We start from the raw sequence: 277,515 nt of genomic DNA, 5'->3' as shown, positions 1-277,515 counted from the left end.
TTTTCTATACTTGGAATACGTACCTGTACATTGTTAGGCGTATAGTCGAAGCGTCTCCAAACCAATATGTATTTTTCGATGATACTCGAAAAACATTTCAAAAAGGCCATGTCCAATTTCAGGCGTTTAGATCTGGTATCTCCAAACCACGAGACGAATCATGTTCTGAGTTCCAACTTAACGATTCGCAGTCAAAGAAAAGAAAGCGCATTTTGAAGCACAATAAAAAAAGGAAGCACAATCGGAAGCACAACCATGAAAGGGAAGCACAATCGGAATCCCAATTAACAAAAAAAAACATTTGGAAGCACAATCAACGAAAAGGAAGCACAGTAAAATGGAAGCACAATAGAGCATATTCATCGAGAAGGAAGCACAATTGGAAGCAAAATCAACGAAAAGGAAACATACCGTATTTAGAAGCACGATAAAAAAAATGGAGCCGTATTACGATATTTTAATCTTAGTTATGAATCTGATAACAAGAAATAAAACAATTAATATTTAAAAAAATAATTGATTTATTTGTCAATATCATACACATGCAAGTTAAACAAGTGATTATTGTATGTACCCAATTCCCTCAGTTCTTTCCGTTTGGAGACTACTACGTCGATGTGTGAGTAGTTTCCTCCATGAACCGATGCCACCAACAGTCTCAGTCGATCAAACAATTTGTTAGGGCCTTCCCATGACATATAATCAATCTCTTCTGCTAACATCATCTTCCTGGAATGTTTGTTATTAATATTTTAAAGATCACTACCGTCCCAGTGTTCATCGTAAACTTGATCAAAATAATTTATTTTATCGCGTCGTTTCCATTGTTTCGTTCTCAGGGCTTCATCACAGCTTTCGATCATGCCAGTTTTAGGTGCTTCATCACAGTCCTTGCTTTTGTCACCAACTTCAGAGACACTGTCGCCATCATCATAGAAGTCAGCGTATTCAGCCAGATTACTGTAAGAATTCAAAATCATTGACGTCGAAGCTTCTTCATCGTCTTCACGCTTCCTTTGTATGAGACCATCGTTTTTACAAAGCATGTAGGATTTACCAAAATTAAGTTTGAACGTATTCTCGCTTTTCATGTTAATGATACTTCCATTGTCTTCAGTCTACCATGAATAATCAACGCCCATCAATTTAAGTTCTTTGTCGAGATCATGAGAGCAATGAACATTATCTCGCTCAAGACAAGGAAAGTTTTTGACATAATGCAGAACACTCTTCTTTATAAAAGTAGCTCCATCGTTGTCCTCTAGCTTGTAAGCAGATTTGGCGTTACAAATTCTGACGTGTCTTTTTAAGTTCTCTCTTTGCTTAAACGACTTGCTACAAAGAACATAACTTAAAATTTTGCGTAGTGGGTTTTAACACAGTCATTATTCCCGTGTTGTCTACCATTCTTCCTCAAGATAAATTCCTTGCTGCATAACTTACACCTGTGTCCTTTAGATACAGCTGCAGATATCGAACAGGAATCCTTATTAGTTACTGAGACTAATAGCAGATGTTTACTGAGAGTTTTAAATTGGATACATTACTTATATAGAATTCTCATATTTGTCAGTGAGATATAGTTTATCTCATGCAAGACACTTGCTGCAATTAGTTCCTATTTTTTTAGAACAGATGGCGTCGGGTGTTATGTTGAAGTAAATATTATGATTTTTTTTATGTGGAATGCGGGGATACTCACTCACTGTCCCAAGAAAAGGAAGTCTTCGCTAGACATCAAGGTGAAGGAAGTTCGTCTTCCATGATAGTGCTTCTCAGCTGCCTCAAGGCATTTTATTTGACTGGGTAATGGATGGTTTTTGTTTGAATTCCACCTTGATAAAAACATTGTATGTGTTGATTTAGTAACTGACATTCGCTAGCTAAACGATACTTCAAATAAAATTGCTTGTCTCGGCACAAAGAATTATATGTAGCGATTGTTTTCTCAGGAATAACCAGAAACACTCGGAGAATATCGACGAAAAATACCTTTTGGCTACTGACTGGATGTTTCTGAGCACCTACTACTGCATGCATCTGGCTATTAACTGGATGTGGCTGGTCAATCGACTTGCACGTGGAAATGTACTGGAAACACATGTCAAGACATGCAGAGGCTTGCTTCGCCTTCTAAAAAGACTGTAGAAATCGAGAACGTTAGAGCTTTTTTTTTGTAGTTTTAGAATTTCTTTAATAAATATTTATTTGTAATTTTGTTGGTTTTTTCTTGAACCTGTCACTCTAATGGAAATTTTTTATTAAATAATATTTTATTGCATCAAACAAGGACATAACTGATACGATCGAATCAGTAATTATTTTAAAAACCTTCTTTTTTTTCGAATTTCTAGTTTAAATATTACTGAATTAACAGATGGTGACCAAGACGGCTGAGAATATGGTGGATGCTAAGGTAATAAATTATTCCTGCATTCTAGCGGGAAAAAAAATTAATTTAATATAGCGACAGCGCCCTCTAGCAGACGAAAATGTGATGGTGACCTCCACCAGACGACAACAAGATGGCGGACCCAAGATGGCTTCCATGGCGTCATACTGGCTGGCGTAATATCTGTCTTAGCATTAGTGGTGGGAGGTCAGCCTGCCGGTGGCTTCCGTGGAGGTAAATTCATTGCCATATTTTATCAAATGACCTCGTCGGATTCTAACCAAGGACTCCATGGCGCAAGTACTATTTATTAAAATTTATTATTAATTTTTTATAAAATTAAAACTGTTTCCCACAATAATTATGGATTTTCAAGGTGGCGGCCATAACGAAAATTAAAACGTTCTAGAATCCAATATAACTGCCATAACGAAATGTGTAACGATGAAGTCATACACATCCAACATGGAGAGCGTAACTAAAAGTGCAAAGTTTTTATAATATAAGATGGGGACCGTAATAAAAAGTGCAACGGTGACGTCTTAATTAAATGGGGAAGGATTTTTATATTAAAATTTCATTAATTAAATTTTTATGAATCTTAAAACTTTTCCTGATTTTCTAGCATATAAATTTTGGAATTTCAAAATGGTGGGCATAACGAAAAAGGCAACATTTCTATAATAAAAAATGGCGGGTGTGATTTAAACAATTTTTATTAATATTTTATGTAAATTTTAATTAAGAATTTTTAATTTTTTGTACATAAATTACATTTTTACTCTCGCCGGGAATTGAACCGAGGACCGAGATGAATTAAATAACTAAACATTTGAAGTAATCAATTATTTTTTATATTTTTAGAATTTAAGATTTTGTGTTTACAGTCAAATTCAAGGTCGTGATCTCGTCGTCTTAAGGCGGCTGGCTTTTATGAGTCTTAGGCCGCTTTTAGGAAATTTGGTTCTGTCAAAGGAAAAAATAATTTGAGGAATTCTGAATTTTGAATTTTTGAATTTTTCAGGAATAAAGCGGGAAATTTGCCCTAAAACCCTGAGATTTACCCTCGAAATAGGGATTTTTTTTTTAGGAATTTTGTCATTTTTGAGGAATTTTGAAGGTCAAGGTAATCCAAGATGGCCGCCGTGACGTCATTCGAGATGTAGGTTCCAAGGCAAAAGCCACCACCTCACACCATAGCCTTGAAGCCTGTCGCTGAAGCCCCTTTACTGAACTACTTTAGTGGCATCGGTTCGTGGAGGGAACTACTCGCACATCGACGAAGTATACTCCGTGGAAAAAGGAACCGTCGTCATTTATTTGTTACTATTTTTGTTTTCGAACCGAGGTTGCCCATCACGTGTATTTTATAATTACAGTTTGTTTTTAAATTATATTCAATACATTTTTTATCAATTTAAAAATTTCTGAAAATTTTCTGATAATAAATACTGATTTTCAATATGGCGAACATGATATAATCCAAAATGGCAGGTGTGGCGTTAAAAGTTTTTTATTAAAATTATTATTATATTTATTTATGTTTTTTTTTAGATTATATTAATAAATTACATGATTAATCTCGCTGGGAATGGAACAGAGGAATGAGATGGATTCGATGATTAAACATTTTAGGTAAGCAATTTTTATATATATATATATATATATATTCGGAATATTTGGACAAAAACTTTAAAAAAAAAAAATAGTTTATTTCCAGGGGACCCCAGACTGGAATAAAGTTCCCGGCCGACCTGATCTGGGGTTCCCTCGGTTTTCCGAAATCCACCCTAGGATCGTTCGTCGCTCTTAATTTATTTGAGATAAGTCGTATGAAAATATATGTATTGGAAATTGTCCTTACTACGGCCATGTCTGAATCCTTCCCGCTGTTTCCCTGTGTCGAGACCAAGCTGTCGTTGGTCCTTTGTGGTATTTTAGGGTGGGGGAGGGGAGCATCTACACAGCAGCCCATGCAAATGACCTGTGAACAACTCCAGTCTTACTTTTCATTTCAGGCAATGAATTATTTGCGATGTCCCCAACATTTGACCAGCAGATTGTGAACACAGTTTTTAAAAATATAAATTAATATGTGTTAAGTAAATTTTTTGTTAGTAATTCTAACTACGAAACTTTGTTTAGTTTTTTTTAAACATTTAACGTTATTGACTTGTTTAGTTTAGTATTATACATATATATATATATATATATTGTTTTTAATTGTAAAGCAGGATTTACTTGTGTATATTGTTACGAACGTGAGCAAGGCCACGACATGTGCAGGTGTAGAGCTAGCTGGCGACCGCCGCAACATGAGACGCGCCACACGCACCTGGAAGATTACAAGGATTGTCGCTTTCCCCTCCCCCTCCCTCCTTCCCACGCTTCCCCCCGCGGTGCTGATAGCTAAGACACCTGACACCTTACAGCTGCGGAGTTACGCGAGCCGCCGACACGTGTTACGAGAGATTTCTGCCGTCGGGTCGGCGCGGAATGACGCGACTGGCCCCAGCCACGCTGGTGAATTCGAGAAGCGGCGCCTGTGATACATAAGTCCGGGACGCCGGCCTCCGAGGGCAGTAGAGAGTTGAGGAGGGTCAGAGTTCAGTCGAGAGCTTTCCCGCGGCGGAGTTTCCGGGGCGATAGAGCGGCGAAGTCCCTGGACGAAGGTTCCAGGGCAGAGAGTTCAGTTCCGGGCGATATTGTTGCGGGTGCGGCGGAGTCCCGAGCGATGTTCCGAGCGAGGCGTCGAGTGGAACCGCGGCGAAGGCAAGTGCGTCGGCGGCGGTGGAGTGCGTCGACGGAATCCCGCGGCGGAGATCCACGAGTGGTGCTGCGGCGAGATTTGCGCCAGAGGTGCGGCCCAGCAACATTTTTTTTTTTTAAGTACAATAGATTATTTGCCATTTTATAAAATTAATTGTAAGTGAAATAAGTAGAGGACATCGATAAAACTGTGTAGTGTAATAAAATATTTAATTGGGCTATCCTTTACGAACCCTGTAAATCGTAACAATATGTATACAATACGATTAATGAATTTAAACAGTTTTCATCTGTCGCAATGGTGGCACCATACTCTTCTCTCACTGGCTGTTTCCCCATGATTCCGTAACCGGTCTAGCTTATATACGTGCACGACCGTCGTATGCGCAGTTGTGAATCAGTAGGTTCGAAAACATGGCGGTCCACTCTTGTGCACACGACCTACTGTCGCTGTTTCCGTTACATTTCACGTGTGAATCCAGCCTGACGCCGTAGCGCCAACAGAATACTACACACTCGCACGACACTAATCCCTCCGCCATCCCCCCCAAAAAAAAAAAAATATTCCACTTTCTCTCAATCCGTGCAATCTTCGCTTCATTGCTAACGTCATTGGCAAACTTGACTCCTTAACAATATGTTATTCCGTGACGAAATGTTTGTGTGAATATAAAATTAATATGTTTGAACAAACCATGTTATACCTTCAAGGGTAACTGGCAATACCAATTTTACATATCATGACGTAGGAGATACTGCTGGTAATAAGGTAGGCAGGCTACTTAGAGAGGAACAAGTTCCCAGGTTACGAAGTACTAATTGGCCTACTTATTAGGTTGCTTATGACCAGTTTCAAAGTATTCGTTCAAAAGTTGTGATATCTTACCAATGATAGATGTATATACGTACACCGTGTTCCATAAATAAACGTGAAGCCGATAACAGTTGATAACGCTAAATAATTACGGTTATGAACAAAGAAACAACAATATTGTTATTTAAGAGTAATATACATTTCTTTTTTATGTTGTACGTCTTCGGCGCGTTGTGGATGAAATTTTAGTTTGCAACGGAAATACGTCTATCTGTGCGCGCACCAAGGACGGAAGTTAAACATGATTATGTCTATAGTGCGCATGCGCCGACGACCCGAAGTCATCCAAATAGCCGACCCGCATGTATTCGCTTTCGTGAACATTGGGAGACAATCAAGCGTATTGGTGTGCCAAATATAAGAGGAAATAATCGCACCTATCAATATAGGCCTGCAATCTGGCATTATATCCTTGTCCCTGTGATTTTTAATGGTCTAACGATGCGTTGGTATATGCAACTAAGTCATGCCAATAGTACTGCGAGTGTGATCGTTTGGAACACAACGAGATATTAGAACGAAGGTTTTATTGAAGTTATACTGCTTTAGGCGCGTTATGAAAAAATTATAAGAGTGATTTTTTACGGTGCGCTCGCACCAAGCAACGAAATTTGAACAGGATAAAATAAAGACTACATACAAAAAAAAACTGAATACAAATAAAAAAAAATTTCTTTTAAAATGTATAATTTATTAATTGATATTAAGTGTTAGTCCATATAAAAATATTTATAATGAATATTAGTGATACAATTTGTGTTTATAACATTTATCAAGTGTCTTGTTCAGGATCCCAATTGAATGATCGGTTTTTCTTTCGAAGAGCATTTAACGGGGCTTGCATGTTCTGCGAAATTAGGGATAAATTTGGCGTATAAATTATCCATTCCAATAAATACTGTAATTCCTTTTGGATCATTCGGTGGTTGGAAATCAGTGATGGCCTCTGTACTTCTTGGGTCAATTGTTACTCCTCTACTGGAAATTTTGTCCCAGAAAAGAAATTTCGGAAACAGCAAACTTAACTTTCTTTGATTGACTGTTAGTCCTGCTTTGCGCAGACGGGTGAGAATTTCAGATAAATGAACTATATGTTCTTAGTAGTATATGAATGGGGCTCCTGCGGCAGGATTCAGGTTGTGGATTGTGTGGATTGTGATTGTCGGCCCGCCATCTTGGATTGTTACGTCACGGCGGCCATCTTGGATGAGTGTAACGGGACATAGCGTAACGGGACATAACGTAACGGGACAAGAAGATCACGGCGGCCATTTTGGATCCGCCATCTTGGATCCGCCATCTTGGATGACGTATTTTCCCCCCCTCAAACTTTCCGCCATTTTGTTTTCCGCCATTTTGAATTACGACGTCACCGTTGCAATTTCCGTTACGTCCGCCATCTTTAACTTTTTTATTTATTATCCGATTTAAATAATTTTTTTTTAAATTTATAAAAAAATTCAATTATTAAAATTTTAATATATATATTTTTTTAAAAACGTACTTTTTAGACACGGAGTTTGGAGTCCTCGGTTCGAACCCGACGAGGTCAAAAGAAATTAAAAATGGCGACAGGCTCCTTCCTCAATGGTGGTTGCAGGCAGACTGACTTACCCCCACCCCTTTTTTTCATAGCACATATATCATCAGGTAGTATAACGTCATGTCCGCCATCTTGAAAATCCGTAATTATTATGTTAGAAACTCGGGAAAAAATTAAATAATCGAATTAAATAATAAAAAATCTTTAAAACCACCGTTGCTCTTTTCGTTACGGCAGCCATCTTGGAAATCCGTAATTTTTATGTTACAAAATCGGGAAAAAATTTAAAAATCATCAAAAAATTAACTCATTAAGGAAATTAATGATTCCTGACCTTGGTTCGATCCCTGGCCGATACAAAACAACTTTAATTTAAAATCTACTAAAAAAGTGTTAGGTTTGAGAAAATAAAAAACACCACAAGTTCTTTTAAAAAAAATTTATTACATAAATTCTAATCTATTACAAGTACAAAAAATAATACACAGACAAAGAACTAAAGTTTTGTGGATTTCTCGCGCCTGCATCTGCCACCCACGAATAAAAGCGAGGTGGAAAGCCCCACCACTTGACGTAGGACAGTCCGTTTCTTCGTTTTATAATCTTCTCCACCAAGTACATATCAGGATACAACGTAGGCTGAATCTCTTCGGCATAGAAGCCGCCACGGATAGGTTTGTGGTCCAAATCTTCGAGGTAGTAGGTCCTAGACTCTGATTCACGAACATGTGTCACACGGAAAAGTTCGGGACTCCAGTTCGCAGTGAAACCTTTCTCGAAGATACCTTTCTGCTTGGAGATTCGCACAATGTCACCGACGTTAGCTTTACGCTTTCGTGGATCTTTCTTATTCGTGTTGGAAAACACTGTTCGAAGCAGGCGATTGTCCCTTAAGTCCTTTGGCTTCATTTTCGTGGTAGAATGCACCGCAGAATTATACTCGTTTATTAGTTTCGGCAAGATGTCAAGCCACTTGTAATTTCCGTTAGCCGTGAACTGCCGCCACATCTTGGAACGCAAAGTTCTGTTAAACCTTTCGACAACGGAAGCTTTGACGTTACTAAATGTAGAGTAGTGCTTGATGCCATACTTCTTCATCAAAGCCTTGAAGGTTGCATTGTAGAATTCTTTCCCGAGGTCCGTTTGCAGGTGCGAAGGTACACGTCCATCACGCAAAATACTGTCCATGACCTTGACTACTTCAGTTGCAGTCTTTGATTTGACAGGTCTAGCCCAAGCGAACTTGCTATAAACATCGATGACTGTCAACATGTACTTGAAACCTTTATTCAATCGGGAATACGGTATCATCTCAACAAGGTCCGCCTGGAATAAATCATCAATTCCACGAACTATGACTTTGCGACGAAGGTATTTCCGTCTAGCAGGAGCATGAAGATCGTGAGCGATTCCGGTTCGACTCATTGTATGTAGCCGGCTTCCCTCAGTTCTTCAAGTATGGAGACTATTTCGTTGATGTGCGAATAGTTTCCTACACTAAGCGAAGCATGTAGAATTCTAAGACGATCAACTAATTCATTGGGGTCGTCCCAATATACATAGTCAAATACCTGATCACTTTCTAGCTTTTTTAAACCTTCGCCAGGTATTGTTAGTTCACTGAAGAGATTAGCAAGAATGTCGATTTTTTCATGATCTACGTCTTTATATACACCACTATCTGGATCGTTATCGCGAAAATGTGCATTGGTTAGCTCTAGCAGTTTTTTGTACTCTTGTAAGTCTTTGTGAGAATATCCTTTAGGCTCCCTGCGAAACAGCAATTCGTACAGACCCGGAGTCCCGCGTGTTTTGAACTCTGCTACGCGCACGATATTTCCTGGTAGAAAGTCTATTTATTTAGCACCGAGGAACCACTTATTATGTTTTCTGTACACTCCGTAGGTCGTGTCATTATTCCGACTCGTAAACGATATCAGGTATGGTTGGACCATTGCATTCACTTGATGTCCCTTTTTCGGTATTTTTTTCTTGTGCATGAACTCTGTACTTGTTAAGTACTCTTCTTCTCGATCTGGTTCATACTTTCTCTTCTTTACAGTTGGCATTTCATCTTCAGCTTCTGTCTTCACAATGATAGCTGGTTCTTCCTTGTTTTTAAGTTCGTCGAGGCGACTAGTGATTGGTTTAAATATCTCCTCATTTTCCATCTCACGTGCAAGTCTGTTTCGTCTAGCAAGTAGATATTTTTCACGAACAGACTGTATGGCTCGTTGAAGGTCACTGGCCAGGTCAGACATTGTACTGGCTGAAAACTTATTGCAAGTCCTCCTTTTATACTTTTTTATTCGTTCGCAGAAACTTCTTTCTTGTGTTTGGCTGAATCTGAATTTGTTGACAAGTGAGATAGTGATGCTTTCAGACTACTTTGAAAAGTCCTCAGATCGTCCCGTCTTTGTGCATTCGATACTTCAATCATGTCGCGAATGCGAGAATCCGAGGCTTCCACACGCTGGTCGATGGCAACGAGATACTCTATTATTTCGTTTTGAACTAGTAAATCTCCAATAGTGTTTTACACTTGGTGGTACGGAATATTTCCTTCGTCCCACTCCAGGCCATGGTAGTATTTACATAGCCATTCGTTCGACCGTTTACTTTTTTCGTCTAGTAGTTTCCACGGATACGGAGGTCGGAAGCTTCGAGTTCGAGTCTTGTCTCCGGAGGTGACGCTAATTTCCTTGAGCACGAATCCATTTTGACTCTGGAAACCTTGCAGGTTGCAGTACATCTTGTCGCTAGCAATGCTCGGTCGTAACTAAATTATTATCGAAAACGAAACAGTATTTATGTCAGAATTTTTACAAGTTTGTCTCGACAATTGTACGAAGCAAGCCGATCGTGAAGTATCAGACAAAAAGCATAGGTGTTTGGTGGAATATTTCCGCTAGTCGTTATCTCGATCCTACAGTCGATGATGTTTGAATTTCTACGATCATCCTGTTTGGAAACGTCAAACACCATTAACGGTGCCTTGTTCTTGAAACTGTCGGGACTCAGTATCGGTGACTGTATCCGCCCGTAGTAAGCTTGCTGAAACTTGGCATACATTTGATATGCTAGAAGAAATCTTCCAGTTTCAAAATCCATGTTCATGTCAACGTACGGATAACTTTCGCTGTTTAAAAATATTTTTACATTGCGTATTTGACAGTTATCGAATACGGAGCGACTTACTCCTGCATTGAGCTGTCTTCCGGTCTGAAGCCCGACGATGATGTTTCTTGGTTTTTCCGTAGCGAAGCTGGACTTTACTATCCAATTGATACGCTGACTATGAGGCAAGCCAGGATAAGTTTCCAGGCTCCAGGATCGGAATGGCACATCGAAGTTCTTGCCATTTTCTATGTTCTTCAACATCTTTACTCGTTCAACGGTGCTCACTTGGATGTGGGGCAGCATCCACTCAATATACTGTAGTGTTAGCGAGACATCTTGAGGGTTTTCTGCAGCGGTGACAATTGCATTAATGTGCGTGTTGGCTAGAAGCAGTACGAGCTCTTGTTTCGAATTAATGATTATATGCTTGTAGTCCTCAGCGAATCCGAGAAGCATGGACAGAGGAACACAAACTTCGAACTTCCCTTCGGCATAAACTGGAAGCTTATATTCATCCTCGAGAGCCCAACCGGCCATCTTTGCAGCAGACAGTTCATTTGGCGTGAGCGAAAGGTAATTTTTCATAGCAGATGTTATGCCTACATCTCTCGTCTGGTCTACCTCGACGCCATTGAGTACATAAGTAATGCGCTCGATTAGGTGTAGAATACCATTGCAGGATATTGACGTCGTTGTCGGATGCGTACCATCCGCTTTTGTAAGCGTGCCTCTTATACGTAGAAATGACTGCGAAGGTAAAGTACAAATATCTTGGTGCTGTACTGCAATACGTACTTCCGATGGTAGTGCGTACGGTCCGAGCAGGAAAGGCTGGTACTCGTGCAATTCCATTTTCGTAATGCTGTCATCAAAAATGACCGGATCTTCCACGTTGAGGATTTCGTCTTCCATATTTATTCGGCACTTGTCCAATACTGAGAAGATACTTTATGTTGTCAGGTGTTAATGCACCGATGTCTGGTAGAGAACAGTTCTTATTCACGGCAATACGATTTCTTTTATAATTGTTCGGTGTTACGAACTTTATGCCCATCGCTTCAAGTGCAGACGTAATGTAATTTATTCGTCTTGAAAATTTACCAATCGTCCTCGCTGGTCAACGATTCGGACGACGACTTCGTGTGCGCACTTCACGACGACTGGAACGTAAATGATACTTTGCGGTACTTCTACCAGTTTATATCCTGGCGGGACCATCGGTGAAAACTCGTGCAGCATGTTGCTTAGTCTTCCGTTGAGATACGTTCCACTTGCCAAATTACAGTTTATTCTTATGACATTCACAGGCAAAATTTTTACTGCGCGCGTAGATTCGTATGTTCTTCCTGTATCATACACCTTTGATTCGAATCCGAGCATCGTACCTATGGTCCCAGGTTTCGTAAAGTCGACATTTTCACTGCATGTTAGAATACTTTTTTGAGTGTTTGGATTTCCACGCAGTTGAAAGTCTACATCCTGTGGTAACATATCCCTGATGTACTTTGCAATGTCATCAGTTTCGTAAGAGCCAACAGGTAACTGTATTTCATGAGCGGACCCATCGCTTTTCAGGAAGCAGATCTTGCAATTTTCTTCGTCAATGTTCGGTATGGCATTATACGTTTGAAAATCTACTAGTCCGATACACCATTCTCCGTCTAAATCCAGAGGCGGGAAATGAACCGCCCGCAGCTCAGATGCGTGACCTGTCAATGTAAGTGTTATCGACATGACTAATAAATTATCGTCACTGCACAACCTTTAAGTAGCAATTTTTATTTGTCAGCTATTTTTGTTTGTTAAAAAGCGAAGACACAAGTGTCCGCAGTTTGTTTGATTAGGCCTCTGTTCCGTTTCGTAATTGTAAAACAACGTAGTGGTCCGGCCCAGGTACTGTCGCAGTTCTGGCGGAGGCCGTAAATTACCGAAACTATCGTAGTAAGTAGCTTTTTTTCCAGACTTTATGTACACCACCCAGTGCGTGCCACGACCTGCCGACGTGTCTAAATTAATTATGGCGCGTTCGTTGGTTTTTGGTTTGCTGGGTAAAGTGTCTCGCATAAACACGCCGCAGAAATTTGGTATTTTCAATTTGCGAGCGTACTTTATTAAATCTACGTTGGTGAGCGGTCGTTTCGGCAGAGAACTTAGGATTTTCGTTTCTTTTTCATGCCTCGGCCTGATTTGTGAGGACGTAAGTACAGTCCTGCGCCGTTTTTTTTACCCATGGCAATGGCTTCCATGCTTGCATTATGTCGCTGTGCTTCTTTTAACTGCTTTCGCTCATTCTTCGAAGTGTTGACTGCCCGCACTATACCGCTCGTTGCACCGATGAGGCCACCGAGAGCACCCAATGCAGGCAAAAGCAAAGGAAGAAAGCCTCCTATAATCTTCTTGTCGAGAGTCTGTAATTTTTGCTTGGCTTTTTGTATGCCTGCTCCAGTCTTGCGTTTGGTCTTGCGTGAGTTAGTCTTTGCCTTGATGGAGCTGGATCGACGAGCACCCAGTCCTAATTTGGTCTTTGCCTTCATGATTTTAGATACTCCCCAGGCCGTGAATTTTTCTCCTAGACCCGCGTGCGACGATTTACTTATTTATTCAGCTTCCTGTGCCAATGTCTCGTCGGCCCGGTGCCTGGATTCCAGATCCTTGCTGAGCGAGTAGGCAATATCGTGCTGCTTGCACTGATCGTCGAGAGAATTAATGCCCACGTCACCGCGAGCTAACCTTTTCGCTAGTTTGGTGCCGGGGCCGCAAAATCTGTATCCGGGAATGTGTAGCTCGAATGGCAGATTGTTTATCAGCGAGTTCACGAGTCCTGCACCGCTGTGTTTTTTGTTCTTACCTGTTCGAGTCATTACGCTCAACTGACCAGAAATTATAAATGTGTTTGATTTTATACAATTTATTTAGTACAATGTAGGTCGTCAAGCAAGATGTTTGTTTGCCCGTGCGCATTACGCAAGACGATGAAACTAGCGGTCGTGAATCACGACATGGCTTACTGTTGCCTTCTGCTGTACGATGCATAATGGCGGGACCGTCAAACTGTGGCAAGACGTGTGTTTTACTGAGTTTACTGGAGGAGCCAAACGGTCTTCGGTTCGAGAACGTTTACTTGTATTCTATGTCGTTGCAACAGCCAAGTACCGGCGCCTAGCAACTGTTCTACGCTCGGTGGAAGGACTGGAGTATTTTCCGTTTAGCGATAATACCGATGTGGTGTCTACCGACGAAGCAAAGCCTAATTCCGTGTTTGTGTTCGACGATGTAATGTGCGAGAAGCAGGGCATTATACAAGAGTACTTTTCCATGGGCAGGCACGCCAAGGTAGACTGCGTATACCTGTGTCAGACGTACAGTAGAATACCCAAACATCTCCTACGAGATAATGCGAATGTTATACTGTTTTTTCGCATGGACGAACTTAATTTACATCACACCTTCGACGACCACGTAAAGACTGACATGTCGTTTAAGGAATTTAAAGACATGTGCTCCTTGTGTTGGAAAGACGAACACGGATTCATAGTCATCGTAAAGGACTGGCCTCTATATAAGGGCAGCTGCAGACGAGGTTTCGATCAGTTTATCGTCAAACATGAGTCATAGCATTTCTAAATTTGGTCGTAGCAGCAGACATAATGTATGCCCCGACTCTGATATCCGCAAATACATTATACTACTGGCTCAATAAGTAGAAAGTGTGAAAAACGAAATAATAGAATATCTCGTTGCCATCGACCAGCGTGTGGAAGCCTCGGATTCTCGCATTCGCGACATGATTGAAGTATCGAATGCACAAAGACGGGACGATCTGAGGACTTTTCAAAGTAGTCTGAAAGCATCACTATCTCACTTGTCAACAAATTCAGATTCAGCCAAACACAAGAAAGAAGTTTCTGCGAACGAATAAAAAAGTATAAAAGGAGGACTTGCAATAAGTTTTCAGCCAGTACAATGTCTGACCTGGCCAGTGACCTTCAACGAGCCATACAGTCTGTTCGTGAAAAATATCTACTTGCTAGACGAAACAGACTTGCACGTGAGATGGAAAATGAGGAGATATTTAAACCAATCACTAGTCGCCTCGACGAACTTAAAAACAAGGAAGAACCAGCTATCATTGTGAAGACAGAAGCTGAAGATGAAATGCCAACTGTAAAGAAGAGAAAGTATGAACCAGATCGAGAAGAAGAGTACTTAACAAGTACAGAGTTCATGCACAAGAAAAAAATACCGAAAAAGGGACATCAAGTGAATGCAATGGTCCAACCATACCTGATATCGTTTACGAGTCGGAATAATGACACGACCTACGGAGTGTACAGAAAACATAATAAGTGGTTCCTCGGTGCTAAATAAATAGACTTTCTACCAGGAAATATCGTGCGCGTAGCAGAGTTCAAAACACGCGGGACTCCGGGTCTGTACGAATTGCTGTTTCGCAGGGAGCCTAAAGGATATTCTCACAAAGACTTACAAGAGTACAAAAAACTGCTAGAGCTAACCAATGCACATTTTCGCGATAACGATCCAGATAGTGGTGTATATAAAGACGTAGATCATGAAAAAATCGACATTCTTGCTAATCTCTTCAGTGAACTAACAATACATGGCGAAGGTTTAAAAAAGCTAGAAAGTGATCAGGTATTTGACTACCGTAAAACGGGGCTACTTTGGCCCATTTTTTAAGATTTTTAACTTTACATTGCTGCCGAAACTTAATGAAAATCAATAAGAACTTTTGTTAGCAACCATTATATTCTCTAGGCTTTTGGGATTGCGTGCATATGACATTAGTTATTACTGTGATCCTTTTTAAAAGTTCAGTTTGGTTTTTGTTTTGGGTCAAAGTTGACCCTTTGTTAGGGTAACTTTAGCCCATCCTCACAATTTCCTTAACAGAACCAAGAAAAACCTGTTTTGGGACAAAGTAGCACATGGATTTGAAAGAGAATGTTAAATAGAAATGGTACATTTAAAACTATAATGTTCTGCCTTGATTTTTGTTGTTTAAGGCAAACTTCATACATGTAAAATGTAAATTGAGTAAGCAATACACTGTTATAAGAGTAACATAACAGTAATCCTGCCTATACTCATAATTATTAATTGCAATGACTTAGGCAACAATATCTCAAACTATATTATATGTTAACAGAGAAATATCCCCTTTTAATCATCTTCGGGGGTTCGATGCATTGCAGAATATCACACCAATTGTAAAATAGGCTGTCTTTATTTTTCGGCCACTTCCAGGCTTTTTTGGTCGGCTCCATACAGTCAACTGTAGCACCATAATCGGTTACACTCACAACTAATCCAGGATATGTGTGTCCATCCCACTGCACAAGAACAAAACTTCCTACCTTCACAGAGTCATTTACAGAAACCTGTTGCGTCACATCCTGCACAGATGTACTGGCATCGTCACATGCATCAGATTGGCGAGTTCTTTTGTTCCGTGATGATGTTAATGGTACAAAGGTTCCATATTCTGATGAACATTCACTGCTACAGAAGCTGAAATCACTATGCCCTGTTGATGCAATACTGAAATTGTCAGAATCTTCTTCTGATGATGATTCGTCGCGTTTCTTTTGTTTTCTTTGTTTCTTATGTGTTCTTTTATTAGGCTCATTTCTTTTCGGCATCTTACTGCCACCAGAAGATTGTTCCAGTGGAGTGATGTTCTGCTCAGTAATACTCTGTCCAGATGGCACATTCAGTTTTCTTCTTTTGGTGTTTCTGGGCTTAACAATGTCATTTCTTGTTTGCTGTAGCTTCAACATGAATGTTTCTCCCACCAAATCCAGGTTTACTGCTGTTGATTGTTGGGGAAGACGTTTCAATATCTCTTCTTTGTTAACTGGATACACTCCTGCTTTCTTGAATCCCGAAATTTTGTTCGCAGATACAGTGTTTTGAAGTTCATCAAGCACTTGTTTTAGCAGCTTGGGGAACATATCTTTGGGTAAGATGCTCACAGTTTTCCCACACTCAGATTCTTTCCAAACAGCAAATGTTTTCCGCCATTTAACTTTATGTGGTCGGAAATAGGCAACGTCCAACGGTTGGCTTACATGAGTAGAGTTTGGTGGCAAGCACACAAAATGAATTTTGTTCTCCTGACACAATTTTAAAACGTTTAGGCTCAAATGGGAGGAAATATTGTCACCAATCACAACTTTAGATCCCTCTTGCCTTTTCAATATAGGAAGAAAATGAGAGCAAAACCATTCTTCAAACGTTGCTAGGTCCATCCATCCGTGTTTCGTCCTGTTGTACCCGCTTCCTGTGGGTCCTCCCTCAGTCCACGTGGACCACAAGTGTTCTTCTTTGTATATAATATAGGGTGGAACATTTTGTCCAGATGCATTCGCACAAAACATGACTGTTGTACTTGATTTTGACGAGTTCATTATTCTTTCAGGGTATTTACAGCCCCTTCTGCATATGATCTTCTTGCGCCCAGGATCGTCGGTCAGGTTCGTCTCGTCAAAATTATAAATGTTATCAGGAGGAATATCTTTGACCAGTTCCTCTAAGTTGCTAATATATTGAGTTATGGTCTCTTCATTCACTGCAGCACGAATTCGTTTTATGTTCGAAGCAAATCTGACTGTAAGCTGACTATGTCTTCGCAAAAATGACTTCACCCAGTCGATCCCTGGCAAGTTGTTTTGAAATATTGGCAAACTTTCCCTTGTCTTGTTAAATAAGCCTTGACAATGTATCTTAAATCTTGTTCGTCAACTGGAAACCCATATTCACAAAGCTTGTCTAAATGACTTGCAAATGCGAGCTCCTCTTCTGCAGTGAAAGACTTCGGGTGGCCTGGTTGTCCTGGAAACTTGTTCTTTAGCTTATTCTTTATTGTACTTCGGCAGATGTTGAAATGTTTTGCAGCCTGTCTTTGAGTCATTGCACCTGATTGAATAGCTTCCAAGCACTTCTTCATATTTTCTTGGCTGTAATCTGCATATCGCCTACTTCCAGGTTGCCTCTGATATCCTCTCGCCATATTCATCAATCTGTAAATGAAAAAACCTATCTTAATTTTTAGTTATTTTTATATCTACGAAAGCTATCATTTTAATGTAACTTTGCTCTTAGAAATATTGTACACAGTTAAAAATATTCCTCAAATATACTACGGAAAGGTGCTGATAAAAAATTCCCCAGAAAACTCATTCAATGATCCATAAATTAATGGAAGTTGTTAACAGTGTAGCTCTACCGCATCTATGTTCTACTAATTAAATCACACGTTCGTAAAACGAAACGGAAATAAAGGTTTTAAGTCAGCTTATCACCTCAGGAGTTGACACTGAATTACAGTTTCTGAAACACAAATGTCCGGGAAAATGTTCACCAATAGCTATAAATTCAGGTACTATTTTGAATTTGAAATGTAGTAAATTTTTGTGTGTCGAGAGCAAACTTATACTATATGTCGCGAGTTGTTTAAAATTAATTACAAGTACGTACACCGAACAAAATAAAAGTGTTGGGGCTACTTTGGCCCACGAAGAAAGTGGGCCAAAGTAACCCCTTTTAACACGAAAAAAGCAACAATTGTTTTCATCACCCGAAACAAAAAATTGTCTCACTTAAAGATATAAACAATACATAGGGTACAAACATGTATATGACACTTTCGAATTAACTACTTACCAAAGCCAAAGTGGGTATTGTTACACTTCCACATTCAGAAGTTTCAGCAACACGAAACACGCAGTCAACTAAGTGTTACGCAACTGACAGTGCTGCGAGCTAGCGGAGAGAGTGATAACCATTTCGAGGGTATATTTCCTTGATCGATGATCCTACCTAGTGGACAGACATAGAACTAACACAATCTGCGGCGTTTCATCCAAATAGAATGTGTTACAATCTCTTTTTCGTTTTGGGCCAAAGTAGACCCCCAGGGCCAAAGTAGCCCCAGTTTACGGTATGTATATTGGGACGACCCCAATGAATTAGTTGATCGTCTTAGAATTCTACATGCTTCGCTTAGTGTAGGAAACTATTCGCACATCAACGAAATAGTCTCCATACTTGAAGAACTGAGGGAAGCCGGCTACATACAATGAGTCGAACCGGAATCGCTCACGAACTTCATGCTCCTGCTAGATGGAAATACCTTCGTCGCAAAGTCATAGTTCGTGGAATTGATGATTTATTCCAGGCGGACCTTGTTGAGATGATACCGTATTCCCGATTGAATAAAGGTTTCAAGTACATGTTGACAGTCATCGATGTTTATAGCAAGTTCGCTTGGGCTAGACCTGTCAAATCAAAGACTGCAACTGAAGTAGTCAAGGTCATGGACAGTATTTTGCGTGATGGACGTGTACCTTCGCACCTGCAAACGGACCTCGGGAAAGAATTCTACAATGCAACCTTCAAGGCTTTGATGAAGAAGTATGGCATCAAGCACTACTCTACATTTAGTAACGTCAAAGCTTCCGTTGTCGAAAGGTTTAACAGAACTTTGCGTTCCAAGATGTGGCGGCAGTTCACGGCTAACGGAAATTACAAGTGGCTTGACATCTTGCCGAAACTAATAAACGAGTATAATTCTGCGGTGCATTCTACCACGAAAATGAAGCCAAAGGACTTAAGGGACAATCGCCTGCTTCGAACAGTGTTTTCCAACACGAATAAGAAAGATCCACGAAAGCGTAAAGCTAACGTCGGTGACATTGTGCGAATCTCCAAGCAGAAAGGTATCTTCGAGAAAGGTTTCACTGCGAACTGGAGTCCCGAACTTTTCCGTGTGACACATGTTCGTGAATCAGAGTCTAGGACCTACTACCTCGAAGATTTGGACCACAAACCTATCCGTGGCGGCTTCTATGCCGAAGAGATTCAGCCTACGTTGTATCCTGATATGTACTTGGTGGAGAAGATTATAAAACGAAGAAACGGACTGTCCTACGTCAAGTGGTGGGGCTTTCCACCTCGCTTTTATTCGTGGGTGGCAGATGCAGGCGCGAGAAATCCACAAAACTTTAGTTCTTTGTCTGTGTATTATTTTTTGTACTTGTAATAGATTAGAATTTATGTAATAAATTTTTTTTAAAAGAACTTGTGGTGTTTTTTATTTTCTCAAACCTAACACTTTTTTAGTAGATTTTAAATTAAAGTTGTTTTGTATCGGCCAGGGATCGAACCAAGGTCAGGAATCATTAATTTCCTTAATGAGTTAATTTTTTGATGATTTTTAAATTTTTTCCTGATTTTGTAACATAAAAATTACGGATTTCCAAGATGGCTGCCGTAACGAAAAGAGCAACGGTGGTTTTAAAGATTTTTTATTATTTAATTCGATTATTTAATTTTTTTCCCGAGTTTCTAACATAATAATTACGGATTTTCAAGATGGCGGACATGACGTTATACTACCTGATGATATATGTGCTATGAAAAAAAGGGGTGGGGGTAAGTCAGTCTGCCTGCAACCACCATTGAGGAAGGAGCCTGTCGCCATTTTTAATTTCTTTTGACCTCGTCGGGTTCGAACCGAGGACTCCGAACTCCGTGTCTAAAAAGTACGTTTTTAAAAAATATATATATTAAAATTTTAATAATTGAATTTTTTTATAAATTTTAAAAAATATTTCATTAAAATCGGATAATAAATAAAAAATTTAAAGATGGCGTACGTAACGGAAATTGCAACGGTGACGTCGTAATTCAAAATGGCGGAAAACAAAATGCTGGAATGTTCGAGAAAACAAAATGATGTCATCCAAGATGGCGGATCCAAAATGGCCACCGGGGTCAAGGTCAAGGTCAAAGGTCAAGGTCAACCAAGATGGCCGCCGTGACGTCACAATCCAAGATGGCGGGCCGACAATCACAATCCACACAATCCACAACCTGAATCCTGCTGCAGGAGCCTCATTCATATACTACTGTTCTTCAAAATATTCAGAATACACTATCACATCGTCCAGATAATTAAATACAAATTTTAATTTTAAATCGCCAAAAACTTGGTTAAGAAGGCAAGGTAATACCTGGGCGCCTGTGGCTAGGCCAAAAGAAACTAGGCTACTTTGTATTGATACAAATTCCAGGGCACGCAAAAGCCAGTGATTGGTTTTGACTTTGGAGTTAGTGGTATTTGATGATAAGCAGAATTAAGATCAAAAATGCTAAAATACTTAGCTTTGCTAAACCAATGGCAAGCTGAATTCAAATCAGGTAATGGTGCCATTTATAAGTCTATTTGCCGGTTAATTTTCCTATGTTCCACCACTAAGCGGTGACCTTGGCCTTTAGATGCCAAAAATGCTGGAAAGGAAAAACTGGAAGTCGACGGTTAAATTACATCCTTGTCCAGCAGGTTGTGTTGGGCTCTTCTCCAGACCTCTTTTATGTTGCGAGGGTTATCTAGGAGAAGCTCATGTAGTGACCAGAGATTAGAAAGAGGGTAGTTAGGTTGATATGTGAACATGAGTTCAAATGGTGTGGTTTTGTGTCCCTCATGTCGGGCATAATTAAAAGCGATTTGCAGCCAGACCAAATAGGTATCCCATTCATCCTGCGAGTTCGTATAATACGCTATTAAAGCAGATCGAAGGTTACTATTAAAGCGTTCTGCATGTGAAGACTGTGGATAATGGGAGAAGTGGTTACATGCTGAATGTCATGTGAAAAACACATATTCTTGAAAAGTCGGGATGGTTAAGCTGGAAAAATTTTGGGATACGAGTCTGACAAAGGTTGGATGGGAGTGTACAGGAGGAGGAACAAGTTCATCCAGCAGAGGAATGATTGAAGACATTATTTAAGTTTAAAAAAATTCAAATTTAAGAATTGTGCCGAAAATACTAGTTGGCGACACATACTCCCCCACTGAAAGGTGGAGCCAGGGTAAGAAACCAACACTGAGGAGGAAACATCGGTGACTTGACAGACTTACCCTGTACCAGAATCGACGAATATAAACTACTTACAATAAATGAGCTCGCTGGCTCTCATTAATGCCGTGCTTGGCGGTAATACTTTATAAAGAATCTTTCTCAATAAGTGGGTCCATTAGAAACTCTGTTTAGTTATCAAAAAAATCTCGAATTTAAAGAAAATGCTTAATTATAAATATTTATGCAATGCCATATTAATGAAATGAAATTTATCACTTTGATCTCAGATATTGGACATGATGTAGGATCGCAAAGTGGGCGCAGTGAGGGAGGCAGAAATGCACTGAGGAAACTGTGTCCTGGGAAACACAGTGACGAAGGGGGATTGCAACCCCTGTAAATGGGTATGGTAGCCCTGTATATGGGTATGGTAGCTCTGTATATGAGCGTGTTAGCTCTGGATAGGAGCGCGATAGCTCGGTAACTTACAAACTAAATTGGGAATATAACCCCTGTACATGGTTCTCTGTCTGTCCACAAGAAGTCTAAAGCATTGAGTCATGGCTCTGCACAATCTGACGATGGCTCAGACGAAAGAGATGAATTTAGTACCTCGTTCCCAGATACCTACACGTATTAACTTGGATTCTAAAAACACAAAAGATCAACGAATTACGATTAAAAATAGATTTAAAAAATTTTAACTTTAGAAAAAAAATTAAGTTCTCATTGCACTCCAATTTAATTAGTACATATATATACACACATAAAATTGTAACACCTGATATTATTTTCCTAAAAGATATATAACTAACCGTCGGATCTTCCATGGTGGGCATAAAAGTTCACACTGCCTGCGAGGGGGTTTGAACATAGGTCGTCTAAAGGGTGAGTGCTGGGGATCTAACGCAGTGACACTCGGTGGTCATAGGATTTTTCACCTAGAGGACCGGGTCGTGGCGCGTTTGGCTCAGAGTACCCTTACTTCCGTACTTCTCGCTGGCTAGCTTGACCTTGCTCGGCTTTTAGAAAATACACACAAAATGAAACCTTGTTGCCACCTTGGAAGTCACAATTGCAAAACAATGCAAACAAAGCAATCATCATAATGATGCAAATTAAACTACAAACTTTAGGAGGAGTGCAATAAAAAAATTAACTTTGAAATTTTGCACACGTAGATGTACGAGCTGCAGTGCTCAGTTTTCTGTACGTAGCTGTACATCGCCTGATAACAAAAAAACTTAATGTTAAAAAATTTTTTAGTAATAATGGTTCACACAAAAAAATCGTAATTACAAAAATTATTACTCACTTACTTTAATAGCTTAAACTTTATCTCTTAGCTGTTTACCTTTACGTCGACGTAAAAAGAAAGTACTCTATCTTAACAAAATAATTCATCATCGCCGTGCTAGCATTTAAAAAAACGCGTGGGGAAAATTCGACCGACACACTGACAATATAATTAAGAAACCTTTCGTTGAAGGCAAAAAGAAAGTGACTGCACCGCTCGTTAGGTTATCACGAAAATTCATTTAAACAAAAGCTAGGCACATGGATGTGTATCGTAACACAAGGAAATGATATGACGAAGTATATTCACGTTACTTGTGAACGATGCAATTCAATTAGAGTACTTGTGTATTTTGCTTAAGAGTATATGCTTAATTTATTTTACGTAATAAATGGACCCTTTTATAATGTATTATTATAAAAATTAATCGTTTAGTTTAAGATACTTGAAAAAAAATGTTAACAATGACAGTATTTTAACTTGAGCTAAAACAAAATATTTTATATTATAATATTATTTGTATTATTTATACTATTATAAGTTATATATTACATTATATTTTAATTTCTCCTAAATTAAGAAAATACTTTGCTGCTAAATTTAATGCAGTATAAATTAATCCTAGTGCAAGTTTCGGTGACTTAAAAAAATATTATTATTAGGACATACAAAGCATAGGTGGCTTGTTTACAAAATACGTGGCACGTGGGATGAGCACACTGGGAGAGGAGAGGGGGTTCCGCGCGGTTGGCGGCCCTGTCATGAGGCGAAGAGATAACATGGCAGCGCGCGTAGGCGCCGGGAGATATACAACAAACGAACGTCCGAAAGAATGTCTACTATACATATATTATCTTTGGAGGAAAAATTGGACCATAGACTGGTCAGGCAAGTGAGGCATGCACTGTTCACTGTTTATCAGAAAGACATTCGGGAGACGTATAACTTCGTAGGTCTGTGTGACGAGAGTTACGAGGGTCTTTCCATGATTCAAAAGAGAACTTCCAGAGGCCATCAACCTTCGGCCTTCGTAACTTCTGGGTGGGGAGAAGGGAGGGTGTCGTCGGTGTCGTCGCATATTATCAGGCGCGTGGACGGCCGGCGGTCCACGGCCTAGAGGAAGGAGTGAGGGGGGAATGAAGTTCGGACGTGACGCTGCGAAGTCGCGCAAGAAAACTAAACTGAATTCCGCATTGATGTTACACTGAAAACGTTACGAATATTCTCGTAACTACCTACGAATAATGCCAGCTTAAAATTTGTCTCAAAATTATATATATTGACAGTTAAAATATTTTTAGTTTTGTAATATTACTGGGATTGCTTATAGACGAAATTACACACTATTTATAACTGGAACCATGCTCCACTACCATTTCTGTCCCGCCTTGTCACTCTTACCTGATGACTGAGGGGAACGAGTGGATCTTTGGATCCAGAAGGTAAAACAATGATTTCGTCCAGATGTTAGTTTCTCTGTTTTTATTTTACTTTTGATTATTTGTCATAATATAGAGCTACATCATGTGAGTTCATTAACAGAAAGCATATACAACATGGAATTGAGATTACATTAATAAAAGCATGGGCCAGCCCTTATTAGACAATTAAGTATATTTTATAATTTTTAATTATAGTACATAACAAGTAAACACATTAAATTATTGTACCGAGGTTCTTGATTTCAGATCGAAGAAACGTCTTGGTTACATGCTAGTCCGTGAAAGGTTTTTAAAAAATGCAAGGCTGGCATTTCGGAGATTGTTGGATTAAGTGAGACAGCTGACGAGATGTCAGAGGCCCTGGGCGATCCGCCCCATGTAGACGGATCTGGTCCTTGGCAAAGCACCCGGGTCCGGTGTTCGGTGCCTGGCACGAGTACTATGGCACGAGTACTATGGCACTTGAACCCTGTCTGTGAACAGAGCCAAACTCATATGTTTAGGACTGACTCACAGACAGTGGGTGGAACAGGCAGAAAAATGCCTTCTAGTTACGATGCCAGGTTGAAGCTAAAAACTCACCAAACAGGGTGATGTCTTCCAGGGTCTTCCCGATGGTTGACCAGGCGAGCGCGACGCGATGATCCATGATTCTCAAAAATAAATAATCTACGATGACTTATACATGACTACTTCAACTAGATTTACATGGACTGACTAACGCCTAAACACTACTATGTTGGGACAAATCCCTTGTCTAATCTGATCACATCTTAAGAGAACAACATGGCGAGGCGTCCCGATGAGTCTGGTTCTATGCAGTAAGTCCTGAATCGCGGCTCGCAGTGAGCTTGTAGCGGCCGAGACTCGTAATTAAAAGCGTTGTTAACGAAGTAAAGGTGTGATGCTGCGGATGACAGTGGGAAAGGCGGTCTACAGGACCCGGAGGCGTGACTATACTTTGACGAAGATGATTCGCGATCATGCCAAGGAGTGCTCGCGTCAGGCGAGGTCTAGGAACTGGCCGGTCCTAAGGCTTGCAGGGCCTAGCAGTTCTCGTCACGAATCGGGGACGAATTACTGGAGATGTCTGTGCGCCAAGGCGGGAAAAATGATCGCCCTTCTGGGTCATTGAAATGGTAAAGCTGGGAAAATTTGGGGAGACAAGTTTGACAAAGGTTGGATGGGAGTGTGCAGGTGGAGGAACAAGTTTAGGTTCATGCAGCAGAGGAATGATTGGAGACATTATTTAAGTTTAAAAAAATTTAAATTTAAAAACTGTGCCGAAAATACTAAATGGGAGCACAGACTCTAGTAGACGAAAACAATATGGTTGTCTCCAGCAGACGAAAACAATATGGCGGACATGACATCATACCAGCTGTTGGTATATACTGGTATATAGGTTTTTGGTGGTGGGAGGTCAGTCTGCTGGTGGCTTCTATGTAGGAAGGACATGGCATCATGTTTTTATTTTTACTCTCGCTGGGGTTGCACCGAGCTCCATCGTGTAAGTGCATGGTTTAAATAATATTTAATTAAATTTTGATTAGTTATTTTTTTATAAATTTTACTTGTCTTTTCATTGAAATTGGATAATAAATACATATTTTCAAAATGGTGGTCCTAACGGAAATTGTAACGGTGTCGTTAAGTCCAAGTTTGCGGTCATGTCATCCAAATTCCAAGAAACGGCTTACTGTAGGCTGTAGACATGGATGTTTAAGCCATTTTTAGGAATTTGTGTTCTCTCTAAGGCAAAAGTCTTTTGAGGTTTTTCTAAATTCTAATTTTTGAATTATAAAGTTTTTTGAGATTTTTGGGGTAGTTTTTTTCCCCAAAAAACTGGAAATTTTGGCAAATTTTTGGCAAATTTTGAAGGTCAAGGTCATCCAAGATGGCCGCCGTGACATCACAATCAAAGATAGCGGACTCCATCCTCATCCACACCCAGAAGCCAGTTCCGAGATCGGCTATCCTATACTACTGGCGACTATAGCAAAACAGCATTCGTAGATATTGAATTAGTATACATTAAGCTCGCTACTGGAACTGCTGCTGACTTAACTGTATCTGTTGAATTTCCCTGTACTTATAAAATTGTAGATCATTTTGGAGCTGCTACATCCTCTGTTGGTGAAAGATTTGACATTACTGTTGAAGGCGATAGGTCAGACTATACCAAAGAACCGCCAACTGCTGAAAATTCCACCGACATTTCAGCTTTCGAGACCAAGTAAGGATTAACGCTGTTGAATAACAATCAACGTCTGTCCTCATTCTTCCACAAGCATAGGTGAACTGAGCGTCACAACCAAAGCAAGCCACTTACATATTCATATGCAACAGTCATGTGACACTGTGGAGCCAATCGAAATTAAGTTTGTATCTTCATAGTATTTGGAATGATCTCCCAAAGAGTCGCGACGTCGGTATAAGACACCACACTGTTCAAATTGTCATGAACTTGTGCCGTTGGCAGTGTTGGTGGAAGAAAATAATTATACTGCGTGCCTCGTTTCGCCGCGATCGGCCGGCCACGTGATGCCTCCCCTCACCGATTGTCAACTTCCTCTACCTCCCACTTCTTTACCTTTTCGAGCCTGCGCATTGATATTTCAGCGAGTTGTGTTTTCGTAATTACGAGTTTAATTCCTTCTTCCGAGAGGCAACATGGCTTAAGCTAGAGGTCAGTGCACGATGGCGGCGTGCGATGTCATTAGTTGGGTAGGGACGTAAACTCATATCGGGTAAATTTGATTTCGGCGCCGCTCTTGAAAATTCTTTATGGGAAATAATGAATTTACGAATTTCTTTCCTTTCGCTCCGCAACGGGGGTTGGTTCGGTCTTTTCGTTTATTAGCCCTGCCGACTTTTTTCTCTTTAAATGATTTGTATGTCGCACATTCTCATTTTTTTTTCTTATTTAGATTGTGTATGGGATCACGCAAAAGTATAGCGCATAGGGCTGGAGCCTATGCGGAAATGTGTATAATAGTAGTATATATTGGATGGTACTGGCCCATGCTTCGCCACGAGAAGCCTCCGCCATCTTGGATTGTGACGTCACGATGACCTTGCCCTTGAATTTTGAACTTGACCTTCACCTTCACCTTCAAAATTTGCCAAAATTGACTCAATATTTGCCAGAACCTCTCAAAATGCACTACAATTTCTAGTTTTTTGTAAAAAAAATTGTGCCAAAAAATTTTAAAACATTTCTCTATTTTAAGGAGAAATTATCGTTTTGAGGGAAAATTTTCCGTTTTAGTTCTCAAAAATGCCAACGGCTTGAAAATTATTCAGATGGCTTAATATTCTCCGGCGACAAGACGCTCTAAGTTATTGAAGTCATCACCTAGAACATTAAGATTTCACAGCTGCCATTTAGATTATGACATAACCGTTAAAATTCTTGTTATGGTCGCCATCTTCACGTTCCTTACTTTTTATGCTATAAAATCGGGAAAAATTTTAAATTTATTAAAAAAAATTTAAATTTATATAAAAATTTAAAAAACATTTTGCCACCTTGGATTAAAACGGTGCAGCCACCATATTGAAAATTTATAATTAATATCGGAAAATTTAGGAAACATTTTTAAATAAATAAAATAATTAATTAATCAAATTTTAATAAAATTTTAAGTAATATACGCACTTACGTAATGGAAACTTCGGTTAGAACCCAGTGAGAACAAAACAAACTGTGACAGATCCTCCATGGAAGCCACCGGCAGACATACTTCCCACCACTAATGCCAAGGTATATATCGCCAGCTAGTGTGATATAATGTCTGTCATCTTGTTTTCGTCTGCTGGAGATTCTTTTCCTACATACTTTTTTTCTTCTCGACAGAGTTTCTCGATACTTTGTTTAACAGGCTGGTTCACATCGTTGGAATTTTAGATGGAAGTATTTAGGGTGGTATTCATATTTATGTCTTGAGCAATTCCTTCGTCAAGAAATTCTTATATGCATTCTTATTTAAATATTTAGCTGCCATAGACATTGTTTGAGATTGTCTCAAGAGATCGCAAACAAGACAGTCTTGATGAAGATCAAGCGCAAGGAAGATCCAGCCAGCATGGGTAGGCTGGGTAACGATGGGACTGCACTTCTGCGGGTGCCTGTCCGCCTGAATGGGCGACCCATCCACACCCTGGTGGACATGGTGGCGACTCACTCACCTGGTGGTGGAGGGGAGCTGTCAGCCAGAGCAGGAGGAAGTCCTGCTAGCAACAGAGGGAGCCAGCACGCCCATGTCTGGGTGCACACAGGTAACTGTCGAAATACATGACCAGTCTAGTCGGATCACCTGTCTAGTGATGCGGGACTTACGGGAGGACCTGATCTTAGGCCTCTCGTGGCTGATCCAGGAGGAGGCTAGTATTGACATCAGTGAGGGTGGGGAAGCAGGGCCGAAGGACGGTGTACTGTGTCGGCCGCCCAAACCCCCAAGTCCCACCTATCAGACTCGCGGAAATCCGCAATGAGGTTCCACAGGAGTACCAGGAGCTGTTCGAGGACGTGCTGGCCCAGCAGCCGGGTGTTTCGCAACCACGGACATGCTGAGGCGGACCACGGTGGCTGAGCATAGTATACCAACCAAACCACACACCCCGATTTTTGTCAAACCCTACGACTTTGGACCCAGGGAATTACAAGTCATACAGGAACAGATTGATGAAATGTTCCGGAACAGAGTTATTGAGCCCAGCGAGGGGCCCTTTAACATCAGGGTAGTCATGGGCCGGAAAAAGGATGGGACATTGAGGTTTTGTATCAATTTTAAACTCATAAATTCTTTTACCATCCTGGTGCCACCCCCGTTAATAAATATCATAGATGCTCTGGTGGGTCTGGGTGATGCCACCATCTTTTCATCCCTCGATTTAAAGTCGGGATATTGGCAAGTGCCTCTCCGCCCAGCAGACCGCCCAAAGACAGCCTTCACCGCCCCCGACGGCCGCAGGTTACAGTTCTGCGTCATGCTGTTCGGGCTGATGAATGCCCCCGCGATGTTCCAGGCCATGATGTTCCGCGTCCTGGACGGGTTCGACGGCAAGTTTGTCACGGCCTACCTGGACGACGTGATCATCTAGTCACGGACATGGGACGACCATGCACGTCACATAGCCATGGTCCTTGAGCGGCTGGCGAGGCACGGGCTGACCTGCGCGCCGCGCAAGTGCCACCTGGGGGTGGCAGAGCTCCAGTTCTTGGGACACCTGGAGAACGCGGAGGGGTGCAGACCTATCCCAGAGCATCTTGACCTGATCACCGCAAAACAGGCCCCCCGAACAAGGAAGCAGCTGCAGCGGCTGCTAGGCCTGCTTAACTGGTTAAGGACTTTCATTTCAGACTTTGCCTCAGTCACAGCCCCTATGAGAGACTTGTTATCAACCAAGACTAAGTTCTGCTGGACAGCGGAGGCTGACCACGCTCTGAACACGGTCAAGCGCATTTTCAGGGAATGCCATACGCTGGCCCGAATGCGACCAGACAGACCCCTGTACTTGCAGACAGACGCAAGTCAGGTCGGTATGGGGGCCGTCCAGTATCAGCTAGGGCCCGACGGCGAGCGACAGGTCATTGAATACGCGAGTGCAAAATTCGGCCCAGCTGCGCGCAAGTATGATGTAAATTAACAGGAGTGCTTGGCCGTGGTGTGGGTGGTAGGCCGCTACTGGCACTTAAAGCGGATCGACACAATGCAGGGGAGAAAGTCAAAGTTCACCAGGTGGGCCATGTTGTTGCAAAACTATGACTTTCACGTAGAACATGTGCCGGGGAAAGCCAACCAATTAGCTGACGAACTGTCCCGGCACCCTGACCCACACACAGAGTACGAAGATGAGGGGAGCTGTGAGGATCTGGTGCCTCCACAGGGCCACCTGCTGGCAGACGAGGAGGTCCCCGAGCCAGCTACCCTCTTGACAGTGACACAGCCAGACCCCACACCCGAACCGAGCCTCGCTGGCACGCTGGACGCCCTCTTTCAGACAGTGCATCAGGCTCAGCTGGGTGATGCAGATACACAGGCAGCAGTGGTGGAATGCGCTGTCTGGAAGGGGTGCTACAGGCCCAGGTGCTGGGAAACATGGAAAGGTGGTGTACCCAGGCACTTGCAGGGGTGTGAGCTGAGGTTTTACATTTTTTCCACGACCACACACTCGCAGTATATCCCGGGGTCAAGCATACTCTGGAGGCCTTGAGACAGACGTTCTATTGGCCCAGAGTGACAGGCGATGTCAGAAACTACGTCAGGCAGTGCCACATCTGCCAACAGCGGAAGGTGAGGTGGACAGAGGGGGAGGAGCCCCAGCGCCCCCGCTGGCCCCAAAAGGCCTTCCAAACTATCGCCATGGATATAATGGGTCCTAACCCCAGGACATCCAGAGGGAAACGTTTTTTGGTGGTGGTGACAGACTTGTTTACCAGGTGGGTGAAGGCCTACCCCACCTCAAACATTAGGTCTGGCACCTTGGTGTCATTGCTGGAAGGGGAAGTGTTCCCTCATTTTGGGTATCCGGAGGTACTCCTCAGTGACAACGGTTGTCAGTTTCGAGGCCACAGGTGGAAGGTGGCATGTGGAAAGTGGGGTGTGAAGCACCACACTGCCCCCACATACCACCCCAGGGTGAACCCGACCGAGAGGCGAAATCAAGATATCAAAGCACAGCTTCACCTCCGGTTGGGTGACGACAACAGCAAATGGGACATACACATTCCGAACTTACTCTACTGTCTACGACGACGAACCAGTGCTGTCACAGGGTACTCTCCCGCGGAGCTGGTGCAGGGGCAGAATCTGGCCCTCCCGGGAGAGTGCCGGGTGGCATCGGCAGCTATAGAAGGAGAGTGGGGAGAGGAGCTTTGGGAGAAGCTGAAAGCTGTCAGGGAGCAGGCCAGGACCAACCAGAATAGGTATCTGCAGCAACACATGCTGCAGTCTAGCAGGCCCCCAGGTGACCTGGTGTACATCTGCCAACAACCACTGCCCTCACAAGCGAAGAAATTTCATGCCGGACTGGCCCCCAAATGGCAAAGTCCCAAAGTGGCCGACAGGCAAAAATACACCGGGACGACCTGTGTATGGTCGCCCAGGAGACACCACTGCCCCGTTCACCAAACACAGGGGCGGGACAGGCCACTTCTCACCCTACCACAACAATCAGGCACCACCAGACTGCTGGCACCTGGTGCAGCGCAACCACGCTGCACCCCATCGCACCAAAATGTGCGCGACCAGACTGGAACCATGTGACACGGAGAGACACGCGCCTAGACCAGAACGGGGGACACGGACGAAGCCCTGACATGGGGGAGCAAGTCCCTACGTACATGGAGGAGAGAGTGTCACTCCGAAACCTCGCCCCACAGGCCACGAGCAGGACAGACGCGACAAGGGGACAGACGGCGCCCGTAGCGTGCACGGTATTTGACATGAGAGGGCAGGATGAAACTGATGCTGGCACGATGTGCGAAAGCACAGACAATGCGGGGATGGACTCGAAGGTCCCTGGGTTCGTCACCACACCAGTCTCTGATGGGGATGGCACAGAGAGGGAGACACGGGCCCCACTCTGGCCATTGGACATGAGCCTAACAGATGCTAAATTCTCTGCGACAGTTACAGAACCGGACTCTGAGGAAGAAGAGACGAGAGAGGAGACATGGTTCCCATGCTGGCCATTGGACATGAGTCTGACAGACGCAACATTCTCTATGACAATTACGGAACCTGACTCTGAGGGGGAGGAGACGGAAGAAAGACGCTACCCACAGCGAAGGCGACGGGGAACGAGGGGGAACACTGGGAGGAGATACAGGAATTAGAGACGGATAGGCCGGCAACCCCGGTGCTGCGGGAAGTCCCCGCCTCCCAGAGCCAGGAGACTGGCATAATTATCACCTCCACCAACCAGGCTACCCCTTCCCCATCGGACGGAGCAGAGCCGATGATGGGTTCTCGCCCAGCACGGACACAGAGAGCCCCCTCATACTTGGGGGATTACAAGTGCCACCACATGTCAGTGTCAAGTCAAGGGGGCACGGCACCCCGGTTTAGCATACAGCACGGGCTGCCCTACTTGTGTGGAACCAACATACTACAACTAACATACTACACCCCTACCTAATGAGGGGGCACATTTGTTTCCCTAACCCCCCAGTGCAGTGGCGTGCGAATAAATGAGAGACGTTGGCGAGCATAACGGTCTCGTGGGAGGGGGGCATTTGACGTCGACTCGAGTGTCTAACCAGCTCTCACAGCCTGTTATGCCACGTCAAAGCCTTCTCCTTCCCTGTGTCGTGTGTTCATCGAATAGTGCAGTGCAGCTAGTGCAGGTGAGAGAGATTCGGGTGCCAGGAGAATCAACAGTAAAAGACGAACTTCCTTGAAAAATGGACGCTGTATTTACAGCAGGACAAATCTTGTAAATATTTTATTAACATTATTTTATTGTAATTATTTAATTTTATCGTTTGAAGTGTTTATGATTTGTTTTTATCATTGCTCAACGGGCGACTATGTCACACCCAAGTGCGACACGTCAGGGTCGGCGCGGGACGTGGGGAGGGGGAGAGGATGTGCCGCCGCGCGCCGCGCCGGAGCGCGGAGTGGAGTTAGTCGTTGCCATGAAGGCACGAGAAGCGGTCGCATCATGAGAGAAGTCGTGCCTTGAGACGGTCGCTGAGCTTTGAACCAACCAGAAGTAAGTGGACGTCGGTGTCACGACGCAGGCATAGCGGCAGCCTGGAGTCAGTATCCGAATCTCAACTTGTTCATATTTATGTGGCGAGGATAAGGAGCATTTACATTGTACCTACATAATATATTGCGGGGCATTTAGGTCTGTATATAATAGCTTGTAGCATAGTGTTTCAGTGTCGCGCCACATTTCCGGGTGTCTCCGAACTATCGGACATAGTATGGTGCAGATTAGCCTGAACGTAATGCCGAGTATCCAGTCAGGAGAAGAACCCTTATGTCGCCGCGCGCGAAACTAGACTGTCGCAGGCGGGGCTGGGACAGCCCCATGTACAGGGTCCTGTATTAATAAATCGGGTGTTCATCACAGACTGGTGGTGAATAATTATACATCTTAGCTTGACCCTCCTTGGCCACACTGGCTGAACCCCACTCTACCTAGTACAACTGAGCAACCGGGCGTTGAACTACGAGGGAGGGCGAGCGATACGACGACAATGGAATACTCTATAAAATAACAAAATTATTTACAACAGAAACAAACAAAAATCAACAGAATACAATTAAATACACTATAAAACAACAGATTTCCTTACAACAAATATCTTCGAAATCCATCAGAATACAATGAAAAACACCAATAAACAACAGACCCCCAAAAGAGTGCCTTACCACAGAATACAGCCAAAAAAAATAATAATAATAATTTCAAACTAATGTAATGTCATACAACAGAAACTACCAAAACCAACAGAAAACAATATAAAACAAAAGATCCTAACAGAGTGTCTTACAACAGATTACAATGGAAAACACTATAATACCACAGAAACAAAGAGAATGCTTTACACCAGAAACCAACAGAACACAACAAACCCACTAAAAAAATAGAAACCAATAGAGTGCCTTAGAACAGAAACCAACAGAAATTGGCCAATTCCCGCATTGAATACTACAACAGAAAAAAATCATGTTTTTCCTATATGTAGTATTTCTGTTGTTTTCTGTTGTGATATTCTATTTTTTTCTGTTGTAAATTTTTGGTAGGAAAGAAATTAAAAGAACTTCTTGACATCTAACTTTCTTTGCAGTCTTCTCAATTGTGTCAATTTTCTTGTTTTCAATAATACTATTGTATTTAAAATCATGATCTCTGTTAAGTTGTCGTGTCCTGCATTTGGCCTCGGCCACCTTGTGCGAGTGCTACATGCTCATCCCTGAAACAAACATGCCTGCCAGACACCGCAGGATATTTTTTACCTAAATCTCTATGACTACGCTCGTATCCTGTAAGATGGTGATGCACCCGGCGTCGATAGATGGCGCATGCGGCAGAATTCAAATAAGTGGGATTTATTGTGTTATTACTCAAGGAAGGAGCAGGCTTCCGCTCGTGTTTGGAGCATCCCAAAAGTCATAAATTAACATATGATCAGGACAGTCAGTGACATTTTATGTAACAAGCTACAAAGGCTAAGTCTGTAAATATTGACTGTAATGATATTGTACCCGATTTGTATATAAGCTTGGCTTGTACTATAAACAAATACAGCAAATAGGAATACCGGACACTCGGTAGCCATATTGGAAACAACTGCGATCAGCGCTCCTATCGGGCAGTGTTGTGTGTAACGTTATTAGCCCATTTCTTTACGTGTTTTGATGGTGATTATTTTGTGGTAAATTAATTATAATGCGCAATTCAGATGAATCCGCCGACATATGGTACGTGCAGCAAAGTAGTAAATGAAAGTCACATAATTAAAGCAAAGAAGAAGCAAAACATGAAAGCCAAGAAAATAATGCACAAGTAATATTCAGGTCACACACTTTCCTGTAAGGAATACCACAGTATATTAGTTATGTTTTATTGTGTTATGTTAGGTCTCTGTAACATAGGAAATAGGCCATTTTAAACTAAAATCATCATCAGTCATCCTATACTGTTTCCAGCCTGTCTACGGGTCAGCTAAGTACAATGCCTCCATCATCCTCTGTCTTTCCACAATTCCTCGTCCTTCAATTTATTCCAGTCTTCTCCTCTATCCTGCACTGCATTTAAAATATCTTTAAAGCAAAAGAGACACATCAGTTAGGCTAAGTAAAAAAATTATTATAAAAATTATAAGCTGGTTTATTTAAAGATCATCAACAAAGCCAAATTACTGAGGAATAACAAAATTATTAGTAATGCTTAAAATAAAAGTAAAGGTATATGGAATGTTGTAAATAGTACTATTGGTAAACTTGATGAAGGATTTGAAAATATAAACATAAATATAAACATAAAGATTTTTCCTGACTTATTCAGATGATGCCCATGAGCACTTTAAAGCTCCTTACCAAATTTACTAGTGTCAACAACAGTGACATTATAGTAATTTTTTACAGAGCATGCTTATTTTACTTTTTGTTGCTTCTACTTCTTTGTTGACACATGACCTTTACTACCAGCTGTTATTACAGCATTCTTTGAGCTAAAAATTATAGTTAGGTTAAGGTAGGTTGAATCACCTTCAGTAAAGTATTTTTACACTTTTATACTACTGATTTAACTGTTTTTACCCCAAAATTTTAATGATCTCATCAGCCCTCCCCACTATGACGAGTTCTGCTCTTGGAGTGCATAATTACAATACTGTTTGAGACAAACACTGTGTTTCTATTCGCTCATAAAGTACTCTCTTGCCCACTCTTGATGTCGCAGAAAGTCCTTTCTCCAGTCCCAACTAAGAGAGAGTGCAATCCTGGTTTTTAACGAGAGTTTACACACTCTTGAAAGCTGCGACACGGCCAGGCCAAAGAACAGTCTATATAGGCCTACATACACATAAGTAAACAAAAATTTGGAAACAGAATAAACTTACTGCAAGCATATTTAATGTTAAGTAGCTTACAAAATACCTTTACGAAAATGTATTAAAAAAATATTTTAATGCATGTTTAGTCTGTTTTTATAACATCATGTTCACCCTAACCTAATTGGTACACAAATATGTCTTCATCACTTGGTTCTCTTTTAATTCGTTCCGAGGTCATGTTCGTTTCCATTTCTGTCCTCCAGCACTAGCAAGAGAGTACATAATAATTTCCAATATTTTCGCCTGTTCAGATCATGTCACAACAAAGATTATTTCTGCTTTTCCAATGACAACAAACATTTAGGACAGTATGTTCAATATTTGCCACAATGTCATCGCGTCAAATTTGTTTATTATGCACAACCAATATTACGCATTTCAATCTGACAGTTATTTTAACCAAACCACTGAAAAAATGACTGTAACGTTTGTAACAAACTCGTGTATGTCATTAGAAATACATTCATTTTTGAATTCCCGCCACTAGCATACAACACCTCACGCAAGAAAGCGCTAGCGTCGGTGGTTGCCAGGCTTTCCCATGTTAAACGACAGGAGTGTCCGGTATTCCTATTTACTGTATTTGCTATAAAATAATAACATCTTACTTAGCCAATCGGACATTACGAGTCACAACAGAAGGCTCCAAATCAGACATAAAACCTATAAATGCAGGCGTGCCACAAGGCAGCACTTTAGGCCCTGTTTTATTTAATATATACGTGAGCGACATGTCAAAACCTGCACACTAGAGGTGGGTTGTGACAGCAATTTTCGGTATCTGTCCCAACCTGATACTGATACAGTATTGTACCATGTTTAGTGATGATCTAAATGGTTATTTTTCTGTAACAGTTATTTCCATAACAGTTCTTGGTGAATAACAGGATATTTAAACTGTTAATGAATAACTGTTATTTGAGAATTCTGGTAAAACTCATATTAACCGTCAATTCTGTTATAACAAGACCACTATATTGTAATATAAGCCCAAAAAATATGCTAGGTTGAATATTTATAGTATAATTAATTTATTTTGGTTACAAATTTAAATAATGAAAGGTTTTTAAAATCATATCGTATGAAAGCAACAAAACTTTAAAACTAGGTATCTACTAAGCATTTTTTTAAACAATATCCAATATGCAGTTTTTATCAGAGAACAAATATGAAATTTATTTCATCAACCAGCCTGCATTTTAATTCAAAAAAGTTACATTTTCAGCTATATATTGATTGCAAGAACTGTCCAGAACTGGGTATAATAAACAGTTCCCAAGAACTCCACTCATAAACTGTTATTGAATAACGAGAACTGTGTAAATAACGGTATCGCCAGATTCGTTTCTTCAGAATTTGAGAATCGATAGTATGTAACGATCACAAGAACTGCGAAAAACGTATCCCAAAATAGACTTTCAAGAATTCGTTAGAGAGAACAAGTATGGATTACTAGACGTGGGATAGTAAGTTAATAATTTAAAAACTCTGTTTCCAAGGTCATTAGATACCAGGTCATCTCATCCCGCTATTTTACTGTTATTGGTCAATCGCGTCTGACGTACATGCTAGACCATATTGCCGCGGGAATTCAAATTAATCACGTGTCTAAATGGCACTTTCTTAAATTTTCCGATTCACATAGACTGATGTAATTTATGTACAGGTTAAATGTATCACGTGTTTCCGCTAGTAATATATTTAATCTTTGTTATGTTGTCAGTTATTTAATCGTAAATTAGGCTCAAATGTGTATTTTAAAATCTAAACTGGTGTTGTTGGTAAACATTGTGATGTGTGCTGTTCTTGCAATATTCACAACATTGTGTTATTTAATGCTAGTTTGTTTATGCTTGTTACCATTGATAAGTAATTATATTCAATATTACATTTTGCTTCCTTGCTAGATGTTTAAGTTTCAACATGTTATGTTCATTTGCAGTAGTAAACAAACTTTGTAAGTGTATTAAATATCATACAATATGACAAGTTTTATGGTAATGACTATCCTCCAAAAAATATTCTAAGAATATTTAATGGCCCTTTAACTACCAAATTTTATATTTGTGTGCAGTAATATGATTTTGTCTAATCCATTGCATTCTAACCTGTGGATCTTCCACATGTGATCCCTCTGCCCTTTACCTATCTCTGTGCTTTCCAAAATCCCCTCCCTTTAATTACCTTAACCTATTTCACCATTCTTTCTTTCTCCTCCTTTACAGTGTGTCCCACACAAGCTCCATCATCATCACTGATGGTCTATGCATCTTCCTTCTTCCGTCATCGTTTCTCCTCCGATATTTGTCACTTATCTCACTACATTGCATTGTACCTTTATAACTCTTAAATGTCCATCGCTAGGTACGAGTCCCAAATTCCTGTGGCGTATTCCATATCTGGTTATCACCAGCATGGAAGATGCCTTTTCATTGACTTTTATTTCTCTCCTTTAGTGTCATAGCAGTTAACCCCAGACCCCTACTCCCTTCTTGACCGTCCGCTATTTTTTTTTTTAATCTACTCATCATGCTTTCCCAGACATCTTTCATTATGAACAGCAAGGGCCCCATGGCACTCCCCTGTGGTACGTACTCCATGTCACCACTCCCTCTTCCTACCATTAATTTCATATTAAGTGAGCTAGTAATTTTGCATAGAAAATTTTATTACAGACCTGTCATTTATAATTATTAATTTAAGTAAAAAAAATTAAACTGCACTCTAAAGCTGTCTGGCCTACTATTAACCATGTCCCTTTCCATCAGCTGTAATTCTTAAGAATGGTAACTCCTGAGTAACATGGTAAATGATCACTATGTGAAAGGTTTGCTAGGTTAACTAGGATCTGTAATTCTGAAAATGGTAGCTCTAAGTGAAAGATTTATTAGTGTACAATAATAACACAATTATTTTTTTAAAGTAATTAATTCTTTAAAAGATATGTATTTCCCTGCTTAAATTCTTTCATTTTAATCCTTACTCAACTTATTTACCAAAAACTAATAGTCTCCAAAATTACCACATATACTATTAAATTTTGATATAAAATCTCAAATTAAAATTGCAACACAAACTCCCAGATCATTTACCATGATAAAAATATTTTGGTATTTTGGCATTCTTGGCAGGTACATGTTTCCAAGCTGGTATTCCTAAATATGCTCCTTTCCCACTACGGCCACTACTTATGCACCATAGTGCAGGCAGTAAGGCATACTCAGTTTCTGATTTACCTGAACACTTCTTCTGGAAGAAAACATGCCTAAAACACTGAAACACTTTATTCCTACCTTGTGATACTTTCCAACAAGTGGTCCGCAAATATGTGGCTTAAAACACAAATATCACAGACCATTTTTCAAAGTCTTTATTACATGATACATCGCTGGGTAATTTTATTTCATCTCTTAACATTGGAACGTAAAATTGTACTAATCCGTTAATGAGAAACAGTATCACATAAACATCATTTTCAGTTTAGACAAACATAATTTTTTTTGAACGAGAGTAACTAGAATAAAAAAATATATTTTTTTTAATTTGTCAGAAAATTAAACTACTGGTAGAAGATGGAGCATGAGAATAGTTTTTTTTTATTTTGTGATCAGATGTTCACAGTAGTAATCATATTTTGAACTGTTAGTTACAAAAAATTTCACCACAAAATGCCAAACTTCTGCTGTAAGAGGTAGAAAAAGAGGCAGGTTTTTTAAATGTGTAGACAGTGACATTCCTCTAGTTTCAAAGGTTAAAAGTGCAAAACTTTATTTGTGTAGAATAAAATTGTACATTTGTATATTAAAAAAAACAGCATGCAAACAAACATATACACTTAATTTGTATCAATATAAATGTTTATTTACATGTTCGTAATTAATCTCCTTGATTGTGTTTGTAAGATTAATTTTTTGTTACAAGTAAAAAATATATAAATGTTGTAAGACCACCTAGTGAAAAATGACCAAGCTAATAGTAATTACAACAATTATGTGAACAAATGACCATCAATAATATAATCCACTATAACTCTAGTGTGTTAAAATGTAGTAAAAATTTATGTACCTACTTAAAATAATTCTTAAGTGACAGGATTTAAACCTGGAAACTTGTAATCCATAACTACGTACAAACCACTGAGCCAAATAAACATAATAATTTACTGTGAAAAATATTTCATTGTCGGCAAGTGTTTGTATCCTAGGAGTGTAACATCTTTTAAAACTTGCAATATTTATTTTTGTGACTATTAAATTTATTACTAAATGTACTCGTGATTATATTGATGATTTGCATTTCGAAGTCACCATTAATTTAACAGATTTTCATTATTTTTCATGCACATAACACATTTCTCCATATCTTAAATTGTTTTCATTTTATTAGATGCAGTCTGTATACTCTCATCATAATTCTTTACTGCTAGAAACAGTAACAAGGTAATTTTTCTCAAATAATTCATCAGAAATATTTCAACACTCCAAATCTGATCCCAGAACATAATTCATTACATAAAAATTCAGTATTTAACAAAATATATTGGTAATCCATAATAATCTACATTTACTTATGCCTATTATAAATTGTGGTGAGTAAGAAGCTATAAAAGAAATACAATTAGTCACTATGTTCTGTCATACAAACTACATCAATTGACATGATATTTCTTTCTAAATATTTCATCAACATAAATAGGCACTTCAAGTATGTTTTATAATGAACACATATTTGAAAGATAAATAAAAAGCTGACAAAAATACACAAAACTTTATTTTTTACTACAGGCATTATCTCATTACTATTTTGCTTTAATTGCTTTTTTCAATGCAAATGTGTAGGAATTGTTTTCCCAACTTGTAGCTGATCATTTATTACATTAATTTACATAAAAAGTAATTTAATATTTTTTCTGTAATTTTACATATTTGCGAAGTTTCAAATGGTTTAGCGTTAAGTCTCCTTAATGAAATATGTACATAAATAAATTTTGTTACCAAGATATTTATGTAAATGATATAACATTATTTACATGTTGGTTAATACCACCTCTATTAAATGTTAAATTTATTTATTATACTGTTGCCATTAGTTTTTTTTTATAAAAGTCATTTCGCACAAAATCCTGGATAAAAAGAATTAGTGTGGCAGCTAGCCATGAAAATTAATACCATATTTTCTTTATCTCTGAAATTTATATGGCATATGTATGTATGTGTGTGTGTGTATATATATATACATACACACACACATACATTAAGTACTATATAATTGTACGAATAAAATATAAACTGCAAGGCTTTCAATATCATCACACTTTAATGTGATTGTTAAATGGACAAAGTCACAAGACCCACTTGGCTGACCCAGCCACAGGCTGGAAACAGTGGATGATGATGCTTAGTATAAATTTTGGTGTGTGGTAGACAAATACAGGTTATAAATTGAGGTAAAACTAAGCATGACTCCCTAAATACTTCTGGAGCTAACAAGACATATTTTACATCACTAGATTATTACTTGTTACCATGGGCACCCATACCTGGGGCATAGAACCCGTCCCCCCCCCCCCCTTTTGATAGAGAAAGACAAAAATGTAGTTACGTATAAGTCATCCAACACTGAAATATTTTCACGTAGAAGATTTTAAATATATGTACCTACTTACAAATCACCATTTGTCTTCCAAAATATTTAAAACACCATATACCTCCAGATCTCACTTCCCCCCCCCCCCCCTCAAAATATCACATGGGTGCACTTGCTTGTTACATAAGTATACAAACACATTTGTAACTTTTCCATGCATCTGAATTACTTAGTTTGATATGCTACATATTTTCTATTCATGTTGAAAACAACTGTGGTTAGGTTCAGGTTTTTTTTTGTTAAACTGCATTAAATCACTGTGGCCCAATTATGACCACAAAACATATTAAAAATTATAAAATGCACAAATATGTAAATATAATAAGAACATAGACAATTACTTGTGAATGTAACACGGGACAACTCTTTGCAATATGACCAGAGTTATTTATTTAGTTTCAATTTAGTGAAAAACCAGAGAAAGAAAACAATACAATGAAAGAATGAGTGATCTGACAAGCTATGGAATGTTTGCTATTTGAAGATAAACAAAGCAATGACAAATTAATTAAACCAGAAAATGAAGTTCATTAGGTGTTGTTCACATCAAACATGCTTTTATTCAATGAACGCTGAGCAATATCAGGAGCCTTATTGTTTTCCTACAAACATAATACATCCAATAACATTTAGTCCTGTCAAACAGTTTTAGAAGTTCTATCTTGCGAAGTCATAAGTTTTTGTTAAACAATTCTGTAGCAAACACACATTCTGAAATTATCCATGACTGCAATTTACATGTAAATTATTTCATATGAAATACAAAAGATTACTATCACTCCAAACACACCCCACATTTTTTTTTGCTAAATCTAAATTAAATGACACTTCCTTCAAAAAATCTATAAGCCTACTATTTATGTTACAATTATTTTCATTTTCTTGCACACTTTGTTGCTGCTTCTTCCAACACGTTTTTTACTTAGCTGTCGATTGAAATGATTCAATCTTAAAAAAGTCCTTATTCTTACAAATGAAGCAACCAATTTCTTCTCAACAGCAGGCATTTTTACATTACTAAACCATAGCACGAAAACAAAATCAAAACATGCACGCAATTTCACAGTTTTGTTTACTTTGAAGGTCTAGCGGATACGTCATTTCACGGAAACACCCGAACGACCAAACTCGTTTTTCTTCTGTTGAGACGACCTGGTATCTAATGACCTTGCTCTGTTTCATTTGTTAAATTTTCCAATCACTACTTTAAATAAGATAAACAAAAGTCTTCCCAGGTCTTTAGTTAATGAAATGTACATATGGCGACACCTAGCACCCGTACAGGAATTGAAGTTATAGTATTTTATTTTCTCGCTAGATCGGGCGTGTGCGCTACTGTAGCAGTCTAGAACCTGTTATGGTTTCATAACCGTTTATAACGCTCATCTTAACTACGTACATAAATTTTATTTAAAATTTGAAGTTTATCATAAAAAAAAAGAATATTTACAAAAAAAGTACAATATACATTTTCTTACTTATAAATAATATATATAATATAGGCCCCAATAAACAGTTAGCAATTTGTTCGAAGTAGTTTATACCAAGTATTTTACAGTCACCTTAACAAATAAAACACAAAATTGATATACATAATTAATAATTAATTGGTTCGTACATTATTAGGCTGGTAATTCATTAACTCAAATCGGGACACAAATATCAACAAAGTGCTAAACTGTTATTCAAGAACTGGGAACAGTATACAGAACGGGAATGACGTTAGAACAAGGATCTGAGTTCTATTCAGTGCCGATAGGTTGTGTGCTCGGCTGCTTGATGTTCTCCATCAGCTTTTAGTGATCGTTCTTGGTAACTGTTATGATAATCGATGAGAACAATAACGTAACTGTTATTATTTGATAACAGTTAAAATATAACAGCTACGTTAAATAACGCTCATCCCTAACCATGTTACAAGTCTCTGATACTTCTGTATCAGACGGTCCCAGGAGGCAACAAAGTGACTTGTCCCAGGCAGAGAGGAGGAGCGGGAGCGGTCCCCGAACAGGGGTCGCTGCCCAGGAGCAGGGAGTGGTAGGAGCGGTCCCCCAGAGAGGTCGCTGCCTACCAGAGGAGGAGGGAAGGAGGAGGAGCGGTCCTGCAGAGAGGTCGCTGCCTACCAGAGAAGGAAGGAAGGAGGAGGAGCGGTCCTGCAGAGAGGTCGCTGCCTACCATAGGAAGGAAGGGGGAGGAGCGGTCCTCCAGAGAGGTCGCTGCCTAAAACAATACTGCTCAAGTATTCAGTCACTTTTATTGGCCCAGAAATACTGGGAAGAGCTTTCTGCCTGGCTTAGCTCAGCCAGGGTAAATATACAAAATATGTACATATTCAGTAGGGAGGGCACATCTGTACCCTTCCTGTGCATACATATTCGACTTACAAAACTCTTTACATTCACTTGTATCATTAACAGTTTCTTGTCACAACACCATATATTTACATATTTGCCCTGAGTTAGACGGGGCAGGTAGACAAAGTCACCTTACTTTACATTCCCCTTTGTCTGCCATCTAGGGGCGGGTGGCGAACTAAATGTCCTGCCCATAGAGTGTGTAGGAGGGGTGGCGCACTTGGGGCTTGTGCTATTATACCAGCCGAGGCCAAAATGGTGGACATGACAATTCGCCCCCCTCCCTCTGTGGCCTTGACTGGGATCGTTGCACATGCCAGGAGTCAGCACGCTGGGCTTCAGTCCCAGGGCTGGCTCCTCTACACTGGCCACTACACTATGTGGAGGATAGACGGTAGCGGGCTGGTCTGCCCAGCCGTTCCCATGGTCGTAGGGTACTGGAGGTAGTTCTCCTGGTGCAGAGGGGCTAGTAGGTTCCTGGGGTTCGGGGTTTTTGGACAGATCTGTTTTCCGTCTCCATGGCTGCAGGTGAATCCTGTTCTGGGGAAACCATATTCCTCGGTCTGGAAAAGGCTCTTTCTTCCAGTGGCATCTTGCCTTTGAGAGGGCGTCGCTCAGCGGCTGTCTCCATGACTGCATGGTCGATTTCCCCTTTGGGGTTCCTCCTTTCTGGCACCACTGAAAACCACTGCCCGAGTGATTTAGGCTTAGCTTGGTTGTGGCAGAGCGAAGGGAAGGAGTTTCTTGAGGTCTCTGGTCCCCTTGCGTCAACACAACCATAAGTTGGTCTCTGTGTTGTTCAGTGCATATTCCAGGATTAGGGTTACCACCACTTTGATTAGGGGCATTCAGGTCACCCATTCCTTTGGTTCCCCAGTCAAGAGTCCGGCGGGACGTTCGTCCGAAGTGTACAGTTTGATCTTCAAAGTCCAATATCGCCTGCTGCTGCGTGAGCCAATCTCGGCCCAGCACAAGTTCTTCTCGAAGGTCCTTTGCGACTAAACATGGGATCTCCATCTCCATATCGGCTATGCAGCATTGTACCACAGCATTGCCCAGTAAGGTCATGGTGGATCCCTGGGTGGCAAGCTGTGCCATTTGGGGTTGGGAATTAATAGGGGTCCCTATTATCTGCACCACACTCTCGCGCACATAATTAGTGGTGGCGGCTGAGTCGATAAGAGCCTGAATGGGCTGTGAGTCTAGTTGCACCTTGACTCTTGGCAGTTCTTGTTGTGGGTGGTGCTGTATGCACATAAGGCTCGGGGTCGGTCTACCTTCGAGCCGAGCTTGGGAGTTGAGGTCTTCTACCTTCGGTGTAGGGGTAGGGCTTGTTGGCACCACTCTTTCCCTCCAGGGGTCTACTGTGTTGAGGCTGTTCCTTTCAGACTGTTGGCAGCGGAGCAGTGGGCAGTCTTTGTGAAAGTGTTGTTCAGGGCAGTGCCAACACTTCGGCAACCTTTTGTTGGGGGTAGAATATTCTTGTACCAGGGTTGGTGGTGAACAAGGTTTACTTGTTACAGTGCCCCTAGTTTCGAGACAGTCTCGCTGCACGGCAGTGGCTCGAACCATAAGTTCGGATAAATTCTCGGGAGGCGGATGCCGTAGAAATGGCCGTAGGTTGGGCCGCACCAGCTCCAACAAGGTAGGAAGAAATTCATTTGGGTCTCTCCCTGGGTGTAGCCTCTTATAAAGTTTCCTTTTCTGTAGTAAGAAACTTTCGACATCCTCTCCTTCCTTTTGTTTGGTACCATATAATTGGGCAGTAAGCTTTGCCAGTCTTGATTGGCTTCCAAAATGGTTCAGGAAGCCCCCTGTGAACTCTTCCCAGGTGTCATACAGCCCTTCATGGTTATTCCACCATCTAGAGGCTTCCCCAAGTAGTAATGGACCTATCTGGTCCACCCATTCGGTGGGGTGGATTGCATGTGCCCGTAGGGCTTGCTCCCATTGGTGGACAGATTGCACAGGGTCCTCATGATCCTGCCCTCTAAAGGGCCGAGGTAAACTTGCAGATCCTGTACTTGAAGGTAACGTGGGATTCACTCTACACTGGGCGCAGGTAAACGACATCCCAGCAAGGTCCAGTGGTGTATCTTCCCAGCCTAGACAGGCGAGATGGTAGTCGCGATGGCAGGCCTGGCAGGTGACGATGACTAGGGCTGTCTTTGGGCAGTTCGGCGCGAAGCAGCGCCGGGGAGCTGGAACTGTTGGCTTCTTTTCTACCAGAAGTTGTCTGCAGGGCTGGCATATGTGGATATATGTCTGTTCACTGACTTGTTCCACGATACCAAGGCATTGTAGGTGAAACTGGGCATTGCAGCATACACAGGGAATGCTGGGTCCATCCGGTGCACTGCAGCGAGGTGCGGCACAGGATCCAGAAGTCATCCTTCAGTTGGGTTGGGCGCCACCAGGTGTTTTCTGCACTCCTGGAAGTGGATGTGGCTCCGGCTGTGCTGATAGCTCTCGTAGAGGCAGGGCGTGGTCCTCAGGTTATCCAAGCTGACTGGCCCCACGTTGGGCGCCAAATTGACTTGTCCCAGGCAGAGAGGAGGAGCGGGAGCGGTCCCCGAACAGGGGTCGCTGCCCAGGAGCAGGGAGTGGTAGGAGCGGTCCCCCAGAGAGGTCGCTGCCTACCAGAGGAGGAGGGAAGGAGGAGGAGCGGTCCTGCAGAGAGGTCGCTGCCTACCAGAGAAGGAAGGAAGGAGGAGGAGCGGTCCTGCAGAGAGGTCGCTGCCTACCAGAGGAAGGAAGGGGGAGGAGCGGTCCTCCAGAGAGGTCGCTGCCTAAAACAATACTGCTCAAGTATTCAGTCACTTTTATTGGCCCAGAAATACTGGGAAGAGCTTTCTGCCTGGCTTAGCTCAGCCAGGGTAAATATACAAAATATGTACATATTCAGTAGGGAGGGCACATCTGTACCCTTCCTGTGCATACATATTCGACTTACAAAACTCTTTACATTCACTTGTATCATTAACAGTTTCTTGTCACAACACCATATATTTACATATTTGCCCTGAGTTAGACGGGGCAGGTAGACAAAGTCACCTTACTTTACATTCCCCTTTGTCTGCCATCTAGGGGCGGGTGGCGAACTAAATGTCCTGCCCATAGAGTGTGTAGGAGGGGTGGCGCACTTGGGGCTTGTGCTATTATACCAGCCGAGGCCAAAATGGTGGACATGACAAAAGCTCCGCGTACGCAGACCGTACGACCGGAAGGAGAATCTGATACATTATTTATCACGCCTGGTAATTCTCTACCTCTGATACTCTCATGCCCGCCTGATACAACCAGTATCAATCAGTTCAACATTCACTGCAGTTCGTCCTGGCCGTCTATCACCATGTTGCGGGCTGTCATGCTTTGTTGTTAGTATCTTTATAGTGAAATAAGGAATGGATAAGTGCACGAAAAAGACTTCATTTGTGTGGAATTTTTTCACGGAAAATAATGAGTTTGCTAATTGTAATTTGTGTAAACAAAAACTGAGTTATAAATCATCGACTAATCTGAAGAAACATTTGAAAAAACATTGATATAGTATGCTCACTAATGTACCTATCTGTTTTTTTATTTTTTATTTTTGATAAAATCGTGAATTTTTAATGTATAAAAACACTAGTTACTAATTTTTTTCGAAAAAAGAAAGTCCATATGTTGATTACATCTGTTATTAGTGTCAACTGAGAATTTATTTGCATTTTCATAGCTGTTAGGTGCACAAATATAAATATTATATCTTGTATTAATGTACTTTTTAATATTAAAATTTCATTAGTTTTATTATTGAACGAGACGGTGCACGCACTGCGCACTGAGCATACTTTGAAGTAGGACAATAAACAAAACGAATTGTAACCAGGGCTGCCACTCTGATATTCATGAAAAACCTAGATAACCTACAAAAAAACCCAGACATATGTGTAAAAAACCCAGATGCGTCTAAAATGCTATCGTTGAAAATGTTTGCGTACTAATTCAAAAATATAAACATAACTGGTTTTAATATAAAACAATTAATTACCTTACAAGACTGAAAACGGTTAAATACAACCAATACAAGAAAATTACACTGCAGCAAAATGGCTGAATAAGTAATTCTTGGACCAGCACATATCATAAAAAAACATACAAATATATACATGACAAAACAAACACCATCACTGCATTCTTTAAACCGGTAATTGTTTTTATAAAACTGCATCATGTACGTTAGTCTTTATTCAGAGTCTGATTCTACAAGATTGGTTTGAAGGTTAATTGTTGCATTGGTTTTGTGTTCTGCAAGCCTCTTTGAAGAATGTGTCTAATTTAATATTCATCTTAGCTTCTTGAAAACTAGTTTTGTGTTTATATGTATTTTTGTGTGTGAAACACATAGACTTGTTTGCATTTACAAACAGATATTGCAACAGATACAGTAGCTACTACCTTTATTATTGTTTTAGGTATAAAAATAATTAAAATTATAAAAAACCTAGAATTGTTGGAATTCCTCAACCCAGAAACCCAAACACCATTGGAAACACCCAGATCTGGGTGGAAAAACCCATGAGTGGCAGCCCTGCTTGTAACAATATCGCTTTGCGCCACTCCTTCAAGGCTTCAACGCCTTCCCCTGCGCTTCCTCCCCTACATTCTTTCCCTTCTTTATCCCTTATTCGTCGTTCCTGCTCCCTCCCCTTTCACAAGCTCCGCCCAAGTGACCGTCATCTGCGATCGGGTACTGCGCTCATTGGCCGTGGTGTTGTTCCAGGTGAATTCTGAACTGATACTAAAGTCTCTGATACTTTTCAAGTGTACTCGTTTGCCGTTCCTGATACAGGCGCGTATCAGTGACAAAGTATCAGGTTGATACTTTTCGACCCACCTCTACGTAGAGGTGGGTTGTTACAGCAATTTTTGGTATCTGTTCCAACCTGATACTGATACAGCAATGTACCTAGTTACAAGTCTCTGATACTTCTGTATCAGATGGTCCCAGGAAGCAACAAAGCTCCGCGTACGCAGACCATGCGACCGGAAGGAGAATCTGATACATTATTTAACACGCCCGGTAATCCTCTACCTCTGTTACTCTCATGCCCGCCTGATACAGCCAGTATCAATCAGTTCAACATTCACTGCAGTTCGTCCTGGCCGTGTATTACCATGTACATTGTTGCGGGCTGTCATGCTTTGTAGTTGTATCTTTATAGTGAAATAAGGAATGGATAAGTGCACGAAAAATACTTCATTTGTGTGGAATTTTTTTACGGAAAATAATGAGTTTGCTAATTGTAATTTGTGTAAACAAAAACTGAGTTATAAATCATCATCGACTAATCTGAAGAAACATTTGAAATGTAAACATTGATATAGTATGCTCACGTACGTATCTGTTTTTTTTTTAATTTTTAATTTTTTATAAAATCATAATCTTTTAATGTATGAAAACACTAGTTACTAATTGTTTTCGGAAAAAAAGTCCTAATGTTGATTACATCTGTTATTAGTGTCAACTGAGAATTTATTTGCATTTTCATAGCTGTTAGGTGCACAAATATAAATATTATATCTTGTATTAATGTACTTTTTAATATTAAAATTTCATTAGTTTTATTATTGAACGAGTCTGTGCACGCACTACGCTCTGAGCCAGTGGCGAGGCGTGAGGTTTACATGAGGGGAAGCAATTACTCCGTTCACACCAAAACATGATGAGGGTGGGTGGGGGGGTCTGGGGGCCCTCCGCCGGGAAAATATGGATTTCAAGGTACAAAATGGTGCTATTTAAGTAGTTTTCTTAACTGAACATTGACTATTCCACAGGTAGAAAAATTGACATTTTTTTTAAATACATTATTTTTGAAAAGTAATGATTGACTTACATTATTCTGATAGAAAAATACCTACTCTACATTACTTATATACTAAGTGGGAGTGTAGTATCATCATACGCCCACAAATCCCCCACGCACTGCCAGCCAACAGCCCGCGGGAGAGATGCGCGCGCCCCGAGAGACGACCGCCGACTGAAACGCGACATCGCCACCTGCCGTGCCGAACTGTACCGGACATAGCCGAAGCAGTCGGCGGCAAAATTCCACCGTCTGCTTCGGCCATGTTCGCTCCAGTTCGGCAAGAAAGCGTTACCTTCGTAGCTTCTACCGCGTATTTTTCCAGCCAATCCCCTCCCTGAACCTTTGTACCATGCCACCCCCCTTCCGAAAGGAAACTACTGCGGCAGCCTTCCTGCTGAAAGCGATCCTACCAGCGCTTCTAAACCTAGCAACGCTTCTAAAACAGCATGTTTTTGTGTCAACGAGTTCTTTTTTTATAGCGCACAGCGCACAGTATTGGGTCACAAGAAGATAGTGTAAAAAATACATACACCTAACTGCACGAGCCAAAGTAAAATACTATTCTGAATAAAATATTTATTTAAAAAATACAATGTCTGGAAACTGCCTGGGCAAGCACTGCTTGCCTTGCTTGCCCTGACGAGACGCCACTGCTCTGAGCGTACTTTGATGTGGGACAATAACCAAACGACTCGTAACAATTTCGCTTTGCGCCTCTCCTTCAACGCCTTCCCCTGCGCTTCCTCCCCATCATTATTTCCCTTCTTTATCCCTTATTCGTCGTTCCTGCTCCCTCCCCTTTCACAAGCTCCGCCCAAGTGACCGTCATCTGCGATCGGGTTCTGCGCACATTGGCCGTGGTGTTGTTCCAGGCGAATTCTGAACTGATACTAAAGTACCTGATACTTTTCAAGTGTACTCGTTTGCCGTTCCTGATACAGGCGCGTATCAGTGCCAAAGTATCAGGTTTATACTTTTCGACCCACCTCTAGGTGACTGTGACTGACCAATAGCAGCCCGCGGATCAATGGCCGGCCTGTGGAGCTGCTATCACGGCTATCGGGGTGAAAGGTAGCCCGAATGTAGCTCGGCACGTGGCAGGAAGCAGCTTCGTCGGCAAAGGCACCGCAGGGGAGCCCGATGTTCCACAGTAGCGAAGTGTAGACGAACTGCGGGCTGGAACTTGCGGAGCTGTGGATTGTCGCGCGCGCAACGAAATTGAACAGCATCGGAACTCTGAAGGAAGACATCAGGGACCTTCAGCTGGGGCCACTGTAGGTCTGGCAGTAGTAGCCTCGAGTGGCGCGACCTTCAACCGTCTCGGGGATTTTTTGTGGCGAGGTTGGTTCCCTCCCCCCACCCTGGCTTGAAAGGTACACTGTTGTTAACCTGAAGAAGGAAGATGAAGATGGTGCAACGTCAGGCTGCCTTTCGCACCGTGCGCTCGCAGTTCGAGCCGGTTTACTGGCTCGTCTCCCACTTCTGTTTTAACTGTGGCTGCCTGAGCAGCTGGGCTGGGCTGACGAGTGAAGTCGACCGCCCCTGGGGGCGCATGCGCCCCTGGTTAATAATAACCCAAGAGTTCCCAAACATTTAAATGCGGGCCGCAAGACCCAAGCACCCAACTCCAGCATGGTTGATTTTTCAGCCCCTCCAACTCTTCTTACCTGGACCCTTCTTCCCTCTTGTCCAGTAGTTACCTGCTTGCTTAATGCATGATATTTGATCCCCACATGACCCGGCCCAGGGTTTTCCCTGTGTCTATGCAGGTTTTACCTGGGTCACATTAGCTAGCTTTTAAGCTAGGCGACCAATGGGGCATCAGTCATGGCGCCAATTGCAGCCATGGTTGGCCAGTAAACCCCAATAAGCACAAGATGCACGCGCCCTTGTCCTGCATGGTTAAAAACCCACATGGTAGAGTGTATAGGCTTCGGCCTGAGACACACTTAAGTCCTCCGCTTACCTGGACACTCCCCTACACACTTAGAATTAACTTAGGCTAGGAAAAAAAATTTACCATACAGAGATCCTTACCCCAGAGAAATCTGGGGAAATACAGCAGAAATCTATAATTGGGTGTATTATTTTGTGCTCTCCTTTTCTCTCCCCTCATTCCTTCTCACTCCTTCCTCCGGAGCGGCCTTCGGGATTACGCTCTAGCATCCCTCTACTCCCCTCTCATCCTTCTCTCTCTCTTCTTCCTCCGGAGCGGCCTTCGGGATTACGCTCTGAAATCCTTCGCTGGAGCGGCCTTCGGGATTTCGCTCTAGCATCCCTCTTCCTCTGGAGTGGCCTTTCGAGGATATCGCTCTAGGACCTTTCCCGCCCTCCTCTTCCTTGATCCCTGTCCAGCAAGAGGACCAGCCCCTCTCTGCACGGCGGATTGCCGACTACAGGAGCTGTTCAAGTGAAGACTGAGGAAGTCACACCCCACCTCAAGCCACCCCAGCGCTGGACGCTGTTGCCGGGACACGTCAAAGTTATAGTTGATTAGTTTAAGACAAAGCAAACTGAAAAATATTTCTACACACAAAAATGGTAGAGGTGGAGAAAATAGTTTTCTGTTACAAAAAAAATTATTATTTTCTTTCATATTGTTAATTTAATAATTCATTCATGTAGACCATGCCTTGGGAAGCTATCTGGTATTTTTAATTATGTGGTGAGTGTTTATACATATATGAAGTATATTTCCTTAGGGATTAATTGATGTGCAAATATAAAATACGACTCAGCGATAGGCCTACCTACGTTATAACAACATGTGATTTTTAATGAAACGAATATAAAGAAGCATTTTGTTGGCAATATTATATAAAGTTCATCGAATCCTATATTAAACTCCATTGGCATTTCCCAAATAGTTATCCTCACTAGTGCTGTCAACAACTAACCTCGCCTGATACCTTTCCATTTTCTTTTCTGGTGCTTGTTAACTCCAGGTTAACCAGTTAGCGACCAGTTCATTGACAGTATGTATGTAAACCTTAACCAAATATATATCTCAGAGTCAGGGCCTGTTTTATGATCTTCAGTTAAACCTAAGGCTACGATTTATTTTTCAGATAGCTCTTATTTTTGTTTTACATCCCTCGGATTACACCTGACTCTTAGATATTCTTCGGTCAAAGTTTACCATGGATGAACTGCTGCTAACGAGCATCAGAAAATAAAATGGTGAGATGTCAGGCCAGGTTACTTTTTGACTGTGATAGTGAGGATATCTATTTGGAAATTTCTAAAACAGTTTAATGCCACATTTGGTTAACTAGTATTATAATGACGACACCCATCTGTTCACCCAAGTCATTATGCCATCCTGCTGCCTCACAGAGGATGTGCGTGATTCCACATTGTCAACACCTATCAGTTTCATTAACGGAAGGTTCCAGCATTCCAATGATAATAGATATCCATTTCCCGAACTACATCCGGATCATATTTCACATCGATTCACCTCCTCCCTCACCATCCCTTCCCCTCTATTACCATTGGTGGTTGCCGCAGCGCATCGGCTGTGTTCGGGCGGGTTCATGGAAAACCTGCACAGGCAGGTTGCGCAAACATTGTGTCCACTTGGGCTCTATTACTTGTAAATATGTTGTCACAAAGATTAATACATACAACACAATGTGTCATCTCCTGAAGGACATGGATCTTATAACAGGAGCCTGATTTGCCGAACCAGAAGCCGCCATCACCAAACATAATATTCTGGGACACACTTCCAAAGTCTTTAGTTCCCCAAGTCCCACCTGCTGTGCGTTTTGCCGCACGGGCAAGGCACATAGTGCTGCCAGAGTTCAGCGAGCTCGTGCATGAGGATATGCATGATTTTTTGTAGTGGTGTGAGGGATTCATGGCACAGTGCGGTGTGCTGGTAGAGAAGTGGATACAACATATGAGCGAACAGTTGATTGGGCGAACTTGTAAGTGGTGGTGATTACAACATGGAGTGGCAGGAGTTTGTCAGGCATCTCGCGTGGTGCTTTGATGACAGTAAGGTGGTCCTGAGCTGCAAGGCCTGCTTCTACGGTGAGGCCAAGAGGGATATGGATTTGGTGGAGTAATTCGTTGTAAGTTGCAGCTTTTTCGTCGCATAGCCTCTGGATAAATCCCGGAATGAGTGTTGCCAGACATGACTGAATTGGTGCGGGAAGAATTACATTCCTTCCCCAGTCTATATTGTACCAGGAATGTTGAAGAGTATTAGCGACAGGTTGTAGCCAAAGAGGGTAAACTGCAGCGCCCTCTAGGATGGCAGACACTCACAACCAATCCCAGAAGAGATACCAGACATTATTTCAGGCCAATCGCACTCCAAGATGAAGACGGGTAACACTAACATCCAAGGGAGATAACAACACAGGATATCGAAGGTCCACCAGGTGTGATACACCAGAATATCGCCCCAGAGTGGCGGAACACAAGCAATCGGCATGACGGAGGTCGACCACCACATTGTTTCCTTAGATGCACAATAGGCATGCACAAGCAGTATCAGGACTGCACAAGAAAACAATAGCAACAACCACAACAACCACTGGCGGTAAATGAGAAGCCAGGGTGTAGGACCTACAATTTTGCCCCCATACTATCTTAACCCCTTCTCCGAGACAGGAACGAAACATGCCTGGCACTGAGTCAGCTCACCTTGCCAGACGACTGGCAGGTGTGGATACCCATCACCCTGAATGGGAGACATATGGCCACTCTGGTAGACACAAGGACGAGGCACAAGTTTGTGGCCCACTTGGTGTCACCAGCAGACATCACACCGAGGTGCTGTGAGCTGCGCCTGACAATGAACACTGGAGGCTGGACTGCCAGCAGCAGTTGTAAAGGACACTGAAGGACCTGGTACACAGTGATATTTCCAGTTTTATGGCTAGTGAATGATGGCAAACACAAGCGCCTGGCAGTGTATGCACTAGGTAGTGCACGACACCCCCAAGAAAGCCCATGAGGCTAGAGTACTTAAACAATGATCTACCCCCAGAATATCAGGAGGCATTCACACAGCTATTGAGAGAAAGTCAAAGTGTATTTGCCACTACTACCCACTCAGGCATGTGACCATTACAGAACACAGAAACCCTATCTTGCATATATGCAAAGGATGACACTAAATGGCCTCGGGACATTAAAGGTCCCTTTCCACGAAAAGACATGCATAACTGCGAAGTAGGCGAGGTCGTACTTTGAGCTAGATAGCATCATATTATAAACCCTTAATAATAACACACTAAACATAATTTTAAAAATGGTCTATTTACCACATACACAATTAAAAGAAAATATTTACAACAAATGGAACATATTCAATTGTCGCACAGGAAACAATCGATCCTTCAGTGGCATCAACCATTTGCCTCGCGGCACCATGATGCACTCGCACGACACTCAGTGTGTTCGTAGCACTCACATACCCCAGCGAGGCAATGACAAGCCATAACAGCCTGTGCGAGCAGAAGGAGCACCAATACGGGTTGTCAACTTACCATAAGAATAAAACATTAATAAACCTAGCTTATGAGTGTTAGAAACTTGTTTGCTTTATGTATGCAAAAAAAGTAATATAAAATCAGACACTCGCCTTTGCAAATTGAGTAAGATACCCGAATGGTTCGTCGGCCCCAGTGTGATCCACTAGGCCTTCAGGCTGCTGGTTGGTGTTGGGTGAAAAGATCTATAAACCTTATGCACAGTCCCTACACAGCTTAAGTTACTTATCCCTCACTGGTTAGATAGCAAACTATGAAATAAAAGCAAGCTGTTGGAGAATATAGTCTTAATTTATATGTGGCATTAGCGAGAATTTATATAGTTGGCATCGAAAAATTACACTTATACTAATACACTCATCATGTTACACCAATTATGACATAAAACCGCTCGGACTGATGGCAGTCCTGCTGGAATGGTGCTTTGCAATTGGAAACGACCAAATGCATAAGTTTATTGGTTAAACTGCAACTCGAATGTGGCTACACTCATAAGTCGTGAAACCACATTAGAATCAAATAGAATGTTTGTGAGTCCAGCAGATGTATGCTTGGTTTTCTTAATTCAAACAATTCCCTGGAATCTTCCAGGACTGTACAAATGAACCTGCGGCATTGTCACGTGGCAGGGTGAATTTTAAGGTGAGTGGGCGAGTTTCGGTACCACAAAATGAACCGGGGATGTGTGGGGACCTACTAGAGGAAAAGTTTCGGTTGTAGAATTATATTTACCCAAAATTACGAATCAGTTCTGCAAAGTTGAAGGAGGCCACAACAGAACGGTGCATCCGCCCCATGCCACGAATTGATCAAGACTGCTGGAAGGGGGTGGCACAAAGGAGAGAGGCAGTCACCTCGCACTATACCCCAAAAATAATGGTCAATAAAATAGGCAAAAATTTACTTAATATTACATTACACAATTGCCTCAGTAAAATATGGCTAATTTATTGTTACAATTTGAGTCTTTATATTTACTTCAGTTTTTAATTCTATTTCACACAAGGGTTCAATTTGGCGACTGTGGGAAGGGTTGTTTATCTGAGCCATGGCCGCCAACAAGGAGTGCATTCTGGAAGCCAAGGCAACTACTGGTAGTGGTTTGGAAACCTAGCTTCAGGCCTTGTGAGAGGTACGGTTTCAGTCTGCATGAGAAGCGCACTACTCAAGTAGGTATCCCAACAATTGGTACTGCAAATTAAAAAAGCTACCTGGCATCACAATTCCATCCAGAAGGTAATTGTTGATACACAAACATGGTCTTTAAATTAAAAATGTATTTTCCAGAGTCGGTTGATACCACAAATAAAATTACAAAACTAATTTTTGGAAAGATGACAAAAATATATTTTTGGGACACAAAGCACCAGAGTGTTTGACATAATTAAGTTACACTTCAAAGTTTTCATTGATACCATTAGATAACATCACAGACATTATCAAAAATTTTATGAATAGATTAAGTTGATAAGAGAGACCGATATAGCACGATACAATAATATGTGTTTAGATGTTGAATATGCTACACCTGTAACCTAAAAATATTCCAAGTGCACAATAGGACACGGCCAGTCCTTTATTTTTAGGCAATGGATTTTGGTTGTCCTATGCTTTGCCATTTTGTTGCCCAAATTATGTGCATGTACAGAGATCACTTTTTCGGTGATTTTGTCTAGATGGCTGAACCAAATCTGTTGCCACTAACATAGTAAATAGGTTTTTATTTTAATCATCGAGGGATGTATCAAGCGCATTGGTGTTCCAAATAAAACTTAATGGTAGCGAAACTATCCTGGAATAGATGTTATACACTTTAATAGCCATAAAAATAAATAAAAATAAATAGTTTAATAAATAAATAAATTGAAAGTACTTGGCCAAATTAAAATTACACCATTTAATTCGCGCGATGGTTCTATCTGAAGGATATTTGGCATAGAAAATGTATTGAAGGTTGCCAAATGTCAACTAGAATGCATTGAAAGAAGTTTCTAGGCTGGTGCAAGGCACAGTTTATTAAAGCGTTTTTTTTTTTTGTTTCCTATCAGAAATTGGGTTTCGACGTTCTGGAATATGGTCTGCGAGTAAAATTCTTTGTCTCAACAAAGTAGTGATTTTTCACTACCTTTACCATGTGGTTTGGAATACCGCCCTTAAAGATGTACAATCATTTAGTACATTTGATGTGTTTCCTACAGAATTATATAAATTACATTAATGCTTAATTTAATAATAACATGTTAATTATTACATTTATAGAAATGGTTTTAAAATCTTGACGACAATAGCGCTAGTGATGGAACCAGATTTGTATCACATGCTGGCGTCTTGACATTATTTAATCTGTGAACATACAAGTAGTACAATTGTCATTTTGTAGATAGCGTGGTATGATCGTTTGTATTTCGTATGTGGAGGGGATTAAAAAAAAAAAAAAAAAGTCATATGATGCGTATCTTATGCAGCTGACGGGACAGAGATTGGACTGGTCTGACAGCTGAGCAGGTTGTTGTTGTGTGAGGAGGGTTGTGTGATTTGGCAGTGTGGTGTGCAGGTTTGAGGGGGTCGTTCGTGTAGCGGGAACTTCATGCGTATGGGTGAATACAACATCAATAAAACACTTCATCTGAAGTAGTGACTAAGACAATTGAAGTGATTACGAGAGTTTTAACATTCTTACTTCGAAAGACGTCTTCTGGCGCAGCACAACATTTGTTAATAGAAGCGCTGATCTGGGCTTACCTCACTGCGGGAGTTAGCCCAGGTAATTTAGTACTTTTGTAACGAAAACTTTTGACATCGAGCGATGGCGCAGCAACCTACGAGTAGTGCTCTGCGTGCCCTCGCGTTGGAATACAAAAGTTTGTTGGACGAGCCAGTTGAAGGATTTCGCGTAAAACTTGTTCACGATGACAATTTGTTCGAGTGGGAGGTAGCAATATTTGGACCTCCAGACACACTGTATCAAGGAGGATATTTTAAGGTAAGTACGAACGAACTCATCGTTTTGTTCTTTGTCTATATTATTAGTAAACGTCGTAACATAACTTGTACACATAGAAATTAAAATAATCACAAACTTTCAAGCTTGATATATAGCGTAAATGCGTGAAAGCTTTAGCCGTCGAAGTCTTAAAACGAGACGAAATTCGAGTCCTTCATTTTGTGACTTAAACAAAATGTCCCCTTGATTGGCTTCGGACCAAAGGCTAAATTTTTATTCCTTTACTTTTAAAATGAATTTTCTTTACATGTGTGGTTTAAATTATTTAAGATCAACTTTATAATTGTAAAGCCCCTACTTCGTTAAATGAATATTAGGTTATGGCAAATAATCTACTTAGTGCTTTGTTGCCCTGGCTGTGGTGTTTCTATGCTACACGATACATAACCATGACGTCATTGATGTGGTGACGCGTATTGACTTGTCTATTACATACAATTTTATGCACTAGACATCAAATTGGTTGAAATCATGCCATTAAAATAAAACATTAAAACAATATGAATGACTAAAATGGCAGCTCCTCATTGTGTTGTCAGTTTCAAATATAAAGTTAAAGTAAAGAAAGGAATTGGTTGTGTTTGTAATGCAAAGCTGTAGAATTATCAAAATATATTTGGTTTTGAAATTATGAGGAACATTGTATTGTGCAACATATTAAATTGTATTTTAATGTAAAATTTTAAACTAAAGTAAGCCTTTGAGTGTGTTTGTGTTGTGAAACTGTACAACCAAAATAAATTTTATTTTGAAAATTATAATTTGAAAACATACAAACTGGCAACATAATAAGGAACATTGAATTATACTGGATGACTCAGTAAAGGGGCAGGGGTATATTGCACAAAGTTTTTTTTACCTCAGAAAATGTTATTTTAAAGTATTTTGTTCATATTAGTTTACCATTAGCACCATGTTGAACACTATGGTAAAACCTAAATTGGCAGCTTGTCCCTGGAAAAAAAATTCTGAAAAAAGTATATTTGAGCATTTCAGACAATCCTTTATTTTCTCAAAAAAAACATGTTTATGTATCAATTTCCATCGGATTTTGGAAAACTAGTTAATGGGAGGACCCATGAAGTGGTAAACTAGAAAAATATTGATTGGAAAATTATTAAAAATAATAAACAAAGATATTGAAGGGTTTGTAACCATTTTACATTAATATTTACGTATTTTCAGTTAGCAGAAACACAGTTTCCCCAGACTTCAAGGTCCTTTTCCACTTCCCTAAAACATTGGGCAATTATGTTCAAGTGCACAGGATTTTTTACATAGGTACTAAATTAAAACGGCAAGCTTCCTTAACATTATTATTAATGTATGCAGGATCATGCCATCAGGATTTAATGCACATGATCTGGGTATTACACATAACTAAATAGTGCAACAAACAGTGAACACTCCTGTATGTCGGAGGTGGGTACATCTTATTTGCTTTGAGTAAGAAATGAGATGATTGTGATCGTCTCTAACATTTGACATAACGTGAATTATGTGAGGTAGGCCTACTCAAATTAATGAGAAATTCACAGAGCATTCACACTCATTGTTACACTGGCCTTGCTTACAGTAAAAAATACACTGGTAATAAACTGACAAATCCTCTGCAAATAACTATAAATTTATGCTGGCAGCTTATCAATGCTTAGGACTTAGCAATCACCACATAAAATTATACACATACCACAAATTCAATTTGAAGATTCTTACCTCCATTCCAAACTATTTGCCACTAAGAAAATACTTTTTAAAATACAAATACTGTAACACAAATCTAAAATAAAACAACATTTAACCATTTTGAACTAATTCAAAAGCCAAAAACCTAACATCACCTGTATTAATAGTTGCAATCGAATACATATCCGTAAAATAACCCACACCCAGTTAGCACGGCACTCATACAGTAGGCTATTTACATGAAGACACCAATTTGCCCTAAACCTTTTGCAGGTAATTAAAATCTCATCAGGGTTAATTAATTTCTCCACAGACAGGAAAAATCTGGGAAATAAGGAAAACTAAGGGATTTAAAAATGTATCTCCGAAAGCTGGAAAACACGGGTATTTGACTAAATTTAGGCTACCAAACTTGGTTAGTCATTTTTAATGCCAGTGTGGTTAATTATGTTTTCCAACCAGTCTGTATTTTAACCACCAATTCATTCCTAGTTGAGAACCTAAGTATTTGTTTTCATCATTATTATTCATTAAGTATAACAGATACAATCAACAAATCAAATGTGTATTGATTTTATGGTTTGAAATTTGATTGTATGTTGATAGTACTTCACCTGGTTACAATCAATATTCTTGTTTCGATTTTCAGACTGGCAATAGTTGCATAGCATTGATATCTAAAGAACATTGCAAACTGTGTACTGTTTGGGAAAACATTTTGTTGTCATGTGTGGTTGATTGGATAAGTATTTGTATGTAGTTATCTTGCAAAATTGTTTAATGAGACGGGGGAATAAAAAGTTGGCCATGGAAATCAGGTAAAACTCAGGGGATTGTCTACAGTGAGTGCGGGACTGCTACTCATAGGGCATGTCTGTCTCGATCCTCCTTCCACGATGGACAGTAGAACTGAAATATGTTACGTATTTTGAAGTTTTTTGACGTGACAACGTCTAATAAATCTATGAACGCCGGCTGCACGCACGGAAAAGTGTCCCGTTACATTGTGTATTGTTAAGCTCATTGTACGCTTGCGATGCATCTCTCTCTCTCTTCCACTCGATTGGAACAACCATCAATTTGACTTTTTCAAGGCACATTAAACTTGAAACACTCCCATTCGTTTCCTACTTTTCCTATCACCGTCGTATCCTTAACAGAATAACACAGTTTGGAAGAAGTTAAATAGCAAACATGTATAAAAGTTATAGTTAAAATAATCTCTTCGTTAAAGTAATAAACATATTTAAATTAATGAGTGCAAATAAAAGTAAATTTATGAATTAAATTGTAGATTTCATTTCACTCCTTCTTTGTATCTAAACAAAATAGTGATAATTCAATAAAAATGCTCCAATTTTATTCATAAAAGTATGCAATCATTTCATCAATGTTTTGTTATGACATTGTCACGTTAAACTATCGTCCGTAAAACGACTTTACAGACAACCAATTTTTTGTATGCATAAAACACAAATGTATTTAATTTCCACTACTGTGTATAATTTCCACTACTGTAATTGAAGTTTACATCATTAGGGAGATCATCTTAACTGAAGTCAGTGGTTGGTTAACCACGTGGATGTAAATCTTGGCCCGGGCTTGGTGTAATTATTAAAAAGCCCCACACTTTGGGGGGCCACTTGCACTTGCAAAATCGTAACTGTGGAACGAGATCGATAAACATAATACCACAGGCCCACTTGGAATCTTACAGATTTTTGCAACTGTCAGTTTTATAAATAATGCGTAAATTTGTTCTTAAGAAATCATTTACATATTACAATAATTCATTCTCTTCAAGCAGGGTAGGGTTTTTGCAGGTGTAACTTAAATAGTTCGTAATATTAAAGTGCATATAATGCAAAATATTATTGCATTAAATTTCTCTCACCAATAAGTTTTATTTTGTGTGGGATGTTAAATTTTTATACGTAAATGTGATGGTAGGTAACTGAAATGAAAGGTTGGTTAGGTTAGATTAAAGACATTTAAAATAATGTAAAACTGTGAAAATGTATCAGTTCTCAGAAAATTTTGATTTTCATTCGTACTGGAGTCTGGAAAACTCTTTAGCTTTTTTGTGAATTTGAACATGTATGTTTTTAGTAGTCAAAATTTAAAATGTAAATATTAAAAAATTATTATAATTGCTGCTGTTTATATCTCAAATCATTTTTAATAATTTTCACTACAATACTTTCTTATTGTAGACTAAATGGTTTTTATTTACCACACTGTTTCCCTGAACTTCCATTGTCCTCCCCATGGGCACTCAGTATTTCAGATTCAAGTGGAAATTCAAAATGCCTCTTTGCTGGGCAATCAAGCAACATAATTGATATATAAAATAAAGTAAACTATTTTACTTTTGTATTTTTTCACGGAAAAGAACTCTTCAAAATACGTGATGGTTTTTAAAATATTTATGAAGCAAACTAACCTTAAATAGTGATGTCAAGGAGGAAGTTTTAGGAAAATTGTTTCGTAAGTCAACAATTTTATTTCTTCATCTGTTGAATTTTGTTTCATGTATCCTATATGGAGTCAACATGTTCGGGTAAAGAACTTGTCAAGTCATGCAGTGTAAAATATATGCAATGCATAGCTATTTACGTATATAAGTTGAAAAATAAAAATATACAAACATGTTTACTTAGTTACCACTTTGAAATAAAATATTTAGTACATGTCTAGAAATTATTTAAAGTATAGGTATCTTCTTAACTTCTAATTAATTTGGTGAGTTTGATACCAGATGTTGGAAAAGAGACTAAATATTTAATTTGAAGCATATGTAATTATTATTGACATATTGTATTTTACTTTATAAGTACCTAATTACTTGTCCAATATCCTTGTGCGAATCTGAACCCACAACATGATCCAAGTTAATGGATTCAATAAACTAAACTTAAACTAAGCCTGCAATATATAATTGAAGAAGTTAGCTGGTCCATAATATCTGTGGCCATAAAATAAGTACTTAATTTAAAAGTAATATAATTTTGATATTTAGTGACTGACACACTTATTCAAGTAGAAATCATGACTCAAGTTATAAGTACTAACTTAATGTGGGCTTTGCTTTATTATTTGAGTACAGCTAGGCCTATGTCCATATCATATCTACAAACCTAAGTTGTGTTTTTTTTTATTTCAGCTACGTTTTATTTCCTACCTGGTCATTAGATTCAAACATTGTTTTGTATTGAATATAAAAGTTTTATTGTCTTAGATGCTATAACAATTTATCAATATACAATACTTTGTTATATGCTAGTTGGGACTATTCTGGTAGGCATACATTATTAATGTCACCAAGATGGCGTCACATACGTAACTACCCCCTACTTTCTTTCCGGACAAGCGCAGGAATATGGGAGTTTTGGGCAGGGAACAATAAACACAGTATTTTTCATGTAGGTATTTCATTTTTTCACAATTATGCTTTTTTGGTATCATAACCTTTTGTGATACTGCAGTGTATGTATATATGCAGTGAGTGTAAAAAGTATTTGTAAACTGAGCTTTTTTTACAAAAGTATTCGAATACACTGAGCTTTTTTTACAAAATGTAGAGTAATTCTATTGAACAATAAGTGATACAAAAATAAAGGTTATCAATTCTTCTTTTCTTGATAACATTGAACGATAAAACCAATGAATAAGAATATTTTACTTTTCAAAACAAAAAAATAACAAAATAAAGCGAATTTGGGGAGTACAGAAAGTATTTGTACACAGTCATTTGTTTTTAATAAAAATTAAATTAATGTTTTGTTGGGCATCCTTTCGCATTGATTACGGCCTGCAGTCTTCTTGGCATCAAATCGACACATTTTTTTTTGTGATGGTAGGAGGAATTTCTTCCCATTATTTTTTTATAACCTCGATGAACTCCGCACGATTCAAATCTTGTCGTTGCCTGATTAAATTTTCTAAAACACTCCACAAATGCTCAATAGGATTTAGCTCCGGTGATTGGGGATGAGTTTGCAATTGGCCAAGTCCATTATATAATATCCAATTTTTGGTATTATAAGTCGCATGCTTCGGATCGTTGGCCTGTTGAAATGTAAAATCACTTTCAAGTCCAAGTTTTTTGGCACTCACTGCTAAATTATTTTTTTAAAATGTCAATGTACATCTTATGGTTCATTGTTCCTTCAATAAAATGTAACTTTCCTACTACTGCAGCAATCATACACCCCCACAGCATTACCGAACCACCCCTGTGTTTGACAGTCGGTATCAAATGACTTGGGTGCAATTCGGAGTTTTTTTTTTCCCCCACCACACTGTACGCCTCCCACCCGAACCGAAAATATTAAATTTACTTTCATCGGAGAAGATGACTTTGTTCCAGAAATCACTATTTTTATTGCTGTATTTTTTTGATGAATTCAAGTTTTTATTCACAATTAGTTTTGTTGACAAAAAACGTTTTCCTCATGACTCGACCATGATATCCATTGATTGAAACTTTTGTATTTCGTTCTTGCATGGTAGCAGCAATTGTCGGAGCAGATTTTGAAAGTTTTTTTTTGATAAGACGCACAATAAATCTTTTATTGGTACGTGAAAGAGCATGTGGTCAACCACTTCTGTGTACATTTTTTACCGTTTTCCGCGTGCCAAATCAATCGAGTATAGACTGAATTGTTGAGCGGGCTCGACCGACGATTGTCAAAATTTGCACGAGACTTTTGCATTGTTTATGGAGCCTAATAATAATTTTTCTTTCTTCCTTGGTAGTTTCTATTCCTTTACGACCCATTTTCGACAAGTAAAAAGTAACAACTGAATGAAATATGGAATTCTTGTCAATAGACATGGAGGGAAGGACAAACCGAAAGATGTAAACAAATGTACGAACAGTGTTCCCGACATAAAATCGAATGTTGTCCTTGGTCTCATAATGTACAAATACTTTTTGTACTTCCCGAAATCTCTGTATTTTGTTATTTCTTTGTTCCAAAACTTAAAAAATTCTTATTCATTTTTTTTTATTTGTGTATCAAATTTGTTTATTAAATTCTTCAATAGAGATACACTATTTTTTGTGAAAAAAAATAAAAAAGCTCAGTGTACAAATAATTTTTACTGTATTCTACTTCACGATACCGAGAAAAAATTATTTCAAAATGTCTCACTTTTAGAAAATGAAATATTGGTATCGTAAAATAGAATATATTTGGTGGAATAGTTTTCTTCTTCACAATACCAATTAAAATATTATCTAGAATTTTCATCATTTTAATTATTTAACTCCCATTATCCCAAAATGGACTATACCAGGTGGGCTTATTTTCTGTTTCATACCATCACAAATTTTTAATCATGAAAGTTCTTAGTTTATACAAATGTAATAGGTACCACTTTCGCAAAACAAATATTCCTTATAGAATTTGTCTCTTTTACGATATCCATTTACTAACCGACCTACGCTCACCAAACCTTTCGCTTTGTCTTTATCACGCCAATGATTGCACTACTAACCTACAGGTAAAATAGCCAATTTTACAATACCTAATAACTGTTATGGTTCACCTAACCAAAGCAAATGAAACACAACACAACACACCTCTCACCTTACACATCAAATGAAATTCACATAAAATTTCACATCACAAATATTTAAAAGCCATAAAAATACCACTTTTCTCTGCATTATGGCAATAATCATTTTGTTACTATATCTCTTGTAAATTATAAATTCTCACCAAATTGCCATTCCTCCTTTAAATTTTTAAGTTATTGCAAAACATGAACAGTCACTTTCCTGGTCACTACTACAACAGAACCACACATTTCTCTCTGTACACTGTACCGTTATATTATTTCAATATAAATAAACAAGACGTTCCTCTTTTCTCATGACTTCACTCACTACCCCATGTATCCAGTAAATTTCTTATTACCTACTTAATTCTTATTTTATACTTATGTATTTATTCAGTTTATAATGATATTCATTTTTCCTTATAAATTCACTCCAAAACTCGCACTATCATTCGTCTCTTTTTTTTTTTCCACGGTGCTATTTTGTATTTTGCTGGTGCCAATACTATGTACTATATTATTTTTTTTATTCTACCATTCAATTTATAATAATTGGCTAACTTCGATGAAACTTTAACCAATTTATTAAACTGAAGAAATTTTAGTCTCTTTGAGCTAAGCTAAGATAAGCTCAGCTGAAAAACATAGCATGATAAGTTAGTTTTGGTAGAAGTTTTTTTTTATCACAAACGTGTGTGTGAGACTGGCAATGTTATACCATTTATTTTAAACTGTTTAAATGTAAAATTGAAAATTTTATTGTAAGATTAATATTTATTTACTTTATTTTAAATAATTATAAAACAACATAATTTATAGTGAAAGTCTTGAACTAATAGTTTAAGTGCCCTTGTAACCAATAAATTGAACATTGTTCTTATTTTAATTTTCATATTTAAATTATTTAAATCTGTATGAATTTGTCCGTATTTTTTTTTGTTTTGTTTTTATGGCATTCTTTAATTGCAATATAAAATTTGTTTAATGAATTTGTAGTTAGTATTATTTAGCAATCTTATAACTTAGGCTTTGTTTGTGGGCTGTACATTTTGACAGTTTTGCTCCCAAACCGAAACTAAGCAGAAACTTTGTGTTCCGGTTACCAAAAGTAGTAATCTTAGGTTACAGCAACCAAATTGTTCCATTGACGAAGTATGAATCCCCCAATCCAGACCCCCGCTCATCCGGACGTATAGTTAATCCAGACGGAATTTTAAAAATATATAGCAGGATTTACTAATTTTCTTAGGTTCATTACTTGGGAAAAGTGGTATTTAAAGATGGAAAAAAAAAAATACATTTTTATAGAAAAGATTTTTATAGTTTTATCCATCTAAAACGTGTATTACGTACATTTTAAGGCAAATTCCATTTGATCCAGACTTCCGTTGATCAGGATTAGTGGGACTCTTACAATGGGTACAACTACAACGTTTGCATCTGGATGCTTCATCTCGTACACCAGCTCAGGAGGTTGTCTCAAAGCTGCAGTAGATGCGGGTGGGCTGGAATTACAAATTTAAATTCTGCGTTTCTTAGTGCACCATTCCATAATAAAATAATGTAATTTGAGAATATTTAAGTTAGGTATAGTATAAACATAAGGGAAAATTACATGTACAATTAAATTAAATGGACTATTAATTGAAATAAAACATCATTCTTTTAAAAAAATAGTCTAATGTAGCTTCATTTTTTTTTAAATAAATTTTTATTCTATTCTATGTCTTATAATTATCAATTATGTGTTACATTAAATTATATGTATAGCTTATGAGTTAACAGTTTTCTTACATATTTTAACAAACTTAGTTCCTTTTATTAGCCCTCATATGTGAGTGGTAATAAATACAGCTTCTGTACTTTTACACCCAATACTGTTTTCTCTCTCCACCCACTACATATTGTGAAGCAGTTGCATAAGGTAGGGCCCATGCGGACTAAGCCTTGATAAACAATTATTTACGTAGTTTTTTTGTTAAGGGATCAAGGGACATTTTAACTCTTCAGTTACGCACATTTACAGGGACTATTTCGTACTTATAGTTCTAAACTTTATAATGGTATTGGCAACCCACCCTAGCGTTGCATGAATGTGATCTATAAATCTGGCATCATTTAGATTTATTAAGTAAGAACTTATAACTATTGAGTTCTTGTAAGTGTCCGGTGTTTTCAAAAATTGATATAGACACATACTAACAGGTAAATATCAATCAATCCATACGATGCAGTTAAACTCAAAAAAATAATTAGGTACCTATTAAATAATATTGCGCTAAAAAGCATGGTTGAATGGATTACAAATGATATAGTGTAAAGTTCAATTTTGATCTAAATTAAATGTCTTAAGTTAAATAACTTATTTTATTGGATAAGGATATGTCTTGTCAAAATAGCTTCGCAAATATCATAATATTTTTTAACCAATTGAAATATAAATATTATTACTGTGGGTCTTTAGAAGATAGACATATGCTATCATTGACTTTTCTGTAGGCCTTTTTCAAACCTACAATTCTGCAGTAAATTAATTTGATGTATCAGTCATATATAAGTCAGCGTATTATTTTACGACTTAATTACAAAACATGCTCTAGTATCATTAAATTTAATATTAATGTTTTATACACAATAACCTTCTGGAATAAATTCTCTTTGTGATGGTGAAAAACGCATCAATATCCATTTTTTTGTAGTGAAGAAGTAAGCCAACAGACAGATGCTGAGAAATAGAGATTGAGAAACAGGACTTTCAATAATCATAGTAATTATTACAACTATTTTTATATGTACATATATTTACTTAATGTAGCCCAGTGGTTAGCCAAGGGGGGGGGGGGGGGGGGGTTAGTGGTTCTAAACCCACCCTTAGCCCGAACTTTTTTTTCTTATCTGAAAGCACAGGTTAGCTAAAAGCCTGGGTGCCTTACTGCTATCACCGGCCACTGCACTGGAGAGGAAGAGTAAGCAAGCCCTTCCGATTCTCCTTCCCTTCCCCTACCCCTGTGGCGAGCAGAAGCTGTAAGGTTGTGATGCCATGACGGGTCCCAAGCTTTCAAATATCTTACACCTATTGCATTTAACCAGCGCAGTAATTATAAGCAGGTGGTCACTGGGCTTCCAAAAGTGTAAGGATCGCTGTGTGTATATAGAATTAAGACGATGACATGGTTTCATGTAACTCTTCAAGCTAAAGCTAATTGTTTCCAGGAATAGGCCAGTTCTGCGGAAACCCAACCATTTTTATTCTTTTTTTTTTGTATTGTCGATCTTCGAGCATGATTTATGATTTTGAGTGGACGTGGACAAGACACTTGGATTGATTATAATATCTGTAATTATTTTCTTACTTCATATCTCAAACATTTTTTTATTAAAAAATTAATAATATTTTTACCATTACAATATTTAAAGTTAAGTAGGTACCGAAAACTGCTCAAATAGCACTATTTTACACCTTATATACAAATTTTTCAGGGGGAGGACTCTCGGACCTCCTACTTTAATAGGGGGGGGGGGGGAGAGAGACCATGCTTCTTAACCCCCCCCCCCTCCCATACACAAATCCTGGCTACGCGACTGATGTAGCATAATGTCAACCAAGACCCAATTCATATGATTATGTACACACAGTTTAGAGATGTTTATATATTTTTTAATATATTTGCTTTGTATTTTAAGTTGTTAGACATGTTTTACCTACAATTTTGTTTATGTAAATATTGATGCATTTGTGTATATGCACATTGTGTGATTATTTACGTGTTTAATATCCCAGAATGTTTGACTCCGTGTGGGATCCAGGGAACGGAATAAACAAACATTAGTAACCCTATTCAGAATGAGTCAGAATTTGAACAAAAACTTTGGTTGCACATTCATCAGACAAAATAAGTTGAAAACATATATACAACTTAAACTTGAGTGCTTCCCATGACTAGTATACACGTTTAAATTAGGGCTAAACATTTTTATTGCAAATAATAGAGACAGTATTTAAGATGGAACACTGGGCATCTAGATTACGTTTTAATTGAAATTCTTCAACCCCTATGAATTTTGTGGCTGTGGCAAAATTATTTCATTGTAATAATTTGGAGTAATGCCTTTTTATGATGTGTTAATACCTCCAATTATTTCAATGAAATAAATTTGTTAATGCGACAAAGTTCGCGGTGGTTGTAGAACTTTGTTCAATCAAGCATAATTTGTATTTCACTGCTCCTAATTGAGATACTTTCTCTATTATTTACAATAAAAAAACTTGTTCAGCCACAACTTAACAAATGTAAACATGACCATAAGTTGTATAGAGGTTTTCAATTAATTTTTTCGTAATGACCCTGCAGAGGAAGATTTTGGTTTGAATTCAGACTCAATAATGTTTATTCATTATATTTATTAGTTTGATTTTATTTTTGGTAGATTTGGCAGGGCCCTAATATTTTGCTGCATGGCTTGGGGGGGGGGGGGGGGGCTGTTGAACAGCTCTCAGAGAGAAAGAATTTTGGTGGTCCCTCCCCTTGAAATATTTTAAAAATAATCTTTCAAAACATTGATTTTAGGCCAACTTGGAACTCCAATTTCAGTTTTAATTGTGCCAATTTAAATAAATGTTGATATTCTTTTCATTTTACTCGTGTTAGATTTGTGTATGCTAACGATAATTCCAGTGAGATGTGTAATAAAACATTAGAAATTTTTTGTTATTTGAATTCATGAAAACTCAATTGAAAAGCCATACATATTGACCAGCACTTTAAATTACATGCTTGTAAGTACGTATTTAAATATTTTTTCCTTCTATACATGTATATAAACCAGACCTTCAAAGAAAATACAAATGGTCTTTGCGTGACCCTGGAGCTGACCTCTGGTTCTTTCTCATGGTTGTGAGAAGAGTTTTCTTAAAATGTAAAAAAAAAAAAAAAGTTCAGAAATCCAGTAAATCAGCAATACAGTAGTCCTACCTTTGTATGTACATGATTGATCAAAAGATGATATATTCGGAGCTGGAAGGTTAGTCTATTCCAGAGCACCCGGGTTCGATCCCAGTCGGGCCATCCTGATTCCAGTTGTCCATGTGGCCCATGTTGCCCCAGAATCACGCCTGGCAAGTGAAGTGTGTCGTGGCAGATTCCTTCTCCCATTCCCTGTAGCGATCATTGTGTCTTTCTCTCTCTAAAGCTTGGTTTGCACATTGTAAAACATATAAGGTGATTGTATAGCAGGCCATAATGATAGAAATCTTACTCTTAGTTTCAGCCAATCAATTTTTGTGATGTATCCAACATCTGTTGGCGGTACTGTTAAAATTATACTATTAACTGCCAAATGATTACCCCATGACATCTAACCAGCAATTTGTAAACACAGTTTTCCAACATATAAAATATTTTGGGTTATGTAAAATTTTTAGTTAAACCATTCTAACTACAAAATATTTTTATTTGTTGTTTGCGTTAATTTTTAGTAACCTTTTTTTTTTAAGTAATAGCTAGCATTTATTAATTTTTAAATTAGAAACTACACCTGAGCATTGTAATATCTCAACAATTTCTTGCCATGATATGATTGATAGATGTAAACAGTTCAGTAGTCAATGCTAAAATGGCATCCTACTCTACTCTCATTGGCAATTGCACCATGCATCTGTAACAGAAATAAATATGTATATTCTATTTCCTCTTATGCACAACCTCTCCCCCATACACATGACCATCCCATGCGCTATTGTGAATAAGTAGATTCGTAAAACGATGAAATTTAATTTGTGCACTGAGCCACAATACAAATAAGTTTTTATACATGCAATGCTGCAATGCAGGAAAAGTAAATTGTGGACAATGGGCGAAATTTATCGTAGTGCCATATTGCCTCTTAAAAATAATATTTTACAAGAGGCGAAATTAACTGAGTAGGCACTTGCCGTTATTTACATAATAACACTCTATATTGCTTTTAAGCTAGTCTGCATCATGTCATGGTAACATGTGATTGAACATTTTAAAATTAGCTACTTTCATGGTGGATCCCACATTGAGTCTATCTCTCCAGTATTAGAACAAGAAAAAGTCAATCAGGTAATATATTTGCACACACTTGTATTACAATTTACGTATTTAAATAAACAATACCAGTTTTGGAAAAACATATCTACCTTCTAAAAATATTACATGAAGTACATCTCTAACACTTAAAGGTATGCAGTAATTTAATTTGTAGGGTTTTTACATACAATTTGTAATAATAAAAATTTGATAAAAACATTTCAGTGCAATAAAAGTAATAATGTAATATAGTTAAGTCATTAATAACAAAAAAAAAATATTTCAAACCAAAATATAAATCAGAAATATTAGAAAAGTCTTAGTTGTGTAAAGGTAATGAACTAAATAAACATATACATAGAATTTTTAGGGACTTAACTTTCTTGTTAGTGGCACTATAAAAGTGGATTTTTTTTATTATATAATTGTAATGCCTTTTTAAAATGTGTATTTATTACTAGGTGTATATAAGAATTCTCACATGAATAATTTGATTTTAGTTTATCTAGAACATTCGGTGAGTGTGAACCCCGCTGGTAGCGTGACGTCCAGACGCCAGTGTGAGGCGTGTGAGTGGCAGCCGGCAGACTGTCATTTGCCCGGGTGCGGGGACCGGGGTGTCGCGAAGGGTTGGTGTTGCGCTGCTATTGATTTCCCAGCGCCGACCGTGGCCGCGTTACGAGACTCGGCCTGTGTGCAACTCTCTCCTCTTCCTCCCCCCCCCCCCCCCTTCAACCTTTACCACCGACCATCTACTGGTATGGTAGGCCTTGGGCGCACACATCTCATCCTTAGATCGTAGCGCGAAATCAAAGGGAAGCCTTCAGTTCACAGACGAGAGAGCCACACCCGAAGTTCATGCTCGCTTTTTTTCTTCCGTTCTATCTCATTGTATAAACAGGTGTGGCATTAAATTTTGCGGTCGATTAGGATAGGTTAGCTACATTATAAATACTTTAAAACATCGTGGATGGTTGGTTATATTAGGTAAGTATAGCTGCATTAAAAATACTGTAAAATCATTTTATGGTTGCTTAGCAAATAACTTTTTATATGTAGCTATCCAGGGCTAGAAAACCGTTTACATGATTTCACAGTATCTTTAATGTAGCTATCCTAACCAAATCAACCGTCCACAATGTTTTAAAGTATTTATAATGTAGCTAACCTAACCTAATTGACCATTAGTTATCATGAGTTACAATGAACAAAAAAAAAAACTAAGATGCACGATCGGACGTTTGGCTCTCTCGTTGTGAAAAGAAGGCTTCCCCTGGGCGTACAGTGAGTGTAAAAAGTATTCGTACACTGAGCTTTTTTTTTACAAAAAAATAATATAATTATATCGAGCAATACATGATATTTTGAACTGTACTGATTGAAACTTTTATTTTTCGATCTTGCATGGTAGCAGCAATCGTTGGAGCAGATATTTTAGGGGTGAAAGAGCGTGTGGTCGATCACTACTTCTGTGCCCTTTTTTTTTTTTTTTTTTTTTTTTACCGTTTTCCGCGTGCCAAAACGGTTGAGCGGGCTCGACCGACGATCGTCGAAATTTGCACGAGACTTTTGCATTGATTATGGAGACTAATATTTTTTTTTCTCCCTTGGTGGTTTCTTTTTCCTTTGCGACCCATTTTCGACAAGTAAAAAGTAACAACCGAATGATTATGGAATTGTTATCAATAGACATGGAGGGAAGGACAAACTGAAAGATGTAAACAAATGTAGTACGAACAGTGTTCCCGACCTAACATCGAATATTGTCCTTGGTCTCATAATGTAGGAATACTTTTTGTACTTCCCGAAATCACAATATTTCGCTATTTATTTGTTTCAGAAACTAAAAAAAAATGCTTAATTCATTAGTTTTTTGGTTCAATCTTATCAATAGAAGAAGAATTGATAATATTTATTTTTTATCAAATTTTTTTATCAAATTATGCTATAGAGATAACTATTGTTTTTGTAAAAAATTGGTTGTCTGTGGAGTCGGTTTGCGGACGGCCGAAATTGTTGTAATAAGCAATGAAAACCACATTAACTTTTCACTTCACTTTATAAACAGTCGACGAAACAGTTCACGTGTAGATGTAAGTTGTGTGCTGCCGCTGTCTTTCTTCTCGGACACATAGGCAAATCGAGTGGAAGATAGATAGATGCGGCGCAAGTGTACAATGAGCGTAACGGGACACAACGCAACGGAACATTGTGCGTAACGGGACACTTTTTCGTGCGTGCAGCCGGCGTTCATCGATTTGTTAGACGTTGTTACGTCAAAAAGCCCAGTGTACGAATACGTTTTACACTGACTGTATGTATCTCTCCAATGCACGATTTCTGCTGTTAGCGCTGTCCTTTTTGGGTATGCACTGTTGTCAGATGCACTCCATAGAGCGTAAAGGTTTCAGACACTACTATGTTAAGTAATTGAAACCATTTTTAATGTATCTGAAAAATTGTATTTCGTAAAGTAAAACTTGCAATGAGAATTGTGCAAAATACATTTTCTTGTTGTATTTCATCAAGAGGATCATCTGATAATGTTCGTTTTTTTTATTATTATTATTTCTGAGGGTGCTTAATTTGAAGGACGCCAACTTGGTTACAAACATTATTGTTAAAAATCGGTTTATATAGTTTAATTTTTAAAAAAGTTTTGTTCTTTTCAGCATAGCACATACTTTAATGGAATGCCTTATTGTTAGTTAATAGTGACGGACTGCTCCAAATTGTTTCCCCTGTGAAATAAGATTTTGACGTGACAACGTATAATAAATCGATGAACGCCGGCTGCACGCACGAAAAAGTATCCCGTTACGCACATTGTCCCGTTTCGCTGTGACCCATTAAGCTCATTTTATATTGCTCTTTGCTAACCTGAACCTCCTAGCATTGCGACTGAGTCTGTGGCGTAATTCTGTTTTCATGCATTTCAGTGTAACATTTTTATTGCTCTTTGCTAACCCGTTCCTCCTAGCATTGCTGCAGAGTCCGTGGCACAAATATATTATTTTTGACTTCATCTTGGTGTTGGGTAAGCCATTTTCCTTCACATCATCCTTGAAACACTCCCATTCGTTTTCTTCTTTTCCTATCATCGTCCTATCCTTAACAGAATAACACAGATTGGAAGAAGTTAAATAGCAAACATGTATAAAAGTTATAGTTAAAATAATCTTTTCGTTAAGGTAATAAACATATTTGAAATAATGAGTGCAAATAAAATTAAATTTATCAATTAAATTGTAGATTTCATTTCACTCCTTCTTTGTATCCATACAAAATAGTGATAATTCAATAAAAAAATGGTTGTCTATAAAGTCGGTTTACGGACGATAGTTTAACGTGACAACGTCATAACAAAACATTGATGAAATGATTGATCCAGAAGAAAAGGAAATATATTCGGCCTGAGACTGAGCCGTAATAGGTTTTTGCAACCAAACCATTTAGGCATTAAAAATATTATATTCTTTGAGGAAGAATTTTTTTTTAATTTTTCTATCTTTTGTATGATAAAATCTACCACTGCATACTTTTATGAATAAAATTGAATCATTTTTATTGAATTATCACTATTTTGTATGGATACAAAGGAGTGAAATGAAATGTACAATTTAATTAATAAATTTAATTTTATTTGCATACATTATTCAAATATATTTATTACTTTTGAATTCGAACCAACAACCTTACAATTAGAAAATAGCGCCGCTGACCGCTCATCCACGAGGCCGTATTTAGTAATTGATAGTTTCAGATGTTATATATACCTTTATAAAAATTTTGTTCACGGTAGGGGAATAATATTATTTCGTTTTAATAACTTGATTTTATAACAAATACGCATCCAAAACAATATTTTTTAAAACATTGTGCAAAAGATCCCGGTGGTAATTTGAATTATTATGTGTAACTGTAAAGCACCATTGTTGGTTCAAAACGTATTTGAATATTCAACATTACTTTTAAATAACCGTACCGATTGTGCTGAAAATCGGTGGACGATCGTTAAATTACATAATTTTAATAATTCAAACGACGAAAATATGATTGAAAAGTCAAATCGATGGTCGTTCCAATCGAGTGGAAGAGAGTATGCGTACAATGAGCATGAAGAGAGATGCCACGCATGCGTACAATGAGCACGAAGAGAGATGCCACGCATGCGTACAATGAGCAAACAGGAACATCCGTAGTGGCACATCCGTAGTGGGACACTTTTTCGTGCGTGCAGCCGGCGTTCATCGATTTATTAGACGCTGTCACGTCAAAAATGATTCAATTTTATTCATCATAAAAGTATGCAATCATTTCATCAATGTTTTTTTATGACGTTGTCACGTTAAACTATCGTCCGTAAACCTACTTTACAGACAACCAATTTTTTTTCTGTCAGAGTAACTGCAACTGTAATAATATTGTAAGTAGACACTTTTTAATGGTCTTAGAAAATTCCATGAATCTATAATATAAAAATGAATCGCAAAATGTGTTGGTAAGGTAAGCGCATAACTCAACAACGCCTGGACCAATTTGGCCAATTTTTTTTTTAAATGTTCGTTGAAGTTCAAAGATGGTTTTTCGGCGAGAAAAATTCGAATAATTGCCGGAAAAACCCTAAAACAAGCCCTGTTCTTTTTCCCATACAAACGTTTTCTAACTAAAACGAGCACTCATTGTTGTTTAAACAATGTAGGTATGTTCCTAACGTCAAAGAGTCAATTTGCACTTTATTACCTCTGTTCTCTGTACAACGTTCAATCATATCTATCAAAACAGTGTGCTTTGGAGCACAGATAAATAAAATAAATAAATAAACCGAAATCGAATAGTTCAATTTGGTCGGCTTCGATATTATTTCATTTGTTTTACTTTAAAATGCATGTTTTCAAGTCATTACATCAGTCAAACAAAACCAGCGTTACCGAAAGTATTTCATAAGTTTAAGTTTTTATTATTTCTTTTCCCTATTTTAAATACGGCTTGAAGGATTTGACTCCAAGTCATATCAAATTAAAAAAAAGTTGAATCAATAACAAACTGTCAATGTCAGTGTTTTTTTTCCTTGGATTTTTGGTTACCTACCCTAATGAGTTTGCTTTTGTCAACTTATACACGAAACAAATTCTTACCTATATAGTGATTTGTGACTTGATGTAAGTTTTTGGACATACGCCATTGCTAAGAACTTTTTCTGTTGAAGAAAAACTAATAAAATAAAATAAATAAATAAAAATAAAAATACTCAAAAAAAAAAGATACAAAAAACACACAAAATTAAGCAAACAATTGCTGTTGTCAACAAGGATATGAACACCACAAAATATTCCGAAACAGGAATATGGTCAGCAAACAAAGAAAAAACAAAGAAAAATGTACTAAGAGAACGAAAAAATCCCCACAAATGATGACAACACAAAAATATAGAAACCCAAAATAATTCAGCACAACAGTTGAAGCGAGACAAAAAACATGACAAAACGAAAAAACAAACAAATACAATAGTTTTACCTAAACAGAAACAAGCGACGAGTCGCACCTGTGTTTCCGTACCATGTGCGTCTCTGCCTGAGGACGGGAGCAGATAGCAGTTCCCGAAACGTCGCTTGTTTCTGTTTAGGTAAAACTATTGTATTTGTTTGTTTTTTCGTTTTGTCATGTTTTTTGTCTCGCTTCAACTGTTGTGCTGAATTATTTTGGGTTTCTATATTTTTGTGTTGTCATCATTTGTGGGGATTTTTTCGTTCTCTTAGTACATTTTTCTTTGTTTTTTCTTTGTTTGCTGACCATATTCCTGTTTCGGAATATTTTGTGGTGTTCATATCCTTGTTGACAACAGCAATTGTTTGCTTAATTTTGTGTGTTTTTTGTATCTTTTTTTTTTTGAGTATTTTTATTTTTATTTATTTATTTTATTTTATTAGTTTTTCTTCAACAGAAAAAGTTCTTAGCAATGGCGTATGTCCAAAAACTTACATCAAGTCATGCACTCCCATTGCACAAATCTTTCAAAGATAACATAGTGATTTGTGCAGTGTTTATTTACCTATGATCGCTAATTATTGCATGTGACAAAATAATCTATAATATAGATATGCCTCCTATTAGACGAATCAATTTAGGTAGAAGAACCCGAAATGCTACAAACCAAGCTAATTACTGATCTAATCATGCACTACAATGAAAATAAAAATTATTATGTTTCACATGATTAACAATAGAGATTACTAATTTTTTTATTACCTTTTTATTTATATGTTTTATTTAATTATATTTCTTATTTCACAACACCCTATCACCAGGGTGACAGTTCTGTTCAGAATTTTTTGCCCCGACTATAAAATATGTAGGGGAAAAAATGTCACATTACAAATCATTTTGACAGGACTTTATTGTAATTTAATTAGGCAGTACGAAATCTGCCGGGTCAGCTAGTAGTATAATAAAAATATGTCAAAACTTATTACTAACGATGGTATACAGAATAAGTGTTTTAATGTTAACAAGCCAGGTATTATCAATGTGTCAACAGTATTCGCCATTTTCTCTGCAGTCTGAACGCGAGACTATATACCAGTACCGCGTGGAGGTAAAGACTTGCTAACGTGTCTCAAATTTTGACAGTTCTCAAAATTAGTGTGGTAAAATTTACCAGCTGTCTCTTGCGAAGCACGAACCAAGACAACCTCGTGGAATTGTTTACAAATACTTTTGACTGTCATTTTCAGACACGTTACACGACACGACACGACTTCGAAATCAATAATCGATTTTAACGATAAAACTGAACAAAATCTACAAAGGAGGTTCGCAATTGTAACAATCAAACATGGCAACATTGATTTTCCCACTCCTGGGCGTTTTGTTCTTCGTTACGTTCTGATGAGTCATCGCCTCGACATATCTTACTGACTTTAAACAAGTTTCACTTTAAAAAGAAATTGTATTGTGGGCGGAATAACATTCAGAGGTTCCAAAACAGTTTTAATTTTAGGTTGAGAATGAACGGCGAACTAACCTCATCATTTTTTGCGACAATTTTAAACCTTCAGCGTTACTTTTGACATTTAAAGTAAACCACAGATCAAGAAATTAAGCTTTGTCACCTACAATTAAATGCAATGGCGTATCCAGATCAACAGAAGGGGGGGGGGGCGTTTATATTTTGTAATTCATTATTATCTATTGGCGAGAGGATGGTTCATTCCATAATGCTGTACATGCAGTGCATAAACAATAACAAAAAGGAAAGGCATTGTTCATAGATATTTTAACAGTAGTTTGTGAACATTAGTATCATGTATCCTGGTTCATCCAGGACCGTCGAGACAGACAGATTTGGATGGGGAAGGGGTCAAGAGTGGTCTTTTTTTTTTGGGGGGGGGGGGGGTGGAGGAGGCAAAATTCCTGGGGCCCGGTCACAAAAAGAGGCTTCGGTTGAGTTTCGATCCTTGTTTTTATGCTTAGGCTTACTCTGAAATGAAGAAAATTTCAAGTCTGTATTTAATAAAATTCCTACGAAACGTTACAAATAATTCGATATACACAGGTCACGTGTACAGTAATGGCCACTGTAACGTTTACAGGGCGGAATAACATTCAGAGGTTCCAAAACAGTTTTAATTTTAGGTTGAGAATGAACGGCGAACTAACCTCATCATTTTTTGCGACAATTTTAAACCTTCAGCGTTACTTTTGACATTTAAAGTAAACCACAGATCAAGAAATTAAGCTTTGTCACCTACAATTAAATGCAATGGCGTATCCAGATCAACAGAAGGGGGGGGGGGGCGTTTATATTTTGTAATTCATTATTATCTATTGGCGAGAGGATGGTTCATTCCATAATGCTGTACATGCAGTGCATAAACAATAACAAAAAGGAAAGGCATTATTCATAGATATTTTAACAGTAGTTTGTGAACATTAGTATCATGTATCCTGGTTCATCCAGGACCGTCGAGACAGACAGATTTGGATGGGGAAGGGGTCAAGAGTGGTCTTTTTTTTTGGGGGGAGGGGGGTGGAGGAGGCAAAATTCCTGGGGCCCGGTCACAAAAAGAGGCTTCGGTTGAGTTTCGATCCTTTTTTTTATGCTTAGGCTTACTCTGAAATGAAGAAAATTTCAAGTCTGTATTTAATAAAATTCCTACGAAACGTTACAAATAATTCGATATACACAGGTCACGTGTACAGTAATGGCCACTGTAACGTTTACAGTCTACAATTATTATTTCTTTTTTGTGGTGTTTGATAAGTTGTACACTAAGTAATTGTGAGGTAGTGATTTGCTCCCGCCCTTAGTTTCCATCGACGTCAAATGTCGGTGCTGTGTTATTGTTCTAATTCCTACCACAGTATTCTCTGTGCTATCTTTGAAATTTGATATAGGCTGTTTTTTGACGTGATAACGTCTTATAAATCGATGAACGCACGAAAAATTGTCATCTTCCGCCCGAGCCGAGCGTGCAAGAACCGGCCAACCACCGTGCGAGAAAATCTTCTATGATATCAAAAAGGTTAAGGCGGGCTTTTTAACTAATTGTTCGTGATTAAATTAAAAAAAATTATTTAAATTAAATTTGCAAAAAAATGGAAATAATATTTGAAAATTTAAAAGTATGCAATTTTTCATCAATGTTTTCTTATGACGTTATCACGTAAAATTCTCGTTCGTAAACCGACTTTACAGACAACCCCCCCCCCCCCACCCTTTTTTTTTGTATTTTTTTCAATTGTTGTTTGTGTGTGTTTGTGTATTGGTTTTTCTTTGTGCTTCGTGTGTTTAGTTTTCTCTATGACGTACAGTGCAAACCAGCAATGGCTGTATCCTAGCGACGGGCCTTAGCGCGGCTCTCCTGTAATGACCTCCGCAGTGAAACTCGAGAGACGATGAGACCTACCGGCGCGTGACGCGGCTGTGACGGTTCCGAGCACGCGCACTCGCTCTTGTTCTCCCCGGGAGAGAGCGCTCTTGCGCAACAGCACTTCCCTCCTTCCCTCCTTCCCTCCTTCCACTCTCTGTCGTCCTCCGCCGCGGCTTACTTTCCCACGAGCACTCCACTTTTTTTACTACAAATCGACAGCTACTTCTTGGTTTTTTTGGTTGAGGCCACGTCAGTAGTTTCGGCATCTGTTGTTTTGAGGCCATCTTCGAGGGCGATTTAACAACATTGAAAAGAAAGTCTGGACACTCGGGATGGGTTTCTCAGTCTATCCTGTTGTCTGGAATCATCAACAATATTTTCTTCCCACACAGAGCATAGTCGGTAGGCGCGGTGGTAAGTGCGACGCTCGCTAATACTTCTAGCGCGGTATCATCCCAAAGCCCAAGGCTCTGAACTTGGCCCGCACTCTTCTTGTCGTGCATAGGACAACTATGAGTTTTGGGCGGTGACCATAACACTATATGTGGAGGATAAATGATGATAATCATGTAGGCTGATGCAAGGTTCTTCCAAGAATATGTACCGGGTTTTTCATGTCTAATAATTATTCTGAAAACGCGCATTTCAGCTATTTTCACTCTCCTAAAAGTACTGTTTAAAAAGAAAGTCCGGAAACAGCACTATATCTGGAGCAGTTTCCAGATAGCGTGGTTTCTTCTGTAAGCCCAGATATGCGGGACCCTTAACATCTTGATCGCTGTCTTTCTTGGCCATCGCACAAGTGTGAAATGTTTTATAAAATAATTTGTATTTATTTATTGAAATTAGTCATTGTTGTTTATATTATTTCGAATTACGTAAATAATAAATTATGTAGTGTTCTTCTGAGACTTTTTAAAATAAAGAAAAGTACTTTCACAATGCGTTTGAAAATATCATTCGAAGTATGACTGGGAAAATTGTAGCAGATTAACTCCCTGGCCTTAATCACGATTGGGAAACTTGACATGTAGGTAAATATAGACAATTGCTCTTTCAATGAATCTGTGTTTTTCATAAACCTCAATATGCGTGAGACCAGCAAGAAGGAACTTATGAATTAATTTTCTACCAAATTTTGCATAACTTTATATATGGACTTCCATTAGAGCTGTGGACTTAGGCTGTTACAGTTCTCCGTGGCAAGTTCACAGGGGTTCTGTGAGTCAGGACGAATGTCACATAAAGCAGGCACAAATATTGTCAAATAACTTTCTTTGAAGGAGTAAGGGGTTCCGCCAAAAGAAAAGTCGATCATGGGGTTTTCTGGCCGAAAATCAAATGGGAACAGCTGCTTTAGAAAACATTTGTGTGAGTAACGATGTTATGGTTTCATAGGAAAGGACATTTTAAGACCTAATATGCTATAAATGCAGTAAAAAAATATTCTAATCCGCTCTTAGGCTTGTTTGGCTTTGAGGTGCATAGTTAACAGATGTTTTGTTCATTTTTTGAATAGATTATTGTTATAAATTATTTTTAAGTACGTGTGTAATATGATATTTTTCCTATCGGTGCTCTGTGATGTTTTTAAAAGGGACTATTTTTAATAAAGGAACATTAACGTCAGAACCCGTAACAGATCATTCAAAGCTACACCGAGAAAAATTTAGCAAATTAACTTCCTGGCCATTTATAAGCTTAGAGTTGGCTGCTTGGTGACTAAATTAGGTTTCTTGTATGGAATAGTTGTGGGATCTATCTTTGCCTTTGGCATTACTGAAATTAAATTTTGTTCTTGCCCCCTCTCTCTCATAACACTGGGCGTCACTTTGATATCCAATATTTATTTATGGCATAGTTTTATACTTAGGTTTATAAAATACATGTAAATTAGATCAGAAATAATATTACAACTGTTAACGAAATTCATCATAATTATCTTTAATTCATTCTCCCCATTTTAATTGTGAATTCAATTCTCTTTAGCATTGTTCTTGTATTCATTCCTTGTGGCTTGAGACGTAATTATATTTTCATATAATTGTTCAGTTTCGTCCAAGTATTTGCTTCTGCTTTTATACCAATCCCGTGAGCAGCCTATATATTGGGCTACTACAAAAAAGCTGAATGCAATTTTATTTCTTGTCTCCAGCACTTTGTGAATTGTCTCTGCAGTGAACTCGGAAGCGGATTGCGTAGACGGATACGTAAATAACGGAACAGAGTATCTACATTGGCATGTATGCGGACACTAGAACGTACCTACGGATTAGCTGGCCAGTGCCCAATTATCTCGTAGGTTGCTCAGTGCGACCACAAGACTATCTGAAGGTACACATCGTTTGCCCTACAGGCGTTTGCCCTAAACGTAGGGCAAATGCCGTTTAGTGCAAACGACTGTAGGGCAAACGCCGGCAAGCACTTATGTTTTGGATTAATGAAACCACGCCAACTTTTAGGGCAGACGCGTGTAGGGCAAATGCCTGTAGGGCAAACGACTGTCGAAAAACTTATTTTAGGGCAAATGCCTTTAGGGCAAATGCCGGAGCTTGGTCCGAATGGGATTATCAAACATTTTGTGCAAACGCCTTTAGGGCAAATGCCTGTAGAACAAATGCCTTTAGGGCAAACGCCTGTAGGGCAAATGACTTTAGGGTAAACGAAGTTTAGGTTATTTTGGGAAATGTAGGTTTTTTCAATTATGTATCGATTCAAACAGTGTTCTTGTAGTTTATATTTCATCCGCAGGGGGCAGTACCTAAATAAATGTTTTCCCTCTAAATGCAAAGTTTACAAAACCGTCGCTAGATGGCACTTATGTAAGCCTATATCGAGGTTTGGTGGGAATTCATGTGGTATGAACTTCCTAGATTTACCAACAGATGGTTCCCTGCGCTAAGTTCAATGTTATCGAATATTTTTTCTGTAAAATATTTCGGAACATTAGGTGATGTAAGGTCTTCGACCAAAGAAAATCGTATAATAAAAAAACATTATTGGCGATTTAACAAAAATATCGCTGGGAAAAGGTTCAACTTTTTTTCCGGGGCTTTTCTTATTTCAATTTCAGCTGTCAGACGCGTATTACGCTATGATTACTTAAAATATTACGAGCATATAGGTAAATAATGCGAATACTAGCTGTTAAACATTTTCTTAATTAGCATAATAGTACTAATGCGGTTCAACTCCTACATATTGTTCATACTATTTTATTCTGGAATGTATACACAACATACAGCTGAAGTACACAATGAAGAAGTACCTATTCCAGTTCGTTTTGTTCTGGGTTTTCCATAATTTGCATTTAGTTTGTAATGTTTGTGTTAGATCATTTTGACGTTCAGTTATAAGAGTTGGCCGATAATATTCATTGGTTGGCATGATTCTTAAAATAAGCTATATCCGTAATATAATATATATTTAAATATATCCATAATATTTCCCATATTTCCATAGTGGATTCCACTTGTATTCCCAAAATAAAATAAAGAAGATACGTAATGGTATTTCTCAATAATAATAATGTGACTTTAGCCCACCGCACACAGAACGACTTTCCTTGCGGGATTGTATGCATATTTTTTGTTCCACAATATTCCTTCCTTCTTCCAAAGTGACTTGCAGTGACGCGATGTAATGTTCACACTTACTTAATAGTTCATTTTCAGGAAGATCACACCCTTGTACATCAGTAACTTGCCCTGATGAGGATCCATAGTCAACATTTGGTTTAGTCGATTGGAGTTCACGCCGTTTTAGTTTCAACCGACTATCTTCTTGGTAAGCAAGTTTACGCCGAGTTGTGCAGTGTCGAATCTTTTTACGAATGACTTTCTTGTTTATTGAACCAGTGCTCCTACCTGACATTTTTTTTGAAAGGACTCTTCTCACAAGCTAAACCTTTTTTGAATCTTGTCCTGCCATGTAACATTTACACTGAAAAGAGCCTCGCTGTGCCTGTGTGTAGGTAATTTATTATTTTGCGTCCATTAAATTTGGCAACGAGGCTCGTATAGAATTCTGCCGAATTACTGTTTTTGTTTTCTTTGAGATATCTGTCACAAAAAAAAAGTCTTATTAAAAAAATTAAAAACCTTTCGTTTGAACAAGATTGTTTTAGATGTGAAGCGTCTGTGTGCATAATAGTGTGAAATCATATATCCTATAATTATAAATGAAAAATCCCCGATGGCAGCCAGTCGGAAAGGTAGATTTCGCCGTGCGGCCTACCAATATAAAAATAAACTTTCTGAAAAATTCCATAAGTTTCAATAACTATGTAAAATCTTATGAATATTTCTAGAATATCCAATGTAACAATAAATTGCAAATTAATTGTTGGCTCAACAATATGTATGGGATATAAATCCAACCCAACAATACATAGACATTCATATTTACCTCAATTAGAAATTCTGAAATTCATAGGACCTAGATCGCAGAAAATATCGTGAAATTTTCTGTAAGTCACTCTGCGAAATCTACCTTAAAACGGTCTCAGGAGAAAAAAATTAAAGTCACGTACAAACTTAATTTATGGAGATGAACTGCGCGTGCACAACCAATACTATTTTTGATACATGATTGTTATGCTAACACACGACGCCCAATTTCTGCTTTATATTCTATTATACCCATGGGTATAAAAGTGGGTATATAAATTTCATTAGCAGAAGTGAAGAAAGAATTCATTACTCCATACACACGATACCCAGAGTTCTAACAGATGTGCCGTTAATTAGTAAATTCGACACGATATATATTAAATTTTTATTATGATTTTAAATTTTTGTGTGGAAATTTTATTTGCTCTACTGTAGTGTAATTTTAATTTGTTAGTCTGGTGTACTCCTCTGAGTTAAACTTTGTCTCAGTGCCCTGAAGCCCCTTTCCCATCGGCGTATCGGATATTTTGCTGGTCTAATCCCTGACTGGCAGACCGCTTACCATTTCTCCCGCCTTCAGTCACGCCTCAAGCCTGTAATATTATTTCTCTTCGTGACCCGAACTGCATAGGCAAGGTTGTAGCTTGCAGGCGACCAGTTAGCAGAGACGAGCTGAGATTCGCCTTTTTAATCACGTCGTAGTGTTATATTCGCCCCTCTGTAGCCACGACGGGGCGTAGTTTCCCATCAGTGTTGCATTTTACCCCACCTCCCCCCTTCTCAGTTCCAAGTAAGACCAATGACCGGTCGTAACCCCCTGGACACCAGTGACCGTTCTCAAGGTCTTCTCGCAAAAGCGAGTGCGCCAAAACTGATAGCTAGCACTACCTAGCGACCAAGTCGCGAACTTCTCCGCTTGCCTACCCTCTAGGGCGCCAGAGAGCAGCACCGCTCTCCCTTGAGTTATATGGACGCCAGGCGCGAGTCGATTCTTTTTAACTCAGCCTCCTCCGACAGAGTTCTCTACGGTCGCCCAGTGTGGCCAACTTCAAGACTCCTGCTAGATTTTTTCTCCGCCCACGTTCGGGCAAGTTCGGTATTTTTCGGCGGCCCAGACACCCCCCCTTCCACCTGTTAAAGCCGGTGGGCACTTTTAATTACGAGACGCCTTTTCCCGCGACACAGATCAACTCGCGTCGCGTATGCAGACAACCTCCATCGAGTATCGGCGAATCGGCTAGACTTCATCCGACCGCTATGTAGTCGCTTTGTATAAGGGATGCTATCCCTCAAGTCCATTCTAGTAGATTAGTCTGTCTGCATAGTTTAGTTATTTGCCTTAGAAATTTTTCTCTTTTAAATTTTAATTATGAAGAAATCATCCGCGTCCTGCCGCGCAATTCGCGAGCTCCAGATCCTGGCTGACTCCACAACTGCAGCGTGCTGGGCAACTCCCCTGTTTTGGTGAGTGATAATTCGCGACCCTCCCCCCCTTTTTCCCTTTAAATTTTTTTTTCTGGGCATTTTCTGCCCCATTGACTGCCTGTATACAAGTTCTAATCAGTTTTGATTTGGACTGTTGCAGACAGGGTCCATGACAGGGAGAGATTGATGCTCCCATCTCGTGGCCTCCCCCTTCCCTGTTCCGTGGGAAGAAACATTAGAAGAAACATTTCTACTACCCGACGTGATCGTTTTGAAGATCCCGGGGTGGTAATGTAAATTCAACATTTCCCCCTTACCTAGCTACCAACTATCATAAGAGGATGACCAACCCACCAGCGACCAGTGTTTTTCTCAAGAAAATGTAGAGCGAATAGAACTAATTATCAATGTAATCATCGGATCCATCCAACTTTGGGTGTGAAACTCATAATGCAAATGTTTATATTTCAAACTAAGAATGTAAATTGGTTTAAGTAAGTGCAGGCCGGCCTATTTTCGTTTTCCTTTTGTTAATCTTTGAAACTTGTTATGTAAAACCTTATGTATGTTAATATAATGGAACAAGATAATTCATCAGGGCAAATAAAACAGGGAAACTATAGATCAAGTTAATTGTGTAGTTTTTATTTATTGATTATAACGACCCACCAACTTCCTCCTTGCTTGTTACAGGAAGTTCCTAAATTGTGTTTGTTCCCCACCTCGTGTCGCCTCTGGTAAATCAATTTATTTAACTTATTTTTCTTACCCAGCAGTTCCAAGGCTCTTTTCTTTTTTAATTAATTTAAAATAATTCAACTTTGAGGCACGAGGGGCGTTACAACTTGGTAGCAGTGCGTGGTTTCCTTGATCTATAGGCATACCTGAATAATATAAGCATACCTAAACTAAAATAAAAAGTACAAAAATTATTTTTTTAAATTAATTTTTATAATAGCAATTTTGTAATAATATTGTAAACTGATCGCTGGTACACCCCCTAGTTATAATGAGTTAAATTTTTAAAATTTATATTGAGTTTTAAATTCCCGTGTGGACTTAGGCTAGCGCGTAGCGCGCGAGACGTCTTTCAGCAAGCCAGCTGTCCTCCTCCTCCATCGCGCGTCCCTGGACGTGACAGGCACAAGGTCACAGACACCTCCTCCCCCCCTTTCTCCTCGCCCGACGGCCGAGGGCCGCGGCGTCTGTTGACAGCTGTAATCTTGCCACGCGTGCGTGATAGCACGCCGCCTACCACACACCCCCCCCCCCTTGTTCCCGCAGGTCCCAGAGGTCGCTTACCTCTGAGAGAGACGCCAACAGGCGTACCAACTCATTCGTCTGCCGGCAGCAATAGTTAGCTTTCTGTATTCTGGGCACATACTTCCGACCCGTCGGAGCAACTACGATATTATTAAGCTAAGTTAAATTAAGAGTGTCTTGTGTAGAATTTAAGGTACTGTTTCAACCATAGTTTTAAGTCTTTGTTGGTTGGCCAATCCACGTAAATTTTGTGTATATGTTTTGCTGTCCTCGTAAGACTGGACCAAGCTCCACCTACGAAAGGGACACAATGCTCACGCCGGAGTATCTCCTCCGTGACGAGCTGGAGTATGAACTCCGATTTCGAGGTTTGTCAAGCCTCGGTGACGTGGCCACGCTCCGGAAAAGATTCCGAGCTGCGTGTGCCGAGGAAATTCAACCACAAGTCACTAATCTCGCTGACTTGGACTCTTTGGAGCAATTTAACTGTGTTTGTAGTAAATTTCAGGAACTACACAGTTACACTAATTCGGTACAAAACGAGACAAACAGAAACAATATCTTACGTGCGCTAACTCGCTTGAGTCATATTGGCACGAGATTTACCAACCTCACAATACTAGCCACCAAAAAATTTAATGGGATCTACCAAAAGGAGATCGAGAAATGTAGGCAACAGATTCCTGGTCTAAATTTCCAATTGCGGAGCAAACTAGCCGCAATCGACCAAAGAACACTTGAACCCGTAGAGGCAGTGGCAGGAGGAGTAACTGACAGTTAAGTACAGGAACCCCTAAAACAAATGCACACTGGAGGCAGCCCAGTCCCTACCCCACCTCTTTTACCCTCCCCACCACCCTCACCCCCCGTGACATCACGTCGCCGGGCATTGTCGACATTCACACCCTCTCATTTTCCATCTGCGACTGTCATGGCGACTGGTACTCACCCGAGCACCAATGTCACCTTCGCCTATCCTACGCATTCGCTCTCAGCTCATCCTGTTTACATGCCCCAACCCATATACCTACCCTCCACCTCACCTGCCATTTTCAACCCCTATCATGAATTCCGGTCAGCCTTCTCATCCCTCCGGACCTCTCCGGAAGCCCTTCCCACCTCCTCGGCCAGTGGAAGGTCAGTTTCGCCACTGACAGCCTTTCCTTCCACCCTGGCAGCTACGCTACCACAACCAGCCCCTGTGCACCCTGGTGGCAGGATAGAATCACAACTTCCTTACCCCAGCCCCGCCACCACATCCTGCCATTGGGCCCGCAGGTATACCAACTTCAAAACCAAACTCAACCTCCGCCAGTCACACCTCACGCCTCTAATCCAGCACCGAACCCAGTACCTGTGGTTTCTACCTTCAATCAGACAACTGGAGGTAGTTTTTACGCCAAGATACCTAATCCCGTTGAAAGACTGCTGGCTAATTTTAAGGAAACCACAGGCTTGGAGCCCAGGAGCCTAATCGACTTCCTAAAGAACTTGTTCAAAATCAAACAAAAGGCAAACCTTCCAGACAGGGAACTCCTAGAAGTTATTTTCCCCTTTACACAACCACCCTTGAGCGAGCGAGTGACGCTCGCCATTGAGCAAAATTATTCTTTTGACCAATTTCATGAGGACATTCTAAATTATTTTATTCCAGCCCGTTTGATGACCAACATCAGGTTGGAATGGTACAACAGGCTACAACAAAGAAATGAAGCCTTGCCTAATTACATAGCAGACATCAAACTAGCCGCTCAAATTCTTCGGTTGCGAGTATCTGAGAGTGAGATAGTCTCAAACATCCTCGATGGAATTAATCCGCAGGAACGATCGCGGGCAGTTTTTCAGGCCCGACCACAAAATTTTGCCGAGCTTGATCGCTTGTGCATCTCCAACACAAATGTAGAATACGCAGACCACCAGCGAAATAGAGAAGCTAATGTCTACGCCCACAACAATACCAGAGTAACAGAAAATAAACAGCAGTATTATAACAAAAATTCGCAACACAAAAACAGCAATGAACAAGTCGCTAAGCCTCAAAATAAAGATGAACGGATACCTGTCTGCAGGTACTGCAAAAAACCCGGGCACTACATTGAACAGTGTCGCGCAAAAAACTATCGCCCAAACTATCAAAATTCCCAGAATCCAAAAAACGTGTAAACCGCTGGCCAGAAAAAATTTTTTCTGAGCCAGCCACCCAAACAACCATTAGGAATTTTTCCCTTCACCAAGGCCCTAATAAAAATTACGAACAAAAAGTTCAACAAAACACCGCTTCCCCACACAGAGGAAAAAACAAAAGAAGAAAACAGAAACAAAGGCGAGCTAAGAGAGACAAAGCTCGTCAAGACAAGCAAACGGAAAACTGTAACACGTTTAGGCCTATGTGCAGGCAATGTAATTGTCCGCGAACCACGGACAAGAGAACATGTCATAATATTCTAGCTAATATACCCACAGTTTCGCCCTACGCCAACACAATAATTGGAAAACAAGAAGTTCCAGGCCTAATAGATACCGGATCCGTGCGATCATTTGTGTCAGGCCAGCTATTCAGGAAATTACAACAAGACCGTTTGACTCAAAGGGTAGAGCTAATAAAAATAAAGTGTTTTACAGCTGCTGAACAGCCTTTGAAGGTAAATCGTATTGTTTTTGTTAAAGTAAAAATAGATTTATTTTCTTGGTCTTTCCCATTCTTAGTAGCAGATGATTTGGCCACAGATTTAATTTTTGGTTCCGATTTTATTGCAAAAACAGGCATGATAATTGATTTGAAAGCACGAAGAATTCACTTTAAATTTAACAAACAAGTTTTTGTTTCTTTTGTGTCACCTGACGCAAAATGTCAGAGCAAAGTAAATGCCATTCACACAGAGGCTAAAGGTGATAATAACATTTCACTAACCCATCTTAACTTTGAACAGAAACGAGAAATAGAGAAGTTATGCAGTAACTTTCCCGACGTTTTGAGTGAAAAATTAGGGCGTACCCATCTCACCCAATATGAAATTAAGCTTTTGGACAAAACCCCAGTTAGGTGTCACCCTTACCAATTATTAGGACCTAAAATGCAGATAATGCGGGATCACATACAAAATTTATTGGACAAAGATGTTATCGAACCTTCCACTTCCAGTTTCGCCTCCCCGGCATTTTTAGTACCCAAGGACCAAGGCCAAGGTCACCGCATGGTGGTCGATTTCCGCCGCGTAAATCGGCAAATTGAAGTAGAGATGACGCCATTACCAGACCTAAATTCGGCATGTCACTGGTTTAGTAAAGCCAAATTTTTCAGTGTCTTTGACCTAAATTCGGCCTATCATCAAATACCACTAACACCAGAGTCAAAACACGTCACAAGTTTCTGCGTCCCGTGGAATCTGTATCAATACAAGGTAGTACCCTTTGGCCTAGCCACCGGCGCCCAAGTGTTAACACGCCTTCTAGACCAAATTTTCGGCGACCTGAAATTCAAATTTGTGTTTAATTATCTTGATGACGTCGTTGTTTATTCAGAATCCTTTGAAGAGCATATGGCTCATTTGCAAGAAGTCCTTAAGCGACTACGTAAATCCGGCCTCACTGTTAATACAAAGAAGGTGAAATTTGCAGTGCAGGAAATTTCTTTCCTCGGACACCTGATTTCAAGTCGAGGAGTGACCATTGACCCTAATCGCACACAAGCGATAAAGGATTTCCAACCCCCTAAAGATGCTAAGGGCATTTCCAGGTTTATTGGCATGGCAAATTTTTACGCCAAATTCATACCCAATTTTGCTGAGCATGCAGCACCACTGAATGCTCTACGTAAAAAAAATTCCGTTTTCGATTGGGGTCCAGAACAGGACAAAGCTTTTGATTTTCTAAAACATGCAATAGCGAGCCCTCCAGTACTTAGAATGGCTGATTTCAGTAAACCTTTTATTTTGCAAACCGATGCATCCAGTGTGGCCATTGGGGCCGTGTTGTCACAAGAATTCGATGGCTGCAGGCAGCCTATAGCTTTCGCCTCCCGCACCTTAACGCACCAGGAAAGAAAAGCCTCTTCGGTGTATGAACTCGAGTGCCTCGCTGTAGTTTTCGGCATAGACAAGTTCCGGCCCTATTTGGAACATAAAGAATTTCTGCTGGAAACCGATAATCAGGCCCTTGCTTGGCTTTTGGCTCACCCCAAGCAATTAGGTAAATTAGGACGCTGGATTGTCAAGATTGCTTCTCTGAAATTTCAAATCCAACATATTCGTGGTTCACAGAACATCGTGGCAGATACTCTTTCTCGAATGTTCGAGAATCCTTCCAACTCCGAGATTCAGGAAAACAATCCTATGTCCTGCCACGCATTGTTAACAGATTTTCCTCTAGCATTTTCCAACATACAATCAAATCAAAATTCTGACCCACAATTGTCCGACATAATTAACCAAATAAAATCAGGCTCACCTCCAAAATATTACAAACTTTCAAAAGGCATACTTTACCGAAGGACACAACAAGCAAAAAATTTCAGAATAGCCCTACCTCAGAATCTCAGGGACATGGTTTTTCAATATTACCACTCGTCACCTTTGGGCGCACACTTAGGAATTTTCAAAACAATTGAAAACATTCGCAGGAATTTTATCTGGGACGGAATGCACAAGGATATAACGCAAAGGGTGAAATTGTGCAAATTATGTGCATTGAGTAAGCCTGCGCAGCAGACCCAGTTCGGCTATTTAAGTTCTGACGTGGCCGAAAGGCCCATGCAAAAGCTTTTCATAGATTTTGTGGGACCCTTCCCAAGGTCAAAAGACGGAAATTCGATGCTTCTTGTATGCGTAGATGCATTCTCAAAATTTGTGTGGCTAATCCCTGTTAGAAGAGCCACGGCCGAAATCACCGTTCGAGCCCTCCAAAATTATATTTTCAAAATATCCGGGGTACCTTCCATTATTGTTTCCGATAATGCCACAAACTTTAAATCGACTCAGTTCAAAAACATGTGTTTTTCACACGGCATTCAGCATGTGACCACGACTCCCTACTACCCCCAGCCTTCGCATGCGGAGCGTTTCAACCGAAACCTCCGGTCTGCCTTGATAGCATTCCATGCGAACTCGCAGGATAGGTGGGATTCCAATCTCGTGTGGTTGCAAATGGCTTTCAATTCCGCTAGACATGAAAGTCACAAAACAAGACCATTTGAACTCATGTTTACATACCAGCCCAACACTCCACTCTCTAATCAATGGACGTTAAAAGAGTTACTGCCAGACGACCCCAGGAACATTAAGGAAGTCTGGAGTAGAGCTCGTAAAAACCTGAACTTGGCCCACGAGGCAAGCAGGCAAAAATATAACAAGAAACGCTATCCCAATCCCTACAGAGTAGGAGATTTAGTGTTGTGCAGAGCACACACACTCAGCAAGGCGATCGACAAGAGGTCAGCCAAGCTTTCATATCGTTGGAATGGCCCCTGGCAGATCCAGCGATACCTCACGCCAGTCACGGTCGCGTTAGCCGACCCCAGTTCCGGCGAATATCGCGCGCGCGCGCACATTTCTCAGTTGAAGAAAGTACACCCCAACCTAAAATGAGGGCACTCTTCACTGTGTTTCTTTATACAAGGAACAGCGTTCCTACTACGGCATGCCATACTCAACCAACGTGTTGGTATAAAACCAAAAACCTAGGTCATAATTATAAGTAATATAAAAAAAAATCCATGGTACTAGTTTATAAGAAATTTAGGCTAAGAAGTGTCACATTAAGTTGTCTAGTTTATAGGGGCGCCCCTAATTCAATAAGTTATCTGTAAGTTTTAGCCTTAAGAATTGTTAGCCATTGTAAGTAGTTTACTACAGTAGATCCTGGTACAGGGTAAGTTTCTGGAACCCAGGTTTTTGGTGGCTCAAGTGGGCCACCCTGACTCCGTCTTTCAGGGGGAAAGTATGTGCCGTTAATTAGTAAATTCGACACGATATATTTTAAATTTTTATTATGATTTTAAATTTTTGTGTGGAAATTTTATTTGCTCTACTGTAGTGTAATTTTAATTTGTTAGTCTGGTGTACTCCTCTGAGTTAAACTTTGTCTCAGTGCCCTGAAGCCCCTTTCCCATCGGCGTATCGGATATTTTGCTGGTCTAATCCCTGACTGGCAGACCGCTTACCATTTCTCCCGCCTTCAGTCACGCCTCAAGCCTGTAATATTATTTCTCTTCGTGACCCGAACTGCATAGGCAAGGTTGTAGCTTGCAGGCGACCAGTTAGCAGAGACGAGCTGAGATTCGCCTTTTTAATCACGTCGTAGTGTTATATTCGCCCCTCTGTAGCCACGACGGGGCGTAGTTTCCCATCAGTGTTGCATTTTACCCCACCTCCCCCCTTCTCAGTTCCAAGTAAGACCAATGACCGGTCGTAACCCCCTGGACACCAGTGACCGTTCTCAAGGTCTTCTCGCAAAAGCGAGTGCGCCAAAACTGATAGCTAGCACTACCTAGCGACCAAGTCGCGAACTTCTCCGCTTGCCTACCCTCTAGGGCGCCAGAGAGCAGCACCGCTCTCCCTTGAGTTATATGGACGCCAGGCGCGAGTCGATTCTTTTTAACTCAGCCTCCTCCGACAGAGTTCTCTACGGTCGCCCAGTGTGGCCAACTTCAAGACTCCTGCTAGATTTTTTCTCCGCCCACGTTCGGGCAAGTTCGGTATTTTTCGGCGGCCCAGACACCCCCCCTTCCACCTGTTAAAGCCGGTGGGCACTTTTAATTACGAGACGCCTTTTCCCGCGACACAGATCAACTCGCGTCGCGTATGCAGACAACCTCCATCGAGTATCGGCGAATCGGCTAGACTTCATCCGACCGCTATGTAGTCGCTTTGTATAAGGGATGCTATCCCTCAAGTCCATTCTAGTAGATTAGTCTGTCTGCATAGTTTAGTTATTTGCCTTAGAAATTTTTCTCTTTTAAATTTTAATTATGAAGAAATCATCCGCGTCCTGCCGCGCAATTCGCGAGCTCCAGATCCTGGCTGACTCCACAACTGCAGCGTGCTGGGCAACTCCCCTGTTTTGGTGAGTGATAATTCGCGACCCTCCCCCCCTTTTTCCCTTTAAATTTTTTTTTCTGGGCATTTTCTGCCCCATTGACTGCCTGTATACAAGTTCTAATCAGTTTTGATTTGGACTGTTGCAGACAGGGTCCATGGCAGGGAGAGATTGATGCTCCCATCTCGTGGCCTCCCCCTTCCCTGTTCCGTGGGAAGAAACATTAGAAGAAACATTTCTACTACCCGACGTGATCGTTTTGAAGATCCCGGGGTGGTAATGTAAATTCAACATTTCCCCCTTACCTAGCTACCAACTATCATAAGAGGATGGATGACCAACCCACCAGCGACCAGTGTTTTTCTCAAGAAAATGTAGAGCGAATAGAACTAATTATCAATGTAATCATCGGATCCATCCAACTTTGGGTGTGAAACTCATAATGCAAATGTTTATATTTCAAACTAAGAATGTAAATTGGTTTAAGTAAGTGCAGGCCGGCCTATTTTCGTTTTCCTTTTGTTAATCTTTGAAACTTGTTATGTAAAACCTTATGTATGTTAATATAATGGAACAAGATAATTCATCAGGGCAAATAAAACAGGGAAACTATAGATCAAGTTAATTGTGTAGTTTTTATTTATTGATTATAACGACCCACCAACTTCCTCCTTGCTTGTTACAGGAAGTTCCTAAATTGTGTTTGTTCCCCACCTCGTGTCGCCTCTGGTAAATCAATTTATTTAACTTATTTTTCTTACCCAGAAGTTCCAAGGCTCTTTTCTTTTTTAATTAATTTAAAATAATTCAACTTTGAGGCACGAGGGGCGTTACACAGAGAAAACAGCCAACATATTTGCCGACCAAGGCTAGCAAGTCGGGTTGGATAAACCTATTGCGTACATTTAACCAAATACTGTATGTATATATATGTGTGTGTGTATATATATATATATATATATATATATATATATATATATATATATATATATATCGTGCCCACTGTTAAAGTTAAAGTCGTAAGACGTGGGCATGTAACAAATATGTAATTAACTAAAATTGCAACGGTTTATATTGAAAATTATGTAATTTGGTGAATTATTTTTTTAAATATTTATTTTGCTTCACTTACAAAACATATAGAGAAGTTGATTCAGTGTTTAAAAACAAGATCATAGCAGTTTTGAAACTAATTTTTTTTGAAAATATATGAACTAGAATTGCACTTTTTTGCTGATTCATTAGCATCTGAAACAGAGTTATATTTAATGATATTTCTTTGTGTATTATACTTTTACGTAATTCATTATTGTACATTCCACGACATATCAAAATAGTTCCTAGTTTACACTCATACCTATGACATTTATTCAAATATTGTGGCAATATGGATGATATGATTAAATGCATTTTGAAAAGTTGTACATTTCATTGGCTGTCTCACATAAAATCAGTCTTTTATTATAGTTCACTTGTTCCCATAAAACTTATTAGGGGTTAAGCTATAGATGGGCTGGGCGAATTAGCAAAATATGCACACTCTCGATGGAAGTATTTTCACCGCATTCTACAACATATTAATAAATCGACAGATTCAGTTGGACACATGGTATATAAAAATTGAAAATAGGCATGAAGGTCTCGGAGGTTATTTTAACAGTAACTCTTAAACACTGAAATTGTTTTTATAAATGCATATGTATAATCTTCTGCCTTAAAGTATTTTAGGGTCATCGTTTTTAACACGACTAAGTGAAAATTCCAGCAGGCAAGGATAATAAAATTTTGTAAGCTCCTTTTGTTAATGCTTGTTTGTATATATAGCAGCAATATTAAATTAAGTTAATTCGTTCGCTAGTTAAACCCCCCCCCCCCATCTTGGAAAATATTACATCATCAACCTCTCTGTTAAAAAATGATTTAAAAAATACAATCCAGTCACTGAGATTGGCGCACCATCTGTTGTAAGGTTCAATTACCAGCTGCATTCTTAGACTTCAACGTTGGGAAAGCAAACCGTATGTGCTGCCATCTAATTTGTGAATTTTGTACTTTGTACTCATTTGGAGAATGGTTCCAACATTTGTTAACAGGGGCAACACACGTAAGGACATCTATCTTCGAAAAGATTCGTAGGGCAAACACCTGTAGGACAAACGACTTTAGGGCAAATGCCTGTAGGGCAAACGCCTGTAGGGCAAACGACTGTCGAAAAACTTCTTTTAGGGCAAACGCCTTTAGGGCGAATGCCGGAGCTTGGTCCGAATGTGATTATCAAACATTTTGTGCAAACGCCTTTAGGTCAAACGCCTGTAGGGCAAACGCCTGTAGGGCAAACGCCTGTAGGGCAAACGACTTTAGGACAAACGCCTGTAGGGCAAACGCTTTTAGGGCAAACGCCTGTTTGGAATGAGGAATGCGAGAATATGCTTCGAAAATGCGTTTAGGGCAAACGCCTGTAGGGCAAACGACGCACTCCCCTATCTGAATACAAAGTGTTCTATCAGTTTGCTGCAGTTTATTTTTCTTATAGGTACACACCGCCGTTATTGTGTTATCGCATTTCAACAGTTTTACAACTAAATTGTTTCGTAACGCGTGATAGTAAAAGTTAATTTTTTTAATGCCATCAATAACAGTCCTTGTGTCTTAGAAATCTGCACATTTTGTTCTGCATTACTAAGTTCGAAAATAAACTTTAATTTTTTTACTCCCAAATATGACTGTTTGTTTTGTTCACAAATTTGTCAACTCTATCCAGTTGGCTGGCATTTGTTACGTTTGCGCTTCATTGCGGGAATAGGCCCTGGTGTCAGATAAACGTCAGTGCCAACAGTAAGAAACTGAAATTCCGCCTGAGGTAGCTTCGCGATGCGTGGCTTGCGATGCTTCAGTGTGACGTAGACACGGAGAGAGTTGGCAGACTGCCGCCTGACGCAGAGGTGACTCGCGGACTTTCGGCGGTATCGCGAATGTTTCGTCAGCCACGCCCGCGATGTGTCGATACATCGATACGTCGCCTGGCTAGGTGCGCCGCGCCTCTGGTAACATCTCACACGGCTTCATTTTCCGGGAAGCCTTCATTTCACAGACGAGAGAGCCACACACGTAGTTCCCCAAGTTCATGCTCGCTTTATTCCACCGTTCTATCTCATTGTATAAACCGGTGTGGCATTAAATTTTGCAGTCGATTAGGATAGGTTAGCTACATTATAAATACTTTAAAAGATTGTGAATGGTTGGTTATATTAGGTAAGTGTAGCTACATTAAAAATACTGTAAAATCATTTTATGGTTGCTTAGCAAATAATTTTTTCATATGTAGCTATCCAGGGCTAGGAAACAGTTTACATGATTTTTCAGTATCTTTAATGTAGCTATCCTAACCAAATCAACCGTCCACAATGTTTTAAAGTATTTATAATGTAGCTAACCTAACCTTTTAAAATGAACCAAAAAAAGCCGAAGATGCATGATCGGGTGTTTGGCTCTCTCGTCTGTGAAAAGAAGGCTTCCCTCATTTCCCTACTGCTACTGAAACCTGACATGACACTGGAAAACTCTCTCTTTAAACTTTACTATTTTACGAGCGACATTAACTTCATCATTAAACTTTTTTTTTTCAGTAGAGAACTGAGTATTTTTGTCAAGTTCTCCTCTTGATGGGCCTCGGGGACTTTCTGAGAACTTCTTTCAGTAGGTTCCACGATGCCAAGTTTACTTAATTACAACGTAGCGTGTATTGAAGTACGGTGAGAAATGTTCGGTATCATTTCTAAACATGTAGTGGGGAGTGCATCGTGTCTGCTCCTTGTCCAGGCTGCGGTTCAGTTCTCGCCGAGTTAGGCTCGCAGTGGGTGGAAGATGGGAAATTAATTTTTGTAAGGATTTCGCAAATGCTTCATTTCACGAAAACAGATTGTGCTAATTCATCGCCAAACATACTTGTAAAATTGATTTTTTCCCCCCTCAATTGCAAGTAATGTTTAGAATCGTTAGGGTATGTTTTTTACTAATCCGGTTATTTGAGGTTCCGTCTTGCACGAAAGTAGCTCCAGCAGATTCGCTATGGTGTTGTAGCTATGGTGATTGAATAAAATGTATGGATGTTGGATATGGGTGGTTTACCTGTAGCTTCTCAGCCTGCAATAGTGATTGCGTTGGGAGGGAAGCGAAGATTGCGATGATGTCTTTGTGGTCGGGGACAGTCCGGGATTCTCATAGGGTGGCTATCAACTCGATAAACGCACATGGATAACTTACTTATGTTGGAAATTTCAAGCCAGAGAAAATTAGACATGATTTGAAACCAATCTCTGTCAAAACTGTATTGTTTGGGCATGATCACTTCAGCACTCAATTACAATTACAATATTGCCACGCGAGTTTTTAAAATCAGTTCTATTAAGACGAATGACTCTTGACAATAAAGATACATAACAATGTTTAAAATTGTGGCAGCACATACGAAGGTAAGGAATTGTGCATGTTTGCACTGCTGAACAATTGTTATATAAACTATGCAATATTAATATTGTCGCAAGGGCCCTCGGTCTCCGTCAAGATCAACACAAATGTCACTCAAAATAAATAAAATAACATCTTAAGATTTCAAAATAAACATTGGGGGGGGGGGGGGGGGGTACCAGTACAGCTGGTACCGGGATAGTCTAACCTCCTTAGGACAGGGGGTGTAGGGTGTTGACTGAAAGAAAAAAAAAAGTATTATTTATCCCACATCGTTTCAGGTTTTATTTCCGGTATACTATGACCAACACAAAAGTAAATAATTAACTAATTAAATAAATAAATAATGTCAAAATACTCTGGTAACAACAAGTAAATAAAATACTCCTTTAAAATAAATAAACAATAATTTATCCTCTTCTTAGAACGAGTATTATTTTTTTAAAATAACATGATTATTCTTAACGCACACCTCGACCCATCCTTAAGCTAAAATTAACGAAAGAAATTTTACATTACTGGATACCACAAACTGCCTGCAATCCTGGAAAGAATCAAAAAGTTAAGTCATCCTAACACAAATTTTAAAATACGCCCACAGATGTTACAAAAGGTGAAAGAAAATTACGAGTTCGCCATTACTTACACCTACGAACGGCAGCACGCAGCTACCCGCCAGGCCGGGGCTCCGACAGACCTCCAGCACCTCACCGAGAAGAACCACACCCCGGGCGCACCCAGGGTGGCCCCTTTTATTAAATTCACTTCACATCATCATCACGTCGAGAACACTCCACGCGAAAACAAAAATCCCGGCCGCGATTTCACAAACACAACACCATTCCGCCAACCGACGCTATCCCCCCCCCCCCCCTCCACCGGTCATGCCAGACTCGCACTTCTGCCACCTGGTAGCGACACAAACACCAGCGCGTCAGGCCTGCGCGAGAAACAGCAACGCAGCTAAACCAACCAGGGCGGCCAACACTCCCGGAGATTCCAGGACAGGATGACGCAACCGCCCGCGCAGCTGGCCAGGCTCTCGGGTGGCGAATCACGCCACCGTCCCAGAAAAACAGAGAGCGCTAGCAATCTACCGCGCCAGGAAAACAAGTCCATGCTCGAGTGTCGCAAACAAGTGTCAGGAACTCACGCGGGCTCACAAAGCACTACATGCGCAAAGCCAAATTAAAAAAAACTCTACACGTAAAATTTTACCGCGTGACAATATATATTTATTTAGAAAAAAAAAGTTTTTTTAATATTATTCCATGTTACGTCCTTATTTATGAACACGTGTTGAATTATTTTCAGTGGCCAACCTACATTATTTTTTTCATGCCCAAAATTGGTTCATACAGCTTAATTTGTCTTGGAGGCGTGTGCGAGTTGCACTGGTAAATAACTGCGCTGAGTTTACACACACTCCAGAGGGTAATTTTTCATCCAAGCGAAATCGGCATAAAATGAGTCGAAGTGTTCGTGTGTTTTAGCGTCATGTTAAAGTGGTAGCTTTTGAATTACTAAAGATTTATTTTCTTTTAACGTTCAGTAAGCTGCATACAGACGGAGCAAGTAGAGGCCAGTGATGAGGACCCTTGCCGGTCCTAACCTCATACATGAGGCAAGTACTAGCTCACCGGCAGCCAGTGAGCTGTGAGACATTGAGGTCTGGTACTACAGCTTTATGATTTTCATGAGCAATCAGATCCTCGCTAATTTTAGTAATTACAATCTCGCGCTTATTTTTGTTTGCATACTCACCGTGACGAAGTAGTTCTGGAACACTTATAAAAACTTCATTTCGCAGCTTTCTTCTTCTCTAAATCATTTATCAAAGATTTTTTTTTTAAAAAGGGGGGGGGGGTTGTCGAGTCGGTTTACGGACGATAATTTTACGTGATAACGTCATAAGAAAATATTGATGAAAAAGTACTTATTGCTACATTGTTAATTAAAATGAGATAACTTGTGATTTTTTTTAAATTGGTGTTGAGCTAGATGAAAATACATGTAATTAAATACGAATCAATACACTTAATTAAATTCATCCATGATTTGATTTTTTCAGTTTTTGCAAGTTTAATGAGAATTATTTGTTTAAAAATAATATGAGCAATTTTTTTAGAAATAAACTTTAATCAAATTAATGCTAATGAAGTGTTAATTTAAAACGATGAAATTGAAATCATAAATCGAATTCATGAAACCGATTATTTTGAAAAGCCCGCCAAAACCTGCGGAACGTGGCAATGAGTCATGCTTTTTTGTGCGTGCTGCCGGCGTTTATCGATTTATAAGACGTTATCACGTCAAAATTTTTTTGTTATAACTCATGTTGAATTCAAGTAACCACCACCTTGCACACCTGTATCGAGCGACCGACTGATAAGAGTATCACTGTCCTCTGATGGCAAGTGCATCTTTCAGGAAAAAACTGGCCGCCAGCAGGTCACATGATCGCTACTTACTGTCAATCTCACAAGCCAGCAAAATCATTTTTTTTTTTGTTAGCTGCCACATGACATTTGTCTCTGAAGTGGAAAGTAGCCTTATAGACATGGGCCTCAGTTCCGGTCAGCCAACATTTGCCTTCATTACTGGCCAACTCAAACTGGCCCTGTCTTTAGGGTAAAAATTGTATTCACATTATGTACGTTTTTAAACCTTGATGGTCGCTCATATGTACTGCTGCTGGCAAGTATTGAGGGTATTTGGTCTCGCCATCTTGCAATTTCAAAATATTTTGATTTCACCGTAGCATTAAAGCTTCCGTGTTAAATATTTGGCTCGACATAGAGGTGGGTTGTTACACCAATTTTCGGTATCTGTTCCAACCTGTTACTGATACAGTAATGTACTAGTTACAAGAACTGATACTTCTGTATCAGCTAGAGCAGTAGCGGTCCCAGGAAGCAACAAGGTATCAGCATTCTCGTTACTGGTTACACATTCTCCGTGCCGTCATCACCAGCGTAAAAAGGTATCAGTTTTCTCTTTCCACGTTCTTCGTAAAAAGGTATCAGTTTTCTCTATCCACGTTCTTCGTAAAAAGGTATCAGTTTTCTCAATCTACATTCTTCGTAGTCGTAAAAAGGTATCAGTTTTCTCATTCTACATTCTTCGTAGTCGAAAAAAGGTATCGGTGTTCTCTTTCCACGCCTTTCGTAATCGGAGTCTTCAATATTTGCAAGGAGCACGCACTGCGCACTGAGCGTACTGTGATGAGAAGCCTAAGATGTACATCAAGTTCTGTCCCTGCCCGAACACGCCCGAATATTCACCTTCGGCCAACCTCGGGATTTGTTTTATTTTTGCGCAGGAAAAATGAATTCAAATATTAAAAGTGGTCGGTTAGTTTATCTACATTAAAACACTTTAAAACACTTTGGACGGTTAGTTAGGTTAGTATTAGCTACATTAAAATAAACAGAGAAATATATATATATATTTTTATATATATATAAATAAACCCGAGTTTGGCCGAAGGTGAATATTCGGGCGTGTTCGGGCAGGGACAGAACTTGATGTACATCTTAGGCTTCCCCTCCTTCAACGCCTTCCCCTGCGCTTCCACCCCTACATTCTTTCCCTTTTTTATCCCTTTTTCGTCGTGCCGCTCCCTCCGCTTTCATAAGCTCCGCCCAAGTGACCGTCATCTGCGATCGGGTTCTGCGCACATTGGCCGTGGCGTTGTTCCAGGTGAATTCTAAACTGATACTACTAAAGTGCTTGATACTTGAGTAATGTACTCGTTTACAGTACTTGATACAGGCGTGTATCAGTTACAAAGTAGCAGGTTGATACTCTGCAACCCACATCTAGCTCGACATGACAGTACTGAGCTTTGGCTATTTGTTGAAGTCACGCTTGTGACGTGGTGTGATTATAATGATGGTTGTAGTTAGTCGCCCGCGTGAAATGATCAGACACTTTCTCGAGGCGCTTGCAAACTATAACCTGCTAGTAAATGTGAGGTCGCAGCTAGGTATAGCAGTTCTGAGAGATATGGTTTATACCTTGACATGCCAAAAAAAATTGGGATAAATAGTTCAAATGATAACCAAAGCCAAAAAAAAAGGGTAAAAAAAATCCAAGATGGTGGGGCTTTAATCCCCCTTCAGAGGATACGTAATATTGGTTGTAGATAGTAACGGCACAGTGTTAAACGGCACTTTTTCCCAGAGGCTTGAGGAGGTGGGACAAACCGATGGATGACAAAATGGTTTGAACCGTTTTCATGCCATTACAATGTTTTAATTTTTAGTAACTAAGAATTGGTCTTTGTTAAGGCAGAGACCATAACATATATCAATAGTATCATTTAATTTGTAGGCATTCCCAAAAATTATTTCTTTATCAAGCACCTTTGAATTAAGGGGGGGGGGGGGGAGAACTATTTAAATCATTGTGAACACTCTTCATTGTTTGTTTTCGCTGCATGTCATAGAGAAAAATGAACGAACTGTTCAGTGAGTACTTCTGTACGTCACTGTATTGTCCAATATTTACTGTTTTTGTTGCAGCTGTCTCGTCGTTGTCAGCCCACCGTGTTTGTGATGTGATATTATATTGTTCTAGTTCCTTCCAAGGAATCCTCTGTGCTGTCTTTACATTTAACATTTGCCATGGGCTGATTTAGCTTGCATTCTGTGTGTTCGTGTACTCGTCTTTCTTTGAACGTTCTTTGGTGATTCTCTATGACATAAGTGCGGACTTGCAACGTATTTTGGCCAAAATAATTATTTAATGGAGCTTCCACATTGCGAGAATCATCCTAAGGAAACTATTTTGTAGCAGACGGTCTCTACTAACTTTAGGCACTAATATATGAATTTTGCTTTACCGAAGCTACACTTTGAAAATTCACTATAGAAATCGAATTGGCCTAAAAATCGTTTACACCAAGGTGTCGTTCATTTTCTACCCCCCCCCCCCCTTCACAGAAGGAAACGGGACTTACGAGGTTACTATGTGGACACCCGTATCCAAGTTCGTGAACTCGTGTCAAACCAAGATGCAGAGAGCGACTTCTGGAAGAGTGAAATTACTCAATTAAATCAGACTAGCTCAGCGCCTTATTGTCCTGGCTAGCTGGCACTAGGGCGCTATTCCAAGACTTTCGGGTAAGGTAGCGAACAAAGCATTGCCTTCTTGGTGGGATACAACAGTAACCTAACTCGCGGGCTGTATTCCAGAATGTGTCCCAAGCCGAATCCCCAGTAAAGAAAACAAATCGGCAACCGTTTAAATAAGCGGTGGCCTGCGAGAGGCTAGAAACTGGTTTCAACGCATTCTAGCGGATGTTTCGCAACCATAGATACAATTGTTACGGCAAAAATACTGCAAATAGCAGAACCGCCTTTCTAATTTTCTTAAGTACTTTTTTTTTTTAAGTTACGATTATTACTTGTTATGACCATTAAAGTGTACAAAATGTATTCCAGGATAGTTTTGCCATCAAAAAGTTTCATTTGGCACACTAACAGGCTTCGTACGTCCCTCAATGATAGCAAAAATAACTATAAAGGAATTAATTGCACCAGGTGTGGATCCGTCATCTGTACGAAATCAACGAAAAGAATGAGCTTGCCTATGCGCGGAATTAGAGCAACGTATAGGGCACCAAAATCCGTTCCCTAAAAATATGGGACAGGTCATGTCCTCTCTTGTACTAGGATTGCGGTTAGGGTACAGGTGTAGCATATCTACCCCCCCTCCTTATTTTTGTGTTTTGGAATACCTGTATAAGACGGCACACCCTAGCAAGTTACACAAGGCTTCCGAACCCAAATTCATTTTTGAGCTTCTGTCGCCTTACGGGGGATTGATCCCCGACAGCTTGTGTTTTACAGAATTGCCAGCTACAAGCTCGCAGTAAATGTGGTGTGTTACGTCTCAGGGATAGTTAGGACCTTGGACACTTGTTGGAGTCGCCGTTCGTGAACTGGAGTAATTAGTTATTGTTCGCGTGCCCACGACGGTTCAGTCTGTAGTGACTTAATATCACACCGCAGCGCCTTCAGGAAGTCTGTGGATCGGTTTCGTTCGCTTTTTTCCTCTTGCATTTTCAAATAAATAATCGAAAATTAATATTACAGCACGCATTAATGTACCCTATAGAGCTAGGGGCTGGATGTATGTCAGGCGAAGTGCCTACGAGATACCGCCCCTTAGCGCAAGTCTCCGAACTGGCGCGAAGTCTTTTCCGCCGTGGGGTCAGATCCTGATTTCTCGTCAGTTGAAACATGGCGGACGTTTCCGTGGGTCTAATCTCAGCCATCTCTTAAAGAGCCGTTAAACTTTTAATCATTCTTCCAGGCTTTCCCTCATGCATACTTGCCAACTTTTATGATTTTACGAAATTATCAAATATTTTACGATTTTTTTTTTCATTTGCATCAGGTACGCCTCGTTACAATTCGTGAAGGTATACCAATATCGTATCTGAATCGATTCATCAATGAGATCGATTGTTTTCTTTGTTCACGTATCGAATAGTCGATGATTATTTAGCAGTTAGTCGCCAACTTGTACATATATAAAAATATTACGAGCCATGTTTTCGTATAAAATATTCGGAAGCGTGCCCGTTTATTTTAAAGTCGGATAAAGGACCCATAGGTATGTGCATTGTGTTGTTTATCGCTGTGATGTTAACATTTCACACTGAGGTATAAGTGGCATTTTCTTTAAAGTGAAATCAATCAAACATGCGAACATTTTGCAGTGCGCCGAAAACAGCAAGAAAATTAGCGGCTTTCAAAAAAATGCAACTTAAGACACGACACAAGAGCCGAATGTTTGTTTACATACTTCCTCGTTGAACATATTACTGTTTTAAGCGCAGCCGACCACGCGGGACTCTTGTTTAGAAACATGTCCCCAAAAATGTGCCTTCGTCGAAGAAATGGCTAACGATTAGAGACGTGTGATTGTGAACCATTTGCAAACGGGAACTTTCGCGCTAGCAACAGACGGTTCAAATGATTCCGACTCCAAACTCTACCCAATTGCGTTCAGTCTTTGCCTGATTAGAGTGTGGATCTACTGGTAGAAATGTTGGGCATTTAATAATTTGTGAACTTGAAAGTTTCAGCATTCCGTTTAAAAAAATTATTGCATTTTCTGCAGATAATGCAGCAGTCATGATGGGCCATAAAAAGCTGTGTAATAGCACTCTTGAAAAGCAAACAAGATAACAGTTTTGTAATGGGCTGTTTCTGCCACCTCATTAATTGAGCAGATGTAAAGGGCATTGCTTATCATTAAAATTTTATGAAGATTTAACAGACTTTTTATTATCTTGAAAAGAGTGCAAAACGCAAAGATGTTTGCAAAAATTTCAACAGTTGCATTACAGCTAAACAAGAATATTTCTAAAACATGTGAGCACAAGTTGGTTGTCACTTGACAGGAGAATAACAAGACTTGTTGATCTGTGGAATCCATCGTTAAGCTTTCTCAAAGATCAAATAAATCATCAAAAACGAGCATCATGTTCAGGACGGTTATATTAATTTCGCATTCCAAAAAAATTCAAATCCCGACGTGCATGTATAGTTCAGTATTCTCAACCACCCAAGCTATCTACATCCACACATTCTTTTCTTCCTCCGGCAAGGAAGTATTCAAAAGATGACAATGAAAAGCCTTCAAAATGGCTATTTGACATAGGGAGATTTTGTCGCAGTCGGTTGGCTCCAAGAAACCAAACACTGGAACAATTTCTTGTACTTTTTACAAGGAACAATCCTTGGAAACTCAGTTGCCAACGATATCACTTGTAAAACCTCAAGGCAGATCTTTGTAAAATTGCAAATGGTACAAAGCTTTGCTTTGCAATTTTACAAGTAATATCGTTTGCAACTGAGTTTCCAAGGACTTTCCTTGTAAAAGTACAAAAATATTTTTACAGCGAATTGTGTCTTGACTGTAAATCGCGAAGAGAAGTTGATTTATGTTTGTCATCGGCTGTGAACAAGGCATTCTGTTTATTTTTATTTAAATGTAATTCCCACATTTAATAAGTTTAACACTAGTTTTGCAGTCTTCAATTCCACATATTCATCTCGTAGGGGAGTTGTTGACATATTTGTTCAAACATTTGTTGATGAAATTTGTTGAGCTCAGTGCTTTCAAAAGTTAAGGTTGGTTCGGCTTGAAATATCATATGGTTGAAAATCACTGGCAAGACCGTGATTTGATACTTGCTACCGTGACATCGGAGATTGTGAACAAACTAAGTGACAAAAATGACTTGTTTCTCTAATAAGTTTGACGTTACTTAGCTATCTCATGTGATTACATTCTGGACAAATTTTCCATAAAAAGTGAACTTTTAAAAAAGGCCCGTGTGGCAGCTTTAGAAAATTAAGAAAATGCTAGCTTTTCGGATTGAAATTTCTCATTGACTTGTTACCCCTTTTTGCGAAATAATGTTGAAATTAAAACCAAGTATCAGGCAATAGATTTACTTAACAGCCAGTTCGCTGGTTTACAGTTTGTAATTATTGATTTTCTTGTCATCTATAAGACACCACAGTTCAGAAGTGGGTTAGTATATCTCACGTGATGATTGTGTGTAGACAGTTCAAATTTAACAAAATACGCTCACTCGTGTTTTCTGTTTTGACAATTTCTCACAGCAGTGCGGAGTGTGAACGAGTTTCCAGCTTTGTTGTCAACGAACAAAACTTCAACTATGAATTTATAAAGAAAACTAAGAAAGCTACAGCCGTCTCTCTAAATAGTTACAAACAAATTTAATGATTTCAATAAATATGTTTGTAGGTAATGGCTGTAGAGCTGTGTAAGTGAATTTTCTGCGTAATAAGTATGCATCATGCCTAGCAAGATTATATTGTGTATAAATTGATTGATAATGATGTTTGTCTGCTAAAAGGTGGTAGTTCAATTGGTTCATGTAGTATGCAAGTAGTATTTTCTTTTTCCTCGGCATTTTTTTAATTATCATAAGTAAATATGTTTACACACATGTAAAGTAGGTATATGTGTGGCATATGTTCGCTACCGCAATTTTTGTCCCGTACAGTGATTTGGAAAATTTCGTTTGTGCCAATTTTCCTTTCTTGAAATTAAATTTTAGAGGCCAAACGCGCGTTAGAAATTTTATTTTAACCTCAACTTTTTTTTTTTTACAGACTTCCTTCAAAGATGTCCAGCAGTGTTTTTGAATCGCGCGTGTATGTGCAAGTATTGGTACATAACCCTAATAAATTTGTAAACAATCAAATATTTTAAAAATAATTGAACGATTTAATGGACATACGCCATTTAGTAAGCACTGATTGTCATAAAAAAGTTTCAAGAATGAACTAAATTTATTGATACATGACCACACGTAGAAAAAGCCAATATCAGCTGATGACAAATGGTAAATGCTAAATGCTTAGACAGCTCAGAGAATGAGAGAATTCCATGGAAGAAGTTTTGTCTGTAAATATTACATCCAGACGAACACATTAGACTCTTGACTACGAAAAGACCAGAGCTATGTCCAAAAACTATTTGAAATCCGACATTACACATTGCAAGAATCATTCAAAGAACTCTTCTTGTTTTTACAAAGCATAACTCTAAATGTGAAGCCGTGAAAATTACTATGAATCGATGATCTTCACTGGAAAATTGTTGAAACTGCTTTATTTTGGACTAGCTGCAGTACCCGGCGTTGCCCGGGCTGAAAACAGGGTGAAGGGGACCTTTTTCTAAATCAGATGTAGTTAGTAATTGTAAGGTAAGTTAGCCAAATAAGGCCCTCCTTAGTTGTAAAATTTAAAAAATAAATAGTATGAAGATAGTAAAAATTATGAATGTTGGACAGCAGCCTTCTTAAACATGTGTACTTCGATAATACATGATCAGAAGTACCAAAAGTAAGCTAATTGTATGTACCAAAAGACTTTATCCAAAAATGATGCATATGGCCATATTAGGAACACCTGTTCCGAATAAGGCCCAGCAGCAGTACCAAATAAGGCCCATGTTTAAATAACTGCCAATTGAAGTCAAATAACAATAAAGTGTAAGGAAATTATCTATACATTACAAGGTGCAATGGTGGTAGTCCACATTCAGATAATTTTAATTACATTGTAACATTTTAGAACCTCTATCGATAAATATTAAAATTCCTACAGCTGAACATGTAAATACTAAAAGTTCGCACTCAAATCACAAACCAGAAATTTTAAAGAAAAGTCACAGCTGAAAATGAACATGTAGGTACGCAATATGTCTGTGAAACTAAGTAGCCTTACAAGCACAAACTGGGCAAATGAAATTTGGTATTTGGTCAGCAATAAGCCCCACACATTCTTCATGAACATAGAGGCTACACTTTACACACAGCCTCATGTCAGCAATCCTGTCCTCTGTGCAAATGAAACAATACCAGGCTTCTTTTCCTTTCTTCTTCGTGTCACTTTATCCAATAGCAAGATGTTTTTGTGTGGCAGGTTCAGAATGTTTTTTATTTCTTTTAACATTGGAACTTCCTGGGGCAGCATGGCCTGGCTTGTTGTCTTGATTTTGATCATTCTGAGTCTTAATTTTGTCTTCAATAATGTCTTCGTTACCTCAACAGCTTTGTAGCTAAGCGATATTTTTAGATTTACTTTATTCTTTTTCATCACCTCAGGTGTCCGTAGGATATTTTTGAATGAAGACTGGGTTATGTGCCATCACAGGATACAAGAGAAGAGTCACTTGAATCACTTGTTCCCGACGATGAGTCTTATACATACCTTAGTTTGTCAGCTATTTTTCAAGTTTTCTCTTTTACCTGCCCATGCTTGCTCTCTTGTGGGTGAACTGGGGCTGCAGACCGAGATCCTTGTGCTGTTTCATCTGGGTTTTCTATTCTGGTAAGTTCTGAAGGAGCGTAAGCACTCTCGTGGATAACAGTAGGGTCAAATGGGTAAATGCCAGTTGCAGAAAACCCACTTGCTACATTACTAGGCGTAGCAACTTTGGTCCAAACCTTACTAAATATTTTCCGAAAAATCCTTTTAGTTATTGTGCGGTCTTGAATGTTTGTCTGCTTTGACCAATGTAGTAACACTTCATCATCCCAAAATGTTTCATGAGGACCGAAAACAGATTTATCAAAAGGCTGCAGCTCATGTGTTGTGTTGCTTGGTAAGCAGAATAGTGTGATTCCGTAGGCTTCAGCAGCTTCCACAATGCCTATGTCCAAGTGTGATGATGCACCATCAAAGATAAGCAAAATGTTACCTTGTGGTTTGAATTTCGCAAATTTTTTTGAAAATAGTTTTTACAAAATAGTTTTTAATTTAACCTTTTGAGAAGGTTTTTAAAATATTTATTCTACAATAAATAATCATTTCAGTGTTTTACAAAAAGCTTTAGTGCTGCAACTATGAGATAAAAATTTCAGAAAACAGATGTTCCAAATAAGGCCCGCGGGCCTTATTTGGTTCTCCAAAGTGGGCCTTATTTGGAGTTTGTGGCAAACACACACTTTCTTTAAGTGTTTTACTCACAGTTTAATACACAACAAGAGTTCAGAATATATAACCATACTAACATATTCTGTAAACTACGGGCTTTAAAATGGTATATAGATACTTTGTGTCAGTTACATTACCTTAATGTGAAGTCGTTTTTCACGATTCGTCGAAATTAGTAACCACAGCCACTACGAATTCCTTGCTGGTCTCTATTGCGTGTAAAATGGCGAACAGTTCGCGTCCCAACAAGTAGTACCTGCGCTGACAACTAGATACCAGAGGCTGTCAGCAGCATGTCTCGTCCAGTGAAAACCTCTTTGCTATCCTAGTAAACTCAATGACGGGCCTTATTTGGACCCGGGCCTTATTTGGCCAAGGTACCTTATTCTTAATTTGAATATCAAGTGTGCAAAATTTATATCACTTTCAGATCCCGACAGACGTTGTTCTGCCAGTGTATAGTTATTTACCTGTATATATCGAAAAATTGGTGGTCTGTATGTAATCTAGACATTATAAAGCACTATAGAAAAAAGCTGAAAAATAAGAGATCACTAATATTGAAATGATTCCATTATCTAGCTAATGCTCAGCATGCATTGCAATGCCTCATTCAGTTTTGTTTTGTAATATGTTTAAAGTAGTTACACATATACAAATCATCCATCCATATCTCTAAATATATATTTATCTCTATTTACATCTATATATATGTATCTCTCTATCTCTATTTATCTCTTTATATCTACATACATATATACCTCCAACTATCTCTATCTCTTCTATATATAAATCTCTATATAGCGCTATACATCTATATATCTCTTTATCTAACCCATTTCATTCTCTATACCTCGCTTTATCTCAACTTATCTCTCTGTCTCTCACTCTGTAGATATATCACTCTATCTCTCTCTCTTTTATATTTAAATAAATTGTCTCATGCGTGCGCACGTATACAACAAAAACAGATGAAGTGCCGCTATATAATATGAAATAAACACTTTTTTTTTAAACCATTCGTGCTCCACTCGTCTTATTTGATAAAAAAAATGATCTAAAGATAATGCCGTCAAAGTTACTGCGAGTCGGTAAAAATTCACTGGAAAAAAAAAACGGTTAAAATATATGAAACTAGCTGCAGTACTCGGCTTTGCCCGGGCTGAACACCGGGTGATATATTGTCCGCGAGTTACAGCACAATGGATAGCGATATGTCCAGTGTGGTGGACATTAAGAAATGACACATAATTACTGTTTGTGTATCTGTGACCTATGGTTTTCTGTTTACCCATGGCGATCGGTTGAAAGGTTTAGAAGTTGATGCGCTATAGCGCCATCTAGCGGCGAGTTACAAAAAAAATGGTTAGCATAAAAACCTTCTCCATGATAAAAACACTTCGATGTGCCAACTTTCATGGCGATCGGTAAAACGGTGTAAGAGTTTATCGACGTCATCCATGCCAACATCCAATTATATGTATTTTATATTTCGAAATTTTAGGGCTTTCACTTTTGCGGAAAGTGGATGTTCAGGACCTCGAATGGTCTGGAACACTCCATCTCGAAAGAATAGATATTTAAAATTCCTGAAATTGTCGAAATTTTGGGGCTTTGTTCCCAGAGGGGGGCGGGGGGTTCGAGGACCCTGAATGGCTCGAAAACACTTAAAATCGAAAGAGATAGATTTTAAAGAATTTTTAAACTTTCGAAATTTTGGGGCTTTAAGCACCTGGGGGGGGGGGGGGGAGAGAGGGGGTGATGTTGAGGACCCCGAATGGCTCGGAAACACTCCAAATCGAAAGAGATATAAAGGAATCTAAGAATGTAGGCATTTACTGTATACTCATATCTACCATAATAACAATATTGACAAATAGAAAGCTTATTACCTACCTATGAATAATTATCTAAATAAATTAATAAATAACTGTATGTTTAAGAATTTACGTACAAACATAATATTAAACTTCAATCTATACACACCAAAAAAACTAAGGATGTTTGTGAAACTATTTTTTATTTGTCATAATGTTTAAAACATTTGTAAGATTTGTTTATATGTAAAACTGTGGTGGCAATATTCCGCTTATCCAAAGGAGTATATAAATTAATAGAGATATCACTCCCTGTACACACCACAAATCTTTGAATTAAGAGGCCACTCCAGTGTTTCAGGGGCACTACGCAACCCGCGTTAACCTCATAAGATTCAATGCTATTTTCATTTTGCTTATAACTAATTAACTAATATATATTTCGAAACGATGCTTGCTTGATATGTAAGACAACGATGCTCTTATCAAAGCCCCTTTCTTCAAAAACGTGCATAAATTATGGTTCAAACCTAGACAATACACTTATGCATATTAGTAAAGATTAGTATAAAACCATAATTTATGCACGTTTTTGAAGAAAGGGGCTTTGATAAGAGCATCGTTGTCTTACATATAAAGCAAGCATCATTTCGAAATCTATATTAGTTAATTAGTTATAAGCAAAATGAAAATAGCATTGAATCTTGCGAGGTTAACGCGGGTTGCGTAGTGCCCCTGAAACAGTGGAGTGGCCTCTTAAGTAAAAAAAAAAAAAACCAAAATGAAACGAAAAGTATAAATAACAACTAATTTGACAAAAAAAAATTATACATCTGGAATGACAATGTTAACATCCGCCTGAAATTTAATAGAAGTAGGCAGGTAAGAATATATATATAAGAAATTAAATGAAATTAAAACATACATAAATAAAATTATCTCACACTCAACCAAACATAATGTTTAATATAAAATAAAGGAAGATGGCAATTACACGTAACTATTCTAATTAATAAAAAAATCAACTTTCCTGAAATAGAAAAATTCAAATTTTTCAACGATATATTACATAATTGATAAATATTTCTGGTCTTCGGTCTCAGCAGCCCTAAGACTCTTGACGAGCAGATAAATTATAAACACTAAACCAAACTCCTTGAAAATAAGTAGGTACTGTTAAAAAAATAACAATGTTGACAAATATAATGAATAAATTTCGAAGAAATTTATAAGTTTAAGAATTTATGTACCTACATAATATTAATCTTGAAAATATTCACACAATAAAAACCTAAGAATATTAGTGAAATTATTTTTTTTTTATTTGTCATAATACCTAAAATACGTATGTTTCCAAAATTAAACAAAGTATAAATAATGACCAATTTGACAAAAAAAAAATTGTACAACTCGAATGACATTGAAAACATACACGTGAAATTTAAAAGAATTATGAGTGCCCTAGGTAGGGAGAAAAATTATATGTATACAAGAAATTAAATAAAAAAAATGGGTGCGTGTACTTAGGTACGCGCATGAGAAGTTATACTTCTTTGGCATCATTAAAAAATAGTTTTTAATTGCATGCAAAAATATTGCGTGGAGTCCCTCCGCGTGGAAGAAGTGAAACTTCGTAATGTGGAAATGAAAATAGGAAGGGGTAGAAATTGATTTTTAGTGAAATCATATTGTATCAAACCAAACTAAAAAAATTAAGGAAATAAATTTGTAACGATTCATAGATCTTCAGAGAGAGAGAGAGACCTATTGAATGTCTATAAAACTAACTTTCTTATGAGAGCAGATTTTCATGAAATAAATCATGGAATCATTCAACGATAAAAGCTGTTTATTTAACTAAGCGAACGGGTTCGCCCCAAGGAGATAATTGACGTGGCGAGACCTCGTGGACATAGAGAAATGACACACACTCTCACTTTATGTGTCTATGAAACATGATTTTTTTCTGCAATTTAAAAAACGGTATTGAAAATTGAAACAAATATGGCGACACTACAAACTGTCAAGATCTTTATTTTTTTCTTAATCTCTACTTAGTTCCTTACAATAGCAAAACGTAACGTAATGGCTTGAAAGCTATTGCTCAGCAGACATAGAGGAATGACACTAACAGTTTGTATATCTATGACACACATTACATAAAATTAAGATATATTTTTTAACACGTTTAAAATTTATTTTTTTAGACAAAAGATAGCCTATGTCCATCCCCAGGATATAATCTATCTCCTTGCCAAATTTCATTACGATCCGTTCAGCCGTTCAGCCGGGAAAAGGTAACAAACAAACAGACAAACAGACAGACAGAGTTACTTTCGCATTTATAATATTAGTAAGGATTAGTAAGGATGTAAAAATTTTAATCCAGCAAAACTAATATGAAACAGTATATCCTTGAGAGTGCTATGAACACAAATGATTGCACATTGTGCCACAGCCGCCCCCCCCCCCTCCCCCCGACCTGAAGCGGGCTTGAATGCCCCGTGAGTGCGGCAAGCTAATTTTACCGCGGTGTCAGTGAGCGAGTGCGTGCTCGCAGGCGGTCGGATATTTTTAGGACGGCGAGTAGCGCAGCTGTAGAGCTCGCAACGTGCTCCGTCAAGAGTTCAGGCGTGAGCTCAAGTGTCGTAAGCTGGTTTGATCATAGCTCGACCACTTTTTCTGTTGCACCTTTTGAGTTAGGAGCGCTGAGCGAAGATCATTGGGAACTTCGATGGGGGCGGTTCATAGCAATCATCTCGGATAGACACTGCGCCACCAGACATGGTCGGCATTTTCACGGACCTAGACGGACTTACGTAGATTTAATCATACGTAAATGAGTATTGTATCAAAACTTCAGATCATGTGTAATACGTATATCAAAACGTTTACTTATGTTAACAACCTCTTAAGCTAAATACCCGTATTTTAATTTTTTTTTACATTTTTATACTAATGTTTTAGTCCAAACCTATTCATAATTTCCGAATGCTTCGTTGTGTAATAACTTTTAAATACCAGCGTGTGTTTTCAGTCGTTATTAAAAATTCGAAACATGAGGCAACGATTGCATGTGCTTCTATCGTGCGGCAATCGCATCAACCAAACGATTGAGCGACTCATACCGTTCCATCCCACCAATGGAAATGCACCTAACATTTCGTCGACATTGCTGTGGTCGGAGATTGGAAACGTAAAACGAAGATCGTGTAGTCCCAGCATGTGTTTGCGCAACGTTTAGAGCAGCGGTTCCCAACCGGTGGGTCGTAAACCCACTCACTAGTGGGTCGCGGATTGGTTACAGGTGGGACACGAACCGATCCGAAAACTATTAGAAACCATCGAATAAACCATCAGAAAAGATAAGAAAAATCGAAAAATCGAATTGTGTTTTGATTGTTTTCTCGGTTCTTGGATTTTGGCATCTGGGGCAGACAACAGAAGATGACTCACACAGTCACACGGGTGGTGCACACGCTGGCAACGCCGCTCCCTCTCCAGTTCTACCGCCACACTGTCGAAGGTCACGCTATTGTTTACTAACCTCAGTCACTCAGTCTTACAGAAACATTACAATGGTCTTTGTGTACTTTTATAATTTCATTTTTTTATATCCACCTAGGAACACTTGTTAGTGAGTATGAAACCACTTGTTGCATATATTGCAAACAAATATCTATTTTTAAATAAATAACTGTTTTGCTACAAAGTGCTTACATTTTGTCAATAATTTTCAAAATAGAACACAAATTGTTTATCAATAATTAGAGACCGGAAAAATTCGCGGATTCATTTCACGATATGCTAGAATCCAAACAACTGTACATTTATATTGCTTCTGTGATTGGCTTACAGTTTATCTGGAGGACTTTTAGCCAATGGGAAACCTTCAACCAAAAAAGTATCGAATCTAAAGCGTCCCAGTTGACAAGTGTCACGAAGCAATAGCCAATGAGCAAGTGGCATTTGCCTGAGTATGTAGAGGGTTGTGGAGTCTATCCTAGAGGTCATCGAAAGCGCGAATTTTTCCAGTCTCTATCAATAATCAATCTGTATCTTCAAATTTGATGGAATATTATATATACATAAGGAAGGGATAAAATACAAATAAGGGTTTTTTTACTCCACCATGGACCGATGGATCGTGGAGGTATTCCGTTAAGGAAAGGTGGGTCGCCAACTGAAAAGGTTGGGAACCACTGGTTTTAGAGGAATGATTCTGAAATCATTCCCGGGCTAAGATCAGTGGATCGCGGATCGGGATCGAAGATCAGAATGTTGCAACTGGCCATTAGTGGCCATCATCTAGCTTTGATGGATGTAGATCGAGCGTGAAAGCTGCACGGTAGAAAGGTGTTGGGTCCGATATCGGATGGCTTATTTGCCAATTGAGCTGTGAAAATCGTGTGTCATGACGGACGCGGGTGGTGCTTTGTTGAGATTGTAAGATCTGTTCACGCTTTGTGCGCCCGTGCTTCGTTGTGGTAAGAGAGTGTTCCCGCAGACAGGGAAATTCTGACAAATGAAAAACAGGGAAAACTCAAGTAATTGAAAAATGGTCTTCGAAACGGGACACACGGGGAAATTGTCTATATATTAATAGAAAACCTTATCAGTTATTTCCATTCAATTTAGTGCCTAAATGTGTTAAAACATTTATGTCTTTTAATCAACAATTTGTGTGCTGTTTATAATCCGTATCTTATTTTTACTTCAATTAATTAAACATAATGGATACAAACACCTGTGTATTAAAGCACAATTAAATATATAGACCTGATCGCCTGAACACAATGAACCAAGTATTGTTTCAAGCAAATATATGTTTTCTTTGATGGTTTGAAAGTGTAAGATACATAATGGTGATGAAAATGGTAACAGCGCGAACTATGTAATATAATGAGGCATCTCGTGATTGGCTACCTGAAGAAGACCCATGCAAGTGCGCTATGTAGAACACCTACCTCCCCTCAGCTTTTAGTTGTTTTTCGAACCCTGAATATTCCTGATGCAATGCAGAGCGAAATGTCGGTACAATCTACCACTTCGACCTGGCTCAACTTTGAAAACCAAAATAGCGTACGAGATTATGGTGTTGAAAAGCCTGCAATGTATTTATTTAATGACTATCTGATGTTCTGTCTACTCAGTGACGTATATCGTGATCTGGTGCGTATAAGCTTCCTCCACTCAGGAGATCGCATATCCAGCACTGATACCCAACTTCTCAGCAAATTAGCGCTCCCATGCCTGTTTCATTTAGAGCCGGCATCGGCAAGGTTGTCTCAGAGGAGCCTTTGTTCGAAATGCCACTTGGAATTCGTCCTAATAGTGCTCAGATACTGCAGTGATGCCGTACGGGAGCGACCCTGTAGTTTAAATATCTAATATATAAAATTCTCGTGTCACAGTTTTCGTTGCCATACTCCTCCGAAACGGCTTGACCGATTTTGATGAAATTTTTTGTGCTTATCCGGTATCTATGAGAATCGGCCAACATCTATTTTTCATCCCCCTAAATGTTAGGGGTAGTCCACCCCTAAATTTTTTTTTTTAATTTTTGGACAAAATGTTTTATTTTATTTTTTTTTAATAATTTGGCATTAAAAAATACATACAACCCTAAATTTTCACCCTTCTATCACCAACCCCTAATTTTTAATAGAATTTTATATTTTTCAACACCAATCCAAAGCTGATCAATTAACACTTGATCAACCTTCCCCGCCTACAGCGAGCTCATTACCTGGATTAACACATAGACCACATATTAATATGAAATTCCATCCCTAAGGGAGTGAAAAAGTGATAATTTCATTTTATAACAGAAAAAATCATAGGTCATAGATATACAAATAGTGAGTGAGTTTCATTTCCTTATGTCTGCCACACGTACATACACATAGTAAGGTCTGGCATATTCATATTTTTCTCCTTGGTGAAAACAGCCCGCTTAGTGGAGCTCGCATCGGCTAGCAAAATAAAGGCGCTCATAACAGTTTTGTTCTTAACTTCGTCAATAGATAGAGTTATTTGCCTTGAATTTTAAACACACCATCGTTTGATGCGTTTGTCATTTCTTTAATTTTCGTTTGTTCGTGCCGTATGCGTTCCTATACCATTCATCCAATTGCGATGAAATTTTGGTGAGTTGTTATGCGCATGTCCTTGAAGGTTTCTGAGACGGTATAACTATTTTGCAATAGTTGGAGCACAAATCGTTTCAAAAAATGTGTTTATTTCATATTATATAGCGGCACTTCGTCTGTTTTTGTTGTATATGTGCGCACGCATGACACAATTCATTTAAATATAAAAGAGAGTCAGAGATAGAGTGATATATATATATATATATATATATATATATATATATATAGTGAGATAGAGAGAGACAGAGATAATTTGAGATAGAGCGAGGTATAGAGAATCAAATGGGTTAGATAAAGAGATATATAGGTGTATAGAGCTATATAGAGATTTATATATAGAAGAGATAGTGTGAGGTATATATGTAAATATGTAGATATAAAGAGATAAATAGTAATAGAGAGATACATAGATATATAAAGATGTAGACAGAGATAACTACTTTAACTACTTAAAAATATTACAAAACAAAACTGAATGAGGCATTGCAATGCATGCCGAGCATTAGCTAGATAATGGAATCTTTTCAATATTAGTAATCTCTTATTTTTAAGCTTTTTTCTATTGTGCTTTATAGAGTCTAGACTACATACAGACCACCAATTTTTAGATATATACAGGTAAATAACTATACACTGGCAGAACGTCTGTCGGGATCTGAAAGTGATATAAATTATTTTGCACACTTGACATTCAAATTAAGAAGACAATTACTAACTACATCTGATTTCGGAAAAGGTCCCCTTCACCCTGTGTTCAGCCCGGGCAACGCCGGGTACTGCAGCTAGAAATTACCCAGAAATAATTTATATGGCAAAACTACGTTTGCCGGGTCAGCTAGTATTTTATGTATTTATATCGCAAATGAATATAATTTTAAACATTTTTATGGTTTATTGGTAAACCTTACTGCTATGTATAACACATGGAGAACGAGCCCAAAGTCAGATGTCATGTTAAATGCCTAGACTGCAAAGAAAATTCAAACACGCACACGCTCTCTCTCTCTCTCTCTCTCTCTCTCTCTCTCTCTCTCTCTCTCTTGTGTGAGCTTCTTCATAGCGTTTTACCAACGTGCCTGTAACATAAACTATTGCTGTTATAAAAAGTTAATTGGAAAATGACAGCACCATGAAGGGAAGAACAGAAATACCTTTGACATCACTCATAGGACTTATCACTGTTTGTGTCAATCTATTTTCAGTTCAAAGACGAATATAACAAGCAAACAGATGGTATGGTAATAGGTTTTTCACCTTCTCCTTTCATGGCCGATGTTTTTCATCGAGTTTCGAGCAGGAAGCATTGAAAACAAACACCACACCTAAAATCTGGTTTAGTTGTGTTAAGACATTTTTCTTGTCTTGCAGCGCGGACCAGAAAAGTTAGAGGAGTTAGCAAATTTCCCCAATTCACTATACTCATTCTATACAACAACAATCGAACAATCGTGCACTGCAATCTGTGGATGAGACGCGTTACTGCCACCAGGGCCGGTCTTCGGGAGAGAGCAGAGTGGCGGAGGCTTTTGACGTCACTGCCCTCTCTCTGTCTTCTCCCTCTGTCTTCTCTCTCTATGTCTTCTCTGTCTATGTCTTCTCTCTCTATGTCTTCTCTCTCTTTGTCTTCTCTCTCTCTGTCTTCTCTCTCTATGTCCTCTCTTCTCTCTCTATGTCCTCTCTTCTCTCTCTATGTCCTCTCTTCTCTCTCTATGTCCTCTCTTCTCTCTCGGTCCTCTCTTCTCTCTCGGTCCTCTCTTCTCTCTCGGTCCTCTCTTCTCTCTCGGTCCTCTCTTCTCTCTCTATGTCCTCTCTTCTCTCTCGGTCCTCTCTTCTCTCTCGGTCCTCTCTTCTCTCTCGGTCCTCTCTTCTCTCTCTGCCCTCTCTTCTCTCTCTGCCCTCTCTCCTCTCTCTGCCCTCTCTTCTCTCTCTGCCCTCTCTTCTCTCTCTGCCCTCTCTTCTCTCTCTGCCCTCTCTTCTCTCTCTGTCTTCTCTCTCTATGTCCTCTCTTCTCTCTCTATGTCCTCTCTTCTCTCTCTATGTCCTCTCTTCTCTCTCGGTCCTCTCTTCTCTCTCTATGTCCTCTCTTCTCTCTCGGTCCTCTCTTCTCTCTCGGTCCTCTCTTCTCTCTCGGTCCTCTCTTCTCTCTCGGTCCTCTCTTCTCTCTCGGTCCTCTCTTCTCTCTCTGCCCTCTCTTCTCTCTCTGCCCTCTCTTCTCTCTCTGCCCTCTCTTCTCTCTCTGCCCTCTCTTCTCTCTCTATGTCCTCTCTTCTCTCTCGGTCCTCTCTTCTCTCTATGTCCTCTCTTCTCTCTCGGTCCTCTCTTCTCTCTCTATGTCCTCTCTTCTCTCTCTGCCCTCTCTTCTCTCTCGGTCCTCTCTTCTCTCTCTATGTCCTCTCTTCTCTCTCGGTCCTCTCTTCTCTCTATGTCCTCTCTTCTCTCTCGGTCCTCTCTTCTCTCTCTATGTCCTCTCTTCTCTCTCGGTCCTCTCTTCTCTCTCGGTCCTCTCTTCTCTCTCGGTCCTCTCTTCTCTCTCGGTCCTCTCTTCTCTCTCGGTCCTCTCTTCTCTCTCGGTCCTCTCTTCTCTCTCGGTCCTCTCTTCTCTCTCGGTCCTCTCTTCTCTCTCGGTCCTCTCTTCTCTCTCGGTCCTCTCTTCTCTCTCGGTCCTCTCTTCTCTCTCGGTCCTCTCTTCTCTCTCTGCCCTCTCTTCTCTCTCTGCCCTCTCTTCTCTCTCTGCCCTCTCTTCTCTCTCTGCCCTCTCTTCTCTCTCTGCCCTCTCTTCTCTCTCTGCCCTCTCTTCTCTCTCTGTCTTCTCTCTCTATGTCCTCTCTTCTCTCTATGTCCTCTCTTCTCTCTCTATGTCCTCTCTTCTCTCTCTATGTCCTCTCTTCTCTCTCGGTCCTCTCTTCTCTCTCTATGTCCTCTCTTCTCTCTCGGTCCTCTCTTCTCTCTCGGTCCTCTCTTCTCTCTCGGTCCTCTCTTCTCTCTCGGTCCTCTCTTCTCTCTCGGTCCTCTCTTCTCTCTCGGTCCTCTCTTCTCTCTCGGTCCTCTCTTCTCTCTCGGTCCTCTCTTCTCTCTCTGCCCTCTCTTCTCTCTCTGCCCTCTCTTCTCTCTCTGCCCTCTCTTCTCTCTCTGCCCTCTCTTCTCTCTCTGCCCTCTCTTCTCTCTCTATGTCTTCTCTCTCTATGTCCTCTCTTCTCTCTATGTCCTCTCTTCTCTCTATATGTCCTCTCTTCTCTCTCTATGTCCTCTCTTCTCTCTCTCTATGTCCTCTCTTCTCTCTCTCTATGTCCTCTCTTCTCTCTCTCTATGTCCTCTCTTCTCTCTCGGTCCTCTCTTCTCTCTATGTCCTCTCTTCTCTCTCGGTCCTCTCTTCTCTCTCTATGTCCTCTCTTCTCTCTCTGCCCTCTCTTCTCTCTCGGTCCTCTCTTCTCTCTCTATGTCCTCTCTTCTCTCTCTGCCCTCTCTTCTCTCTCTGCCCTCTCTTCTCTCTCTGCCCTCTCTTCTCTCTCTGCCCTCTCCTCTCTCTGTCTTCTCTCTCTATGTCCTCTCTTCTCTCTATGTCCTCTCTTCTCTCTCTATGTCCTCTCTTCTCTCTCTATGTCCTCTCTTCTCTCTCGGTCCTCTCTTCTCTCTCTATGTCCTCTCTTCTCTCTCTATGTCCTCTCTTCTCTCTCTATGTCCTCTCTTCTCTCTCTCTATGTCCTCTCTTCTCTCTCTCTATGTCCTCTCTTCTCTCTCGGTCCTCTCTTCTCTCTCGGTCCTCTCTTCTCTCTCGGTCCTCTCTTCTCTCTCGGTCCTCTCTTCTCTCTCTGCCCTCTCTTCTCTCTCTGCCCTCTCTTCTCTCTCTGCCCTCTCTTCTCTCTCTGCCCTCTCTTCTCTCTCTATGTCTTCTCTCTCTATGTCCTCTCTTCTCTCTATGTCCTCTCTTCTCTCTATATGTCCTCTCTTCTCTCTCTATGTCCTCTCTTCTCTCTCTATGTCCTCTCTTCTCTCTCTCTATGTCCTCTCTTCTCTCTCTCTATGTCCTCTCTTCTCTCTCGGTCCTCTCTTCTCTCTCGGTCCTCTCTTCTCTCTCTCGGTTCTCTTCTCTCTCTGCCCTCTCTTCTCTCTCTGTCTTCTGCGAAGCGCTCTGCCGCCGGCCGACAGAGGACCAGCGGTGGCTGTCCGCTGCTCAACCTCTCAGCGGAGCGCTCGAGGCTGGCGGTCCTCCCGAGCACTATAGCTATCGACATTGTAACCCTTGTCAGCGAGCTTCAGGTGGCAGCTTCGATGAAGTTTATCTATCTGATTTGCTGGGATTTTTTAAGACAGGATATGGTTGTCGTCTATTTTTATTACATTTCCTCTACTCTTCAACTCAGTACAGCTGGTAGGAGAATGGTTATTTATAAAATATGAACGTCTATGATTTTTTTTGGAGGGGGTGTGGGCTGATAAACATCTCCGGTTTATATCGTAAGGCTTATCATGGCTAATTAATTTTGTTCATGGGGGGGGAGATATTATAGGGGGGGGGGGAAATACGCCTTATTGGTTTCAACATTTTTAGGCTATAACAATTGCTTATCGCAGGGGTGCCCACAAGGGGGGGGGGTAACGACTCAGACTGCGTCATTAAAATTTCAGGGGGGGGGGGGGGTGTGGTTGTCAAAAGACGAGAAAATATTTATATGATTTACATACTTATAGCTTCTAATGTGAAAATACGTTTCTAGTGCTTTGATAATTTAAAGGGATCTTGTATATCAAATTGGCAACCCCGCACTTTCCTCATCAAAAGCAGTTTGGCATCTGTCGGTTCAGGATGGTCCCTATCCCCGCTTCGACAATAAGTGCACACACGCATATAACCAAAATTATTATTATTAGAAAATTAGTTTTAATTAATGCAAAATGTGACAAAAGATAATACTAAAAAAGTATAATATTATAAAATCATTGATAAAATGGCACAAAAAATTTCGGGGGGTGGGGGGGGGGTATCATTAGGTGGGGGGGGGGGGGGGTGGGCACCTCTGCATCGATTATTGAAAATCTGTCATCGTTAATGCACAGGTATCACACGTATAGATGTTCTGACGCAATAAAATGTTATTTTGACAGTGTTTTACAGTTGTAGACATTAGTTCATTTGTAAACGCCAGTGACTTACTAGGAGTAACTATTTGTAGCAACCAAAAACTTTTATTTATTCAGGCTGTCCAATAAATTAAGTAGTACGATTTTTTTTTAACAAAGCTAAATTTCCAATTTAAAAGTAATATAACGAAATTTTAAAAATTGCGCCTCAATCAACTGCCCTACGGAGATTGACTTTTCTTTATTTATTTTGTTGTATTATTATGAATGACTTCTCATGGTGTGCAGACTTGTGCTGTCTATTAAAGATCTACCTGGATCAATAAACTAAATTAAAAATAACTAGGTATGAATAAGTAATCATGTTCTCTGAATAATTACACACAGAGTGAAGTGACGCATTCCGGAGGTTCCTGGTTCCACTCGCGTGCCAGGCCATTTTGTTTACACACGTTCTTTGGGAATCACTCCGCGCGCGCTGTTGTAAATTATAGTAGGATTACGGAATTTTCAACGAAGCACGCACTTCATGTAAACCAGGAATTCTTCTTATCCCCAGATAAGTGGATCTCTGTGGAAACTACCACGTACTCCAAAGTATCTGGTTCTGTAGTCAGTTGTTAATAGAGCAAACATGCACTTGGAAGGAAGAAGAGCGATTTGTTACCCTTGTAGATTTAACATATTTCTGAAGTAGATGGAAAAGGCCGATTCAAGCGCAGGAGCCGACCGCCATCTTGGATGACGTCTCTAATCCATGCCAATCTATGCTAATCCGTATGCCAATCTATGCTAATCCGTATGCCAATCCATGCTAATCCATCCACCATTTTGTATTTCTAGAAATTTCCACCAACTTCGAATCCTGACGTCACCGTTGCACTTTTCGTCACGGCCGCCATCTTGGATTCGAATTTTTTTTTCAAACTTCAACTTTTCGAAATTCGAGGTAAACATCAGCCGCCATCTTGTTTCGTCTGTTGGTGGCCGCCATCTTGTTTTCGTCTGCTGGAGGCCACCATCTTGTGACGTCATATAGTTGTTGGTCGCCACCAGGTAGCAGCAGGAATTATTATTTTTTTTCTTTAACTAAAATATTCTCAGTGCCGGGGCTGGGATTCGATCCATGGGACGTGAAAACATAGAGGACGTCGAGGTTATAAAGGAGACGCTCTATCCACAGGACCACGAGACCAGTTGGGATATAGGGGAATAAATAATCTATATATGCTATGTACTGATGGCTAGTTTATGATAAAATGGGGTAGGGGTTTTTTGCCTTCCTTAATGCATACCTAAGGCGCCACATTTGAAATTCAAATTATTATACCGCCGCCATCTTTAACTTCAGCACAGACTACCAGATGGGGCCAAATTCAAAAATTAGTTGCCAGTGGCGCCGCCATTTGGTTCTCAAGTTGCCTGGTAGATGTCGCTAGTATCGCGCGCCAAATTCAAAAATTAGTTGCCAGAGGCGCCGCCATCTTGGTTCTCAAGTTGGCTGGCAGATGGCACCACCGTCGCCATTTTTTAGTTCATATAATCGATACCAGATGGCGCCACCGTCGCCATCTTTAGTTCCTAGTGTTGCTACCAGAGTGTGCCACCGTCGCCATGTTTAATTATTAAAGTTACCGCCGGAGCACGCCAAATTCAAAAACCTAGTAGATACCGTCACTAGCAACCATATTGGCTGGAGAGGGGTGAAATGATGCGTCAAAGTATACGTACCCTTATGCGCATCAGTCTCACACACGAGAATTTTCATTGTTAAAGTCCCTGAATGTATGCTTATAGGGTGATTACTCGTTTAACTATATCGTATATACCTATTAAGTAAATAACCTACAAGTGTTATGTAGTCAGTCGAGACAAGTCGGGAACGAGTCGAGACAAGTCGGTAGCCTGTATTCACCAAGTTCTTCGTTGCCGCCATCTTTAATTCATAAAGTAGCTACCAGATGGCACCACTATCAGCCATCTTTAATTCAAGTCATTGTCGCCGGATGGCGCCAAGTTTAAATTTAAAAACCTACAAGTGTTATGCAATGTGTAACCAGTCGAGGCAAGTCGAGATAAGTTTGGAACCTGTAGCCATATTATAAACTACATTTATTATATATGTATGCCTTTATGTGATAAGGTTTGATGATACAGTATTTATAAAATATTGGTGTTTTGAATAGTGTTGTGTGGAGCAATTGGAGAAATTGGAGGCAGTTGGAGCCAGTTTTGAACCGCTATACTACATCTCGACACTACTTAGAAATTATGCCTCCACCATTTTACCCGGATTTGGCACCGGGCAAGCATGGTACCAGAAGAGTAATGCAAGGGAATGGCTTTTCATTTATATTTGCGGCAAACAAACCATCCGATTACATTATTCCAAGTGCCGTGCCTGGCTGTTCCCCCCCCCCCCCCCCCAAAGCCGAAAATTAAACAATTCCCATAAGAACACACAAGGGTAGGGTAAATATGTGCAAACATTGAGAGGAAAAATAACCATTGCTGAAACATACTTCCCAGCATTAATTACAAAGAAAAACAACAAAAATATGACAGCAAAGAGGTCGGGAAGATAAGACCTTACATATTATCCCCAAAAAAGTACATTTAAACAATCGTAGCATCACATTTTAGCCAGTATAGCCATAGGGCAGCGTGTGGATGCCATCGTTCATGATGATACGGTTTGTCATCGTTCCATGTCAGTGCCAGCTTGTTCGTACACTCTGAAAACACTTCATGTTGTGAACGGATGGTGCGGACCTGGACACGTAGCCTCGCTTCCTGCCGAAGAGCCCTCAGATAGTCGTCAAAGGTGATGGTCTTCTTAACAACACACTTCTGGATTCCCTTCGCTCTCTTAGTAACTACCCCCGCACACCGTAAAGCTTACAGCTTGGCACGTAGCCCAACAAACTCGGCCATGGGCCTCCCACTACACTCATCTTTAAACTTGCCAACAACCTTGGCATTGGCAGTCGAGTGTAGTGCATGACCAGAGGGGTAGCCACTCATGTCGAACTTCTGCAGAAGATTGGGGTCGTTCTGGAGATCCTGGTAGAATTCAACTGTCCGGATGTGATATATGAAGCTATCAGTATCCATGTAAGCCAATTCAATGTCATCCTGGTACTTGGGCTTCATGGTACCATAATGAAAGTCGTACATTAGACTCTTCGACAGATCGAGAACTGCGAAACCTGCATATATCGGTTTGATGAATAAAATTTCATCTTTAGATAGACGAACCAACGCCAGACTGTCGTAGTAAACTGTACGATCCTTGAATGTGGGGCGCGCAACAAGTTTCCGCAGACGCTCATCACTGCACACCAGCTCCATCTTCTGTCGCTTGCGAAGATTCTCCATAAGTTTCCCGAAGCAAGAGTTGTTACACAGCTTGAAAAAGTCCCACTCAAAGTCATTCTGTGCTGTCTGACATTTGACGGTGTTCAGGTCAATATATGGTTTCAGCCAAGGTGACTAATGGAACTGTAGGACACTGTGCACCTTGGTTATGCGGAGTCCTTGGGAAAGGCCCTGTTTGTGGTTTACATGGTGAACAACATATTGGGACTTTTCGCAAATAGTGGTGAGGAGTTTCGGTTGGGATGTATTTGAAGGGCATTGTCTCACAGGAAGGAAGGGCAAGTCGGGGTGGGACGAATGAAGCACTGCTGGGTACTCGATGTCGCACTCCACAATGTACCCGATGGGGCCGTTATCAAGTACATTAGAAAAGTCGATGGTTGTGTCGGCGACCCATTGAAACTGATTGTGCGGCAGAGGGCAAGACATGGCCCACACATAGAGGTTGTTGGCATCAAGATACTGAAGGTGTGTTATTTGTTTGCTCGCATCGTAGGTTTCTGGCACATAGGTGTTATTGGCTACGCAGTGTCTCTTCATGTACTGCGCCACACCTCCCCAGATTCCCGACTCGTCAAACAGATACTTGTCGTAGTCTAAGAAGTTCGAGCTGCACCTTAGTGTACTTCAGCATAGCATCGAACGAGAATCCAGGGGCGCTGATGTAGTGCGCACAGTCCAGACCATACGTAGAAAGGCAAAGTGTGCGGAAGTGTTCAAATACGTCGCACAGGATTAGGACGTCAGACTTGAGGTACACATCACTATACTCACCTAAAGTAGAGCACTTGAATGTGTCCCAGACAGTCTTGGCGTGGTCGTAATCGGCATCACTAATGTCAGAGTCCGTAAGAATATTAAAGAAGCTGTCCTCGGGAGGCAGTTGCCGCTCATCAAGACGCTCCCACGTATCAACATGATTGTATGGGAAGACGCCTTTTCTCATTACGAGGTGTGCACATTGGGGCTCGAAGAATGCCATCGTGTTAGTGAACTGCGATGCAGGTAGGTTTTGTGTGAGGGAGGCCAGCCCGCACGACATGAACCTAAACGTGTCCAACAACTGCACCGAAAATCTGTCCCCCAGCTGCTTAGAAAACGAAAACATTTATTCCTCAGTATGTGGGATAATTAATATTTCTTTGCTGTCATAACCCAGCTGCTTGATGATAAAATGTTGATCATATGCCAGGTTATGAAAGTATACGACTAGTTTCTTCGGTCGAAGCCGCAGCAAATTGCATCCATTACATGCTGCCCCAATGTAATCCCCAGAGAAGTGGTTATGATCTTTGACTTTATAGTTCTCAACAGTGAAAGTCTTTAGTGCAGTAGCAGCACTCTTTCGACAATCTGTAGTTCGCTTACTGAGCATGAGTCAATGGTGTCATGGGTACTGAGGTCTCTTATATTGCTTTGACTTTGCTTCCGATGTCAACAATCTCCTGCATGAACTTGGTTGCAGCATCCACACCTCGATAAATAATGGGCTCTTGCGGCAAGTCTGTTGTTAGAGCCACAGGGATCGCACTGTTATCTTCTTTGACATAGATGCCATAGCTATAAGGTTCGTGCTTCTGGTATGTCTCAGTGTATACATTTGCATGACCTGACTGGCATGAGCTGACTTTCGTTTGCATAGCCTCAAAATCGCAGTATATGACTATCGGCAGCTTGTCCATGTAATGGTAATTTGAAAAATCTAGGACTGGTGCCTTACCATCCTTCCCTGGGGATGGCATTTCCGCACGTACTGGAGCGTGTGGTACACAGTACCTCCTGTGCTGCTCAAGACATTCCTGGCCAGTCAGGCCAGAAACACGATCCCGATCATCAAATGCCTTGAAGCAGCGCTTACAAATGCATAATGAATGTCCATGTCCAGTCAGCTGTGCACCCACTAACCTCGAAAAGTGCTTAATGAGGCAGTAGTGGGATGCACCTTTATGTGTAAGCCACAGGAGGTCAAAGTGTTGCTCTTTCTCGAGCTCTCCCACACGCAGTGGCACCACCTTGCATTTGTCGTCGACTGCATAAACATTGATGGAGACTGTTGGGTTGCGTCTTTCAAACACCTTGACTTGACTGATTGGCATGGGGAAATCAAGCCCGTCAAAGTCAAACTTTGTCTACAGGGCCAGGTACCATTGGTCGATTCGCTCTGTGCTATAACCTTCCACAAACGACGCAAGTATGGCCCACTTGAAACATTCGACATCATCCACATTCTGGGGATTGATGACGGCATGTTTTTCAGCAATGGTAGGAAGAAGCGGTAGGAAGGAGGACGCACGCAGCGGGTCGAGCTTACTGACCCGAAACTGGATGCGCTTAACAGAGGTGAGGGACCAGCCAGAGCCCTTGCCTTCATATTCACCCTCCTCCCTGCATATTTTTTTTAATGCTGTTCCTTACCCTCAGTCAGTTGTGCAACTATCCTCTCCTCCATTGCCTCCAGATACGTGCATATGTCGAGTGAACGTTCAAAGTTGTTCCGGGCTATAAAGGTGCGCAAATTACCATTGAAGGCGCGAACCACTTCCACAAAATCGTTATTAAAATCATCCTCTACACTGTCAGGCTCTACGTCTGATGGACCCTGAGACATTGCAGATATATTAGGTTATCACCACTGGTACAGCAAATGTCGATGGTTGCTGCCCATCATTGTCACCTGCAACCATTGTGCGACGATGCTTGAGTAGTGGTGGCATGGGGGCAGGACCCTGACATTTAATTTGATGTGCTGCCAGGTTATCCCTCCTAGAGAGTGTGTTACCACATACCTCGCACATGATGCGTGCACCACGGCTGGTGTTACCTTCGCAGGCAGTCAGCTCGTGCCTACGAGCATCGAAGCCCCGCTTAAATGGTCGGTAGCAGTACTGACAGTGTAGGGATGAGGAACGTGACTCAACCCCATTACAAATTTGGAGATGCTGCTTCAGGTTATCCCAACGAGCGAATGTGGTGCCACATTTTTCACAAATGCTAATTTCCCGGTTAGTGGCTCCGGCACACTGACGCTCATGTCGCAAAGCATTTTTACGGGCCGTAAATACTTTCTTGCAGAACCTGCAACTAGCACCCATCGCGCCTACCCCCGAACTAGCAGAAAAACCGGTGGACGTGGATGATGCCATCTCTCTTGACATAAGCTCCGGATCCTGCAGACAAGCCTCGATGCAGTTTGACGGAGAAGTAGATACCTACCAACGGAATACTAGTTTAAGTATTATGTCGAAGAATAACCAGCAGTCACTTGCATAAAAACAATTGAATGTGTCTATAAACTTATGAAAAAAATGTTAGTGCATGACTGAGAACTCATAAGCAAAAACAATTGAATGTTTATAAGCAGGTCTGAGTAAACTAAAATACTGCGAGTTGTACTATATTTTAAAAAGGAGTAGAGAAGGAAGTTTGTTCTTCCAGTTAGTGTTTCTCAGATTTCTCAGGGCATATTATTATTTGACTGAATAATGATTTTTTTTTAAATTCCACTTGATAAAAATAAAATAGAAGCACTCAGAGAAATCCATCAGGGAGAAGATGTCCTTTATAAACATAAATTATAAATTTTTTAAAAAAACTCCAAATTTAATCCTGCTTAAGCAAAGAGTTAACAAGCTGACTTGTGCCAGAACTCTCATGTTGCTTAAGCAAAGAGTTCACAAGCTGACTTGTGCCAGAACTCTCATTGATGGTCGTGAAGGTCAAAGATGGCGGCGCCTCTGGCAACTAATTTTTGAATTTGGCCCCATCTGGTAGTCTGTGCTGAAATTAAAGATGGCGGCGGTATAATAATTTGAATTTCAAATGTGGCGCCTTAGGTATGCATTAAGGAAGGCAAAAAACCCCTACCCCATTTTATCATAAACTTGCCATCAGTACATAGCATATATAGATTATTTATTCCCCTATATCCCAACTGGTCTCGTGGTCCTGTGGATAGAGCGTCTCCTTTCTAACCTCGACGTCCTCTATGTTTTCACGTCCCATGGATCGAATCCCAGCCCCGGCACTGAGAATATTTTAGTTAAAGAAAAAAAATAATAATCCCTGCTGCTACCTGGTGGCGACCAACAGAACTATTTGACGTCACAAGATGGTGGCCTCCAGCAGACGAAAACAAGATGGCGGCCACCAGCAGACGAAACAAGATGGCGGCTTATGTTTACATCGAATTTCGAAAAGTTGAAGTTTGAAAAAAAAATTCGAATCCAAGATGGCGGCCGTGACGAAAAGTGCAACGGTGACGTCACGATTCGAAGTTGGTGGAAATTTTTAGAAATACGAAATGGCGGATGGATTAGCATGGATTAGCATGGATTAGCATGGATTGGCATATGGATTAGCATGGATTGGCATACGGATTAGCATAGATTGGCATACGGATTAGTATAGATTGGCATGGATCAGATGACGTCATCCAATATGGCCGCCGGCTCCTGCGCTTGCGCTTGAATCGGCCTTTTCCATCTACTTTCTGAAGATTCGGTTTTTACTGAGAGATGATTCTTGAGAGTTTGTCTTCAAATAAAGTAAACTGAGCATCAAAGATAGCCGAAAGTTGACGAAGCGTTCTGGATATTTTGTAGGCAGCGTTCTTCGTAAATTTAAAGTGAACATATTTTTATCAGTGTATGTACAGGCCGTGGTAAAGCAGTTATTAAATATCTCAGATTAGATTTTTTTTTTTTTTTTTTTTTTTTTTTTGGCCGTTTGTACAGTACACTATAGACGAGGATTGAAGCTCAAGTTCAATAAAGAAATTATCACCTACGCTAAAATTCGTGCAAGTATGGAACAACTTATTTTTAAAAGTAGAGCAATGATTATTCAGCGTATTAATTTTTACTCCAGGTTTGGACTTGCATTTATATTATTCACAATGCACAATCACTTTTAGAAAGCAAGGTCAAGTCACGTGCGTTGCACATGAGTTGTTTATAACTGGCTCAGGGTCGTCGAGGACTGTGAAGCAGACGTGCTTGTGCTAACAGTCTGCTGTGCTGTCCAATGACTCCGCGGAGTGATCGCGAGTGAGTGTAAGAGACGGTAGGCGGTGGAAGCGCGCGGGTTGAAGGGCCTCCGCGGCCCGTGGACCGTGAGACGCGCCTTTGTCCGTGCGCCGACCTCCGCGCGGTCCCAGGCCTACTCCTGCCCCTCCCTGTGCTACTCCTGCCCCTCCCTGGCGTCCCTGGAGTCGTGCATTACTACTACTACAGCTCCGGCCAACCAAGACGACAAAGCCACCTCAACCTGAAAAACCTGCAATTGTTAGTAAGGGGCCCGCCTGCTCAGGTGTGTGTGTGTGTGTCGCGCGGTGTTTCCTCTGGACTGGCGCGGCGCGCAGTCTTCTCGTAGTCACAGGATAACTGTGAAATTTGAGCGGTGACCGTAACATTATATGGGCGAGAAATGAAGATTAAGGTGTAATTAAAGTCCCTTAAGTGCTTTCAAGAATATGTACAGGTTGTTTTACGCCTAAACATTGTTCTGAAAACATGCGTTTTAACTATTTTAACTCTTCAAAAAATACTGTTTAAAAACTTAATCTCTATTCAAAAGTACTTTTCGGCCCTCAACAAACTCATAAATGCTTTTCGTATGCAGACCCCCACTCGGATATCTTGAGTAGTTTTAAATTCGCGTTGTTTTTCCAGAAGCTCTGCGCACCGTGTGTGTGCCCGGGTGGGCGGGGGCCTTAAGGTCGACAACGCTTTCATAGCATGCACCTAATACAGATATTCCTAGATACAAAATAAGGGCTTAGGTTTTGAATATGATACGCCTGTACGATACTAATGGTCAATTAGGTTAGGTTAGCTACATTAAAAATACTTTAAAACATTGTGGACGGTTGATTTTGTTAGGATAGCTACATTTAAGATACGGAAAAAAACCCATGAACTTCGGGGAACTTCGGATTTTGGCTCTCTCGTCTGTGAAAAGAAGGCTGCCCATCCGTTGCCTATCTGTGTCTAGAATTCCGCGCATGCCCAGAGCTCACGTTTTCGTTGATTCGTTCAGATGGCGGGCCCGCGTCCAGCGACATTATCTCTAATGTAGTCATTGCTGTGATCATCGGGGGACGTACCACACATGTTGGTGCGCCAAATGAAACTTTATGGTAACTAAACTAACCTGGAACACACATTTTACACTTTAATAGCCATAGCAAGGGATAATCGCAACTTAAAAACCCATTGGTTCTACAATACTCACGGTTCTATGGCATTTTCACGAGTCTTCCTGGCGAGTTCCTTTCAACCTATCAAACCTCTTAGCCTTTATACGCCTGCGATTTGTTGGTGTGTGATTTATTAGAAATGCCGTTGTATTTTAGAGCGATAGTGCTGCTATCTCTAATATTTTTCCGTAACAATTGTATGGATGGTTGTAAAACGTTTACTAGAATGCGTCGAAACCAGTTTCTAGCCTCGCAAAGGGCACCGTTTATTAAAACCGTCACCGATATGTTTCCTTACTGGGATTTGGTTTGCGTTCTGGAATACGGCCCACTAGTTAGGTTACGGTTGTATTCCAACAAGGCAGTGCTTATTCGCTGCCTTACAGAACGTCTTGGAATAACACACTGGGTTGTAGTCGGAAGCATTCGGCGGAATTCGGGATCGCTCAGAAGTGTTCGGCGCGCATCTCTATTCTTTAGTCTTGTCGCTTAAGCTCAGTGGTTAAATGCGGGGTATCTCGTTTGTTCAGCAGAACTCGGCAGTCATTGGTGGAACATTTAGTTTTAGCCTTACATGTGTTGAAATGTTTGGTCTTGTGTCCCTCCTTACCCTTCTGGACAATATTTGCTGCCAGACACCATCCTACAGCTACATTTTGTTTTACAACTTAGCGTTTGGCGATCACGGGATATGCCGTCTGATAATCTGGCATTTTCAGTTATCCGGCACTTTCAAAGTGCTGAAGAGTGCCGGATTATCGGATTATCGGATTATCGGATTATCGGATTATCGGAAGTCTTCTGTACCTGGACACCGGGTGAAGCCGCTTTTTGTTCAGCTGATAGTCTGCGCCGAGTTTGTAAATGATTGTGTGTTATGGCAGTTATTGTGTTAAACTATGGAAATTTTAATTTGCATTCATTAACAAACTTCAGGCCTGATGGAGCACTATTTTCTCAATGTTTTGGATGTCGCAATATGGCGATTATGAGATAATAGTGACATCAACAGTCGCAGCGTGTCCTGGCCATTCTTAACTCCTTGAGTTTTTTATTAATGAATTTTTTTTAATTTCGTGTGCATCCATGTTTATTTGCCCCCCGGGTCTAGAAATGATACTACACCGTGCTTAGCCTTTTTATTTTGGCCAGTTTCCTGCACTGTGCTGGGAAAATTCAGTGACCAATATTTGGTTTAGGTATTAAGACTGGCGTACTTCCTCGTGTTTTTTAACGAACACAACTGAAAACGCCGCAGTCAAGAATGACACACATAAAAACCATTCGTTTCTGCCAGGTCTAAGGATGGCGGCTTCTCGCCTCGCAAGCTGGGAGTCGTGTCTGCGCCGGCTCCCTGAGTTATGTCTAGTCTCAGAGGTTTCACATTAGTAATTGACGTCTCTTTATCTCGCACCTGAAAGCTTTGGACATGTGGACTCCGAACAAATTGGCCGCGACACAGTGCTCATAATGGTGCGTTTACACAGATAGAAGGTGCAATGCTGTTAACGTAATAAATCCCCATAGAAAAAAATAATTTAATCTTAAATTTGGGGTGCTTAGTTTTTTTTTAAGTCGCACTAGATTTGGGAAGATAGTACAAAAACTGAGTGAACTACTACTTGTTATCTTAATAAAATTTACCAGGATGTCACCAAGTGATTTTATGTTGCTACTGAAAATGTTCGAACCAAAAATTCGAAAGCCGGACACTTGCATTAGACAAACCGTAGGTATCAGCAACAACTATATTTTCTGTGAAATTGTGATTTTGTTTTGTTACTGATGACTCATATCACTCACTTGTGTCAACGATATCGCCACTTAGACTCTCTCACCCCCCCCCCCCTTTTTCCCAACAAATTGCTTTATTTTTATAGTTTTTATCTGATGACACCACAACGCAGATTAGTTTTAGTATTTCTTCCACAAAGTTGAAAGTTTCGTCCGCACTCTGCTCCAAGCTGTCTGGACGGGGGCGCTGGTGAGCGCTATGACTGCCTCTGCCTGCCTCTGTCTGCCCGCGGCGCTGTACGCCCTATTGTGCACGAGAACAAGTCCCTCGTTCAGTGTGGCAGCCACTGAGGCCCTTAACAATTTCTATAGAAGACGCGCCAGACAGACGGGCTACCTGTGCACTGGTTTTCTGTATGGTTGAGAAACATAAACCCAGTACGTCCCTTCCCCATGTAATTAGGTTCGGAGCAGGGGGACCTTTTGTTCTCCATCGCCCGTTCCTCTTTGACGTTGTTTCCGTGTGCCGCCGTGTCGTCGTATGCCCGGCCGGGAACCGTGACAGTGACACCAGCGTTCCTCTAATTAGTTGTGTTGGATTGCCACTTGGTTCGAATCACCGGATTGCCGTGTGGCGGTCTCTTTACTAAAATCATTAAGAATGTGCTCAGAACGGATGTATTTTTAGGAGGGCAAAAAGGGCTAAAACGCGTGTTTTCAGAATTTTTTATTTTTTTTTATTTTTTTTTAGGAATGGAACGGCCCAAAAATGTTCTTGGAAACACCCAAAGGCCTCTTAATTTCTCCGCCTTCCTAATGTTATGGTTACCGCTCAAATTTCATGGTTGTCCTATGCACGACGAGAAGACTGCGCGCCAATTCAGTACATAAAGGATTTACCGCGCTAGAAGCACCAGTGAGCGTCGCACTTATCATTCCGCCTCATTAGCACAGCAACTTCGCTTGATTCTATTGTTTTTCTATTTTTTTTAAATCGGCATTTGCAACAGCCAAAACATTGCGAAAATAGTGCTTCATCGCGCTTGAAGTTTGTTAATAAATACGAATTATAATTTCCGCAGTTTAACACAATCACTGCCATAACACACAATCCTTTACAAACCCGGCGCAGACTATCAGCTGAACAAAAAGCGGCTACGCCCGGTGTCCAGGTACAGAAGACTTCCGATAATCCGGCACTCTTCAGCACTTTGAAAGTGCCAGATAACTGAAATTGCCGGATTATCAGACTGCATATCCCGTGATCGCTAAACGCCAAGTTGTTAAACAAATGTAGCTGTAGGATGGTGTCTGGCAGCAAATATTGTACAGAAGGGTAAGAAGGGACACAAGACCAAACATTCCAACACATGTAAGGCTAAAACTATTCTATTGATTCTAATTAATTCACTGATTTGTAATGTACTCCATGTCGATAGTGGCGTAGTTAAACTCGTGCAAGAGTATGGCGCCGCACTCGTCAGTCACCAGGCTCCACCAGACCACCGATGGCCATCCGGTTAGCCATACTGAGGTGGTTCATTTCCCAGCAGAACATGTGGAGCTTTGGATCTATGCTGTCGTTGCTCTGATCGTCACCAATTCTGGACATTGGAGTGCATAATGATTACACTGTATAATAGCATTACATACTTTCTACGCTATTACGATGATGATTGCATATTCTAGAGATTTCTGCGATTTAACAAGTACTATAGCAGTATCCATCTGTTTTAATATAATTTCAGAACACCACAAGGATAATGTGTATTCAACTCTGTATATGACACGCGTAAAGCTACAGACCCTGCCCTAAGACAATAGAAGATAGTCAAACACATAAAACGGGTTATAAACTCCGTGGGTTTACTGGTATGATATGAATTTCGTTACACTTTATGGTCATTCACACTGTTCATCCATGCCAGGTGAACTTTTAACAACGGAATTGAGCCTCGTTAGTTAATTGACATGATTCCTACCTTGTAGTAATAATGCGATTTCTCTTCTTTGCGTATTGCTTTTTTCGCTATTTTATTTTGTAAATAAACATTGCTTTTCTTCTCGGTCTCAAGACCGGTGTTGGCAAAAAATTTTTCTCTTCGCTGCTCTCCTTTAGTTTATTTTTTTTATATTGTTACGATTTACCGCGGGTTCGTAAAGGATAGCCCAATTAAAGATTTTGTTACACGACACAGTTTTATTTTTCACTACTTATATCACTTACAAATCTTCTAAAATGGCAAATAAATAATTACACTTAAATAAATGTCTATTCCCCAGTCACTCGTTCCACACGCCTCGCTGGGCCGCACCTCTGGTGCAACTCTCGTCGCAGCACCCCTCGTGGATCTCTGCCGCGGGACTCCGTCGCCGCACTCCGCCGCCGCCGACGCACTTGCCTTCGCCGCCAACGCACTTGCCTTCGCCGAGGATCCGCTCGACGCCTCGCTCGGAACTTCCGCTCGGAACTCCGCCGCGCCCGCGACACTATCGCCCGGAACTGAACTCTTAGCCCTGGAACCTTCGTCCAAGGACTTCGCCATCTGCCGCACCCGCGGCACTATCGCCCCGGAAGCTCCGCCGCGGGAAGGCTCCCGCCTGAACTCTCTCTCTCTCTCTCTCTGAACTGACTGACTCTCGAGGCGGCCGTCCTCGTTTTATCTATGAGCCGCAATTTCCAGAACTCGCGAGTGCGGCCGGGGCCAGTCGCGTCATTCCGCGCCGACCTGATGGCAGAAATCTCTCGAAACACATGTCGGCGGCTCGTGTAACTCCCAGCTGTCCGGTGTCCGTTACGTGTCAAAGGCAGGGTGGCGCTCGGGGAGTGGGGGGAAGGAGGGGGGGGGGGGGAAAGCGACAATCCTTGTTATTTTCCAGGCGCGCGCGGTGCATCTCATGTTACGGCAGCCGCCAGCCAGCTCTGCTCAAAAGTACTTTTCGGCCCTCAGCGAACTCTCAAATGCTTTTCGTAAGCAGACCCCACTCGAATATCTTGAGTAGTTTTGAAGTCGCGTTGTTTTTTCCTGAGGCTCTGCGCACCGTGTGTGTGACCGGATAGGCGGAACCCTTGTCATGCGGTTCATTTGCTACAAATACATTTCCCGGAGGAAACAGTGGTCCCGGGGCTCAGGCCTAAGTCAGAGCTTTCGCCGGACTCAACTGCGCGGTTCAGACATTACGTTACTCATAAAAAACTGACATACTAACGGAGTATGCATGGGAGTACATAACGTAGGTTGAAAGTGACGAAAGTGTGAGTCGCATGTATTAAAATCGCTCTTATTGTTTTCACTAACTGAATTTCTTTGATTCGAAACTTATCAGTGACAATAGGCAATGGCCCGTGGCAAGGAACCATCCCAGCGTGTGCGCGGGACTCGAGGATAAACCAGATTCTAGTCCAATGTCTTGCCATTACGCCACCTGACTCGCTCTTTTTTTTTCTTTTTTTTTTTTTCGATAGCGCTGCTCTCGTGATAAACATTATTTGCAATAACTATGGACCTTTTCTTTTTGCGATCTTGCCGCATGGTCACGAGTGTTTGCGCTCGTGAGAATTATTTTATTAACTTTTTAACTCGCAGGCTCGGTTTCGCACGCCAGTTAATTTTTTATTTTTATTTTTTTTAATTTCTCGTTTTTGGTATTGATTAACATATATTCCTGCAAATTTGGCGAAAAAACTATATAATTTGCAGGTGAGGTGGCGGCGGAAGCCGAAAATACTGTAGTCACTATCGTTCCACAGTAGCGAGCCCCCTTAGTAACGGGCTTCTTAATCCCCCCTGTCTCCAGGCTCCATGGGTGTAGATTCCTGGCACTCAGGGGCCCGCTTGCGCTTCCAACGTCGATGTATGGGCACAACAAACCCCACGTGGGTCACGCCCCTTTTCCTTGCATCTTTCTCACCCCCTCCTTTTCCTTGCATCTTTATCACTCCCTCCTTTTCCTTGCATCTTTATCACCCCCTCATTTTCCTTGCATCTTTATCACCCCCTCATTTTCCTTGCATCTTTATCACCCCCTCCTTTTCCTTGAATCTTTCTCACCCCCCTCCTTTTCCTTGCATCTTTCTCACCCCCTCCTTTTCCTTGCATCTTTCTCACCCCACTCCTTTTCCTTGCATCTTTCTCACCCCCTCCTATTCCGTGCATCTTTCTCACCCCCCTCATTTTCCTTGCATCTTTCTCACCCCCTCCTTTTCCTTGCATCTTTCTCACCCCCCTCCTTTTCCTTGCATCTTTCTCACCCCCCCCCCCCTCCTTTTCCTTGCATCTTTCTCAACCCCCACCCTCCCAGGATTGCTAAACTTTTATTTTTTGTTTTTAAAGGTAACACAAGTGATCATGATGATTTGCTTAACGTTTTAACGCTAGTGGATAAAATTTATTAAATGGATATTGAGAAAATTGGAGATTAAACTTAAAATCTAAAAGAGCTGTCGTAATGAATTTACAGGAAAATCTTTTAATGAATTGTAATGATGAGAAGACAACGTAGCGTGTAAGACTTGGCCCTAAGGCTGGGTCACACGCCATGTTGAATTTTGTATTTTTTTTTTTTTTTTTATTTTCTCATCATCAGTATTAGTGAAGGGATATTTCTGTTGATTTAACACTTAAGCTTGCTTGCATTTGGATGATTGGTGTACAAAGTCGCGAATGTGTTCGTGATTATTACTACGTGTGCGACTTTTTACATCCGTTATTCTGAAAAAAAAAAAATTGGTGACATAACAAATGCAAGAAAGCTATGGAGTTAAATTGACAGAAATAGCCTTCAACTAATAAAAAGAAAAATTGAAAATGTCAATAAAGTCCGAGAGGCAGCCTTGAGCCTTGTTACGACAGAGTTCAGACTCCAGCTACACGGGCACTGGGAGGTAAAGGAATGGGCATGAGCATGGCCCCCACATTGATTACGGGCCCTGGACCCAGAATCGGAGACCCCCCTCCCCCCACTTTTACAGTCACGTGCTACATTATAATTGCCTTGATGTAAGTTTTTGGACATACGCCATTGCTAAGCTCATGTATGTCTGTAGAAGAAAACTACAAAAATCGAAAAGACGAAAACAAAAATACAAATTAAGCAAAAAACTGCTGTTGTCAATAGGATATAATCACCACATAACATTCAATAACAGGAATATGGTCAACAAACAAAGAAAAACAAAGAAAAATGGACTAACAGAACGAAAAAAACCACAAATGATGACAGCAAAAAAATATTGAACCCAAAAAAATTCAGCACAACAGTTGAAACGAGACAAAAAAAACACGAAAAGACGAAACAAACACAATAGTTTTTCAAAACAGAAGAGAACAAAAAACCCACAAATGATGACAGCACCAAAATTTTGAACCCAAAAAAATTCAGCACTACAGTTGAAACGAGACAATGGCGTATGTCCAAAAACTTACATCAAGTCATGCACTCCCATTGCACAAATCTTTAAAAGATCATAACTGCCCATTGCACAAATCTTTCAAAGAGTATAATTGCATGGTTATTTCTTACCTACATTCTTTTTAGAATGTTGTTTAACCTGAAATGCAGGGTTTAATTATGGTTACTTTTATAGAAGTACAAACTAAGCTTTGTTTATAAAAATTATTTTACTTTAAAACAACCACAGCAAGTATTTATATTTATTTCACACACTAAGATAAAAATTAAAATAATTACAGAAAAATAAAATTAGCTTTTTTTTTGTAAAATATTATAATAGTAAAACAGTTAAATATAGGTGTTGGCTGTGCGGTGGGTTCCAGCCCGCCCCACCCTTGTGTGGGTCATGGCCACGAGACAGGCCGGGAAGTGACTCCCCGCGGTTGCCTTGGGCGGCCTTGGGCGAGGAGGCAGGAAGCGCGCCACACCTGGGGGTCGACCCACTTTCCGCGGCCTTATGGCCGTATGGCCGTATGGCCGTACAAGGGCCGGCCTGGCCGTCTCTGCGGCACTACAGTCACAGTGACGACAGGTTCACTTATTTCACAAATCACAGATAACATGTAAAAAAAAAAATCTACCCGAGTCGAAAATTATCTACAAAAATAAATTTTGCGAACACTAACTAATTACGTAAAGATCCACCAGCCTACATTGGGGAGTGTGGCCGAGTTTGGGCGTGATCTCGACCACCATTTTTGGAATTTTGGTTTTAATTTTCGATTACAGTTTTTTTTGTGAAAAAGAAAAACAATTTGACTAAAGAAGTGAATTAATGAATAACAGTTTAACTATATCGTTGACATGGATGACATAAAACACGAGGGACTGGGGTGATGTGAGGATGAAAACTGATGGAATTCATTGACTGGGGATGCCCCATTCCGCGAAATTAGGAGTACTCCAAGGCTTTTGTACACGAGTACATGGTAGATGGTACAACTGTTTATCTGAGAATTGGTACAGTTGTGCAGACCTAAATAAACGCCAGTTCCTCCCACGTAAAAGGTTCTCACTGCCAAGACACTATCATGTTGACTTTTTTTTTTGCTTCATTTAGTGAATGGAACGGAATTCGCATGGAACAGAAATGTGTAACCACGGTGCTGCCATCTGAAGCCGATGGCGCGAACCAAAGTTCACAAAGACAAAGGGAAACTATAGTATTATATTTTTAATGAATTTAACAAGATGGGCGCTATTTTAATAAAATTCCTTGTTTAAAAAAAGGTTCATAACCGGGGTTACGTTTTTTTTTCAAGTCTTTTTCGCTTGTATCAGCCGTTAAAATTGTATAGTTTAAAATTTCGGTCTGCTTTCCAAATGGTTCAGTAGTCGACGTAGCTGTTCTGGCAGCGAATTCTAACGGCGGGTGCGAAAACTACGTGTGATTCGCGTCGAGAAATGTAGTTTTAGTACATTTATCACGCTCGGCGATATTTTAAAGAATTCTTCATACGTTAAATTTGTTGTCATAGACTAAGTGTATTTGCATCATGAGAACACGCGAATTTGCTTTTTACCGAGGTTAGATGTATTTTTGGCGAGTACTGAAACACACGCTTTTTTTTTGCCTAGTATCATTGAATATATATATATATATATATATATATATATATAATGTATAGAAGTCGCGTGGGAATACGATTTATTCTGCCGGGTTTTTGGAACCAAACTGAGGTAGTTGGAAGCTTCCCCCGCCAGACGGCTCTGCTTTCGAAAAGACGGCACTCGTGGTTACAGTCTCCCACGCTAGAGCGCTATAGCATCGCTTGTCTCAAGGTCGCGCGCGTATTCTGTCAGTGCAAGTACCACTGAACGGCCGTTTGATGGGCTAAAAATTTCGCTTTGATGCAAGCCTTACAAAAAATTTGCACCGGACCAGAAAATAACTGACACTCCAGGAAACTTGCTGGCGGAGGAAGACGCGCGCCGGCCTCGACCTGGGCGAAGTGCTCAAAGCCGGGTCGTTACCACAACGCCGGAATACCATCACGCCGAATGTCAAAATGGACCACAACGCCGACAGCTAGAAAACTGCTGTGCACCACAACGCCGAAATAACAACTGAATGAATTTGTGTGTGTTTCTTAAATGTACCTTAACGCCGAAATACCACAATCAAACCTAACCTAGCGTAATATAACTTAACCTAGCCTATCCTAGCCTAAACTAACCTAACCTAGTCTAACCTAGTCTAATCTAACCTAACCTTTGTGGCAGTCCTGCAATGACATTTTTCGGCGTTGTGGTACACAGCAGTTTTCTAGCTGTCGGCGTTGTGGTCAATTAGGCATTTCGGCGTTGTGGTGCGTCCCTCTCAAGGCCACTGCTGTCGGCGCAAGCCTCGGCTGCCCTGGGCCCTGATGCTCGAAATCGTTCGACTTCATAGACCATTCGAGTCGAGTAGAGTGATGAACTCGCATACGACTTGGTGTGTTCGACATTTGCTATGCTCGAGGTGCTACTTGTCGCATGCGACTTACACAAAAGTCTTCGAGACGGAGAAGTCGAGTGGATTGTGGGAATTCGGAGAGAACTGTGAATTTGTCAGGATGGCTACTCTGCTCGTGTTCCAACTGGCCAATCAACGATCGCCGTTTCGTTTGTTGTCGTGTTTGGTAGGAAGAAGACAAACTCTTTATCAAAACATTTTTTTTATTTTGCCGTGTGTTCGTGAATGCCTAATTAATTAAAATGGTCGATTAGGTCAGGTCAGTTACATTATAAATACTTTCAAACTAAACTGACATTAAAAATAATATGAATTAGTTTTAATGGTTGTTCAGTTTTAAAGTATTTATAATGTAGCTGACCTGACCTAACAAACCAGGACAAAGGCTGAACAGTAGGAACTCACGTAATTTTTTTTTTACTTATTACTTGCGCAACAATATCAAAATAACAAATAAAACATTAAAATTTGAAACGTTAAAAACTCGCCTAAGTAAGAGGCGGGTACAATTCCTTTGCCATTAGTAGAAAATGATGTAGTCGTTCACGTACGTCGCGAAAAAAAAGAATTCATACTCGTAAACAAGCAACAATTTTGAACGCCGCATGAAAGCACAGGTATTGTGATGAAAATTAAAAATTCGATATCTCCTAAAGTATTTGGAATTTCTTATCTCCGCCGTGTTTAATGAAAAGAGGAAGTTAAAGAGCACAGAATAAAAGTATTTTCGGAATTTAATTTTTTTTAACAAATATCGCCCAAATATGAATATTAAAAAATTCGATATCTCCTAAAGTATTTGGAATTTATTATCTCCGCCGTGTTTAATAAAAAGAGGAAGTTAAAGAGCACAGAATAAAAGTATTTTCGGAATTTAATTTTTTTTAAACAAATATCGCCCAAATATGAATATTAAAAAATTCGATATCTCCTAAAGTATTTGGAATTTCTTATCTCCGCCGGGTTTATTGAAAAGAAGAAGTTAAAGAGCATATAATAAAAGTATTTTCGGATTTTTAGCATTTTGTTTTTCGCAAATACCGCTACTCTACATATTTACCAAAATTAAGACTAAGTAGCCTTAAGAGGCCGTGTCACAAATTTGCGCTCCTATCTATATCAATGTTATTTTAAAAGGCAGTTTTTCTCAAAGTCTATAAGAGGTAGGGGCCAGAAATTTTGCCTACTGAAAGTATACAATACATTTAACATAACCGCTTTTTTCAAATTTAGTTATCATATCATATATTATTTCTGTGATGAAAAAAATATAATCAATATTTTGATTTGTCCAGATACAGTGGAATTTTGCTTATATTTATAATTATTTAGCAAAAACTGAAAAGGCCATTGAAATGTATTGTACATCACCTTCCGATCAGTGTCTTCATGATCATGATGGGTTTAAAAACCTGGTTGTAATCAAGTCTTTAACTATTTCATGACAACATTTATACTTAATAATTTGGAGATAGGCCTTTTCTATCCTAAGCCCCTGAGCTTTCACTATCTGGTCTGGCGACCGACCTGACACTCTTCAACCACCCCAAGGGTCTCCGATTGCACATCCGATAAAAAAAAAGCTGTTCGTTCATTTGTTTTTGTGTCACAGACTTCACACATTTATGCCAAGGGAATATTCCGCTGATGTGACGCCATACGAATGTATTATTCGCGACCATACAACTTTTTTGTTTGTCATCGGGAAGAAATGTTCATTTTGAATTGAGCATTTTTAAATGTCAGCGTAGAATATGCTTATCTGCCCATTTTGTTTCTTTCCATAATAATGAGTAAAGTTAACATTGTCATAGACATTTTATTATATTCGTTTGCCGTCCAAGTAAACCTGTCACTATATCGCACGTAATTATATATTTTACTAATTTGTTAGTTGTCATTTTATTTAAGTTACAAATAACAGTAATCAAAAACTATTACTTAATAGTCCAGAAAAGAGATTGAGTTATTATTCATTTAATAGGGGTTTAAAATATGGTACTACATACATATTATATATATTATATATATTATACATATTATATATATTATACATATATTATCTTGTTGTCTTCTTTGTAACTTTACTGGAAGAATGGCATTTGGTATGTATGTTAACTCACAATGAAAATACTTCAGAAGTACTCAACAGTGAACAACCTAGGCCCTATACTAATTTCATTATGTTCATGGAAATATAATTAAAATTACAAATAATGAACTGTATGTGTTTCACGTAGAGATATCGTACGAACTGTATGTGGTACAGACCAACACTTGCTAAGGCTCTGAAAATACTTAATTTCAGTTAATGTGTGGAGAATATTAAAAGTTAGAAATAATGATATATATAAAACAATGCAAAGTTATCAGCATAAAAATATAAGTTATTTTTACGTAGCGCCTATTGGAATGAATATTTTGTGTTGAATTATGTGGCATGATTAATATTCTCTTATGGTATGTGTGTTTTGTTAAAATCTTATAAAACATAACTTACTGTTGAAGGATTTTCATTTTTTTTTGTTATGATCTTATTTAAACAAGTTTTAATTATATTACACATGTCTATTTTAAAAGCATTTTAATGTATACTTATAGAATTGTAATAGGCTTTATAAGGACTCTCAAAATGCATGTGAGTATCTATAATTATCTACATCACCATTATGGCCGTTTCACAAGATCAAATATTTATTGAATTCAATCAGTTGCATTCATTGTACATGATTTTCAATTTGTACATTGAATTCAATACAAATTGAAGATGTTATTCAACTAAGCTTATTAACTTATAAGTATTTTGTTTGTCCAGTACATAAAAGTAAAAGATTCTTTATTATTTAAATAATGAGCATCTATAAGCAATAACGTTTTCTAAATATTTACATAAACATAATGAAATCTAATTTTTCAATACTTTATATCTACGATCACATCAACGGCAGTATTATGTAATCAATGAGGTAATGAAATATCTTTAAAAGATATTTTCTCCTCTGTAAAATAAATTTGTGATACAGCCCTCTTAATGTTAGTCTAGTGAGTTATTTCGTCTTCTAATATGCTACAACAATATATAAAACTAAGTTTTGTTAGTGTTTTAGTCTTTTGTAATGTTAAAGTGTAATGTAATCTATTCATTTTTTTTTTGTAAATTCTTATTCATAAAGATACATATCATAATAAGATAAATAGTAATATTTGTAAATTTAGATTCTTTGAAACAACATCGATAAGAGGTTCTCTCTCCTACCTCTGTTAAACTGTATGATGGTGCATTGTAAAAAAATTAGGTAGTCTGACTTAAGTGAGATTGTATTTAGATTGTGTGTAATGCATATGCAATATCTAAGCATAAGAATTTATGTTATTATCCTTTTAAAACGTTACACTATGAATTTCGTATACTTTTTAATGTCAACTACCATTATTTTTCACGGAATATTACATCCAGATAAAGAATAATTACCACATGTTTGAAGATTAATTGTATTCCGATACATTTAAAGTATTAAAATTTTTAGATACGACTCATACTACAGTTGTAAATGTGAGGTTTCTTGATTCTGAATTCCTGCACCGCAATTTCCTAGTGAGCCGCCGGTCAGATTGTCATCCTCTCAGATTGTCGAGGAACCAGATACATTTTTCGTCGAGTAATCTGGCGGTATAGTAGTTTTATCACGCGCTGCGGTTACAGTTACTTCGGTTGAATAAGCCACTAAATCTCACTGTTAAAAGAGAGAACTTCTAGACCAGAATATTGGAAATAAAAATTTACTGACACGGCCTCTTAACTAGTGTTGTGTTTACAGTATTGTAATGAACATGTAGGCCTAACCATTAATGTTTAGTTTGGCGTTAGGTAGCAGGCTACATAGGCTAATTTTAATGTGGATACACACAAGACATAGACGTACACTTGAAACTAAATATGCCAGGCTATTACCACTGTCACAGGAACAAACCAAGCATTTTAACATAACTGAAATAGGCCTACCTATTTAAACCTGTATAATGCTTAAACAGGGGGTTTACTATGTTTATCTTTGATTAGCTATTTATTGTAACTGGTAACTTAATTCAGGTATGCTCCAAGGAGGGATAAACTGCCATTCTGTGTTAATGATGCTTTAGTGTTTGACTTCAGTCAATAATTATATTAAAAATGTACTACAGGCCTAACTGCCTTCTGCATAACATTGCACTCTGACAGCTAACGAACCATTTGTTTTGTCACCGAAACTACACATAAGCAAGCACATAAAGATAACAATAGGGCTTCTTTGGTTTTTATAAGGTGCTAACAATTACTTTAGTTTCAACAGAAAGTGCAGTTGTACGAGAAGGTGCCGGCATAACCTCTTCCAGACTGCTAATAAGGTCTACGGCACACCGCTTGTTAAGACGAAACAACTTAACAAATTTGTTGTCGTCCAGTTCAAACGCATCCTTCCGTTCTAGGAATCGACGAGGGTTTCTAGCTGCTTCTATTTCAGCTAATTCAAGCTCTTCAATGTCCAAAACATCCAACCACTCCGCCATTTTCACTGTTTTCGTGACTTTTCGCATTCGTAATGGTTATCTCATTCGAGTTGGACCCCTCGGTTTCCATTCCGAACACTCGAGTCGCACATGAGTAAACTGGAACAGTTCGTGCATACCAAAGCATCAAACCGATCGGAAAAGACCACTCGGCTGGCAACTCGCATACGACTTAGAACTCCAGCATAGGGCCCCTGGTGGTTCGTAGTGCGCGTTGTTTTCTGTTTAAGGGGGTGCCTTCCATTTCAGGTCATGATTTTATATTTGTATTGATCACTGATCAACTTTTAGATTTTTTGACGCGATAACGTCTTATAAATCGATGAACGCCGGCTGCACGCACGAATACATTGTCACGTTCTGCCTGAGCTGAGCGTGCAAGAACCGGCCTACCACCGTGCGAGAAAATCTTCTATAGTATCAAACAGGTTAAGGCGGGCTTTTTAACTAATTGTTCGTGATTATATTTTTTAAACAAATTATTTAAATTAAATTTTGCAAAAACTGCAAATAATATTTGAAATTTAAAAAGTATGCAATTTTTCATCAATGTTTTCTTATGACTTTATCACGTAAACGTATCGTCCGTAAACCGAATTCACAGAAACCCCCTTTTTTTAATTGTTTAAACTTTCACGAAATGAAAAATATATACATCGCATACTTTTTTTCCATAATTAGCTGACAAAGTTACATATTTTTTTTAACGTTTTTTGGATTGTACAAATAAGGAGAGTTTAATTTATTGCAGAACTGAAACTTTTTTAGGTTCAACTTCGTTGACACTGGCTACTTCATCATATGATTTGCATTTCTATCACAAAAACTCATTTAATGTGTCTTGGTTGTCAAAATCGTAACAAATTTGAAAAATTTTAAATGCCAGGTAAAATTAATTAATGTTTTCTGAAAGAAATTCAAACCATTTCTTGAAGTAGCCAGTGGCATTGCAGTTAAACCTCAAAAGTTTGAGTTCTGCAATAAATTAAATTCTCCTTATTTGTAAAACCCAAAAACGTTAAAAATGTAACTTTGGCAGCTAATTATGCAAAAAGTATGCGCTGTATATATTTTTCATTTCGTGAAAGTTAAACAATTGAAAAAGTCGACAGGTTTATCTGTAATTACTGTAAATATAAAATCTGGACCTGAAATGGGAGGCACCTCCTTAACGTTCTCGTTGCCGATCTGTTCAAGTCTGAACCCAGCATGAAAATTCTTGGTTAATTTATTGCTACACTGTAAATTCGTAAAATCGCTTATACAAAAATTTAGTAATTGTGCATTTTTGTCGCGTTAGTTTGCAAAACTATTACACTTGGTGTTATTTCACACAAATGTTTCTAGAATACCCAAGTGCTACCGACTTTGGTAAAAATACATGAATGTACATCGATCACTAAAATACTAGCGTGTTAAATTACATATTTCGATATATAGATAAAATAAAACGTATAACTAGTATTAAATTAATCGGTGTCTTTTTTCAATATACCTACTGTGCTTGTAGGTACACATACGTAATTTTAAAAGTGCAAAATATTTGTTTGATTAAATTTACAACCACCAAAGAACTGCAAAAATATAATGTATTTTGAAATTTATACTAAAACCACCCCTATCTAATTACGTTAGGATAGTAAATCGTTAGTCTACACGATGATCATGCGATAAAGACGGTCGGCTAACAACCTAAAGGTCGTGAGTTCGATACTCCTCTATTACCTTTGATTTGTTGGAAGTGTCTTCTGGAACAATTAAAGGTGATAGAAAAATGCTTAAATGTACAAATGCTTAAAAATGTACATTGTTCTCTAACAGCTATAAGCTACCAATAGAAAATATTTTTACAAGTAGTATAAATTAACATGTGCATTGTTAATGTAAATTCTCTACACGATGTAGTTAAATTAACTGACAGTTGTAAAAATACGCATGTATATGTAAATTTATACATGGCAGAGCAAAATTACACCAACGGTTATGACATATTTATTAAGCCAAAGCAATTTATTGTCCTTTTACACTTTTGATAATATTTTTACTAGTAGACAATAGTAAAAATACATTTATATGTAAAATCATACTAATGTGGGTGGAGACTGCAGTGATATACATTTTGTGTTGAACTACTTTTTTTTTTACAGTGTAGAAGGTCAAACAATATTGTCTAACTCGATTCCTTGGCACGGCCCACACCTACCAGCACTGAGGGAATGTGTTGTGGTTCGGAGGGCTCTATTCTCGGGAGTTTTCTAAACCTGCTAGATATTGTGATCTCTGAAACGCCGACTCTAATACCATCTAATACCTACTCCATCCACGTAAACAGTTAGTTCTCGGATTCCGAGAGGCCCCGCCTACCCGGGCACACATACGGTGTGCAGAGCTTCAGGAAAAACAACTCGATTTCCAAACTACTCACGATATCCGAGTCGGGTCTGTTTACGAAAAGCATTTAAGAATTCGTTGGGGGCCGAAAAGTACTTTTGATTTTGGATTAAGTTATTAAACCATATTTTTAGAAGAGTTAAAATAGTTAAAACGCATGTTTTCAGAACAATGTTTAGGCGTATAACAACCAGTACAAATTCTTGAAAGCACTTAAGGGACTTTAATTACACATTTATCTTCATTTCTCGCCCATATAATGTTACGGTCACCGCTCAAATTTCACAGTTATCCTGTGACGACGAGAAGACTGCGCGCCAGTTCAGAGTCTTGCGCTTAGAGGCGATACCGCGTTAGAAGCACCAGCGAGCGTCGCGCTTATCATCCCGCCTCACTAACACACGTACACCCCTGACAAGGCGGGCCCCTTAAGAATCAAGTCCATCATCGGCCCCTTGTCAGATCACGCTGGAAATGGTCACGTGTTACTAACGTATTTATGCTAGCATTAGTTACTGTAATGATAACATGGGATTGTTGGCCAGGGGGTGTGCAGTGTTGTAATGGGCGATGGTGTGTTTGCGCAGGCGCACATGAAGTTCCCGGCAGACTACCCGTACTCGCCGCCCAGTATACGGTTCCTCACCAAGGTGTGGCACCCCAACGTGTACGAGGTAAGTGCCCGCGCAGCTCGTTTCTTCAGCTTTCCGCTGCTTGACAGCTGTTTCTCTTGAGGCGAGAGTCAGCCATCGGCAATCGCCGTGGAAATTGACATGCAAGGACCAGCGGTAACATAGTCTCGGACTGTGAAAGATTCGGAAAGAGAGGTGATGAGAGCGTGGGGCGTAGGCATATTCCACAAAGTTCCCTCGAGTGCCAATGAAGATTCGTTCTGTGGCCTGGTTCCTAGATTAAGTTTTTCGACCAACTGGATGGGGATTCACAAGCGCTCCATATAACCTTGGCATGTAAATTTTTTTGTTGGACACAAGGGCCAAGGAGACATTCTTGTGTAGTTTTCAGATCCAAAAATATTTCCAAATCAGCTTCATTCTGCGACTCGGGGCCCACTCGACTTTTCAAGTGGCGTCTGTGTCCCGTGTGGGCCCATTCGGGAGTGGGAGGAGCGACTCTCTGGGCTGCAGCGCATGAGCAGACGGTCTCCGCTTCAGAGCTTATCGTTTTTTTTTTTTTTAATTAGTCGCAATTAGTTCTGATGACAGAAATATCGCACACCATATCGTCTGTATCAATTACTTTTTGGTGTCCTGTCAAATCATTAATAAGTGCGTTCAATTATTCTGCGAAATTCAACGAAAATTTATTTTGGTTACCTATTGTTTCAGAACTTATCTGTAAATCTTATTAACAACAGTAATACATTACCACATAGTGGTGATGAGATGTTTTGTGTGTTACTGTCACCATTTGTTTGTAGACTCTAGGAATGGCATATTTACGGAAATATGCAGAAGTATGTATAACTATCGATCGAAGTTATGTTTTTAACATATTTGTGTCTGGCTTGTAAGTACAACAATAGAATAACAAAGTTAAAAAATTTCTCACGTAAATACTAGTGGAAGGTACATTATATTTCTATTAAGGAAGTTTAAAACAGCAATGTAATTCATCTGTAGCATACGCCATTGAGTTTAAATATAGTCGAGTATTAGTAGTACTGTGCATAAAAGGGAAATGTATTTTTTATTTCTTAATTTATTAAAATATGAATTGTTTACGTACGTTTACCCGACTTAAGTGGTTAATAGTACGCACTGAATTTATGTTGCGTGCAAACCCCCCCCCCCCTTTTTTTTTATGCCATTCTGGTACATAAAAGTTTGTCCGAACATTCCCTGAAAGGTAATATAGTTGTTTTTGTTTTTAACATGATAATGTACCGAAATACACTTTTAAAATTACACTGGGAACCTAAAAACAAATATTTTTCGTATCAAATTAAATTATTACTGGCTTTATTTGTATCTACCACTAGCTGACCCGGCGAACTTCGTACCGCCTTAGCGTAGCAATGATGCACTACTTTATTTTGTATAGCTGACCTATCTTAGGTATGAGTACCTATTCAATTTGAACTGGAATCTATAATATCCTCCATATAAAAATGAATCCATAATTCCCTGGTATCACTATAACTGAAAAGGACCTTACTAATTTAATTAAATAAAAAACAAAATATATATTGTCAAAATAGTGTTTATTCCATAGGATTCAATAACTCCACTAATGTTTTTACAAATTGCTATTGAACAACTTGGCATTTTTAAGTAAACAATGAGCTCAATACCACGCGCGCTCTATAAATCAACTAATAGTCTCTGTACCCCTCACTGCTTCTCTCTACTCTAATGCTTTTTGATAAACTATATTTTTAGTTTTATGTTCTGGCGCGTAAATAAATAATGTTGATGGTTTTCCGACATGGGAACAGGCGACATATAATTGGCCATGTGAAAAACATGGATTTTCTAGGTTGATGCCACATACACTTAGCGACTGCCCTTGCGATTTATTTATTGACATTGCAAATGCAAGCCGCACTGGAAACTGTAAACGCTTAAAGCTGAATGTCATAAGGTTACTTTAAAAATATTTATATTGTACAAAGTGTTGGGTTAGTTTGGAAATAATTTTATATATGGTGGTTCAGTATTCTTAAATTTTCTAATTTTCCGTTAAATTTTTTCTTTCATAAGAACCTTCTCGTGAAAATAACAAACACAACAAAAAAAGAATTAGTGAAATTGGTTCAGTCATTTACGCGTGATGGCGTGACCAAGGGAAATAGGAATTCATTATTCTTAAATTTTCTAATTTTCCGCACAATTTTCTTAATTTTTTCTTTCATAAGAACCTTCTCCTGACCATAGCAAACACAACAAAAAAAAATTAGTGAAATCGGTCCAGCCGTTCACGCGTGATGCCGTGACCAAGGAAAACGGGTTTCATTTTTATATATATAGAAGATAGAAGATATGTACTTGGAAAAATTATTTATGTCGTTTGGAATGTATCTTACTTATTATTTACTTTGTAAATGTATAACTAGGGAGAGCTATCACAAAAGAACATACTGATGACACACCATAGTTTCAAATATATGGAAAAATAAAGTTTTCCATCAAAATAACTTATTAAAATTGTTTATGTGACAAAGAAGTGGCCTATTCCAGTATCAAATTTATTGAAATAATAATTATCTATTCTCTTGACAAAGCACGCATAGAAAATTAAAGTGATTTTCTGCAGCACTACTACAGTCTGAATGGACCCAGTCAAAACACCTACCACAGCGGTGCAAACGTTCCTGTCCTTACCAGCCTCTCCACAAAACATGCTGATATGATTAATGGCAATTTTTTTGTGGTAAAGTCGAAGCCAACACATCCAAATCTTCAATGACATCAAATTATTGTATTTCCTTCATCTTCGTAGAAGAAACGGGCGTATCGTTGAAAAGATATTTCTTTGCTTTCTTTTTTTAAATTTTTTTTGTGCTTCCCTACATCATGCTTGTGTTTCCGATTTGTTTTTCCTCTTTATTTCCAGTTCTTATAGCATCGTTTATCTTGGAGTGGCTGTTACATTTCTGAAAGCTATGTTTTTCTCGGCGCCTTCCTGGTACCTGTAGTTCTTGATGTTGACGGTTTTGTAACTGGGGAAATTTCCGCATCAGTATGTAAGTCTTCCTGGAGAACTCTGGCAAATGAAGTTTCACCATAGCCATTTGATTTTGTTTCCACGACCGTTGGGGCTGCATCTAAAGACTCGGGTAGGAAGACTTTTTTTATATGCAGTTTTTAGGGGGCCAACAATTGCCAGGTCCAATGGCTGCACTCGTTAGGTGGGAAGGAAATAACTAATCTAAAAGTGAGGTATGGCTTAAGTGATTGTACATGAGAAGTAGTGTAGGATGCTCTTTTGAAGACTAAGTATTGGCTACAAAGTGCTCCAATAATTCTACAAATCGATGGGATACCACAAACGATGGCATGTCAGTTTACTGACACACAGCAGAAACGATCATCACAAAGTGATCGATACCGCGTTATCTTACAACAAAAACACCACTCATTATGTATAAACATCCAAAGTTCTACAAAAGTACATGGTTTTTTTTTCTTTCCTCGAATGAAATGAACGCAGTAACTTATTGGAAAAATCTCCGATTAAAAAAAAAAAAATAACACGAATATCCGACAACTTCAGCCGAACGCCATCGTCACTGGACTAGAACGAAGTTACGCCGTTTGCCGCATAGTGGCGCCAAAATCCACCTGCTCCTCCTCTTCTTTAGCCAGATGTTGATTTGCGTCCACATTCCCCTACTGGCTATTTCAGCGTCGGTCTATCCACCATGTTGGATAATTCATTTTATTACCATTACTATCATTGCAGAGCAAGTATTGCCAACCTGTCATAATTTATCACCAGACATTTACTAAGTGTCATGGAATAAACGTAAATAATCAAGCTAGTTTTAATATTTAGGGCAAGTGTACCGAATATGAGACCCCTTTTTAAAAATATTTATATTTTGTTATTAAAACCACTATTGGTAGATTTATTTATCTTAGATTATATATTATGTAATGCACTTTTACTACAAAACAGGATTGAGCACTTGTATTGAAACAGAAAGTAATTAAACTAAGAAATTAAAAAAATGCGAAATTTTATGAAAACAAAAACGTGTTCCTAATATGAGACATCGCCTACATTATGTTCCAAATTCCATATTTGATATCATTTAGTCACTTTTTGCACTTTTGTTTATTACACATAGGACACACGAAACATGGATCAGCTCTTCATGAGCCCACCCATAGCACTTGAGGCACTGCCGCCATTTCTCGCCATGTTTGTCTTCTGAGAAAAGGCAGCAGCATAACAAACACTCTGCATCATCATCACTTTCAGATCCATCACTTTCATTTGAACTGTCATGCAGCGAAATATTTTCGTCACTGGAGTCCTCGGACTCTACAGCGATGAATGATTTGGTAGCTATCGTAATTTGTCCGTTTTGCGAGATCTGGTTTGTATAGGTCTAGCTTCGTTTCCTTTGTGTTTTCCAAGAACCAATTTCTTACGAGCTTCAGCCTTTTTCTTTCTTGCGACATTTTCATCGAAGCTTGTTTTGTATGGCGATGATGTGATAACATTAGCACTGCCACATCTACTGGATGTTTCTTTTGAAGGAAAATTTGGTAGTGGTGAAATATCTACAGGTCTGATAAAGGGCCTAACTGCACTGCTGCAACATGGCTGATCTGTCTGCATGGAAGTTTCACTTGGGTGGCTCTGGTCTTCTCTACAAATGGCTGTATCTGAATTCTCTTGAGCTCCATTTCTTTCTTTAGTTTCTTGGCCATTTAATGATTCAGAGAAAGCACCAAATTCATAAATACGAAATATGTTTCGGTTAAATGGAAACAGGCCTGTTTTATTAAAAGAATTAACAGATATTTCCATTGTTGCTGCTCTTTGGTATGCAGCACTGAAAAGTTTAGCCACTGTAAAGTTTGTAACAACATGATTTGGGTTTTGGCGCAGCCAGTCTTCTACTTCTTGAGCATAATATGTCTTGAGAGGGAACATAAAACCTACGTCCAACGGCTGCATCTTATGAGATGAGTGTGGAGGTAAGCAGATGATCGAAACGTGGCTTTCCCTGGCCTTCTCAGCAGGGCCTACATATCTAACTATGTTCTATTACAAAATTTTAAGATATTTTATGTAAAATTAAACTTATTAGTTACTTTTCTTACAGCGACAGTATTATTTTAAATCTAAATCACCTAATATGAGACCCTTACTCCTAATATGAGACCCTATCTCAAATTAGGGCATGTTAGTGGTCTCATATTAGGCACCTTATAATGGCCGCTACAAAACACAACAACAAGGCTGAAATTTTAAACTGTCATAGTTCCTTATTCATACACATGGAAGCTTACTACACTGCTCATAAGAGAGTATGAATGGATAATTAATATAAACGTACATCTATGTTGATAATAAAGCTGCAAGATGCCACTCACGAAAACTCAAAATGAAGAATATCGTATAAACTGTTATTCTGGATCTCGCGCGCGTCAGATAAAAGTCTCACTCTATCCGTGGTCGGGAAATTGAGGCTGCTGGTAGTTCCAAGAGCAGCTGATGGGTAGCAGCTCTTACTTGTCAAGATAACCAAGGGTCTCATATTAAGGCCGGGTCTCATATTTGGGTCACCTACCCTATTATAAATTGCATGACGTTTTACAGCTCGCAACGAATACAAATGAACTGTCGTGATAATTTTACACGATTATGATTAGCCTTTAAATACTAGTAATAACATTGCGTGTGAGACCGGTGCTTCATGACATGACCAATTTTATCTCTGAGATGAATAAATTCTGTTTTATTTAGGCCTCATTACGGAAGATATTGAGTTTTAATTGAGTCCTAACAATGGGAGCGTTTGTGGCGTATTGTAGGAGTGCGTAGATTTATGGTTTATTTATGACTTGGGTCCGGAAGAAGATACTTCTATTGTCATGTCAGCTGTTGGCAGGCCTGCGTCGGCGCCTCGGGATCCGTTGCAAGTCATTCCTGCGGAGAATTCTCGTTCGCGGGAGTTGGCAAGGCGGGGATCGTGACGTCATCGCCCTCGGAGTTACTAGGTGTATGCTGTTCCGGAGCAATTGAAGCGTAAGATTCACTTCATTAGAGTCAGACGCCCGAAAAGTTCTAAACATATTCGTAGTTCGCCGCTCGCTCGTGCAACTTCAATATTCGTAATTCTTAAAAAGAATCTGTACATGTTGATTAAAAGTGTTTTAAATGTGGATGACCTAGCCACGATCGCCTAGACGAGCAAAAACGTAACTTCCCGTAAAAGAAAGAATAAATAATAAATTTAGGAAGGCGTACTATCCCGGGCGTCCGACTCTGTATGAGTGAATCGTAGTTTTCTGAGCCGTTGTTTGATGCGACAACCAAGAAAGTCTCTAATTGTGTTCCCGCTCCTGTTATGATCGATTCCTTTATTAGTAAAAATAAAGTTAATAGCAAAAGTTATTTTTTTTCCTCAAGCGTGATCGAGACGGGCATTAGTAAAATGTATGTTCGTTCTTGTTTGTTTCATACAAGTCGCCTTTGACCGTGAACATAAACGCAAAACAGCTGTGATTGTCATAGAGTAAACTACATAACCAAAGTTGTCGGAAACAGAAACGCAACAGTATTCGTTCAGTTCGTTGACTTGTGTTGAATCACGTGTGTAGAATCGAGGCGGAAACTTATCGGGTGCACTGATTCAGTTATAACTTGAGGGTCTGCGAGTAAGCAACCCCCTGCACGGGACGTACTGAGTCACAAAGATAGATTGCGGAGACTACATGAATACCAGAGATATATGAAACTAATTCGTCTGTCAATAACGACCAAAGAAGATGACGTGAGAAGAGAGCAGCATTGTGCGTGCAATCGGCGCAGCAAAATCCTTAACGTTTCTGGTCCTGATCTTTGATCTGATGCAAAAGCTACTACGGAGAACAACATCGGCATCGACACAGTAAGACGGACTAGCCGAACACGTAAGCCTGAAGAAGCTGGTTATAGGCGAAGAAAACAAGAGAATGAGGCTTGCGTTTTCACAACAGTACGTTAGCAAGCTGCCGGAGTCTGGGAGGCGAGTGTTGTGTACTGTTTTTGTTCATCGGACAGACTACTGCGAAGATGCACGAACGCGCATGAGCGCGGATGCTAGGATTTCGAGCCGTTGCGTCAGACTGTCTCCGGCGTTGTTTGGCAGCGACGTGGAAGCGAGCGCTGCCAAAGCCGCGGTTATACGCGTCCCAGATACATTGACCCCGTTATAGAAAAAGAAATAAAAAAACATTCTTTGGAGAACAAACAGGGCGCTTGGCACATTGATGGCCCCCCATCCTTCCTGAATGTTGGGCGAGGGGGTGGCGAGAGATTGATTCATATCGCGCGCCTGGCCCCGATGTTCCGAAGATCGCGTCCAGTGCTTCTAGGCCTCGCCCGGCGCGGATCCAGATCCAGGGTCCCTGCGGCGGTAATCGGGCCAAGGCTGGCATTACGGCGACCTCGCCTGGCGCGCCGTGTTCCGGGTTGGAGTCCCCGGGCTGCGTGCATCCTGCAGTTTGCACTTCCAACAGATTTTTGTTACTCGACGCATTAAACGCCACCGCAGCTACAGATTTGGCGGTTTTTAAGTGCCGCCCAATCTACACATAAAAATTTTGCGACAAATATAAAATAAAAAACTTTATTTAAAATCAAAACACTTTATTTAAAATCAAAACACTTTATTTAAAAACAAAGTAGTCGATCGGATGGTTGGGTTATGTCAGGTAATTTAAAAATACTGTAGACCATTGTGCAAGGTTGGTTAGGTTAGGGTAGCTACATTAAAAATACTCTAAAATTTCTAAATGGCTAGGAATTCTCTATTAAAATTTGGCTAACATAACCAACCAAGGGCAACTTCTGCTGCGGTGGCGTTAATACGTAAGTTCCAGATTTTTTTCTATAGCGATTTTCGACATCGTGTCAGGAATTGTTAGGAGACGACCTGCTGTGGTGTAGTTGGTCACTTTTTAACCACGCCATCGCAGTATTCTGCTCAAAACGGTGTGGAAGTGATGCTTGATAATGTCTTATGATAGTTCAAAGTTAGTCACTTTCACAAAAAAAATTTCAAAGCAGTTATGAGGTCTGCCGACAAAGTGAAAACTTAAAACTATAAACAAACAGTTATTTTTGGATATCCAAATTCATTATTGATAAAAATCAGAGACGTTTTCGTAATTTTTACGAAAAAATATTATCACACAACAAATTTGTTTTATCACGTTAGTAAAATAACTCCTAAATTACAATAAAATACGCATTGCATAGTAATTGTAAGTATTAAAAAAATTAATGATCTTAATTTTTAGATTATATTACTCAGGGTTCATACATGTCCTGGAAAACCTGTAATTTCAAAAAACTGTTTCCAGTACTGGAAATGTCCTGGAATTCGCAAATAATTGTAAATTGTCCTTGAAATTTTATTTCGCACACTCTGTGTTACAGTAAAACACTTGATTAAATAACTTAAGTTTCCTTTAACTGAAGTACCTAAATTCTCCGTCCGTGCAGCATTTATTGTAAACAAACACAAATTCATAGATAACATGTCGTGAAGTAGACGTTCATCTATAAACTAAAAAGGCGTAATACACGAACTTACACTTTAAAAATGTTTTTTTTCTTTTTCATTTCGGTGTTTTCACCAATGTGATTTTTTTTTTTTGTGGTTTCCCAAAGTTAATGATCAAAATTAATATGAACATTATATATTAATACAGAGATACTAGTAAAAACATTTTTAAAGCCATTCAAATGAGGAAATTATTATTTACTTATAGTCAGATCTGTACATAATTCTAACTTTTATATTAATTTGTCAGTAATACTCTTAGCAAAAAAATCACAGTTTCATTCTTGTTACAAATCATAAAAATATTTACAGCTGCAAAGCTTTCAAGTTGATATTTTCCTTTGGGTGGAGGATGTTGTTGTTTCAGAACGGGCTATTGCTATTTCGCCACAAGTTACAGCATTTGTCGATTCTTACAAAGGTAAACCCAAATCTGCTCTGTGTACCAAGTCTATTCAGACTGTTCAGAAGGCTACTAAAGATACACTGATGGTTGCCAAATTGTCTTTCTTTTCCTATATTGGAAGTCAGATACAACCATACCTCAAGTGCTACCAGACTGATTCTCCCGTGATTCCTTTCCAAGCTTCTGACACAATAGAATTGTTGTATGGACTAATGTCATTATTCATAAAGAAGGAAATTTTGGATAAGGCAAACAATGATGTAGATTTGTGTGCACTTGATCCTAGCTAGGATAACACAGTGTTTACGAAGAGTATCGAAACTGGTTTTGCAACAAGAAAACAACTGATTATGTGTGTTACACAAAATAAAGTCACAGACAAGGATGTTTTAGTGTTCAAATCTGAATGTCTACAGGTATTGAAAATATTGGTTAAAATAATTCAAGATAAAAATCCATTGAAATATCCTGTAGTGAGTTTTTCCAGGTGTCTTGACCCTAGAACTCTACTATGCAATGAAACTGAAACCACTGAAACATTTAAAAAGTTGCTTCAGCAGATTGAAAATAGAAAACGTATCAGTACAGGTGTGTGTGATGCAATTTTGCTACAGTTCAAGTTGTTCCTCAGAGAAGTGTCACTAGATCCTTCACAGTTTACAAACTTTGATAGAAATACTCAAAGGTTAGATTCTTTTTTTTTTTTGTAAATATTTCCTGGACAACAAACAGTATGCAGATTTGTGGAAAGTATTTAAACTTATTTTGACTCTCAGGGCCAAGCATCTGTATAACGTGGTTTCTCTGTCAACAGAAAAATGCTTGTGGAAAATTTAACAGAAAAAACTCTAGTAGCTATGAGGATTGTGTACGATGAATTTAAAGATAAAAAAGTAAGTGATGTTATTTTCAGTAAAGAACTGTTGGCAAATGCTAGATCATCAAGAATGCGCTATCAGTACTTCTTGGATGAACAGAAGAAACAAACATCTAGGGAGGAAAGTAGTAGAAAGAGGTCACACATGTTAGAAACTGTCCAAGAACTGAAGAAGAAGAAGCTGCAGATTGAGAAATCAATTGATTCAATGAATAAAGAAGCTGATTAAATGGCATCACTCTTCTTTCAAAGTCCAACGCATACAGGAAAAAATCATGTGAATCGGCAGCCGAAGTCGCAGAGTTAAGTGAAGAGATTGAAAAACTGTCTAAAAACTGTTAAAAAAGGTAATAATAATTGTTTTGTTGTAGTTTAGAATCCTGGAAAAATATTGAAAAACAGCATTTTTATTATTAGTAGTGTTTATCTTTGAATTAAGTGCTTGCCATTTTATCGATTACAACATAGTATCAAATAACAATTGTTATGTTTGAAAATCTGTAAAATGTCCTGGAATTGCCCTTGAAATTTTTTTTTCAATTTGTATATGAATCCTGATTGCTACAAAGACTCCATTTTCTTCGTTATTCAAACTATATATCTATATGAGAATATTAATATATTTTATTCTCTTTACTGCATACACACATTCGATTCACATATGCACAGCACTGATGTACAGGGACTGAAGACGCGTATTAATAAGATATGTATTGGTATATGTCGTGTGCATTACTTGTCGACCTGTGTTAATGTGTACTGGCTGCGCGCGCACCACTGTGTGTGTGTGTGTGTGTGTATGTGTGTGTGTGTATATATATATACATACACACATTCACAGCTGACGTCACGTGACCATCTCGATGACGACTTACATGAATTTACTCTCTATCCAAACCTTCCTATAGAAGTTTTCACTTCAAAAAAGTAATATAAAACTGTTTCTACACTGCAAAAACTACACTTCAGTCAATGTTTTGGGCGTCCAACCAACATGGCGCAATAATTATTTGGCTTCACGCATCATGTAGGCTAATCATGCAGACGTGGGCAACCCCTGATTTTTGACCACGTTTTCGCTACAATCTCCATGGCAACGACCTTTACATTGTTAATAATGCTTACGTCGTCTCCTGGCAACGGTATTGCATTGTTGAGGCGTCGCTTACTTTCGGATTGAAATCTAGTGTTTCTGTAGATCATTTTGGCAATTGTTGGTTTAATAAATTCGAATTTGAAGGCCCCTAGAAAATATTTAAATACACGATAGCTTCTTTGGTTTTTTTTCTCGATTTTATTAGTTATAACGGTTTTTTTATAACGGTTTTTTTGTAAGTTTATTTCCAAAACTCTATTTGGTTTATTCTTTTCGATTGAGACGCGGCAGTGGCGTATATTCGAGGAGGGGCCTATATAACGAGCACTGCGACAGTATTCCGCCTGCTGACTGCCGTAGCTGGATCAGCTGCATCAGCTGTTCCTGACTAAAACTAAGTACCTATTGGGTTTAGGGAAGCATCGTGTGCTTTGTGCGGGGATGAGGGCATGACTCTCCTATTTTTAAATCTGCATAAAAACTATGTTTTGTCCAGGTAAACCATGCATAGGCACAGGGAAAACCCTGGGCTCAGTCATGCGAAGTGCAATGAGCATTCATCAGTATCGTAGGAGAATACAGGAGTCAGGGGAGGGCTCGGGGCAGAAAAGAGTCTTCAGTGCGAGAGCTGGACACTTGGACGCTTGGTCCGCTCTCTTATTTTTTTATCCAGTACTGGGTTTTTGTAACCAGGGGCGCAAGCGCCTGTTATTTTCCGTTTGCGGAGGTGAGCTCGGTTTGGATGGAGGCCGCGAAGCAGCTGCATTATTCAACGTTTGCAGAAATTTCCGAACATTGCTCTTCTTGTTTTATGCATCGTGTTCCCACTCTTGTTCTGATGGGATCCTAAATCAGCAATACATATTGTTACGAGGATGCTAGAGGCGAGGCAACGAGACAGGCCAGTCGGCCCGGCGCGCCGGCCAGCGAGGGGTCCAGGTGAGGCCCCCACCTCCAGGACAGGTAGCGCCCCTCTTGCTGCGAGTAGGAACGGTGCCTCTCCCCCTATTTTTCGAGGGTTCGGCACGTTTCCAGATCCCCGTCATCGTGAAGTGGCGTAACTAGGACGCCATTGTTCTTGGAGCTTCGAGTGTTAAGTATAGTATTCTGATAAGGCAAAAATTCGGTGGCCTACGAGACGTTTCCATGCCGAAACTTGTCAGGTATGTAAGACGGAGGCCGGCCTGTGGCGAGTAGTGTGGGAGTGACCGAGGCGGGTGGCGACAACGGCGGACGAGTAAGTAGTACGAGGCAATGTGTTGGGACAGAGGCGCGAGTTAAGAGACGAGCAGCGGAAAGAGCCACTGAACAGCCGAGCTGCAGTGGGGAGAGTGGATAGGGGACTAAATGAAAGAGTGATTAATTAATTTGTGGACAGACATTTATATTGTTATAACTTCACGAATAGTGTAAATATTATGTAGTAGATAAAACTGCTTTGAATTAATTGGGCCATCCTTTACGGACCTTTTTCCGCCCCATAATAGTATAGTACTGGAAATGCTGATATTTTACATCCGAATGTGGAGCATCGTGCATTAAGTAGTGTTAAAATATAAATACTTGTTAAAATACTTTTTAATTTGCTTTAATTCATCCTCATGTTCGATGAAAATAATTGAAATAAGCACAAGAACAGTTTATACTATTTGCAGTAGTTAGATTAGCAATAACTTCACAAATTTCAGTATTATCTATATATATATATATATATATATATATATATATATATATATATATATATATATATATATATATATATATATATATATATATATATATATATATATATATATATATATATATATAAATAAATTTAGCTTCCGTATGTATTTGGCCGCAAAACTCGGAAAGTATACGATGGTTTGGATTGAAATTTTTACAGAACATCGCATCTTAACAGAAGAGTGTTTATATGAAATAAAAGTTTGGGAAAATCCACCGGAAAAGTCGGAAAAAAAGTTTCTATAACTAAATATCATGGTCACCCAACTTAGTTGTGACCACGCTCGACGATGCTGTACCATATTGTCGAAGTTCAAGCACATCAGGCTACTCGACCATTGTGCCTTGACGACTATAATTTACACAAATATGTATATATATATATATATTTCAAGAAAGAATAAAAAAACTTTATTTAATTTGAAAGTTTATTCTTTCGACTCTATTGATAAAAATACGTTTAAATTAAAAAATATTCAAATTTTTGGAGCACAGCAAAAAAAATGCATTTAACCACGAATATGCGAGATTAACTTCAGAACGATCCAACAGCAGTCATATTTTCAAGACAATTAATTGAAGTTGGTAACGGCACTGTACCTACAAATCCAGAAACAGGAAAAATCAGCTTATCATCTGATTTATGCAACATCGTAGATTCAAAAGAGGAACTAGTAGACAAGGTATTCCAAAACATCGAAACAAAATTCAAAAATCATGCATGGTTGAGCGAAAGAGCCATTCTAGCGGCTAAAAATGTTGACGTACACGATATGAACAATAGTATTATAAACAGAATCGAAGGTGAAACAATGACATACAAATCTATTGATTCAGTAGTGCACCAAAATGAAGCAGTGAACTTTCCAACGGAATTTCTCAATTCACTCGATGTTCCAGGATTACCATCACATATTTTGAATTTGAAAATTGGTGTGCCAATTATATTGCTTCGAAATATCTGTCAGCCTAAATTATGTAATGGTACACGATTAGTAGTTAAAAAATTAATGGATAATCTTATTGAAGCAACAATTTTGATTGGACTTCATAAAGGTGAAGACTTATTACTTCCACGAATGCCACTTATTCCGACAGATATGGCGTTCGAGTTCAAACGACTTCAATTTCCAATACGCCTTGCGTTCGCTATGACCATCAATAAAGCACAAGGACAATCTTTGCAAGTGTGCGGTTTGAATTTAGAAAATGAATGCTTCTCTCATGGACAGTTATATGTCGGGTGCTCCAGAGTCGGTAAACCATCTGATCTATATGTTTATGCAAAAAATGGGAAAACAAGGAATGTAGTCCTTCCATTAGCTTTACAATAAAAATATTTAAGCTAAACACATTTTTATTTCTTCTATTACATTCCACAGCCATGCACAGTAAAATATTAAATTAAACAATGAATTAATATTAAACTGTGCCACAGCAAAGCGTGGCCGGGTTTAGCTAGTTTTTTATAATGCTTAGTAAATTGTTACCGTGTATTTAACATTGATTTATAGCTACTAATATGATTTGTTTTCGTCAAATTTTTTGTACATCACTAAAGGGATTGAACACTAGAAGTTAGATAAATATGTATTAATAATATTTACATTAGTTTTATTTGATTATAAAAACTTTTTATTTGTATGATGTGGCCTGGTCACGCAGTGGCTTACAACTCGTTCTGGATCGGCAGGGTGGAGTTATATATCTCCTTTCTATCTCCGGTAGGCGCTCAGTTGCGGAGATGTGTGTGACGTCACGCGGCGCGGCTGGCGTGACGAGTGAGTAACACGGTCGCTTTCAGAGCCGCCGGGACAGTGCCAAACCATCGCAGAGGCGGCCTTTCATTGGGTTATTTTGGACCTGCGTGACACTCGCTGCGCCGTTTTCACGTGTCGTCACTTGGGAACTGTGATCCTGCTCCCGGGCTGAACTTTGGAAGTATGGCAGACAGTTGTACAGCAAGGGCATGCCCTTCAATTCCAAGGCTGCGTCCAGTGAGAGACTCTTTGGAAATGTGACTGGTGGGAAGTATGGCAGACAGTTATACAGCAAGGGCATGCCCTTCAATTCCAAGGCTGCGTCCAGTGAGAGACTCTTTGGAAATGTGACTAGTGGGAAGTATGACATAGACAGTTATACAGCAATGGCATGCCCTTCAATTCCAAGGCTGCGTCCAGTGAAAGACTCTTTGGAAATGTGACTAGTGGGAAGTATGGCAGACAGTTATACAGTAAGGGTATGCCCCTTCAATTCCAAGGCTGCGTCCAGTGAGAGACTCTTTGGAAATGTGACTGGTGGGAAGTATGGCAGACATTTATACAGCAAGGGCATGCCCTTCAATTCCAAGGCTGCGTCCAGTGAGAGACACTTTGGAAATGTGACTGGTGGGAAGTATGGCAGACAGTTAGCCTATACAGTAAGGGCATGCCCTTCAATTCGAAGGCTGCGTCCAGTGAGAGACTCTTTGGAAATGTGACTGGTGGGAAGTATGACAGACAGTAAGGGCATGCCCTTCAATTCCAAGGCTGCGTCCAGTGAGAGACTCTTTGTAAATGTGACTGGTGGGAAGTATGGCAGACAGTTATACAGTAAGGGCATGCCATTCAATTCCAAGGCTGCGTCCAGCGAGAGACTCTTTGGAAATGTGACTGTTGGGAAGTATGACAGACAGTTATACAGTAAGGGTATGCCCCTTCAATTTGAAGGCTTGCCGTGTAAGGATATCTGAAATTCTTCCGACATTAGGGTCTCCGCCTACATGTGAACACAACAGTGTGTAGATCTTTGGAAGAAACCACGCTATCTGAAATCTTCTCAAGATAGCCGAGTGGGGGGTCTGTTTACGAAAATCAATTAAGAATTCATTGAGGATGGATTTTTTTCGTTTTTTAAACTGTATTTTTAGGAGAGTTAAAAGGGATAAAGTAAAAGTTTACAGAGTTAGACATGAAATGGCCGGTGAACATTTTTGAAAGCACCCAAGGACTTTGCATTACACCTTTGTCTTTATTTATCCGCCGTCTAATGTTATGGTTACCGCAAAAATTTCATAAGTTCTATGCAAGTCGAGAAAACTGCGCGCCAGTTCAGAGCCTTGTGCTTAGAGGAGATACCGCGCTAGAAGCACCAGCGAGCATCGCAGTTATCATCCTGCCTCACTAAGAAAGATACACTGCTGACTATGCGGGCCCCGTAACAAAACCTGGTGTACCAACAAAGAAATATTTGGTAGTCATTTGTTTTAATTTACGAATGGTGTAGACAGAAGTGATCTGGCTAAGCAACAAACTGTTGTTACATCCTCACTAGACGATAGCGTTACAAGCCCTTCAATAGCCACAAGGATATGTGAGTTGACACAGACACTCGTCTTTTCACGAAAGGTGGCATCGGCGATTCTTTGGGGCGACTGAAAAGTATCCAATCGGAATGGTTACCATTCCGGAAAATATACATCCTCATGTGCCCAGAGAAATCCAGAATGGTTACCATTCAGGATTTACTGGCAAACATCGTATAATTGAATATCCTGAAAAGTATCCACTGTATGAATGGTTACCATTCCGGCTTTTACTGCAAATGTACTGCTAGAAAAAATCCGGAAAAGTGTCCGCAGCGGAATGGTTACCATTCCGGATTGGATAGTTTTCCGTGTTCGTTCTGCGATGTACGGAAAAGTATCCGCTGCCGGAATGGTAACCATTCCAGTCTTGTGCGCGCAAATATAAAAGTAGCTCCTAAAATCCTGAAAGGTTACCATTCCGGTTTTCCTTGCCGATGCAATTAATTTAAAAATACTGAAAAGTGCCCGCAGTGTGAATGGTTACCATTCCGGGTTTAACTGGCAATGCACTTACTTTAAAAATTCCGGAAAAGTGCCCGCAGCCTGAATGGTTACCATTCCGGTTTTCGCCGCTGGTGCACATCTCTTTAATAATCCGGAAAACTATCCATTCGGAAAAGTATCCGCTGAAGGCGTGCAGTTGACTCATTAACCCGTCGCTAGATGGCAGCTGAAGATGACGTCCTCGCAAATAGTGTTAAATGTACACGAGAGATGGTGTGCGCAAATCATTTGCATGTAAATTTATAAACAAATATAATTTATTTGCTTTTAGAATGATTTACGAACCATATCTGTGTTGCGTATAACTGGATAATGTTAATTGAACAGAAATAATTAGTTTGAACAATATATTTGTAAAATATCTCTAAAAATGTATTTTGATTTACGGGACTGAACTTTTCTCTATAAACTTAATACCTGATATTTAAAAATGTGCAATTAATTTTAATTTTTTATTTATCAGAAAAAAAGCATACTGCCACATTATACTTTAATGTTCGTGAACACAAAATTATGGACTATTACACTCTCATGGAATTCTTAAAATCAATTTTGCTTGGACGGAGGGAAAAACGTTGATAATATGCGGTCATCAATGTAATAACAGTGTTAGCACATACAAATCTGAACATGTAAACTATTGTTTACATATCCAAGACTTTTAAAAATATACTGTGAAGCCTAGGTTACAAAAATAATTCAATAACTTACTCATCAACACTGTTTTTTTTTGTTCAGAGTTTCATATAGCGTAAGAAAAAAAATTCAAAAGGACTACATATTTTAATGTGCTTTTGACATTAGCACTGTTTCCAAATTTACTTATGTCATAAGTTTTCTGTGTGTTAAATCTTGCAAAGTAGCGTTAGTTACTAATACTTATTGCTTGATATTGGTATGTCACACAAGTTTTCAGGATTAGTTAAAAAAATTATTATTATTTAATTTTCGACATACCCGCGCCCAACTTTCACCTCCTCTGGGGTTTGTTTTCGTAAATATGTTTTCGGAAAACTACAACAATATAATTTTACATCTTTTTACCCTTCTCGTGTATGTATTCCTTTGCAAACTTTTAAAATGTACCGTTTTGTTTATATGATTAATTGCACATATAATTATCATTAAAATTTAAAAAAAAATTATTACTTCTACAAATGATCACAACTAAATTGGTAACTTAACTGAAGTTTCGCCTAACTTATGTTTGCTTTAATAAGTGAACAAGTTTAATATTGTTATTAGATAATCTTTGTCTAAATTTCATTTTCAAGAAGTAATGTGAAAATAAAACAATATAGATTAATATCAATGGGTTATTTTATCTTTAATTTATCTTATAGGTAACACTAATTTCTTAGCGTTTAATAAAATATTCTCAAACCTTTGGCGGATGTCCTCTAATTTCGTTCTTTTATATTTCAGAGGGTTTTTACAATCATTCCACTTGCTTTTATTTATTTAATTTTTTACATATGTATTTATTTATTGTTTACCGTTAAGTTACTAAATAGAGTTCAAAGTTTGTGGCACACAACAAGATAGTTAAAACTCTTTCACGAAAGTTGAATATAATAATGCCACGAAAACGATAAAACATTAACGCGTATTGAAAACTGGCTTAGCTTCCGCTAGTTCATAATATTTTTGGCGTATGGTAAATCAATGTAGACAATTCGTTGGTGCGTTCGCTTAAAAACATGACATGTTTCCTTTCGTCAATATGTTCACCCAGGAATTGTGGCAACGTTGCTGCTAGTTACCTATACCACCCGTACTATAATACCGGTTTCTAAAGTGCGACTAGGAGCCTAGACCCCACCTTGCGAATTGTCAATTCCGGCTCTTGGAAGGAGGTGCCAGCGACGCACAGTGGGGCAAAACCTAAAAATTAAAATTAAATTTTTAATTTAATTTCTATTTTTTGGTGTTAAGTAATGTCCAGAGCATCTAAAACCATCGGAAATTGAGCATATTTTCAAACAGTTTTCTTGTGAGAAGCCTGCAAAGTGGCTGGTTATGGGGATTCCGTTTTTTAGCTTTCATAACGTCACGAAAGTACGATAATCCCATGCTCGTTAGCAGCACAAAAATATTATGAATTAGTTTGGGCATTAAACAGCAATCTATCCCGATGTAGGTGAGACAGTTAAACACTATAAATTTTTACATTAATATATATATTTTTTTTATAGTGTGAGAGGTTGCGATCGCAATAGATTCTCGTACGTTCTTAGACTTACAAAAATTTTCCCCACTAGTCCCCACTTTATTTTTGCTTTTAAAATATTCAGAAAACATTTCTTATAACATACAAAAAAATTACGTGCTACCTCGTGCTACCTTGGCAGAAAAACGCGAATGGGTGATGACGCGTGCGTGCTTGAGCGCGGCCACAGGCAGGGAAGCCAGTGGCCGCGCGGACTGAAAGTGCTGACCAAGGACTGGGGGAGATTGAACCAGTATGGATATGATTCTAGATAAAGCAGTGCTGTTGCCAGTAGTAAGTGGAAGTTGGTCAACGCAGTGTCTCTTGCATGCAATGATGTTACAGGGTTTTGGTAGGAAGGGGGGGGGGGGGGTTAGGCATATCCTGGGAAATTCACTTTGGGATGAGTCTAGAAATAAAGTATTTCGCAGGTTTAGAGAGAGAAGATGTCGGTAAATAAGTAGAGTTGACTAAACAAGATCTACTCAATATAATGCTTATATCATCTGACCCCGTGATATCCTCTATTCGAACACTTTCACCAAGAAAACTAATTTCTTTACTTGAAGCTCCTCTATATAAATTGTCCGTTTTTAGCAGCAGTGACGATTAATATTATTATTATCATCATTATTTTAATATAATTATCATAAGAAAAATATTATTTGAAGACTAAGAATATGTAATAACAGTGAATGTATTTATGATTCAGTTTTTTAGTGTTTTAGTGTTTTGCTAATCAGAGTTATCCTCACATTTTTAACTGATTACCTACACCTGTTATCGAAACGAATTTCAATCATTAAAATAGGAACTTCATCATACTGAATGCTGATTGTGGCTTTTCTTTGCTTATTTAGTGACAGGGATGTGGTAACAGTATTGATAAATCGCATTATACACGCGAAACACGGCTCTCTGCCCCACTATGCGACGTTTGACCATACGAATTTAAACACCGCCTCAGTTATTTGTAGCAGCCAACCGAAGGCAAATTGCACCGTCCCTTCAATAACCACCTCAACCACCAATAAACTTTTTATTTAATGGCATTTGTACTTGCAAAATGCAGAAATGCCATCGGTTCTCGCTTATTGCGATCAATGTAATTTTCAGGGGGACCCAAGTGGCCGAGAGTTTTGCATGTAAGGTTTACAGACACACAATCCCTGCATACGGTGCTTGGTTGTATACTGTCCATGTTTTGGCCTATGTGCATTCTATAAGCATAAAACTTTAAAATAAACAGAGTTATTCATAAGATATAGTTTTAACATCTAACCCATTTCAGTCATACTTTCACAAGAGCAGGCAGGAGGGCGGGCCACTTCCTCCACCCCCACCCCGGGATCAATGCCTATGTCAGAAAGTATTTACTTTTTCTAAGTTAGTAACACAAAATAGTTTTTTAAACAGTAAATACATATAACTACTTTTACCCCTTTAATTTGGTAATTTCACAATATGAACTTCCAGAGCGTGTAATTGTTTGTAATTGTGTTATACAAGCTACCGTAGTTTTTCGGTTTTTATTCGAGCACAGTTATAAGAGTCGTCAGTTTAAGGGGAAGGTTCACTCACTGAAAACGTCACTGAGCAGAATCCTAATTTTCTTGGTATATTATTGTAGAGGATGTCGAATCCTACCACTGACCAGGTCTGTATATACATATCATATAGACTGGGTTGGCCGCAGGAAGCGGTCAGTCGCGAGTTATTCTTCAGGGGTGTAGTGTGTATCGCTCCTCTCAATTGGGATAATCGCGTGTTTAAAAGCCTCCCCCTTCCTCAGCTCACCCCCAGCTGGGCGAAAGCAAGCTCGGGCCTCAGCGTTGCCAATTGTACTAGCTTACCTTCCCCCCCTTCTATCACGGCCTCCTCAGAGACCTGGTCGGACACTCGAGCGCCACTCCGACCGCCGAAAGCACTTTCTCATACTGCCATTATGTGTATACGTTCAAAACAAACTCTTGATGATGAGTTTTTATTTTATAAAATTGTCTCATTAAAATGTGATAGAAATTAGGTCGTAATTTCTTTAATGTTGCCGCTATTATTTGTTGACTATGTGCAAGGTTTTTTGACTTTTCCAACATTAGTGATGTATGTTTAAGATGTTGGTGAACAATGGGAGAAATGAACAAAATTCACGACCGATTACTAGTAGTATTGAATTTCATTTAAACATAATCATGTTTTAATAAAAACCCAATCAGGTGTTAAATGAAGTTTCAGTTAATTTATATTGCCAAGTTAAAAATCCATATACAAACATTGAAACGAATTCGTGTCTGTTTTCCTTATGTTAGAACGTAAGTTATATTTATTGCTGGGTGAGTCACTGCATTGTATTAGAAAAGTTAGAACATAACATTAGTCAAAAATACGTTTGTCCAGTGTTAATTATAGCTACTAAGATTTTCAATGCGATGGCAAACAAGCACTGCGCTGATAGCAACAGTTAGTAGATTTTACCAACGAAACATTAGTTCAGCATTATTCTTTTGACAATATATAATAAAATAAAGGTTGTTACAGCCAATCTTTGGCTACACTATCTAAGAATTGAAAGAAGTAGAATGAAGAGATATTTTCAAGCAATGAAAGTAAAATGACTTTTATACTTCGAGTTTCGTAACCAGCTATTTGGAGCTATAATTAGTGTATTTTTTCCAATTTATCTGTCGATAAACCAAGAGAAATAAATCAAGTGAGCTCTGCCGAAGATAAAAAGCTTGTACACGAAAATAATTTATATAGTTGGTAATCTCAGGAAAATCTATATCTCTTTAAGGCATTCGTTTCTATAAAAATGGGATACTAGTTTGATTTAAGTAAAGTGTAAAAAATGATGGGAAGGAAGGAGGGATGATTTTTACTGTTGTAAGAGTAGGTTTGAAGTAAAGTTTATGAAAACTGGGATGATTTTTACTGCTGTTAGAGTAGGTCTGAAGTAAAGTTTATGAAAAACTAAAGTAATTACAAAGTTTAGGAATTAGTTTTTACATTCTAAACTTTGAAGAAACAATTTTTCTTACATAAGTAAACACAATTTGGGAGAATTTTACACCGCACGACACTAAACTCTCAAGAAGAGAAAATATAACGCAGTATTGGAATCTGTGTTACTAAATAAATTGCATTATATTTTTAAGTACGTATGCATGTATGTATTAAATCATATTAATGCAATGCGTGGCTCTGCTTGTTCCAGAAATATTTACACGACAGTAGTAGCTCTACAGTAGTTATACTTTTAATATTTTGCATGTTTTAAGTAAATAATTATGACCTTCAGGTACACAGGGGCCTACGATAAAGTTGTGATTCATCAAACAAGTTTCAATATCAATTTACTTATTTGAACAGTTAAAGAAGCACATAGAAACAGGAAGCTACAATTTACAAGGAATCACTTCTTTGGGGTAAGCTGAGGTAACACAACTGAAATATGAAACATTCACGCAGGTTTAAAATGATTTCTTCCGTATAGGCATTGTTACCACTTGTTAGGAATTTGATTCCTCAACGTGTTACAATGTAGAAGGCGAAAGCAAAGGAGTGAATAACCTGTTTATCTTTGTTTTATTTATCTATAGTTTACTCATAACCACCTTGAATCTATACATGTTAAGTATATAAATAAATAGGCAGGATTGTTATTATGACAGAAATAATACATGCAATCAATTAAAACTTTAAACCCACAAGGCATAAATTACCATCATAATATTTATTCAGGATTTACCTGAAAACGTTTAAAATTAAGTTTTTAAAAATAGGTAAATTGACGATGGTAAAAAAAAAAGTTGTTCACGCTCTGGTAGGCCTATACACGCATATCGGTTAGTAGTTAGTATACGAATAAAATAATTTTATCTACTTGACATTTTTCGGAAAGTATTATTAGAAACTAGTTTCTCTTAAATTTTTTATCAGCTATGCTAAGATTTAAAGTAATTATTAATACATTTTTATATCTCTCAACAGTTTAAAGTTTCGCCTTACTAGACGCATGTCTATAGTTCACTAGGTCCATAGCTGTGCGATTTTAAATTGTGGAGAAAGAATATTGAAACTACTTAGATCTTAACCGCGGTTCCAAAAAAGGTTTATTTGGGATGAACCAGCTGTAATAAAATTACTTGATAGGCCACCTTAAATTGCATTCTTATTCAAAATTGCATTTGCCAAAAGTTTGAGTCACGACAGTAGAACGATAGATATGCAGAAATACAGTCGCACAGTTCGCTGATAGAATAACACTATAAACTGCTTCACTGCCACCAAAATGTCTCAAATGACTGAATGGAGCGACTCGCACTTCTATCGAATAGAATATTGCTCTGCACTTCACTCGTATTACCTTTTCTTAGTGACAAGGATATTTGAGATATATAGCTGAAAACATTCGGTTAGAAAAATTTGTCTCCACATTTCTGTCTAGTAAGTGCTTGCCAGTAACATTTTTAGCGTTTTATTTGTTTGTGAGCCAGTAGCGGCCCTGGACTTTGCGGGGCCCTGATCTGTTTATTTTTTTTGTAGGCCCTCCACCGGATTATCCGAAAAACACTGTCTTTGAAACAACATTGCTAACCCAACTAAACTGAAACGTAATTTCGAATATGGTTTAGCTGAATTATTTTAGGTTATTTTGATTTTCTTTACTGAATAATCATCCTCAAGGCAGTTCAATAAATGCTAAAGATAAAATTTGCAGTATAATCGCGTCATTAAACGTGGAAATAAAATTTTTTTGAAAGTTTTCTTGTACGAAATCATGAACTGAAATAGGTATTGACCAGCAATTTATGGCCAAACGTAGTAAAAACTTAATTTTCCGTTCCCATTTATATACATATTTTTAACAAAACACCTGACAAATAACAATAAATCAAAATCAACACGTGTGGAGTGGGGCTCTGATAGCAGCGGGGCCCCGGGTGGCTGCCCACCTCACCATACCATGGAGCCGCCCCTGTGTGAGCGGTAAAAAATAAACCCACACTAATTCAAACTACAGTTCTAATTAGGTACATACGTGTAACAGTTTCGTGTAGTGAAATTAATTCAACCTAATATTGCTTGAAAAATATTTTATATGCATTATACACATAAATATATAACAATTAGATATTTGTTCACATGTCATTTCTGTACTCTGGGGAGTTCGGAAGTAAGTACGGAGAGTGTGAAGACCCAGCGAGTGCTACGAGAGGGCGAGACAGGCGGTGCGACGCGGGACTGTGCGAGTGAGCCATCGGGCAAGGACTGTGTGTAAGGAGTGAGTACAGTGAACTGTGATAAAAGAGACATTATGAAGAGCGTTGGATAGAGAGTGAGATGCTTCTTATAGGACATTTAGTGTGGTTATGTAAATATAAGTACTATACATATTAGAAGTAAATAAAAACTGTATAAATCTTAATTATTGGGCTATCCTTAACGAACCCTTTACTCCCACTCGTAACAGTATTGAGCTCGAATCTTTACCGTTGTTTCTCACCACGTTCATCAGAGGAGACAGTCCTCAGCTCGCGCCTAGCATATGCGTTTGTGTGTGTGTGTGTGTGTATGTGTATGTGTGTGTATGTGCGTGTGTGTGTGTGCGGGAGCGCGAAGAGAGTAAATGGAAAAGATAAAATTATATTGGTCACCGCTCTCGCACCGTTTTCTCCTCGCCATTCGCGAGATATCTTTTGTCCCTCTACATTGCACTTGTCAGGCTAAACCTTTCCTAATGCCACAGTCTTCTCGATAAGGTGTGCGAGCCACGGCGCCACGCAGAGCCTACATCGCAGCGATTCACACATCCATTTAGTCTTGTTTCATACAAGCAGTATACTTAGTAACAATGGTGGTCTAATATATATATACCGCACTTCGCGAAGGAATAGTTGACATAAACTATTCGGCGACCTGATACAGTGAATACTGAGCTTGATACCATTAATTTTTGTTCTAAAGAGGGCAAAATTTCATTGGCTGTCGCGTCTGTATCTTCGCAATGTGATTCATGTTCGTTGTTTTCAGTATTCCCAAAGCAGATATCGAGGGTTTTAAGCTGTTTAATATTTTTATAATGTTTTTAGTAGCAGTTACGTAATGTTCTTTAATAGACGTTAAAGGAGAATACATAAAACTATATTATAGGTATATAATTTTTTTTTATGTCTGACACTTTGATGTCATTCATTAGAATAAACAAAAAAAGAATTAGCACTTATAAAGTAAACGTGTGTGAGTGCATACAGTCACTTTAAACTACGTACGGTATTTACACTAACGTAAACCTTTTTAAAAATTGTAACAATTGACAAATAAATAAATACAACTCAATTAATCTTACATTAGTTTTTAAATTGTCAGTTTTTAAAAGAGTAACCTTACTTAGATATTATTGAAATCTCTTCAGTTAAATTATCAAGTCAAAGATTGTCACTTTTTATTTGAAAATTATTCTTTGTTTTCATATGATCAGGAAGTATTTTAATCATTATACATATTTATACGATTAATAAGGCTTCCGTTTTGAAAGTTTTTTAAAATAGCAGTCAATCATGTTAAATGCGAAGTAATATTGTGTACAGTTCAACAATTTATCTGTAAAATATAGTGTAGTCACACCTCATGCCGCCAGGTTATTTTTCACACACTCGTCTGTGTTGTTAGTATAGAGCTGTCCGGTATTAGTCTCTAGTGTATTTGCTTAAATACTAACTAATTTTCTGTGAAATAAGGCTGGAATCGTCGCACTATGTAAAACTTAGTCCTTACATATATGAGAGAAAAAGTACAATTCGAACTTATTTAAATAACAATATAAACATTTAATATGAGTGATATTTTGTAAAAAAAATGTCTCTTTAAAAAGTAATAACATTTTTATCTTTATATCCTTGTTATTTCCACCCCCTGCAATAATGGTTTGTAACAAAAAATTTAATTAGATTTTTTTAACAATAGTTTAAAATGTAAACAAAACAAACTATCAATAGAGTAAATGGTAAAGAGGTTATAATTATATTCATATCTTAAATTTAAAGTTTATTTAATCCCTTGTAGCAATGGTTGGTATAATGGATTAAGCCGGGTGGAGGGGGGGGGGGTGGAGCCCACATGTGACATGTCCCCCCTTCCCCCCCCCCCCCAGAGACACATAAGTTTGCCCTAAAACTTACCTGCCTGTAGCCTGCTTTTAAAATAAATTTTTCGAAACCTCTGCAAAACTACTGAAAATGATCTTAAATAGCACCATTTAGCACCTAAATATCGAAATTTTACCGGGAGAGGAACCCCCCCCCCCCCCCCCCCCCCAAACCGAGCTCTAAAAGTGGGCATGGATGAATGTTGGGGATGAGTAAGTTTGACCCCCTCCTAATTCAAATCCTTGCTGCGCCACTGGTTTGTATTATTAAGTATGTTTATAGACAAAAGATTTAGATGAATATTATAAGATGTAACACCTCCAAACGGATTTTTTGGTATGACTGAGAAAGGAGTTTAACTCTTTTTTATTATACCACACTTGTTTCAAAACCTTGCAGATTGTTTGTGTACTTAATCAAAAATTGTTCCATACAAAAGTTTAAAATTAAATTTATTATTTTAATGAAAATTTTTTATGGATACGAAGTTGTGCATACAATGAGAACTATGTTTTTTTGCATCCAACTTTAATTTATCCAACACCTTTCAATATAAGTTCGTCTTGTAAAAAAATTGTTTAAGCCAAAAGTTTTAAATAAAAATTATAAGTTTTAAAAAAAAAATTGAACGGGTTTGGCAGCGTTTCTACTAAGGGAGTTATCAATCTTTTTTATAATTCACTCTTCATTTTTAACCCCTTTCATAAACAGTGAACTCAAAAAAGGTTTAAGTCAAAAGTTTTGTATAAAAATTATAAGAATAATACAAAATTCAAATGGATCCCAAGTTTCGCCTACAGTGGGAGGTATGCATTTTTTCGTCCTCCAACCCTTGTTTTATCAACCACATGCAATATTGGCTCGTTTCATTAAAAATTGTGTTAGACAACAGTTTTATATACAAATTATAAATTTTACAAAAATTCCAAACGGATTTTATTGTTTTCCTACTAAAGGAGATATATACTTTTTTTTAATAATTCGTCCCTATTTTTTTAACCTCTTTCATAAGTAGTTCGTAAAATCAAAAAAAGGTTCTATACAAGAGTTTTAGAGAAAATTTATAAAAATAACACAAAATTTTCAATATTACAATATGAAATAGATTTTTGTCATAAAATTCCTGTTTTTTTTACCCCATACAGCTATGGTTTGTCGTATAAAATAATAGCTAAGACCAATACTTATTACATTACTTGTACAGATTTAAATACATTCAAACGGATGTGATATTTCTCATTTTATGAGAGTTATAGCGTATTTCTGTTTTTCGACAAAACCTTCCACATTTCTACCCCTTTGGTTAGATATTGCCCAATAACGAACTCGACTGATACTTTCCACGTATTATGTATCAGTTTAGAAGTTATTGGCAAAAAATTTCGGAAGTTATTGTGTTCAAAAAATGTGAAATATATATATATATATATATATATATATATATATAAAAACTTTTAAGTTGACGGTGGATTTCAGGTCTATGGATCATGAAAGGATTAACTGTAATATAAAAATTTATAGTAATTCGCACCATGGGTATGGCTACAATAGGTAGTATTTCTTGAAATATATGTATACTACTATAAAATGGTTCAAGGCAAAAAATCTGTACATTCGTTGAAAAGTTGAAAAAGCTATTGCAAGTGGCTATTTACATTATGGAGAACTCAAAATCATACTTTAAAAATTTGTTGTCTGTTTGTCTATGTTTGAGCATCAATGGAAAACTACTGAACGGATTTCGATGAAACTTTTTTTATTGGAAAGCTCTTTCGCTAACTTAGCAACTAGTCTAAATGTCTAAACTATGTCTAAATAAACCATCTATCACTAAAGGGGTGAAAAAGGGGTAAATATGGTTTTAAGATGATTAATTTATTCTGCCAAACTAATCAAGCATAGGAAAATATATTAAGTAAAAATAATAAACATATCAAGAATGTCAACCAAAATTTTTATATTTTTCGAAGTTCAACCCCTAATGGGGTGAAAAGGAGGTAAGTATGTGTTAAAAACAAATAATTTAGTCTACGAATTAAATTAAGTGTTTCGAATGATTTTGGGTGTAACAATAATATTCATATTACAGCTAACCACATCTATTTTTAATTTTTGGGAATTTCATCCCTTAAGGGGTTCTAAAAAATAATATTTAAATCTCTAATTTTTATTAAGCGCAATGAATAAATTTGGCCACTAATAATAAACACATGGAAAAGAACAACAAAGATTTATATATATTTTTTTCGAAGTACAACCTCTAAGGGGTGAAAAGGGGGTAAGTATGTTTGTAATACAAATAATTATATCTCCGAATTAAATTGTTTTGAATTATTTTGGGTGACAATGATGTACACAATTAAACAAAATACAAATTTTCTTATTTTTTCCAAATTTCATTTTCAAAGGGGTAAGAAAAGGGTAAGTATGTTCTAAATATTAATAATTATATATCTGAATTTTATTAATCTCAATGAATGAACATGGGTAAAAAATAATAAGCATATGAAACGAACAACATAATTTTTTATTTATTTATTTCTAAGTTCAACCCCTAAGAGCCGATAGGGGGTAAGTATTTTTAAAAAGAAATAATTATATCTCCGAATTAAATTAAGCGTTTTGAATGATTTCGGGCAACAATAATGTAGTACATATTAAACCTAAAAGCAAAAATTTTTAATTTTCGCCAATTTGATCCCCTAAGGGGTGGGAAAGGGGTAATTATGTTCAAAATAATAATAGTTATATCTCTGAATTTTATTAAGCTCAACGACATATGGAAACGAACAAAATCAATTTTTATTTTTTTCCTAGGTTCAACCCCTTAGGGTCGATAAGAGACTAAGTATGTTTTAAAAACAAATAATTATATCTCCGAATTAAAATAAGCATTTTGAATGATTTCGGGCAACAATAATGTACATATTTAAGCTAACGGCAACAATTTTTATTTTTGGGTATTTCGTCCCCTAAGGGGTAATAAAGGGGTAGGTATGTTCTAAATAATAATAATTATATCTCTGATTTTTATTATGTGCAATGAATAAATTTTGGTACCAATAATTTACATATGGAAACGAACAACAAAAAAAATTATTTTTTGAAGTTGAACCCCTAAGAGGTGAAAAGGGTGGAAGTACATTTTAAAAACAAATAATTCTATCTCCGAATTAAATGAAGTGTTTTGAATTATTTATGGAAACAACGAAGTATACATTAAAACTAACAACAACAAATTTTATCTTTGCTGAATTTAGATTCCTAAGGGGTGAGAAAGTGGTAAGTATTTTCTAAAACTTACTTATTATATCTCTGAATTTTATGTAGTGCAATGAAAGAATTTTGGTACCAATAATAAACATATGGATACGAATAACATCCATTTTAATTTTTGTGTTGAATTATTTTGGATAAGAGTGATGTGGAAATAAAATTAACAACATTAATTTTTTTGCAAGTTTCAGCCTCTAAGGGGTGAGAAAAGGGTAAGTAAGTTCTTATTATTAATATAATGTCTTAAATTTTTATAAAATGCAATGAATCAATTTGAGTTACAATAATAAACATATGGAAATGAACAACAATTTTTATGTTTTGCGAAATTCAACCCCTAAGAAGTGATAAAAGGTTAAGTATAATTTAAAGACATATGATTCAATCTTCGAATTAAATTATGCTTTTTGTATAGTTTTGGGTGAAAATATTACACATATTATAAGTTATATAAACATTTGTTCCCTTTTTTTATTTTTATTTTTTAATATTTTTTAAATAGTGATTATTATTTAGAAGTGAATTAAGCGTAATAAATGAATTTTGGTACCAATTAAAAAACTTAACAAAACCTAACATGCTCAATTTTTATATTAGCATTATTTAACCCCTTAGGGGTAAAAATGGGTATGTAGTTTTTTAAAACAAATGATTTTAAAACGAATTGAATTAAGATTTTTGGATGATTTTCGGTAATAATATACACGCACGTGAAACTAACAAGATTTTTTAAACTAAGTATTTCAAATGATTTTAGGTAACATTAACAAACATACAAAAACAAACTACAATATGTTTTTTTTTTTGCATATTTCAACCCCTAAGTCGTGAAAAGGAAAATATGTATTTAAAAACCTGTTGTATCTCCGGAATAAAATAAAAGTTTTGAATGATTTTGTTAATCTTAGTAAACATATAAACATACAAATTTATATATATAATGCAAAATTGAACCTCTAAATTGTAAATAACGGCTTAGTATATATCTAGAAATTTAATTTGGTTACCAGTATTAACAATTGGAAATCTTACAACTGTTATTTATATTTAGCCTAATTCACCCCTTAGGGTGAATGAGGGGCGTGTATGTTTAAAAGTTTTATTATTTCAGAATTCATATAAGTCGAATAAAAGTTTCGGAGTACGAATAATGACCATACTAAAACTTCCAAAAACAATTGCATTTCGAGAAATTTAACCTCTCAGGGGTAAAAAAGTGGGAATGAATGCTTTAAGTAGTATAATTATTTCTGCGAACTTAATCATGTGTAATTAATGATTTTTGGTACAAAAATTAACATACAAATTTTTTTAACGCCATCTTTGTTTTAATTTCGTGCAGTTTTAACCCTAAAGAATGTAAAATGGAAGAGTACATTAAAAAAAATTATAATATTTTTTTCCGAAATTTTTATATCTTAATACATGTTTTTGGCTATTAATAATAAACATACGAAAACTTCCAAGCACAAATAATGTGTTTTGGAAATTCAAAGACTAACGGGCAAATAGGAGCAAGATTATTTATAAGAATATTATTTTATTTTAAAACTTTTAATTAAGCATAGAGAATAATTCTTGTTGTCAATAAAAAACAAACAAACTCTTATATCAAACATCAATCTTTTGTGAAACTTTATCTCTAAGGTTGAATAAGGATTGTTTGTTTTAAATATTAATATAGATACCATCTCCTAATGTAATTAAACATTATGATATTTGTTTGTAGCTGAAATAAAATACAAAACTAACAACAAAAATATTTATTTTTTTTAGTTTATGTTTTATTTAAAAAATGTATCTGAAACTACTAAAATAAAATTTCGATTTATGATAAAAATACAAATTAAAAAATTTTTCAGTTTATTTTGAAATTCCACCCCTAAAGAACGTTAGGCCTAAGGTTTTTTTTTTAAAAATAGGCATAATTCATAATCTTCTGGATCCATGAATAAACATAAGAATGAAAACAAGCACATTGAATAACAATTTTTTATTAAATTTCTGATTTCGTCTTTTAAGCATGTAAAAAATGAAAAAGTTATTTTTTTTCATAAAAATTTATTTTTCTACAGCAAAGAATGCTGGATGTAGGCTTTTTAAAGGTATGATTTTATCAATACTCCAGAAAATGCGCGAACGAAGTCGCGGGTTATTAGCTAGTCTAAAATAAATATATTATTTGGTTGCTGCTGACAGTCACATATTAGGCAAGCGTAACACATCTCAAACACTGTAAGTTCAGAGCCTTGCGTGTTGAGGCGAAGGAATATAGGCCTAGATTTCTAAAAGCAAATAAATTATAATTGTTTTAAATTCATATGAAACTGATTTGCGCACGCCATCTCTCGTGTACAGTTAACACTATTTGCGAGGACGTCATCTTCAGCTGCCATCTAGCGACGGGTTAATGAGTCAACTGCACGCCTTCAGCGGATACTTTTCCGAATGGATAGTTTTCCGGATTATTAAAGAGATGTGCACCAGCGGCGAAAACCGGAATGGTAACCATTCAGGCTGCGAGTACTTTTCCGGAATTTTTAAAGTAAGTGCATTGCCAGTTAAACCCGGAATGGTAACCATTCACACTGCGGGCACTTTTCAGTATTTTTAAATTAATTGCATCGGCAAGGAAAACCGGAATGGTAACCTTTCAGGATTTTAGGAGCTACTTTTATATTTGCGCGCACAAGACTGGAATGGTTACCATTCCGGCAGCGGATACTTTTCCGTACATCGCAGAACGAACACGGAAAACTATCCAATCCGGAATGGTAACCATTCAGCTGCGGACACTTTTCCGGATTTTTTCTAGCAGCACATTTGCAATAAAAGCCGGAATGGTAACCATTCATACAGTGGATACTTTTCAGGATTTTCAGTTATACGATGTTTGCCAGTAAATCCTGAATGGTAACCATTCCGGATTTCTCTGGGCACATGAGGATGTATATTTTCCGGAATGGTAACCATTCCGATTGGATACTTTTCAGCCCCCCCGATTCTTTAAGGATCCCTGCATCTATTCGGGAAGTAACAAAAATGAATGACATCCTTTAACGAGGTATTCGTGAACAGAATTTGTCTATTTGTTTCCCATTCGTGTATTCATTTCCGCCATTCTGTTTAAATGACATCACTATATAACGTTTTATTTTCAAATTAGCATGGCTGAGGGCGGTAGTCTTAAGACGTTCGGGTAGGGTATCGAATTAGCACTGCCTTGTTGGAATAGAGATAGCACGATGGCATTTATAATTTTTCAAGTACTTTTAAAGTTTCTGGTTATGACCATTAAAATGTACAAAATGTATTCCAAGATAGTTTCGCTATCATAAAGTTTCATTTAGCATACCAGCACGCTTCGTACCTACGTCCCCCAATGATCTCAAAAAACACTATGCATGAATTAATTGCATCAAATGCGGATCCGCCATCCTGATGAAATCAGTGAAAAAGTGAGCATGCGCAGAATTTTTGTATCAGATCGGCAACGGATAGGACACCATAATCCGTTGCCTAAAAATAAGAGACTGGCCGTGTCCTATCGTGCAACTAGGAATACGGTTAAGGTAGAGGTGTAGCATATTCAACACCTAAACCCTTATTTTTGATCTTGGGATACCATCCCGGATGTTTGCTTGCATATAAAACTTTAAGAAATTGTTTCCTATTCGTTTCACAGACAATGGCCGCGAAAGCCTGCAACCTATAATAAAGTACTAGATGGTTATTTTCAATTATTTTTTTTACCGACAATTTCACGATATTGCTACGCTCTCATGAATAAATTTTCAATGTTAAGCTACTGAATTTACAACATACGAGTATGTAAGAAGACAAAAAGTCGTTTCTCTACTTGGTTATTGTAAACGTCCTTGATTTTGAAGCCTCCGCTCGCAGTCCCGAAGACAAATGACCCAACTGAAATTCTTGCAATTAGTATTTAAATACACTGATATAATATTAAAGATAATTAGGCACTAAATTGTAGTTGATTTAATATTTTTTTAAATTTTACTGGTTTCTAACTCAATAGAAAAACATAATTTTTGTGTGCTTGCTGTATTAATCAATTATTATGTAAACGTTTTTTGTAAAAGAAATCATTGTAACCAAAGGAGATTGTAGTTTAATATGTAATTTACTTTTGTTACTAGTGTTGAGAATATTATTTCAATTGATGCCGATGAAAGAGGGAGGCACGGAACATATTGTACTAACTTGATACAATTTGTTGGACCTGTTTGTCATGGGAAAATTTCAAGAATGCAAAATAAGAAATAAAATTCGAAACAAACCTACTGGGAACAAGACTAAATCATCTTATGTCGAACATACGGACCCAACGATGAAACTAAAACAGGTATTATGGACTACACAACGACGACAGCGCAGACGAAGACATATCAGACAGCACAAGAATTCCGTGGAAGGAATTTAGTCTTGTTTTGCATTCTTGAATTTTTTTTCCCCATGACAAAACAGTGCAAAACTGCAATGGCGTATGCCCAATAAATTGTGTTCAATCAAAGTCCCATTGCCTGAATGATTTTTAAAGCTTATATTTTACTAGCGTTGTCAAAGAGGTTATATTTGCTCTCCTACAGCGTTTTTTTTTTTTTTTTTTTCCACTTTAAAAGTACTATCTATGTGAATAAAAGTACCGAAACACCAAACATCAATGAACAGCACTAGATCTAGCTCTAGTACGGAAGTGCTGGTGCGGGGACCGGAGACCGTGGCTAGGACGCCTGGTGGCGACCAGCAGCGAGCGCGTCACAAAGAAAACGGAAAGTTGGCCCGGGCTTCAAGGTCACGTCCGGCCACGTCCGAGGGCCTTCGGCGCGGCGCGCCCGTTTCTTGCTTGCGTTTCAGCTGCTGCTAGGTCGACTTTTCTGTTCGGCCACCTACGCCCGAAGCAAAACATGTACAACCAGGTTGCAATAAAACGACGTTTCCCATGTAGTACATATACTATCTAGTAAGTTTAGTTTTATAACCTAGTTAAGTCGCATGTAAAACAATTTTAAACATTTTTTTTTAATACTAAAACATCAGCTGCTCACAAAACTGCAAAGTGAAGCGAGAAAAATAATTTTTAAAAATAATACTTTTTGAGAGAAAAATGAATATCACGATATTTCAGTTGACTCTCCAACGTAAAAGCGATAGCTACTGCCTAAGAAAAGAAGTGAAGTGGAAATAATTTTCAAATTTAAGAGATCTGGAATCTGGAATTTTCTGTTTTTAAAAAAATTCAAAATCAGGCGGAGTTGTGTAATATAAAGAAATTGCATAGTATCTTAGCGTGCCCCCGGAAGGGGGGGGGGGGTAATTATTTGGAAACAACCTTTTTTCACGAGGCAGTGGGGTCTTATGACTTGGCAGAAGGCATAGTGGCATCTATTTCGTAATTAGTTTATCTCATAGTGTTTTGATACTGAACACCAACCGGTTCATACATTTTTGTTGTATTATTTTTTTTCCAGCAGCCCTTTGCCCTCCATTCGTGGGTACGCCCTTAGCGTAAGTGATGATTTGGATATGTGCAATTTTTTTTCCCCGTTGTTATCCTGCAGCCGTGGTTAGTGGATGTAATTCCGACGCGACCAGAATGTGGCAGCCCGGTCGCCCAGTTAGCGGAGCGAGGCGACTGCTGTTAGGCAGTTAGCAGGCAGTAGCTAACGGCGGCTAACAGGACAAGCACGCTGGCCTGGCCCGCTACGCCCGCTCCAGCACGAGGCCGAGTTCACCCGTATGAGTATGCATGAGTATGGCGAACGTTACAGTTCTGGCCACCGTAACGTTTGCGGTCTTGAGATTAAGTGAACACCTAATATGGGAAGGTTTGGATAATGGAGTAAATTCATGTAAGTTGTCATCGACATGGTCACGTTACGTGCTAACGATAACACTATGTCTGTTCCTAATAGTATAACTTATTGCGCTTTTAAATCTTAAGTATACGATTACTGTGCAGAAAAAAGTGGGTATAAAATGTATTAATATTCTCATATAGATATATAGTTTATATAACGAAGAAAACGGAGTCTTTGTAGCAATATAACCTAAAAATTAAGAACATCATTTATTTTTTAATACCTACAATTACTATGCAATGCGTATTTTATAGTAATTTAGGAGTTATTTTACTAACGTGATCAAACAAATTTGTTGTGTGATAATGTTTTTTCGTAAAATTTGCGATAAAGTTTTCACTTTTGTCGGCAGTCCTCATGACTGCTTTGAAAGTTTTTTTTTTTTGTAAACATCTTAGCCCTCGAAATGCTGCATTTGGTAGGAGTACGTTTCGAGAATGGGACGGAAGTCCAATGAACGGAAATTTGTACCCACTGTGCCGAAGTCGTCAAGATGGCGAACTCACGTGTAGCAACATAAACCCATGTGTAGTCACTTTCGTTAACATTGGGAGACGTGTCAAACGTATTCGTGTGCTAAATGAAACTTTTATGATAGCGATACTACCATGGAATATATTTGGTAAACTAAAATATTCATAGCAAAAAGGTAATCCGAATTTTTTGACGTGACAAACGTCTAATAAATTGATGAACGCCGGCTGCACGCACGAAAAAAAAAGTCTTGTTACGCATATTGTCCCGTTACGTTGTGTCCCGTTACGCTCATTGTACGCTTGCGCCGCATCTATCTCTCTTCCACTCGATTGGAACAACCATTGATTTGACTTTTTTGAGGCACATTAAGGGGCCTCCCTAGTAAAAATGTTTAGCGCGGTGGGCCACTGGCCACGTGCTACTGCCAGTGGTTGGGCGTGGCGATATACCTGAGCCTGTCGCCTGCGCCGCGGTGGAGGGGGGAGAGGGCGTTTCAGCGAGGGGGGCGGAATAATGGGAGGGTTGTCATTGTGTGGACTTATACCTGCGTTATCTGCGAACAAGATCGTGGCAAGAAAGGTGACTGTTTTTCCCTTTCGCTACATTCAACCAAAAGATAATGTTCTCATATTGCCTTGCTTGCTTCCTGACAGTGTTTATTAACTTGAAACATTAAATTAGTGTTGCGATCCAGTCCATATCCATTAAATGCAAACAATCGTCAATTCTGTTTAAAACATTTATTTTTATTTTTTAATTATGTTCTACATAATTAATAGATTTACATACATTACAAAAAATTGTCACCAAAAATTGATGCGTTAGCTTGTGTTTTCAGAAAAAAAAATTGTAAAAATTGTTATAATTAAAAAAAAATTTACAACATTATACTTTAGAACTGACATTTGTGTGATGAATGGTTTTGCACGAACATTATGCTTTCATTCATAAAAGTCTTCCGCACCGCGACGAGAAATCACGTCCTACTAATAGATTGAGTAATAAAACTGGGAATAAAATGATGAAAATAATATTAAATATTTTTACTCTTAGACACAAATCAACTTTTGAAATCGCAATAACGACAAACAAATTTTTAACTTACTTCCTGAAGAAAAAGTGCATGCCAAACTCACTTTAAAATTCTGTAGAGAAAAAAATGTCAGGAACAAACAAGTGATCCCACCAACGACACATCGTCAACTTTGTATTCTAGGGTTCACGTCGTATTTAGTTACACTAAATATTACAGCATATTATTATTTTCTGGCACTTATTACATGTTTAGCATTTTATTTTTTTAATATTTTTTAATGACTTTAACGTTGCATAATATGATGAATAAATATACACGAATGAACTGGAATCCCGTTCCGAGTTACATACAGACTGTTTACGAGCAGTGTAAATTTCTTAGCTGTTGCAACAGCGGCCTACAGGTGGATTCAGACTGCAGGCTTAGTCAGTCATGCTGAATCCACCTGAGTTCAGATTTTATCGAAGACAAGTGCGGGTGGTATGTAAGAACTCAGTGTGCACTGACTGTTGTGCTCAAGGTGTCAGTGAAATGTATAGCTGGAATCACGGGCGAAAATCTGTAGGATTCCCTTGAGGCCCGCGCGATAACGTGAAGATTTTGCAAATCCAAGCGGGCCCCCTCCGATGGGCTTTTTTTTTATTTCAGGGAGGTTCGGGCCACCCTGAGATTCTCCCCTCCTCTCGGAATGTACACATGCAGCTGGAATTAATTTTTAGCCAAGTACGTCATTTGGTGCTGTATTTAGGCTGTCAAAGAAGATACGAAACATGGCTGCTTTGATAATTGACGATAACTCCTTTTTATTGTGAAATAGTACCCATCTACAACGAAATCCCTACATATACCACCACTACTGTTGGGGATTTTCTATACAAACTATCAAAATAATTTTGGTTTTGTCACTGTCACTAGCTGTTATTGTATCATACGAAAACATGTTTGTTTTGTGTATTAATTTACGGTATTCATCTCTGTCAAAAAAAATCCTTTTCGATAATAAAGTGTAAGCAAGGTAGAATATAAGGCTAATTTTAAAATAAAAATTGAATAAAGTATTTTTTGCTTGCAGTAGTTCAAATTTTTGAATTAATTTTGTTGTTTGTTAAAAAAACCCTTCTAAAATCAAAGAAACTACCTACTTCATAAATAGATAAATAGCGCTTTAAGAGTTCACACGCTTTTATAAATATTTAAACGCCAACATTTCAAATGTAGGTTTCACATAATGATAAAATCTTATCTATTTTCATGGTTACGCCTAATGGAAATAATACACAACAATTCGTCATAAATGTTTTTTATGCTTTTAATAACTACTCTACACATGAGCAAATTTCGATATACATAAAACTAAGGAACTCTGCATTACATTTTAAATCTGTGTACGACACTAACAGAAATTGAAGCATAAAATAACATTTTTATTTTTTAATTAATAAGTATTTCATCAACGTGAGCTATGCTTTCATCTCAATGAAGCCACGCTACATAGAGGAAGTGCACATGTATTCAGTCATAACAACAGACCCTGCGGATCACCGAGTAAACTAATGAATAGAATTCATAGCATTACCAGGGTTTTAAGACATATTTTCGCTTCTACTCAATCGCAACATCTCACTTAGCATGTATAATGATATTGTTTCAGTAAACATAACATAAGACATATTCGCCCCATGTACAGTAGAGGAAACTAAAATGTTTGGAACACTGTAAACTAATTGTATTGTCATTTCTGTAGTCACTCGAAGCGGCAAACTATGTATTATTGTTCAATAAAACGAAATATTGAAACAAACAAACAATAACATTACGTTCAGACAATTCGTTTCGTGAAGTGAATGTAATAAAATACACAAGACAGTTTCTTATAAATACACACACCATTACCAAAACACAATCCCATAAAAATCATATAATATTCCATGTCGACTTAAAATTATTATCTATTATTCACCATGATAATTTCTTGCGGGTAGCCAGCAGCAAAGGGACACAATTTTTATTCATTTAATTAACTTTGACCAATCTTGTAAAACCTGGCATGAGCAAAGTAAGCTAATTCACAATTTTATTTTGCGTCACAATATTAAACATCAACTAGTAATGAATTAAGAGTTTGCTTCGCTTGGTAGAACATCGAATATAGTCATCTCCAGGTATTAAACTGAATTTTGAAAGAGGGACTCAAGTTTCTGAACAAGTTGTTGACTTTCCTGATGATCCATCGACAGTTCGTAAACGGTCTCATCGTCGGGATGTCGATCTTGGGACCTTTTTCCTCACCATAGACCCGTGGTCTGTTCTACCATTCGCACAGCTATCCCAACCTATACAAATAGCCGAGTGCTACTACTCCCGTTGCTTCTATCATGGAGCTCGCCCGCAGTCGTACTTCCCTATCCAGCCTGCGTAATACACGCGTCCTACCTGCTAGCCGCCAAGAACGCGTCCATTTGTGAAAAAGCCTCACCCGCTAACAAATACTAACTCATTAATTATAATATGCAAAACATAAAAACATTACATATGCGATAAAACAAAATTTGCTGCTGTCATAAGCCGAAGAAAAAGAATCAAGTTGAAATACCTATAACATAGACAGATAAATCTAAAATAGAGTTATCGATAGTAATGTATGTCATATTACACTAAATACGTGTTCTTACTAACAACCGAATTTAAAAATAATATAAATTACTTTTTTTTCTTTTTCAACCATAACCGCATAGACGAAACAATAATTTTGATAAAACATTTTGTATAACTATACGACAGGACTAAGGGCGGAATTCATAGTGGTGATATAAGCAATACTTGAAAAAAGTACTGCTTATATGCATGCTTAAGTATGGCATTAAATTCATAGCGAACAAAAAGAGCACTGCTTATTAGGACTACTTCAAGTAATACTTCACGAAGCACTGCGTCAAATAAGTACTGCTCAATACGAATTCACAGCCATGAAATAAGTTTGCCTTGTTTCGCAAGTATTCATAATCAAATAAGCCGTGCTTATTCATTGATATGAAGTCGTCTATCTAGGTGACTCAAGTACCGGTACGCCGTCAAGATGGCGGACCCACGTGTTGCAATATAACCCCGTATATAGTCTGTATTGTCAACATTAAGGGACGTAACAAATGTAATGGTATGCCAAATGAAACTTTATAATAGTAAAACTACTATGGAATATATTTGTTAAGCTGAAATTGCCACAGAAAGAAGTAATCGGAAATTTTAAAATACGTTATGAAAATACGTTGCTTGTATATTACCCATTATCTCCTATCACATGAGTAGAAGTTGCGGTAGCGTAGTGGCGAAGGGCACGATGGCAGCGGTAGAAGGGTGATTTTGAATGTAGTTCGAATCCTCATCAGTCCAAATTTTTTTTAATTTTTTTTAAATAACAGATAATTAAATTGTACATACTGTGCTTTCTGCAAATATAAATTATTATAATTAATTTATGATATAATATTATTAACTACATTTAGGTGTCTCAGTCCATTGATTTTATTCATAGTACTACGTACCTAGATTTATTTTTACTTTTAAAAAAGTAAAGTAAAATCACATGTTCACAAATAATTTAAACTAAAAGTTAATTTTATAATTAAAACGCCAACGTTTATTAAGAAACGAGTGTCCATAAATTAATAATGAATAAACTGATACTTCATAGCGACACACCTGTGAGGGTAAAAAAAAAACATGCAAAATGTTTTTCTTCACCTAAGATTTAAATTTATTACGCGGTATGTGCGTGTTTATTTGTCTCACTGGGTTACAAAAAATATTAGTTACAATTCCTCTAATTATGTAGTTAAATATATAAGTAATCAATAAATCTTATATATAACATATATGAATCGGTAGCATTTTTTTACTATTACAATGAAATTAGCTTGATTAACTGTATAATTAAATTAATATTAGAATTTAAACCGTACATAAACTACATTTAGTAAACCTAATGTCCCTTGTATCATTTAAATTTATATATTTTTAGATTTTGAAATTAACCTACAACTTAAAAATATATTTGTAATTCCAAAATTTCTCTTAATTTGTTTTTAAATACTAAACCAATTTTGTTATTTATTTGCAAATGAAAAATATAAGATAAAATATCAAATAATATTTCCGCAAGTTACATAATTTTTAACACAAACAGGTGTAACTTTCACTTTCTTTTTTCAGTATTTTGATAAGTTGACTTCGACAGGTTTATCCTCCCCTGATATGTTTGCTTTGGTCGGCAACTGCGTTGGCTGGTTTTCTGTTAGCATTCTAGGTATCGTGTGTATGGAGTTAAGAAATCTTTCTGCGGTTCTGCTATACAAATTTTTATGAAAATTTTTATACCCATGGGTATAACAGAAGTTATAGCAGAAAATGGGCATCGTGTGGGGTGTTGTAAGGAATAGGTTATGTAAGTTATTAATTCCCGTTAATTTTTCCATATATTTAATTAAAATTGAGAGAGTAAACAAATTCAATTTGGGGAAAGAAACGAAACAAATCGTTGCCGCTTAGTTTTGTAAACAATACAGGCTACATACATAACCTCTTCTGCATCTAGCGTGATGGATTTTGGTGATTGGGACGATTTTGAACAATTTGCGGATGAAGTTTACGAGGACCATGTCAATGTACGGACACCAAAGCGCTACGTACAAGATGCATTAAACCCTTTCGAATGGTATAGTGATTCTGAGTTCAAGCGACGTTTCAGGTTCAGCAAGAACACAGTCATCCAAATTATCATGCCGTTAATTGAACCTGCACTGAGGAAAGAAACTACTGCTTTGTATTTTAAGACCAACTGCTTAAACAAAATTCTTTCCGAATCAGAATAATGTTTTCCTCTCTTTTCTTTCCCACTAGCCATCACGAATCATGAAAGTTGTTTCGCTACCACGTGGTTAACTTCACCTGCTTATAGATCACAAACACAATATGGCCAACATAATTTAACAACACAAAGATTCAAAACATATTTATGTAGTTGTAAGTTCGTTTTTAATACATGTTAATATTTATGTTATTCAAGTTCACTATCAAATAAAGTATAAATATCATCTTACGTATTAATTTCATTATTTTAAACGCATATATGATTTGAAACTTGGGCATTTTTATTTTCAAACAGGTAAACTATGTATTTACAGCGGTATATTTGCTTGCGTTACTTTGACACCAAATTCGTCCTTTACTTTTTGAGATACTTCATCAAGTACAGCATGGCCAATATAAGTAGTGCTTGTTCAAGTATTACTTCGTCGAGTATAGGTTTATGAATTCATTGCTGGAATAAGTACTACTTGAAGAATAAGCACTACTTTATAAAGTATTACTTATTCGCCAAACAAGCCTTCGACTATGAATCCCGCCCTAAAAGTACATTGTACGTAATAAGTATTTGCTTATAGGAATTAATGCTGCAGAATATACTAATAGATTCAAATGCATAGAATTTAATATATTTTGGAAATTATTTGGCAATATGCATGTACAAAAGATTGAATTTGAAATGAATTATCTGTTTTTAACTACAAATATAATTTTATCATTTCTCACTTTCATTCAAACTTCAGAGTGTCATTTTCAACAACAAAATAGCCACAACTTCACTTAAAAATATTTTAACTTGATACTTATATTGTATAACTTTTGATGAAATTAAATGTTAAGAGTTTCATTTAAGTTCGAAAGGAAACATAAATATTACGTTCAAAATAAATAACAAACGTTTTGTCTAGTTAGGAGTTCCGCGTCATGAAAATAAAGGAAAGTTAAACTTTTCAGTGTACGGCTGCAATAATTATAGAGGAAAATGCTATTTATTCATTACATTTAATTCCCGTTTGAAGAAGAATAAATCGAAAAGTGCTATACCGAAAGTATAAAGTTGAAGTTCAATATTGCTTGTCAAGTAAGTTCAAGATCAAAATAAAAAAGAAGAAAATTTGTTTTCTTGAATATATTTTTTTCAGAAAAGTATACATACATACAATATTTTTTAAAACTAAAATAAACGTTTTTAGTCCTTGAGTATAAATTTACTGAAATATTTTTTTAGTTAATTAATTTTTTCATGCGAAGAAATATTTAATTGTTAAAATCACGAGAACATAATTTATTACGTTTATGTATTCTAAAGCTTATGTTAAAGATCGACTATATGCTATTCAATTTGCCCAAGAATTTTACTGCAATAGGAGAGCATTGCAAAAACACAATTTAACTAATAGGTAGGCCTATTATCACAATAAGTTATGTTCATAAACTATATTAAAGGGAAACAAATATTTATCATTTAATGATATGCAACTTTTTCCTTTGAGGTAAAAATTGAGGTATATTTAATGTAATAAGTAAATCCTCTCATAAAATTTACTGAAACTAATATTCTTCATTGTCCGTCATATTATGATTCCAAACAGTTCAAATCAACTGAAACATGAAATAAAATAGTAAGGTTAACCATGAGGTGTGGAAGAAATTAGAGAGTGCTTTGTAAAAAGTGTTAAAAATTTCTTATGAAATATTGTAATTATTATGTTCGTACATAATGTAATAAAAAATTCAATACATGCAATTCAACACATGGGTACTTTGTATTGCAAGTTATTAAACATACCTATATTTTAAAAACACATGTGCGTATCTAAGTCGAATTGTTATGTAATACATGATGAAAAATAACATTACCAACACAACTTCCCTTCCAAATAACTTTCACCCAAAGATAAGGCCGCGGACAAATTATACACACTGGTCGCACGAGGAGCTGAAATAAGTCTTATAAGAAAGCCGGCCGGAGTAATTCTTTTCAAGCCAAAGCTGAAAGTAATGGATGTTGTTTGTCTAAAGCAGGCAGTGAAATTACATACAAGTTTACAGAATAGCCATATAAGATCTTTGACGCTTCTTATCCCGTCAGTGGACTGTACGCGAAGAACCAACTGCATCATGGCCCGCCGCCAGTTTTATACTTACGTATGAATACACTTGTAAACGATGGTTTGTATACTTATGTAGGTTGCCGACATCGATAGGTATTCTTTGGCAGCTCGATGTGGATTCATTCGAACACGTTTGCGCTAAACACGACATATTTTTACATAAGAGTGACATCGCGCACTGAAAAACGTTGCAGGTCTGTAACGCAACAGTGATGCAAATATTACATAGTTCGAACATTTTATGGAGCACGACATTCACTTTGGGTAATGCTAAGCTACTTGATAGGTACACTTTACCCGCTTTAAAAGTGATAGCTTAAAAAAAAGTGTACATGGAAGCAGACTCAGCCATATGTTTATTGCTGTTGTGTTTGTCATAAACCTAATAAGTTCAATACGGCCTGTAAGTAGAACCCATGTTTTTTTTACGACTTGTGTACAAGCTGTGGTTGTAAAGCGAATTTATATTCTTAGTTAACAAACGTCTATCATAACAAATTTGGAATAAGGCTACCTTAATTTTTTTTCTAGAACGAAAATATCTGGAAATAAAAATCAAGGAAAAAAGCATGAAAGATTACGGATTTTTTTTCCAACAACAAATAATTTATGGTTTAACTGCTTTGTGTACTATATAAAAACATAACAAGATTTCAAAATTTTACATTTTTTTTTTACTATCCGTTATAGTTATGTTTTGTTTTAACTCATAAATATTTAAGTTGATTGCCAACGTCACGAGTGTACAATAATTTATGTCACACTGCTCCGGGTTGCAGATAAAGTAACAGGCGTGAAATTTGATTAGAAACGCGTTCTATTAATTCAGGCCCTTTAATTGGGCGTGACGGACCATGTGCCAAATATGTAACAATTATAAGTAGGTGAAGTATTAAACAAAAAGAACTTGAATGCAAAATAATGCATCTAAAAAAAATAATTTGCAAGGTTCTTTCATGGATGTTGTAATGTATGGGCAATATTTACTTAATTTTTGTTTTTGGATAAATTAATTGTGGTTTGTAAAATTTTAATAATTTTGTATAATTGCTGTAAAAAATTTATTTCCTGTCCTTATTAATTAATCGAGCTGTAGAAATAAGTTTATCTGAAAATTTACGTCATCTTCATTAAACATTGCCACTATTTATACTTTTTAACTTCCAAATGGTTTTTGAATTTTGTAATTAATAACGTACCATCCATAATTACATATGTGAGCGATCGGTCACTGACCTCATCTTCAATACTCCTCGTGACTCCTGCGCCAGGAGGAACATATATATACTCCTGACTAGCTTATTTAATATAGATCTTCCCTTGTTTTTATTTTTTATTTATCATTCCATGAACATTTTTAAAACAGAGAAGACCATCAGATATCTATCTAACCAAAAAGCATAGAAAAATAACATTTAGTTTTCAAAATATGATTTTTCTTTTAGTTTAAGATACATTTTATATAAACCTACATTTTTAAGTATGAAAACTTTTGTAAATAGTTAACCATTTGGTTAATACCAGTATAAATTTTTCTTCAGCGTTGTAAGATGTGTAAGATCATTTTGGAAAACTAAAATAATTAAAAAAAATATTGGGTAGTATAATAATTGTTTTTTGAATATTTATTAAAAATAGAAGGAAAACACTGAAGTGTATGTTCATGTTAAAAGTTAAATAAAATTTTTGTCGAATTAGCTAGCGAGACTGTAAAGCCACCAATAAATAGTTTGTAGGACAACTTTCAATGTGTTGATTGATTAGTTTCAATACTTTATTTCGTAATACATGATCTAGTATGGTAAGCTTTAGGATATTTGTAGTTTAAACAAAAGCAATGTTTTAGAGATACACGAATATAGTCACAGAGTAAGTCGAGCACATGGTACTGTGGCGAGGCACACTAAAAGCAATTCTGAGAATTTCTTTCGGTCATGGGATTATCTTTTACTGGTGCAGGTTGTGGGTTGTCTCCCTCTCACGCACGCACGCACACACAGGTAGCCTGCCTCCCCCCCGGGCCAGGGTCCACCACCACGCTACCTGTGCTGTGGCTGCGAGCTGGCTTCGCCGAGCGGCAGCACGAGACGGTGGAAAACTTTCAAGATTTGCAGAAATTGCGGAAAAGATATCTCGGAATTCAAAGCGATGACTATATGTTTTAAATACATGAATTTCTTCAGAAAAAAATTACATTTTTTTCTAGACTTGTACTTTTTTTCTGTCATTCTCCTAAGCAGTATAAAATGGCCCCAAAGTTGGACAAGTTGGTGATTTTTTATTTCATATTTTGATAGAAAAAAACATAAATGTAAAAGTATACAGACAGTTCGTGTAGTATCTTCTCGTGGGTGAAAAATTTTCAGATTCGTAGTGTCGATCAATAAAGTCCCATCATTATTTAAAAAACATAGTGTTCCGCTAACTTCTGAAGCTACTAGGGAGGCCCCTTAAACTTGAAACACTCCCATTCGTTTCCTACTTTTCCTATCATCGTCCTATCCTTAACAGAATAACACAGATTGGAAGAAGTTAAATAGCAAACATGTATAAAAGTTATAGTTAAAATAATCGGTTCGTTAAAGTAATAAACATATTTGAATTAATGAGTGCAAATAAAAGTAAATTTATCAATTAAATTGTAGATTTCATTTCACTCATTCTTTGTATCCATACAAAATAGTGATAATTCAATAAAAATATTTAATTTTTATTCATAAAAGTATGCAATCATTTCATCAATGTTTTGTTATGACTTTGTCACGTTAAACTATCGTCCGTAAACCGACTTTACAGTCAACCAATTTTTTTTTAAATAACATACCATCCTTACCTCCTTACTAATATTATAAATGCGAATGTTAGTTTGTTTGTTTGTTACGCTTTCACGTGGAAACTACTCAACCGATCATCATGAAATTTTGTGCGCATATTTTCAAGGGTATAGTAAAGGACATAGGACACTCTTTATTTCAAAAATAAAAAATATATATATATTTTTCCGTAAGGGCGAAAAAAATTGATATTGGTATGTATGATCGTCCAACTGAGAGTTTGATAATAATATAATATTACGCAATAACAATGTTGAATCAGCTCAATAAGTTTTAAGATTTGTTGGTAGAAATTATTTACAGACTTTATTTCAGTCGTTAACGCAAAAACAAATATACAAACCTATACTTAGTATTATAATATGTTTTAAGATGTTTTCAGGTTAATATTTTCATTAAATTATAACTTATTATGTGTGTGTAAACTTTATAGTTTTAATGGTTTAGTGAATTTTAACAAAATTTTAATAAAATTCATTGTCGAAATTCGGGTTTAAAGCTAGGGTTTAGGATTTGTTAGTCTTTTTCTCTTTTGTCAGAGTCGTTTCTAATAGTTTAATATTTCCATCTGTTTCGAACTGATCTCTGGGTGTGATGGTGACAAGCAACGTTTGCGATTCAGGCAGCGAATTCTAACGGTGGGCATGGAAAGTATGTGTGTGATTCGCATCCAGAAATTTTGGTATTTGAAAAACGAATATTTTATTTATCAGCATATTCATCACGCTTGGCGTTATTTTAAAGAATGCTACGTTAAATTTCTTGTTCAAACTTCTATAAGTTTAATTGCAACGTGAACAACATGTAACACAAGAATTTGCTCGTTTTCGAGGTTAGATGTTTACTCATCACTGGCGAGTACTGAAAGACTCGCTCCGGTTATTTTTATAACTTGGGTTTTGAGAGTTTTAGGGGGAAGCCTTCATTTCACAGACGAGAGAGCCACACCCGAAGTTCCCGAAGTTCATGCTCGCTTTTTTTCCGTTCTACCTCATTGTATAAACCGGTGTGGCATTAAATTTTGCTGTCGATTAGGATAGGTTAGCTACATTATAAATACTTTAAAACATTGTGGATGGTTGGTTTTATTAGGTAAGTATAGCTACATTAAAAATACTGTAAAATCATTTTATGGTTGCTTTGCAAATAACTTTTTAAATATGTAGCTATCTAGGGCTAGGAAACAGTTTACATGATTTCACAGTATCTTTAATGTAGCTATCCTAACCAAATCAACCGTCCACGATGTTTTTAATTATTTATAATGTAGCTAACCTAACCTAACCTAATTGACCATTAGTTATCATGAGTTACAATGAACAAAAAAAACCGAAGATGCACGATCGGGCGTTTGGCTCTTGTCTGTGAAAAGAAGGCTTCCCTCCCGTAACTCCGCACGGCACCTAGCGTCGGACACTCGTACTATCTGGCCAAGTCACAGTGGTCCGATTCAAAAACTGAACTTTCCCTGTGCCGTTTCGTTCAAAAACCTGGAAGACAGGCAGTGTTAATTCTACCCTACTGCGTGGAGTCGTGTCTTGTTTCGGTGATCATCTTCTATGCATAATAAACGAGTTTAGCATTTCTACGTGTTCAAAGTCCGCCATTTTAGAGCCCGTAAAAATTATCATAATTGCATACGGTGGCGAAAGGTAAATTGTTTTGGTTCGAGTGATTTGACGTCTTCGATACTCGGGATTAAAATAAAACTGTATGCTGCCATCTCGCAGTCAGGGATATCTCTGCACGCTGCTGTTTTTTGTGACGGCGCTATTATTACACTCTGCGGGATGCGGAGAATGAGTGTTGTGGATCCTCCGCTCTCATCGTGGCGCTGGAAGCTCATATCGGAGCTCCAAGAAGCTGCTCATCATTCACATCGCAAGGCTACAAGGGCTCGAGGTTTCCCGTTAATTGCTTTGCGGAAAATTCTAGCTAGTAATTAGTATTTTGGTTTGCTCTTTTTTTTGGGGTGGGGGGGGGGAAAGGGGGTTGCGAATGGAGGGGTTTTTTTTTTTTTTTTCCCCGTTTCGATCGTATCTCAGGAATAATGGCTTCGAAGCGATATGAATTTTTCGAACAATGCCGAATGTGGAACATCCCGGTAGCGTAAGTAAACTCCGTGTATTTTTTTTTTTTTTTTTATGTTTTAGATAACTTACGTATCATCCGCGACGCAGAAACAAATGCAACTTTTAAAATATTAACATGAGCTGAAATATAGAAGTTTTTTTTTTTTTTTTTAGGGCTGAAATATGTTTCCTTATTTTCTCATTCTAGAGCTTGTATATCACCATTGCAGACTTGCCAACTTGTACGATTTTCCCGTACAATGTACGGAAAACGACTTACTTGTACGGTTTACGGGGACGTATGGAAATCTTCCGGATTTTTTGCATTTTGTAGTGTATGTTGGTGAAAAGTGAAACGTTAGTTGCTCGCGCTCATGTGTCATGTTTAGGCTTACTGGCACTTTTTTTTTTTTTTTTTTTTTGTGATTTACTGTTAGTCACGCCGTACCCTTTTCGCCACCAACCAATACAAATATTTTCACAAATAGAAAATATACTGGTAAGTTTTGGATAATTAACGTACTACGAATACGTTTGTGTGGCCGTCTTTTGTTTAGATAGCTGTATGCAGCGACAGTTGCGCGCGCACAGGTCAGTGTAAACAACATGGCGTCTCGCAGCGCGTGCCTTTGTTGATCGTTAAGGTTTTATATGCATATATTCTTTGCCAACTCACGTAGAAAGTTCTTTTGTGCAGTGGATCTAAATCTGGTTTACATTTTTGTGCTCACACTTTCGCTCTCCGCCCGCGAAGATTTAATTTCCTTCATGTAATAATATTGTTGATAGTTGACGACGCTTCAGGTGGAAAATGCCTCTAAAGTTGAAAAAACAGTATATGCAAGTTTTCCTTGTCGTTTACGCGAAAGATTTTCCGTGTATGATTAAATCTGGAAAAGAAATAAACTTCGCGTTTTGTTCGATTTGTAGGTGTGACATAAATATCGGACATGGTGGCAGAAGTGATATAAATGCTCACTTAAAATGTGCAAAACATGTTTCGAATATTATGAGTAAGGAGACGAGTTCAAAATTTCTTGACTACTTTGCTAGGAATGAAAAATCTGACAGTACTGTGATAAATGCTGATTGTCTTTTCACAAGTTTTCTTGTGGAACATAACATTCCGTTAAGTGTTTTTGACCATGCCGGCCCACTCTTTAGGAAAATGTTCCCAAATTCTGAGACCGCCAAGAGATACGGTTGTGGCAGAACTAAGTCGACAGCTATTATGCAAGAAATGGCTGCATCTGCCACCGAGGATATTATTTCTTTGTTGCAGTCTGTGCCATTTTCGATAGCAACAGACGGCAGTAATGATTCAAATTCTAAATTATATCCTTTGGTAATTACATTTTACGATGAACATTTGAAGCCTGTAGTGTCCAAATTGCTTTCGTTGCCAGTTTTAAAGGGGGATGCCACTGGCCGAAATATTGGCAACCTAGTAATTTCAGAATTGGAACATTTGAATGTCCTTTAACACTCTTACTTGCATTTTCTGCAGATAATGCTCCAGTTATGCTGGGAAGCAAAAATGGTGCAGCTTCTGTGTTAAGGGAAAAACAAGAAGCGCTTATTGTAGTTGGGTGTCCCTGTCATCTGATTAATTTGGCAGCGGAGAAGGCAGCTGCTGGCCTCCCTTGTAATGTCCATGACATTTTGATAGATGTCTACTACTATCTTGAAAAAAGTTCAAAAAGAAAAAAAACTGCAGAAATTTCAGACGTTGCATAACAAAGAAGCACGAAAGATTCTTAAACACGTGTGCACTAGGTGGTTGTCTCTTGGAAAATGTCTTCTTCGTTTTGTGGATCAGTGGGATCCTTTATTAAGTGTTTTTAAAGATGAGGTTACTGTTCAGAAGAGTGATTCATCTCTTCAAACATATAAAATTCCTAAACAAAGTACTAGTGCTGCACCCAAAATCCCCACGTCTTCAACACAATTTTCGCCATTTCTAGTTGCCACTTCCAGCAAAACAGTAGGTCTATGCAGTTCTGATGTAAGGAAGCCTGATAATGAGAAGGAAATTAAGTCCAAATCAACTGAAGCTTCAAGATCAAAATCTGGCCTGTGTGCAAAAACGTGAAACACAAGACATTTCGACTTCATTTGGAAAGAAAAGAAAGTTGGATTCAGACAAGGAAAGTTTGACTCATTCTTCACCAGGTAATGCTAAGCAGAGCTTAAAAAACATAAATTCAAATATCACAAGGGAAGAAAAAATATTTATGTTTTTATCCTCACCATTGAACAAAGCCATATGTTATTTTTTGCTTCATGTGACACCTTCTTTTAATAAAGTAAATGTCATTTTGCAGTCAGCGACTCCTCAAAAACATGTTGTCAGGAAATTACTTTGTGGACTTCTTCAGGAACTCTTATCCAAATTTGTCAAACCAGTAGCAATCAAGAACAAACAATTGCATGAAGTGAAGTATCACTTGCCTGGAAACCAGCTAGAAAATTCAGAAATAGTAGTTGGTTGTCAAACTTCAAGGGTTGTTGACATGTTGAGTGAAGCTGACAAAATTGTTTTTTTCACTTCAGTTAAAAAGTATTTGATAATTGCCTGTGACTATATGTTACATAAGTTTCCTCTAAACGAAGAAGTGTTGCAAAAAGCAGAAGTTGTAGATGTTGACAGGATTGAAAGGGCTTCATTTTCTGACATAAAATTTTTCCTGGAAAAATTTTCCTTTATATTGCCTGTAAAAGAAAATTAGAGTAATGACTGTGCAATTGACGAGCTACAAAAACAATTTATTTCACTTCAGCTAGAAGATGTATCTTCCATCATAAACAAGGAAGACAGAATTGATGCAAAGTGGGTTAAATTAAGTTCTGTTGTGGGTGCTGATGGACTGCCAAAATATGACAGATTAGCAAAAGTAATGCTCTCAGTGTTGAGTGTTCCTCACAGCAATGCTGAGTGTGAGCGGGTATTCAGTCTCGTGACCAAGAACAGAACTAAGTTCAGACCTCAGCTTTCAGACAAATCTCTAGAAAGTTTGCTGGTTAAGAAATGCAACAAATCAGGTGTTTGTTATGAACATAAATTTTCTGATGACTTTTTACAGAAAGCGAAGAAAGCTACTGCATCTTCTCTGAAAAAGCAGTGATTTTATCCAGTTTTTTAAAGTGGTATTGTGAGTGTGTGCTACTTTTATGGACTGTTAGGAAATTTAAAACTCTAAATATGTGTTTAAAATTGTTTGACTTTAACTAAGAATCCACTTAATATTCAACCAAACACTTTTATAAGTTTTAACACTTCTGGGAAATTAAGGTAAGTGTGACTTGAGTTGTATATCTTAGTATGTTTAAGTTTTAACTTGTCACAGTTCCTCTTTTTTTTCTTCCAGAATATTTATTTATTTGAATGCACATATTTTGTATGCCATTAAGACGGTGTTCAACAGGTCATGATGCCATAAAAGTTTTGATAACATCTCTATAAGGACATAAGTTTTTACAGATACTTGTTCCAAAACTCCCGCGAGCATTTTACGCACTTTTTAAACATTTTTGCTTATTGTACAATTTGAGAATTTTAAAAGTTGGCAAGTCTGCCATTGATGGTACAGTTTGTCTCACATGATTTTGTCTCATATTTGACAATATTCAAAAGTAGTTTGTGTTTGTACACTTGTGGTCGTTTTGTGTTGGTGAACGATCTTAACGTAATCTTATGTTAAGTGGTAGTTGGGGAATGCGTGCCACTGTTATGCTGCTACTTTTGAGGACTTGTCAGATTCAAGACAGGTTACACGAGACAACTGTTTAGGGACAACTGGGGAAGCCTACGATCCAAACGTCCGATCGTGCATCTTCGGTTTCTTTTATTTGTTCATTGTAAATAAATATAAAACTCATGATAACTAATGGTCAATTAGGTTAGGTTAGCTACATTATAAATACTTTCAAACATTGTGGACGGTTGATTTGGTTAGGATAGCTACATTAAAGATACTGTGAAATCATGTAAACAGTTTCCCCCCCAAATAAATACACCTGTTGTGGTACGGAAGAAAGAAAAGCGAGCATTAACTTCGGGGAGCTTCGGGTTTGGCTCTCTCGTCTGTGAAAAGATGGCTTGCCAATGTGAGTATTCGGGTATGTCCAGAAGGACGAGTGCACTGTGACGAGTGTAGAGGCGGGCAGAGGCGGCGAGTCACCAGGCCCGCCGGCGCTACAGCAGGTCGCGGTAGACCTTGTAGCGGCTGGCCTCGGCGCAGCCAAGGTCCACGGGTCTTCAGGTCTGCCGTGCGAGGAGCTGTACATCTCGTCTCATCCGCGCTGTCCTTGATTCGGACCTACACCACTTTTAGACACAACTCTGCAATCTGTTGAAATATTTGCACAATTTTATTTGAAATATTGTATTTTTTTAATGTAAAATTTAGAATGAGAATATTTCGAAATTAATTTCATCAAGAGAATCATCTGGTAATATTCTGTTTTTAAATTTATTTATAAGGATAGGTAATTGAAATACGCCATCTTATTTTTAATTATTTTCTTTCCGACAAATGTTCCATAGCTTTAAAATAAAAATAAACTTTTTTTTTTTTTTTTTTTTGCAGTTTTGAGCATAGCACGAAATTTCATAGAATGCCTTGTTATTGACAGTGGCGGACTGCTACAAATAGTTTTTCCCTGCGAAATAAGAATTGGTGTCTAGCAATGAATTTTTGTCAGAATGACTACAACTGTGCTAATACTGTCACTATACACTAATTTATAGTCTTAAAAATTAACAAACAGTAAAATTTAACTATATTATAATTGAAGACGGTATACTAAATACATATTTTAATGTTAACTAGCTCTTTAGTATCAATCTGTAACAGTGGTCGCCATTTGCTCTGTACTGCAATTACATTGAGCGAGTTTACAAGCTGTTGGTTGGCGAATTCACTTGCTGCTAGTAAACTCGCCCAGGGTTATCATATTCACTAGCCAACTAGCAGATTGTAAACTATCTGCGAGTAATGTTGAAAGCCGCGCTACTTCACTCGCTACTCGCTGGCGTGTGTGATTGTTAGCTAGTAAACTATCCATGTGTCATCATAGTTGCTAATGAACTAGCTGCGAGTAACTCTGTGGTTCCTGGTTTCAGGGTCTACAAAACGTTGACTGAACTAGTTCATGTGAGAGTCGTTATGCAATCAAAAATGAGTTTAAAAAAAATAAAAGCAGAAATTGAGGTAGAGAAAAATGTGGGTGAAACCATGGATAGAAAGAAGTTAGAAATATGGTGAATAGAGGAATTTACTGAAAGAGTTGAGGGACGAAGATTCTTTGGCTTATCGCAATATTTTGATATTTGTCAGTACCCATTTTGATGATTTACTGCAGATGGTAGATGGAATGCTCAAAAAGATACGAAAACGAGAATGGCAATCCCAGTAGTCACAAAACTAGAAGTTACACTGCCGTATCTAGCAACTGGTGATTCCTTCAAGTCTCTATCTAAAATACCTGTTTCGAGTTTCTGAACCAACAATATCGAAGTTTTTACCTGAAGTGTTTGTTCTCCGCACATAATTGATTTGATTCAAGCCTTTTATTGCTTCACATCCGTTCTCCTAATTAACTGTCTTTCATTAAGTTCATTATAAAGACGTTGGAAAATTTCAGTTCTTGTGTTTGTTTTTTATACTCCAAAACAAAGGGTATTGCTGGTAGACATTTAAGAAAACCCTCAGTATTATTTACCTTCACTTCAATTTAACGCTAGAACACCCAGAAATGTTCAGGAAATGAAATAACAACAACGTATTCACAACTCGTTGCGCTAGCTAGTTGGCTACTGAGCGAGTGGAAAGTTTGTGTATCATCACTATCGCTCTAGCCGGCTCGCCCGCCTCTAAACTCACCAACCAGCAGCTTGTGAACTCTCTCGGTGTAATCGAGGTTTAAGCGTGGAATAGACTGTAGGTAGTAGTCAATTTTTTCCAATAGCTCAACGCTAAATCGAAAGATTAGAAAATAAGTAAAACTTTTATATTTGACATATTTAATCTTTTAAATACATATTTTATTCTGTTAAGTTTCAACTTTATAAAGCACTCAAATTTTTATTACTTTTAATTATGAGAAACTGAATTTTTACTATTTGTTAACAACTTTTGCGCATTTTTGAAAATGGGAAAAACGAAGAAGACAACATGGCTTATTGAAAGTGATCAGCGAACTAGCTGCAAGGAATCTAATTCAGTGATTTAAATATATAGTATATGGATAACGTACGTCATTTATGGATTGCGACACACTTGTGACTTGTCCCGTTCCCAACTGCGAATAGTACAGATTTTCGCCCCTGGTCGGCATCTATGTGGTGGGGTGAATGTCCCAACTGAGGGGGAGGGGAGGTAGCGGCCCAGGGACCGGGTGTTTGAACAGACGTTTGCGGGAACGTGAGATAAGCGCGAAGCCATCGACGTGTTTCAGCTGGATTCACACTGTTGCAAGAAGGCACCATTCCGTGTGTTTCCGGTTACTGTGACTTCAGGTCTCCGGTGTCAGACGCCAGGTGTACCTACCTGACAACCGAGTGAGATCAGCAGTGTTGCTTACGCCTGGTTTGTGAACCACGCAAGAGCGCAGCGTAGCGTCGCACCAACGCAGCACCGCAAAACAACGCAAGAAAATAGCAAGACGTCACCAATCCCAGATCGTGTAATTGTAAAACAGTAGAAAACAGACTTTTTTTTTCCCCTGGGCATTTTTTTTTTTTTAGTTCGTTTACATCATAAGAGCATATGAAAACGTCAATTTTACTTTGCGAGAGTTTAATTGGGGGAAATTTGGTTAATATAATAATAACTACTAAAAATCGGGGCGTATTACACACATAACGTCTGTGTTTGTACAATTTTTCGGAACACCTCACTTCAAATGTGAACGACGGAAACGCAAACCGAAGCGCAAGAACTTGAAAGTTAGCCGATGTTTGCGTTGCGTTTTTGCGTCTTACGTGATATCAACGGTTTTTTTTTAAATTTGACATACTGGGTTTCTTGCTTTTCTTGTTTGGTTTTTAATTTTTTTCGTTGTGTTTAGACCCGACTTAAGTAGACAGCCTATTGAGAACAATTACGCATGGATTTAACAATCGTCAGGAGCATGGTTTGACTTTCTACCTCACCATCGCCATATTGCAGCACGCAAAACATTTCGGGAATGGTGCTTAACGACGCCTGATGATATTGAGTATGAATTAGAATTCCTGTCGTTGGACACTTCCATAAAATACAGTCTCTTAAAATTCTGGTGATACACATATTTAGGCATTCATTTTAATGAGTGTTCGCAGCTACAAGACATTTTCTGGCAAATGCCATTAACAAGTGGTCAACGTGTGAACGTTTGGAAGTAAAACAAGTGTGTGTGAACAGTAAACTGGTGAAACAATCGACCATAGTCACTCCTGTTCCTACACAATCCTACACGGTGTCCCATGACAGCTTGTATCGTCTCTTAGCGAAACTGCAGTAAGTCTATACGTCCTTTGTATGTATGCAGTAATGGTTTCTATTGAAGTGATTTTTTTGTTTTTTTTAGAAAGTATTAATTGGAAACTGCTATTACGTGCTGATTAAAATTATTGGTAGTCGTTTAACCTTTTTAACTTTGTAATCAAATCTTGAAAGTCTATTTTAACCTTCTTCTAAATGTACCGATATGAAACTTTGCACGTATTACTTATGTAATCCGGATGACTATACAATAATTTCATAACTATAGAGATAGGGGGGAGAGGGTCATGGGATAGAAGACCAGTACTTTCGAGCTTTAGGCAAGAACCATGTTTTTTGTGTATACGTGAGGCGGGAACATGGTGTAAATTTTGCCCAGGATCCTTGTGGGAAGGTCATTTGCCCCCAATTGTTTGAAAGTCAGGAAAATTGAAGTACGATTATTTTGACGTTATCCCGAAGTCGTAGGGCACCATCGGACTCTCTCGGGTGCGGCCTTGGTTGTGAAAAGGTGGGGGGGGGAATTTGCCCGAAAGTGTCGGGACTGTTTAACATTTGTTTTGTGGTGCACTTCGAGGAGTATTACGAAGTCGGTCATGGTAGGTCTCACCCCCCCCCCCCCCCTAATTCTCAACAAAATGTTCTCCAAATTTGGAAAATGTCATCTGCAATTGTTGTACAGCAAACCTATTCGTGGTGCACATACAAAAACGATGTCTGAAGGGCTTGGCATCCTTGGCCTGCGACGCAGACAATGGAAATAGCACATGAAGATGGCGGCTGTTGATGACCCCGAGATCAATAAATAAGCGCGAGCTGTTGCCTCAGATGCGCGTCGATATCGCATGTAGTTCCGGGAACCCTGGCAGTGTTGCCAGGTCGCTTCCTTCCCTCGAGTCGTCCGCCTTGTGGAATGAACGTCGGAGCACTTCGAGGAAATCCACCCGCTCACGGCAACGTCAGCCACGTTTCCCACGCGCTTGCTGAGCTCACGTGGTCGGGGGGGGGGGGGTGTCAACGCAAGGCTGTAGACGAGATTTAAGCGGCAACCATAACATCATATGGTTGAGTGCTTTCAATAATCCTACCCTACCGGGCATTTCAGGCCTAACAACGATTCCAAAAAAAATACACAAATTTTAGTCATTTTCACTCTCATAAAAATACCTACAATTTAAAAATGAAATAAGAAACATAACTACCTCAAAGTATCACCATTCAATGATTTTCGTAAACAGACACCACTCGAATATCGTGAGTTGTACGGTCAAGAGCACGATAAGGATGACAATCACGCACATCAAATGTTCCATCACCCTTGAGGGGCTCGCCTAGTCAGGGGTGTATCTTTGTTAGTGGAGGCGGGATGATAAAGCGCCGGTCTTCTCGTGTGTAAAGGACAACTGTAAAATTTGGGCGGTGATTGCAACATAATATGGCAGAGAAATGAAGATGAAAGTGTGATGCAAGCCCCTAAAGTGCTTTCAAGAATCTGTACAGGTTGTTTTATGCTTAAAAATTACTCAGAAAACACGAATATTAGGCTTTTTAACTCTTCTAAAAATACAGTTTAAAAATTTATTGCTGAATAAAAACTCCTTTTCGACCATCAGCGAATTTTTAAATGTTTTTCCGTGAAAAGATCCCACTAGGATTAATAATCTCCAAAAATGTAGACTACACCCTGCTGAACTAAGACCTTCCGGGATACATAAACATTCCATGACAAGTCAAAAAGAGTGATAGTGAAATGGTTTGCAATTAAACAAGAAACGCACACCAAGATCCTTTTTTTTTTTTTGGGATGACTTATAATAACTGAACATGTAAACATGACATCGAATAAGAAAGTATTTGTAAGGATTCAATAACGTTTGTTTCTTAGTTAGCTTACAGCCAGTTAGTATGTTTAAGACGTGTGTGAAATTCTCCATTTCTGGCTGCGGTGACGGGCTCTGAAATAGTGTTTACAATTTTTCAGAAAAATTTCCACATGTAATCACATACTTTTCCTGAATTTTTCCTGTTTATTTCATTACCAATATACATAAAATGTACAATAATTTATCTTCAGATTGGTAGGTACTGTTTAAACAACTATTTTTTGTTGCTATCAGTTAGTATAGGGTACCATGGATCCTACCTAACTCCCGAATGTTAAGTGAGCCAATAGGTGGTTAAGAAAGACAGCCTTTATTTTTCATTTGGTTCTATTTGTGTAAAAATAGTTAAGATTTATTTGTGTGTTTTTATGAAAGTATTTAGCGTTTACACTTTTTGACTGCCCCATGTAGGGTTACTGGATTTTCATGCCATATTTGTCTAGAGCAAACACTCTCGATGTTCCATTATGTAAGAATTGCATTTTGTAGCGAATTTTTCTGCCGGAATATGTTATCTGACGTTTGTAATAGGGCAGAAAAATTTTCATCGTAATAAATTTTTTGTCTTAACTTCATCGTGTCACACTCTAGAAGTTATTTTCTGAGTTTCCCCGTATGACAATTGAAAAAAAATAATAATTTACTTGTATTAACCCATTTCCGAAATATGTTGTCATAAAAATTTGTAACTAACAAGTAAACGGATGAAGCCAATCCCTAAACTTTATTCGTTTTATTCGCCCTACTTTTGGGTAGCGCTTGCCAACTCAATCTAACCGCATAACTTTTTTTTTGTCATGCTCGTGCTTGGAGACACTTTGGCTGGCTTGCACAGTCGTGACTTGAGGCAAAGTAAAGTATTTCTCCATTTGATTAGCCTGGAAAGTTTTTGCTTGGATTTTACTTACCTGACTCTGCAAACGGCCCTTTGAATCGAATAGAGTTTGAGAGACTCTTGGTGGTCGTGTTGCCCACTGTCGCGTGCTGGTCGCAAGTCCCAGGATAACTCAAGATGGTGTCACTGGCTGTGATGTTGTCGCTTGTCTTGGAATGTGCATTTGCATGGCTTTGCGAGTTAAAATCGCTGTTAAATCGATGGTAGAGTTCTACTGTAGCCGCTATGGAATGTGATCGTGTTTTTTTTTTTTTTTTTTTTTTTTTTTTTTTTTTTTTTTTTTTTTGGGCTGGTACCTTGAGTGCGGCATCGAACATTGTGTTCTTCCGAGAATGATCTAGGCATTGATAAGGAATGTGAGATTTGGTTAATAGTATATTGGCATATAGATAATGTTTGTATAGTTAAGATTTGGGAATAATGAGCTTACCGATAATGAGTTTCTGGTCTTTGACGTAAAGGTTTATGGCCGAAACTAAGGCAATGTTAATTATGTGATGGTGAGTACTTTTGGAGTTGTTTTATTGTGTTTTTTTTTATAATTTTTAATGTGGCATATTTAGGGAGTTTTGTACTGCATGTATGGTACAGTAAACCTGAGAGAGAGAAAAAAAACTAATTTTGAGTGAGATACGGAAGTTTGTCGAAGATAAGAAAAGTTGGACTCTTGGGCAGTATTTTATACGTGAAACTCGTCCTTACAATATTTGACATCCACAGTAATGCTGCCATATCTATGCATAGAACCTGGAAATAATTTATAAACTCTGACTTAGGTTGTAACATTTTTGTGGAGAAGAGGTAGGGGGTGGATGAGTATCGGTGGGAATATGTACCGTAGTTGACTTTGACACCACGTTACGAAATGTTGTCAAGTTGGAATCTAGGCTATGTTGTGTTGTAAGATGCGAATATTTGCTTTGATTACAGGATTGTGTTTCGTTTTAAGGTTCTCGGTGCATTTGAGTCGCGCTAAACCACACCAAATACACACTACAGACTAATACCGAACAGTTCCAAGATTTGTGTGTGAAACCTGGCAGTGTTGTCACGTCAGTCCGATATTTATACATAAAATATTTTTATAGTTGTACCTCTTGCAGCTATGTTATTTTTCACACTCTGGCCTGTGTTGTTAGCATAGAACTGTCCAGTATTGGCGGAGTTTAATTAACTACGCAAGATATCAGAGGCGTACCAGAGGAAGTTCTGAAAAATATTGTAAAAATCTATCATTCCCACCAACAAAAGGAAATAAATTTAAATCAAAACAGCGCGCAAAGTGGTTTTACCCCCTCCCCCACAAGATTTAATATTGCGTATGCTCCTATAATGCGCAATAACGCAAGGCAAGTATTGTTGAACTTCCATCTGTCTTCCGTGTTGGCTTTCAGTTCCGACGGCCATATTTGAAGAGAAGTGTTGCAAAAAACATTTTTCGAGACGTAGACGTAATGTGCATAGATGAACACTTTTTTTTTTTTTTTTTTCATCATACCTATGCATCATGTTTACACTTGTTTAACTTTCACACAGTGGAAGAAAATGACACTTTTGATTTAAATAATTGGTATTTTTGTTTTGTTGATAAGATACATATGAATTATCTAGCGACTTGCGTGCTTTGTGAACGAATGTGGTTTTCTTACGTTGGTTGCGTGTTGCTCTGTTACGTCGTTTTTTTTTTCCTTGCGTAGTTGTTTAAACCCAGCCTTAGTCTGAAGTGTATTCGACCACACCAGCGCTCCTCTGGGCGAACCACGAACTGTCGAAATGGCCGGCCAGAAATCTTTCTTCCCAATGTCATCGCTACTCTTCGAGCTTCGAAAGATCCCGTGGGACCGTGAAATGTTATCCTTGAAGTGGGGGGTAAAGTGAGTCAACATAATTTTGAAAGGTAACACTTGCAGTGTCCTGACGCAGGTAGTCGCAACCTGGTGCTACTAGTCGACTTGCACACATCGGCCCATCACCGTCTGACCATATCCGTCTATTGAACTGGGTCTATGAGCTACGACAGAAGGTGCCCCCCCCCCCCCCCTATCCAACTCGTGGTCTGCACCGCGTCGTGTTGTTTTGACGCCCTAAACTTTGCCTTATGTAATATTTCCATAACGTAAACAGTTTTAAATGACAGGATTTTATGGAAGTCACTGTTTAATGAACGACGGAGTTTCTAGTTCTTACTTCCTAAACATCATTAGACGTTGTCCAGTCTCGATTCCGCAATATTTCGAACGTGACAATATGGTGATGGCGGGATAAAAAAAAAAAGCTACTTCAACTACGTTGCAGTCAGCGTGCCGTCTTTCCTGACGATTCCCAATTCCGTGGTCTGGGGCCTGATTTTCGGAAATGTGTAAATTAATGTGCTGGCAGATTGGCGCGATAGTTTCACATCGGTAGTGAGTATTGGAGAGAGTGCGTGTTCCAACAGGCTATCGTGGGCGTCGGGAAGTAAAGGGCATGTGCCGGATTGACGAACTCGTATTGTGATCCGGCATGGAGTTGTTTCTTTTGACGTGAACCACACTACCGACCGCCATATCGTGTAGTTGACGTCTTTCACGCAAGGAGCGCTGTTGGAAGTCTACAATTATTACGACTGCGATACAACGTCGTAATTTTTTTTTTTTATGTCGATGGCCGTGTACTCAACAGTACAGTTTGTTTTGTATGCCGCCTCGCCAGCAACCTTGGTTGCGCCCGAACTGCAAAAATGTTTCCCCAAGTGGTTGGCTACATCTGGTTTGAACACAACGTGGCAACGTCTCACACATTTCTCATATCCGTAGTAGTTGTATGAATTAACGGGTTGCCACCCATTTCAGATCATGATTTTATATTTATATTAATCACTGATCAACTTTTATACTTTTTCATTTGTTTAACTTTCTCGAAATGAAAAATATATACAGCGCATCCTTTTTTATAATTTGTTGTCAAAGTTACATTTTTAACGTTTTTGGGTTGTACAAATGAGGAGAATTTAATTTATTGCAAAACTGAAACTTTTTTGGTTTAACTGTAATGCCACTGGCTACTTAATGATATGGTTTGCATTTCTATCACAAAAACTCATTTCATATTTCTTGGCTGTCAAAATCTTAACAAATTTGAGAATTTTTGAAATTCCATGTAAAATTAATTAATATGTTCTGAAATAAATTAAAACAATTTCTTGAAGTTCCGTCCCGTTCAAGTAAAGCTGGTATTTTCCCCGTTAGTCAAATTGCGTAATATATAATTAATAAAAATTATAACCGTTCAGAAATCTTTACTGCGACACGGTTTCTACACATTGACCATTTTCAAATATTAATTATTTTTTTTATAATTTCCTATCTAGAATCTTTACAATCACTTATGTATGTCCTTCAGTGTGGGATTTTATCTTTACTATAACATAGAGCATGAATTCACACTTAATTTAGTATGAAACCTGGACTGTCTCATTTAGTAATTGATGTTATATTTGTTATAAAAAACATCTAACGGGGTTATGTATAAAATAGAACGTTTATTGCGACCACTGCATGCCCACGTTGATTTACGGCTAAAAGAAATGAAGGGTGTTAATTTAAGTGGGATTAGGCCCTCGCCATCTTGCCATTTGAAATAATTTGATACTGCTTGCAATTAAATTTCCGTGCTAATTTTTTTTACGTGACAACGTTGCACACACGAAAAAGTGTCCCGTTACGCACAATGTCCCGTTACGCTGTGTCCCGTTACGTTCATTGTACGCTTGCGCCGAATCTATCTCTCTTACACTCGATTGGAACAACCATCGATTTGACTTTTTCGAGGCACATTAAACTTGAAACACTCCCATTCGTTTCCTCCTTTTCCTATCATCGTCCTATCATTAACAGAATAACACAGATTGGAAGAAGTTAAATAGCAAACATGTATAAAAGTTATAGTTAAAATAATCGGTTCGTTAAATAATAAACATATTTGAATTAATGAGTGCAAATAAAAGTAAATGTATCAATTAAATTGTAGATTTCATTACAATCCTTCTTTGTATCCATACAAAATAGTGATAATTCAATAAAAATATTTAATTTTTATTCAAAAAGTATGCAATAATTTCATCAATGTTTTGTTATGACGTTGTCACGTTAAACTGTCGTCCGTAAACCGACTTTGCAGACAACCAATTTTTTTTTCATATGACTTATCTTTAGCTTTGGCTACTTGTTGAAGTCAAAATTGTGAACTGGTGTGATTACCATGATAGTTGTAGTCGCCTGCGAGAAATATTAAGTTATTTCTTTGCGGTGCTTACAGACTGGAGCATGTCAGTAAATATGTGGTTGCAACAAGATGTTTAATGTCTTATGATTTATGCTTTGATAGATGGTTCAAGATTAGAATTATAGCAAACGGATGGAAAAGTCCAAGACGGCTGGGCATAATTCCCCTTGAAATGATGTGTATGTTTGAAATAAATAGCTGAAACTAGGTTATGAAGTGCGTATTAATTGGTACATGTAATATGATCGCACGGCCGGGATACTTCGGGGCGGAAGTGACGTGGTGGGAGAGGGCGCCTGGGAAACCGGAAGTGCTGCGCCTCGTTCCGCACTACCTGCGCGAGAGCGTTCTCGTGTTCCGAGGTATCCGGTCCGGCGATCCTGTATTCCCTGGGTTTCCCTGTTTTCCCCCGTCTTTCCGGGATCACTCCAGGCTAACTCCGGGATGTTTCTCGCCCTAGGCCATGCTTGGCCCATTCCATTCCCAAGTTTCAGAATGTCTTGGTGTATTCGTCCGTCTCTCTGGCGTCCACAGATCACGTTCACGCGAAAGTAACTAAACTGAAGAATTGGTGACGAAAGTCACGAAAAAGTCCTTAAATAAACCAACTTTTTTTTTTTTTTACGCCTGACCTAAGTTTGTATGTGACTCCAAACTGGTTATAAACAGTCAAACATTTTTTCTCTTAAATACTGTTGAAATAAAAAGATTTGAGCTTTTTTAAAGCTAAAATCTGTAAGTTATCTATTTCGTATTGTTTGATTTTTGCATTACGTATATTAAAATTGAGTTGTGGCATAGTAATGCTGTAAGAAAATGTTATTATAAAGTTTAGTAAAGGTTATAGAAATTTGTTCGACAAGTATTAATAAGCATATTTTGATAACTTCGCTGACGAGACAAGAAGCCACAGCAAAGTAAAGTGAAACAAATATCGACCTGTAAAATCTGGACACAACGCGTGATTGAGATTTTAGGGGTATTGCCAGCCAGTGCACACCTGACTGGGAGGCACTACTTGGTGGAGGTGGTGCTCGTGGTGGAGGTGGTGGTGGAGGTGGTGGTGGTGTGTGGTGGCCTTCGGGGATGGAACTCGGGCAGGCGGGAGCGGCCCTGCAAAGCTTCGTGGTGCAGTTTCTGCACGGCAGGTGAGACTGCCTTGATCCCCGAGCCAGTAGGACTGAATGTTAACTTCTGATGAATGGCAATCCGTGGTTATCAAACTGCTATGATAGTAGGGTGAATTAAATATGTAGAGCGTTGTCAGGGCTGCGCGGTATGCGCACACTTGCTCCACCAATCAGCATCAAGGCCACATACCGAAATATTAAACTTTTTTTCCCTTTCGTTTAAACATAATCATAGCGACGCAACTTAACATCTACGTTAACCCTGCTTTTAACTAATACAGCAGTGGCTTGCTCCCGCGCTGACCATTATTTTGTGTAGTTTTTTTTTTTGTGAAAAATAACGACATCAATTGGAAAAAAGGAATAATTTCGTTTTTATTCGCTTCTAATTTATATTCAATGCAACTTTAGATTGAGTTTTCATGATTTCATATATTTAAAACCTTCAGAGATCTTGTTTCTCCTTATAATAACGCGATTTAGCCGGAAGTTTATCGTTTACCATTAATAAAACCCTATTTTTTCAAGAGATTATTTTTAAAATGTTCCTGCTTGAAAAAGTGAAATGGCCCTGGGCCCTTCAAATACTAGGGCCGCTACTGACTGATTATTTCATCGTACGTTCACATTTCATCACTGTGTGTGTGTGTGTGTGTGTGTGTGTGTGTGTGTGTGTTTGCGTGTACAAGCATAATGCTGTAGAGACGCATGTTCCACAATTAACAGTGCTAATCAAAGCTGCAGGGCGCAAATGCGGCGCGCAGAAGCGATAAGTAGTTGGGTGTTGTCGAACCCGGATGTCGAACTTTGATCCACGACGTGTGTGACGAGTTCTGGGGCCGCGATAGGGTTTTTTTGAGTAGTTTTCAAATCGCGTTGTTTTTCCTGAAGCTCTGCACACCGTATGTGTCCAGGTAGGCGGAGCCCTTAATGATGTGCAAGGTTTTAGGGTATCATTCCCTGGTCGGATGCGCTGTTGTAGTTTGTATTAATTTCTCGCGTGGGCCGCTTGAATAATAGATGTTGCCTGGCAAATCCTAACCTAGAAAGCTCTAAGTGGTTCGTTCTATATCGTATTGGAGACTACGTAAGAATAATTGTTGGTAGATAACATGTGTGTAATATTCTGTATACCTACTATCAATTTTCAACTTGGAAAATGTCTGCTTATTATTTAAAGTTAAATTGCGAAACTCCACGCTCGCGATAAAAATCGACGTACACATTACTGGGTCTGCCTTTCATTAAATGCTGCGGGCAAAGAAAAGTATGTTCTCTGAATGATTTTTTCACTAATGAAGATTGATTTAAAATATTTTTGTGGCGATGCGTCATTGGTGTTTTACACTGTAAGTCATTAGAGAATATATTTAGTTTCATTTTTGAATTCGCTTGTGCGTCGTTGTTGGTCTTTTTTTTTTTTTGTATTGATCATCTGTCATTGTTGACAGGTTCGTCTGTCAATGTGTTTTTGTATTTAATGTTTTTTGTTGCAACGATCTCGTCAGCATGTATTCGTCACTGTATTCGTCTGTACCGTGAAAGTTTTCTGATTTCCTTCCATTGAATTCTTTGTGCTGTTAAGGGGCCCGCCTACCTGGGCACACATACGGTGTGCAGAGCTTCAGGAAAAACAACGCGATTTCAAAACTACTCAAGATATCCGAGTGGGGCCTATTTACGAATAGCATTTAAGAGTTCGCTGAGGGCCGAAAAGTACTTTTAATTTCGGATTAAGTTTTTAAACTGTATTTTTAGAAGCGTTAAAATGCCTAAAACGCGTGTTTTCAGAGTAATTTTTAGGCATAAAACAATCAGTACAGATTCTTGAAAGCACTTAAGGGGCTTGCATAACACCTTTATCTTCATTTCTCCGCCATATAATGTTACGGTCACCGCTCAAATTTCACAGTTATCCTGTGACGACGAGACGAATGCGCGCCAGTTCAGAGACTTGCGCTTAGAGGCTATACCGCGCTGGAAGCACCAGCGAGCGTCGCGCTTATCATCCCGCCTCACTAACACACATACACCCCTGACGAGGCGGGCCCCTTAAGAGGCCGTGTCAGTAAATGTTTATTTCCAATATTCTGCTCTAGAAGTTCTCTCTTTTAACAGTGAGATTTAGTGGCTTATTCAACCGAAGTAACTGTAGCCGCAGCGCGTGATAAAGCTACGAAAAATGTATCTGGTTCCTCGACAATCTGAGAGGATGACAATCTGACCGGCGGCTCACAAGGAAATTGCGGATGCAGGGATTCAGAATCAAGAAACCTCACATTTACAACTGTAGTATCAGTCGTATCTAAAAATTTTAATACTTTAAACGTATCGGAATACAATTAATCTTCAAACATGTGGTAATTATTCTTTATCTGGATGTAATATTCCGTGAACAATAATGTTAGTTGACATTAAAAAGTATCTATACGAAATTCATTATGTAACGTTTTAAAAGGATAATAACATAAATTCATATGCTTAGATATTGCATAAGCATTACGCACAATCTAAATACAATCTCACTTAAGTCAGACTACCTAATTTTTTACAATGCACCATCATACAGTTTAACAGAGGTAGGAGAACCTCTTATCGAGTTTGTTTCAAAGAATTTAAATTTACAAATATTACTATTTATCTTATTACGATATGTATTTTTATGAATACGAATTTACAAAAAAAATTATTGAATTAATTACATTACACTTTAACATTACACAAGACTAAAACACAAACAAAACTTAATTTTATATATTGCTGTAGCATATTAGAAGACGAAATAACTCACAAGACTAACATTAAGAAGGCTGCATTACAAAAAATATACTTTACAGAGGAGAAAATAGCCTTTAAAGATATTTCATTACCTCATTGATTACATAATACTGCCGTTGATGTGATCGTAGATATAAAGTATTGAAAATATATATTTTATTATGTTTATGTAAATATTTAGAAAACGTTATTGCTTATGGATGCTCATTATTTAAATAATAAAGAATCTTTTACTTTTATGTACTGAACAAACAAAATACTTATAAGTTAGTAAGAATAAGCTTAGTTGAGTAACATCTTCAATTTGTATTGAATTCAATGTATATATCGAAAATCATGTACAATGAATGCAACTGATTGAATTCAATAAATATTTGATCTTGTGAAACGGCCATAATGATGATGTAGATAATTATAGATGCTCACATGGTTTTTGAGAGTCCGTATAAAGCTTATTACAATTCTATAAGTATACATTAAAATGCTTTTAAAATAGACATGTGTAATATAATTAAAACTTGTTTAAGTAAGATCATCACAAAAAAATAAATCCTTCAACAGTAAGTTATGTTTTATAAGATTTTAACAAAACACACATACAATAAGAGAATATTAATCATGCCACATAATTCAACACAAAATACTCATTCCAGTAGGCGCTACGTAAAAATAACTTCTATTTTTATGCTGATAACTTTGCATTGTTTTATATATATCATTATTTCTAACTTTTAATATTCTCTACACATTAACTGAAATTAATTATTTACAGAGTCTTAGCAAATGTTGGTCTGTACCACATACAGTTCGTACAATATCTCTACGTGAAACACATACAGTTCATTATTAGTAATTTCAATTATATTTCCATGAACTTAATGAAATTAGTATAGGGCCTAGGTTGTTCACTGTTAATTTAGTACTTCTGAATTATTTTAATTGTGAGTTAACATACATACCAAATGCCATTCTTCCAGTAAAGTTGCCAAGAAGACAACAAGATAATATAAGTATGTATGTAGTACCATATTTTAAACCCCTAACAACTAACAAATTAGTAAAATATATAATTACGTGCGATATAGTGTGACATTTTTACTTGGACGGCATACAAATATAATAAAATGTCTATGACAATGTTAACTTTACTCATTATTATGGAAAGAAACAAAATGGGCAGATAAGCATATTCTACACTGACATTTAAAAATGCTCAATTCAAAATGAACATTTCTTCCCGATGACAAACAAAAAAGTTGTATGGTCGCGAATAATACATCCGTATGGCGTCACATCAGCGGAATATTCCCTTGGCATAAATGTGTGAAGTCTGTGGCACTTGTGGAGAAGTAAACCTTCGCTCGAAAACAAAAACAAATGAACGAACCGCTTTTTTTTTATGGAATGTGCAATCGGAGACCCCTGGGGTGGTTGAAGAGTGTCAGGTCGGTCGCCAGACCAGATAGTAAAAGCTCAGGGGCTGAGGATAGAAAAGGCCTATCTCCAAATTATTTAGTATAAATGTTGTCATGTAATTGTTAAAGACTTGATTACACCCAGGTTTTAAAACCCATCATGATCATGAAGACACTGATCGGAAGGTAATGTGCAATACATTTCAATGGCCTTTTCAGTTTTTGCTAAATAATTATAAATATAAGCAAAATTTCACTTTATCTGGACAAATCAAAATATTGATAATATTATTTTCATCACAGAAATAATATATGATATGATAACTAAATTTGAAAAAAGCTGTTATGTTAAATGTATTGTATACTTTCAGTAGGCAAAATTTCCGGCCCCTAACTCTTATAGACTTTGAGAAAAACTGCCTTTTAAAATAACATTGATATAGATAGGAGCGCAAATTTGTGACACGGCCTCTTAATGCATCAAAAATTTGACATCAGATGATTTTGGCTTGTTATTTTATGTTTTTTGTCCTTTTTTTTCGTTATTGAGCCGCTGGTTCAGAGTTTTCTTAACGTAATTTTAAGCTGTAAGGAAAATAGTTTCTATGGTTCTCAGATTTTTCACAAAACCTGTTTTTCATATCTAAACTAAAAAGAAATACAGTATACAGGAAAAATTAGGTTGGAAGGAATTGTTCTGTCAATCTCGCAATATATTTATGTAAAAGTCGAAAAGTCGATATCTATTTAATCATGTTTAATCATTGAAAATATCACGTTACGTTGTGCATTATTACAGATAATCAATCTCTCTCTCACACTCACACACACACACAGACCCACAAATTTTATTTTTCAAGTTCCAAAAATTACATTATAAAGTATACTTACTCGTAAAAAATTATTTAATGGTTAAACTGGACTCCCTCCTTCACAAAACCTGGCTACGGCCCTGATACGTACTGAAATCAAATGTTCAGTTCGTATAATAAAATGTCTATCTTTATACAACAAAATAATGGTTTGTCAATATTAAGTTACGCTTAGAATTAATCAACCGTTTATATGGTAGGAGTGAGCGAGTATCCCGTAGTTTCTTGGCAATGAGCATGCATGACGGATTGAAACTAGGTATGACAAAGGACGCATTATACGACGAACAAAGAGAACTGTGAGATGCACGTGCGATAGTAATGGTACGGACACGGTAGTTGGCGGACAGAGACACAGGGGTCATGGGCACTGTCGGGCGAGACAAAGACTCGTCCCGTCCGGTCAGCTGTGCGCGCCGCCATGCGGGTACCAGCGCTGCGATCTAGCGGCCAAACGGAGAACTACCTGAACCTGGCACCACACGATTCTTAGCGTGGGACGTGATGTTGGCCTTGGATGTCTGCTTTTTTAGTGTACGTAAACAGTTTAGACGGCAAACTTTATTACATGCTTTATATTAGCTTCACCTGTATGTTTGTCTGTCCGTCTGTAACTCTTTCGACTAAGAGTGAGTGGCACATCACTATAAAATGTCCCACAAACTTCATTACGTTCGTTAGCCGAGCAGTCTATGGCGCGCGACTTCTGTGACGTCAGCTTTCGGATTCAGCGATCGTGGGTTCTACTCCCGGCCACGCCGAAAAAAAAATATTTTTTTTTTCCAGTAAACTCTAAGATTATATCCATACATCTAACTGTAAATGATTCGGAGAGACTTTACCATTTCTTTGTGACGTTGCAACTCCAAATAGTTATCTCAGATGGTAATAGGTAGTGTCGGTAACTCATTTCCCTATGATAATTATACATAAATATAGTTTAAAAAACTAAAAAAACATGCTTTTAAAGAATATCAAACTAAAAAGTTAAAAATAAATATAGTTTAAAAAACTAAAGAAACATGCTTTTAAAGATTATCAAACTAAAAAGTAAAAAATAATTTTAAAATTTAATTTATGACAATAGTATATAAGCAATACTAGTATAAATGAGAAAAAAGCATGGGGCGCTTAATATACAAAAAATATGGCACAAAGCGTCTCAAGCTTTTTTCTCATTTATACTAGTATTGCTTATATACTATTGTCATAAATTAAATTTTAAAATTATTTTTTACTTTTTAGTTTGATAATCTTTAAAAGCATGTTTCTTTAGTTTTTTAAACTATATTTATTTTTAACTTTTTAGTTTGATATTCTTTAAAAGCATGTTTTTTTTTAGTTTTTTAAACTATATTTATTTTTTAACTACTTTGAAGGATGGTTTTTTTTTGTCTGTAACTGTTACTGCAATACTGTGTTCGAATTGATCGATTTGTATTTGGGTATGTTTAAATTAGAATTCATTCATCACCTACTGATTTCGCGCTTTTAAAAATACTCTATTTGATGTTAGCATTAATCTGTTTACACGTGTTAGGGTTGAATTCTCGTGTTATTAAATTATTTTAACACTTTTGTGTTTAAATAAAATAACAGAAACATTAAAGCTATTTTGATTGTGATCTTTAAGTTTATTTTTAAAATAAAAAATAAATAACTTAATGTATCTCATTAAAAAATGGTAAATAAACACACACAAGTAATTTTTTGGGTTTCGTTGAATACGAAATAGAAATAACTAATTTGCTAATCATCGATATTGTTGTATGAAAAGTCGGCTTACGGGACAATTTGGTCTAAACAGGCCCATTTGAACGCGGTTTCAGGCTCACAGTTAACGTTCAACTATGTAAACTAAGCCTGAGGGCTACACCTCCCTGTAAAAGTTAACCTCGGAGTAGAACTGAATTGTGCTTGCCCTGCTCAACTTTCAAGGTTCAACAGCTGGCAGTAAAGTCGGCCCTGAATATATATTAATTTATTTTGTAGTGCAGAAAAAAATCTCTGCTATGGAGATACAATTTCAATCTTCCTTTGACCTAATTATTGACGTGACAACGTCTAATAAATCGATGAACGCCGGCTGCACCCACGAATAAGTGTCCCACTACGGATGTCCCACTAAGGATGTGTCCTGTTTGCTCATTGTACGCATGCGTGGCATCTCTCTTCCACTCGATTGGAACAACCATCGATTTAACTTTTCAATCATATTTTCGTCGTTTGAATTATTAATATTACGGAATTAAACGATCGTCCACCGATTTTCAGCACAATCGGTACGGTTATTTAAAAGTAATGTTGAATATTCAAATACGTTTTGAACCAACAATGGTGTTTTACAGTTACACATAATAATTCAAATTACACCCGGGATCTTTTGCACAATGTTTTAAAAAATATTGTAACACATTATAAATAAGTTTGGTGTATTTCGGATGCGTATTTAATATGAAATCGTGTTATAAAAACGAAATAATATTATTTCTCTACCGTGAACAAATTTTTTATTACTAGTATATACCATCTGAAACTATCAATTTTAAGATTGGCATCGTGGTCTTGCGGTTAGCGTGGTTAATTTCTAATCCGAAGGTTGCCGGTTCGAATTCCGGCAGCTGCGAACTTTTTTTTTTGTTCTTGTAAAAATAAATACGACGTACGCAACATTTCAAAAGTAATAAATATATTTGAATTAATGAATGCAAATAAAAGTAAATTTATTAATTAAATTTTACATTTCATTTCACTCCTTTGTATCCATACAAAATAGTGATAATTCAATAAAAATGATTCGATTTTATTCATAAATATATGCAGAGGTATATTTTATCATACAAAAGATAGAAAAAATTAAAAAAAAATTATTCCTCAAACAATATAACATTTTTAATGCCTAAATGGTTTGTTTGCAAAAACCTATTACGGCTCAGTCTCAGGCCGAATATGATATTTCCTTTTCTTCTGTATCAATCATTTCATCAATGTTTTGTTATGACGTTATCACGTTAAACTATCGTCCGTAAACCGACTTTACAGACAACCATTTTTTTTTTTTTGCTTGTATTGATTTTCTTTACCGGCATCCATTAAATTCTTTCCCCGAAAGTGTGTTTGTGTGTGTGTGGGGGGGGGGGAAGCACGAGACCGTTTAATATTTAATCCAATATCAGCGATAAAACACACGCAACTGAAATAGATAAAACGGTATCCCCTGCTCGGTATTTAGTTGTACACAAACGTGTACTTGAAGAAATTAAGATTTTCTTTTAAATTACTCGTGAACGCTATCTCAGGAATTAACAATAGGGCGCCAGAGGTAATCAACAGGTAACAACAAAATAACCCTATCAATAATTATTTTATTGCATTAACCATAGTATGAGAAACCTCGAGTCATGGAATTAACAAACAAACAAATATTAAATACAGTCTATGGGATGTCGTAGATAACCTGACTCTTGAATAAAATAAAATAAAATAAATTAAGTTCCTGAAATTGTTCACAAAGTAAAAAGTTTTGGGGTTTGCTCCGGCTTGCTCGAGCATGAAACTCCTAACTTCTGGACCTCTGAACTTGTGTGAGTAAATTGTGCAATTTTTAAGTATTTTTGCCGATAATTGCCGAAAGTCAATATTCAATTAATATGATGATAATTCAAAGTTTATACTAATACAGTTCAATTACGTCGACGGTAAAATTTACGTCAGCGTTCCAATATAACGATGATGTAGACCATACCTTAACTCTGGACGATTAAGGTCATTCAGAAATTACGCCGTCAATCACGTAAATTGAAAGCAATTCTTCTGCATTCAATTACAGGGCGTCGCTTACTATTGCCCTGTATTTTGACGTAATTTTCACACCAATAACGCCTAAACTAGCCTCGCCACGTGCAAATATTCCCCGAGGGAATACACTTCAACATGCACTAAATGGCGTCATTTTCCACTCTTTTTTTTTCTCTCTTGCCGAAATTAAATTGTTACTTGAAAAGGGCCAATCACGGCCGCGACACGTTAGCGTCCTTTTTAACTAAGCCAATAAAATGTCATTATTACACAAGCATAGGCTCGTTGAAGCTGACGCAGCACGAGCTGCGAGCGCCGCCATGCAAGAAACAAAACAAAACACTGCCGAAAGTCCGGGAAGCGGTATTAACCTCGAACGTAAAACAATAACAAACAGTTTCAGTTAGTCTGATAATACCGTAGTATTACATAGTGATTACTATACTTCATAAGTCACACATGACCCGTGGGTTGGCACATAATCTATTAGAGATTTTAATATCACGTAAGTCAAAAAATTCTGACGTTTGATTTTCAATATATTCTTGCTTCCGATAGGTTGTGTTTTTTTGCACATGATTCATAATATAACCTCAGTTGTTTCTAAAAAGCCTTTTTACACCAAACAATTCATTTTTGAATGTTTTTTTTTATGAACATCAAGAAAAAATTTTATGTTTGTCCGAACATGTATTGAAAGCTTGAAATCAAGAGGTATACAGTCTTTAATTAACCTTTCGTATGCAGCCTTGTTCTTCAAACAAATTTTTTTGACATGACGTCTAATAAATCGATGAACGCCGGCTGCAAACACGAAAAAATGTCCCGTTACGCACATTGTCCCGTTTCGCTGTGTCCCGTTACGCTCATTTTATATTGCTCTTTGCTAACCTGAACCTCCATGCATTGCGACCGAGTCCGTGGCGTAATTCTGTTTTCATGCATTTCAATGTAACATTTTCATTGCTCTTTGCTAACCCGTTCCTCGTAGCATTGCTGCAGAGTCCGTGGCGCAAATATCTCTCTTCCACTCGATTGGAACAACCATCGATTTGACTTTTTCGAGGCACATTAAACTTGAAACACTCCCATTCGGTTCCTACTTTTCCTATCATCGTCCTATCCTTAACAGAATAACATAGATTGGAAGAAGTTAAATAGCAAACATGTATAAAAGTTATAGTTAAAATAATCTCTTCGTTAAAGTAATAAACATATTTGAATTAATGAGTGCAAATAAAAGTAAATTTATCAATTAAATTGTAGATTTAATTTCACTACTTCTTTGTATCCATACAAAAAAGTGATAGTTCAATAAAAATGATTCAATTTTACTCATAAAAGTATGCAATTATTTTATCAATGTTTTGTTATGACGTCACGTTAAACTATCGTCCGTGATCCGACTTTACAGACAACCAATTTTTTTTGTAGAATATCATTAATGAAATCAATAAAATTTAGGATTTCCCTAAATCATAGAAACCTGGGTTGTGTTTCAGGGTTTACGGATAACCGAATTTTTATTTATTTGTGAAGGATAAACTAAACATTGAGTTTTAATACGAAAGCTACATACGAACGGTTAATCTAAAACATGTCAAGCTTTCAGTTCTTACATGCGAGGACTGTCATAAAAATTGCCTTACGTTAATAAAAAAACATTAAATAACGGGTTTGTTTGATAAAAAAACTATATAAATAATTAAATATGGTTATATTATAAATATCAAGGTCATTTGTAAAAAAAAATTGGTTGTCTGTAAAGTCGGTTTACGGACGATAGTTTAACGTGACGTCATAACAAAACATTGATGAAATGATTATCCAGAAGAAAAGGAAATATATTCGGCCTGAGACTGAGCCGTAATAGGTTTTTGCAACCAAACCATTTAGGCATTAAAAATATTATATTCTTTGAGGAAGTTTTTTTTTTAAATTTTCTATCTTTTGTATGATAAAATCTACCTCTGCATACTTTTATGAATAAAATTGAATCATTTGTATTGAATTATCACTATCTTGTATGGATACAAAGGAGTGAAATGAAATCTACAATTTAATTAATAAATTTACTTTTATTTGCATTCATTAATTCAAATATATTTATTACTTTTGAAGTGTCGCGCGCGCCGATTTTATTTTTACAAGTACAAAAAAAAATTCGCAGCAGCCGGGATTCGATCAGTCATCCTTTGAATTGGTTTCAAAAGTTTTTATTTTGTGTTGTGGAAGTTTTAAAACGTATTTGAATATTCAACATTACTTTTAAATAACCTTAACGATTGTGCTGAAAATCGGTGGACGATGTTTAAATTACATAATATTAATAATTCCAACGACGAAAATATGATTGAAAAGTCAAATCGATGGTTGTTCCAATCGAGTGGAAGAGAGATGCCACGCATGCGTACAATGAGCATTACAGGACACATCCGTAGTGGGACATCCGCAATGGAACAATTTGCGTTACGGGACACTTTTTCGTGCGTGCAGCCGGCGTTCATCGATTTATTAGACGTCACGTCAAACAAACGCGAAATAAATAAACAAAATAATTTAGAATACTACCTCCTTAAAGCGTGACGCTTTCTGCGTGAATATTCGGTATCCGTGCGATTATTTTTTCTTAAATATGCTCCTGAATTTCCAATAAAACTGTACAAATCGGTTGGTAAGTGGTATTTGCAAATGTGTATGTATATGTTTACGTTTTATTTAGTATCACTTTCTGTTATGTGTTGGTAAGTTGATGGACTGTTAAAAGATTCGTGTGTTGTTTAGTGTGAAAAATTGCACCTTACGCCGAAAGAAACGCGGGTTAAATATTTCGCGTTAAAGTTTTAAGGAGACGTTGATAATTTAGTGTATGTTCACAAAACTATACTATTAAGGAATGGAGCTCGAGACACTTGTTGTTTGATAACAGTTCCTTCAGTGTGTGTGTCCACTCCATCTGTGCCAACATCTCTGGAATCGGCGAGGTCTTCCTCGCTGTATGTGTGGCAGGACTGCGTTACGATGTCGTGTGATCTATTGTTACCTAGAGTTAGTAATAGTAAATGTCATTCCTTAAACGTCGCAACTGTTTTGTCTTAGGAAGATGTCATCGTTGTTGTCCAAATTATCTGTTTTATTTCATTTCTGGGTTCATCTCTGCGTTGCTGGATTGTCGCTATTTTGTCCAAATTACATGTTTGGTATCATCGGTCTGTTCCTCTGTTTGTCATTGTGTTGTTTGTTTGTTTGTATTTACTATTCTTGTAGCAACTGTATCGTCCTTGTTAGCCCACTGTGTTCTTCTGTGTTGTGATATTGTTATAATTGCTCCCGAAAAATTCTCTTTGCTGTCCAGGCGTTTTAACATTTGATATCGGCTGATGTTGGCTTGTTTTCTGTGTATTTGTACATGCATATTTCGTTGTCCGTTCTTCAGGTTTTCTCTATGACGTACAGTGTCAGTCAGCAATCGCGTGTGTCTGAAATAATGTTTTAAGTATTAGTAAAAATGATTGTGTTCTGATACATGTGTCGCCAGGTGTCGTGGTGTAGTTATTTCCACATGCATGTGCGAGTATCGACGAGTCCTGAGCTGTGTTTTCATTCAGCCGGGCCCAGGGCCGCATTACGTTCGCACATTCAGTCCCCGTCCGCTGGTGCTCTGGCGACGACCTGTCTTTGTATGACGGATTGTGCGTCGAGGACACTCTGTATCATCAAATTTGTGGAAGCAAAAAAAATATAGGAATCAATTTTTGGTAGGTTTTTTTTTAGTCTAGGTGGAAGTGTTAAATGATTTCCCCTCCCCCCCCCCCCCCCCAAATCAAGCGAAGACCTCTGGGGTCCCTCACCAGAACATTTAAAAAAAAAAAAAAAAGATTATGTGTTATAATTAGAGACCCATGAATTTCGCGGATTCATTTCGTGTTTTGCTAAAATTCAAATAATTATACCTTAGTGCTGCTTCTGTCATTGGTTCTCTGTATAATCTGGAGGACTGAGGGCCAATTAGAGACCCTCACTCATAGAAATGTCCAATCACAGACCACCCAGTCGAGACGACTCACAAGTCAACAGCCAATGAACAGTTGGCATTTGCCCGAGTGTGTAGAGGATATTAGAGTCTATCCTGGAGGTCATTGAATCCGCCAAATTCACGGGTCTCTAGTTATATTTTATGCTATCTGAAAGACTTAATTTCTTTTTTTTTTTAAATTGGTTGTCTGTAAAGTCTGTTTACGGACGATTGTTTAACGTGACAACGTCATAAAAAAGCATTGATGAAATGATTGCATACTTTTATGAATAAAATTGAATCAAATTTATTGAATTTTCACTATTTTGTATGGATACAAAGAAGGAGTGAAATGAAATCTACAATTTAATTGATAAATTTACTTTTATTTTCAATCATTAATTCAAATATGTTTATTCCTTTAACGAAGAGATTATTTTAACTATAACTTTTAAACATGTTTGCTATTTAACTTCTTCCAATCTGTGTTATTCTGTTAAGGATAGGACGATGATAGGAAAATTAGGAAACGAATGGGAGTGTTTCAATATTAATGTGCCTCGAAAAAGTCAAATCGATGGTTGTTCCAATCGAGTGGAAGAGAGATAATTGCGGCGCAAGCGTACAATGAGCGTAACGGGACACTGCGTAACGGGAAACTTTTTCGTGCGTGCAGCCGGCGTTCGATTTATTAGACATTGTCACGTCGAAAAAACTGAAATTATTACATATATAAAGTGTCACTTGTGAAAAGGTATATATACTTACTCTATGATCAGAGAGAAGCGTTGCTACGACGCGCAGAGAAGGGCCCTGCAGTTGGCTGGCGTCCACTGTTGTCCGCCGAGTCGCAGGAAACGTTCCAAGAACGCTTACCGTCGGGCCTGAATCGCAAACTACTGAGAAGCGCAGAAAGTATAACAACCACGTACGTCAACTGAGCGCAAGACGACGCAATACCGCAACGCAGATGACCAACTTTTAACTTGTTGCGTTCTGGTTTTGCGTTTCCGCCCTTTTCATTTCAAGGAAAAGTATAAAATATTGAAGGTAGAGATGTTGGTGGAACAATATAACGTCTTATTTTTCCGAATTTTTTTCCCCTTTTTTTTCAATACCAACATAGATTTACATACTTTTAAGATAACAGAATAATCCTTCTATGTAGTTGTATGCATGCGTAGATAGTGTTAAGTACTGTCCTCAATTATGAACTTTATATACCACTTGTAAAATTTACTTTACCATTATATTACACTTTGAAGTTCAAATGTTCATTGTATGCTCCTGTGGAGTATGCCCGTATGTAGAGTACATAATCTTTTTCTGTACCACTTAATAGTTCACTTCTTTTGTTATTTCGGTTATTTTGTATAAAACGGTTGGTATTTTTTTTGTTTCTATTTCTGGTTCAGCAGAAAATTTCCCCAAAATATATATATTTTTTTCTTTCGGCAAACTAACATCTCTAAATGCATGCAGTATTATTTTAGTGGTTTTCTTTATGTCAACGCGTATCACGTTTTTGCATGTCGTGGGCACGTTGATGACAGATGTTAGGCCCAGCTTGAGATGATTACATGGACAAGAGCTGGCGAAAGAAATGTTTTACCTGCAGTTTTTGTTCTCGGGTTGTGGAGGTCTGTGGCGTGTGCTTCGCGAACGACCGTGGCTTGGGTTGCGACCACGCGCGGCCTCGAGACAGCGTGGACCTGCTATAGTTAGCCGCCGGCCATCGCTGTCTGACAGTCGGACAGCTGAGCGCTCAGCCGACCCTGAGCCGCTCAGCTGTCCCCCGTCGCAGCTGCCCGAGGCTTTGTTCCCAGCCGCACAAGCGAAAATATATTGATTTAGGCTTTATTTAATGAATCGAGAAAAAAAAATTGGTTGTCTGTAAAGTCTGTTTACGGACGATAGTTTAACGTGACAACGTCGTAACAAAAAATTGATGAAATGATTGCATACTTTTATAAATAAAATTGAATCATTTTTATTTTAATAATAAAAGAATAAATAGGCTAATTGAAATTATACTAGTAATCAGATTTTTAAAATGGAAGAATAATTAACCTTTATTGCCGAAATGTTGTAATAAGCAATGAAAACCACATTAACTTTTCACTTCACTTTATAAACAGTCAACGAAACAGAATTAATTTTAACAAGTGGTGTTTAGCTATAAATTTTTAATATAATTATGAACAAGTTTTCATATAAATAAACTGTAATCAAATATCTATCACCAATTATATGAATCACCACAATTTTCCAGTCAATTGTAACATAACCTATTATTACTGCACTAGCCGACAGCGCAACAGAACAATGAGCGTAACAGAACAATGAGTGTAACGGGACACAGCGTAACGGAACAATGTGCGTAACGGGACACTTTTTCGTGCGTGCAGCCGGCGCTCATCGATTTATTATACGTTGGCACGTCAAAATACTAAGCATTAGTTCTAACTTGTAGTGTTAACAGCAAAGATTTATTTGATTTCTGTGCCGGCAACAGCTCAGAGCGTAAATTGAAGTATGGTATGATTTCTTTAGTTTACAATTTAATTGGCGAAGCTCATCAAAACTTATTAATGAAGGTTACAACTTAAAGATGTATGCCTCAAGATTTGTATGCCTCTTACTTGCCGTTTACGTCATAAATAGGGCAACTGTGAAATAGTTGTAACTATAACGGTATATGGCGGAGGAATGGAGATAAAGGTTTGATGCAAGTCTCTTTGAGTGCTTTCAGTAATGTTCCTGATGTTTCATGTTTAAATATTGCTCTGAAAGCACGCGTTTTAGTCATTTTCTCTCATCAAAAACACAGTTTAGTTTAGGAATGAAATCAGGAAACAGGACAACTCATCAGCCCTAAAACGTGTTCTTAAATGTTTTTTTGTGAACAAACCCCATTCGGATATCGTGAGCAGTTTTGAAATCGTGTGATTCCTTCTGAAGATCGGCACATCGCGTGTGTCCAGGTAGGCGGGGCTCTCATACACTTTCCTATCATAGTGACGATGATATGAATAAATATTGTATCTGCTCTGTAGTGCCACCTATTTGGCGTTCTGGGCTTTCGGGCCGGGCGAACGCGACCAATTACGGAGCGGGAAGCTAGCTGCCGCGCCTCTAGCCCTCCGCCAATCAGAAAATAGAACCACGGCGTGCCCACACGCTCGAGCGCAGTGCGAGTCGGTGCGGCTAAAATTAACGCAATTAGCGCGTCTGGGGACGGCCTTTGAGACGGGCGCGTTGACTGCTAGGGCCTGTCTTCTCTTCCCAACCCTTGTGGCACCTTATCGCGCCTTATATAGGCCCTTCCCCTCGGGAAATACGAAGTTACACAGTTATTTGGAATCTTTATCCGACAAAAATTAACATAAACCTAGATATTTTTTTTAAACTTGTCCCAAAAGTTTTTTTTTAATAATGAGACGGACAATCTTTTTTGACGCACGAGGCTAGAAGAATTCAAAGGGGTATTTGGAGTGTGAGTATATTCTTATGAGTTAGCGGTTTTTGGAGCGTAAGCAGAATTTTTTTTCTAGGGGGGGGGGATAGAATCTTTTTTTCCTTTGTTTTCGTTCTATTCTTTCCATTTATTGGTGGGGGAAAACAATTTTTATGATTTGAGGGGGTTTAAAACTTCCCCCCCCCCCCCTTCCACGCTTATTTCTTGAGAGACATTGTTTCCTAAGATGTCCAAACTTACATCAACGATCTTCATGTAAGATTATGATCTAAGATAGGGTAAACATTTTTTTTAAATCTCAAACATTATATATCGCAGCTGACCAATCGCCCAAAACCTACGATCTTCAGTCAGATGTAGTTTCCGCGCAGACGGATATTTCAGCTTCTTGAGAGATCGCCGACACTTCACTGTCCTTATTGTTGCAACTGCTGCAAGAAAAAGAACCAAAAAAATATCTCTTGGGGCAACAGTATAGCGGGAACGCCATTAAAAACAAGAGTTGAGAGAAAAATTAGCAACACAAGAGAAACTCAAAACGAACTGAAAAACGCAAGATCTCAAAAGAACCTCAGCAGAATGACAGTCTTCCAACCACCAGTGCTGCAAACCTACTTAACTAAATCATTTTTGGTGTATCTAAAATGCGTTTTACTTCCGCTTGTGTAGCAGTCTTTTCCTGCCGACTACCTTGGGTGTCCCGGAACAAGCCAGTTCCGTTATCCGCTTCCCCACCTCCGGGACGTGGCATCAATGACGTAGCCTTTTCACAGACGAGAGAGCCAAAACCCCAAGTTCCTCGAAGTTTATGCTTTTTTTCTGTATCTTTTATGTAGCTATCGTAACCAAATCAACCGTCCACAATGTTTTAAAGTATTTATAATGTAGCTAACCTAACCTAATTAACCATTAGTATTCTTTTATCAACACAGTCATATTTATTTACAATGAACAAAAAAAACCGAAGATGCACGATCGGGCGTTTGGCTCTCTCGTCTGTGAAAAAGGCTTCCCAGCACGTGGGCTCCGAGTATGGTTGTGGTGAAGACGCCGCCGCCATCGGCCTTGAAGATGGACCTGTGACCATCGAGCATAGCGCACGAGTGTATCACCGCACGTGGTGTCTTTCCGAGATTATCTGGGTATCAATAAGGAATATGCCAAGTATATATATTGTCATGGACGTAGTCGAGTTTGTTGAAGAGCCTGGAGAGAGCTGTAAGAAGATATATATTTGACATATGCCTGTTTCTGGGGGTTAGGGCTTTGTGAGATACGGAATAAGGCAAACTATTAATGTTTTAAAATGTATTTTTAGGTTATCTGAAAACTCTTAATTGATTTATTCAAAACCTGAAATTCTTAGATGAAAATTTTCACTTATAAAAAGTAGATCCGTACACTACCACTTTACCTTAGCCTATCACTGCTTATGATTATGTTCTAAAGTGTTTTTTTTTAATGAGGCTACTGTCTAACCTTGCATATTCGTTGGCTATAAAACGTGTTATACTTTGTAACCACCGTTATCTCCACTAACCACAGCGTTAAGCGGAAAGGGAGGTAGTAGGGCAGTCTGATGGAAAGAAAGAATCCTAGGTCGAAGTTAAGTGAATTTATTACCTGTACTGGTCCACAAAATTAATACTGTACTCATCAACAATTACATTGACAGCTTCCACAGCAAATTTACACTGATCACTAAATATTAGTTGGAAAATTTATAATAGTAATCAATTATTAACTTTAATACTTCCATTACTTTTACCAAAAATAATAACGCACAAAAATATTAAGTGAAAGTATGGAGGAGTTGGAGATGGTAGTCGCAGGCCACACCACATGCCTCAGACTGAGTCAATGCCAACTCTCAGTTATTAATAACCAGACTCCAAATAAAGTACAGGTTATGCCAGCATAACTTTGCACTCCCCCCAAGAATACAAATATAATAAGGTGCATACATAAACAGTACAGGCTGTATAAAATACTTGCAATAATAAATACTTCACAATATTAGTAAAACATCAAATAAAAATCACTATTACCACAAATAAGATCATGTACCAGCATGTATCTTAACAGAACTAATTTTAACATTACTTCCTTCAGATAAGCAAATCTTTAGCGTGTATACATAATAGAATATTAATTAACTTTAAAAAAAATTGCTTCAGGTACATGTTATAACGAACGGTTAAATGTTAATAATACAAGGTAAGGCACTTTAAAATACACGCATACCTGCCTCATGATATAACTTCTTTTTCTCTACCAAAAAAAAAAAAAATAGGAACACATCCAAATGCCTACCATATGCACCATCGAAAAACCCATCAACAATATTTCACTCTGATTATTTACTTTTCTTCAATAAAAAAAAATTAACTTTCTCTCTAGTAGCACTCTCAAATTAAAATATATATCTGTATCTTGCACCATATAGTCAAAGCTCACTAACAGCCAAACTTGAAAATGATAATAAATTGTACTAAAAATATAAATGGCTGACTGTGACACTTTTCATTTAACTTGTGGGTAGTCTTAGTAAGTTCACTCACATATTGTACTCCAAAATCGGGGAGGTGCTAAAACTAAGTGCCAAAAACTTACTTTGCTGCCCAACATCGCTCATCATGAGCAAAGGAAAACAGCTCAAATCCTCGTCGACAGTAAACGAAAACGCTTACATAAGGCAGGTCTCCAAAACATGCTTCAAAAAAGGGCAACCTGGCCGAAAACGCAGCAGTGCCAGACCAAGTGGAACTTACTGGTTAAATGCGGTAACCGTCCACCACGATGAATTACATTAAACTCGTCACGTTTGCTGTAATCGTAAATGAAGTACAACCAGGCACCAACCCGTTTCACTGCAATAGCTAGCAGCACGAACTCGTCGCAAACACTATTCGTAAACTGTCATGCTTAATATTGCCATAGTATTCTCAGCAATATCTATTAGCATGCACTCGTCGCAAACACCACTCGTAAATCGTATTGCTTAATACTGCCATAGTATACAGTGGCTCAACTGCACTGGTTGAAGTTACATCCTCGACAGACCGCCCCAAAAACCGCAACAATTTTTTTTTTTTTTTTCCTAACCTAACTAAAAACTAAGTGTGTTTGGGAGGGGTCCGGGTTAGGGAGGGACCTAAGTGCGTCTCAGGCCGAAGCCTATCACGCCTTAGTCATGCTGGAAATAGCCATGCAGGGAGAGGGTCACATGCATCGTGTGCTAGGAGGGGATTGGCCAGCCATGGCAGCGATTGTTGCCATGACTAACTCCCCTCACTCTTATCTCTAGTCTAAGCTACTAGTTAAGTTGGGCCCAGGTAAAACCTGCATAGACACAGGGAAAACCCTGGGCACTTTCATGCGGGATGCAAGTTTGCATGCATTAGTGTAGGAGAGTACAGGAGATAGAGGATGGTCTGGATGAAGAGTTGGCCAGAGTAGAAAGAGTCTACCATGCGGGGGTTGGGCACTTGGACTTGATGTCCGCCTTGATTTTTGATTTTGTCCAGGACTGGAATTCGCTGGCCAGGGACGCTGGGGCCCCTGGCGGTGAGGGTAACACGAACCACTCACATCCACTCCAGACAGCAGCACCTATAACTAAAAGAGAGAAAATTAAACATCCTACAGACTAGACTATTTTTAGTAAATGCATGTTGCGCGGGCTAACATGCCTTGATGTGTGGTGTAACGCATGTGTGGGCATTTAATGTTTTATTTACAACATTTTCAATTACAACTCGCCATACCTCACAAAAAAAATACTTCTCAAGCCCTACCAACAGCTGGCTACGGCAAACAAAAATTTCTCCATCGTGGCGCTATCAGCGCGCCGCATACAGAGACCTCCTACGACAAATCGGAGAACTACGAGGCAAAGCTAGTTCAAAACCACCTCACCAGAATGCGTAAGCATTCACATAACCAGCGCGGTCACAAAGAAAATAAATATGTGACGAGCGAAGCTAACGTCACAACTTTAGTTCTGTTAAGTTGGTTAATTAAGTGCATTATTATTGAGAAAAATCACCGTCTCTAAGGGGAGACCATGAACCCGCTCTGCCCCTTTCTGACTACGCCTTGCATATTTTTATTTTTAAGGCTTAACCCTGCTGCTTTGTTCACATGTAACACACACTAACTGTGTTCGGGTCCAAGTAGACCCAAGATAAATAATTTCTTATGATGAACTAGTAAAATATTATTTGCACTCTAAATTTGTATTAGTGAATATTCACAGATGGTTCAGTAATTCATGGAGCAATTTAAACTAATTGAATCAGTGAAAATAACCACTAGAAATTGGTGTATATTCACAGATTTCCATAGTAAATTACTTAATATTCACATTATTTCCAGTAATTTTCAATAATTCAATAGTGAAATATTATTCATTTATTTCACAGTAGTTACTTTCACTGATTCAATTATTTTAGACTGCTCCATGAATCGCTGAACAATTCGAGAATATTCACTAATTCAGATTTAAAGTGTATATATTGTGGAACGACTTTCACTGAAATACTTTATTTTATTTTTGTGAAATAATTACATTAAGTGACATGCAAATTCAAGTTAACTTTATAACAATGTCAAGTACAATCATAATACAGAAATGCCATTTAGCGATATAAAGATTACGTATAACAGGCAATAACACAAAAAAATAATACAATACTACATTTAGTATCGTCTTTATTGGTGGTGAAGTTAAGGCATTACGCCTTTACTTACACTTAACCACATTTTCTGCTATATTTTGAAATTTTACAAACAATAGCATGACATAAATATAATAGATGATAAAATAGGTATTAAAATAGAAAGCATAATTAAGATTTATCTAAATGTTAAAAAAAACTGGTATTACAAAATTTAATCAAAATGAAATTTGCAGGTAATTTTAAATTAAGCATAGGCATACACGTGCTGAAAATGATTAACACTTATGAAATCCTGAATTGCCAAAACAAGATAATAAGTTTTATTACATTTAAACAAGTCACAAGATCACATACATATTTAAGCAGAAGGTAAGCTGCTAAGTGATCATGGAAGGTGTTCCAAATATGTTTATTCAGCCTGTTTGAAACTAGCTAGGCATTTTTTTTTATTTCCTTGTCGCTTGGTGTAGTATGATTTTTCCCCCGCTAACGTAACTTAAACTAAGTAATCAAAGTCCGGGTGAAGCCTATACGCCTTAATGATGCTGAGCATCAAACATGAGGGAAGGGTAGCATGCATCGCGTGCTGTATTAGGGGATTGGTCCATGATCTCCCCTTTCGTAACTCTAGACTGTAACTGGCTAAATTGAGTCCAGGTAAAACGGGGACATCACTTGGCGCAGTCGTACAGGATGCAAATGGCATGCACTAAGCAAGCAGGTAAAATGCGGAACGAAATAGGGTGGCCCAGGTGAAGATACGGGCTGGGCAGTGAAGAGCAAGGGGTGTGGTGCTTGGGACTCATCAGTGCGTGTGTGTGAAGATATGGCTGCGTCCTTCCGCAGGAATTAGTGAACAACCTTCGTGTTTTACGAAAGAGAAAGTGGACGGCGGGAACTTCCCGGAACTCTCTCCATGCATAGTTTCCCGTCCTGTGAAGAGCCGTGCTCACGCGAGGATGTGTTATGTTACATAATACACGGGTAATAATGAGTTGAGCTAAAACTGAGTAATAATACAGTTATATAATGCTTAATTGGTGTACACGGTTCAAGCGTGCGGAAACCTGCGTCACACTTAACACTCGTGCATGACCCCAGTCTTAAAATGTTGCTTGCAGATCAATCGATAAATAAGAAGAGGCGCTTTCGTCTAAACTCGAACCGAAAAAGTCATATTGTCAATGTGTGGAGTCTCGCGATTAATTAAACTATACATTCTCATCGTGGCTTATATGTGATGTGGTTGATTGCTTAGAAAATGAAATTACAAAAAATAATGTAACTGAGTTTTAAGTGGAGGCTTCCAGCATGGAATTATATAAACCAACTCGGGTTTGTTGCTCAATACGTTGCCTCTGTAAAGGAGCAGAAATATAAAATCGATAAATAAGCTGCCTTGATTTAACCAAGTCTCCAAGTCTGTTTCTCGTAGCAGAAGTTCGCGGAATACGCGATGAAGCATCACGAAATACGTTATTTTCTGACGCATAGTCAAGTCCACGCCATGTGTTCATGTGCTGTCACTACATTTAGCTTTAATCTTCGGGTCACACACGATTCAGTCAGGTTGTAAGGCAGATGTGATTGATATTTATACAGAGTGTGGCGGATATCCCGTGATCCGATGGACAGTCGTTCATCCAAGTATACGAACCTTTGCAGTCTAGGCTGTCGCCGAACTATATCGCGAATGTGCATGTCTCTGGTCGTTGTTGACATGGGCTGGTTCTGGCAGTTGGCAGATCGTGGCCAGTGATGGGAATCCTTCATTTCACAGACGAGAGAGCCACACCAGAAGTTCCCCGAAGTTCATGCTCGCTTTTTTCCACCGTTCTATCTCATTGTATAAACCTGTGTGGCATTAAATTTTGCGGTCGATTAGGATAGGTTAGCTACATTATAAATACTTTAAAACATTGTGGATGGTTGGTTATATTAGTTAAGTACAGCTACATCAAAAATACTGTAAAATCATTTTATGGTTGCTTAGCAAATAACTTTTTAATAGGTAGCTATCCAGGGCTAGGAAACCGTTTACATGATTTCACAGTATCTTTAATGTAGCTATCCTAACCAAATCAACCGTCCACAATGTTTTAAAGTATTTATAATGTAGCTAACCTAACCTTTAACAATGAACAAAAAAAAACGAAGATGCACGATCGGGCGTTTGGCTCTCTCGTCTGTGAAAAGAAGGCTTCCCGCCAGTGGTAGCCCCGTGGGTAGTAGGAGGCGAGAATCGTCCATATCCACCGTTGCTCCAAGTGGCTTCCCAACAAACTGAGGAGCACGTATTGATATAGGCTTAGATTGTAGACAGTTGCCAGTTTGATACTATACCTACTCTTGTTAACATTAAAATTATTTTGCATAATAACCATGATTGTACAGGTTGTAATTAAAACAGGTTTTAATGAATTTATAATTTATTTTTTTGCTGATTTTTCTTAGACCATAAAAATAGTGTATTTGGTATTATTGTTAGAGTTGTATACATTCTGAAGGAAAAATTATCAATTCCTTAACACCGATTATTATTTCACAGCAGAAAATATTTTTGTACCAGTCTCAATATTAATAAAGCATGACATTAACGATGTCATATGGTCGAACAGAGCCAAAAAATTTAATATTAAGAGATATAAAAAATGTATGACAATCTGTTGAAACCAAGATGGCGTCTTTCACTTAAGTTTCCTTAGAAGTAAGAATTTGCTATTATCAGTTATTGTTCTTTATAAACTACAAGGAAAAAATGTGGTACCAAAATTTCGATACCAAATTGTTCTTTTAAAAAATAGAACCTTTAAAGTACATTTTAAATAATTTTGTTGCATTATAAAATTGTCTGAAAAATGTGTTTTGTTTGGGTGTATCTGGCAACAGGGCACACCTAAAGGACAGCGCCGATGTCAGATATCGTGCATTGTAGAGAAAGAGCAAATGCCAATTAAACTGCTAACTGCGCAGCTAGTATAATCTCTCTCAAAATGATCAGCGCCATTGATCACAGTTTCTCGCTGCAGAACTAGGGGCTGGTTGCAGCGCACCGGGTGCATGCCTCCCCCCATATGGACTGTCGTCGCCTCTGAAGATTCCTTGTTACAGGGTCATGTCCCTAGTCTGTCAAGTTCCCCACGATAAATAATGGAAATTAACGAGAAAAACGAACAATTAAATTTTAATGTAAAGTTGGCCAGTTCCTTTTGATTTTAATTAGTTTTTTTTTTTTTTTCATGATTTCGTATCAGAAAAGAAATCGCGTCGTTTAATGACGCGATTTCAATAGAGTTTGATCAGTAGCATTTTTAATAACTAACCCGGGTATAATTTATAAGGAAAGAATGTTTAAATTTCTCAAGACCAATTAGAAAAAAAAAACTATAATCGAAATCGAAGATCAAGCTTCACTTAATGTTGTTTCAAAGAGTTTAATTTTTAGATTATTCCAGGGTGGAGCCTGCGAACGTCCTTTTCTCTGGGGGCTCTTCCTAGGTCCTCCTGCTAAGATGTCGACTTAGTGATGTGCTCATTTATAAACAAGGTAGACGTAGACATGCGCGTGGAAGACAGAAGAGTGTTTTCTTGTGTATTTAAGTTTTTTTTTAATAAATTGTTTACACTCCAAGACGATTCTTGTTAGATCGTGTTCAAATTACGTAAACTGAACATTCGTAAGTTTATGAAAGCATCCGTAAATTCACAGAGATCACTGGATATTTTACAACCAGTGTTGTTCTTAAATTTAAAGTTAAAATGTTTACCAGTGTAGTAAGCTAAGTTATACCTAAATTAAAAGCTTGATATTCGTGTCTATATCGATTTTTTTTTTCACGTGTAGTAGCGATGTAGGCCTTTCTGTGATCCGTGAAGTCGCTACAGCGAGAAAATAAAGACACTGACCTTAAACCGCCACATCGACCAACCTTGTGACGTCAAACTGTGATATTCGGAAGTTATTTTGGTTGACCTCTGCCCAATGCGGCCAACCCCACGACACACTACAGTGCATTTCTCGAAGAGCAGTAAACGCCGTCTTAAGATGTCATTGAGGTAAAGCAGTGTTATAACTGTACTTCCAGTTTAAACCCGTCGTTCTTTTTTTGTTTTGTTTTTTTTTTTGCCGACAGCAGCCGGTCGGTTGTTGCGACTGGTTTGGTTACGGTGCGACGGCTTTTTTTTTTTTTTTTTTTTTTAGGCTGGTTTCGTCCCGGTCGGTGGGCATATACAGGATGATTCGAAAGTACTCGTACAAACTTTAAGGGTAGATCAGGCATACAGAAGCGGTCAGTTTTGATGATGGAACAAGAGTGATTAGGGTCTTGTCGTTGCCCGGTTCGCTCGAGGCCCGAACGTGGCCCATGCAGGATGGAGATGGCATAGTCATTTCATTCACGATGGAGCGCCAGGAAATGGCCGTGCAGCACAGCGTGTCATCAACAACGCCATTGCGGAGACTGATGCCTTTTTTTTTAAGTGAAAACTTCTATGGGAACGTTTGGATAGGGAGTAAATTCATGTAAGTCGTCATCGACATGGTCACGTGACGTGTTAACGATAACACTACATCTGTTCCTATTAGTATTCAAGTTGTTTTTTTGTTCAATTTTTATTTTAAATCTTAGGTATACGATTACTGTGCAGCAAAAAGTGAGTATAAAATCCCTATATATCCCTATATATACTATTATAAATGTGAATGTAAGTTTGTTTGTTATGCTTTCACGCGAAAACTACATAACCGATCATCATGAAACTTTGTACACATTTTCTTGGAGGTATTAGAAGTATCATAGGATACTTTTTATTGGAAAAAAATTGGTTGTATGTAAAGTCGGTTTACGGACGATTATTTAACATGACGTCATAACAAAACATTGATGAAATGATTGCATACTTTTATGAATAAAATTGAATCATTTTTATTGAATTATCACTATTTTATAAGGATACAAAGAAGGAGTGAAATGAAATCTACAATTTAATTGATAAATTTACTTTTATTTGCATTCATTAATTAAAATATGTTTATTACTTTAACGAAGAGATTATTTTAACTATAACTTTTATACATGTTTGCTATTTAACTTCTTCCAATCTGTGTTATTCTGTTAAGGATAGGACGATGATAGGAAAAGTAGGAAACGAATGGGAGTGTTTCAAGTTTAATGTGCCTCGAAAAAGTCAAATTGATGGTGGTTCCAATCGAGTGGAAGAGAGATAGATGCAGCGCAAGCGTACATTGAGCGTAATGGGACACCGCGTAACGGGACAATGTGCGTTACGGGACACTTTTTCGTGCGTACAGCCAGCTTTCATCGATTTATTAGACGCTGTCACGTCAATAAGCAAAGATGGTTTATTAGACAATGGCCGTAAAGACTGCAGTCCACTTCGTGCTGCAAAGTTTGAGCAGGACAGGCGGTTTCTCGACGGATGTTTGATAAAGTGTGCGTGTGCTGAAGCTAAAACGTCAGCCACTGTGGATGGTTCTCGGAATACGGAATTGGAGTGTTTTCGGTCTTATTCCCATCCCATTCTTCTTTTTCCGTGCTGCTCGTGCAGTGGGGGTTCGCCGACCTCTGGCCCGTTCGGGCGATGGATTTATTGACCTGCGCCGCTGTCCGTCCGGCCGACTACGAACTCTGCTGCCTCGCTGCTTGCGACGACACACTAGAGGCTCTGTGCCAACAACACAGGGGGGAGAGTGACAAATAACCTAGCGGCAAGAGGTGAATTGTATATGATACACTGTTTCATTATTCAAAACAATTTTGTCTACCTAGTTAATGTTCAGACACAAACTCTCGGTAGTGAAAAAGTAGACTTCCTACAAAGAAAAGTGCGTTGTACTATATGATATTGGTGGCAAATATGTTCGTTAGGATAACCCATTTATGTTTATACAGTTTTATTTTCTACTTATATTTACATTACTAATTAAATCATCGCACTTACAAATGTTTATTCGCAAGTCACTCAACGTCTGTCAAGTCCACAGTTCGCACTCCTCACTAGAGCTAGGCTCGACAGTGGTTCGCCTTTTACCTAGCAGCTGTCCACACACACAGTCTCGCGCCACTCAGTCGCACTCTCACGGTTCCGTCGCGCCGTTCGAAACGAGGGGTCTCTCACCCTCATCGTTGAACTCGCACTTCACTGGACACACGCACTCTCTCTCTCTTTCGGAACTCCGGTGAAGGCCGGCGTCGCCGCTTTTATACCAGTTGGTCGTCTTTCTGGAATGAACTGGAGGGGTTGTGACGTGTCGCGTCATCCCGGGCCGACCCGACGCCCGAAGCATCCAGAACAAGGGCGTGAATAACACGTCAATCCACGCCGGCGACCTCTGAAAGCCCGCAGGATCCCCGGGCCACTAAGGGATGTATGATAGCGCCGAGGAAGGAGGATGGTGTAGGGAGGGGGGCGAGGTCGGGCGGCGAGGTCGGGCCGCCCTAATCCCCAAAGGTATGCGCGCGTGACGTCAGTGGCGCCTTACGGCAGCCCCGGGCCAGACTACCGCAGGCACGCCTCGAGGCATTGCTTCCCAGTTCGCTCGTAACAATATTTTATTGCATGTGCTGAAAAGTAAGTACCTACTGCGGGAGTAGCCGTGCTCTTACCCGTATCAGTGAAGTTCCTGCTATTAAAGCGGGTTTCACAACCGATGTTGGGCCGTTGACGAGTTTCTTAAGCCATCTAACAATAGAGCTTGGATTATAGTTATGGCGGCGAGCGACACACTTATTCTGCTCGCTCCAGCGTTAGCCATTCGGCCATAACTACGAGGATGTTGGCAAGTAAAATAGTGACATTCTTCTGCTTTAAAAAATAAAAATTGTTTACAAAATTATATTAGCTTATACTAGCATCAGTGTCTTAAACCGTTAAATAACATGTACCTAATTATTTGTTACTGTGGGTGTCTTCACCTCTCATTAGCTTGCTTTGTAGCAAAAAGTAATCAAGCTGGCTGTTTCCGAATGATATAGGATGTCTCTTTCACCAATGCAGCCTTAACCAAAGGATCCTTTAACTTTAATCTACATTCAATGATAAAGTAGCCGTTAAAAATGATACCAGAATTCTTTTGACGCTAACACAAGCTGGTGTATCCACAAAAAATAATACTTCTGCGTTTACAGATTTTACACAATTTATTTTAAGGTGTTAACTTTTTACATGTTCAAGTTAATCATTTGATTGTAATATATAGTAATAAAATAGAGAAGCTTGCATTTGGATTGCTAAACTAAAGACTATCATTCCATTTTCACTAAAGTTAGTTAAAAGTCCACAATGATGCATGGAAGGACATGAGAGACTCGTCATCGGCGATCCTGTAAGGAGCCTTGAAACTATTCGTGGAGGTCAACAAAAATGGCTGACATCCTTTAAGATGCACTTTTCAAGTATCATGGAGGATAAAGGGTTCTTCAAAGAGGTATTCTGTAACTTCGGTGTTCCTCCTCTCTGACGCCGGCGTCGAGGCAAGACGCTCTGGCCCTCGTGCGCCACTCGCATCGGTCGCCAGCGTCAGCTCCCTGATTGGCTGAAGCTCGGCGCGCCGCTTAACACTCATTGAGATAAGTTGTCTGATAAAAGGCGGATGTCAAATCGAAAGTGGGGTGCCGGGATAACCCTTTTGTGCAGTATATTGTGAATAATTAATTTTAAAACTTAAAGTGATTTTAAATCCTTTAATTTCTTATTCAAATCTTATGTTACGTATGCTCACGCACTACGTACATGATGACGTCTTCGTGGCGCCTAACCGCGCGCCCGATACTACCCGGCCAACAGGAATTTGCAAAGGGCCTAGCGGTGACGGAGGCAGGGTTTCGAGCTGACGGTGTAAGAGGTTACAATATTATTTCTCTAGCCTGTTTTTCTGTCGGTCCGCGAGGTCTTCCTTATTCCTTTATCAAATTCCATGATTTACCCCTCATTTTAAAGCTTATCGTGCCGACTGATGACGAAAAATAGACCCATGGTCTAAAAATGTACCGCTTCTCTTAAATTTGATATTTAAAATCGTCTAAGAAGAGGTCATTTAATGGAGCGTCGATTTTTCTATAGATATTGAATCGGATTCGATAAATATCGAATCGGATAACCACTTGAAACATCAGCGTTTACATATCTCTTTTTTAAAATTGCACTTCCATCATAATAAACAGAACTGATGATAAAGAAATCTTAGAGGATCTTTCAACTTAACCAAAAAATTTCCACCAAAAAAACACTTATACAAAACTTCTGGCACATTTCTTATAAGTAAGTACTTTTGAAATTACTGTTGATATTTTGAATCACAAACATAACATCTTACATTTACTTCTCATAGCATCAGTTAGTATTGATACGTACAACCAAAAAGTGAACGATGATCACATCACTTCCAACTTGTATTTAAAGTGGTTTTGTAAACGCGTATATAATTGGTATGTTTGAATATAATACTTCTGTAAAATAAAAGTGTAACAGCTATTTGTACTGATGTATTCAATTACATGTCTTCTTTTGTACCAACACCTGTTTACTTTTTTCTAATCTTCTTAAAAATGTCATTTCTCCCCAATTTTTAAAGAATGGAATGCCACACAAAACGATTTGGTGTGCACTGTGGAAGAATTCCGCACTGGTCAACAAATATTATTCAAATCAATTATTATAATGGGCCTAATAACTTGCATCTATGTATTGGGTACGGTGAAAGTGTCAGGAACGGGTGAATGCAGTCTCATAAGCCAATATAAATATATTTGGTGTCTGCTTAATGAAATGTTACTTTTGCATGAAAATGTTTAATTTCATGAACATGACCGACACGTGAACAGGTCAAACATATTGTTTCATAATTCCTTACAGTAAGAGGTTCTACACCCCCCCCCCCCCCCTTCCCAGTGTTTGTCGGACGTGTTCATTTGGAGCAAATTATATACTGAATGATATAGACTGATTCTGCGAACGAGGCTAAGATTAGTTTTAGATTTGCCTTCAGAACCATTAAAATCGGGTGTAAACAATGACATGTGCAGAGAAGTATCGCAGGCTGTTGTGGCCTCTGTCTGGAGTGGCTTGATTTTTGGTATTGTAGCCGCGTTGAAGGCGAAGATTTCTCAGACGTTTCTGTAGACCTTGCAGTCGCCATCTTCAGGATAGCAGTAGTCGGTGTTATCTTCGCCTTCAACATGGCTAGCCAAGATAGCTAGCTAGCTAGCTAGCCAAGCAACTCATTGACATGTGTGTTTGTTTATAAATATATATTTTAAATTTGATTAAAATAATTGAATATGAAGTAGTGATTGGACACACAACTTGTTAAAATTCTTCAATGCCAAGCACTAATTGAAATGAAACTAGGAAAGGAAAAGCTGTACCAGATTTCATAACCTCAACAACGTACCGGAGGTATCCGCTGTGAACTATCATCCTTACCTCAGAGACAATTTTTTTTGTTTCATTCATTATATTCTTGAAAATTTGTTTTCTTCGTACCATAACATCACAGCTCACTCAAAAAAATTTCTAAAGCATCTAGTGAAAGTTATAAAAATCTAAATTCAAAGCTGTTTTAAAGTCACACAAAACAAGTCAAGCTACGATATTAAGTACCTGTGATTATTAGGAAAAGTCCCTTACTTGGAAGAAATCAATCATTAGTTCATTCTAGCCTGCTACACATTTATGGAGGTTTATTAAAACACAGTATAATTGAAAACACTGAGTTTTTTAAAGTTATACTTCTTTAGGTGCATTATGAAAAAAATATGAGTGAATTTTCTAAATGTGCAACGTAATTTTTACAATATGAAAAAAAAGGCTACATAAAAATATATATTATATGTGCTTTTTAAATCTTACACTTCTATAATTTGTATTGAATATGATACATATCATTAAAAACATTATTTATTTGAATATTAGTTAAATAAATTATATTTATAAACTTTTTCAAGTGTATTTATATAAGTGAGGTTAATGTTCCCGTATACATAACAATGTCAGGAAGCTTGTAAACATCCATTTTCGCAGGCAGTGAGTGTCTGTGGAATATTTAGTAATATCCGGGCCGTTTTCATGGCAGTTTTGTGAGGTTATTTCCTGTATGTATAATTTATTTGCATTATAAACTATCACATTATTTCATAAATAATTAAAATTAACAAATAATAATTTACTTTTTGAATATTTATTGTCATTCAATATTATTTAAAATTTATCTCAATTATTTTACTAAATAAAATTATTATTTTTTATATGTTTGTATTAAAATTGAAAACTAATTATTAAAAAAATTTATACTTACACCATATTTATATCACTCCACTCTTTTTAATATTTTATTTCTATTAATTATTTGCATGCAAGATTAAAGTTAGTTTATTACTAACGCTGAGTAAAGTATAACTTCTAACGCCCTTACATAAGTAATTGTACCCATTTTTTTTTTTTTTTTTTTATTCTTCTCATTTCAAGTTGCCTAATAGTGTGTTTAGATTGTTTGGTTATGAGGTTCAATGATGGACTTGAAAAATGTCTGCTGCGCAGTTTAGTCTACAGCGCATCTCATCCTTCGAGACAGTATGCTTGGTAATGGACATTTACTTTCTCTATCCATTGCACGATTTCTGCCATTATCACTGTCCTTGTTTCCGTGTGCTCTGTTGCCAGATGCATGTCATGGAGCACAAAACTTTGACACATCTTTGTAATGAAAATTTCTTAACGTATCTGAAAAATGTTATTTTGTAAAGTAAAATTTATAATGAGAAAGAATTGTGGAAATAAGTTTTCCGGTTGTATTTCATCAAGAACATCATCTGATATTTTTTTTTTATTCCTAAGGAGTAGCAATTGAGACGCCATCTTGGTTTCAACAGTTTTTCCAATAATTTTACATTTTAAAATTATAATTCTTGTGTATAGCACACACTTTTCATGGAATGCCTTGTTATTAATAGTGAAATGACTACTACAAATAGTTTCTCCTGTTAAGTAATAATTGGTGTTTAGCGTTTGATTTTTTTTACTGGCAAATTACTACAACTATAATAATACTGTCAGTAGATACTATTTTGTGATCTTAGAAAAATCAAGTAATAGTAAAATTTAAAAGCAATATTAACACTTACGATAAATGGTGGAACTCAAAATAAGTGTTTTAAGGGGGTGCCTTCCTTTTCAGGTCATGATTTTATATTTATATTAATCACTGATCAACTTGTAGACTTTTTCAATTGTTTAAATTTCACGAAATGAAAAATATATATATAACGCATACTTTTTGCATTATTATCTGCCAAAGTTACATTTTTAACGTTATTGGGTTGTACAAATAAGGAGAATTTAATTTATGGCAGAACTGATACTTTTTAGGTTTAACTGCAATGCCACTGGCTACTTCATGATATGGTTTGCATTTCTATCACAAAAACTCATTTCATGTTTCTTGGCTGTCAAAATCGTAACAAATTTGAAAATTTTGAAAAATTAATTAATATTTTCTGAAAGTAATTCAAACCATTTCTCGAAGTAGCCTTGCAGTTAAACCTAAAAAGTTTTGAGTTCTGCAATTAATTGAATTCTCCTTATTTGTACAACCTCAAAATGTTAAAAATGTATCTTTGGCAGCTAATTATGCAAAAAGTATGCGCTGTATATATTTTTCATTTCATGAAAGTCAAACAATTGAAAAAGTCTCCAAGTTTATCTGTAATTACTGTAAATATAAAATCTTGACCTGAACAAGCCAGGTAGTAGTAGTAGTAGTAGCATCAGTCTGGCAACAGTGTTCACTGCAGTCTTGAGCGTGAGACAGACTGGACCGAGAGTGACGTGGTTGGTCGTTGTTGCAGAACGGGGACCTGTGCATCTCCATCCTGCATCCCCCGGTGGACGACCCCCAGAGCGGAGAGCTGCCGTGCGAGAGGTGGAACCCCACACAGAACGTCAGGTGGGTCCGGCCTCGTGACGTCAGCCACATCTCATGAACTGACACTCGGGGTGGTGTGCTGACATGTCCTGAATTTGTACAGACATTATCACATTATATTCTGTACCTCGGAGGCAGAAGACACTATGTCAACTTTTAGGAAAAAATATACTTTTAACTATAAATGTGACTACCGTTTGACGTTCTAATTAGCGGAATAAAACACTAAGATCTAAGATATTTCAATACATATTGGGTATAAAATAGTTCAGGTAGTAAGTGAGATACTATTGAAAAATCTTTAAACTGCTCATAAAAATATGGTTTATTTGGAATAGTGTCTTATGCCTCCAAGGTACAGATTTAAGCTGCAGTTTTATATCTCAAGTTTAATAAGAAATTGTCAACGTAATATCTATTAAAGTTAAGGTTTCTTAGTGAATAAAACTGAGAAAATATACTTTAATATGTTTTATATTAAAGTAACAAACGATTGCACAGCAAGAATACACAACAGTCATAGACATCTATACAAAAATATGTAACACAATGGGCAACGACAACGTGGCTATCCAACCAAGATCAAAATTTTCTTTTTCTTTTTTAACACTCCCACTAAAATTTTACATCATGAGAGCAAAAAAAATATTTTACATTTAAACATTACACTATTACAGCTTATCCATTATTTATTCTCTTAGAAAGACAAAATGTTGAGTGGGTAATGGCTTTGTTAATATATCAGCAAGCTGATTCTTACTTGGGACATAGGATATATTTATTACACCATTCTCCACTTTCTCTCGGATAAAATTGTATTTGACATCTATATGTTTGGTTCGTTTATGAAAAACTGGGTTATTAATTAACTTAATGGCACCCTGATTGTCAACATATAGCTTAATACAATCATATTTTTCATCCAAGTCCAACAACATTTGCTGTAACCATAGTATTTCCTTTGCAGACTCGCAGGCTGCAACAAATTCTGCTTCGGTGGTAGATAGAGCAATGGTCTTTTGCACATAATCGAGCCTTGTAACGATTTACTTTTCCATCGTCACCCCTCTTAATGGAAAATACCCACTTGGCTGTGAGTGTCCAAGTCTGATTTTCATCATGAGCACTTAGTTCTTCTTTAACGGCTTCCAACCATTCATTCTTCTGCGAACTCTTCATTGCCTCATCAAATGATGATGGTAAAACAAATTCCACTAAATTGGCTTCTAAATTCAAATTTCTCCTTGGTCTCAGATTCATTGGTTCACATGTAGAATCATTGAGGGTCTGTGATGGTTCATAATTAGGATCATCATTGTTACAACTGAGCATACTTTCCTCATTCTCATTCATTGAGTTTTCATTTAAAGAATTATCACTCAATGCAGGGTTGTATTTGAGTATGACTTCAGATTTATCCTGTTGGACATTTTCATTACTTTCTTCTATGAATATTTTTGCTATATTCTGTCTTTGTTCAGGATATTTATTCTCATCAAAAACAACATTTCTTGATACTTTAATTCGTTTTGTTTTCATGTTGAACATTCTGTAATTGGTATTATCATATCCAACCAATATCATTTTTTCACTTTTTTTTTCTAATTTGGTCCGCAACTGATCAGGAATATGTACATATCCTTCACTACCAAATACCCTTACATGCTCCAAAATTGGTTTGACTCCATTCCACAACTCTGATGGCGTTTTGTCTGATGTTTGGCTAGATGAGGTTCTATTAAGCAAATAAACTGCACAATTTATGGCTTCCGCCCATAAATCCAAAGATACATGACGTGCATACAGCATGGATTGAGCGCTTTCTACTATTGTTCTGATATCTCTTTCTGCACGCCCATTTTGTTCTCGGGTATATGGAGCAGTACATTCATGAACAATTCCTTCTTTATCTAAGTAGTCTTTAAATGCAGTATTAATATATTCACATCCATTATCTGTATGCAAGGCTTTTACACTGTGCATGTATTTGTTTTTCACAATAGCATTATATTTCTTGAAATATTCAAGAGTATCGCTCTTATTTCTCATGAAGTACACGTCTGTAGCTGGTTGCCGCATCCTTGAATAATAAAAAAAAACTCATACCTTGAACCTATGTATGACTGATTGGACCACAGACGTCACTATATACTAGGTCACCAGGTTGTAGTTCTGCCCGACTTGATTTCTGGAATGGAAACCGAGATTGTTTCCCATAAGCACATGCTTCACACACTAAGTCAGTTTCAGTACTTTTTTCAATATTTAAACCTTCAACTATATTGTTCACACTCATTTGTTTTATTTCTTTAAAGTGTAAATGTCCTAATCTCTCGTGCCATTTTTTAATATCACTTTTATTTTTCTGCACTAAGTTGCATGTGTCAGGAACAACTGTTTCAATGTCCAGTTCATATAAATTGTTCAACTTCATTTTTGCACACATCACAACTTCATCACCATTGTAAATTAGAGCATTACTGTCCTTCTTTACTATGGCATAACCTTTTCTTATTATCATGCCTTCAGAAACTAAATTTCTTCTTAAGTTAGGCACATGTAGTACTTCATGTAACATGCTTAGCTCCCACTGTCCATTGACACATCTTTTTATTAAAATTTTTCCAATTCCACATACTTCTATGGACTCTTTGTTCCCCAATGTCAATGATTTCTGAGTACAAGCTGTATATTCTTCAAAAAATTCTTTTCTATATGTCATATGGGCCGAAGCACCACTATTCAAGATCCAGGTGTCTTCTTCTGAACCACTGCCTATATTTGACTCATCAACTACATTAAAAGCTAGCATTGTATTCTTACCTTGAACTGGTTTCTTATGTATTTTCTTTGGTGCACGACATTCTCTGGCAAAGTGCCCCCTTCTTCCGCAGTTGTAACATTCAAAACTATGCTTCGCAGGTTTCTCTTTGCTAATTCCACTTGTACTAGGTTCATTTTTGGTTGATTCTTTCTTCAGTTTAGTATTAGCAACCAAAAAAGCCATTTCTTGTTCTTCTTCACAAGTAATATTAGCTTCCTCATCAAGTAGTCTTGCCGTTAAGTTATTAAAGTTTTGTTTTTCAGAATCCAGCGACATCCATGCTTGCCTAAGTGATCTATATTTAGGAGGCAGAGTTCCCAATATTTTCGTGATTATAGCATTGTCGCTGATGCTTTCACCACTTTCCTTGAGCTGCTTTGCGAGATTTTCAACCTTTGCAACACTGTCACTTGGTGACATTTTATACTGGTAAAACCGTTCATGAATTAACATTTTGTTCAATTCACTTTTTTGTTCATATATGGATTCTAATTTCGACATAATTTCCAAGGCTGTTTCACAGTTTTCTGTTAGGGTTATTTGATTTAAATCCATCGACGACGTGATAATGTACATAGCCATGCCATCCTTTTTTAGCCAAGCATCCACATTTGCTTCTGTTCTTTGTATCGAAATATTGATTCCTTTTGCTTTCAGGGCACATTTTATCTGGAATTTCCATTGCCTGAAGTTTCTTCCGTCAAATTTATCCACACTCAAAGTTCGTTCCATTTTAAGGTTATATGAGCGTGATTTATTCGAAAATGCAAAATATGACTTCTTCTTTGCTGTTTTCTTAATTCTTCAGGTTTCAGAGTTTCCTGGGCCCATAACCTATTAAAGTTAGGGTTTCTTAGTGAATAAAACTGAGAAAATATACTTTAATATGTTTTATATTAAAGTAACAAATGATTGCACAGCAAGAATACACAACAGTCATAGACATCTATACAAAAAAATGTAACACAATGGGCAACGACAACGTGGCTATTCAACCAAGATCAAAATTTTCTTTTTCTTTTTTAACAATATCTACAAATTTAACAAATCTGAAATTGGGCAAAATTATTCTACATACAACTTATAAATTTTTTTATTTTTTTTTATTTTTAACATTTCGTTTTCGTCTTATATTTTACCAGGTCTCATGTACGTAGTTGATTTTCTTTATGGTTCTGTGTGGTAATAAACATGCGGCTGGTAGAATATTTCTGTTGGTATAATTCAATCATCTGTACTTGGAAAATGCTTTATAATGTCTCTTCTTTGGAGTGTAATTGGTTTTGTGAATTACTGGAAGGGTGTTTATCTATTTACAAATCTGAACTAGATGTAGTTTTAGAAGCATCTTCAGTTATTTAAAACATTTTTCCCAGCTAGAGACATTGTTTCTGTACTGCTGACTGACTTGTCAAGATTAAAGGCTCGGAAACAATCAACATAGTATTTACATGTAGATAGTTATAGCTATAAGCTATAAGCACTTGCACAACTCAAGATTAGTATAATGGCCACAATTACAATGGACATAAAATTAACTTACTCCATTCCTTTGTTTATGGTGGTTGTTTTAGCCTTCGAAAAATTAATGCTGCTTTATTTGGTTGTGTTTAAACATTTAAAAAAAATAGTTTTTCAAGAATTCAATTTAGCAAAGGAATCTCTAAGTGGATACAGAAATAATTTTTTTTTTCTCTATTGTTAAGTGTGCCATAATGTTTACAACGTGACTCCATCATGCAAACATAATAAACAAGCGAAAAATTTAAACAATCTAATTAACTCACGTATTTTCTTATTTATTAAATACAATTCTCAAATGACTACGTAGTGGGACATTTAGAGCTTATGATTTACTGCAAACATATCATGGTTTTTGCAATAACATAGTATTGCTCGTTTGTGTAAATGCTAATCACAATGTACGATTGTTGATAGTCAGATTGAATTGATAAAGTTTAACCTTTATATATAATACTTGTGTTAGTGAAGTGCTAATGTTGATTGTGTTCGAGCCGTAAGCAAGAAAATGGATGGTTTTGGTTTTGTTACTTCATTTCCCCATTTTCTTTAGTTTGCACCAGAGGGCCCGTTTGCATTCCAAGGGTTTTTTTTTTTTTTGTTTACGCCAGTAGGACAAAAATTACAAGTCAGTAGTTAATAAAAATTATAGGAAACCTCACATTTATGCGATGCTCACGGAACACTTTTACAGTTCTGGCCACAGTAACGTTTATAGCATATATATGTATATATAAATATAAATTGTTGGGTTTGAAAGTAGTGCATCAAATAATAAGGAAGGGACACAGCAAAATTATTTCCCTGGGGCCTAGTGCCGGACCCATCCACTAATTTTGTGGAGGGGTGAATGACCGAGAGTTTTGAGTCGTATGGATAGCTTGCAAGTTAAATGGAAAGTCAAAAAATTGAAGGGGAAAAAGCAACTTGAAAGGTTGTTTCAATGCAATTCTCAAGCCTTGAAAGCTTAAAATATATACTTTAGTCCTAAAAATGTAGAATTAAAAACATTTATTAAAAAAAAATTACTTCAAAGGTCAGGTGGGGTCTGTAGTTGATTGTTTGTCCCCATCAGGCCCTTTGTTTGCCTGGCGGCTGTGGCCTCCGCTGAAGGCGCGTGGCGCCGGGGTTGTTGCAGGACCATCCTGCTGTCGGTGATCTCCCTGCTCAACGAGCCCAACACCTTCAGTCCAGCCAACGTGGATGCCTCTGTCATGTACCGGCGCTGGAGGGAGTCGCGGGGCAAGGACAAGGAGTACGAGAACATCATCAGGTGCGTCCAACAAATGGAAAGAATTTGAAAGCAAACAGCGAGCCTTCTGTTTTCCCAACTTTCTCTGTTACGAAATTCTGCTCATAAGGGGAGCACTGGTTGAAAAACAAAAGACTTTAGTTGGAAGATAGTTGTCAATTTTTTCACACTCTAGATTTAATTGATTTCCAGACCCCAGTGTTGCTGAATTAATTTGGCCAGTTTTTCAACTACATACTTAACAGGGTTTGTCCTTAAAGTAATGAGACTGGCCGTTACACGGAGCGCCAGTGATGGGATTTGCGGTGGGGGGTGTGAACTAAGCAATGAACCTGGTGGCAGTCTCATCCGAGCTCTGGCATAGAGATCACGTGTGGTGCACAAGCTGTATTTTAAAAAATGTCAGAAAATGTCTAAAATGGATTTTTCGCTGGAGCAACTATACGCAATTAAATTTTGCTTTTTCCTGGGGAAAACTGCCTCCGAGATGCTTGCCGTGTTAAGGAGGGTTACAAAGATGACGCCCTGTCAAGGGCCCCGGTCTTCCGGTGGTTCAGTGATTTCAAGAATGTACGGGAGACGGTTGAAGATAAGGAGTGATCTGATGCCCTTCAACGAGTGGTTTGGACGAAAATTTGGCCAAGGTAAAAAAATCTCCTGGACTCCGATCGTCATTTGAGTGTAAGATTAATCGCCGAAGACCAAAACATATGCAAAACAACAGTTCACAAAATTACTTCTGAAAATTTGAACATGCGGAATGTTTGTGCGAAATTGGTGCCAAATGAGTTGAGTCATGAACAAAAACGAGGACGAGTGTTGACATTTGCCGTGAAATTTTGGGGCAGTTAGAAAGTGAACCGGACTTTCTAGACAACGTAATAACAGTCGATGAATCATGGGTGTACCGGTACGACCCCGAAACCAAGCGCCAAAGTCCAAGGTAAAGACAATGTTCAATGTCTTTTTTGACAAGCATGGGATAGTTCACAAAGAAATTTTACCCATGGGACAAACTGTCAACGCCGTTTTCTACAAAGAAGTCCTTGCGCACCTGTACAGAGCCGTTAAACGGAAACGACTGGAGTTGGCAGATTGCTGGATGCTCCACCACGACAATGCTCCAGCCCACACCACCTTCGTTGTGAGAGCCTACCTGGCCCGGATAGGGGTTGCAACCTTGCTGCAGTCACCATACAGCCCATATGTGAGCCCGCCAGAATTTTTCCTGTTCCCAAAGCTCAAGAGAATCATGAAAGGTCACATTTTCAAAGATGTTCCCTCCATCCAACGGACTGTCACAGAGTTTCTGAAAGAGGTTACGGCAGCTGACTTCCAGGGAGCCTTTGCAGCGTGGGAATCATGTTGGCAACAGTGTATCGATGCACAAGGAGACTATTTGGAAAAATTTTATCACATACCGATTGTATCAATAAATTCTTTTTACCATACCTAGTCTCATTACTTTACAGACATACTCTTTACATGCATAATCGTATCATATTGGAGTCAATAAGTTGTTAGCAGAATAAATCAAAGTATATTTTCTTTTGTGATATTACTTAATGAATAATTTGAATGTTTTAAAATTGAATTGTGCACGACTTTGACTTTAAATATACAAGATGTCCGAAAAGTCTTAACCTGATTACACAAATTAATAACATTGGCTAGAAGTGAGATAAAAATATGAAACTGGTGACAAAATGTTGAGAAACTATCCAAGTTTTTTCAAACATCAGTACACTTCACATGAGCACCTTTTGGTAGCGCGTAGCACATCTAGTCAATATTCAATTTCCGTCCACACATTAGCCAACATCATTGGAGGGATCGATGCAATGACTCTGGTTATCCGTTGTTGCAGGTTTGCAATATCTGGTACATGTGTTCGGTAGACCTCGTCCTTGACATAACCCCATAAAAAATTTAATGGGGTTATGTCAGGAGAGCGTGGAGGCCAAACCGTGGTACATCACAACCGATCCATTATCCATGACAGGTCATATCAAGATAGGCACGGACCTCCAAACCCCAATGAGGTGGATACCTTCTTGTTTAAACATGACATCGGGGTGATACTCAAGCAGCTGAGGAACAGCATAAAGTTGTAACATGTCCAAATACACTGGAGATGTGATGGTTGCCTCAGCAAAGAAGAATGGCCCGATAATTCTGTCATGCAATAGCACGAACCAGACATTCACTTTTGGACTTCCTCTGGTTCACTACTTCACTGACAAAAAAGGTTGACTCGTCAGAAAATGCAATTCGTTGGAGATAGCCATTATCATCCTCCATACGTGATAACATTTCAACTGCAAAGTCATATCGACGTGTACTGTCATTGGGCAACAGAGCCTGAACAATTTACACTTTGTATGCACAAAACATTAACTTTTGTGAAGTATATTGTGGAAAGAACTTTTTGGCATCTGTAATTCACGTGAGGCCCTTCGCACTGATTTCTCCCGACTTCGCAGAAATGACTGTCTCACAGCTTCCACCCTTTCAGCTGAGGTTGATGGTCGACCAGACTTCGGATCCTGTGGTCATATCACATCTTAATGTTCTTGACATTAGGGGGAATCTTTCCATATGTGGTCTGGAAGTGTCTCTGCACTGTTATTGGTAACCGTGTCTCGTAACACAGGACACACTGCGCTTTCTCCTGATTGGTAATCATGTCCGGCTTCCTGGGCACCACACCTCGGACACTGCAAACCTATAACAAAAAATACTTGACTTATGACCTAATATTTTGACACCTTTCATATTTTTATTGTACGTCTAGCCAAAGTTATAAATTTATGTAATCAAGGAAAGACTTTTTGGGCACCCTGTATATTTCAAACACTGCTCTGTGGTTCAAACTGTGCCACATACATGCAGGATTGTCAGCAGGGCGAGGAAAGGGAGGGGGGTGTCGTTTAAAAAAAATTAATGTTTGGGTTTTAATCAGATAAGTACAAGTCTATAGTTCACAGAATTCATAGCAATTAATTTCAAGTTCTGTGATGCGCACATATCAAGTTTACAGTTAGTGTGATGCGCACAGATCAAGTTTACAGTTAAGACAAAGTAACGTAGTTAACTGGGAGTTACTGACAGTTATTTGCCCCGGGCCTTGGTTTCCCTCGGTGGCCCTGCATGCATGCACCGTGCATGCATGTATGCATAACTACAACAATGCTAAGGGAAATGCCTTATCCGCCCTCACTGGATGACCCCAGAGTGGAGATGTCTGCCAGACCTTCAACTCAGTTCAGGGATGTTGGGGCAGGAATAGGTCTTGGCTTATCATAAGTTACCACCACACACCACCACACACCACCACAAATTGCTTTTGATAATAAATATAGTTTAAAAAACTAAAGAAACATGCTTTTAAAGATTATCAAACTAAAAAGTAAAAAATAATTTAAAAATTTAATTTATGACAATAGTATATAAGCAATACTAGTATAAATGAGAAAAAAGCTTGAGGTGCTTTGTGCCATATTTTTTGTATATTAAGCGCCCCATGCTTTTTTCTCATTTATACTAGTATTGCTTATATACTATTGTCATAAATTAAATTTTAAAATTATTTTTTACTTTTTAGTTTGATAATCTTTAAAAGCATGTTTCTTTAGTTTTTTAAACTATATTATTGTATAATTATCATAGGGAAATGAGTTACCGACACTACCTATTACCATCTGAGATAACTATTTGGAGTTGCAACGTCACAAAGAAATGGTAAAGTCTCTCCGAATCATTTACAGTTAGATGTATGGATATAATTTAGAATTTACCGGAGAAGAAAAACTTTTTTTTTTCGGCGCGGCCGTGAGTAGAACCCACGATCGCTGAATCCGAAAGCTGACCACTCGGCTAACGAACGTAATGAAATTGGTGGGACATTTTACAGTGATGAGCCACTCACTCTTAGTCGAAAGAGTTACAGACGGACAGACAAACAAACATACAGGTGAAGCTAATATAAAGCATGTAAAAATAAGAAAACCATTTCATGCAGTTTGCAAATTTTAATTGGGAAACATTTTGAAGGAGGAATGGAATTAGGATGTAGAGTTCTAGAAAGGTAGTCCATTACATAAATGAATGTTGATCAGATTGAATTACACAATGGAATGAAGGAAGAAAAAAAGGAAGAAAATATTAAGACAGAACACAAAACATATGCGTTTCCAGGTTTGAATTCCGGTTATGAATGTAATTTAAATTTAAGCATTTACTTGGAGTGGTTTCAGGAAACCGTGGAATGTATGGATAGATATTCGACCCCGGGTCCTTTGAATATAGGCCACAGTGTCTTAACCACTGTGCCACCTCGCTTCGGACACTGAAAACCAGACATAGTTGTTCATTCTGTGGTATCGGTGCTCGACAGCAATAACCAGGGTTCGTACGATCTTTGAAAGCCCTTGGTTGTGCAGTGGGCAGTTGCAAGGTCGTAACATTTGGGTTATTCTCAGTTCATCCCTCCAGTAAAATTCACCCCTGGCTTTTTCAAGCTACTTCTAGAAAGGTTTCCAAAGAAAAGCTTACATCATAATATTGTGTTGCATTTATGTTGGCAGTTCCCAAAGAACTAAAGTCTTTATATCAATTTTGACCTTAAAAGCACTTTTGTGTGTTGGTGTGTGTGTGTACATGTTTGTGTGTAAAACCAATATGGTTTTAAATAAAAATAACTTGTAATTGTATACGGGACTTGTAGTAATTTTACCAGAGTGAGGTCAGAATTATAATTACATTTATGTGTTATAACAGCAAGAATGTACCGCCTTCACTGATTTTATTGCAAAAAAAATTTCCATGTTCGGTAGGGAGTGGGGATATATTCCTCCCCCCATACCCCTGGGTTCAGGGACTTTTCTAATATACATTATTTACTATTGGTGAACATTTTGGGTTTGTTAAATTTGATGGTAATGGATTGACAATGCAATAGGTTATATTGTCTAAAACTGTACAAAAGACGACAGTTCCATTCCCTTTTATTGCTTAAGAAAACATTGACACAGGCCCCGTCCTATCTTGGTGACAAGTTTCAGTTCCTCGGTCCACGTCATGGTATAGGCACGTGTTCTCAGAGTAATTGTTCTTGGCTCATTCCCCAACATAAAACAGCTGTATACTGTACTACTGCTGGTGCCTGGAATGAACTACCCTAGTCAATCAGACTTCAAAATTCACTTTCTATGTTCAAGAAAACATTATTCAGGTACTTGCTAGTTCCAATAATCAGGTTTAGCTGTGGTATCAGATATGCGTGATTGAATGTGTGTGAATGTACGTGTATATGTATGATTTATTATAAGAAAATGTATTGCTATACATATTCAAATTTTTTGTGTCTTCGTTAGTTTTTACATACATATTTAGGTTATTAAACATCTTTAAATCTTCATATCTTTAGCTTTCGATAGTTTTAAAAAAAAGAGGAATTTTTATAATATGCCTGTAATATATTATACTTCAGGTAGCTCATGTGTATCTTATATACTATTTATTTTATTATTATTTTCATATTTGTACGGATATGTTAATTCAGTTTTTATTTAAATGTATTTGTGACAATTTTTGGTATGTGTAGGTTATAAACATTTATCAGGTTTACTTTGCATGTACCTAGTTAGTAAGGATGCATGTGGTTAAGTGTAGGACTTCGCCACTTAACATAAGGCAATAAATAATAAAATAAATAAATAAATAATATGCACTAGCCTGGTCCTTGAGCTGTGTAGAGTGAGAGGACGGTGTCGTATCCGAGCGGCGAGGATTTCTATTAGGCAGCGATGTTGCGGGTAAGCGAGTGAAGTTTTAAGCAATTACTTTAACTCCTGTAGTACTATGTTTCTCTTTTATTATACATACTCTGCATCGGTGTTATCTTACAGTAATCATAAACTTCTTAATTCACTATTGAGCTTGCTAATGGCAGCCAAGCCATGGCGGTTGCGAAGTATCTACCTTAACTGCTTCCAGTATTCTGAAGACTCTTAACTAATCATCGCGCTTCCTGCCAAGTGCTCGGAACCTGCTTGGTCCCTACTTTACGACTATTCTCCTCCAGCTTCTACGAAAGACTCTCTCTACCCCGATAGCTTCCTCTGCCTTTATTCCTACTCTGTCTCAACCCTGTGACCTGGAGGTCAGTTCCTGCCCTGGTTCTGTAAACACGGTTGCTCACATGTTTGTACTTCCAGGCTAAGAGGCTGTGTGTTATTCACCCAAGTTCCGCTACTGGTTCATGGTACATTTCCTGTTTTCCCGTGGCTTCAGGCTCCCCCGGATAAACTATTGACTCTGTACACACTCGGTCATCTCGACAACATCCGCTCTGGCTTCGCTTGCCCGACAGCCCAAGTAGTTAATACATTAATACGCACAACTCAATACATACGTCACAACGAGTGACCGGAAGGCCCTGACGGGTGTGTGGGTGTGCGCAGGAAGCAGGTGTCGGCGGCGCGGCTGGAGGCGGAGAAGGACGGCGTCGTGGTGCCCATCACGCTCGAGGACTACTGCATCAAGACGCGCGTCAAGCAGCCCGAGCACTCCGACATGGCCGACTTCTACGACGACGACTACGACCTGGACGACGACGACGACGAGGGCGACTACGACGACTCGGACGCCGACTACGACGACGGCGACGACAGCGGCAATGGCGAGTCGTGATCTCGGCCGCCCCCCGCCTGAGCCCCACCCCCCCGCGGAGTGCCCGGGACCGAGTGAGTCGCGTCGGGAGTGAACTCTTGGACCGTCGCGCTACCTTCGTCGTCGGCTACGCAGCTCATGATGTTTCAACTTATGTTTCTCCTCTCCTTCAGTGTGATGTAGAGTCCGTAGTTAGCGTTTTGTAAATATTGTTTTTTTTTTTGCACCGCCCTTGCGGGGTGCCGGTTTTACCAAATAGCTTAACTTTTTTAATAGATTTTAGAGGAACGCGAAAGTGAAATTGAAAGTGTGGATTCAAAGCTTCAAGTTCTTTAAATGGTGATTGTATTTGTCTGCAAAAAAAATATTGTCTTGATTAAAAAAAATGTATTTGTGAGCTTTGGTGTAGTTTACCAGATAGACTATGCAAACTCTTTTAAAAAATCTGTCATTGGGGCCTTGACAAGAGGATTTGAGGAAATGTGAAGAGGTGATGTCTAAGAGTCATTTCTTTCAGACAGCATTTCACATTAAGGTCTTGCAAAAAGTGAATATTCTTATAGTAGATAAAAAATATCCATGTGTTAAGTAAGCATAGCATACACAAGAATGCAGGTCACAAACTGGAGCCTATTTTGTTCTTCTTGAGCACAATTGCAAGTATGCATGAGATAAGCAAGACATGAACTTGCTCTTGACCACAAATTCAGAAGTGACTTTATGCCTGGAGTTTAATTTTAAAAGAGAGATTCTTTTTTGTAATATGTGAATTTGAGGTTTTTGCATCTTGCTGTATATAATTACTTAAGAGAACAAAATAACTTAAAATTAACACTGAATGTGTATAGCTCTGTTGTCACATCCAAAAATTGTGAATTCTATATGAAGTTACAAATACTGAACTCATAATACTAAATATTTTGTATACTTACTTTGAATCAATATGGTCAGTATAGTTCTATTGGAGATTGTATGTATTTGTGTACTGAAAACTTACTATCAGAAGTTTAGTCAATGTTATTTTCAGACTGTATTACATAATACTTAATCCAGCAAGACTGCAACCGTCCAGTTGGGAATTTTATTTTGTGTATAACTCATTTATTGTATTTGGTGACATTATTTTGAAAAGTTTTTGGAGATTGCTTTTAAGTACACTAAAAAAAATTAAATTGCAGTCAGCTCCCCAAAAAACACAATCACAAATATTTCCCAGCGTTGAGTACTGTAGTTCAATTGGCCTGTTCTATACAGTATGCTTGTTTGTATGTCTTTAAAAGTATTAGATTTCATGAGGTCACAGTTATTTGAATGCTAATTTTTGTAAGAAATTCATGTAAAATAAATTTTGTGTAAACAAATATTTTAGAAATGCTCAAGTTGTCTTCTGATAACAATGCAGTATGCCATGTTAGCCAAGCAATTATATTAGTTGTATACAGAATGTCCAGCATAAGGGAAAACTGGGAAAAGCCAGGGAAATACACTGGCCAAAAAAATAATTAGGGGTTCAGTCAAAAATTAGGATCCAACAGACATAATTATATGATCACACAAAAAGAATTAGGGTGTCGGACAAGCTGTGTTTTCAGTAGCAGTACTATCGACAGTCCGTCAGAACAGGGGGCAGAATGCAGTTCTACTGCAACGTGCCTTGCAGGATGCAGGGTGTCGTCTCAAACTGGCCATAATAGTCTTCATGCAGGTGACCTCTATGGCATAGGCTCATCATTGCTAGCACTGCACAGTCTGTTAATACTGGGCGGAGGAACAGTATGGATGGGAGCATGCCAATTGGATATTAGTTCTGTTCTCCGAGTGGCAATTAAGTGTGGAAACTGATAATCGACGTATTCTCATCTGGAGTGAACGTGAAAACCTATACAACGCAGCGAGGCTCTGGTATTAATCCTCTTATTATTTTTGTCTGATCCCTCTATTTTGACTAATTTAAATTAATGTTAACTAGGGAATACTCATCAGGTATCACCAACCCACTAGCTTCCCCACGCATATTGTATTTGGGTTCAGTTTTTGTTGCAATGCTGGTATGCCAAGAATTTTCGCTAAACAGAGTTGTATTTTTCGGCATGTGAGGCTAAACACTGTGATTGTGCCGCAGAGTGTGATGTAGGAAGCATCAGTTTGTGCATAGTTTTTATGTTTCTTGTTTGTGTGTCGACAGTTTTGTTACAACATTGAAGAATATGTAAGGAATTTGTGACTATGGCAGTGTTGGGAAGTAATAAAAACATTTATATGGACGTTTTCCATAAATATTTTGGTCCTGGAAAAAGTCGGGGAATTCTTTTTGTGGGTTTGCTGGACATTCTGTTATAAAAAAAGAAGTCATGATGCTGGCATTAGAGAAGGAAAAAAGACTGTAAATATACAAATGCACTTGTACGTGTGCAACCATGAAATTCACACAGTTACATGGGACAGTGGTTTTTGGGAGCACAACTAGGCTAAAATGTGCAATGTTGTTTGGAATCTTTTGGTCGAGTGACAAACTAGCAGTGGTTGAAACACCAGTACTTATCTAAAAAGAAAAATCTCTTAAGTTTCTTACTTAAAACATGTTTTGTCCTGTATACATGCATGATTTTTAGACTAGACATTATACATATTTTATGTAGTTGGTTAAAAGTCATTGATTAAAATGGGGGGTGGGCCAGTTTCCAATGTGAAATGGTAAAAAAAAAAAAAAAAAAAAAACACACACACATTAGGTGTTAGAGAATATTATTGCTTTATCGGGATTCGAACTGGAATCACATGTTTAGTGTCTTGCCATGCCACCTTCTTGCTTTCTTTGCGTCCTGAAAGTCTCGGAGCAACTACTTTGGGAGGCTTAGGGGAAGAGAATATCCAAGGGTTTTGTAAGCTTGCTAGCGGAAATAAGCCTTAACCCCTTGGTATTATTGGACAGCCAAGGCAAAGATGGAGTAGTAGTGTAATGTATTTTCTTCAATAAACTATTGAAACTGACTGACATAGACTCACTGTAATTACAGACAGTAAAAAGTCAAAAGGTCCCTTACTAAGATGGTAGGCCGCCTTATATACCAACTATCATGGGTTGTCAATTCCTTCTGAAGGTCGTCACGTGTACTGCTGCATGACTATCATTGCTCTCTTGTACTCATACAGAGCTTTTATGGTCGGTGTTCTGGTTTTCTCCTCCGCTGCTTCATCACCATCCAAACATTGAATCCCCGAATACAACAACAACAACCAACACTCGTTAGGAGTTTCATCATGTTTTGCAATCGTAACATTGCTTACTGACTCCTACATAATAGTATAAACATTTGAATTATTTCGAATGTAAAAGGGAGCAGTGAAATAACAGCGGAGTACAACACTTTGTGTGCTGAGGGTTTAGAAATGATAGTTAATTTGTTAGGTACTTATTGATGCAACACTGCTTTATGATATGTTTAAAACACATGAGTTGGTTGCAACTTGGCTGTAAGTATGATCTTTATGCAGAAGATATCTGTGAGATAAATAGTTTTACAGTGAACTGGCATTATGCTTTTTCCAAAAGACCACAAAAAAATGTAAAATATGGCTAATTATACTGTAGCCATCAAAAGTGGTGTAAGATGCAGGAAATGGTGTATAGTCATCAGTCATCACCTTGTGTGTAATGTACTACACAAAATATTATTAGCAAGAGTGCAGCTAACATCACTTGAAGCATAAAAATAGGGTTCTACTGTAGTTTAACCGTACCCTTTGTGCTTTATTAACCTTACAACTTCATCTTTCACCACTACAAATAACATGTGTGTAAAATTGTTCAACATAATTAATGCTTTTTATACACCTTTAATTTCTTGACTTATGAGAAGAGTAGATGTTCATCCATCTGCCTAAGATGGCTGCCTGATGCACTTCTAACAGCATCCAGACTCCAGGTGTCCACGTGCCATCTTTATTTGGTTGTTACTATCAAAATGTTTGCAATGTTTAGATATTATAAATTTGGTAAACAATATTGTATTTGGTAGAGATGATGTTAAACTATGTACATCGATATTACTCAAAAGTCCCATAGGGCATGTTGCCTGCAAAAATACCTTTTAGCTGCACAGCGGACTGTGGGTGAGGCATCGTCAAGGACACGGATATGACGGTAGCTCACTGTCTGTCGAGTTGTGTGGCCGGCTGGAATTGTAGTCGTCCCACGGAGTAGGCTGTGCTGTGGTTACGTGATTCCTTGTATTCTTCAAACATGTATTACATTTTTACTAAAGAAACAACCTCTTGTTTTAAAATAACTGGTGACAACTGGAAATCTTTTAACAAAACCGTAGTTGAAAGTCCCAGAACTCTGCCCTCTGGTAGTCCGACCTTTACATGGAATGTTCTTCCCTTACATCGTGAGCCCGATTGCAACAAGACGTAATGAACAGCTGCCGAAGCAACGCTACTCCACCTTGCCTTCTTAATTGCATAAACTCTGCCTCCCACCCATTTCATACGATCCTGTTCTCTCCCCCCACTCACTCAAGCACGGTTGAATGGCATACAATTATTCATTATGACTAGAAAAAATTATACAGTACCTTTGGCTAGTTTGTTGTGATTTGAACATTGAACACTGCAGTAAAAGACACTCACATAGCCTTGGCACAACTTCAAAATGCATCAGCAATACAAAATGTAGTGAATAAAATAAAATACAGAATTATTTTACAAGTAACATGAATATGGTATAATGCAGTTCTTAGAAGTGAGTTTGCTTAGGAATTTGTTTTCTTCGTCAGACGTCACAAAAAAATCTAGTAGCAGCAGAACATGAAAGAGTATTTTCAAAATGACTCTCTGTTAATGGACAGAAGTGTAAAATAGTTGAGTTTCTAGTTTGTGTCTGGGGTAACATTTTTTTTATAAAGATGTGCAAAAAATTCTCACAAATCTCTTTGTTGCCTAATTTTGTGGGCAATTCATCGGGCTAAAATCTAGGTAGTTTTATGTTGGCCAAATTGGAATGCCTGAAAGTGCTTGCAAAAAACATGATTGCATTTCTGCAGATAATGCTGCAGTTAAGTTTGTACATAAAGATAGCATGGAGACTGTTATTCCATGCAGGGGTACATTACTGTGATGGGGTGTTTTTATCACTTGATTCATTTAGCTGCAGATAACGGTCAAACAGTTCTCCAGTGACAATTTGTGTATGTATTCTTTTCTTGACATAATTTATTGCTATAGTAAATCGTGTGAAATGATGGATAGTTAGCAATATTTGTGTTATTTTCAATCTGACCAAATTGCCATGTTTGCACTACCCCAAAATTAAGTCTTCAGATAACTTTGTTTACTAGTTTTGTTATTTAAAATGTTGACAAGTATGCTATTTGAGTGGAAAATAGACTTAGAATACGTAATTGTCATTACCTTGCAAAGCTGAAATTTTCAAGTTCTGAAATTAGTTTGAACTAAAAATGTGTAAAATCATCTCTGTGTAGTACACAAAACAGTTGTGTTACATTTTCCACATTTGTTTTTAAATTAAGGGTCAACAAAGGTTTAGCTACAATGCATGTATGTGTTTTTTAAGGTTTTCATTTTGCTTTATTATAATACTACAGACAGTTTTAATGGATAGAACCAGTGGGGCAAACATACCAAAAAATTGACTTTATAGTATATTCGTGTTTATAAAGAGATTTTTCAACAAAAATTATATAACTGACTGGTTTTTTTTTTTTCTGTGAGTTGTTGATCACTGATTGATGAATAAATGTTTTTAACCAATGGTAAAATATTTAATAACTGCAGAAATTAATTATCTGAACTTCAAATTTTAATTACTTTCCCATTGCATTTTGTAAAATTATAAAATGATGGACAGACATAGTCCTGCATAAAAAAGAGCAACTTTCAGTACTGGCTTTCTGTGCCAATTTCTCTTAGGGCAGGGACTATAATATAGTCAGCTTTCGGTTTCATCAGCCAGTCTCCAAAGCCTCTACAGTGCGAAACTCGCACTATAGACTTCTTTCAGTAGCTGGATAACTGCTAGATACGGGTGGCTCTCCACTATAAAGTGAATGTGGTCAATGTTTTTGAATTTTATGAAGAATTTGAAGATCCTGTTTGGTTGCCTGTGCCCATTTGTTCATCATTTGGAAAAACCTGATAGTTGTGGTTTGCCGATTACTACAGAGAGGCAGTTATTGTTAGCCTCTGTGTTTTATGCAACTGGGAGTTTTCATGTCGGTATTTTTAGCTGTGGTTACCAATGGACTGTATTGTTACTGCCCTTATGTAGTTAAAGAAAACTTTGTATAAATTTTGTTATCAAAGTTCTTGAAGCTGCTTTAAGTGGGCACTGTATACTCAAGGTACACAAGGGAGAAACACTAAAAAAAAAAAAAAAAAAAAAAAAAAAAGAGGAACTGTGTAATTGTGTATGTGTGTGTACATATATGTATGTATGTATATACAGTACAACCCGGTTATAACATTCCCGTTTTTAACATTTTCCCGCCTATAACACCATAATTTCATGGTCCCGTCATTTTTACATTTATCACAATGCTTTAATTTCCCGCCTGTAACAATATTAAAACTTCTACATTCCCGCCTTTAACGTTCAAATTTGCTTTGATAACTGCCACAATTTGCAGTATCCCTTCCCTCTAAGTTATAATTTAGGCCAAAACCATAGCTAGAAAATACTAGAGCTGTAGCAAACCGTATGTATTCGTTACTGAGTAACGGGTGCGGCATCTAGTAACGAGTAACGAAACGTTACACACGAATGCATTTCGTTACTCGCATCTTTCGTATGTTTTCGTATGTTTTACGCATGCGCGCGCTTATTCGTTACAAAGAACGATGTTTGTTTATTAATAAAAGTATAATTTGGAAATTCGTCGTCCAAGTTTTTTACTGTTTATTAAAGGTATTGTGTGTGTAGACAATGTTTTAGATTCGAACAGAAACAACGTAAAAAAGTATTTTTTACAAATTATAAATATGTATGTTTTTGTTTTTTATTATCGCGTATTGTCACGTTTTATGTTCTTATATTAAAAGATATATTATAATAAAGCCGCTCTAATAAGATTTAATTGTTTCTTGGTTAACAAAAGCTGTTAGTTATCAAATATTTTCAATTGTTTATATTCGATTTATTTTTATTTACGCGACGTCATACTGTACGCGTACGAAATACGACTCGATTCGTTGCTGTTACATAACATAGCATGTGCCATGTTTTGCGGTATCAGAAGTAACGAGTAACGATACGAAAGTAACGAGTACTGATTGTTATAGTAACGAATACATACGGGTACACATTTTTTCGTTACTTTTACACCTCTAGAAAATACAGCACGCATATACAAACATCAGATGTTTACATTTGAATAGTTCACCATAGACGTAATACACACGCACTCCACAACTTGCACCGGATCGACTATCAATATGGCGTCCTGTTCGCGCTTGTTAGCCTATGACTTGTTCCTTTATACTTATGATGCGCATTTTGTACACTGATACATGGTCGGAAACAGTGCTACTGTAGTCTATGGTGCTGGTTTTTGTTTCAAAGGTTTAACACCTTGAGATGGTTAACGTTTACCGTAATTATAATTTTTTTTTAACTTATTGTAGTCACGGTCGTATTTAATTAAAATACGTCGTATTGAAATTTTATTCAGGTTTTTGTACGGCTATGATGGCCGATAAATATAAGCGAAAATATATTCTGTAGCTGAAAAAATTCAGTTTATTAACCAAGTGGACAGGAACTCCAACAAAACGCGTGTTGTGATTGCAAAAGAGTTGAATATTTCTGTTTCGACTCTGAACTGTATCGTACAAAACATTTTTTTTCTTTAGCATATTATTAGGTATTATCTATAAATAAAATTAACAAATTTTCCACTCTATTGCTGTACTTAGTGTATTACTGCTGTATTTTTGTGTTGTTTTACAAGGAAAATAATATATACACACACACAACAACATGATGAATAATTTTTTGTTACACTTCTCAGTCTCTCTTAATGAGGGGGGGGGGGGGGGTTAACTATTGGATCTTTTGGTTTCATAAGGCAAAATAATTATTTCGTCTAGATATTAGTACCTTTGTTTTTATTTTACTTTTGATTTTTTTCACATGATAAATTATAAGTTGATAAACAATATATATATATATATATATATATATATATATATATATATTAATCTGTTTATTGTTGCATATTTTAAAGAATTGTGTTAATGATCTATTACATTGTTTAATAAGGGCCGGCCCATTCTTTCAATAATGTGATTATAACTTCAATCCATGTCATATATATATACAATAAACATGTCATTATATATATATATATATATACAATAAACAGATTAAGCTCCTTAGAAGTGAGTAAAATCCTGAATGAGAAAAATTGTATGGTGTTCAGATCAGTTCAACATCGTGGCTTAATGTTATTCTGATGATCTAAAAGCTGAAGACCTGGGAGTTTGACTGCTACCGAGGCGTCCGGTTCTTGGAAACAGTCCGGTACTTGAACCCTGTCAAACAGGGAGATGGCTTCCAGGATCAGCCCGGGTGCTGGGCTCGCGAACTCGCGGTTGTCGGGGAAGTTTCCATGATTAAAAAAATAAATTATGATGATTAAAAAACTTCTACTCCTACGAGGTAGACCTACATGAACTGACTAAAGGCTAATCATTACAGTTGTGGGAATCATATCCCTTGTCTAGCCGATTACATCTTAAAAGTAAAACGGAGAGGCGTCCTGATGACAGAGATACCAAGTGGTCAGTCCAGAATCGCGGCGCGCAGTAAGTTTGGGGCAGCAGGGACTCATAATTAAAAAGCGAAGTTAAAGAAAAGAAAGGGGGGAGGCTTCGGCTTCCGGACCGAAAGGTTCCGAAGATTACTGAGGGGCTTGTCGAGAAATACTGACCTCGATATCTCGAAGTTGGTGGTACCGGCCGATGTCAGCGCGACCTACTGATGTGTGTCTGAACCAAGTAGCGGTCGACTCACACGAGGCGGCAGCTAGCAGCATGGGGCTTATGGAGCGGAATAGGGCAGCGCTCTGGTGGCCTGGGGAAGAACTACAGGGTACTGGTTACTGCAAGAGATGCCAGAGGGCAGGCGTTTACTGGCCGTTCAAACACCCAGGGGAAGTGATTTGCAAAACTACCGCTAGAGTGCATGAGCAGTACTTTTTTGAGACTGGAGTCCTGGCCTTGGGACCGGCCGACCCTAGCCGGGGTTAGTGGCTGGTCAGTGCTCTGGCCAGTATTCCCAGAAAACATGGAGGGGGGGGGGTGTTAAAACTGCGGTGATAGGTGGGAATGAGGCGCTACTGAGCCCGGAGGCGTGACTGGAGGTTGGTGAAAATGATTCGAGATCATGTCCTGAAGTGCTCACGTCAAGGGAGGTCTTTGAAGTAGCCTGCCCTGAGAGCTTGAAGGATATAGCAGTTCTTGTCACGGCTCGGAGGCGAATTGCAGGTGATGTTCGTGCGCCAAGGCGGAAATAAAAGGATACACAGTCTGACTCGCAAAAGACTCGGCAAAAATCAGATCTGGGCTGGGAAAAATTAAACTGAAGTGTACAGTAGAAGGAACAAGTTTAAGTTCTTGCAGCAAGAAAATAAAATGACTGGCAATCTTTTTTTTTTTAAATTCAAATTAAAAATTGTGCCAAAAATACTAGTAAGCGGCACGTGTGTGTGTATAAATTGACACACACAATGTGCCATTAAATATTTTTAGGCAACATCAATTACCGTCAACTGGGGATACGTGGGACAGTGAGGTTAACTTGGGACATTTTAGGTTTCTTTAGTTTTGTTATGTTTCCACTATTATTTTCTTTAGTTGTTAATATGTTAATAGTGTTTACATGTTGTGCAAGCATGCCTCTGATGGATTAAGTCAAATATTGGCTGTTTATAAAGTAAGTTTTTTTGTTTGCATTATAATATTTAAGATATGACTTTTTTTTACATAAAATAACATCAAATTAACCTTGCTTGTAAATCTGTTGGTATTTAATTACAGGGTTTCAACAATCATCATTGTTTAACCTCTTTGTTTTTTTTACCATAGCCTTATTGATATATATGCTTATTTATATATTATATAGGGATGGGGCGACCGAATCCAATATCCGCCGAATCCTATAGATTCGAAGCTTTGGCACGTCTGATATAGGATTCGGTTTTTTATTATTTACGGGGAAAAAAAATACAGTAAAACTCGCTTATGAGGTCCTGCATGGTAGGTTTTTCCATATAAAGTGTTTAAATTGCCCGAGGTCTCATCATTTACGCCATTAAATGTGTGATATAAAGTCCGTAATTTTTTCTGAAACTCCTGTCTCAATTAATGGCGCACGTAAATATGAAGAAAAGACAAATGAACAACATACAAAGAAATATGGATGATTTACCATAACTACAGTACAAACCCAATAGTTATTTTAAGATAATTACCATAAAAAGAACAAGATTCTGGCCAGTGGACAGTTCCCCGACCTCGTCATAACCCCAACCGTTTCCCCTGCACTGCTTTGACCTCCCTCCACGAGACATCCTGCCAGCCCTTGGTCCGCCCTGCAGAAGGGGTGGGACCCCCCGCACCGCCCTCCACGAGACATCCTGCCAGCCCTTTGTCTGCCACGCTGATGGGGTGGGACCCCCCGCGCGGCGGCATAGACTCGAAAAATGGCGGGCAACGAAATGTTTAAGCCAATAGAAAACTTAAGGAAATTTTTATGTGGCCCTTTTTTTTAACTGTAAATAATAGAAATAGTGCTCATTTTCTTAATGAAAGTATCCGGGGACCACAAGGCAGATGAAGGTAGCAGGAACGTTTGCTATGATCGTTCCCGCAAGACCCTTTTTTTTCTCCAGCAGAGGAGCCGAACAAACAGAAGTATCCGGCGCTTAGAAACTACATGGACGTATACTGCTTGATTGTGCCTACAGACTTCATTGGTGAAACAATTTGTACTGTTATCTTATGCTAGGAAAGGAAATAACACAGATCAGTAGTACTTCACTAGGCCGTTCAGCCATCTTGTTTATTTACTGGCTTTCCCGCCTTTACATCCTTCCTCTCAAGCAGTCCCTTATATGACACAATACTCTTTACAATTAACCTGATACATTACTTAGCTTTAACCTGATACATTACTTAGCTGTCCAGACTGTTCTCTCCTTTCCAATGAAAATTACTCAACCAACTGGGTGGCTTCCTCTGTCTTTTTGATGTCCTTGCATCCGTCTCCCTTAACTCTATCCCTCCAGAATTATCCTCTATTAACCCCCTTGCATGATTCTGTGAATTTCTGGGTGGCCCATAGTCCTCCTCCCCAAATTCTCTAAACTCCTCTTCTCCTTCCCTTTCGTCCCTCCTGCTGGATTTATCTTGCTCTTGTACTACGTCCCTATGATTTTCCTTGAACTATATGTTCGACCCCCCTTCTCGTTCCTCTTGCTCTTGTACTACTTCCCTATGATTTTCCTTGAACTCTATGTTCGGCCCCTGATTTTCCTTGAACTTTATGTTCGACCCCCCTTCTCGTCCCTTCTCTGCCTGTGTAATTTTCCCTGGGAATGGTGCTGGCACTAAAAACCTTCTGTTTCGCCTATACTTTCGCTGGCCTAATTTCACTATGTAAGATCTGGGTTCCTGCCCCACTGCTTCAATTTCCCCATACTCTCTGCGATCCGAAACCCAAACCCTCTCTCCTACTACTAGGTCCGGTAATTTTCTAGCCTTGTGCCTGTGGTTATAACTGTCCGCCTGTTGGATTTGTCTCTGTTTTTCCTTCTGTACCACCTGCTCATGGTTGATCTGCCTAGATAGCTTAGATGGCATCATCGGAAGGGTAGATCGCAAGCGCCGTCCCATGAGTAATTCGCCTGGGCTGAATCCATTAGCTAATGGCGTACGGTACGCCAGCAGTGCCAAAGTAAGATCCTCATTCTTCTTTATTAATTGCTTGGCCACTTTCACCGCCGACTCCACTTCCCCATTAGACTGGTGATAGTGTGGAGATGATGTGATGATACTAAAGTTATATGAGGAGCTGAATTTTCTGAATTTCTCTAAGAGAAACTGTGATCCACTGTCCGCTCTAACGACGTTCGGGATACCAAACCTTGCAAAGACTTCCGCGAGACTCTTGATGACCAATTCATCCCCCAATGAAGACATAGGTATGATTTCAAAGTAACGCGAGTAGTAGTCAGTAACTATCATGTACCATCGCTGCTGCTTAAAGAAGTCAATCCCCACTTTCTCCCATGCCCTGGACAGAAACTGCTCCTGCAATAATGGTTCCCTTGGGTTCACCCTTTCCTCTATGCATCTAGGGCAACTTCTTATCAGTTCCTCTAGCTGTGTGGACAATCCTATCCACCACACCGACATGTTGGCCCTTTCCCGACATTTTGTTATTCCCTGATGTCCTGCATGTATGAATTGTAAACATTTCTGCTGAAGAGGGAGTGGTATAACCAGACGGGTACCTTTCACTAATAACACCTCTTCTACCGTAATCTCGTGCCTGAACTGATAATATGACCTCATTTCTTCCGATACTTCCCTCTTCTCCGGCCATCCTGTCTCAGCATATTGCCGTAGTTTTCTACAGGTGGGGTCCCGTCCCTGTTCTTGTCTGATAACCTGCAAAAATTCATCCTTTACCGGACACGCCTCTATCATGTACCTTACAAAAGCCTCTACCTCATGTTTCAGTTCTTGCTCTTGTTCCCTCTGGGATGAATTCCCTGGATTACGGGATAAGGAGTCAGCTACCACTAAATTTTTTCCTGGCACATACTGGACTGTGTAGTCATACCGCATTAGGCGGATCCGAAAACGCTGCAATCTAAGTGACAACTCATCTAAGGGTTTCGTATGCAAAATTTGTAATAACGGCTTGTGGTCAGTTTCCAAAATAATGGGTATGCCTGTCAGGTACTGCCTGAACTTTTCCGCCCCCCAAGTCAAAGCTAGAGCCTCCTTTTCTATCTGCGAGTACCGTTTTTCTTTTGCTGTGAGTGTATGCGAACCATACGCTATAACCTGGCGTAAATCTCCCGATTGCTGAAGAACACAGCACCCCAGCCCAAAAGAGCTGGCATCTGCGCTCAAGATGATCTGCATGTTGGGATTAAAAAAGGCCAAGGTGGGTGCATTGGAAAGCATTTGCTTGATTTTGCTAAATGACGTTTTCTGGGCTTCTTCCCACACAAAATCCACATCTTTTTTTAGAAGTACGAACAATGGCTCTAACACCTGCGATTTGTTTGAAAGAAACTGCGCGGAAAAATTTACTAGCCTTAAAAACTGCTGAAGTTCGTTCTTTGTAGTAGGTTTAGGGAAGTTACTTATACCCTCGACTCTTTCAGAGTCTATTTGAATACCCTCCGCCGACAACGAAAATCCTAAATACTTTACCTTAGTGACCCCGAAACAACTCTTGCTGGTATTTAGCGTGATTCCTTCTGTCTCCAGCCTCCCCAAAACTGTCTCAAAATGTTATCGTGTTCCCTTATAGTTGCCGCAAATACCAATATGTCATCCATGTGAAAGACCACCCCAGCTATACCCTCTAACACCTGAGCAATTTTTAGAGAAAAGTTTTCCGGTGCACTTGCAAGCCCGAATGGGAGCCTCTTGAACATATACCTTCCGAATGGCGTGATTAAAGTTGTTAAAGGCTGATTTTCTTTGTCTAGCGCCATTTGGTAGAACCCGGAGTTGCAATCAATTTTTGAGAAAAACCTTGCCCCTTTGAGTTGTGCTAGCTTGATTTCTACCCCTGTTATTGGAAAATGAGGACGACTGACATATTTATTTAATTCTGAATAATCACCACAAATGCGCACTGAGTCACCCTTGGGAACAACCATAATAGGAGCTACCCAATCAGTTGGCTCAGTTACTTGTTCTATGATGTCTAATTTAATCAGTCTGTCCAGCTCCTTTTTGAGTTTATCAAATAGGGGCAAAGCCACCACCCTTGGTAGTGACTACAAAAGGTTGAGCATTCTTTTTTACTGCTAACTTCACTTCCCCCTTCATTTTCCCTAGTCCCTTGATCACTCCTGGAAATTCCCTAGACACCTGTACTTCAGTGTATACTGCTTTATCGGGTGCCGATATTTGTGATAACATGCATTACTCACCCGTGAACTGAACAATTTCAAGACTTATCAAAGACCTTCTTCCTAAGATAGGTGTTTTTAACCCTTCTATTATGTAAACCTCTGACATACATTTTTTACTGCTACATTGTAGTTCCAGAACCAACCACCCCAGAACTGACAACATACTGCCATCAGGTCCTGAAAGAGTTTTCGTGCACTGTTTCAACCGTTTTCTGAACTCTTCTGGAACTGTTTCTGGAGGAACACAGGTTATGTCTGCCCCCGTGTCAATTAGGAATTCTACTGTGGACTTAAAATTAGTGATGCTAACCGAGGCAGTCCACTTGTTGGTGCCCCCAGACCCAAGTACTAAACTACCCAAGAAACATTCTTTCTCCATTTCCGGTACTGTGCCTGTTTCTGACACCAGACGCACTTGAGAACTGCCACCTGGCTTGCTTGCTTTACATACCACCGCCCAGTGACCGCCTTTATCACACTTAAAGCACTTGACATTTCTTGCTGGACACTTAGAACGCACGTGGTCTTTCAAACCGCAAAACTGGCACTGACCTGAGGGCCGGATCTCACCCCTGGCTGTTGAGTGATGCTTAAAGGAAATGGGCTGTTGATGTCTATTGTCCTCTTGGCGATGTCTATTGTCCACTTGAACTCGGTGAACCTCCCCACGACGATTCTGCTGTTCCTTGTATAACACCGCAGAATGGCTACTCTGCAGTTCCGCTTGCTTTGCTGCTAGAATCGCTTGCTCCAGTGTTAAATCTGGCCTCAGCTCCCTAGTAGCACACTTTGTTGGGCCAATGTTGGGAAATGGTTGGCACTGTTGGCAAACAGTTGGCTGTGTGGTTTGGTGGATATCCAACCACAATTTTCTGTTGGCCCTACCTTTTTATCGTTGGGCTTACGACGGTTATTTTATAGTTAAATTTAGCTGTTGGCCCTACAATGCTATCGGTTGGGACGCTGATTGTTATTTTCCATTTAAGTTTTGCTACTGGCCCAGCAGTGAATTAGCACCGTCGGCCCTACTATGTTGTGCGCCGCTGGCCCGACAGTAGTGTTTTTTTATAGCACCTACCGTGACATAATTTATTACCGCGTGTTTATTCTTTGGTTTATTCATGCAGATTATGATTTTACTTTTGCATTAATAAAAAAAATTTTTTGGATAAATTTTATTAAAATAGAAATCAAGTACAAAATATTTTTTGTCATAAATTTCATTAAAACTGTTAAATAATAACTCATAACGGTTTTCAGTGTATTGCATGTGTATTTGTCTTCCTTATTATTGCTATTTTACTTGTGCAACTGAACAACTTGAATTACATTATTATTTTGGCCATGTTGGTATCATATATTAAATAAGGGTTGGTAATGGTATCCAGTATGATGGTATCTGTTTTTATGGTCGGCCTTTCAGGTTTCTCGCACGTTTTCGTTTATAATATTTAACACGTAGAAATTATATATTTTGCTATCAATATATTAGGAATTTCTGTTGTCTTTATACATTATAAGGTAAGATTTAATTATAAAATATATTTTTAATGGGGTACAGCACATAAACCTGATTTCGTAAAATGTTTCAGTTTTTCATTTTAAACCTTTAAAATCAACGGTATGATTTTGCAGTTGTATTATTGATTTGACATGTTATATAGAATAATGTTTGGTATGGTTTAGTTACGGTTTTTAATAAATTTTTATGAAACCAGGGGAGTTTTACTTAGGGATGCAAAATCGCTCTTAAAAACATCGATATCACGAACATCGATGTTCAAACGAAAAAGCATCGATGTCAAAAAACATCGTTCTGAAAACCGATACATCGATGTTTTAACCGATGTTTTTAAATATCAGGAAAAACATGCCAAAATGATTTAAATTATAGTATGTAGCCACAATATCCACAACCCATTTACAGTCGTGTCTCATGCAGAACAAAAACATGCATTAAAAGCAATTTAAAAAAAAAAGAAGGAAAAAGCATGAAGTGTATGTGCAGGTTTTAAATGTAACATTAATTTTCTCGATAGAGCTAGCGAGACCGTATCGGTACCAATCAAAAGCTTGTATGTACAACAAGCTATGAAATTGTCTATAACGTCTCACTGCTTTTTCCCTATATTTATCCAAATTGAAAAGAAAATTCTTATGTAAACCAATTTTTTTAATGGTATTTATTTTTTCCAAATGATCAGGGCCGGCGCGTCCATATAGGCGCACTAGGCAACCGCCTAGGGCGCCAAGTAGCTGGGGGCGGCACAGCACGACACATAACAACTGATATAATATGTTTAACGATTATTGAAACTAGATGAAAATGGATTTTTGTAACAGTTTGGAATATTTATATTGATATAAGTAATTATTTAAAGTCCACGGTGACCTGCTTATGATTTGTAATAAGTAAAAAAGTAAAAAAAAAACACAAGCCTGCTTACATTTGATTGTTGACAAAATCTTAGGCTTACGTGATGTATTTTGAGGCAAGGAAAAAAAATTTTTGGGGAGATTGGTGAGGGGGGGAGGGAATTAAGGTTTTTCGCCTAGGGCGCTAATTTACCTTGCACCAGCCCTGCAAATGATTTTACACATTTTAAAGTACTGTAAAAAAATTGATACTGAAATCAACCAAATAGTTCAGTATTTACAACATTTTTGATACCTACTTAAAAATGTAGGTTTTTATAGTAAGTATAGACAGTTAAAAAAATTGTATCTTAAAAACTAAATATCGTATCGTAATGTTTTTTTTATATATTCAATAAATATTCATGAAATGATAGCCAAAATATTAATAAAAACTAGGGTAATTTTAATGATGAACGATGTCGATGTTTTTGGACTTTTTCATCGATGCATCGGCGATGTATCGCTCTTAAAAACATCGATGCTAACATCGATGTTTCATGAACGATACATCGATGTTTTGAAAACATCGATGTATCGTTTGCATCCCTAGTTTTACTAGTTAGCCTACCATAACCTGAAGACGTGGCTGAAGTTGAACGAAATCTACCCTATAGATACCGATATATTTTGCATGCCTATCGCAGGGTATGTGTTATTAAATAGCGAGAATTTAAATTATTTTGCTTGAAAATTCTAACCAAGTGTTTAAGACACAGTTTTTGCTGGTGGTCACATAAAAACACTCGGCATGCCCTTATTAATTTCAAAATAGAGATTCGTTGTTAAAAAATGTGCTCCACTGTACAATTAGATAAACTATCAAAGAAATAACCACAAGAACCAAATATAATACAACAAAGATGTTATGCAAATGTATGCACATAGCAAATATGTTACTTTGTCTATTCTGATGAGAGTACTCAGTTACTTGTTACAGAGTCATGTATAACGTATCATGTAAAAGCTATTGGGTTAGATAATGTTTTCGTAACATGTTACATGAACGGATGTTTTTCTTACATAGCCTATGTGAATATTCACATAACATTATGTGAAACTGTCACAATGATATATCTTATTGAATGACGATTAGTCAGTGTGTAGGTAGCCAACACGAACATATTATTAACGTGATACATAAACGGGTACTTTCGTATTAACGCCACCGCAGCTGCTAAATCAGA

The 277,515-nt window shown here is 38.3% G+C and overlaps 2 protein-coding genes across 2 annotated transcripts; both read left to right on the top strand.

The window, feature by feature from the left end:
• Positions 1-28,375: 28,375 nt before the first annotated feature.
• Positions 28,376-29,426, top strand: LOC134539887 (uncharacterized). The gene is made up of 2 exons (XM_063382236.1): positions 28,376-28,601; positions 29,257-29,426. The coding sequence occupies exons 1-2, from the start codon at positions 28,376-28,378 to the stop codon at positions 29,424-29,426; spliced, it is 396 nt and encodes a 131-aa protein (XP_063238306.1).
• A 28,190-nt stretch (positions 29,427-57,616) lies between these two features.
• Positions 57,617-262,724, top strand: LOC134539982 (ubiquitin-conjugating enzyme E2 R2). Its single transcript, XM_063382387.1, has 5 exons — positions 57,617-58,240; positions 150,303-150,389; positions 247,388-247,485; positions 252,948-253,082; positions 259,526-262,724. Exons 1-5 carry the CDS (start codon positions 58,064-58,066, stop codon positions 259,752-259,754), a joined length of 726 nt encoding a protein of 241 aa, XP_063238457.1. The 5' UTR covers positions 57,617-58,063; the 3' UTR covers positions 259,755-262,724.
• Positions 262,725-277,515: the final 14,791 nt, after the last annotated feature.

Source organism: Bacillus rossius, chromosome 16, assembly GCF_032445375.1.
Source record: "Bacillus rossius redtenbacheri isolate Brsri chromosome 16, Brsri_v3, whole genome shotgun sequence".
NCBI classification, from domain to species: Eukaryota; Metazoa; Arthropoda; class Insecta; order Phasmatodea; family Bacillidae; genus Bacillus; species Bacillus rossius.
Note: the sequence above shows the minus strand (reverse complement) of the source record. Positions and strands in the feature narration are given on the sequence as shown.

What these genes read in the sequence shown, in the direction of transcription:
- LOC134539982 (XM_063382387.1), top strand. Translation starts at nt 58,064, where the DNA reads ATGGCGCAGCAACCTACGAGTAGTGCTCTGCGTGCCCTCGCGTTGGAA. An exon ending in GGCACCCCAACGTGTACGAG is followed by an intron (nt 150,390 to 247,387) that starts GTAAGTGCCCGC and finishes TCGTTGTTGCAG; the next exon opens with AACGGGGACCTGTGCATCTC. An exon ending in AACCCCACACAGAACGTCAG is followed by an intron (nt 247,486 to 252,947) that starts GTGGGTCCGGCC and finishes GGGTTGTTGCAG; the next exon opens with GACCATCCTGCTGTCGGTGA.
- LOC134539887 (XM_063382236.1), top strand. Translation starts at nt 28,376, where the DNA reads ATGAAGATCAAGCGCAAGGAAGATCCAGCCAGCATGGGTAGGCTGGGT. An exon ending in CCATGTCTGGGTGCACACAG is followed by an intron (nt 28,602 to 29,256) that starts GTAACTGTCGAA and finishes TCCGCCCAGCAG; the next exon opens with ACCGCCCAAAGACAGCCTTC.